The sequence below is a fragment of the Topomyia yanbarensis genome, chromosome 1 (assembly GCF_030247195.1).
Source record: "Topomyia yanbarensis strain Yona2022 chromosome 1, ASM3024719v1, whole genome shotgun sequence".
Taxonomy (NCBI): Eukaryota; Metazoa; Arthropoda; class Insecta; order Diptera; family Culicidae; genus Topomyia; species Topomyia yanbarensis.
In genome coordinates this window covers 202914223-203149091 of record NC_080670.1, presented here as the reverse complement: position 1 = coordinate 203149091, position 234869 = coordinate 202914223, and the positions used below count along the sequence as shown (strand labels likewise).

Sequence of the window (234869 nt, the reverse complement as noted above, 5' to 3'; positions counted from 1 at the left end):
CGTACCTACCGCAGTGCGAATATAGATTCGCATGCATGCATGCGCTCAAAACTCTCGACGGTGTACAACACTTGTCGTAGCCGGACGCCAAGACCCAACATCGCACAACTTCGGGAAGCCGAGGTTTCCCAAGACTACGCACAGCGGATGGAAGCAGCACTACCCACGGAAGAACAGCTGGGTGCAGCTACTTTTGAAGATGGCTGATGGAGGGTGATCCGTTCCGCCATAGGAAGTAGGTACTATAGCGGCACTAGGCACAGCGATTCCGAATCCAGGAAACGACTGGTTCGATGACGAATGTAAGCAGTTAATAGAGGAGAAGAGCAGCACGGGCGAGGATGCTGCAGTACGGAGCGAGACAGAATGTGGAGCGATACAAACAAACACGGAACAGGCAAACCTCGGTCCTCCGGAGAAAGAATCGCCAACAGGAGGAACAAGATCGCAAAGCGATGGAGCAATTGTACCGCGTAAACGACACACAGAAGTTCTACGAGAAGATGAACAGTTTGCGCAAAGGCTACGTTCCCCAAGCCCCAACCTTCTTACGAACGAGTGTGAGGTGATTGAGAGGTGGAAGCAGTACTATGACGAGCACCTCAACGGTGAAGCAGCAGAGGACGAAGGCGGTATGGCAACGGATCTTGGAGCAGGTGCAGAAGACGATAGACTGCCGGCCCCTGATCTCCAAGAAGTCAAGGAGGAGATCGGTCGGTTGAAAAACAACAAAGCAGCCGGTGTAGATCAACTACCCAGCGAGCTATTAAAAAACGATGGTGAAAAACTGGCTAGAGCGCTGCACTGGGGAGTTGGCCAAAATTTGGGAGGAGGAGATTCTTCAGGAGGAGGGTTTTCCCAATCTTCAAAAAGGGTGACAAGTTGGATTGCTGCAACTACCGCGCGATCACACTACTTAGCACCGCCTACAAGGTCCTCTCCCAAATTCTTTGCCGCCGATTATCGCCATTTGTTCGTGGGAGTTCGTGGGGCACTACCAACCGGGATTCATGGGTTCCCACGCCACCACGGACCAAATATTCGCGATTCGGTAGGTTCTGCTGAAGTGCCGCGAATACAACGTGTCCACACATCATTTGTTCATCGATTTCAAAACGGCGATCGAGAGCATTATGGCAGATAATGCACGAGTACGGTTTTCCGGATAAGTCAACACGATTAGTCAAAGCGACGATGGATCGGGTGATGTGCGTTGTTCGAGTATCAGGGACACTCGCGTCCCTTTGAATCTCGAAGAGGATTCCGACAAGGTAAACTGGAATAAACAGAGTGGGGATAGACACGAGTGGTACGATCTTCAGGAAATCCGTTAAGCTTCTTGGCTTCGCCGACGACATTGACATGATGGCACGGAACTTTGAGCCGATGCACAGTGGCACGACTTAGAACAAAAGGTGCACTAAAGTCCAAACTTTACCGTATCGGTTCAAATAGGACGTTTTTATGTAATTTTGGTGCGCTGAATTCGTTTTTGATATTAAAACATTTTAAATATAAACATTTAGCATTCATTAGGGTGTCCCAAAAAATTTTTTTTTCGAAATCGTTCTTAAAATTTGTGTATGTTAATTTTCGTATGCTAAATCCTTTTTTTAATGAACACTTGTAATAAAATTCTGTATGCATTAGGGTGGCTCAAAAATAATTATTTTGTTGTGAATGTTCAAATTTTTTTTAAAGAAATTTTTATGCGCTATTTTGGTTATGAAAATAGAAATTAACTTTACTCCCTCTCGCAGGTTGATGGGATTGACGGTATTGTAAACATCATCAAGCCACAATATATTCAATAGAGTTATCTAAATATAAGGACCTTCGCTCTTTTTAGTTTTTATTTGCACCAAGTTCTACTACTAGAGGTTAATTAGTTCTCATGTTAATAATCCACCAAACATTATGACTACTGAGGATTTGATTTATATAAGAAACCCGCTTCAAGATGTTGATTACAATACGCCTCGATAGTGGTGTGTCGAGGAGGCCGGGAGGGCTGATATGAGCCTTTTTTCTGTTCTATACCTTTCCTCTATTTACCAGCTCATAACCAACAATCAACCAGTAACAAATAGATAATTGAGAAAGGATGTGCTATGTGTGGTGATTGGCTATTCAAGTATTAGTAGTGTTTGAAGTACTAATGTATGTCTCATGTGATGATCATAACTTCAGCTGTATCTTGTACCTATCTAATCTATTACGTCTCTCATATATTGTCTTTTATTTCTTCTTTTCGAGTCCTATAGTGCCATTCTACACCCGCCTTCAGCTGGGTCAACAAAGATGGTGATAGTGAACGTCTTAACACTAACACATTCTCAAACGCGGTCTCAGCGGGATCCTACAAAAATGCACGCGATTACGAATCGGTCACGTCCGAAAGTCTATCCTTGATCCTAGAAGCCTAGGTCCATGCCTTCAGCTGGACCAATTAAGAAAATACGTTCATACCTATTAGACAACACGTCTCATGGCGACATGACCGGGAACCCTATCGATATAAACGATCCCACTCTCTGCCAGAATTCAAACCGCACACTGAAAAGTTAATATCAGACTCACGGTTCGCGCAGCCATTCAAGAACACACGTTACAAAATCACGTCAGCGCACAAACGTTAGAGCCCCTCGCGATTTTCCAAGCAACATACGAACTCGCAAACATGATTACACCCCGGTGATAAGGTGAAAATCCCAGCACTCATAAACTTACCAACACGATCTCAAGTGTCAACCTACAAACTCCCGTGCTCGCGCCATAATGATTCGGGATCGTCCGGAAGTATCTATCCTCGGTACAAACAATCTAGGTCCTTGTTAATTATTAAAAAAATAATAAAATTGAAAAATAACTACCATATCCATTAGACAAAACGTTCCATGGCGACATGACCGGAAACTCTAGTGATATGAGGTAACTCTCTCCCTGTCAGAATGTGATCCGTACACCGAAAACTAAAGATCAGAATGAATTAACGTACAAATGTTCGAGCCCTTCGCGATGATACACGCGATTCCGAGTCCCTACGCCCGCACATGCCTGAACCGTACAATGAATATCACATTCAGAATCACGGTCCGCTACAATTGGCCTATTGCAGTGTTTTATTGGGCGACATTGCCTGTCTCGTCTGCAAATTGTAGTATGTGATTCTGACGGGGAGCCCTTCCGAGAACCTAGCTCTACAGCTCCAGTAGGGCAACTCTCGAAAAAAAAAAGAAAATAGAAATTAACTTTACTACTTATTAGAGTGGCTCAAAAGTAAATATATTGTCTTTTGTAATGATTTTTTTCAATAGTAAATTTGAAATTTATTTTCCACATTGAAACGAATTGATTGTCATCTCATTATGGGGAAATGACTATTTTGTTTTTAAGGATCAAATAAGATGTGTTAGACTAATTTTGGGACGTTTAATTCATTATTGGGTTACTTGACATGAAAACTACATTTTCATTCATTTCCAAAACAAACATTTTGAGCGTCTTAGTGGAATGTTGATTTACATTCACTAATGAACAAGATTTTTTTTCACAGGTGTGTTTTAAGTTACTTAGATTGCTTATTTCATATCTTAAATAAAAAATCCAAACCCCTTTTTTCGCGTAAAAATTAAAAATGGTCTTATTTTACATGGATAATATCGCATACCCTTAAGCTATATCAGTGCTATGCAAACTCGGATCAAAATAGTCTCACCAAATGACTAGAACTCAACCGTGTTCACTCAATTTGACAGTTATTGCATAAGTTAGCAAAAATAGTTCCAGAAACATTTTGACATATTTCAGATGGTTGAGAATATTTACTGATTTTTAAACATTCTTAATACCTTTACCACCTAAAAACCAAACTTCCCAATCGGTTTTTTTATTCTGGATCACTAGTAAAACGCTTGTAGATCATGCTCCCAATGCTATTTGAAAGTTGTGTATGTAATAATATCATTATTCTAGCTATAAAGTGATTATTCAAATTCAATATCACTAATAACCATGCGTCTCCATTGACAGTTTTTTTTAAATTTTGACTGCTTATCGCAAGTTTTCGCAAAACTAGCATAGACTCATTTTAAAGAGAAAATTAAAAGCTTTCGAATGAGTATAGTGTGATCGCGGGCATTCACGGGCGTCGTTGTTGTTATTGCATTAGAAGTTCGAATTCAATAAAAAATCATGACTAACTAATTCTTGGCGATTTTACGATGTAATGTATCACACGGATAATTTTGGTGAAGTAATGCAATGCATAAAATCAACCGTTTCTTTGAAAAATGAAAATAATCGTATGTAGTTCCTATGGTCAAATAATGCAAAAAATACTTGAGTTATGACCTTCAAAAAGCTGTCAAAAATCCATTTTACGTTCAAATCACCTAAAATCTCGCGAAAATGTCTCTGATGGCTCAGCTGATACGAGAAAAATACTAGTGGGAATATCGCATAACCTTCATATACGGACTTAAGTCCGGGCTCGTCCCACTGTGCGATGTCAGAAACGTACATCAGACTGAAAGCTGAAGCCAGCAAGATTGGACTTGCCATCAACGTATCGAAGACAAAGTACGAGAGGAAGACGTTCTAGACACGACAATGTGAACCTCCCATCCCGTGTTCGGATTGACGATGACGAAATCGTGTATTTGGGCTCACTGGTAACCGCCGACACTGGTACCAGCAGAGAAATTCAGAGACGGATTTTGGCGGGAAATCGTGCCTACTTTGGACTCCGGTGGTCTTCTACGGCCATGAGACCTGGACTATGCTCGTCGTAAGCATGTCGGACGACGACCCGGTGAAGATGGTTCTTGAGGGCGACCCTACAGGAACAAAAAGACGGGGCGCACAGCGAGCACGGTGGATCGACCAGATAGAGAACGACCTGCGGACCCTTCGACGACTGCTAGGCTGGCGACAAGCAGCAATGGACCGAGTGGAGTGGAGACGGCTTCTGCATACAGCAAGAGACAACAAGGCTCTAACCTGAACGGTAAGGTAAGTAAGCTCAAGATTGAAATTCCTCTATATTTGGGGACAACATGAATTTTGCCGGTTTTGTGGATTGGTGTTATCAAAGCTTCCTTCCACTTCGTGGGGAAAACATTCTCAGCAAAAAAGCGATTGAATAATAGAGATGCCGGTAGCGCCAGAGATGAAGAACAATTCTTGATGAACGATGGTTGGAGCCCGTGCGACCCCGGACCTTTGCAATTGTCAATACCACGAAGATTAATATGTACCTGATATTCGGTGAATGATGTGGCAGGCAAATTCAGAGTGAACATTAGCTGACTACTCTAGTTAGTCGCTTTCAAACTTACGTAACAATTTTCATACTTGACCGAAATTAACCAAAATTTGCCCCATTTTCTCTTTAGAGTGTATTGTTTACATCCACTAAATTGTGCAATTGTCGATGAGATTCTGGGCGAGATAGAAAAAAATGAGAATGTGCACCCACATGCAAAATCCGCACTTGAAACTGTCATCCACAGCAAACTTGTCCTTGCCATAGAAACTTTGGAAGACCTTTGAGACTGTCGAATGATTTATATCCATCAGGGATCCTATTTCCACAGTCACGTCACATAGTGACGAGATGAAAAGGACAAATTTGCTGTGGATGACCGTTTCAAGTGCGAGAAGCTGTCGAAATTCACTCACGAAATATCTGATTTGGCAAGGCATATGGACATGTGGCAAACGTAGTGAACCATTCGTGACCAAAAGCATCATACACGATGACATTTACTAAGAGTAAGACAAAAGACTTTTAAGCTTGTACCTGGTAGCTGGTTTTGTACCGAAATTAGAGATGGGCCATTCGTTCGCGAACGGTTCAAGTGAACTGGTTCTTCGAAGAGAATGAGCGAACGGAAGTTCTTTTTAAAAGAACGGTAGTTCTCAATTCTCTTCAAAGCGAATGAACTGAACCTGACCCAAAGCCGTTTGGCGAATTTCTCGGACCGATTTTTAAGCGAACGAATGAAAATGAACCGACTTGCCGTCCCACAAACCGCTCTCTGTGCTCTCCCAGAATGGAACTGGCGAAGAACGACTCATCACATTCTCTATTTCTCTAGTTATACATCATGAAGAAATCGCTACCCTTGAACTTGTTAAGCATACAGGGGTAAAATAGGGGGTATAATAGTCTCCAAGAATCGAATGTTTTGAGAGACATTCGCTAGATACAAGTAAAATATCAGCTGAACGGAAGAACGGTTCATCTGAACTAGTTCTTTTTACAGAACTGTTCAGTCGGGAATGGTTCTTCGAAGTGAACTGTTTCGCCCATCTCTAACCGAAATACAAACTGTTTTGAACTCCGTGCGGTCGAAACCTATTGGGCGACAAAGAATTTGGGAAGGCACCTGATAGGCGACATTCAGCAAGTTGCAACAATCAACTTTTTTATAGAAGGGACACGCCCTCCATTGGTAAAATCTCATCCTCCCAGATCATCGCTAGTGGAGAGCTCTAGCCACTGCCTATTCTCCATGTTTCAGCGGCTCACGTGACAGTTGATCTTGAGTTTCCCTGTACTATTCCTCAACCACCCGATCTTCTCCTGAATCTCCGTGCAAATCCGGTGCTGTGAATCTCTTGTCGGAGAAGGTTCCCATTACACCCTCTGTATATATCGGCTTGTGGCACATAGCGTTTGCTCGTTATCCCGATCTTCCTGCAGACACCTTTTTCGACGGGATACCGAGTTTTGTCTATTCCGCGGTTCTGTATTGTTCTTCTTTTTCTCTTATACGGTACTGGCTGCGCTCTTCTCCTCAAGTAACTACATTTCCTCGGTTCGCAGCTGTCTCGGTGTCGGCAGTGCTGTGGCAGTTCGCATGTTGCTCCAGCCATCCTCAAGAGTAACTTCTCTTACGCTTGTAACTTTGTCTCTAATTGACAGCAGCTTGTGAAAAATAATAAACAAAGACGGCAAAATCAAATGGGATTGTTTTCAACCAGAAAGCTGCAGAAGTGTTCGTGAGACCGGTTCTTGTCTACTCTGCATCAGTAATTATTATTTTTTAGCGTTCAGTCTCAGAAAATGTTTTCCCAAGTGTATGGAAAGAAGCTGCTATAGTTCCTATTCATAAGGCTGGAAACAAGCGCAATGTTGAACTACAGAGCATTCTCGCTGCTTAACTGCCTGGCTGGAAAAGTTTGTCTACAGTGCGATGTACGCTGCTTCTTCCAACCTAATTGATGTACGTCAACACATATTTGTAAAAAAAAGGTTCCACCACTTCGAACTTGATGACATACACAAGCTTTCTAGTTCCAGCTGTAGAAAAACGTCAACAAGTGGACGCTATATATTTTGATCTCGCAAAAACGTTCGACAAGACGCCCTACAACATTGCCGTTTTGAAACTGGAGCGACTAGGTTTTCCTGGATGGGTAACCAGATGGCAGCAATGTTACCTCTCACAACGATCCGCCTTCGTTACAGTTGGATCCACACGGTCAAGCGCATTCGAAACGCCAACCGGTGTGCCTCAAGGAAGTCACCTAGGGCGTCTGATATTTCTCTTATTCATCAACGATCTCTGCACCCGCATAAATTTTGAAAAATTGCCTTAGTACTCGACTCTGCTGCGCTCCAAGCCGATATAGCCAATATAGAGTAATGGTGCTTACTGAACGGCATGCAGATCAACGTCGATAAATATAAGGTGATAAGTTTTGCACGCTCATCATCTGACGCTGTCATCCAGAGAGAGGATTCCGTGTCTTGGGAGTGTTATTCGATAGAAAATTTCGTTTCACCGACCACATCACTACAACAATGGCTTTTGAGCTTTTGACACAATGGGTTTTATAAAACGGAACACAGTCGATTTTGTGGATTTCTACGCACTGACATCTTTGTGCTTCGCGCTGGTCCGGAGTACCTTGGAGTATGCTGTACGAGTATGGGTACCATACAGCGTCGTTTAAAGTAACCGGCTGGGGCGCGATCAGAGAAGCTCATAGACATTGACGCATTCCAGCTGCACGTACAGTGTCTATTTCTCGTCCTAGAGTCTTGCTTCGCGAAGGCAATGTACGTTAGGGCATTGCAAAAAAAACTTTTTTTTGAATTCTCAAAGGCCCCCCCTCTCATATTGTGACAAATGTCAAAGTAAGCTCAGATGCCAAATTTCACATCATTTGGACAATTTTAGACCCCCGCCCACTTCGCTTGAAATTTTTTGAAATTGGTTCTATGGGAAAATATGGAGGAAAAATACATTAAATGCTATAACTTTTGAAGTAGCAATCAGAAAATTAAAATTTATACCTCTTTTGGAAGGAAATAATTTAAAATAGGTATTTGAATGGAGATATATTTGTTTCTAGAAAAATACGAGAAAGTGGGGTACTGGGTCATTTTGACCCCAAAATCCCCTATTTTTAATGATTTTTCTGCTCCGTGATGAAAATCATACATATTTTGTAGTTTTTCTAATGTAAAAAAATCTCAGAAATCTAACGGAACCCTTTTGACCTTAGTCCGAATACGAGAAGTTGGGGTTAAATGGCCTTTTGACATTAATACTAACCTTCATCATTTTCTCGTGAATATATCTCTATTATTCTTCACTCAATTTTCATAAACTATACCTTGTTGAACGTGGAAAATCCTTAGGATTATAACAAAAATAGATTCGTTACCGGTAAAATTCAGCAACATCAAATTATCTGACATATAGTGTTGATTTCACATTTTTATCATAAAATCGCACATATTAACTCCATTTAACAACAAAATTCTTATTTAATTTACTACTTTTAGTGTAAAATATGCTTAGGGATCACATGAGAAAAGTTCCATTCCTGGAAAAATAGGGGAAGTTGAGGTATTATGACAAATAATGAAAAAAATTAGACTTGTAGAGTAAATATCAAAAAGTTTGATGTTTCTGAATTTTACCTTTAACGTTTTTATTTTTGTTTTATTCCTCAGAATTTTACACGTTCAATAAGTTACATTTTATGAAAATTGCTTGAAGAATAATAGAGATATATGCATGAGAAAATGATAAAATTTAATATGACTGACAAAAAGCCCTATAACCCCAACTTCTCGTATTCGAACTACGGTCAAAATGGTTCCTTTCGATTTCTGAGATTTTTTCACATTAGAAAAACTACAAAATATGTATGATTTGCATCACGGAGCAGAAAAATCATTAAAAATAGGGGATTTTGGGGTCAAAATGAGCCATTACCCCACTTTCCCGTATTTTTCAAGAAACAGATATCTCTTCATTCAAATACTTAGATTATTTCCTTTCAAAAGAGGTATAAGTTGTAATTTTCTGATTGCTACTTCGAAAGTTATAGCATTTAATGTATTTTTCCTCCATATTTTCCCATAGTACGAATTTCAAAAAATTTCAAGCGAAGTGGGCGGGGGTCTAAAATTGTCCAAATGATGTGAAATTTGGCATCTGAGCTTACTTTGACATTTGTCACAATATGAGAGGGGGGGCCTTTGAGAATTCAAAAAAAAGTTTTTTTTGCAATGCCCTAATGTACGTTGATGATACTGAATGACGGCGCCGGTGGTTGAGTGGTGAGCGTGACCGCCACTCATTCCAGTTGGTCTGGATTCAATTTCAGTCGAGGTCGTTGAGATTTTTCTGAGGTGAAAAATCTGTGGGAAGTAAAGACGTTGGTCCCCAGTCCATGTGTTGATGGATGGATATCTAGTCCTGATAGTGGAGTCACCTGTCTGGCGTCGGTAAAGAAGAAGTAGCATCCAAGTTCTATACTTTCTAACAAATATCCTTCCCCCGTGATACTTGTGGAGTGCGCCGTAGTATATACGGCCTCTAGCAAAAGCAAGTATCGGACTAACCATTCCTTCCCTTTCCTTCCGCGATCAACGTTCAGACCTGGCCGGCGCCGGTATTGATCAATAAACACTTTAGGATTACCAAGAGTTGCACATTGGAAGATGTTTCGCTACTCACAAGCATAATTATCCACAGATTCCCTGTGCAACTTCAGCTATATAGTTAGTTCAGATCGATAATGGAGTAGCAGCCAGGGGTGGTCAAGCTCAAGCAATGTACGTTGATGGTACTGTAGTTGAAGAAAAGGACTGCCACTTGATCACTCGTTGGCGTATCTTGCCCAGCAATACATAGTTGGTTCCCAGTTCGTTTGTTGTACCGCCGCTCTGGTAGAATGTAGCTGCTCGATGCCCGCTCCTCCACCCCTTCTGTCCTGTCATACAAAGTTCCTGCAATGCTACAACTTCCAAGTTTGCGAGTTTACAGCTCGTTGCGAAAGATTCGGTCTAACCCGAAGAAGCCAAGCGACTTGCAGTTCCTTGTTCAAAGCTTCTAATCGTCGTCGCGTGAGTCTTTACCAATTGTTCCGATTGTTGGTAACGTGGTAGTTATAACTGAATTCTACGTGTAAAAATATACATACCATTTCAAGGGTTCTTCGAAGAAAATAAACTGACATATTTGCATGATACAAGCGTATGCTTCTGGTGTATTATTACCCGTTGCACAGTTTTTGTTTTGCTTTCTCTTAGTAACAGTTTCGCCACAGGACAATAAAAAAGGGTGTATTAATTCGTATAAAATAAGTGAAGCGATTCTTCGAGCTAGAAAGGGTTAAAGTTTTTGCTTAACTGCTAGAGGTAAATATATATATGTAGGTTGCTGTGCGGGTTCCCGTGTACATATTTCTTCTGTTCGTATGAGTTAACATTTTCTTTCTCACTGTGTGTGTAAGCTATTATCGGTTTTTAGCTGATGTCTCTGTTTCAAAAAATATATATATAACATGAGTGTTCAATCAATACAGTTTGATTTTTTTACATTATTAGTTTCTTCTTATCTGCGTTATTATTGTTTTATTGTTCGAAGGACAAAGCGTTAGGTTAGGGTTTGACCTACACCGCTACACAGGTTTCTGTGATAAATCATGTCATTCTGGACTGTATTTTGAAAACTGCCACATGATTCATTGCTCCTGGTAATGTTAATCTATAAGCAGGGTCTGTGTTGTACCCTCTCTCTTTTTGTCTTCAGCTATTACCAGTACTTCCTAATGCTCTCTTCTGTTGGCGTAGTGCGTTATTCGTTGTTTTGTGTCGGCTTTAGTAACCTAAAACTACTATTTTTCTAGCTCATTGAAAAAATAAGTAAAGGTTGCGAACAAAAGCAAATGCCTTCGGCTCGTAAAGAACATGGAACCTCTCTCGCTCTTTCTCTCTTACTATCTCTCTCTCCCGCCCTCTGAGTTGGGTTGGCTTTTATTTCCTGAAGTGTATAACCTAGTTTGATCACAATCTTTTCGTTCTCTCTTGGTAGACGTTTTATCGCTCAAAACTCTTCTAAGAGGCAGCTAATCTGGTTTTGTTTTCCTTTGAAAAAAATGTCAGATGGAATCTTCACTATGATGCAGCTAGTTTTGTTTTTCGTTGAACTACAAACTACAAACTAATGCAAAATTTAACAGTCGCAAGCGAAAATACTATCGAATTAGCGAAAGAGAGAAACATTAATAATTACAATAACATTAAAAACATACATAAATTAATAAAACAGTTTCACATTAGATCGTGGAAGCAGCTTATAATAAATAATTTTCTCAAATTAACATAGTAACAACATGAGAGACTACAACTAGAGGAGTAAAATGTTTCGCCTCGTTCGACTAATCTGTTATTTTCTGTCCTAGCCTGGGCTCAAAACTATTCTCTCAACTGAAATCTACGAATTGTGCACACGTAAAGTTTTCTAGTTCGAACTAATACAAAAAAAGTCAAGTTCGCTCTAGTTTTAATCCTCATTTTTGAAACGTCGATAAATTGATTGTACGTATGTAAAAACACATTTCCAATCAGGCTTTCGCATTACAACCATATCTTCAACATCCAACAGTGGCGCGATCCCGGCTTTTTCACTGCAACGAAAGATAAGATTAATTTGGGATAATATTGGCAATCGACGATTCGACGCAAGAAGACTGGCAACTCTTGCAAAAATCTGGACACGCGCTAACAACAGCTTGAGAGAAGGTCTTTTGTATAAAAATGCCAGATCACAGTATGCGTATTTCAAACGTCAAATATCTCAACGAGTAAACAAAGGAACTTTTTGTTAGTCATCTTTACCAGTTAGATACGCTGTACGCAATAATATTTAACTTTAAAACGATGACAGAGGTGAGTTGTGAGTCGTGTTTTTTTTTTCCTTTTTGCAGTGCTGCCAGCGTAGCATATATACTTACTCAGCCACTCGGAAGGCGAGTGTGAAATTATGACGTCGTTGCTGCGGTGTTAATTTGGTAAAATCAAAAGCGTCTGGAAGGAAATGATGAATCAGCGCACAAAATGCCATTCCATCTGACCAGCTGGTGGAAAAGTTCTCTATTTTAACGTTCTGTGAAAAAAAAAGCATCATGATTAGAAAATATTTTTTTGTTTACACTGCGCCGAACATCCACCATCGAGTGTCACAACGATAACCGGTAAGTATCAGTATAGGTTTGTTGTCGAATGTGCTTTGTGTTATAGAAACTATATAAAGGCAAAACTATAATCGAAACTAAAATTTGACAAGCAGTTTTTTTTTCTTTCGTTTGTACAACAGAATAGATAACAGTCCATCACCCCAAAACAAGTCGTTAACGGAAGAGTAGAAAGAAGAGAGAACCATCATAAACTAACAAAAACCAAGTAGGCTCGGCATGCAGCATATGTATAGAAACAACTTTCTTAAAAAAATAACGTCGATTCCAGTCTGTGGTGGTAATGACGTAGGTTGAAACGAGGATACAGCGTTCAATAGAAATGTGATCAGTTTGAGGTTAGAATAGTAAAATCTGGCATTCAACGGACTCCGGACTTGTCCCATAAGTATAGCATCCGGTTTCCATTTACACGTGTGTATGTGTGTGTGTTTACTTTATACAAAAGGCACAGCAAGGTTAAGGATGTAAGAAACAGTAAACAACGGTGACGTTTTCGAAACTCAACGTAACGTAGCGTAACGTAACTGTGGTAATTACATTGTTGCATTCGCCAGAACAGAAACAAAAAAATGGTTTAAGAAAAAAAAAAACAATTTGCTGTTTGACAGAGTAACAGAGTTGGTTGACAGTTGGTTGTACCTCGTATTCCCTTGTTTTCATCTGGCACCACTGTAGCAATTGATCCTTGACAGTGGCCGCGCGCCGGTTCAGTGACGGGTCAGTGAACTGAAACATGAGCCCTCCGGCACCCGGTGTCGTTGGAGTTGAAGGTGTTCTGGGGGAGCTGCGCACGGACGGGCGGGTGGTGGGCGAACGGACGGATCGTGATGGATGTTGGTGTGTTTGATTTTACATTAGATCATATTTGATCATTTAGGTTTTTTTTTTATTTGTGTGTGACCGAAAGTTGAAATACAGAGGGAAGAGAAGAGAGAAGAAAAAGGGACACGTAGAGATACCATGAGTAGTCGGTTGGCAAAGGTGAAATTCTTTTTTTTTCGAGTTAACCCTAATTTGGGGAGCTTCTGGGGGCAGTCATTAGCCTTTTCACGCTTCTTGGGATGGCAACACTGTTCCAGCATGAGCCACGAAGGGAACCACAAATGTTAAATAAGTAAGTTTTAGTCGTCTGTCTATTGAATATGTTACCAATTCTCATTAATAAATAATAACTACAATGAAGCTAACAGTATTTTTTGTAAGTACAGGGATGGTAATACGAGTCTAATATTACAAGCTTTGTTAGTCACGGGGAGGGCAATGCTGCCTATCTACTGACCGAATCCAAACTAAGATGATGATCCTGTTTTTCACAATGGTCGTCTAGCAAACTAAACCGATTTCATTAGTAATGATCGAACTTATAAATACTTCAGTTAAATATGAATTTGAATTTTTAAATGTTTATGAGCCAATCAATGAGCTACTGTTTTAAGCGTTTCGTGATTTTTTTTCTCGCTTTTAGCAACATATTCGTCATCGATACATACTTTGGAGGTGATTGTGATGAGAGAGAGTTCTGCTTGTCAAGCTGTCGGAATTTGGCCATCGCTGACATCGGTTTGGCCGGGCCGACTGTTTTTGTTGTCACTGGAATAAAAGGGAAAAATTTAAAAAAAGTTATAATCAGTGGGTTGGTGGGTTCACTTTGGAATACCATCGTTGCAGACGTTAAAGGCGTCCAAAATTAAATCAGCTTTAAATATTTTTTGAAGCGAGATTATCATAATTCAGTTTGTTTACAGCAATCATATAGCACACCTGTCTTCATTGAACTGTCAGCAGCCAACTACACAGTACGGTGAACCCTCGACCTCATCTGGAGTTGTGGAGCCAACTAGGAAGTAGGTAGCAGCTGCCTCCGCTCCAGTAAAATATTGCTAGGCCTCCGGATACGTTCAAAACTTATCACCAAAGTTAGTGATACTAGAGTAGGATAGACCCTGGGTAATATTGTTCCGGCCTATGATTAAAATACTTAAATGGATTCGCTAAAGCACCCACAAAACTGTATTCAGCCGTAACCGAACTCACAAAAACAAGACCAAACAAGATTCGAGATGTTTTAACTGACCTCAAGCAAACAAACGCGGTTGCTTGCCAAGAGCTCACGCACATTAGAATGCCGCGTATATGTACCTTCATGAGAGGTGGAGATTAACGGTGTGCTCACCGAGTCGTGTCTGACCGCTGAAGACATGCTAAAATACGGATTTGGGCGATTCATGGACTTCATAGCTTCTACCAGTTAAGATACTTGAATGCGAGCAGTTTTAATCGGTATCGTTCGTGGATGGGATGAAGACTTATGCCCCACCTGCTTCCTTTCGAGTGACTTTCGTCACTTATAAATTGACAAAATTGGTTCGCCTTTTTGAAACACAGCCTACTATGATAAAAAACAGTGCGGTGCGAGGAAAACAGCTGTACGAAGGATGCTGAAAAGTGTTTGTATTGTGGACAGACTCCACATGACCTCTTTTACGTATTATTGCCTCATCATTTTTTGCAAAAGACTACATGAAGCTGCTGAAGTACATGATCTATAGTGAGACGGATGGGAATCCATCAGCGACGTAACGCTCTGCAGTTCGTCGCTAGTGAGAAACAAGTAGCCACAGCGTCCATCAGGTGGCTCATTACAGATTAACAAACGGAACCCAACCGCAATACGGTGAACGAGATCTGTCGAGTGAAAGTAGAAGATGAAAGACTTCGATTAAGCACATTTCGTCGAGGCTCTTCGCACAGTCAGCGGAACGTTCCGAACCTGGATGCAGACAAGCAGAAATCACAACCTACCCGAATACCCTCAAAGAAAGACTTAGCCCTGGAACTAACGACAGAGATCACACCATAAATCTGCTCTGGAAAGAGATCGGGCAATCTGAAACCGGTAAAACAGGAGGCCAACCTTTCCCAGTTCACCTAGTAGCGAATGTCGGGGCAGCCAACATCAACATTCCACAGCTAACTCACCGCGGACTACGGTGCAGTTCGACCTTCCGCCAGAATCCACCAAACCCACAAACATCCAAATCAGCAATCATCGGGATGTCGAGCCCCCAGATTCACCGGCCCCCAACTCCAGTGTCCTCACAACCACCCATCGGGAGGCCCCAGAGGACGACAGTCGGCACGCCATACCAGCAAGGACCCAAACCTACGGCCGCTAAGCCTAGTCTTCCGATACACTTGACACTCAGAAAAGCAGACTTCGCGCATCCCTCGCAATACCACCCGCGGTCACTGGAAGGAATTCACGCCAGTTCGCACAGCAACAACAACACTAAAACACTCCGCAACAGTAAAACACCCCAAACCGACAACTGGTGGCCTAAAAGCCTCCTCCCTTGCACCGGCCCTGTTCGTGGGTGTACCGGACCCCTCCGGCGAACCTTTGAAGGCTGCTGGTGCCGGAGGAGTCTACCCCACAGGTAGGTCCACCTATTCAATCCAAAGGCCAAGAACAGCCCAGCGCCTCTAACTTCATTTCAGAAAAAGAACCATCTACCGACACGCTTGCGACCACCTTCCCCGGAAGGTGGATCATCCCCCGGTTCACAAGACTAAGAACAACTACTACCAAAACTGCATAAAAGGAATGCATACCCAACCCACGCGGACCCCTTGCCATGTACATTGTGGTCACTGCAAGGGCACTCCTCCTGTCCATTCGAGCCCATACCCCAAAAAGGGCAACCAACGAAAGAAACCTCAGTTAAGTTAAGTTAGTCAGTTAAGCCGTCCAAACCCGTCGAAGTGCCTTACGAGCCCTCAGGAACACCCCTGTCCATCACCCCCTGTGAGAGACAAGAACAAACACTTTCCGCCGATTACGAAACCTGGCTAGTAAAATTGGATAAATTTCCAGGAGGCGCTTACTCCCGATTCTTCGACAACCGAGGTGGGGAACGAAGTACACTAGGATTCTCTCATCACCAACGAGCCGCTTGAAATCGCCAACGAGCTAGGGATGTATTACTCATCACTCTCAGTCGACGTCGTCCTGCCCTTCTCGTTCATGAAACAACAAAGGGAATTCGGGGAGAACCTATGCGCATTGCTCCCCGATTCCGGACAGAATTTTAACAAGCCCTTGAGAGGTTAAAACCTCTATAATCGAAATAAAAAACAAGCCCTTGACCGGAGTAAAACTCACATATACCCTCTCCACAGTGCGTGGAAAATACGCCGACCGCAACGTCCTTAAGCATGACCTCCCGAAGAGGTGGAGTCCTATTGGAGAACCTAAACCGAATCTGGATTGGGCAGCCTATCCTCACCTCCTAGAAGGTTGCATTAAGACTTTTGACCAATATGCCTACTCCTCTGGACCGGAGAAACTGCGGAGCTCTTAGTTAACAGGCTATGAAACACCTGAATAAAAACGAATTGCTCGATCAAAGACCCAAAGTCACTTGGTTCAGACATAGCTTTGTTGGCTAGCTGTCACATAGTTTGTAACCGCACATGAACTGAGCGGGATCCCAACCCCGATATCAGTCTAAAAACATTCTAACAGATGGCACTCTCCCCGGAATTACCTGGGCCAATTTCCGCAAACTGATCCATGAGAAATACCTCAAGCACAACTTGATCTTCACAGACGGATCCTAACTAAACAATGGACTAAAGCTAGTAAATAGTGGCATCGAAGCTGGCCTTGCCTTCCGCTTGCCCTTAATCAGCTATGTCTTCTCGGCGGAAGCGGTAGCGATCACCTGAAAACCAAAGGACATCCCAACGATCATCCTCTTCGAGTCATTTCGGCTTTGGAGACCCTTACATTCAGGCCATTGAGACCGCTTGCGATCCGCTGATGCGGACCTCTGTTAAATGGATCGACCGCAGCAGTAGGTCAGAGCAGGGAGTCACATACTCTCCACTGCCGACCCGCCATTCTGTCCGTCAGGTAACATGAGGACTACTGTAGAGCATATCCTGACAAACTGATTAGAACTTAAGGATCTCCACTCGCAACATCAATCCGGAACGTCCTTTCCAACGACACGTACGGCACGCGAGGAGGCATTAATATGCTTCTACAAAGACGCTGAACTCCTCAATCATCTGTAAAACAGTCTGGCTCCACTCAAAATGGGTCGGAGCTGTCGAAATAACCGTCCACGTAACGGTTTTCGATTATAGCCGCGGTTGCTCTGGGAACTTATCTGCATGCTAACTCGCATTAAGGTTCTTCGGATATTGCGCTGAACATGGAGAGATCGTTAATCCAAAGGTCCATGACGTACATTTTCCGGAGAGTTGGTTCTAAACAGAACACGATGGGCTTATCTATCCTCATATATTACTCGGATTTGATGGTACATTTCGCGGATATCCTATACAAGACTGACTTCACGTTTGTCGGTTCCAGACAACTCGTCTTCAGAGGCTAGGTGAGCATAACCTTTTTGTTGATATTGTTGAACCCGCTTACAGATATTCTTATACAACTTCGAAGACTTCGCGAAGTTTCGTTTCAGGTGTTTCAGCCTTCGCATGGTCATTGGGAACTGCCGATCATCACAACCCCGTTTCAAAATGATCACCGATGTTCGCTTGGTAGTACGTTCCAGGATGTCCCGTGTGTGGTAGGTCCTCAGCAAGTTATGAAGTTCTTCGTTGCTCACTTTGTTGAAGAAATTGACGAAGGGTTCGACAGGGAGAGTGTCTACTTTGGGCCCGTACATAGCGAGTTCCTGGAGCTCCAAGCAGTTGGAGAGTAGATGTTCCATTGTTTTTCGGGTCCCGGTGGGGAGTGGTCATCAGTCTAGAGAGGAGGTTCTATTCCTTTTAAGTCTGTCGGTCGTCTAATTTGACGGAGAATCCCTTAATTTTCTGCAGATGTCCCCGGGATGACCGCCAGTGCAGTGATCGGTGAAGTTGTTGTTGAGGGCCTCTTCAGCGTACCCCTGTATGCCACAGTGTTGTACCAGTCTTTTGCGAGGATCCAACAGAGTGTGGGGAGTGAAACGGCAGCTTCGAACTCTATTATCTGGGTGAACGGCTCTCGAGCGCACGAAATACCGAGAAGGCATCCGTGAATAGTGTGGATGCAGTTTTTGTGGCTTTTGAGACAGGGCCAGAACGATGGCTGTGGCTTCGGCGGAAAATGCCGAGTACTTTTCCGGGAGACGGCGAGATTAGCATGTTCCGCCATTGGTGACTCCGATTCCTAGTTCACCGTTCTTCCTCGATCCGTCCGTATACATGTGGATATGGTTCGAGAAGCGTCGTTGAGCCGTGAAATTTCGGGACTCCTACGGTCCGCAGGGTCTATGTCAATGTGGGGAGGTTGGACGTTCCAAGCACAGGTCCATATCCGGAGCAGCGGGGCGAGTGGGGTAGGGCGGATCCTGCGAATTCCGTGTACTCCTCCGCTGTTGTTTTCATCGTTGCAGATTCATCACCTTCGTCTGTCCGTTCGAAGACGTTCAGTGCACGTCGGAGAATCACTAGGGCTATTTTTCAGCGGAATGGTAGGACGCCCGGTGCTTTCTGTTGGTGGGCTGGGCAGTAACTTCGATACGATCTGTATGGATCCGGAGTGCGGTATTCCTATTGCACGTCAAGTGCCGGGCAATGTGGAGCACAAGTGGGTGTAGAAGCTTTTAGAGATGGAAAGCCGGAAGCCGACTGAGGTTGCCCACTTGAAGAGGACATTGACTGCGGTTTGTAGCTTGATGCAGGTTCGACCTTTGGTCCTTCCCGTCACAACCACTACTATGTCGTCGGCGTAGACGAAGATGAATTTACACTTGTAGAGGGAGGCAAATATGTAGTTTAAGTTGATGAGAAGGGTGACCACCAGAACGGATCCATGGAGTACTCCGTTTTCCTCTGTGTATGTTTAGGATTCGCTGCCCCGACCCCGTTCCGGAATCAATTCCGCCAACGCTTTTATAGGAATCGATGTATGTTGAGGGCAAGTTTTCCTCGGATCCCCCAGTGGTCAAGCTACTGAAGTATGTCCTCTCGCCATACGGTGTTGTATGCCTTGTCAATATCAAGGGTGTCAAGGTCGATTTGTAGAGCATCGCTTTTAGCCTGGTTAAAGGTTTCCTCCAGGGATGCCAGATACGATCCGGTGCCCTTCCCTTTCTGGAAGGCGTGTTGCCGATTGTTCAGCAGCTGGCATTGTTCGAGTATGGTGGAAAACCTTATATTGACCATTCGCTCGAAGTTTTACCAATACAGGGAAGTAAACTGTTGGGCCGAAAGTCTTTGGCCGTGCGAATACCCTGAATATTTTTGGGTATCGGGACCACCAGGGCCGTTTGCCACGAATCCAGAAGGGGCAAGCCCTCGCAGATTCAGTTGTAGCACTGGAGCATGGCTCTTTTCCGGGTGGTGACTGTCAGTAGGGTTACAGCACCCATCATTGACACACTACCAGTTTTCGACTATCCACACAACGTGGCAATTTCTGTATTTCTGTAGTGTGTGGGTGCTCTACCCCTAGGAGGACAATCTGGGCGGCAAACTTCAGACTGTCTAATTTACTATCACTTCTTCGTTGAGCTTTCGATTTGTTCGCGAACTACTCGGTCTAGTCCCCGACGATGGACCTGACCTACTCCGACGAAGAGTTCCCCGCCGAGGTCCATTCGGCGATTCCGATGCAGTAGGGCGTCTGGTTTGCCGGAGCCCGGCGCGACTGGTGGTGTCTCGTCGCGATATACTCAGTCTAGTTCCCGGCGGTGAATCTGACTACACTGACGGAGAGTTCCCCGGCGATTGAAGGTCTCCCTATACCGATTCTTCTTTGGTTTCAGTACCAAAACTTGTTGAGCCCTTTGGATCCGTGTCCGGTGCCATCTAGCACCGCAACTTCTTTAAATCGTTTCTTTTTCTGCCATTTGGCACTACTTCCTCGATGAGCCATTCAGTTCCTCGACTTGTTCGCGAACTTCTCAGTCTAGTCCCCGACGATGGACCTGACCTACTGCGACGGAGAGCTCCCCGACAAGAGAAGTTCTCCCGAAACTGCACGCAGGGCACCCGGTTCACTGGTGTCACGATGACCCGCGGCTGGTGGTGTCTCGTCGTGGTCTACTGAGTCGCGTCTTCAGCGGTGAATCTAGCTTATGCTGACGGAGAGTTTTCTGGCGATAGAAGTTCTCCTAATACCGATTCTTCTTTGGCTTTCGCTATATTTCCAGCGGAATAACCGGTGGGATGCCGTGGTTGGTCTGGCGGTTTCGGATGGAGCGTGGCGTCCGGTTCGCTGGCATTTCGACGACCCATGCTGGGTGCTCTGTTGCAATCTACTCGCTCTAGCGCTTTAGCTTATTCCTTATTATTATAGGTTCGGCTTGGTTTTCAGCGCCGCACCCCAGGTTGGAACCCCATATCGCAGTATCGACGACGAAACACTAGATAACAGACCGACTTTTCTTAGGTGTAATCAAGTGGCTGTTAAAGCTCAACCGATTATCACTCCCAATTGCTTCAGTGCACGCTTCGATCACGTGCCCTTCGACGGTGATCTATATCCGCTGAACCGCTTTGCAGTTGATGACCAGCAACACATCCGTCTTGTGGTGAGCTATTTGCAGCTTGACCCCGTTCATCCGGCATCGATATCTCCACTTCTCCAAGTGTCTCATCACCGTTTATGACGACCATGAAACGCACGATTTTCACTTTCCCGGGCAGCCACAGTGTTGAGACCCCATCGTACATCGCATTCCAAAGAGTTGGATCGAGAATGGAGCCCTGAGGAACGCCCGCTGCGACTTGTATTGACTTCTGCCCTTCGTTCGTCTCGTACAGCAGTACTGTACTCTGAAAGTAGTTCTGCAGGATCTGGCTTATTCTTCTGTGCAGCGCTGCCATATTGGCCTATACGATGCTGGATGGCCCGGTGACTTCCCTGACTTTGGCAGCAACACCAGCTTCCGGTACCTTCCACATTTCGGGGAAACTGCCATCATCTAAACACTTCTGCAGTAGTATCCTGAACCTGTTCGGATATGCCACAATCGCAGCTTTCTTCGATTTTAGTCGCATCGACTCTTCTGAGAGCTCCTTCTTCGCCGTACGGTGTCGGTGATCAGACAGTTGGATCGGGCTTCGGGAAGATTATTTCCAGCTTACCCGGGCATATTTCAGATGGTGTTGCCGGGCCCTCATCTTCGTCATGACGGCTCAGAACGCATTCTCCAGAGATTGGCGTCTACTTCCCAGCAAACTGGCTTGCTAAGCTTGGTCTCCCGTTTAAAGCGTCCCACCCTTCTCTCGAAACGTCGCTAGCGCTCCTCTCTCACTCTCCGATCTTGCTCTCTGAGCCCGCCTTCTGATTCTAATGCTGATTTCGTTTTTATATTAGAGTTGCTCTAGGTTGCTCGCTCGGAGCTGTCACTTTTGTATGGAAACTGTAAACATTAGAGCGAACCTAGGGCGACTCGATTCTGAACCCGAAAACAGCACAAGACAAGCAGCGTGTAGCGTACTGACGCCGCCTACTGCATGGCTCCAGTTTTCGTGGCATTGTAACGTCACAAGCCGTCACAATCTTTCACCCGCATCAACGTACTTGACGTTTGCCGAAGTGACTCAATAAAGAGGTTTTTATTAAAGACTTTCGTCTTCCATTTTAGCTTGCCGGTCGTCCTTTTCCGTGCTGCAGGAGGGAATCGCCATGGGGATGCTACAGAATGTGACGAAATTTCTCTCGGTACCGATGTCCGTTTCGTGATCCAATAAACGCCCAGTCACGATACCCAGCTTCGCCGCGTTGTAGTCCTCGGCGGTAGACCTAGCCTCCACGACGAGTCGACCGGTACGTGACGAGGGCTGTCACCAATTTTCACTACAAGGAAATATTCTCACAAGATAACTTTTTTTTATTTCCATGTAATTTTTTTATGATTATCAGTCAACCCTAGAAACAATATAAAACTACAAAAAATACATGGTTTTTTTAATCATTCCACGGAGTAAGATTGAAAAATAAAAAAGGGGATCAAGTCTCCTCAGTCTCCCCTAATATGTCGCAAACATTAAAACGGCCAGGCCTACTGTGCAGAGTAGGATTGAAAGGTGTTTCAAAACTATACGGTAATTAATTTATTCATTTAATGAATAATTCTAGAGAAAATCTTCAATAGGACGTAAGTAACAATGAGAGATTCTCTTTGAGGTCTTTCTCTTCTGTTCATTACTCGGCCATTTCAACATTTACTACTCTACTCTTTGCATAATATTGTAGTAAAAACCGTCGGCTTTAGATATGTACTGGAAAATTAGTACAAAGTGTTGTAATGACGTCGTCATAAACGAAAGAGAAAGTAAACAAAGAGAGGCTCTCAATGTTACTTACGTCCTATTGAAAACTTTCTCTAGAATTTAACTAATGAATCGTTTTGAATCTTGAATGAGGAAGAAACGAGGACAACCGTACCGACCGTTTCAGTTTATAGGGGATTGAGATATATCGTTGGGAGTGACTTGGCTAAGAAGGTCACTCCTTTGGTCCTTGGGGATGGGGCAGAGGTATTTACTCCTTGCCCTGGACAGCCATATCTGCAAACCTGGCATCCCTGCGCTTATGGGTTGCTCATTTTGGATAGCTAGCCATTAGCGTTTAAACTAGCGCTGGGCATTAATACACTTAAAGGAACCGACTGAATAACTCGAAATTCGAACAGAACGGATTTTGACACATACTGAAAATCGTTTCGAATTTCGTCATTTTACTGTTTTATTTATTTTATTACTTATTTTTCCAGTAACAAAAATTTATCACTCATCCTTGACTGATCTATTACCAAAAAGACAATAGAATCTTATCGAAAAGTAATAGAAACTTATCCGTCGTCGAATTTTGAATCTAAATATTTACCTGTAGTTCGTGTGGTGACCACGCCGCCATCTTGGGACTGGACTTTCGAGGTTGAGGTGGTGGTAACTTCTGAAACGGGAAAGAAAAGTCGTGAAATAACTCACGCTTATTAGTGAAATGGCCACATTGTACAGCTACGGTAAAGGAGAAAAGATAATCTATTTTGTAGATGGGGGAAGTGAGGATAGGATTTTTTTTCGGGGGTAGGTTAGTACAACTAACAAGGATACAAGCTACACAATCTCACATTTGGGGTTACCATGGAGCTACTACATCTTAACACAATATCAACAGCGATAAAAATATGTAAATGATTTTAATTTTTTTTTCTATGAGCTAGCGAGCGGAATTTCGATACACGCACACGGAACCAATTCGGCGAAAGCTGATCAACGGGGTATGAGACATGGTTAGGAATGATCCTGTCAATGTATGACGTGAGCGGACACATACAACTCGGAACAAAATACAACGGCAACATCTGGGACATGGTTTTGAAAACTGTCAAAAATCAAATCATTTCAAGGCGATTAGCGTTGGTTTTTTTTTTGTTTTCTAAACATGAGCTGCATATTTTGGCATGCTAACAGGAAGGAGCACATAAAGCCAGTTCAAAAAAACGCCAAACAACACTGAAAAAATGCGATCAGACTCACGGAGTTCTACTACTTGTATGGTAGCCGTATTGCCACTTTGATTTTACTATTTTTAGTTTCGGAGAACTTCTCCGCATCTTCGTTCGGTGGTTGTTATTGAGGTTGCACATTCAGAGATGCTTGCACGACCAGGTTGCGGCAAATAGTACAGGTAGTATTAGCAGCATGAAGTTCTTTGATGTGTCCGATTTATTTGATTTATTCACTGCCGCCAACCCCGTTTAAGAGTCTGATTTGTAGAGGGGCCTCGTCCAGGGCCCGTGAGTTTTTTTTTTTTTGGGTTTTAGTGACAGTCAAATTCGTACACAAAAAAGTTCATGTCCCCGAATAAAAATTTAAAAAAAAAGATGAATTCGTTTTCAAACACGAGTACACGAGTAAGCATAAACATTTAGAGATGCTTTTCACAGAGAAGAGAATGCAGCTAACTTTGTTCTAGTCAACAGTTTTTTCATGCGGAGTCTTGTTTTGCGAATGTGTTTCTGCGCGTTATCTTCTTCATTACATAATGTTTCACTGGTTCACCGCTTAATGTCACTATCATGTCAAAAAAAAAAACACAGCCTACTAGATGCTATTCACACTGAAATCCTTACGCGCTAGATGACCACAGATTACATCCGGACGCCAGTCGTCGTCGTCGTTAACAGATACAAAATGGAATGTTTTTTCGACTCCCGGGGGTCTCGGTTATGAGACCCCCCTCAATGGAAGTCTACTTCGAGTACCAAGTTTCGGTTTACAAAATTCATTCCCTGCTCGGGCTAAAAATTACACGGCAAACGATTGACTCATCAGCTCTTCAAATGCATCATCTACGTTGTCCTCGTCCAGCAGGCTCAGATTGTTCAAGGGGATATGGGGCATCGTTCGGCTACGAACCAATCCGGCACCTAGTGCTGGTTGATAGTATTGTTGTTGTTGCGGTTGATGCAGCGGAGTTCGCTGTTGAACGGACGGCGACGAATACATCGACTGCTGATAACTTCCCATATGCTGCTGGACGGGTTGCGAAATCATGATGTTATACTGAGCCGGATTGTAACTGTTTCCCATGGCATACGACACAGGGCGGACGGTGTTCTGTGACATTCCGCTTTTATCGCGTAGGAAGTTACTGGTAGATGAAGTCTTCGCTAACGGATTAAAAGATGGTTTCTGTCCCGAGAAATAGGCTTCCATTGTTCGTTGCTTGTCGGATATGGTTCCATTCGATTGAGTTTTGTAGGCTCCCTCGTAGACTGGAGGAACAGCAAGCGTATGGCTAGATTTGGTCCGTGCTAAACCGTTCGACGTCGGTTGAGAGTGCATGTGTGCCCAGGAATCCGTTCGGGTCAGCGGAGCTGGCCGGGGAGGTTCGTATCTCTGAACATTATTGTAAATGGCGTGCGAAGGAACATTGAACTGATGAGGTTTGTTTACTACCGGAGTCTGTGGGGTTACTTCAAGCTTCGGCACAGCTTGCTGCGATCGTTGTTGATAGCTGCTGGGTGCAGTCGTTTGACGTCCGGGGGGTGTTGGACTCTTCTGTTGAATTTTCTTCAACGAATTGTGCAGATTCTGGGCAATCAATGAACCGCGATCGGGTGAGTTATCGCCAACGTGGGAAGGTTTGTTGTTGGAATAGCTAGCCTGTTGGCTCATCGGAGCTCGCATAACCTTCGAAGTTACGCGCATCTCCTGGGAATCCAGCGAATCCAGATCGTCAGCGTCCTCGTTGTTCGGAGATATTGAAGTGGAGCTGTGCTGATCGTTTACACTTAGATAGCTGATCTGCTGGGGTTGCTTCTGCGAACTCATTTGGACCGGAGGTTGCTGCTGCATCAGCGACGGACTATAAATTGAATTGGTGTTGGTTAGAATCAGCGGTTGATTATCCGGATTCGTCAACGAATCACTGCGGGTCAGCGTAAAGGTGGAAACCGATTCCGGTAGGGTATAATCTGTGAAAGTATAGGTAAAACCTTCGGGTTTGGAGTGCGGGCCGACATCTGGAAGAGATGGTCTCCTTTCCGGTTGACGTTCAGGCAGTTGGAAGCCCATGGGTTTCTCATTATACTTCAACGACCCTTGATAGGTTAATTGGGGTAACGATGGCGGAACTGCTCCCTTATTCAACCCGAACTGATTCGCCGTAAATTTGCTATTAGCTATACTGGCCACTCTACTAGTGCTCTCCACACCCGACCTCTTACCAATCCAAGGAGCGGCGGGCGTGGGAGACTCTCCACGCTCCGGTTTCGCTTGGTAATTCAGGACGTGATGCGTCGGAGTTCGTTCGATTTTCGGCGGAGGAACGAAGGGCGTTTCGTGGTACCCGGCGGCTGCAAGGGATTTGACGAGCCCCAACTGAACCTGCATCGGTTCCGGTTTGATCTCGGGTGTTTCCTTAAATCCGGAAGCGACTATTTGTTTCACAATGCCACAGGAAACGTTAGCCGGGATTGGTTTCACGATTTCCGGTTCGTGGTGCGATGGCTTAAAGTCTAAGTTCATCGGAGCGGGCTTCCTAGCGATCGGTTTGAAGGCGGATGTTGGGGCGTGTGTGAATTGGTTGGAGGGAGAGGCGCTGCTCGTTGAGACTGGTGGTTTGGAAGCAGGATAGCAGCTACTACCAGTTGGTTGGGAGTTCGATCGAGCAGGTGTTTTAGTCTTGCTGAGACTTGATTGGTAAACCGGACCGATCGGTTTGGAAGGCAATTTCTGTTGAGCTGCCGTCTTCGGAGAGCCGTAGTTTTGGACACATGCCGAGTGTTTTGGAGGCTTCATCTTTACCTCATCGAAGGACGCACTTTCAGCCTTCTTCCAAAAGTTCATTGCTGAATTCTTAGGAGCTGAATTCTTCACAGGAGAAGCCACCTTACTAAGCTTATCAGCGTTTTCAAAATTATGCTTCAAATTATCAAACTTGCTAGTCCAATTGTTGCCCCCAACGTGCTCCTTCACCGGATTGGTCCACATCTGTCTTCCGGATTGATTCTGTTTCTGAAGGAAAGCCATAAACTTCTTGTCGTTCTCGGTTTTTGGCTTAAAGTCCGGTACCTCAGCCGTCGGCTTGACAGCGAGTGATGTTTTAGCCTTAACCTCCCGTGGACGATTGACGACAGCTCGCTTATCTTCATCGCTATCATCATCACTATCCATTCCATTATTTGGCAATTTCTTCGGAATATCTATCGTATTCGCACGCTTCATCCGAAGCTTCTTACTAGTATACTTATTCATTGGTTTAGCTGTTTCATTTCCGACCGCGTGACCATCGCGGGTTTGCTGAGACCCCACCGATCTATGGACTCCGCTGTGGCTAGCCGGTTTCACTTCACGATTCACCATCTTCTGGACGGTGTTAACAACCGCCGATCCTTTGTTGGTATTCTTCTGAAGCACCACCTGTTCGGCGGTTTTACGAGGTTCATCCTCCTCGGAACTGGATCCATCGTTGAAGGAGTACTTCTTCACCAGAGCCCGCTGAGCAGCCGTTTGAACGGGTTTTTTGAAGGGGTCGCTTCGATTAGTTAAAGGCTTCACATCGATCGGTTTGTGCTGGACGACAACCGGTTCTACATCATCCATCGACGACTGGTCGAAGCTTTGCGATTGACGGAACAGCTTCTGCTTGGCTTTACGATCATTAAGTTTAACGACGGGCTTCAGGTCCTGCATCTCTTTTGGAACGAATTGACTGGGGCGTTTCATGGCGAAAACCGGTCCAGGAACTACCGTTTCAGCCGGGAGACCTGTTCCGAATGATTGTTGCTTCTGAAGGGAGTACGGTGCTTGTGGAGATTTTTCTGGCGTTTTAGACTTCTCCGGAGTTGCCGAAGTAGAATGTGAAGACAGATCTCCGATGCGTCCAATCTCTTCGATAAATCGACGGGCATCTGCCAACTCCTCTCGGCTAACTCCAACCGTATGCCGATTATTCCGGTTTCTTCTTTTTGCGAACCGTCCACTTCCTCGACGAGCTTGATTAATATTGTTCGAATCTTCCGTCCCGTTCAGTTCCTCCGCGGGAGAAACCTGCTCCGGAAGTTTGTCCGGCTGAAGCAAACCGGCCTGAAGCCGACACACAAGCGTCAACAGAGCATTCCGCTTATTCATCTCTAAATTAATATCCTTCCCATCTCTAAGCGAAAGTTGCAAACGTTCAAGGGCAGCTGTAACTTCGTGCATAATATTATCACCACCATTATCCTCGTGCCGACTACCATTACTAACACTACTACCATCACCACTAATACCGCCACCACCAACACCACCACCAGCGGTGGCGATGGTTGCGGAAACAGCACTACCACCGACACCAATACCACGATACATCTCAATATTGTCATGCAATCCGGCCGCCAGAAGCCGTAGGTCTTCGCCCGATTCTGTGCCGGAGTCTTCCACCGGTGGGATGGCTAGTGAGACGGCCGTAGACCCGAGGGCACCGCTGGTGCCACCGCCGCCACCACCTTTATTGTGCAACAAAATACCCTGCAGCAGGGGTAGCAGGAGTGACTCACCCTGAATGCCACCACTACCGTTGCTGTTGGAGTCACTGGCGGTCTGTTTCCGTTGCTGCTGTTGTTGTTGTTGTAACTGTTGACGTTCTCGCTGAAGGTCGGCTGTTACGCTGGCCACGATGTCGACACAGGCTGGAAGAGAATCGGATGGATTGGTCGGGGGTACAAGAGTAATTATAGCGGATTGGTGGTTCCGAGATGCCAAGCCCCGACGACGCTGGTGGGTTGCGACTTGTTTCCGTCGGTTCGAACGCGATGCCGCGAGGCACAGTTTGTATCGAGGGAGTGAGCGTGTCGGTTTGTTCTTTGGGGTGGGCGTAAGGCGCTTGGTTCGGGGCTTGGTAGGTGGTCTCATTTGGACTCTTTGAGGTTTGTGTGTGTGTGTGTGTGTGGGTTTTGTTTTTTGGTGAAGTGTACTGAGCTATTGGCGCTTTTGAAGGAAGTATATTTTGTTTAACAAAGAGCAAGATAAAAGTAACGTGAAACGCAGGCCTTTCGAACGAAAATCTTTGGAGTGCGTTTAGTGAGTTTGTTTTTTTTTTTTTGGGCGTTTGAAGGGTCTAGAAGTAAGTGGCGGTACCTTCTTTCTCGGCCATGATTTGTCGGAGGCGTGCACGGATCTTACGACGTTCCTCGTAGTTTGTGGAAGAATCCAGCTGGAAGAAAATTTGCGGAGGTTGTTCTTGACTATTAACGGAATGTATGAAGATGTTATACTTACCAACTGTTTGAGTACAGCTTCGTCCCAGATTTGATCTAGATTGTCGATACTCGGCTTGGACGCGCTATTCGAGGAGGTTGAAGACGAAGCGTTGGACTTCACAGTACGGGTTGAAGTTACTTTGGAGACCTGTTGATATAAAGAAAAAGCATTCAATTCTGATTCGATCGACAAAAATTAATGGCAACGAGAACAAACTTCTAATGTGAAACGGGGAATTTGTCAAACTGGCCGTATCAAACCACGGCTGCAAACTGTGAAACGCAGCGACTCTAAAGAATGCATCGAATTCTCTGCAGCAGAAGTTATTTCTGTTTTCCGCGGCTTAACGGATGGACGGGGAGGGAACCAAAGTGAAATTTGTCTTCTGATCACGACATCCGACGTAAAAGAAGGTAGAAATCTATTTTAAAAATGTTCACATGGGTCGATTTTCGTCTCCTCTTCCTTCACCGTCCACTAGGTGAGTAATTCTTTCTTTCGCAATGTGACATAAAATGCGTTTTCAGTTGTCCCATCTCACATCTCAGCTGATCTCTCTCATACTCTCATCGCGAACCAACATAAAAACATTCAACCGAAATTGTTTTTTCTTCACTGCTCAAGGTCGTTACAAACGTAATATTTACCGGCTGCCATTTTCGTCAAGAGCGACTTTAGCTAATGGATGTTGACTTTTCCGGCAAGTTAGCGGAAAATTTGCACTCCAAAAAAAAAACAAACTCTGACCTTCACAGGGTACATTTACTTCGATACCAGCGAGGTTAGAAACTGTCACAGAATGAGCTATCCGATAACAACCGGGCCGATGACTTTTCAAATTAAGAATATCAACGCCTGCTTCGCATCGTTCCCTTTATTTTTTAACTACATCAATTTACGACGTTTTAATCTGTACGAATTACTCATCGACCAAACTGCTGCGCGTTTCAGTCACAAAGAAGAACTATTTTAAGATCTGCGGATGGCTAAAATAAGACGAAACAACATCAGAACATTAACCAACCCGTCATCCCGAGCCGATCCGCGAGCAGACATCACGGAAGGCAATGGATTATGTTTGCGCTGTAAAATGGGAAATGGGCGCGTTCTACGTTTTTGTTTACGTTTTTTTTGTTGTTCTCCACAATGATCTTAGTACGCCGTTTTTAAGGGAAATGGCGATGGCCTTGTTTTGGTTCTGTGCCAATCTGAGTCGTCCGCGCCACAAACAAAGCTGCTCGTTGACTTGCTGGTGTTTGGTCCCACTTTCGACAGAATTAAAAAAAAGGAAACGCAATTCGTAATGAGTGAAATTAATTACCTCGGACAGATCTGTCCTTTTAAGGAATAGTTAGGTTGAGCAAAACATTTCACATAAGGGTTTACCATGGCGTATTTTGAAATTTTATTCGATACGCGGTAACAATTAACATATCGTAAAAGTTCTTTGTAGAAATTATTGCGCCATCCATAAACGGGTCATTGTTTGACAATGGTTTCAGCCACGTGGCTTAGATTCTTTGACAATTAACAATTTAAAGAATTTTTCTATAACTGACTAATCTTCTTTGGGGAGAATCGGTGCACAATTATGCTTTTCTTGGCGATTATACTGGTGGTTTGGACCACCTTACGTCCAGTACATACAATTATTTTGTCGTGTAAGCCTCGTCCATATTCGATTCGTTGCTAATAAGACGTCTTCAATTTGATTTTCCTAGTACGTTTGGCATTCTCAAGTTTTGTGTTTTAACCTTGTTGGCAACTAATTGAACATAAGTGTGACTTATGCATCAACATAATCTTATCGACAAGTCGTAAGGTGTCGGTTTTGTACCAAGTGATCTGATAATGTTTCTGTGTCACCAAACCATTTCGTATCTAGCTGTTTGAACGTAATGGAGCTTCTGCTGCAGGACTATACATCGAAACCGACATACTGGAAAGACAGTATTTGGAACTCTGACCAGGCTAGATTATTTGTTATTACGATGATTTCAATTAATTTGTTTCTTTTCGAGCCTGTTTCAGACATTACATCAACGTTTGTCTGCTACTCGTCAAAACCATTCCGAAAATACTCATGTTGGTTGAGTTGTAGAGAATCTCGCGAAACCGGAAGCCGCCATTTGGGATTTGAAAATGGCGCCAAAAATCAATTTTCATAGAAAACCTTGCGGGGAAGATTTATTTATTTCTGGCATCTACTCTTCAAGACCATTCCGAAAATACCCATATTAAGTTATAGCGAATTTAGCAAAACCGGAAGTCGCCATCTTTGATTTCAAAATGGCGTTAAAAATCAATTTCTGGCACCTACTCTTCAAGACCATTCCGTAAATACCCATATTTTTGGGGTGCGGGCCATAAGGAATCTTCTAGACCCGTCTCTTCCATCTTTTCGAAAAGTCTTTTGCATTCAAATAGACTTAGAATATTTTTGCAAAAACCGCGTTAATTGGAAAATCCGCGTAAAAAAAACCTCGTAAAAAACCGCGCAAAAAAACCGCGTGAAAAAAAACCTGGGTGTACGGTGTAACCCGTCTGCGCGCGTAACAATGTAGCACTGGGTGGAAATTAACCTATTATGGACTACTGTGTCCGTAGACTGTATTGTTTTGCATCATATAATGCTCACTGCTGTTCCTTATGATCGTGCATATTTTTCGTAAAGAAACAAAATATTGTGAACGATTGTGTAGGTGTAGTTTTTATGCATTGTTTGTGAATTAATGTAAGTTAATTTGAGATGACGTGAAAAGCAATTGAAGAGAGCGAGTAAAGGCGCTATAACCTAGGCTCATTAGCCAGGAAAAGGGCTAAATACTTCTGTCCCATCCCATCCCAGGAGCCTAGGACCACAGGAGTGACATAAACCCTCTTAGCCAAGTCACTCCCAACGATTTATCAAATCCCCCATCAAATTGAAACGGTCGGTACGGTTGTCCACGTTTCTTCCTAATTCAAGGTTTGAAATGGTTCGTTGATTAAGTTCTTCATTAAATGAATAATTTAATTGCCGTATAATTTTGAATCATCTTCCCTTTGTACGCTGCACAGTTGGTCTGGCCGCTTTAGTGTCTGTGTCACATACCATATGTACCACAAACATTAATATTAACAGTAAAAAATGTAGGCGAACGTCTGCAATTTTCCAGGATCCCTACATGTATTGGCTGTGTATGTGTGGTCTAGACTAGACTAGACTAGATGACGTGAAAAGCAAATGAAATTTTTCTCGTGACATTTTTTGACAAACAAAATTGGCACAGGTTCACGTGAGTGCCGACCGTGATTAAGTGATTGTTTTCGTGTGATAAAGGAGTTTTCGCATCCTAGACTAGGCGTAAAAAATTCAGTGGTACCAATCCCGATCTCGCATGGAAGGACTTTCTTCCCTGCGAACAACCAAAGAAACAAAAAAAAAGAGTGAAAGGCGACTCCCTTTAGAAAGAAGACAGCGGTGTCTTCGAGGATTCTTTGCGGTGAACATAAGTGCATAGCGGATCAGCAACAGTGTGGAGTTTTGTGCAGAGAATAAAACTTGTTTACGGTAAAATTAGTGTATTTTTGTTTTTCCTTTTTTGTTCGTTTTTTTTTTTTTTTTATTCATTTCGTTTATTTGATAGGCACAAATGCGTTAGCTTGGCGGTGCCAAATACTTATGTTTTTACATTTTGGATATCTTAAAACTAGGAGGTTACAATGTTGAAATATTTTTTTTACAAAGGAAAAAAAAAAGTTTACAGCTATCTTAAGACTAGAAATAAGATTCAATATACAAGAGAGGGCCAAAAGATTTTTTTATGAAAAAATTTAAAACAAGGGATTCACTTTGATATACAAGAGGGGGAGTAATAGTATTTTACGAAATATTTTACGGTTATCTTAAAACTAACAATATAGTTTAGTACACAAAAGGGGGAACAAATATTTATGAGAAACTTCACAGAAATCTTAAAACTAGGGATTCAATTCTATTTTTTTTTTTTTTTTTTTTTTTTTTTTTTTTTTGTTCGTTAACGAAAGCCCAAAGATTCTTGGTGGTAGCACCAGTGCCGCCCTGTCATCTAGGGTCTGCCGGGCAGGTGTAACATAAAGACAAAAGAGTGGCAAACTCCTACCTACAAAAACCGACACAGATAACTTTATCAATAGATAAGATTCCATTTAATACATTTCCAGTGTGTTTTTCCACGGCTGTAATTTAAAAATTGGTGACATTTTAGAACATCACTAAGCATACGTTTTGGTGGGATAAAATTGACTTTTGTACCTAGCTATCTAAAATACGTTTTGAGCAAAATTTGATCAAATTGAGCATGGCGCAATCTTTTTAATCGTTCATTTAATGAACCCGAACACCCTTTATGTTGTAAATATGTGCGCGTAGAATGATGCCTGTATTTAATTTTAACAGTGGCCAAAATTTTATACAGCTATCGAATTCGCTTAGAAATAGTTAATTTGGCAGGCTGTCTGTACATGTGAATTGAAAAGCAACATTTTAGTTGTAACCGAGTTAAAGAGTGATTTTACGTAAACGCGTATATGGAAAAACGTTTGCTGTCTGTCCTAAAGCAGCACGATTGCTCCTTACTGTTTTAGCCGCATTTGCTGTTTTTGTCGCTACTTTTTGGACCGACTAAAAATATTTTGATCATTTTGGGATTCTGCAGTGTTGCAACCCATTATAGAAAACTGGAGTCCAGTGGAAGAGATCGCAGGATACAGAATCGGATGACAAGAGTTAAACGAAAGGAAATTCTGATTCGATCAACTACAAGCTTAGCGGAATATATTTGCTGTTTTATTGCTATACAAATTGAACTTCAAAAAGAAAAAAATCGATCTTTTACATTTTTTTTGACACTTTTTCTAGTTGGACTAAATTTTGATCGTAGCACTCTTTAGATGAGCTCAACTAATAGTAAAAACTCTTAATCAGGAAACAACCATCAGAAACACATTTGAAGAACATTATTCTTTGAACGAACTGCCAGGAATAAGCAGAAAACTCGAATCTTTCAACCCGAAACTGGGCCAGACAGGGGTATTTCAAATTGGGAAAATAAATCAAATAAAACCACAAATAAAGTACGGAACAAAAGCGAAAATTTCGCCAAAAAGTGCTGATATGGCAAGCAATATGTTCCAGCGGTTTGAAGTATACCATTTTTTTACTGCCGGAACTACAACTGCGGAAATCTATCGATCTGAGTGAAATTGCTGTTTTTATATGATAAGCGTAGTATTCGTGGTGTCCGGCGGGCTAAAATCTTTTTGCACTATTTCAGCCAAGAATAGCCCCATTGGGAACCTGCTCCCATGTCGTAAGAGGCGACTAACAGCATGCTAGGTGAACCTAGTTATTGCTCCGTACCGAAGACTTAACCTGAACGGACCTTAAGGTTTTGCATCATAGCCTTTATCTATTCTGTATTGAGTGAATCACTGACATATAGTCAGCTTTTCTGATTTGCTATTCCCGATTGTGTACCAATGTTTTAGGTTTCTTCTGGCGGTTGTACAATAGCCGTAAAGGATGAAGTCGAATTCTACACTAAGTAACAGCATATATGAATATATCGACTCTTTCACGCCAAGGTATAACTGTCAAAGCTTTGGTTTGAAAACTGTATTTATAAATTTATTTAATTTGGCCTAAGATGAAGCTGTAAAATTACACAAAAAGTTTTTTGTGAGGCAAGCGAACTGTAGATGTGTCAAAATTGGTAATGCTTGGGGCTGTTTAACAGCACGCATCTCCTGCGAGATAGTGGGATTGACGCCGATTAACTACGGATAAAGACTAACGATTTGGATGTTGAACGGCCGATCTTTCAATTTTCTTTATCGTACTCACGTGATTTCCGGAGAATTTACATGAGCGCGTGATTGGTAAATTGGTAATTGTTCGGGTTAGGGATCACGGGTCGGTACTTCAACATCAGCATCATCAACGTGCATAGTCCTGACCTTGGAAGTGCCGATGATGGCAAAGAATAATTCTACGTATAGCTGGTGGGTGAAAACGACCGCTGCCCAACCCACGACCTCAAGATCATCAGTGGGGATTTCAATGCTTAGGTTGGCCAGGAAGAAGAGCACGCGGAAGAGGACGAGCTCGACGAAGTCCCTCTCGAAGATTGTTGAAACACTGTGAAAACAACTATCAATAGCGTAGCGGCGAACGTTTTAGTTTATGTAGAACGAAGCCGACAAAACGAGTGGTTCTAAGAGGTATGTCAGCAGTTGTTGAAAAAAAAGAACGCAGCGCGGATACTACTGCTGCAACAAGTTCCCCTTCAGAGCCTACAACGATACAGACTGAAGCGCAATTCTGCCGGGACCAAAAGCGTCGGAGGAGGAGGAAATATTGTGCCGCGAGAGGAAAGGTTCGATGAACATCTAAATGAAGTGCAGGAAGAGGAATAAGATGGCGAAGAAAGTGCTGTCGGCGAGGCAGCAAGTAACAGAGATGTACCACCTCTGATGATAGGTGAGGTCAAGAATACCATCAATCAGTTGAAACAACAAATCGGTTGAAAGGGTTGTTATCAGACCTGAACTTATCATAATGGGCCCGGACAAGTTGGCCAATTACTTGCATCAGGTGATAGTAAGAATTTGGGATACCGAACAGCTGCTGGAGGAATGAAAGCATAGGGTTATCTGCAAACTCTACAAGAAATGTGACAGGCTAGATTGTGAAAACTGTCGTGCGACTACCGTCGTTAATGTCGCCTATAAAGTATTATCTCCAACCATCTTTCAGCGACTTAGACCATCAGCAAAAAGATTCGTGGGAAGTTATCAGATCGGCTTCATCGAAGGACTGTCTGCAACTGACCAAATTTTCACTTTGCAGCAAATCCTCCAAAAGAAGATCCACGAAGATATGCATCTTCTATTCATCGAATTCGGAGCCTCGAATGGTTTAGCTACCCAAAAAGATCTATGCAAGAACTAGGATGAGAACACCTTTTCTGGACAGCTTACCCGACTAATCCAGGTGACGATGGAAGGAATCCAGTACCGCGTTGTTCCACATTGCTCTTGAAGGAGTTATGAAACGAGTGGTGTTCGAAATGAGGGGGACGATTTTACACAGATCCAGTCAATTTATCTGCTTTACCGATGACAGCATTACAACATACTAAAGCGCGAAACTGTTCATATTCAGTTGAAAAATACGTCCAAACCGAATTGCATATTCAGGCCCGTGCGCAGAAAATTGTCAAGGGGAGGGTTTTAATTTTTTCACATCTCAGAAAAGAAAGGCATAGAAACCCTCAAACTTTGAAGATTTTTGCTGAGGCCTCAAAGGCCAAGTCTTGTGTACCAATCGATTCCGCTCAACACACTGAGTAAATATCTATCCAAATCTGTCGTTCAGAGAGCCAAGGACCGGGAGGAACTACATACGTACAAAGTACAAAAGGCTCTTAATCATAACGAATGCTGACGAAGTCTCATTGTCTCATCATGCATGATGAGACTTTCGTCAAAGGTGACTTCCGACAGCTTCCAAGGCTACTGTTTTTCACCGCCTAGCACAAGTTTAATCTTCTGGAGGAAGTAAGGAAGCAGAAACTTTCAAATTTTGCCGATAAATACATGATTTGGCAAGCTATCTTCTCATGTGGCAAACGGAGTGCACCGTTCGTGACTACAGGCACACACTATTTTTCAAGAGTCAGCAGTATTACAATTTCATGTCACATGAAAAAACCTAACGGAGTTTCACCAATCAGCCCTCGTGTAGAGTCGCCGAAAAGCGTTAGCTAGTCGCCGTTCTCCCAGTGGAGGATTAGTTCTTCTCTTCAGTTCAGCGCCAACGGAGAACGAAACAGGACGAACGAGGGTTCTCCCTGAAGTTGAACACCCAGCCAGCAGTAGCAGTACAAGATCGACGCGGAGGAGTGGGCAGCGGGGGGAATTTGGTAGAATAATCACGGTGGACGTTTGGATTTGTTTGTTTACTTTTTCTGTTTCTTATGAATACGAAAATTTTTGTGCGCAAGCGCCTTGGCCGCCCTGTCAATAAGGGTCTGTCGGGCGGGTAAAATTTAGAACCCAAGTAGTGGCAAACCATACTGTCGTTTTTATACACATCGCAAAAACTAGAAGCGGCAGGGTCATTACAGACCGGTTTAAAATATTACAGGCTAATCTTTTGTCTTCTGTTGGCAGGAGTCGAGCTTAGGCAGCATAACTGGAACTGCGAATTGCTCAAGTCTACCAACATGTCTCCTGGTAAAGACAGACTTGTCCCTCTTTACCGCGAGAACTTCCTTAAGAAATACTCATAAAAACAATGATAACGTTGGCATTAAACCAAGAGGCAAAGTGCTCAGATTTCCCACGCAATTCGTTAAGCAACAATGTTCAATGGTTTGTAATTACTGCCGGCTCCATCCCGGAGGGAAGAAGTCTGTCAGCGTGGCGCACTTTGTGTCTGTCGGATACACCAGAGCGCCCATATACAAGATACTGCCGCTCCTTTGAAGAAAGATGAGAGCATTGAGCGCAAATTCGGCTCCGGCCGACTTACGGTTTTGCGTGACCGGACGGTGCAGCAAGCACTGATATTTGGTCAACATGGACATCGTCATTAGAAAACAGAAATCGAGACCAACCGTGCCAGAAGCGCAAACGGTCAACCAAAAGCAGCGGCTAAAGGTCCAGGATGTCTTTCATGTAAGGCGCAACGTGGTTGTGATCATGGAAAACGAGACATACCTGGCGCTCGATGGCAATAACTGACAGGAGACCCGCAGGAAAGAGGTGAGCTGCAGTACAGTACATTTCCCACACAAAGTTCCCAAAGAAGGTCTTCTTGTAGCTGACAGTTCGTGAGAAGCGTATGTCAAAGTCCAGCTTCTTTCCTTGCCAACTTGCGGTCAACTGCGGTCTTCATTAAGAAATACCACTTGAAGAGTGACGTCGTAGTTTAGCCAGATCCAGGTTCTTCATGTTGCACGAAGCAAGAATATGGAGCGTTTGAAGGTCCCAGTCGTCCCCCAGGAACGCCAACACTACCAACGCGCCCTAATTGAAATGTTTTTTGTGCGCATCTTAAGTGGAGGATCAATTTGAACAATTGTGTCCCGAATACAAGAAACTGATCAATAAGGTGACCAGAGAGTTGAACAATAAGTCAACATATTTCCTTTCGACAGCTATGGCCAAAGTCCCAGCCAACTGCCGTAAGGCTGCCCGACAGGGGGTGGAGCCATTTTTGTGAAATCACGAATTAATACAGGAATCAATGAAAGCTTGTTTTGTTTCGATATCTTTTATCGTCCTTTCCGCATCTATCCGAAAATCGTCTCTTTTTTGATGAAGGCGTTATCAAATTTCACCACTTTTGATTTTGACGCAAGTACCAATTAATTTTTAACATTTATGTTTAAAATACGTCAAATGGTTTGCAGTCAAATCGACGCTAACTATGATCAAATAAACAAATCCAGTATTAGGTTTTTTACTTGCACAGTTAACCTCACTTTTCTTGACAGTTCGCTTGTACTGTTTACATGGACTTAGAAAAATTTGTGGACGACTAGATTCGCTCGAAGAAAATCGTAAAGAATTTAAGTCCATGTACACAGTACAAGCGAACTGTCAAAAATGAACCCTCAGTTCATTTGTGACGTCAGCGTAAAGTATTCAATAGTCGTTTTTCCCCGAGAATCACCTGTGTACAACATGTACGATTCCAGTTCGTTTCAATGGCGAGTGTTAAATTTACCTACTTCTCAACAAAGGCATCCAGCGAGATGCACTTCTACACGCGGGGAGTGCCATTTTCCGATTCAGTTCGATGAACATTCGATTCGAGTGCTGCACTGCGCTGGCTCGTGCGAGCAATGTATTTACATCACCGGATTCACTTCGTTGCCCCATCCGCATCCTATAGGTACCTACCTACCTATCCGCATCTCCTTTAATGTTTTAATTTTCGCATGATCGCTTGCCAAATGTTTGTTTATATCCGATGATGTCGACTTTTCGTATCAGCTGTTGTTCATCACCGATTTTATAGGGCAGTACACCACCGGCAAACCCCATTTTTTCCGAGAATCAGAGGTGTCGCGTGGTAGTTCATCACCCCGCCGATCAATAACCTTAACAAAATGGTGCGCAATTCACAGATCAACATACGCAACAGTCTTTTTCCATTTTTTAAATTAAAATTGCAATTGGGTCATTAAATAGACAATGAAAATATTCTTTCATTTTATACATTGATTTTTAATTGATTTTCTTCCAAATCTGGTCCTTATATGACACAATTGGTTTTATTCGACAATTGTTTCTATCACCTTTAACAGAATCTTTGACAGTTAATCCAACAAAAGGTTATTACATTTAGAATTTTAAGCTGACCCTAATGAGCTCGATTTTCACTAGGTAGCGCCTAATTTAACATCAAAATAAGAATGATGCATAACTAGAGAATTTATTCTAAGCTTCACGTCCCCTTATCTGTGGCTCTACTTCGCGAAAATCAAGCACACCAAATCGGGATCGTAGGGTCGGTGTATTATTAGTTGATTTTTTATTCTTAAGAAAATCATTCATCGACTAGCAGAGAAGCAGGAACGGGACTGTACGAAGACGAGCAACGCCGTCTGGGTCTTCGAAACCGACGTAAATCACGAGGCTCTCTTCTTCATCCTCCTTTTATCAACCACATCGCGTTGGTGTCGCGTCGGTCAATTTAGAGTGGGAAATTTTTCGATTTCATAATCTCTCACCTATGTATGTTTGTGGCATCATGGCATGTGTCGTTCGAATTTTCTTCGCCTCAAGTCAGCTTCGTCGAACAGAATGCGCTGCTGTGTCATTTGAGTCGGTTCGCAGAGTAAGGTAAATTTTTTTTCGGACACACGGTGCGACGCAACATTCTGTTCGGGCTGTCGGCCAAAAACCTCTGCCTGATGATGCTGATGTGTGCTCCTCCTAGGTAGGTGGCTAGGTATAAGAAAAATTTGTGCCGACATTTCAAAGAGACAGAACACATTTGAATTTCAGAAGCGCGTGTGATGATGACCCGTTTGTTTTTTGGATGAATGTCAAGTTTTCCAGGATTTATGGCAGGGTGCGTCCGTCATGGGGATGCCGACAGGGACGACTGATCTTGGCGAAGGTCGTTTGTGTAAGTCGCGTGCGAATTTCCGTTACTGTGGTGTCCACGTTTTACGCCTTTCTTATGCTGTCTATGATCGCAAGTCAGTCTCATAAAGCTAGGGAACCCCATAGAAAAAGGGACAAATAGGCGATCATATTACAGTAAAATAAGAAGTTATCCATTTCGTTACGATTGGTGCGTATATGATCTATACGTAATTAGCATGAATAATTTTGATAATTAATCTACTAGAAGAAATTTTTTCATAAAAATCGGGTGTATTTATGAGTACCATCGTTTTGTTTTTGGAACACAATTAATAAATTGCAATATGGTTCTAGGATTGCCACCTCTGGTGATTTTCCACCGGAAATCGTCCAGAATTCCCTTTCAAAGTGAATTTTGACAGCATGCTTATTGGCCCTTTTCAACAAACACGCGAGATATATACTTTCTAATCCAAGCAGGCTTGCTGAGTTTTATATGTCTGACAGGTCGGTTGCAGAGAAAGATTTTCACGTGTTGAACAACACAGCTGGAGAAAATTCTGAAGAGGACGTAAGTAAATGAGAGATTCTCTTTGGGGTCTTTATCTTCTGTTCATTACTCGGTCGTTTGAACATTTACTACTCAACTCTTTGCATAGTATTCTAGTAAAAACCATCGGCTGTCGATATGTATTGGAAAATTAGTGCACAGTATTATAGTGACGTACGAAGAGAAAGTAAATAAAGAGAGGCTCTCAATGATACTTACGTTCTATTCCAAATTTTCTCCAGACACGATGAAAACTCTGATGTTCTGGTAAGTGTGAAAATGATACAATTATTTAATTATTGTACAATCTTCTGGATCCGTCATATAATGAGGAAAACGCTGAGGCTGTGAACATTGATTGTGAGGACAAAATTAATCAGTTGGTTTTTTTCGCTTCCAGCCGAAACTTTACGATGTTATGTCCAACCATGGCATCCGTCATGCCAACAATAACACCATCAAAGAGAGAAGCTCCAGTGAACAAACGGTCCAGTACGTTTCTAATCAAATGATTGCAGTAGCACGAATCGAGATATAGGATATGCGCCAGCAAGCTACATTGCTTGCTCTGGATTTGCTGCCAAAACACTAAATCACTCCTAATGATCATATCGTCACCGTCACCGATGCTATGCGTGATTGGACAACAGGTAGGAACTAACCTATGAGTATCTATTGTTTTTGGACAATTCGCCTTCCGGAAAGGACTCGGGTCAGCAATCTACGTGGGACCCCTCGGGGAACTGATCTTAGACGTGGCGAAAGCCTACACTAGAGTGTGGCGCGAAGGAATTCTACGAGAGCTACACCGATGAAAAATCTCGGAGCCTGCAGTCAAAATTACCTAAAGGACCGACGATTCCAGATATACATAGGCAGTGAACTCTCCGACGAATTCTGAAAGACCGACGGAGTCCCAGTAATACTATTCCTAGTTAGGATGGACTCAATATTCCACGCGGACGACACCAACCTAATCGCCTTGGTAAAAACGATTCCCCGTGCCCGGATCTCCCTTACAAGCCGCGTCAATGCAGTCGGACGATGGGCTCTAGCAAACGGCTTCAAGATCGCTGCTTCTAAATGAGCTACCACTCATTTCTGTGGATCCTTCCATCCCGTCAACGCCAGGCCGGTCTCGCACAACGGTGTTCAGGCACCCTTCCGGAAAGAGCCGAAACTGCTCTATATCACACTAGACAGAAAAGCGACTTTCGTCCCACACTACCGTCAAGTAAAGAGGGATTGCGAGAGCCGAAAGTGGCTGGTGCGAACGATCTGCTCTCGCCACCCCAAAAACAACAGAAAAACCGCAATCAACGTAAGCCACGTCTTAATCCACAGCAGGATATATTACGGGATCGAATTGGTCTATCCTATTCCCCACAGTAATTTAGACGGACTGGTCGAGGTCCTCGTCCCGCTATATCACGGAGCCGTCCGACTAGCCTCCAACCTGCTACCAAGGACACCTGCCGAATCCGCCTGCGTCGATACGGGAGTCCTTCCCTGCCGCAGGGGCAGTCGCTGAAACATTCAGGAGAATCGTCGGATTCTTGAAAAAACATCGGTAGGCGAGTGTTTCGCTCTGTCCATAGCCACGGACCTATATAAAAAATTCGCAAGCAGCCCTCTACCGTCCATCGCCCGCCTACACCGGGTGATCGCGCCTGGAACGACACAAGCCACAACATCGACTACAGCCTATCCCTGATCGTCAGCGGAATCCAATCAGAACAACTTCAATAACTTAAAATCTACGGATAATTCTTATAACTATTAGTGCTCAAATGAAAGATAGTTGTCCCAGGTAGCCTTATTTGTTTTTATGTGAATTTCGATAGTAGCCGCGAGGTGAATGTGCTCAGAAAAAGATATTGCACGGTCCGCGGAATCATCCGTTCCATTTGGTCATCTTAAACTTAACGCATTTCAAAAACCCGCGTGTAGATGTTTTCGTGCAGAATCAAAATATATTGACACGATTGGCACGCAAGGATAAGCAAAACAAAAGGCCACAATGTGCTGTACACCACGATGCTAAGCTAAGTTGTTAACTAAGAAATATCCAGTTTGGCAGGCTGTCTGTAGCTGTGGCATTAAATGCGATCTGGGGCTCCTAACACCTCTATAATACAGATATAACTATATACACGTCAACTCTGCCCCACGCATTGCATAACGTTTTCGGTTCGATTGAAACTGTTGGTTTCAGTGTCTCCGTATAACCGGTACAGTTGGAAAGACAGATGGCAAAAACTGATCAAAAGGGATTTAAGTGCATCTGCTCACATCTCTAACTGCTGTCAGTTTGACTGTAAAAGTAAATTTCACATGAGATTTCGACATTCAGATGCTTTTTAGTTGGCTAATGGTCCAACTAGCCGAGATTCACCTACAAAGCGATTCAATTAAACAGTGCTCAATTAACGAATAACAACTGTAATTGCAGTGAAACAAAAATGATTTTGTTGATCTAGTAGAGACAATAAAGTTTGTTTCATATGTATAGGTAAACATATTGACTATTGTAAGGAAAGGCTTAATTTCACAAATTTGACAAGTACTGGTCCTTTTGTCAACGGTTTGGGCTTTGAAAATTTGATTCCACTAAAGTTGGCATGGTGTTAAATGTCAGTTTCCAAGAAGCTGAAATGAAAAACTATGCCTACTGATAGAGACTGCTAGTAAACGAACGATATTGGTCTAGAGTGCTATTGATTTAGATAAATATTAGAGAAAATTATCAATGAATTTTGAACATGTTTCGGCAATTTTCAGTAGACAAATGGGAAATAATATTTAGACATGCAGGGTGTTCAGTTCATCATTATTCTACTGAGTCCTGGTACTAAGTTAGTGTCGGATTCTGATGAGGGGATCTCGAAACGTATCTCCATAACTAGTTTTGAAAGTGGGGCTTTACAAGATGGAACTACACGAGATCACCTACTTGGCAGACCCTTGGTGACAGGGCGGCAAAAACGCCGCTTTCATACCCAAAAGAAAACTAATATACCATCCGGCCACCGAGAAGAGATACACAGTGACGAACCACGGCATAGAACAGACGATATCGATTCGTCATTAAGAGGTTAGCTAAACGTAAAGGAGTGTTTTCGCTATCCCAACTAAACATTAAGGAATCGAATCGCCGCCCGTTCTCACTGTGGAGGATCAGTCGAATGAACCTAGCTCTTCTCCACAGTTAATCGTCAAGGGGCAGGGCAGCGAAAGGAGCCTCGGTGAAGTACACTTCGGTGACTTCTAGGATCTCTCGCGGGGAGTGAGTAGATCCTGCGATAATTCACCAACAAAGCAGCGCAGCTCACCTCCCTAGCAAATAGCAGAGAACTGCCACCCGAGTCGCCTACTACATAGCGGAAGAACTTGGATGGTGTAGTCCCGGCCGGTTGGAAGAAGCCTAGTTCTTTCTGTCATCACCAGCTGCCACGGATTAGCAGTGTCGGCAAACAGCAAACAATAAGGGGGATGGCAATAAACCGAAATTAAAGTATTTATTTATTTGTTTTGTTCCTAGGTCGCCCTGTCAATAAGGGTCTGTCGGGCAGGTAAAGACTAGAACCCTAATAGTGGTTAACCCCTACTTACAAATGGGACAGACAATTGCCAAGGTGAACAAAACAGATCGTACAAGGGTTCCTCGGAGAAATTCAATTTTGGACAAAGGTGAAATAATATTTAGACATGCAGGGTTTATTAGGTTATTATTTTACTTAGTCCTGGTACGAAATTAGTGTCTGATTCCGATGAGAGGCTCTCGAAACGTATCTCCATAACTTCAATGTACCTATGGGATCCGTTTACGGAGAGTAGATGATCCGGTGATATTTCGTAGCCTAGGGAAGTTTCAGCAAAGGTGTCGTACACACCGAAATTTTCTGAACTTTTCTGATTTAGGTGTTAGGGTCCTCAAGCACAAATTGGTTCATCCATTTTTTTTTCTTTTAGAAAGTAAAGTATTACAAGACAGTTGGTTTCCAAGTCATACTATAAGAGTTCGTTTCTTTTTCGTTAGCAAACCAACGCTGCTGTGCTTCGTTTCCCGAGATGTCACTCGGAACTAGCCTGTTGTTTATGCGTTTACATAAGTTAAGCGAACTGTTTGAAAGTAGCGTCTATCTGACCCCAAGTTGATATCAGTTACTGACGAGATGAATTCGAAGCACGGAACTCCAGCTTTTCCTGATCACTTTCCTAGCGAATAATTATTGCCGCCATCGGAACAACTAACGACAGAGCCAGGAAAACGTAGCAGTTGTTGTGCTAGGCGGTCGAATTAAACAGGCCGCCTTTCCACCACCATCACCAGTAGCGGAGCGGCGAATTGAAATCCGGTCACAGCAGTGAAGAGTTAGAGTAAACACGGCAAATACAGTGATATTTTACGTTTCGACTTCACGGTAAAATTTAGCTCGGTAGGTTTGTTTTCTTCTGGGTAAGAAAATTCGAAATTTTTAGCAGCCGCGTTTTCGCCGCCCTGTCACCAAGGGTCTACCAGGTAGGTGACTATAGGCCTCGATTAGCGACTAAAACCTTACTTTCAAAATGGCAAACAAACCAATAAATTAGTTATGGAGATGCGTTTCGAGTTCCTTTCATCAGAATCTTATAATAGTTTAGTACCATGATTAAGTAAAATAATGATGAACTGAACACCCTGCATGTCTCCATATTATTACAACTTTGTCCAAAACTTGTAATTTGTTCAAGTGGTTCTGGTTGGAGATTTAAATTAAGCTGAAAAATACTGCTGGTATCCCAAAAATCGATAACAATACGCGACAGAGAAGAGATGTCTTCTGTAGAATTTATGCAAATGTTCTCCTCTAAAAATTTTCGAAGACACTCAAAAGGAATTCAATGAAGATCCGTCCGTAAATCTTTGAAATCGTGACGACCATCTTAGATGCTTATGAAACTTTACACATTCCACCGGCATGGAAAAGGAAACATTTTCCATAATCAGTAAGACGGCGTAGACATTTCTACGTGCATAAATTTCAAACAAAAATTTGGTCGATTACTATATTTTATTCGGCAAAATTTTCTGAGAACGAGTTACTAGGAATGAATATTTCTGTACGAAAAAAATATACACAGAAAAAAATCTGTCATTTTTCACAAAAACAAAAATTTGTGTAAACATTTAAATTGCAAAAAACCCATTTTTATTTTGTCAACAAAAACCGAAAGAGAAAAGAAACATTTTGAATGTGATTGTTTGATGGAGAATTTATCGGTAAAAAAGTTTTTCTAACACTAACTTTTTACATGTTTTTAAATTTCATACTAATTGACATTCAAAACTGTAATTTTACTACAGAATATAATTCTAAGCATTGTTTTAAATCTAAGTGCATTTAACAAAAATCTTCCAAAATGCGATAGATTTCGGTATATTTGGAATTTTGTTCTAACAGAACTGCAAATTCGTGTGATTTTGCCCTTTTCAAAAGTTAATCGCGTTACCTCATCATAAAATGGAAAAAATCTAATGTTTAACGCTTTTAAGACGTAATAGAAGCTTTTTCAGTGTATTTGGATCTTGGAGAAGCTTTCAATGAAAAAGTTTTCCTATCAACAACTTTTGACATATTTTTATAATTCATACTATTTGCAGTCAAAAATACAATTTTATTTTTGAATATTTTCTGAAATGTAGTATTTCTCGAGATATTTTAAATTTTATTTGAATAACTCTAATAACTATTCTATTTTATTACGACCTTTTCAAAAGTTATTTGTATTTCTCCATCAACAACAATAGGTTTTTCAGAGGCCCATAACATCTCCTGTAACTTGTGACATCAAGGTGATATTGTAAACCATTTTAAAACTGCATGAAATGCACCGATTAAGCTGATTCGGATGACCCTGGATGGATCAAAATCTAGCTTCAAAACATCCGGACATCCAAGTCATTTGTAACGTTATATGGATTGAAGCAGGTTGATGCACTCTACAATTTAGTATTTAACATAGCGCTCGAAGGTGCGCTGGGAACCATCATCACGATATTTCACATGCTTTATGACGTTGATCGCAGAGCAGTGGCAGAGGTATTTTTTTCCTTTTAAAAGGGAGGCGGCAAGAACATTGAGGTCTGATAAAACACAGCATACTTCAGTGGGCTGGGAATATATTGCGAAGGCCGGACGAGCGACGAGCTAAAGTTATGTTCAGTAGAGGTCGAGGAAGAGGTGATAAACGTCTGGGCAGAACCCACAGCACTGGTTGTATGCAATCAAGGAGATGTGTGGGCAGGTGAGGTGGGCGTTTAAGGAGACTGGCGGCCCAAGATAGAGCAACCTGGAAATCTAATCTTTCACTCCAGCTTCAGTTTTACCTTCTACAAATGTTCCATATTATGAACAGACACTAAAAAATTAGAGTTAATCGTTGTGATGTTGGTCCTAAGTGGGACTATGGTTGAGTTTCGCTCATTTTGATATGGACGATTTTCACAGCTAGAATAGGAGTAATGGCTCTTTGCCTACGTAGAATATAGAAGCAATCAACACGGGTAGAACTGTTTACAATTATTTTGCTCTGAGCGATAAGAGCAAAGTAATTATATTAAAAGTAATTCAAGCAGACTGGTTAATAAATTTTAAAGCGTCGTTTTTTAGAAAATAAAAAAAAAACTGCCAGTTTTTGTACTCATTAAGTGGTAAAAGCCTTGACAAATACCAGCGTTATTAGAAAATTTAAAAACACCAACTCAATTCTGATACAGTACGAAATTATTAGTGTTAAAAAGCTGTCTACTATGGATGTAACACCGCAACTTTTTTGGCTTGACAAGTTGTCACAAATGAAGAATAAATTATACTCTCAATAGTGCAGCCCTGAAGAAATTATTCTCAATCGTTGCAAATTGGCGCTTCTATTTTCCTTGTCGTTCAAGTATAAAATGCTACTACCTACTGAGTCGGTGTTCGTTCTTTTGTAGGTAAAGAATTTATCAGCCAAACGACCCTAAGGTATGGCTTACGCAACAAACTAAACTGCAATAGATCACTTATTTAAAACATGCCCGTAATGATGAACTTCATTAATCGCCCCAGAATGATAGTTCGAGTAAACATTACGACCAGCCAGAGCAATACTTCGCAAAAAACCGGCGATCCTAGCGCGTGCACAAAGTTTCCCAGAACCTGCGAAGCTATAATGCTGCCACCGCACGCCGCCGTGGGAAATTCCCCAACGCCTCCACGTCGTTTTTCTTACACACATAGGGCTGCTAGACGTACTAATCCACCGAATCCGGTTTTTGAATGACACGGAGCTAGTACCTACACACAATCCTGATCGGAGAATTTGCCCTATTTTTAGCGTGCCAACAACATTTCGCAGTGGCGACGAGGCGCGAAAATTAGTACACTCGCACTTTGCCCTGGCTGCCGAACGCTGCGAAGGAATCTAACTACAATCCATCGAATGAAAATCCATCCTAAAATTAAAACGCCCTGTTCTTTGTTGACCTGTCAATCGTTGAAAAAAAAACACTTCCTGATGATAGTAAAATTTGTCAACTTTAAAAACGTTTAAATTGTTTATCACTGAGCTACTACGATCGCCACAAACTTGGCAGAATCACACGCACGCACGGCGGGCGAGGGAAGTGTGGGAGGAAAACAGCTGAAATTTTCACGAACTTCTTCCACAGCGCGCAACCGTTTTTCATGGCCATAAAAGGCGACTCCAAGTATGTCGGTGTGGCGGCCGCACACGGCTCGCCACAGCCTGCTACGAATATCGTTCGTTGTTGTTGTTTCTGTTGGTGTGTTGTGTTGGTTGGCGGTGAGAAAAAGATGATTACGTATTCTGTCAGTACTCACGGTATTCACTGGAAGAATAGATTCGTGTCCTATAATTTTTCTCTCACGTAACAGAAAGGATGTCTACTTTTAATCCGAGGAAAACGGGGCTTCGAGGTAGCACAGAAAGGATGATGATTCACTTTATTTTTAAATCTACCACACCGCACTGACCGTTTGAGACTGTGGCGAACACTCTGCGCGTTCGCTAGACAATTTGTTGCATGAGCTCTTCGGAGATCACCTTTCAGGACTTGAACTGACGACGAGATGGTTCCTCGTGCTACTTGATTTCATGAGATTATTCACCACACTTGTGTCTAATAAAACGATCCACAATGGTTCATCGTTCTGGGTTAGTCACTGACACGTTTGCTAAATTACACGCACAATTCAGTTATCCTTTCGGTTCCTCGCTCCAATTGATGCCTAATGCCAGCAGGAAAAGTTCTGAACTCCCGTGTCGATTATTTTCAATTTCACAAGAAAAGGTGGTACTCTCTCCCTACTGATCGCGTGTTGATTAGTGGATGTCGGCAGTAGTACTGCCGCGTTTGCAGAGACCCAACCCGACAGCGACAGCGGATCGGCCAGCCGTGAATAGTGTTTGGTAGTAGTAGGTATCATCTACCAATAGAAAGACGGACGAACCGAAGAACGAGCAAAAAAAAAACAAACCTTTTCCCCGAGTGCGAATTCGCGCGTGCGCCATCATTTCCGATGCTTCTGGCTGCTGCTGCTGCTGGGCGCTGGTCTACAGCGAAGCGGAAAGTGTTGATCATCATCATGATCGTACACTACTTGAGTTGGTCGAAAAAGAGAGTAAAAAAAAATAAACGATTCCCCGATTACGGTGGGTTCGAAATTCGAGTTTGATTTTTGTCCGATGTTATGCGAATTCTCGGTTATAGTTTCGATCGTATATTACCCAAGAATTTTCCATGTAAAGAGCGGCTTACAATAGCGTGTGATTCGAAGCGGACAGCTTCGTTCTATATACTCGAGATAACAGCTCCATCGCATTCAAAATTTCGAACCCACCGTGCACTTTATTTCCCTCACGGTTCCCCACCCCAAAGTATCCAACACCCGGGGCGAGATAAAATAGTAACTGCATCGTTCAAGTTGAACTCTGTAATAACCATAAGTCTGTTTATTCAAATCGTCCGTGCTGCTCTGGTTTTTTAGTGTATTTCTCTTCTCTACTCCCTTCATTATTTAGCGATTCGCACCACAACCGAGAAGCACTCTCCCCTAGATAGATAGGCGAGCGCGTTTTGGATCGTCAAGTTCGAAGCCGTGTTTGGCGTGTGTGCGATCAGCGACCGTATCATTGCGTCAAATAAGCAGACGCCGGTTTTTCTCCAGCGCCGTTGAATTGTTAAGGATCAGTTAGGAAGAGCTGGAAATTTGATTGTTTTAATTGAAGTATGAAAAATTATTACTGGCAGCACTGCGCTAATTAAAATTATAAATTAAAAATATTTTTTTGAAATTCAATAGAGCCACACCTTCCATTGAACAACATTGACCCCTAACCATTTACTGGATTAACTGTCCAAAATGCGAACCCATGTGGCTAAATCCATTGTCAAATTATTGCTACATTTAGAAAGTTAAGCTGTATCGATTTGGGTAATTTTGATGTTCATTTAATGATCCAACTCTACAGTCAGGCGTTATTAATAAACTCCATGAACGTTGCTAAATTTCGCTAAATTGAGACCTTTACCAACGAGAAAGACCCATTACGCTACACGGAACAAATTTGTTCGGTGTAATAATTATTGACAACCCATTTCTTTTCCCTCCGTCTTTTTTGGGCGGGTGCGTCTTTTTTTCAAACGACTGGAAAAAACCGCTAAATCGGGGCACCGTCATGGTATATCGCTCTTGTGCGGTCCAGATGCGGCGATAATGTTTTTCTGCCGCTTAAAACTAACAGCATCGCCATCATCATCATCATCATTATAATTGGTAGTATTAATATATTTACTGCCACGAACTTTGCCGTGGCCGCCAAATTAGATTCAATTGGAATTATAAAATTTAATTACAACGCATCGAGAGAACGGTGTGCCTTTTGGTGAATGGAGCTAATGAAAGTAATATAATTTTAACTCAATTAATTTGGGTCATTAAATGAGCAATAAAATTATCCTTTCATTACGTCTTCGTCGATAGAGCTGAACTTTTCGAATGTAACACTACAAAAGTCGTCCAACCTTTAAAATTTCAGAACTATTTTAAAAATTGATTTTCTACGAACATGTAAACACGTCCTTGTTTCGCACTAGCGACTTTACTTGACAATGGTTTTAGCCACATGGGTCTTTGACAGTTAACCTAGCAAAAGTTAAGGAGGGTTTGGATCCTCTTTCACATAGGTCTTAACGCCCATCAAAATTCAATTGTTGCTTTTGTTCTGTACTTTGTTTGACGATTTTCTGTTCTTTATAGGTCTTCAGGTTTCTCCGGATCATTCTAACAACTGTACTCGTTTCATTGAACAAATCACGTATCAATATTAATTTATTCTTCCTAATTAGAGATACCACTTTCTGGTGGTCCAGGTTCCGGTTGGAAGACCTGATTTTTCTCACTTCCTGGATATTCATCCAAAGAATAGTGTTCCCCAAACTAAACTCGCGTGATGACTTCCAAAGCGGTTAGCCAATTTTTGCACAGTTACACTTTAAAACTTTAATTTGCGCTTCATTTTCAATGGGACACATTCTGGTACTCAAACGGAAACAAACAAAAAACAACAGTCAAACGCACAGCCTACTGCGATGAGCATCACATTAAACTCACAACAAATAGGGTAGATGAACCCTTATTCATCTTATTAGTCAGGATGTCACACTATTTTGTTGATAACTCGGCCAACTGTTACTGTTTCAACATTTTTTTGCTTCATTCCTAAGAAGTAATACAAGGAAAAATCTGGCCTGAAAAATGTAAAACATTCGCGTTTGAGCGAAGTAGATAGTAGAGTACAACGCACCCATATTCATCCTACCATTAAAGAAAATGCGTTGAACAGAGATAGCAGACACTTTTCTAACAAATATGTTCAAATGGGTGGCATGAATAGAGGCGTTAAGATGAATTAGGGAACTGTTATCCCACATTTGTACAACGCAAATGCGTGTTGATAACTAGTCGAACTTCAATAGAGGGAATGCTCTTTTTAACGTTTCGCATTCGGTGGATGCAACATAGCAAAAAAAAATTCTGTGTACATAACAGTTTTCAATTCAGAAAACCTTAACGAGTTCGGTTGGGATTGAACCCAGACTCATTACGGCGAGAAGCAGTCTTGCCCACTACATAACCACCGGCTCGATGCATTCCAAGAAATTTACGAATATTTTTATCAATTTTAGGTTCGTTGTAGTACTGTATTTGTCTCTAAGAATAGGATTGTCCCTTATTATCACTGTCCCTCTCTCTTTCTCGCTTGAATAAACAATTATTTATAAGATCACATCGAAATTATAAGTACTTGGAAAAATATCAACATTAACCACTGTATTGGTAGGAGAGCAGATGTTAAACCACAAATTAGTTGGTGTCTGTTATTAGTTCATTACAGTGAAGACTCGATTTTATCAGCCCGCGATTTTATCAGCTTTTTGACCCGATTTTGTCAGACTCATATGAAAATTAATAGTTGGTAGGCTCTAGCAGATTAACCAAGTTGAATTCTAGTAAATCCTATCTTGAGCATATTGTTCTTATCTTAGAGATCCGAAATACGCAAAAAATTAGAATGTCAGACCCCCTTAATTTAAACTAAATAATCAGAAAAGGTTATGCGGCAATATCTAGGGGCTAAAAAGATTATTTTAAGAGCTTCGGTTCCTTAAAAAGAAAGACAAATATATGTCCCGATTTTGTCAATGTCCCTGTTTTATCAGCCTAAAATTCACCACGGGGCTGAGAAAAACGGGTCTTCACTGTATTCTAATTTTGACCAAGTTTCGACCCCAGATACTTTTGCTTTTTAAATCTTGGTTAGCACTTCTTGAAGTTAAACTATAAGAAGTTAGGCAACATCTCGAGTTGATCTTATCATATTCGTCGTCACGGTAATCTTAATCCGTTTCTAATAAGAATAACGTTGTTTTGTATAGGATTTCTTACATTCATTGCACACACACACTAAACGTGCCAGTTAACTGTAATTGTTCAATTGTCGCCGGTAGGAAGTTGACTAAAGTTACTCCTTCAGGCGACACAATGAAACAACAAAGAGGCATGACTGGGTAATCATCGACTAAGCGCCTAAAATGTTGCAACTAGTTGCCTCTTAAAGTTGCTTATGCACACACCAAGCCTTAGATAGTTACGATATGTTCCAATGACGACGCAAATAGCGTCTCGTTCTTATTTGGCACTCGTTATGGAATGTAAAAAAGTTGTTGTGGGTTGGTGAAAAAATTAAGAATAAATTCCACTAATGCAAACCAATTACAGAGTAAGTTAGTGTCATTCAAATCTTTTTTTTTTGTTGAGAGTTGTCCTACAGGAGCTGTAGAGCTAGGTTCTTGGAAGGGCATGTTGTTCCGCGAAACGAACAACTCTCCTTGGTTGATGTTTTTGAACATAATCAGCACGCTATGTTTGATGTGATGCATTTGTAGACAGATTCTAACAGATTAAGTTACATCCGAAGTTTCAGTAGTTGTTCCACTTCCCGAATAGCTTGCCATACGGGATATTTCGAAATATCAACTTACAACACAATTCGTCCACAGCGAGGCTACTTATTGCTGTCCATCGATACTCACTACTATTTTAAGCAGTAGGTAGGGCAACGATATATTATAATATTTTTGTGCTGCAAGCGATTTTTTGTCGTTATGAAGTAGACAAAGCGACACAGGGATAGAAAATTTGTTTACTTTGTTGGTTGCAGCAGAGCACTTCAGCTTCAGTTCGAAACAAGATGAGAAGATAGACTGTTTTTAAAAATAAATTTGGTTTCATTCAATTGTTTCAGGCTCAACATCAAACTGTTGCTCAAAAGAAAGCAGTCTCCCACAATCCGTACTTTTATGAGAAACCTGAAAATGGTGCATAGTGTATATTTTATTGAAAACGTGCCTTTCAATCATTTTGACGCGATGAATTGAATTGGTGAAACCTTTACATGTACAACAAAATAGTAAGCATTTGACTGCTACTTTCGCCAGTGTACGCGAAATCTTATAGATAAAGCGAACGTCCTTCTCTCGAATCGAAAGCAAGCCAACACGATTCCAACTGATTTACGCTTCAATCTTGAATATCGAGTGTACATACCAGCTACCGTCGTTGAGAGAGACGGCGTGGTAACTGAAGAGTTATTGATTCGTGCTTTCCGAAAGAATGGGGTGGGTATTTTAAAAACTCGAATCCTTTCACAGGTCACAATAATTGAAATTCAACAATTAAACACAATATCAGGTACAGAAAAAGCAAAAAATCGCCTGTCAAAATCGTTTCGAGTAACATCTGTAGGTGCTGCCTTACCATACTATGTATTGTTGGTCAAGCTTCGTCTTTTCGTACATATACACATACTAAAGCCGTTGCAATAAAATGAAGCGCGGTGAGGAACACAAGGAGAACTTATGAACAAAGCAGACCGAAAAGCGTTTTTTTTTGTGGAAGAGATCACCTCTTCACTAAATTGTCCCTTCTACTAGCAACGTACCGATAAGCTTAAACGTTCCACAAAAGAACGATCTAAACGCATTCCTATTACGTTGCAGAACAAATTTTCCAAGTTATCTTACGTGGATGAATATAGCTCGGAAGTGGAGGACGACTATGTTTTTATTCTTGGTGCCAAAAGGTGGAGCGTGAACTTGTACGCTGAAACTTGTACGCAAGAAAGTGACAGTTCCAATCAAACCATCTATTTCAAAGAAGCCATCGTTCAATACACGATGTTAGTGGTTTTCAAATTCATAGCAAGGACTTCCCAAAAAAAGAAAATATATACGAACTTCCAACGATTCCACATATTGTTTTGATTATACCCTGAACAGGTCGTTAGGCTCTTAGATCATAAGATGTTTATTAGTGTTTCCAATTCTTCTAACACAAAAGCAAGATGGCAGTGAACAAAGCTGAAACAAGTTTAATTTCCTTTATAACAGTTGTAAAATTATTATCACAATTATTAATCTATTGCCAGGAAAGAGATGCCACCCAGGGTAACAATCCGGTCGCGAAAGACTCCATGGTTACAGAAGAATCGAATCCTACACAATGTGCAAGAACCTCTAACACAAAGGAACGTCGGGAACGTCTACGATCATAAACACCTCCACAACCAGACCCAGCCAAAAAGGACGTAAGGTGCGTAAGCTTCCTAAGATGGGAAACAATGCGAGGAAAAACTGAGGCAAAGCAGAAAAAATCAACCGAGACTTTAAAAATAATAACTAAAGGCGGAGTGCTGTCACCCCTTCTGCGGTCCCTGGCTGTAGACGGATTCCTGAATTAACTAAAAGGTCTGGGATTTCAAGTGACAGCTTACGCAGACGACATTGTCGTCACTGTTAGGGTCAAGGACGAATCTACGATCTCGGATCGTACTAAGGTTGGTCTAAACGTGACGATTGCCATGGTGTAAAAGAGAGAATCTTTGCATAAATCCCTCCAAAAAAAATGATTGTACGTTTCACTATCACGACCGACCAGGCGATCGATTCATTGTATGTTTGTACCCCAAAGTGAAACTTCTACGTTTACTAGAAAATAGTAAGCATTTGACTGCTACTTTCGCCGGTGTACGTGAAAATTTATAAATAAAGCGAACGTCGTCCTCTCGAAACAAAAGCAAGCCAGCACGATTCCAACTGATTCACGCTTCAATCTTGAATATCGAGTATACATTCCAGCTACCGTTGTTGAGATAGACGGCGTGGTAACTGAAGAGTTCTTGACTCGTGCTGCCCGAAACAATGGGGTGAGCTTTTTAAACTCGGAACTTTTCGCAGATCAGGATAGTTGAAATTCACCAATTAAACGTAATATCAGCTACAGAAAATTGTTATCCCATCAAAATCGTTTCGAGTAACATTTGAAAATAAACTTTGTCAACTTGGTCAAGCTTCAACTTTCCGTACGCATGTACAAAGCAAAACTGTTCAGTTAAGTTGCACTAATTGCGATCAAATACTGTTTGTTATACAATGAAGTGCTCAAAGTACACCGAGGAACATAAGGAGGACTCGTGTACAAAGCAGGCCGGAAAATATCTTTTTGTGGAGTCTCCCCGCAATTCTCCGACATACACGCAACGCTTCTTTCTACAATAGAATGATCCAAACGCACTTCTGTGAAAATCTTGAAATAGTCAACAGTTGATCCCATTCCATTGCAGAAGACATTTTCCAATCTGAAGAAAATGCATGTCTGAAGGGGAGAACGATTAAGTTTTTATTCTAGGTTTCAAAAGAAACAGAAGCACTGCCTGTTACCATGACCCAAGAATAAATTAAAAGGTAATATTTACTTGTATCTCAACCGTCGCAATAACACAACACTATATGAAATGGATAAAACATACTTGTACTTGAAATATTCTTACATCGTTTGCTAATATTTTGAAATAACAGTGCGCAACCGTGTTTAAGATTCACGTATCCCCCGTATTTGATCGAGCTAACCCAATTTTTCTAATCTAAGTTCAAATTCAGCTTAATTTCAACACGGCATCTCTTTAGAATAAACCAAACATCGATAATTTAATTTGCATACAATTTAATGCAGATCGATAAAATAAAAATTTAGCACATTCGGCAAGCGGAAGTTAAACCAGTCGCTAGTCATTGTGTGTCGATTTATCAGTCGACTTCGTCTAATTAAAGAAATGTTAAGGGGATGTCCCCCCACATTACACACCACCCTTCTCTAAACCCCCTCCCCTCTTAAAGTCCCCTCCTCAAGCCACTCCCCTTCATCAATCCACCTACCCTCAAAGCCCCTCAACAGTCCCCCCTCAAACGACCACCTTATGCACCCTCTTCAGACCCACCCATCTCTCATCTCAATCATCTTCTCTTAGTAGGCATATCAAGATAGGCTGGAGGGTCGTTCGGTTGTGGGTTATTCACCTCCATCATAAACACTCACACACCACCGCATGATAAAATAAGTTAGCCGAAAGACAACATTGAGCTAATGCTAATTAAGCTAATTAAATATTATACGGTTCCTCTGGAACCACCTCCTGGATCCGTCGCTGGTTTCAAGTGCTTCAATGTCGACACATAGCATCTCAAGTTCGTGGCTGTCGATCCATTGTATGTATGTGCAAATAGTACTGAATATGTAATATACATTTCCATTATTATATTGGTCATAACCAGCCCTGGAATCGAAGTTTGGGCAAATGAGAAAGACACAATTGCACCACTAGGTGGATTAAAACAGGTTTTCTTTTATTCGGAATGTTATTTTTGCGTTTTTTAACTCTATTTTAAATTAGATTCACACTAACACTGACTAACACAATCAACTGCATATTTTCTCAAATACACTCACAATCTGTCTCATCCAAAACGTACAAGCGTTCGTAGCCTTCGCGGTAACACAAACACCTGTACACAAACGCGAACATTCAAATGCAATCACCGACACATGCTTACGCTCGTGATCTCGCTAACATGAAAACACTTCGGTAATTAAGTGAATGTTTTAGCATTAATAAACTTATAAATGTGGTCTCATACGGGAATCTACAAAAGCACAATTCATCGGTCACGTCCGGAAATCTCTACCTTCGATCTAAGCAGAGGGGCTCATGCCTTCAGTTGGACAAAATTATGACGCTCATATTCCCTAGACAACACGTTCCATGGCGTCATGACAGGGATCTCAAGTGATATGGAAGCAATCACTCTCTTCTAGCATATGAACCGTACACCGAAAATTAAGTATTAGATTCACGGTCCCAGAAAAATCCCAGAACACGCGAATATGCGAATATTCACATGGTTATAAAATCGAATTCATGCAGGTAAAGTTACATACATGCTAGCACACGCTACATACAAACGCCCACGCGATCGAACAAGTTAAGGCTGAACAGAGAATAGGCAAAAATCGAAAACGAAATAAGCAGTTTTTTCACACCGTGCGTTAGATCTTCATGCAAATCAATCAGCAGTACTGTAACAATATTCTACATAAGCTGATTGATTTTTATGAAGATCTAACACACGGTGTGGAAAAAACTGCTTTTTTCGCTCGCAATTTTTGCGCATTCTCTGTCCAACCTTAACGTACAAACGCTCGAGCCCTTCGCGACGACACACGCTACCGTGAGGTAGCGCTACGTCCGCACATATGTGAACCGTACAATGAATATCACATTCAGAATCACGGCCAGCTGCAATTGGTCTCAGGCAGTGTTTTAGTGGGTGACATTTACCGTCTCGTCTGCAAATATAGTGAGTGATTCTGACGGGGAGCTCTTCCGAGGAGCTCTACAGCTACAGTAAAACAAGTCTCGAAAAAAAAAGAAAATTCATGTTTCGGATAATTTTAGGACATTCTAGCAATGTTCCATCAAATCGAATTATTTCGGAGGACTTTTGAATATGTTGATCTTAAATGTTGCCGTGTCCGTCCTTCTGTTCACGGGGTATTACATTTATGGAAGTTCTACCGCCTTACTGTTCCATCATATACGAAATTTTGTACAGATAGCTTTTCATTGTTGAACCAAGGAAGGAAGCTGTCATGTCAAAAAATGGAACGATGGAGTTTATAACTTATCGAACCATCTTGCCAGACAGTGTAGTATCGTGAAAACTTTACTTGTGTGTTGGTTCTCGGTGATCTAACAGTAAGCAACCCAGACAACAGCCACGTAGCCCGCAGACGTCCACAATATGGAATAGTCTTAACCACTTATCACTGGTAGCGCATATCGAAAGAAGTAGGTGACCATGAAGGTTGGCGACAGCCATTGGCTTACTGACTAGTGAAGTGGAAGATAAAATTGAAATTGAATATTAGGTCCTTAAGTTTGAAGCAAACTGATATAACTTGAGGGACGAAGGGTGGAGCCAGCGAATAATGAGAGAACAACCGTGCACCGTCTAAAAGTAAAAGTAACATGGAATGAAGTGAATTTTACTTGAAAGTCAAACAAGTATTTTCTTGACAATAGTTCGCTATCGTAAGCCTTTCTAAATAAGTGTAGCGAGAAGACTCATAAGTACTTCGCAGTCTTGAACCCGACCGTTGACTTCAGCCAGGCCAACCTTCCTGCTTGCTACCGGCGTTTACCTGAGATCATCGCGTCTACGTACCTGCAAGGACAGTGACGATTGATGGTGTAGCCTCTGAGGCACGAAAACCCGTTGAAATACGGTGTTGGTTGATTCAAGAAGCCTTCACTTCAACAGGTAAAATTTTTGGATAACAAGCGATTGCATTCAGTGGAAATCGAGGACAGCAACACTACTTTCCATTAGACTCGCATCGGGTATGCTTCACACCTGTCTTCTATTCCTAACAATTTTTTTCTGGACATGGTTCGTCGATCGGTTTGCCTGTTTGTTCTGCGGGTCATGCATCATTTGCAAATAGTTGGTTACGCAGCGATTTATAATGGCTTTAAACGCAGGGGGAAAAATGCTAAAATGTGTGGGAAAGGGGGATGGGGCAACTCCGCATTATCTCCCATCATACCCTGCATACAAGCAGTGCTAGTCTAGTCTTCACATACACAGCAGTACATGTAGGAATCCCGGAAAATTGCAGACGTTCGCCTACAATTTCTCTTGTCAATATTAATGTTTGTGGCACGTATGGTATGTGACACAATCATTCAATAATGCGGCCAGGCCAATTGTACAGCCTAAAAAATGAAGATAATTCAAAATTATACGGCAATCAAATTATTCATTTAATGAAAAATTTAATAATCAATTTTTTTTAAACCTTGAATAAGGAAAAAAACGTGGACAACCGTACCGACCGTTAACGCTTCACTATCACTTGAAGTGCTTTTGTGTAGAAAAACGCTTAAGACTGCCCTGCTATCCATCCTTTCCGAAAATCCAAGTACTTTCTTGACTCGTATTGATAATGAACCTGATGAATCACAAAAGGGAAAATCGTTTGTTCATCCGGGAACCATAAAGATCTTCTTCTAGGTTGTCTCGTAAAGATTATATGGTGCCTTTCTCTGTTAGTACCTTTAGTACGCCAACTATACCATATAAAACCAATGGAAGTGCTGCGTTGAAGTCAATGTGGATAGATCCCGGTCTTGGAAATTTGAGTTCTAACAGTTTTCAATGTTATTGATCTTTTGAAATACCTTCTGATAACTTTTCACCATTTAGTGAAAACATTATCGAAGCAGCTGACACCTAAATACACCGATCGTATCCTTCAATGGTTAAGTCATAGAATGAGACCAAAACAGTACCAACGCAAGCATGGAACCGACGTCTTCGATGGTGAAATTATCACTCTTGTCATTCAACAAAAATGCCCCTATATTAGACAGAATCGAAATGAACTTATTGAAGAGTTTCTCTGACTCTGCGAAAAGGCGTTTGTTGAAGTTATTAAACATCCTTGCGAGTAACATGAACGCGCAAGACAGGAGACAAGAGAGACATATTGCCATTCCAAAATCGTAGAAATCCGCCTCCGATCACTACTCGTATCGGTCGATGGAAAAGCTGTCCTTTAACCGAAAGTTTCAGTCAAATCATTCCGCGTCTAATCATCATCGTGTCTATTTCATAAATGCTTCTGACTCAATTGTATTCTTCGACACATCCACGAGTGAAGAGATTCGCGGAATTTCGGATCACATACTCCCGCAAGTGATCCAAAAAATCTTTTATAATAAATTTCTAGAAGTCGGCTATGACAAACTGTTCGTCACTAACGGACCAAATCTCGATGGGTTCACTGGCTTCGGTGTCTTCTATAGAAACAACTCCGTTTAATTCAAGCTCAAAAATCCTACATCAGCTTACATCGCAGAATTAGCTGCCAACCGGTATACGATTGGGAACATGGACACTGCCTTTATATCATTACTTTATCAATTCGGACTGCTTCAGTTACATTGCGTATATCCGTAACATGAAGCATGGGAAGCACTCTTCGAATTCTCTGGAGTAATAGGGGTATTCTTGCATGCTTCAGCCTTTGAATCTTACCAGATTACTTTAGCTTGGGTCCTTTTTCATTTTTACATCCCGGGCTATGAAGAAGCGGACTATTCAGCTTAGGTTGGCAGTTTAGAAGGTAACCACAATGAAAGACCGATTTGCTTCAATTAATTTTACAGTAATTCTCGTCAGAGGAATCCCGACAGTTGGCAAACCTCATGGAGCACTTTGGACGCGCATCTGTGATGTACTGGGCATGTGAAAAGTATACTCTGCGCTGGTAGCGAGGCTTATCACGACATCAAGCACGTTGTCTGGGTATGCGCCGGGTATTGTGATTGCAAAGTCTCAATTAAAAGATTACCTTCGGGCCAGAAGTAAACATTGGATGTTTCAATTCAGATATATTAGCAAGCCCTACATATTCATCGCAAACGTCTTCTTGTAGTCTATCCATGTCTAAATTTAGCCCCCTTTTCTTATTTTTCTCACATTTCCCGTCCTCATTCGAAGGAGAAGGATTTAGAAGAGCCGTGAGGGGGGGGGGGGGTGGATGTATGCCATACAAAAAGTGGAATTGCGATTAAAAGTCACCTTTTGACAATTTCAGTACTCGATGAACTCAAAACAAAACGTTGCCAGCAGTAGGATAAATCAGAACAAAAATATACATTTTGTGGCATGAGTTCTTGAGAGATTCAGGTATAGAAAATGCAGAGTGTGCGAAACGAAGTTCGATGGTAGTGCATCATTTGAAACAGGTAAATGATATTGCTGCAGGTTTCGGGACTTTTGCGAAGCAGTACAAAGTCTACGTTCCAGCAAACAGGATCGAAATTGATGGTGTGTTTTCCCACTCTGCTGTGCCATGAAAATGCTGTTTCACTGTTGTTGTGTATTGAGAATGCTAATTACTGGCAAGAAGTTGTTAAAACAGTTTTTAGAATGCTAATTGACAACATTGCAAAGAATGCTAATATACTGCAAGAAGCATCCGAAATGCAATTTATATGCTATGTTACTGCATACTTGGGCTGTTTTCAGTAAAATTGTACCTAGCAAATAGATTTTTCTTGCATTTTATACTTTTATCTTAAGAAATATCAATTGAATATTGTTTCCCAGTCCTCAAGGTGACCGAGAACTTTGTAACGAAAATTCAATGCAGAATTCTATTATCACTAACACGTCTGCCATAAAATCCATTAGGACCAATTATGCACAAAAACAAATATATCACTGTTCAATAACCCGTCATCAGTTCGGTCAGTCTAAAACCAAAACAAAATACGCCAGCCCCTTCCCCTTCCATCTGCTGCATGCAACTGGTACAACGAAAAACAATTCTATTTTTGGAAGTATTCCAAGTTGGTCGGTAGAGACTCGACGTTTAGATGTCTATTCTGAAAAGCGACTCTGGAAAACATTCAAGAGTTGCATCCATAAATTCAATTTTTACTACCGGCAAGAAAACCTGCTACGAATGAACGAAAATGATTAAATTACTTTCAAAAATCAATGGAAATTCATCTGAGGGTAATACAAGTAAACAGTTTTACTTGTATTGACCGTGTTGCCATAAGCAACCGAAACTTGCAAAAAAATACCGTTTCCTGTTCACTGTCCGATGTCAAAAGGCGACAACAAAATTAAGATAATTAAGATATTTGACATTTAAAATACGCACTTTGAGATCCCATGTTTTTACCCTACCGTCCTTCCCTTAAATCTAGTAGTCATTTGTTTGACTCCAAGTTGCCCGAGTAAACATTACTTTTACCCCAAAATAAACTGTCATTTTATGTGGACTTTGTAAACATTAGTGCGAAGCTAAGGCTACTCGAATCTAAAATTGAAATCAGCATAATCAATACAGTAGTTAAGGTTAGAACCTGACTCAGTTTCGCCTCAAACAAAATTGAAATGAAATCTTTCACGGTCATCAATTTACGCTAATTCTACCTTCACTCATTAGTGGCGTGTCGGTCGTATATCCGTCACTATCATCACAATTTTTCACCGGGTGGTGAACAGTCCTTTTGGAGTAGCTATTTTCGCCAGCTGCTGTCCATCGCTCAAAGCTGGAACCAAGCTGAACCTTAGGTTCGCTACATTGACTGGCGGCTGGCATCGGAAAAACCAAGGCGAAAAAAACAGAAACAAACTCAAGCACCCAGAATGGATGCGCAAAAATAGACAAGGAAATGAGAAACAAATAAGGTTGTTTTTTGCTCTTGTTATTCATCATTTCTCCTTCTGCCTTCGAACACAAAGATTGAAACGAAGTGACATTTGTTTGGGAAGCGGCAAACCACCGCTTGTATCGAATACAGGAATGATGTTTCCTTGGAAAAATGACGCGGATTGCGGTCAACGCGCAGTTCGAATTACCGCCAGAACGTTTGACATGCGCCTGTTATTTCCTCATCAAGATATTGTGAAATGTGCTTTGTGAATTGAGGAGGTAGATTCTAGATGAAAATCGGATTGACACACCAGAAAGAACTGACGCGCACTGGTCCTGTTTACAAGCTAATCGAATAAGAATTATTGAATCGGACAAGTTTCCGAAATAAGAACTCGACCTTGACAGCAACATTGTAAACAACTAGTTGACCGCACACGCATGGCTAACTTGATTTATGTTTCTCTCTTGTCAACATCTTCGACCGAACATGAATTCCAATTACGGCGGTCGATGGCTTGCCCGGTCGACGCCTGCTAAGCGCGTTATAATAGATCCTCGAACTGTCAGATTATTTTTGACCGTAAATTTACCGAAACAAATCAGTTTGTAGAAAAAAAAGATGTCTATGCACTCGTCACTTGTCACCTTTCTCCCACAGTTTCGAGGTTAGTAAGTTCACGTTCGTAAACACTCACCTTTTTCGTGGTGGGCGTACTTTCGACAGTCGACGATTCTTCCTTAACCCCGCTGGCGATCATTGACTCCATGCCGCTCATTAGTACGGAAGCACCGAGGAACTTGTTCAACAGAGCGCGTGCCTCGCGGTCTTCCACGTTGTCACCGATTTCTTCCACTGTAGCGAAAAAAAATTTACTTTTATTAAAGAACTTCGTTTGTTTTTGAAACTCACCATTATCAGCATTCCGCATTCGCTCCAGCACGTCCTGAACCCCAGATACACGGCTACCATCGTTCAGGAATGATCGCGTCTGTCTGGTGCTGCTGCTGCTTTGACTCTTGCGGAAAACAACACCATCTTCGAGCTCTTCCTGATCCGCCGTCGCGCTGGAACTCGTCATCAAACTCTCGCGAACCGTCGATTTGGACGTGGAGGAGGTACGCAGTTCGATGTCATTTTCGTCGAAATCCACCGAACCGGAACGTACCGAACTGATTTCGCACGGTGTCGACGAACGACTCGAGTGGCTCTGTGTGGATCGTAGAATCAGACCAGCTTTTGGGTAGGATTTCTCCGAAAGCAGCGAAGATGAGGACTCCTTGTGGACGAATCGTTCGGTGAGTTCTTTGACCGAACCCTTACGAAGGATCTTGGCTTCTCTCTGCGGTAAATCTTCCAGGGTACCGATCTCCGTTGCGACGTGGCTGCTACTTCCGTTGTTGATCTTCTCCGTTTTTGTCACGGAAATCAATCCCTTGCGGGAGTTCTCCCGCTCCAGAAGCTTCTCGCGAACTTCTGCCAGGTTTCGCTTACTGCTCGAGAGGTTAAAATCTTCCAAGTCTTTCGCGTCCGAAGAATACACCGTAGTTTTACGTTCGCCAACCGGAGCCGATCCATTCTCCGAGTAGAGAGTCTCCGTAACGAATGTCCCCGTGATTTTGGAGGTCGTTTCTGTCTCCTGCGGAGGTGCAGCCGACTTTTTCTTCAGTGCACGAATACCGAACAGCGGCAGGCCGTTTTCATCCGTCGGGCCAACTCCGTAGCTGGAAGTTATACAATCAGTCGGTTTGCTCTCTTTCGGTTGCTCTCGCATGGTTGATGATGACGCCGTGGTTTTTTTGGCGCTGCTCATAGTCGAAATAGTTTTGTAGCTGCGTGTAGTTTCCGATGCTTTCTTCAGGATGTTGCTCGTAGCCCAAATTGGTTTATCCTCTTTCGGTTCGTTCAGGGTGACCCTTTCGTTTAGCTTCGTAGTTTTAGCGGCGTTCGTGGTGGAAGTCGTGGCTGTAGTAGTCTTCGTATTCGTGACGGGTTTCGGTTTAGTCGGACTTGCGCTTCGTTGTAAAGGTTCGGACTTCTTTTCGATCTCTACCGTTTTGGTGATCTTACTGTCCGTATTCCGTCTAGTTGGACTAGATTCCTTCCGCTTCGGGCTTGCGTCGCGAACTCTGTTGGTCCTTAAAGTCGTGGTTGTCGTTGTAGTCGTTGTTACCGTTGGTCTTTCGTTCGATTTTTTCACCAACCTAATTTGAGCCCGAATTCGTCTACGCTGTTCGTAGCCTGTAACCGTTTCGAGCATTTTCTCCAAACTGGCTAGGTCGAACATTTCCTCGATAAGTGGAGCGTCAACTGAACTCTTGCGCTTCGTCGGCGCAGGGATCACGTTTCGGCCGGAATCGGTTCGCTTCAATTCGACGCCGAACTTGCTAGTCGTCTTGACTGTAGCTTCCTGTTGATGCGGTTGATCCTCTACCCTAGCGATACGTTGCGTGTTATCTATGGACTCCCGACGGCTGGTGTTGTTCATGTGTTCCAGCGAACTAACCGTGTGATTCATGTAGGATGGTTTGTTCCCTAGAGTCGGGGTATCCCGGGAGATCGATCGCTCGTATTTGTCTGCGATCGAGGAACGCTTACTGTTGTTCGCAAACTCGTAACTGTCCTCCTGCGAAGCCGTCGACTTTATCAACTCGGATGTGTCAATTTTCGAAGAAGAAATTCGTTTCTCAAACATATCTTTCTTCGTGGACACAGTATCACGAATATAGACTGGAGTTTGTGGAGTTCCACTGCCTCGCCGAGTCTTGGGAAGTTCCTGCTTAACTTCTACCGGTTCCTGTTTCGGCTCGGGCTCTGCCTTAGTTCTCTTGTACACTCCGATATCGGTCAGTTTGACGTCTTTAAGCGACGTCTTTTCCGCCTGAGCCGTTTTGGTTTGTACTTTTTCCGTCATCACCGTTGATGTCTGGTCCTTCTTACGACGATCCTCCCACACTGACGGACGGCTTAGAATATCCTTGTGTCTAGCCGTTTCGGCAGTCGCTGCCTTTCCACCGTTTTCGAAGATCTCCTTAGCTTTCTTTACGGCTTCCGTACTACGGAGGCCAACACCCTGCGGAACCTTGTCCCGCGGTTTCGTCAAAGTTGCCGTCGTATACCGTTCCGTGATGTTGGTGGTCTTCTGATCACTCTCCAGGCTCGCCGACTCGTCAACGTTTCTCTCCTGTCGACTAGTCTGCTTCATCACATTCTTAACCAATTCCGGTGACTTTTGTGGAACATTCGACGTCGAAATGAACTTTTTCTTTTTCTCCGAAACACTCACAAGCGATTCTTCATTCTCGGAAATCAACGATCTATCCATTTCATCGGTGGCCGTTGACGTTACGGATGTAGTCAGTACATCCAACGTCGTCTTGCTACCGCTATCACCAAACTTGGAAACCTTCTCGTTAACACTGAGCAAGCATTCATCCGACCCAGCGACGTCAACCGTCACCTTACACTCCGGCACGAACGGCCCCGACGTTTTAATCTTCTTCACCTCTTCAGCCGTCGAAATAAACTTCGTTACCTTATCGGAAACACTCAGCAAACACTCATCCGACTTCAAATGCTCATCCAGCTCCTCGTACTCATGACGAACGAACCGATTCGGCATCTTCGTCGTGGGAACATCCTTCAACTTATTCGCTTCCTCAACAAACTTCGAAACTTTCTGCGTCACGCTCAACAGCGACTCATCATCCTCCGTCACCCGATCCAGATTGGTTATGCGACAGGCTCGAGCCGCTCGGACCTCATGATCCTCAACTTCGGTGATTTCACAACCGACGTACTCGTTGGTGGCTTCCTCGAAGATCGGGATGTTGTTAACTTTCGGCTCACGACGCCGAGGTTCGTCATCCGGTTCCTGAACGGCGTCCGGGTAGCGTGGCTTACCGGTGTCTTCGTCCGGCGAAACCGGAATCGGGATCAGTTTGTTCGGGGTTGGTTCACGGGAGGATTTTGCCTGCTGGATGTCGATCACTACGTTGTCTAGGTTGTCCGAGGCGATGGTGGGTTTTGTGGAGAGGTTGATCGTTTTCGTGGTTACGCATTTGACGGGGCGGTCGGTTTTCTTCGTTGGAGTTGACGAAGTGGCTGCCATCTTCGTCGGCTGGATCTTCTTTGTGGTAGGAATGGACGATTTGAAAACGTTATCGCTGGATGATCGTGCGTAGCTCTTTTCTACTTTTCCAGTTGTTCGATAAACGGGAGCCGAATCCTTCCGATCGGTAGACGGTTGTTTTCTAGTAGTCGTTACTGTAGTGGTCGTAGTCTCTACGGTCGTCACCGTCGCATCATCTGCTTCATCATCCGAGATACCGGTATCTTTATCCGACTCCGGTTCCGTATAGTTTTCAATCACTTTTTTCGCCGTTTTAGTTGTCTTTGTTGTCGTCATAGTTCGGCCAGATCTATCGTCGGCAGTTACCCTACTCTGAACCGGTTTACGAACCGGTTCAATCTTGATCTTCGCTACGGTTATATGATGCTTCGGTTTGTCCGTTGTTTTCGTAGGACTCACATCCTGTGGTCGACGCTTATCGGGACTCGTTGCCGGAGTTCTTGGCTTGCCTGCTGCTACGCGAGCCGTCGTTCTGTCGACGACGACAGTTTCCGACTTGTCATTTGTAGTTCTACGTTTGACATCGAAATCGGAAGTGCTCTTGTTCGTCATCACGCGGCTGCTGGCCGTCCGACGTTCAAATCGACTATCGGAAGTCTGCTTGGTAAGAACCTTATCGGATTTTTTCGTTTCGATTATCGGTTGAATGGTTATCTCGGTGACGGAGATGTTCTTGTCTTCCTTTTTCTGGTTGACAAGGATGTCGGCCTTCGAAGAAGTTGTTTTCGTTATCGAAGTCTCGGTAGGCTTACGCGTTGGCGATCCAGCTGACGGTTTGCGGCGAACAGGAGATTTCGAGGGTACTTCAACAGGACCGGGTGAACGTTCGTGCGAACGGGAACATCTAGCAGGTGATCCTTTCCTGGGAGATTCGGACTCTTTCGGATGGCGTTCGGGAGAGGACTGTGAAGGTTTGCGAACTGTCGGTGATGGTTCCTTCGTCTCGAGAAGCTTCACCGGTGAAGTTTGATCCTTCGGACGTCGATCTGGTGATGGTTGAGAGTGCTTTCGCACAGGGGACACCTCCTTAGGTTTCGAGATTTTTTCAACTGGACTAGCGTCCTTGGGTCGTCGTTCCGGAGAGGGTTGAGAATACTTCCTAGCTGGTGATGTTTCCTTCGAATGCTGTAGAGGGCGACGTTCAGGGGATGGTTGGGACGGTTTACGAACCGGAGAAACTGCTTTCGCAGGAGATGCTTCCTTCGAGGGCACCTTACGAACCGGGGAAGGCTCCTTGACTTGCTCGACCGGACGTCTAATGGGAGATACATTTTTAGTTTCAACACTTCGCTCATTTTTAAGGAAATCTTCCGTCTTTCGAGAGCTTCGTTTCGTTTCGGATTCGACCGTTTTGATCTCCTGTTCGACTTTCTTACGTTTCTCGCGGGTCTCCGAGCTACGGGTCAATGTATTGTCGTACGTGCTGAAGATGCTTGGAGTGTCCGGTTCAACCTTTTCCTCTACTTGATCCGGTGTCGATCCGGGCATGCCAAGAATTTTACGGCAACGTTCCTCGAAAGTTTCGCTACGAATCAGCGGTGGTTTCTTCTTCGGAGTCTTGGTTACCTTGGTAGTCTCCTTTTCAGCCGTTTCTTTCTTGGTTACATCAATCTCTTCAACGGTCGTAGTCACTTCAACATCGTCGGTCAGGTTCTCCAACTTCACCTTCACGGTGATATCATCCAAGTCAGTAATTTTACTCTTCGTATCGAAAACTTCAACATCTTCCCGAACAACCTGTTGTTGAAGTTTGTCCTTAGTGGAAATGGTAATGGTTGTATCAACATTAAAGGTTTCCGACGAGTCTTCGCGAACCAACTTCGCAGAGGCGTTCTTAGTCGGAGACTCACTCCTCTTAATCGGAGATGCATCCCGTGAGCTGTCGACCGAGCAAAACGGCGACGACTCCTTAGGAGTTTTGCTTGGAGAAACCTGCCTGGATAGCTTATCAGGAGACGGACCCCTTGGCGTTGTGTCCGGCGAATTCTGCGGAACTTTTTTCGGGCTAAGCGAACGCTCTTTCAATTTTGTTTTATCCACCGTATCGTAAGCTTCCATCAAGCTAGACTCCTGAATCGTAGATTCCTTGTAGCTAGACTGTTTACGCTCCGATGTGATCGTTGGTTTCATGTAGTCCTCCGTTCTGCTGGAACGAGTCGTTGTTAGCGTACTGTACCGACTAGTATCGGAGTCTCGCGAAGGCGACCGTCTACCACGGGATGATTTATCTGGACTGACACTCGATCGACCGGACGTTGAATGAACCGAGCGGACGCTTCCGGTTGGAGAAGCGCATCGCAGCGAACGGGCGAACGATTCATGTGCCGCATCGACGTCCATGGAGATCTTCTGAAGCGTACTCATCTCCTGCTGTTTCTTAATCTGCTCGCTTCGTTGACTGTCCGAACGTTCTTCCACGATGAACTGCTGATTTGTTACCTTCCCAGCAATATCCCGTTTCGAGGAACGATAATCTGTTTCTTCTCGACCAACTTTAGGAATTGCACCGGAGCTACTCGCCACCTGATAATCTTTCACAACTTTTGAACTACTCGGCTGATCCTGTTCAATCTTTTCGTATGTCTTTAGCGTCACAATCGTTCCATCGTCAGTTTTCTTCGTTGTAACTATCTCTCTCGTAGTAGGATTTACTATCGTCACTTCGCGCTTCAATACTTCCCCGGGTTGATCCATCAATCTCATCACCTCAGCAAGGCGCGCCTCAGCCGCTCGATCATACTTGCTGTTACTACTTCCATCCGTTTCGTGTGTGTGCACCACCTGTTCTTCACGAACACTGCTAGACTGCTGCTGCTGACTAACGCGTTCGCTACTGGAATCAAAAACATTCGTGGACAGCTTTGACAAAAATTCCAGCGACTCTGATTCTGGCTGCGGACTGACGTAATGGGTCCTTGACCTAGTTATCACCGGTTCAGACTCAGACTGAGGACCAAAAGGATCATTTTTCGAGTCCCAAACCGTTACGGTCAACCCTCCCAGTATGGTAGGAGCTTCCGGCTCCGATTCGCCGACAACCTTATGCGAACTAACCATCCGCGAAGAGGACGAAGTTACCGACGTAGACTTCGACGTCTTCACCTGGCTTCCATCGTCGCTCGTAAATACACCATTCTCAGCCAGAAAAGTCGCAGATTCGTGATTTTTATTTCGAACATAGTTATCGCCATCGCCCACGACTAAGCGTTCGCTGTGAGCTTCCTCGTTTTTACCGGCGAACGAAGTTCGCCCACCCTCAACGTCCTTGGTACCTTCGGTGGTCGCAGAGCTGCGTACCGTGTGTGTCGTACCATCGGCGCTAACCTCTTCCGATTTGGTGACGTGCCAGCCGCTGTTGTCGGACGGGATGACGGTTCCGAAACTAGAATTAAAAATTAATTTAACTGTACAACCCTAACTAACCCCACCAGAAACTTACCGCGTGGGACTTTCCGAGTCCCGCACTTCCTTGGATTTCAAACTTTCGAAGCTCTGGTCGGCCAGCGAATCCCCGTGGCTGCCGGTGACCGTGGTTTTCGATAGGCCATACTTGCTGCTAATGTTGTTCTGCTGCTGCTCCATGATGGTCTGAAGTGGAGGGGTTTCTATCTGCGAGTACAGGGCTTTCAGGCGCTCCTCGCGCAGCTTGTACATATGCGCACGGATCTCCCGCTTGCGGCCGAAGTCCTGTGCGTCGTGCCACTGGAAGAAGGAGAAAAAACAGGGGTTAGCTATAGTTTGACTGTCGGGATGAATACTGTCTAAAGATAAAGCCATCCCCGGTAATCGAATTCTAGAAGAAAAATACGCATTCCGATTGTTTCTGGTTTTATTGTCCGACCTAGGAAATTCGGTGTTTCTTACGAAGGTGATACCAACTCATGCTCTCGTAGACGACATCAATAACTTGTATATGTAAACAACTGAAACCCCAAATAGATTATAACAAGCGTGTAATTCTTTCTTTAATTTGATTATTAATCTAGTCATTCGTACCGTAACTCTCAGACAGTTCGGATGTGTTTTTATTTCTTGGCGGTGTGCGATTGGACGCTTTGTCCCGGTGTTACTTTATGTCTTTTTCTCAAGGCCAGATTCCTCAGTCTTTTCGACGGATGTTCAAATGGAGGCATGAATCGGATTCAATGCCTAAGGCTACCCCTGGTCCAAACGTTACCCAGAATACTCAACAGTGGGCTTCTTTCGGCCCAAGACTAAATCACTGAATCGGACAAGCTAAGGGTTTTGTTAGCCAACTCAAAACAGGCAAACGATATTGCTTGCTGTGAGCACTTTATGCGGGATTATAATGTATATATTCCGGTGATGGTAGAGATGGAAGGCGTCATCAACGATGGAAGTTTAACATGTGAAGATCTTCGGTAGTACGGGGTTGGCTGTTTTAAAGATCGCTTAGTTCCGTTCCGTAACAATACTTGATTGCAAGCGTTTTCACTCAGTAGTAATTACGGCGGATGGTTCAAAAACATACTCCCAATCAAACTTATCGGGTGACCATCGCTGGTACCGTTTTACCGAACTACATCCTCTTGCCCAAAATCCGTCTGTGGCGAGCATCATCTAGATGATTCGTGCAGTAGAAATACTGATATCTCGGCATGTCCAGCGTAAAAACTACGCGAGGATAAACAAAAACGTTGCAGGACGTTCAAAACGTTCTTTCGCAGAATTGCTAAAGAAAGATACGCCAGCATCCTCAACAAGCCTCTATGTCCTATTACCTCCACAAGAGGGAACATTTTCCCATTTTCTAAACTTTCTTGTAAAGGCCAGATCGGTGATCCAAAAGTTACGTCTCTTGGAAGTGCTGCAACCAAACTGAAGCAAGTGGATCCTGCTATCGGTTCTCCCAATCCGTGGTGAGATAAAGAGTACTCAGATGTGTACGCGGAGAAGGCCACCGCGTATATAAGACCTATCTGAATGACGGGTTATCGACAGTACGCGACGTTAGAAACGCGAATGAAGAGTTCATTGAAAGCCAAAAAACGGAGTTACTGGCGCCGGTTTGTTGTTGGATTAACGAGAGAAATATCGATGAGCACTCTTCGGGGCGCGGTCTGGTGTATGCGAAACCGAAACACTACTAATGAGAATGTGGAATATATATTCGATTCCGCCGAAAAGATATTTCCGGATCTGATACTGCGAACGAAAAAACTTTCTCGATGGTGCACAACTTATCATATAACAATAAAGTTCCAAGGCCAGACAATCACATTCAACTTGTTGAAGGATCTGCCAGACTCTGCCAAGAGACGCCTGTTAAATTTATTCAATAAGTTTCTTGACGATAACATTGTCCCACACGATTGGAGACAAGTGCGTGTCATCGCCACCCAAAAAGTTACCAACCTCCGAGCACAATTCGTATTGGCCGATTGAAAGGCTTATCGAGCTCACTTCTCAAACCCGTTTCTTATCCCCTTACTTTGACTACATGGCGCAGACCATTAATCCTTGTTATCATCTCAACCGTGGTCATTTCTTAGATACTTCTGAATCTGCTGTAAATGAAAACCGCGTAAATGTCAAAATCCGCGTAAAAAAGCCGCGTAAAAAATACCGCGCAAAAAAACCGCGTAAAAAAATACCGCGCAAAAAAAAACCGCGTAAAAAAACCTGACTGTATAGAATAGAACGGGGATAATCGAATTCTGTTACAAGATAGAGATGAAACAGCACAGTTGCGTTGCGTAAGCACGGTATACTTCGTAGATTGCAGACTGATGACTCTCATTTCCAGCCAGACTACTTGAGGAGCATTATTTGGGAATAACAGCTGATCCAGTCGAAGCGAGAATTTCGCCTGAGAATCACCATTCCGGGCCACGACCATCTTTACCGTAAAACTTGGGATACGAGAAAGGAAGAGTTTATGTGGTACTTACTTAACGGAGTGGCCCCGACTCAGTGACACTCCCATAAGTACCACGGATTGGGTAGTGGGTGGGTTGTTAGTCAGGATTTAAGCCTCAAGCAAGCGATGCGACTGAGAATATATTTTCGTGCATAAAAAGTTTGAATAATTTATTTACTGTAGGATACGTAAATGTTCTAGATGTTAAGGCGTTTAAGCTCTGGGTAACCATTTATCGAGAGTTTGTTTCAACTAAAGCAACTTGAACTCCGGACAGCCGGGTTGTCGCCAATATAAAATGGACCAAAAACAATGAGTTTAAAAGTGGTATGGTGGACCATTCATAAATTATGTCACGCAAAGATTGCCCAATATTAATTAACTTTCTCTCATATTACCACGCTCTTTATCCCCTTGGTCTAATACGAACCAAATAATTTCGGTTTTTTTCTTTTTTTGGAGGAGCACAATACTGCCGCTGCACGCAAAAGTGTTCATGTTTTATGAAATTTCCTACATACATCGTACAGCTCTTCCCCCTAATAGCGTGACAGAATTAATAAATGGTTCTTTATGAATTTTTTTTCACTTCGTTCGAGTAAACGCTGCGATATAAAAATGAGGAGGCGAAACAGAATAAAATATCGATACTGAGTTCCTAAACGATATTAATATCATGCACGAATCAAACATACCCTGTTTCTAAATAGTAGTTACTTACTTATTCTTAGCTCAGTATAATTGAGTGACCATTTAAAAAAACTAAAAGTAAACCATTAAATATGACAATAAAACATTTACTCCTCGTGCTGAAATGATTGCCGCAAATTGGTAATTGGTTGTGAACTGTTCTTGCGATTTGTCAACTCGCAACCCTCATACATAATTCAAAAGTCATAATTCACTCAGACAAGACCATGCGTATTCCCCACGCGCATTTAAGACCCAGTGGATTTGTTTCCTAGTTGGTCAAACGAACACTAAACAAACAAATAAATTAGTTTGCTCAGTCCAAAGAAATGCTAGCTCGATTGGCATCAACCGGTTCCATACCAATTTTTTTAAAGCTATCCTACTGGAGCTGTAGAGCTAGGTTCTCGGAAGGGCTCCCCGTCAGAATCACATACTACAAATTGCAGACGAGACAGGCAATGGCGCCCAATAAAACACTGTTTTTTGAAGCGGGCCGTGACTCTGAATGGGACATTCATTGTACGGTTCAGGTATGTGCGGGCGTAGGGACTCGCGATCGTGTGTATCATCGCGAAGGGCTCGAGCATTTGTACGTTAACGTGTTAAGATAGAGATGAAACAGAACAGTTGTAGGAAAAGTCTTCCCGACTAATACTGCTAGTATGTTTACAGTTTCAATTAATAGTCGATTGATCCGCTTCGGACCTAGGAGACGAAAAGGAGATTCTCTGCAACCTGCAGGCAATCTGGGTGGTTGCAGCCGAGACTGCGTTCCACTTCTCCACCGATTGACACATCCGCTGAATAAGGGTATCAGGGGTTGTGTCCCAGCCGCAAACGTCAAGCATTGCTCTTCTTTCGACGTCGAAACGAGGACATACGAACAGTATGTGTTCGGCAGTTTCGTCGACACCTGGGCAGTCAGGGCAGGCGGGGACCTCCGCGTGCCCGAACCTGTGGAGGCACTGTCGGAAGCAGCCATGGCCGGACAGGAATTGTGTCAGATGGAAGTGAACTTCCCCATGGGGTCTGCCCACCCAGCTCGATATGTTAGGTATCAGCCGGTGGATCCACCTACCTTTCAAGGAGTTATCCCACTCATGCTGCCATCTGGCAACCGAAGCCACCCTGGGTCGCGCGCGGGCTCCTCTATTTCCACGTATCTCGAAGCACTCCTCATCTTCCCGAATGACCAGCCCGACTGGCATCATGCTCGCTATCACACAGGATGCATCGTGTGATACCGTGCGGTAGGCAGATATCACTCTGAGGCACATCACGCTATAGGTGTTCTCCAATTTCCGTAGGTAACTGGTTACCCTCAGTGCTCTTGACCATGACGGGCCGCCGTACCTGAGGATAGATACGGCAACGCCTGCCAGTAGCCTACGTCTACTGGCGCACACCTTTGAGCTGTTGGACATCATCCTCGAAAGTGCCGCAACAGCAGTCGACGCTCTCTTGCATGTATAGTCAGTCGACATGGCTGCCGAAGGTCAGCTTGTCGTCTATAATGACTCCGAGAGACTTCAGACTCCGCTGTGAGGTGATCACGACTTCTCCCACATGGATAACTGCATGTTGTGCCGACTTGCGGTTGTTGACGATAACTACCTCCGTCTTATGCTGAGCGAGTTCCAGGCATCTCGCGCTCATCCATTCCTCCACCGTGTTGATCGCGTGTTCTGCGGTTAGTTCTACCTCAGGAATTGACTCCCCGTAGACCTCCAAGGTTACGTCGTCGGCAAAGCCGACGATCTTGACCCCAGGAGGGAACTTCAGTCTCAGAACCCCGTCATACATGAGGTTCCATAGCACCGGGCCTAGGATCGAGCCCTGCGGGACTCCGGCGGTAATCGGAACCCTTTTCTGACCGGCATCGGTCTCGTATAGCAGTACGCGGTTTTGGAAGTAACTTTCCAGGATCCGGTACAGACCCACCGGTAGGCTAAGCCGGTGTAACGAGAGCGCGATGGCATCCCAGCTTGCGCTGTTGAATGCGTTCTTCACGTCAAGTGTCACTAACGCACAGTATCGAATGCCTCGTCTTTTTCGTTGGATCGCTATCTCGGCAGTCTTTATCACTGAGTTGATAGCGTCCACCGTGGACTTACCCTTCCGAAAGCCAAACTGGTTGCTTGACAGGCCGTCCGTACCTTCTGCGTACCGGGTTAGCCTGTTGAGGATAATCCTCTCAAGCAGTTTGCCAGTCGTGTCGATCAGACAGATTGGTATGTACGCCGATGGGTCGCTTGGCGGCTACCCGGGCTTCGGCAACAGCACCCATTTCTGCGTTTTCCTTCTGTCGGGGAAACGGCGCTCGTCAAGGCACCTCTGCATAGCTAGCCTGAACATGTTCGGGTTCGCTATGATCGCTGCCTTGATCGCGCTTCGGCCATTTCGGCCGTGCCCGCACTGTCTCGTAGTGCAGGTGGCCAGGGGCTTGTGGCTCGAGACGGGAAGAGTACTTCGATAATCGTTGCCAACCGGTCCGGAGACCGTTCTGGGGGTGAAGAGCCCCCTTTGGTCTTGGCCATCACAATCCTGTAGGCGTTACCCCACGGATTCGCGTTGGCACTCTCACACAGCTTGTCGAAACACGCTCTCTTGCTGCTTTTAATAGCCTTGTTAAGGGCTAATTTCGCAGCTCGAAACACTTCACGGCGGTTCTCTCTTGCATCCTCGGTGCGAGCTCTTTGCATCCTACGTCTAGCTCTGAAGCAGGCTGACCGTAGAGCTGCAATCTCGGCACTCCACCAGTATACCGGGCATCTGCCGTTTCTTGGCAGTGTTTTTCTCGGCATAGTGGCATCGCACGCGCATGATAGAACAGCTACCAGCGCATCCCCGCTTAGACTGTCGGTGTTGGCCTCCAGTCCCAGGGCCGCGGTGAAAGCTTCGCTGTCGAAGTGATTGGACTTCCACCCGCGTACCTGACAGGGATCTCCCGCCCTCGGATCCTGCACTCCATAGTTGATCCTAAAGCGGATTGCTAAATGATCGCTATGGGTGTAGCCTTCGTCTATCCTCCATTCCATGCCTGGAGCCAGACTCGGGCTGGCAAAGGTCAAATCAATCCACGCCTCCACTCCGTTTCTACGGAATGTACTAGCGGAGCCATCATTAGCTAGCACAGTATCGAGTTTCGCAAACGCTTCCATTAGCGCTTGACCCCTGCTATTTGTACAGCGGCTGCCCCACTCCACTGCCCAAGCGTTGAAGTCTCCCGCTATTACTACCGGTTTCCGGCCCACGAGGTCCGACGAGAGCCTGTCGATCATCTGGTAGAACTGTTCTATTGGCCACCTTGGTGGGGCGTAGCAGCTGCAATAGAACACACCCTCTAGTAGCGCTTGGCCCCTGCTATTTAGACAGCGGCTGCCCCACTCTACTGCCCAAGCGTTAAAGTCTCCCGCTATAACTACCGGTTTTCGGCTCACTAGGTCGAACGAAAGCCTGTCGATCATCTGGTTGAACTGTTTTATGGGCCACCGTGGTGGAGCGTAGCAGCTACAATAGAACACACCATTGATCTTGGCAATCGCAACACCCTCGGCGGAGGAGTGTATTACCTCTTGAACCGGGAATCGTCTCGTTGTACAGATTGCCGTCATCATAGACCCGTTCGACACCCAATTGCCGTTGCCGGCAGGGATGTTAAACGGGTCTGATAGGAGGGCGACATCTGTTCTCGACTCCGAGACCGAGTGCCACAACAGCTGTTGGCCAGCTGCACCGTGGTTAAGTTTCAGCTGTGTGACGTTCACGGCTTCTTATTGGCCCCACCGAAGGGACACGAAGGTCCGACCATAGCATGATTACGGACATAGTTTGCTCCTGTCTGCACCCTTACATTCGTACGATTTATGGCCAGACTCAAGGCACCGCTAGCACCTATCCACTGAAGGCGGCTAGGGTATGCCAATTGGGCATACTGGCCAACCGATCTTCAGTTTACCTATCACGGTAACCTTTTTTTCAGTAGTCTGAGGTAGGCTACTTGCTTGCCGGAGGGTCCCCCTCTCAAGCGCACAGAGGCCCGCTCAATTGTTACGTCACATTGTTTCTTGACGGCTGCGACGACATCGTCTGTGGTCGTGAACTCGTCCAGATGCTTACACTGCAGTCATTTCCGCCCCTAACGACCTCACCTGGGCGCCTTCACCCAGGACCTCTTGGGCCAAGGCCTTATAGACAGCACTGGATTGTGCGCCTCGCTTCAACACCAAAAGCATTTCGCCTGTGTTGGTGCGTCTCACGCTGCGCACGTCTTGCCCGAGGGCCGAGAGGCTTTCGGCCGCCCTCATCGACTTTAGGATGTCGGCATATTTGTCCTTGTCGGTTTTTAACCACAAGGCCTCGCCTCCGTCCTTGGCCTTCTTCGCGGGCCGCGGTGCATACGGTGTCGGCTTCTTCTTAGTGACCAGGGTCCAGGGGTTTACGCCCCCCTGCTTCGGTTGCGCCGAGTTGCTGGTGCCTTCTTCCTGCCCGGCGGGGTCATTTGCGCCCCGGTTTACCTCGACCAAACGGCGTTTGGCCGTGACGGTTAAACGCCGTTTGGTGTTGTTTTTTGCACCTTCGCCTGGTGACTTCCTAGGGCGCTTCGCGTTCGACGTCGTCTTGCGCTTGCCGTTCGAGGGGAACTCAGCCGCCGCTTCGAGCGACTTGGCTGCTCCATAGAAGGGGAAAGGGAGGGTACCTATGTCGGCCTTCTCTCTTCCCTCCCTCTTGGAAGCCACTGTCTGGGTTCCTTTGTCGGACTACTCCTGACATTCCACCCTCTTGGCGTAAGCCTGCTGTTCCAGTCTTGCGACACGAACAGCCTTCCGGAGCACCAGCAGGCTCTGTTTCAGCTCCTTGCTGATATTTTACGCATCGCGGTTAGTGGCCCGTCCAGCGCGTTGGTAGGGCTATTTTCTACCAATGCTGGATGGTCACTGGTGCTGTCGGATGCAGTCCCCGTCGCTCCACTACTCTCCCCACGGGGGGAGACCTCATCAAACCAGCTTTAGCAAAGGGGTTTGGCACCTCCGTTTGTTTTTATTATTTTTCGCGTGGCTCATTGATCCCACGAGTCGCGAGAGAAAGAAAAGTCCGCCAATCCAGAGCTGCGCAGTAACGTGGTAAGGGACGCTTACTGTGGGGGTTGCCCAGGTACCCCACAGGCTCCGTTAACGATCGAGCATATTTTTTCACCCCCTCGATCACTCATCCCTCGGCACGGGTCGCTTCACGCCTTGGCGACTTGAGGTTATGACCATTTTTTGCTTTACGTGGTGACCGCGGCCCAGATCATCACAACCATTCTCCTTTACCAGGGCTTTGGACCTGTAGCTCTGGTTCTCAATAGTTCCAAGTACGTAGGTTATTACAGACATGCTACTATTGAGATCCGTCATTCGCTTTTCGACCGGAGTTCTGGCAACATTGCGCATGCCGACCTTCAAATAAACTTTGTTTAGTTTTGATTTCAAGATATCAGTGAATACGCTTACAAAGTATGTTCGTTGTGCTGCTACAGTGCGGAGCTGAATCCTAATGCACTCTAAATATGTAGTTTTTACTATCATTCATAAATAATTACAAAACTAGCTGTCGGCTTTTTAAACATGTCAGATCGAAAAAGCTCTGCTATTATCTTTAGATTCCGTAGTTTCTGTCCCAACATTCTTTAAAATTCTCCACCAGCCTCAATGACCGACAAATTTGCACTAATTTAAATGTGGTATCGTTTGACGGTGTGTGCGCCTCATTCTCGGTAATACGCGGCAATTTTTATGATTTCAAATTGACCAATTTGCCTTTCTCATATAAAACGGTTATGCATGCGATTTTGGTTCGATCGGAATTCCGGTTCTGGAGTTACGGAGTGCGGCCACACAGTAATTTTTCATTTAAACTGGTACCACTATCATACCACCATATCACCACTATCAAAATGAAGCAAAATTTATTAAAATGGGTGTAAATGAAAGATTATATTTTCTGTTCCAAGCGAGTCGACACGTAGCTTATCATGTTCGTGGCTAGCGAGTTATTGTGTATAAGTGCATGTACTAAGAATGTAATAGACATTTCCACAATTATATTAAACAAAACCAGGCATGGAGTCATAGTTTGGAGAAATGAGAAAGGCACAATTGCACCTCTAGGTGGATTAAAACAGGTTTTTGTCTTTGTGTTTAGTACTAATCAACTGATTTCAACAATTTTCTCCATTATTATTTCAGAGAGCGAGTAAAAGCATTATAACCTAGGCTCATTAGCCAGGACAGAAACAATACCTCTGTCCCATCCCAGAAACTTAGGACCAAAGGAGTGACATTAACTCTCTTAATCAAGTCACTCCCAACGATTTATCAATCCCCCATCAAACGGTCGGTACGGTTGTCCACGTTTCTTTCTTATTCAAGATTAAAAAAAATTCGTTGATCAAATTCCTCATTAAATGAATAATTTAATTGCCATATAATTTTGAATCATCTTCATTGTGTACGTTGCACAGTTGGTCTGGCCGCTTTAATGATTGTACCACATACCATAATGTGCCAAAAACATCGATATTGTCAAGAAAAATTGTAGGCGAACGTCTGCAATTTTCCAATCCACCAACAATTCTCGGCAGCAGGCTACCCAGAGCAGTTAACACTTCTGAGAGAGTTGCATATATCGTATCACTTATCAAGGCGAATTCAGAATTGTGTAACTCTTTACCAAAAACTTCTTCCCGTAGCAGATTTATCGATTAAAAAAAACAATTTAGGATCTTTTTAACTGTCACTGTGCCATGACTGTTACATTACTGAAACTTCTTTGCAGCTTCCTGATCTGTTCTGCATCAAAACATTCAACTATAAAATCTCCGCTACTTTGTTTAGCATCGAAATAAACGAACGTATCCCCATTATAAAACTGACAGTTTTTATTGCAATATAATTGACTAATAACAGAGACCCACACACACACATAATGGCCTATACGAACCCCGCGGTGAGAACCGCCTCGATGCTCCGCGAACATCCATTATCGTCTATCGCTCCGCAGCGACCGATTGTCGGCCACACATTCGTGTGGGCGTTCTTGTCCAAATTTTTCGAATCCAAAACCACCACCGATTATACCGGTTGATAAGTGAGTGTAAATTAAGAAATATAGCCAGTCAAACTCGATGGCTTGAATAGGTAATAGTTTGTTTCGTCGGCTCAAACCCATAGATGGTGCGGGGTCACGGGTTTTTTGGTTTTTAGATTAGTCGAATAATTCAATCATTTTTTTTATTTGCCAGCGGAGGCGACAAATGATAAATGGCAGCGATAATACATTAGTTTTGCAGTTGAATCGTCGTGGGCTAAGTTTTGTCCAGTTTTGGATTACCAATTCTCGTCGCTGACCGTGGTTTTGTTGAGAAGCTGTGGTGATAGTCTTAGGTGGATTTCGTTGAAGATATTGCGAGGGATGGTTTCTGCAAAAGGTTTGAATATGATTTGTGTAATGATGACCGGTTCAAACGTAAAAAACTTACCGCTGCAACGATACACTATATTGGACCAAGTTATTAGAGCCTGCGAGAAGCAGTACACTCCCAGTCGGCCACCTTTAATACTGAAGTTGAAAATATTCCCGGAGTCAGCGATAAGTGTTGTGCCTTGGAACAGCCGAAACCGAATCAGTCCAATCGCTGGTCGATGTAGCAGCTTCCACCGATAAGCAGTATTAAATTTCCATCCGTTCGCATTTTTATCTTTCCACAGAAGTCGCGTTTGGCCGGTTATGCTTGCATCGTTCCACAAACTGTTTCGTAAATAGGTTCCCGGTCCGGTTTGACTGTTGACCAGTTTAAGCAAAATTCCGGCGGTTGCCATTGCAGTGAAAGGTTTATGTTCCCAATACTTTTGATCGCCACGTTTCCAGGAGGCAAAGTAGAATTTACGATTGTTCACGTAGCCGAACACAAATCCTACGAAGTCATCATCTACAGACGTCTCGTCAGCTGCTATATGGAACGTTCCTTCGAAATCTACGCCTTCCAGGCGGTCACGGCTGAAAATAGCGTATTCCTATACTCGACTCATTTAGCTTAATTCATCAAAGTCACCAACCCAATCGCCAGTCCTGGATCACTGTTGAACCTCTGAAATATCTCGGCGCCACGGCTATGAATCTCCCAATAGGGATCTTCCTGGCTAACACCACTCGGATCAAGTGCTACAGTGGTGAAGTTCCGAAAGTCCGAATGTTTGATTTTAGCATTCAGCGGACAATTGTCTTCCCAGTCTACAGCGCTGTCCCCATCGAAGTCCTCCTCACAGCGATCTCCAACGCCATTCACTGAAATAAGATCGAAACATCAAACATGTCTTCCCCGATATTAGAAACCCAACTTACTATTTACGTCTTCTTGATCCGGGTTCATAATCAAAAGACAGTTGTCTTCTTCATTTACCACTCCATCGTTATCCATGTCATTGTCACAGGCATCTCCCACACCATCCTCGTCACTATCCAATTGATCGGCATTCTCCAACTCCCAGCAATTGTCCCGATCATCCTGAATACCATCCTCATCCGTATCCAGCTCCGTGTCACAAACATCACCGATTCCGTCTCCATCCGAATCTCTCTGATCTGAATTCCAGTTATTCGGACAGTTGTCGCACAAATCGCCGACTCCATCAAAATCTACATCCAACTGACACGAGTTAAACACCAACCAGCAGTTATCATTTACATTAACCAAACCATCGCCGTCCACGTCCCCATCACAAGCATCTCCAACGCCATCCCCATCCAAGTCCAATTGATCCGTATTGCTAACCCGCTCACAATTATCGCAAACATCGCCGATCTTATCTCCGTCAACATCATCCTGCTTCGGATTCGCTACGTCTGGACAGTTATCCTCTTCATTCTTCCTCCCATCGAAATCGACATCCATCTCGCAAGCGTCTCCTATCCCATCTCCGTCCCTATCTTCCTGTCCCGAATTAGGTAACCCCAAACAGTTATCTTTCGCACACACAGAATCAGCACAATCCAACCTAGAATCCGGATAACCATCCGAATCACTATCCAACCCGCACAAAACTCCATTCCCTGCCATCCCAACCGGACACTCGCCGCAGCTAAAGAACGGCTCGGTATTCGTCTTGAAGCAATTCACCCCCGCAAAGCAAGGTTTCTCCGCACAAGCATTCCTATTGCAGAACCTCCCATCACCTTCATACCCCTCCGGACACCTACCGCACACGTAATGCGGAGGATCAACATCCCACCGGCAGCTGACCCCACCGAAACAAGGGCTCGATTGACACGTATCCTCCTCGGTACAATTCAACCCATCACCTACGTATCCGGATGGACATTCGCCGCAACGATAGTACGGATAGGTTTCTTCATCCGGTAGACAGTGTACCCTCGGGTAGCACGGTTCGCCCAGACACGGGTTTCGCTTGGTACACCGTCGCCCGTCACCGTCGTACCCGATCGGACAGGGTCCACAGTGGGCAGTGTTGTTTAATTCGGTGCATGCAACACTCGGGAAACATAAACCTTTGTGGCAGAATTCACTGTTCGTGACCGGAAAGCTGTGCTGCCGGGGGCAACCGGTGCACTTGTCCAGTAGGTTGCGCAGATAGTTTAGCTCGTCGCGGATGAGGTTGTAGTGGGCTAAAAGAAGAAAAAATGTATACGATTCAGATGGTTTTTGGTATTTTTGAGGTTAATTCTGTTACCGTCACAGTCGTAGCTGTACATGGGGGTGTCCATTCCGTGGTAGGGATCTTTGTTGGGTGGTAGTACCGGGTTCCTGTTCGAAATGTAAACGATGTCAAGGTACCAATCTCGGGTGTCCCCATAGCGGCGAAATTCTTGCGATGCCCGGATTGATGTCAGTTGTAGAATTAGAATCGTCGCGGTGATAAGTTTTCTCCCGGTGGTCATCTTGTTGTGGGCGGAGGTTGACCGACAACTGACCGGTTGTTACTGACGAGTAGTGTTTTTCTTTTCGATGAAATTCTATACGCTGTTGGTTGTTTTTTTAAGATAAGCAAATGGAAAGGATTCCCGTTCATTCGGTATTCGTCAGTGAATGCCGGCAAACTATGACTAATTGATTTCGAAACAAACTCGCAACAAAAATGGATCAAAGAATTCTAAATGTAACCATTTCTTCATCGTCACTAGTTCCATCATTTCAAAACTTAGCTACATTTATCACGGTATTACAACGTCATTCACTATAGAATCACATATTATCTTCCCATAGAACTCATATATTTTAAAACGCACGAAACAGTTTCTATTCTATTCTAACCCTTATACAGCCAGTATTGAAAAGCATTCTGGAAAACACTACAGTTATTCTGTGGTGTTTTTCTTGTCAACATTAATATTTGAAGCATATTTTCATATGTTGCAAATATTAAAACGGCCAGGCCTACTGTGCAGAGTTTGGTTTAAAGATGTTTCAAAATTAAACGGCAACCAAATTATTCAATTAATAAACAATTTGATTGACGAATAGTTTTAAATCTTAAAGGAAGAAGAAACGAGAACAACCGTACCAACCGTTTCCGTTTGAAGGGGATATGATAAATCGTTGGGAGTGACTTTGCTAAGAAGGTTAATGTCACTCCTTTGAGATAGGACAGAGGTATTTGCACCTTGTCCTGGCTGTTAAGCCTAGGATAAAGCGCCTTTACTCGCTATTATTTTAAAACGCACGAAACAGTTGAGAACGAAACAATTTTTTGCATCCAAATAACGATTTGGTATCTGCTGTACTCATTGTTTTTTTCGAGCTCAGAATAAAAAGTCCAGGTGAGATTTGGCTTATAATTTTAGAAATCGCCTCTATACAGGTCCATCATATACGAAAATCCGCGCAACCGTAACGACCTAAAAATTCCAGAGCGCAGAGTTCAAATTTTAGATTCCAGAATCAAAGTGTAGAAAGTGTCCAGAGCCCAAAAATGAGTGTTCAAAATTCGACGTCAACCCAGAGTGTGTAAAGCTTTTGAGCTCAGAACCCAAAGTCCAGGTGAGATTGGGACTTATGTTTTCAAAACGCGTTTATACAGTTCCATCATACACGAAATTCCGTAAAGGTAACGTTTCCTTCTATTTCGATCATGGATGGTTTAACCTTAGGGACATTCTCCTTTAACCGGGTTTAGGGAAACCGTTAACTCTATGGATTGAAATCCGAACCCTGGTTAGCTTCGTACAAGTTTCTCACAAACTGCGCCGCATCTGTTGATGTAGTTTTTCAGTTACATTTCGGCAGCATAACATCAAACGTTTACTAAAAGTGTGAAATTACACGGTGGTTGGCTTTATTATGAGCCCAAATGTCTGTAATCTACGGTTTAACTTCACCATCTACAACATCTGGTAGTACTATACGTACCGAACGGGCGAACTTCTGATATGCTAAATGCTAGCAGCAAGCAGCAAGCCAACATACCGAGAGGTAGAGCCCGTTCCAGCTGGAATCTGTTGAAACTCCTTCCCACCTATTTCCAATAGTGTTAGTGTCGTTAGAATGCGATTGACTTGATACAACCCTTTTTATCTAAACCGACGCTACCGAATATGAGCTGTTATTGGTTCACAGACAACATTTTATACATATGAAGACCAGATCTCCAAGTGTCAGTTTTGTAATCAGACAGAACACTACGGAAAAACAATACACTAGAGACTAGAAAAAAGACTTATTTTCCGGAAGCGCTTCCGGAAGCATCCGTGCCCGGACAAAAACTGCGTCAAATGGAAGTTCACCTCCCCAGGCTTCCTGTGCACCCAAGCCGACACATTTGGGATGAGTCGGTGGGTCCACCTTCCTTTCTCCGCATTGTCCCACTCCTGCTGCCATTTAGCCAACGATCCGCTCGGACCAGTCTCCTTGCATGACGTGCATTTCTCCGCTGGTAGTATTTCACGTCCTCCGCCATAACATATTCTACCTCCGACGATATTGTTCTGTAGGCAGTCGCTACTCGTTCTACTTTTCACGGTTCCGCTTGGTTTTCAGCGCAGCACCCCACATCGGAGTATCGATGACGAAACAGTAGATAGCAGACGTCTCGTCCTGCTTCTCGGGCCACCGACGTTTGGCATGATTCTCACTGTTACGTTCGTTGACTTCGCTGACTTTTCACAGGCGTAGTCAACGTGGTTGTTGAAGCTCAACCGGTCGTCGATTATCACTCCCAATTGCTTCAGTGCACGCTTCGATGCAACCACGTGCCCTCCGACGTCGATCTGCATCCGCTGAATCGCTTTGCAGTTGCTGACCAACAACAGCTTGACCCCGTTCATCCAGTTCTCGATCGCATCTAGTGTCTCCGTCACCGGCACCTCCACTTCTTCAATTTTTTTGAAAAACGTATGCGACAAATTTTTGGATTTCACAACTAATGTACGACAATTAATTCACGTTCACTTTTTCGTAGGTGCTAGTGCTAACTTTATGCACTTCCATGAATGGCGTCGAACAAAAGCAGATCGCGCTGTGGACCCGTGCCGAGCATGCCGAAAAAAAACGCTTGACGAGGTCAAGGCGAAAGCAGTATCGGAGATAGCTGAAGAGAAACCGAAAAGTTCCCGGAATCGACGTTCCGAGAAACAGAAAAGGGAGACGCCTGAAGAAAAAGAAGAGAAGAAAAAACCGAAGAATGAGCAAGAAGTCGATCGGAAGCAAGCAAGCGATTGGCGAACGGTTATAAAACAAAAGGCAAAGTCAAAACTGCAGAAGGTAAAGACTGGCTAAGCCCCGTCGGGAAAAATAGGGGGGAAGCATTAATCGTCGAGATAAAGGAAGGAACCACATACGCTGAGCTCCCTCGAAAAGGGAGAGATGAACCCGTCGTACTCAGAAAGGTGAGATGCTCTTCGAGCTGAAGAAAGACACGACGGTCAAGAGCGTGGCCTTCAAGTCACTCATTGAAATGTCTCTAGGCGAGGAGGCAACCGTAAGGGCCCTAGCCCAAGAGACAGTGATTGAGTACAGGAACCTGGAGATGAGCTGAGAGGTGCACTGAAGGAACAATGTGATCTGGGAGATACACCCATGGTAATCGGCGTACGGCGGTAGGCAGACGACGTCGATACGGCTTTCCACACTTCTAGCTCATAAATTGTAGGAAAAAGGTCGAATCAGTGTGCTCACTGAAGCCTGTCCCTAGGGTTTCCAGACAAATGGAGAGATGCTTCAAATGCTTGGGCTTTGGGCATCACGCGAGAAATTGCAAAGACCCGGATAGATCTGATATGTGCAGAAAATGTGTGGAGAAAAGGGACACTTTAGCAACAGACTTCACTAAGCAACCGATGTGCATGCTCTGCACAACGGAAGGTGAGAAAGATCACATGACCGGAGGCTTAATATGCCCAGCGTACAAAAAGACGATGGAGTGCCAGAAGTGATGGAAGTGACCCAGTTAAAACTCAATCATCGCGACACTGCACAGCAACTGTTGTGGCAGTCTACAACAGAAACGAAATGCGATGTTGCAATTATTGCGGAACCGTATCGAATCCCTATCTACAACGGTAACTGGGCGGCGGATGGAACAGGAACGGCTGCAATTCAGGTGTCGGGCAAATACCCCATACAGAAAGTGGTCTCAAACTCATACGAAGGCTTCGTGATTGCCAAAATTAATGGGATCTTTATATGAAGCTGCTACGCACCCCCTGGATGGACGGTAGAGCAGTTCCATCGGATGCTACATGAACTTACTGGAGAGCTGGCCGGACAAAATCCGGTAGTCATCGGAGGAGGTTTCAATGCTTGGGCAGTCGAGTGGGGAAGCATACATACCAACACAAGAGGGTATAGCCTTTTGGAAGCTTCAGCTAAACTGGATCTTATGCTATGCAGTGAGGGCACCAGCACAACTTTCCGCAGAAATGCACGGGAATCCACCATCGATGTTACCTTTTGTAGCTCGTCATTAGAGGCAAACATGAACTGGAGAGTTTGCGAAGACTATACGCATAGTGACCACCTGACAATCCGGTACAGTTTTGTCCAACGACGGCGAGAGCTCACGAGCGGAAGTGAAAGGTGAAGTCATTCGACAATGATCTCTTTGTGGAAGCACTTCAGGCAGCGAGCGACTCCTCTGACATGGACGCGGAAGAGTTAACAGACGCGCTAGCAAGAGCATGCGACATCAGAATGCCAAGAAAACTGGAGCCAAGGAACAGACGACGTCCAGCGTATTGGTGGAGCGAGGAGCTTGGATCCCTCCGCGCAAGCTGCCTGAGAACCCGAAGATACGCCCAAAGAGCAAGCACCGAAGCGCACCATTGAAACGTTAGATAAGGCGAAAAAAATCGAGTTGCTTTAAAGAGTTGTGGCAGGGTGCTGACGCCAACCCCTGGGCCGACGCATACAGTGTGACAATGACAAAGATCAGAGGGCCCACGACTCCTCCGGAAATGTATCCTGATAAACTGAAAGTTATCGTAGAAGGGCTCTTTCCGGAGCACGATCCAATGATATGGCCGATTATACTGTAATGCGAGGTAGAGCGGAAGTAATACAAGTCTCCAAACAGGAACTAATCGCATTGGCAAAAAGGTTTATAAGTGAAGAAAGCGAACGGACTAGATGGAATCCCCCATATCGCATTAAGAACATAACAACTGCACATACAGAAGTTAGTCCTACTACCTAAACCAGGTAAGCCCATCATCGCATAAACCAATATGTCTGCTGGATACGCTCAGGAAACTCTTGCAGAGATTAGTCCTTAACAGACTGACAATATTTACGGAAAGCGATAACGGGTTGTGGAAAAACCAGTTCGGATTTCGGAAGGGCAAGTCTACGGTGGACGCTATTCGGACAGTGATCGAGAGAGCCGATGTGGCGCGCAAACAGAAAAGAAGAGGAAATCGATACGTCAAAAACGTGTTTAATAGCGCAAGCTGGGAAGCCGTTGCGGAATCACTGCACAAAATGAGAGTCCCTAGCTACAGCAAGGCTCTATCCTGGGTCCAACGCTTTGGGACGGGATGTACAACGGCGTGCTGACACTTAAGCTGCCTAGGGGCGTAGGGATCGTCGGGTTCGCGGACGACATCATAATAACGGTACTGGGAGAGACGCCCGGAAGAGGTGGAAATGTTGGCGATGGAGACGATCGACAACATTGGAAACTGCATGCAAGGAGTGAAGTTGCAGATAGCCCCTCACAAAACGGAGGTACTATTGGTCAGCAACTGCAAAGTACTGCAGCGAGCAGAAATCACTGTCGGGGAGCATGTCATAGTCTCGAAGCGGGTGCTGAAACAGTTGGGCGTAATGATAGATTACCGACAGAACTTCAACACCCACGTCGACTATGCTGGCGAGAAGGCGGCCAAAGTTATAAATGCTTCAGCAAGGGACGTCTTCTGGCTAGCGTATCATCATCGATACTGAGGTACGGAGGCCCGGTCTAAGTTGCATCGCTGGAGATACAGCGGAATTCGGTAAATCTGAGTAGGACATTCAGGCTCATGACCATGCGGATCGCGAGCGCGTGCAGAACTATCTCATCAGAGGCAGTATGCGTTATCGCTGGAATGATCCCTATCGGCATCATCCTAGTGAAAGATAACGAATGCTAAAAGCGGAAGGGGACCAGGGGAATACGGTAAAAAATGAGAGCTGACTCGATGACCAAATGGCACCATGATTGGGACTCTTCGGAAAAAGGAAGCAGAATTCACAGGCTCATACCGGTTCTCTCGACCTGGGTAAATAGGAGGCATGGTAGTGACCTTCTATCTGACGCAGTTCCTGTCTGGTCATGGTTGTTTTAAACAGTACCTACATCGGTTCGGGCACGCTGTGTCACTCTTTTGTCCGGAGTGCATAATCGTCGAGAAAACACCGGAGCATGTGATCCTCGTTTGTCCTAGATTTGTCGTTTAATGTAGAGAATATTGTGGCAGAGATGTGTCGAGCCGAGGGTACGTGGAATTCCGTCAGCAGTGTAGTGACACCAATACTGTCGGAACTTCAAAGAAAGTGGCGAATCGAACAGCAAGCTGGCAACACCAACTAGTAAGATATGGGCGGGTGGTTCAAGTCTGTTACAAACACTATAAGTGTGGTCGTGAAGGGACGCGAACCAGGTCTTAAGGCTCCTCCAGATCGGTTTACGCCCCGACGGGTTCAAGCGCGGTGGCGATCGTATGCCGGAAACGAGCACTAAGTTAGCAACATCAAAAAGTAGTTTCACGTCGGTTAATAAATCCTGCAAACAAACAAACAAACAAACAAACAAATAAATCAAATAAAAGTCCAATTTTGATACGTCTCCCAACCTTTGAACGGAACGGATCGTTATATTTCACAGTGGTGTTCGGTGTAAATTTTAGTGAATCAAGGTCATCCTTTGTTCGTTCGTTAGCTGCCGTTCTGCTGGTGCCGACAGTAAATCCAGTACATTGTTTTCGCTGGTGCGGAACAATCGACGTTGTTTGCAGATAAGTTTTGCTTTATTTTTTTTCCTCGTTTGCTTTCTTTCCTTTTCCCTACTTTTACTCTACCTTGTAATCAAATAATAAGACACATTCCCGTTTATATAACGCTCTGCCCTCGTGCTTAAATGGCCGAGGGCGAAATACCATCTGATGTAATCATGGAAGTCCCTGATCCCCCTAATACTCGCATTGCTCCCCGTATAAAGCAGTACCCAGAAGGTTCCTCTGGGCCATGGGTGGTATATTTTCGGACCGGAGAGAAACCGGTTAATATATTAAAACTTTCTCGAGATCTGACTGCAAATTACCCGGCGGTAACTCAGATAACACGTGTTCGGGCAAACAAGATACGTGTTCTAGTGAGTGATCTCGGCCAGGCAAACGCGATTGCTTGCTGTGAGCGCTTTACGCGGGAATTTAAAGCATACGTGCCTTGTGTGGCCTGTGAAATCGATGGGGTAGTGTCCGAACCGGGCCTGAAATGCGAAGAACTGTTGGAGCACGGGGTTGGCTGCTTTAAGGACCCCTCTCTTGAACAGATTAAGATCTTAGAATGCAAACAATTGTATACCGCAAACACCGAGGGAGGTAAGACTACCTACTCTCTATCAGGCTCGCTTCGGGTGACATTCGCCGGGTCCTCTCTTCCCAACTACATCCTCCTTGACAGGGTTCGCCTACCAGTTCGCCTGTTTGTACCGCGGGTCATGAGCTGCAGCAATTGCAAGCAGTTGGGCCACACAGCCACATATTGTGGAAATAAGAAACGATGCGGCAAATGCGAAGGAGAGCATGAGGATGACTCTTGCGACAAAGAAACTGAAAAGTGTATTTGCTGCGGGGGCCCTTCACATGCTCTTAAATCATGTCCTGCGTACAAGCAGCGCGGGGATAAAATTAAGCGCTCCCTTAAGGAACGCTCAAGGCGTTCTTATGCAGAAATGCTAAAGAATGCATCGCCATCTGTCCTGTCCGAAAATCCCTATGCTGGTTTGGCTAACGTTGAGCAAGAATCTGACGACCCACGAGAGGGAACATCTTTGGTTAACCCAGGGGAATCCAGGAAGAGGAGAAATCCAGCCTCCCCTACATTGCCTCGTAAGGGTGCCAAGGTGTCGTCCACTCAGAGTGCGCCATCTACAACCAATAAATCCAACGGAAGTGATGCACAAAAGCCGAAGCAATTTGCTCCAGGACTTGGAAATATTAATTCTAACAAGGAGTACCCACCACTTCCAGGGACATCCAAAACCCCAAGTGTCCCCTTTTTTCAAACAGATACTCAATCCAGTAGCGGACTAATGAAATTTTCTGACATAGTGGACTTAATTTTCACAGCTTTCAATGTTACTGATCCTCTTAAAAGCCTTCTGATACGTTTTCTCCCTATGGTGCAAACATTTTTGAAGCAGTTGACTACTAAATGGCCCCTCCTTGCAGCGATCGTATCCTTCGATGGCTATGTCATCGAACGAGGTCACCGATTCGATCACTGTTCTACAGTGGAATAGCAGAAGTATCCTCCCGAAAATCGATTCCTTTAAATTTTTACTAAATAGTTTAAAATGTAATGCTTTCGCATTATGTGAAACTTGGTTAACTTCCGATATAAATCTCAACTTCCACGACTTTAATATAATTCGTCTGGATCGAGAAAACCCCTATGGAGGAGTACTTTTGGGGATCAAAAAGTGCTATTCTTTCAACCGAATTAACCTCCCTTCGACACCAGGCATTGAAATTGTTGCTTGTCAAGTTTTAATCAAAGGTAAAGACCTTTGCATTGCTTCCATCTACATTCCTCCTAGAGCCTCGGTAGGGCACCGAACGCTTTGTAATATCACGGAATCCCTACCGGCACCGCGGCTAGTTCTGGGAGACTTTAACTCGCACGGTACGGTATGGGGCTGTCTTCATGATGATAATAGATCAACATTAATCCAAGATCTTTGCGATAATTTCAACATGACCATCTTAAACACGGGAGAAATGACGCGGATTCCTACACCACCAGCACGCGCAAGCGCGTTGGATTTATCGCTTTGCTCGACATCGCTACAGTTAGATTGCATGTGGAAGGTGATCCCTGATCCCCACGGTAGCGATCATTTGCCTATCGTGATTTCAATTGCTAACGGTTCAAGACCATCGGAAACAATCAATGTATCGTATGACCTCACACGGAACATTGATTGGAAGAGTTACGCGACCGCGATATCCGTTAAAATCGAATCCACTCAAGAACTTCCTCCGGAGGAAGAGTACAGGTTTTTGGCTGGCTTGATTCTCGACAGTGCGAATCAAGCTCAGACTAAACCAGTACCCAGCGCGAATACCCATGGACGGTCTCCCACCCTGTGGTGGGATAAAGAGTGCTCAGAGCTGTACGCGGAAAAGTCCACTGCATGTAAGGCCTTCCGGGAAGACGGGTTACCCGCTAGCTATCAACAGTACGCGTCGTTAGAAAGACGAATGAAGAGTCTAATGAAAGCTAAAAAACGCAGTTATTGGCGCCGGTTCGTCGACGGGTTAACGAGAGAAACAGCGATGAGCACTCTTTGGGGTACGGCTCGACGTATGCGTAATCATAATAGTACCAACGAGAACGTGGAATATTCAAACCGTTGGATATTCGCTTTCGCCAAGAAGATCTGTCCGGACTCTGTCCCGGTACAGAAAACGTACCGCGCCGCGTCTTCTCACGATACCGCGAACGAAACACCGTTTTCGATGGTGGAGTTCTCACTTGCTCTCTTATCGTGCAACAATAACGCCCCAGGGTTAGACAGAATCAAATTCAACTTGCTGAAGAATCTGCCTGACACTGCAAAAAGGCGCCTGTTGAATTTATTTAACAAGTTTCTTGAGGGTAACATTGTCCCTTATGAATGGAGGCAAGTGAAGGTCATCGCCATCCAAAAACCAGGAAAACCAGCCTCCGACCACAACTCGTATCGGCCGATTGCAATGCTGTCCTGTATTCGGAAGTTGTTCGAGAAAATGATCATGTTTCGCCTCGACAATTGGGTTGAAGCAAATGGCTTACTGTCAGATACACAATTTGGCTTCCGCAAAGGCAAAGGGACGAACGATTGCCTTGCGTTGCTTTCTACAGAAATCCAAATGGCCTATGCTAACAAAGAGCAGATGGCATCAGTCTTCTTGGATATTAAGGGGGCTTTTGACTCAGTTTTTATCAACATTCTGTCAGAGAAGCTGCACCAGCATGGTCTTTCACCAATTTTAAATAACTTTTTGCTAAACCTGTTGTCTGAAAAGCACATGCACTTTTCGCATGGCGATTTAACAACATCGCGATTTAGCTACATGGGTCTTCCCCAGGGCTCATGTCTAAGTCCCCTACTCTACAATTTTTACGTGAATGACATTGACGATTGTCTTGCCAATTCATGCACGCTAAGGCAACTTGCAGACGACGGGGTGGTCTCTGTTACAGGGCCCAAAGCTGCCGACTTGCAAGGACCATTACAAAATACCTTGGACAATTTGTCTGCTTGGGCTCTTCAGCTGGGTATTGAGTTCTCCACGGAGAAAACTGAGTTGGTTGTTTTTTCTAGGAAGCGTGAGCCGGCGCAACTCCAGCTTTTATTAATGGGTGCAACGATCAACCAGGTTTTCACATTTAAATATCTCGGGGTCTGGTTCGACTCTAAAGGTACCTGGGGATGTCACATTAGGTATCTGAAACAGAAATGCCAACAAAGGATCAATTTTCTCCGAACAATAACTGGAACATGGTGGGGTGCTCACCCAGGAGACCTGATCAGGTTGTACCAAACAACGATATTGTCGGTGATGGAGAACGGGTGTTTCTGTTTCCGCTCCGCTGCGAACATACACTTCATCAAACTGGAGAGAATCCAGTATCGTTGCTTGCGCATTGCCTTGGGTTGCATGCACTCGACCCATACGATGAGTCTCGAAGTGCTGGCGGGCGTTCTTCCGCTAAAAAATCGATTTTGGGAACTCTCATATCGATTGCTCATCCGATGCGACATTCTGAACCCGTTGGTAATTGAAAACTTCGAGAGGCTCGTCGAGCTTAATTCTCAAACCCGTTTTATGTCCTTATACTTCGACTACATGGCACAGAGCATCAATCCTTCTTCGTACAATCCCAACCGTGTCCGTTTCCTAGATACTTCTGATTCTACTGTATTCTTCGACACATCCATGAAGGAAGAGATTCGTGGAATCCCGGACCATATACGCCCGCAGGTGATCCCCAATATATTTTATAATAAATTCCGAGAAGTCGACTGCGACAAAATGTTTTACACTGACGGATCAAATCTCGATGGGTCCACTGGCTTCGGTATCTTCAACAATACTATGACCGCTTCATTCAAGCTCAATGATCCCGCTTCAGTTTACGTCGCAGAGTTAGCTGCAATTCAGTACACCCTTGGGATCATCGACACTCTGCCCACAGATCACTACTTCATCGTTTCGGACAGCCTCAGCTCTATCGAGGCTCTTCGTGCGGTGAAGCCTAAAAAGCAACTCCCGTATTTTCTGGGGATGATACAGGAGTCCTTGTGTACGTTATCTGAAAAATCTTATCAGATTACCTTTGTTTGGGTCCCCTCTCATTGTTCTATCCCGGGCAATGAAAAGGCCGACTCATTAGCAAAGGTGGGCGCATTAAATGGTGACATATACGAAAGACCAATCTGCTTCAACGAATTTTTTAGTATTTGTCGTCAGAGGACGCTCAACAGTTGGCAAACCTCGTGGAGCAATGGGGAACTTGGACGATGGCTACATTCGATTATCCCAAAGGTATCAACGAAGCCTTGGTTCGGGGGGATGGATGTGGGTCGGGATTTTATTCGTGTAATGTCCCGACTTATGTCCAATCACTACACCATGGATGCGCATTTGCGGCGTATTGGGCTTGCGGAGAGTAGTCTGTGCGCTTGTGACGAGGGCTATCACGACATCGAACACGTTGTCTGGGGGTGCGCCGGGTATTGTGACGCCAGGTCTCAGTTAAAGGAATCCCTTCGGGCCCGAGGTAGACCACCCAATGTCCCAGTCCGAGATATGCTGGCAACTCGTGATTTCCCCTATATGTCCCTTATTTATACCTTCATAAAAACGATAAATATCCCAATTTAGCCCCTCTATTTTATTTCTCGTTTTTAGAGTTTCCTCCTGCCTTGTGGAACCGATCAGCTCCAGAGTGCCACTATGTAACCGCCATCGCCCTTACCACTACGCCTGCATAGAAGGAAACTGAAGCGAGAGCGACTCGAGGTCCGATGACTTTTGAAAGATTCCCCGCGGGTCCGAAGAATACCATCCGCCAATCCGGTACTCGACGACTTACTATACTGAGGCGCAAATTTGATACGCTGATCCCCCTCCCCCCCCCCCCCCCCCCCCGTTCGAGCGAAAGTTGCAAGTTTTGCTCTTCTTTCCCTGTCTCTCCCCTGTCTTTGATACAACTGCTGCTACACTGATGCGGAAATAAGCCACCCTTTGAATATCTTGACCAAGCATAAGTTTTAGTTAAAAAATTCAAATTAGTATTCTGTATTCCTAGTTTTAAGATAGCTATAATTTTTACTCTTTATTGAAACTCTTGTCCCCCATCTTGTAAATAGAATTGAATCCCTAGTTTTAAGATTTCTGTGAAATTTCTCATAAATATTTGTTCCCCCTTTTGTGTACTAAACTATATTGTTAGTTTTAAGATAACCGTGAAATATTTCGTAAAATACTATTACTCCCCCTCTTGTATATCAAAGTGAATCCCTTGTTTTAAATTTTTTCATAAAAAAATCTTTTGGCCCTCTTTTGTATATTGAATCTTATTTCTAGTCTTAAGATAGCTGTAAACTTTCTTTTCCTTTGTAAAAAAAAATATTTCAACATTGTAACCTCCTAGTTTTAAGATATCCAAAATGTAAAAACAAAGGCATTTGGCACCGCCAAGCTAACGCATTTGTGCCTATCAAATAAACGAAATGAATAAAAAAAAAAAAATAAATCCTGCTAGGGGACCAGTTCCAACGTTGGCGACCGGTTACGCAGCGTGGGTTGGATAACGTGCTGACTCACTGACTTACGCAGGCAAGCCAACGGTCTCTGCGTATTGCAGGGGGGGGGGGGGGGGCAACGGGCTTCAGGACAGCTAAGAGCTAATGACAGTTACATTAATTCTGTCGAAGCCCTAGCGCAGCGGAGATACGAGTATTAAGTTGGCAACACCAACATGCAGTTTCATGGTTAAAAAAATCCTCCAAGGGTGGGGGTGGGGTGAAGGGATGCGAGTTACGTTTCGGTATCTCTGGATCGGTTCACGTCTAGTCGGGCTCCGACTAGCCGGCGGACCGGTAACGTTGCAAGCTGTACGCGGGTCAAAAAAAAGAAAAATGTTGATCAAAAAATTGATAAAAAAAATAATAAATATATTGATAAAAAATAAAAATAATAGCAAAAAATAATAATAATAAAAAAGAATAATAAATTATAATAAATCGATAAAACACCCACACAGCGAACAGGCGCAGTCGAGGAGCCAAGGGGCTCTAGGAAAGAAGAGGTGCAAGTGCACAATCCCCTCCCGAAGTAATACTCAACGGTGGTCCCGGGAGGAAGAGGATACGGAGATACAGGAGGTTGAGGTTTAGTCGGTAGGCTTGCTGGAGAAAGAGCTGCAGTAAGAATCCGACAACACCACGGCCAAGTCGATAGTGGTCTCTTTTGAAAATTACCCCCCCCCCCCCCCAGATGAAAAACACACACAGTTGCCGAACTCAACGAACTGAGTCGAATGGGATATAAGACTCAGCCTTCCGGGCCTCGGTTGGTAAGTCTATTTTCAGAGTGATTGCATAGCCTTTCTATAGGTGAAAGGCAAAACACCCAAACAGCACCCAAATCCCAATCAGAAATCAAACCCTCGTCGGGCCTATCCACCATCCCCATCCGTCCTTGTCACCTCAATAGAGAGCACGAGGCCTGTCATCATCATGGGAATCAAGGAATGCTTTCCCCCTCGAATGAGACCTTTGACACACAAATGACAAACACTGATGAGACATCGCTCCCGCATACAGAGCACTCAGCATCTTAAATCTAGAACTGCTGAATTAAACATGTAGATGCAGCATTCGGTTAGGCTCATCCCAGGCTACGAATTCAATCGTCGGTAATGTGGTTTTGCAACGAAACTCGTACCACCCACCGATAAGCTGTGTGTAAAATGTATGCGTTTATTGTCGATTCGGCACGCTTCTGGTAGTTTGATGAAACTGCTATCTAAAAAACAATCGGAACCAAAGCGGATTTTAGAGATGAAAGAGTTACAAATATGCGAATAATGTAGGATGATATGGTTCCGATAAGAATAATGCGGATAAAGAATGGAACATTCCCACCGAAATCCGCTGACCGAAGCATACATCCATCAAATCTTCTGCATCAGTACGGTTCCAACAAGCGACTGCATAATCATCCTCACAAAACATAGTTCTCCGTCCAGAGATTGCGGCCTTCTTGTCCGAACTGTGCTTCTGAAATCTGCGAACAACTGCTGGAACTGATTTGGCATCATTTTCTTCGGTCTCTTTGCACTTCACTCCCGTACGGCTATTATTTACTAAACAAAAATTAAACGCCTCACCATGGCAAATCGTTTCTATTTGTTGAAAACTTTGGTAAAAGTCGAAATACTTTCTTATATTGCGAACCCTTTGTTCGTGGAAAAAAACGCGACAGATGAAAAATCACATCCATCTTTCCCCAAAGCCTACTCAGTTTTTTTCTTTTGGTAGATTTATCGTTGCTTAAATTAATATACGAAAATACACAGTCTGGGGTCAAGGTAGTTAAATAACAGGTGTGTACATTTGATTTAAATTTCTTTTGATTTTTTTTATCATCATACCTATTGTAAATAAATTAGAGATACTCGTCTCTGTTAAGTTTACGCATCTTACCTTGTCAAATAAACGTAATAAAATAATAACAAACCTTTCTGCGGCAAATGTCAAAAAATACATCTGAGTAGCGCTTATTCGTTTACGCCGAAGGCGCATTATTCACCCTATGCCCCCCAAACAAGAGAATTTAAATGCATCGAGCTTTTCGCAGCGGTCAACACCTAGCCTACGTTAAGGCGATTTTAAATTACTCACTGTAAACCGGTGACAGCTTGTTCTTCTGGCTATGGCAATTCTGCGTTCTACGGTGTAAACAGCATGCCAACGATTGCACCCTGGACAACGAAAATCATTTACTTGCCAGACAAATCTGATGATAGGTAGACGAGTAAAAGCACACCGACAAACAGGTACTTGATACTTCGTCGAAACGTCTAGTTAAAGCAGATACTCCTGATGTAGAGAAAATCAACGGACAGAAATGTCACAGAAGGACAAGCCTGCTATGAACGTTTTACCTGCTGCTGATCAATAGCTTTGGGATAATGTTTACGTGCGTGAAATAAAAACATCGAAGCAGGCAATTTGTTGACCCACGTATTCAATAATTTATGCATGTCAATAACAGTCGGAGATGTGGGCAGCGATTATAGGTTGTGAGACGATCCGAACAGTATTTTAAGTTGATCGATACTTTAATGGAAATAATTACGATTTCTGGATCAAAAGACACATAGTCACAGTTCACGTTACGAGAATTGCTTCCTAGCATCGGTTGTTTTTCAGTAAAAGAAAAATCATACAGCTTAGAAGAAAACCACGCAGTCATACTTCCATTCATTGAATTAAAAATCGACCGAAATTTGTTTACATCCAGCGCCGCTTTCACGCAACCGAACGGACGGCCGTGAATTGTATCATCATCCATTCACTTCGGGGGTACGTACATCAAAATTTCTCCCCGGGTATCGTTCTTTGCAGATTCATCTTCCACCATCGATCGGCGAGAGGAGCTTAGCTCCATCAGCCGCCAGCCAGGCAACGAGCACCCATTTCCTTCGCTAATTATGTGTCCATAATTCCAAATTCTTTCTCGGTTTCTCCTCTCTTCGACCGACTTTCCGCCATCCGCATGGTCCGCGAGCCGCCGTGTTCCCACATAACTTCAATATTCGCACCGCGTCGTACCGCACCGCTCCTCGTCACACCAACAATTCCAACCGGCTTTGTTTTGTTATCTTTTACTTCTTCTTTCTATTCTCCGCTCCGATTCGGCGGCGGATTCGCTTCAGTGGCTTGCAGAAACATCATTTTACCATACATTGGCAGGCATAGCTGCCGGTTTGGACTGCATCACACACACGCGGCGGCGCTCACAAGTAGGCTGTTCCGTTTCTGCGTGGCGACGGCGGCGGCGTTGTGTTCGAGTTCGTCCGATAGTAGGCGATCAACAGTCCGAAGTACGAACATGACATTGTTTTGTTTTTTTGTGTGTTTCGGTAGCTTTATTTACAAATGTACAGACTTGTTTATGAAACGCAGTGATTCAAGTTAGAGGAATGTTTGCTTTTTTCAGATCAGTGATGGTTTATAGCCACCAGTGTCGCAGCTACCATTACGATTATAAGCTTCAACTTGTTTACGTAGAAAATTGACATTTTTCCTTTTCTTATTTCAGCACCTCCACAGCGAATGGCTACGTTTTGTTAAAAGTTCTTCATACGGTACAGAAAGCTTGAATTCTTGGACATGTACTCGTGTCTGGAGATATGTTACTGTTCTTCGTGTCCAACAAACAGAAGGAGGCAGAGAAACTCACGTACCGAGTGCAGCACGGGCAATAAATACCCTACGGATAAATGAAACCGCCCGCGGTTTCAGACACATCACCAATGAAGAGTGGGGGGGGGGGGGGTACTTGATCTCTCCGTGGACAGACGGACCGACGTGCAACCAACCGCGAACACACTGCCGAGCAGCAAGCAGCAATCCGTCGACATGTGGAACAAAACGGGCACTGGGAGAATCCAGTCCCGCTACCACCTATACAAGAGGATCCTCAGATCCGTGTGCTTCTTCGGCACAGCCTCAGCGCGAAGAAGGTACCAGAAGGAGGGGGAAAAAGCTCAACTCGACGTCAAACGATGGCTTCGCGCCTTGGCTATGACGTATGACAAAAGGGTGCTGTGTAGGGATTTCTTAGAAGATCGTATAAGGCAGAAAAAAGAGTTGAATACACCGCAAATTGGATATAGTATTGCAACAAGTAGCACTCGTTGTGACATAGACATGTTCAGACGTAACATTTTCGTTCGGTGATGTGGTGGTCATCCCCGAGTCGTTTTCTCACAGTCACGTGCCTAGCTACGAGAAGGAAATCTCCTAGTCATCAGGTGACGTGACTGAGAATAGGTCCCCGTTACGAATGCCCAATCCCATCTTCCCTCGTAATAGATAACACATCATAAAGAAGTCATGTCAAGTAACCAGATAACAAACCGGTCACCATATTTGACGTGACACAAGAGAATATGGTGCGGAACTCTCTCTACTCTCCAAGCTTAGTACGTAACATTTCAACAAACCCTCCGTCTCTTAGAAACGTTTACACACAAGCGTTTGTTCAGTTCTGTGCCCTCTCTACCGACCGGTTCCAGAGACCACCCCGTGGCACCGCACCGCCACCACGATCACGACGAAGACGAATGACGCATCAAAAGAACTGAAGAAAAAAGCAAGATCGTCCACTGCGCTTCGCGAGGCAAAAGTTATGTATCTATCTGTTAGGTATGTACTAACAATTTAAATACGCACACTAAACGGCCCGAGCAAGTACTCGCCATCATCAGCATCAGCGGTTGTGTTCGTTTTGTTCCGCTTTGCAAGTTGCATTGCAGCAACGCGCAACAGGAGGAAGGTTGCCGAAGAAAGACGATGAAGGTGCGGCTGGGGGACGCTGGCTGGCATTGCGTTCCATATACCACCCCGTGTGTTGTGTTTGACCAACAACACTAGCAGTAATCGAGTGTAAATATTTTGGTAGAATGGTTCTTGCAAGCGAGGCAAGAATTTTACCTGCTGGCCGCGTTGCTGGACAGCTTGCTGGGCGGTTGTCATCGAGTTTTGTGCAGTGTAGCTACAGGCAGGCATGCATTGACGCAGGCAAAAACGATCATCATCCAAGTGGGCCATGAATCTTCATTGCCGTCAATTGATGCAATCGTTCGGCGCTGTACATCCGACAATGATTTTCGGGTTAAAAACCCTTGAATGCGTTAGCGATTGAATTGATTATGATTTATTAGCAATCAGCGAGTTCTGGACGAAGAACTACTAAAATTATAAGTGCTTTCGGAAAGTAGCTTTCAGTCGAACCGAAACAAGAGTGGGCAGATAGAACGAAACAATTAAAAAAGAAAATGAGGGTAAATCGCTCCGGAATGAATCAGAACGACTATCTGAATGCACCTTATATCGACTGTTGACATTTACAACATAGCGGTAAGATGATTCATCGGAATTTCAAACCGATAAAAAGCTTTGTTTTTATTTTGGCTCTTTGAAATTAGAGCGAACTAAGTTAGAAAATATTTATTTGACACTGTTAAGTTTGCACATTTACAGAATAACAAAAATAGTTTTTGAAATTTTGACTGTCTCCATTGGATCATTATTCTGGTTAAGGTCATTGCTGATGCCGCGGAAGTTGAAGAAACACAGGCGAACTATTTTGATGCGTAAATTGATAATTATTTTATAAAATTGAAATAACAGAGCTACACAAGAAGTTACACCTTTCATTTAACCACTTTGACACCTAATTTTTAAGGTAAAACCGGCATTTTTCATTGCAAATCTATTCAAAATCAATCAAAGTTCTAAAGAGTTTTATTTTCAATTTATACCGGTATAACTTGTGAACATGAGTTCGTTCAACGTAAGATAATTAGCCAACTTGTACATAATATTGTCGGAGCAGAGAGCTAGGTCTAACGCGTGTCTTCTGTTAGACCGTGCAAATATTGGGCGATTTTGTGCATAAGTTATATGCAGATACGTGCTTTCGAGTTTGTGTGTTTGTTTGAGGAATCACTATTGTTGTTTTGAGCCACATAGAAATAGCAATGACTTCTTAGTCGTTTTTTTTAGTATCGGTTTGGCCTATTGTGAAACATACGGTACAGTTATTTGTGTTTTCCGTCAACGCTCAACGAATGCGGAAGGTTTCTGTTTTCCTGATCCTGTACTGCCTATTAGGACATAGAAGTCCTGTATGGATTTTTGGAGCACTACACATTTTAACGCCATCACTTATTCTACAGCAACTAGAAGATATCAAACACGGCTGATAATGGCCTATAACGTACCCCAAAAAGGGGAAAAAAGGAACATAAACATCATTTGTACTCTACGATTTGGGAAGCGGGACAGAGATTTGCTTGATACAGCAAGAGAAAGGCGTTCGCGATCATCGCATTTTAGTTCCGACAGCTATTCAGTCATCATTCAGTCAGACTCTTGTTTTCAGTCGCGCCGTACGACATGAAAGCTGGAACTCAGTGGACCGATTCTTGATTTAAATACAGATGCCACACGGCCTCTAGGGTTGTTTTATCCGAAAAATAATCATTGACTTCTATCAACCTCACAGTGGACCGAAGCCGACAAAAGACAGATTCTAAGCGAGCGGAACGAGCGAGCGCAATTAAAGGACATTTTTTCAGTAACTCTTAACAAATTTGTGTCTTTTTTCGTTGGAGCAAATGAATAAAAATATGTCCAGGAACATTACTATTTCAAACAATGACACCGATACTCAGTGTGATTTCTGTGTTCCTCGACGGAAGAACAACAGCAACTGTTACTTTAATTCATACTTTGATAATCTGTTGAGATGACTGAGTCACAGAAGCAAGAAGTGGTGCTCCATCCATGTACGGAGGTTATTGACTTTCGGCTTTTTTGCATAAGATCGAGCATTCGTAATGTGAAACAATTGCTAAAGGTGAAAATGGAGGTTAGGCTTACGGAAGTCGTCTTTATCGAGGTTCTACCATGTCAGGCTGATTAGTGTTCAACAAATTGATCCAGACCAAACCAGTCATTTTGTATAAGAACGATGAAAAAATCAATGCTCGACTATAAGATCTGATACCAATTAATTTCACCGCGGCCATTTAAAGATTCATATCACATTTAGAAGAAATTAAATTTATTACAAAGGACACTAAGGAACTTCCCGGATTCCAAATGGTATTTTTGTAGTGGGAATCCGGGTGAAAGGACTCGATTGCTCCTACCTGGCCCGGAATGCACAAAGTATAATGAGATTGTATCATTTTTGTATATCCACAGCCTACAATAACATTTTCTGAATCATAAACAGTTGCTAAATTTGTGCCGTCAGTTCAGGTAATATTGACGGCAAAAGTTGCATCAAGTACCGCAAAATCAATAACCAGCATCATCATTGAGGAAGTTCACACTCGAGACCCCCTAGGGAAAAGAAGCAAGGACGAAATCAAATGTTCGCGAACATGAAGGCGGTAACCACGATGATGACACGGAAGTGTGCGAGATAGAAATGAATGACCGCTGAAACGCTGTTGGTGAAGGAAAAATGTTTCCCGCCAAGTAAACAGGTCTCCACGCGCAATGGCTTGTCGCTTATACGAGATCTGCCGGGCAACCTTTAAAACTCGCTTTATCACTTTAATTGTGTACATCATGAAAATATACAAAAAAAACCCATGACTCCGTTTAGCTAACACATTGAACCGAGTCAAAACGAATTATATAATAAAAAGTAGACGTAGAAGGCTGAGCACTAAAACTCTTCAAAAATAAGCAATTTATCGCTAGTGAAAAACACTCGGATATAACGCTAGATATTGGTCAGAATAGAGTTAATTTTTAAATGACAAGTTTTTAAAGTAAACACAAATTGAATTTCTGTATTAGGTTAGTTGTTATAATTTTGTTATCATCCCCTCGGGATCAATGGAGTTCGATTCGAACATTTTCTCGAATGATCAACTTGATGGCAGGATAGATGACGATAAGTCTTCTTCTCTACACAACTTATATCCATCTTGCTCAACCAGCTCTATGGTCTATTTTTAAAACCAAAAATAATTCATTTAATGTCATCGATATTTCGCGTGATCAGATGTGAATAAAATTTACTCGGCCGTGATTGATGTCACCAAGGTCCAGCCAGATATTTAGGATATCTGTCAGCGACCCAGAACAGCCAAACCGAATGGCTCGTTGCGAGCGAAGAAGTGTCATGTCTGGGTTACTATATTCACCGATTTTTTTTGTAACGTGACAGATTTGTTTAACAATTTTTGGTCACAGGTTCTTTTTCACAGATTACAGACTTTTTACATTTTCATAAAATTTTCACAGATTTCTAGATTTTTGGAAACGCCGATATCCCACAGATTAAAAGTTATTAAAAAGATTTTTTTTTACAGAAACACAGATTTCAATGGTCCCGCTGGTCTACGTACCCGCCAAGAAAGTAGAGATTAATGGGGTAGTAACCGAAATTTCGGCTTGCTTGCGAAAACCTGCTGAAGTATGTGGTTAGCTTCTGCACAAACCATTTGTTTGTCAGCGAAAATTCTGGATTTGAAGTAAACAATCACGGAGAATAAAAAATAGATTTTTCTACATCAATAATTATTCATCTGGATCGAGAGTAGTACTTTAGGGGATTAAAATGGGCTATTCTTTTCATCGAATAAGCCTCCCCCAGACACCAGGCATTGAATTTGTCACTTATCAAATCCGGATCAAAAGCAAAGACCTTTGCACTGCTTCCATCTACATTCCACTGGAGTTTCGGTTGGGTTCCGTAATTTGAATTTCTACCCTTACCATAGCTTGTTTTAGGAAACTTCAACTCCCAACGGTTTATTATGGGGTTGTCTTTTCGATAATAACTGATCTACCCTACTGCATGACCTTTGATATAACTTCAATATGGAAGAGCTACATATTATATTAGACCTATTGGTATTAATGGCTTCTATGGCCAAATATTTTTCTGACTTGTACTGTCTCAAAAACTAGAGTCTAGTACAATATGCACTGGAGAATAATTCAGTGTTTTGAAACCCATTTTACTATAACAGCATCAATCGTAAAGCAGAAATTCAATACAAATGTGTACGGCATTGTCTCGCTTTCCTTGACGTGATCTTATTCATTTCGTTTGCGAGAGCTATTATCACCCTAACCAGCAAAATACCCTCCAGCATGACAGCAACTGTGCTGAAGTACTATTCGACTTGATCCTGCTACGTAAATCATCATTTTGAATCAACCTCAAAGTCAGTTTTAGAACAGCGCATGGAAACATTCTTCTGAGAGTACCTTTCCGAATAACTAATCTCACCTGGGGGTGGGCAAAGCGTCGTTGGTAAATTGATAGCCTCGAACGCACCTCATCCGGATTCGATTACAAATGCTGCACACAGGGTTCGATATTTTTATTCTCAATAATTTCTATTTTCTAAACGGCGCCTGTGGTTGAGTGGGTAGCGTTGCCGCGTTTAATTCGTTTACTTAAAGAGTCCATCCTTGGGTCCGATTGCAGCTTGTTGGTTTTCTGCCATAAAAATAAAAAAGTAAAGTAAATAAAGGAAAAAATAAATAAAAACTAAACAAATAAATAAATAAACAACAAAATAAATAAATAAATAACAATCAAAAATTTAAAATAAGTGTGAAAATAAATTTCTCTAAAAGTGATCCAGTAGTCTCTTTTTGATCATGTTTGTCAAGTTGAAAAGAATTTCAAGAGTTTGATAAATTGTCCGATAAGGTCACTCAGATGGCCGACTGTAGCTATCGTCCCTGGAACGCGATAAACGAACCATCGGCAGAACCTTCAGGGAGTCAATTTCAGCGTTGATTATATTCGCCACAAATACTACTAGTTGAATCCTTCTACGTCATTTCTGTGGCGACATCGATCATGGTATGGCAGTAAATCGACGGAATTCTGCCATGGCAGCTCTCGCAGTGCGTGTGGAACATTGTTTTTCTGCAAACGTTAAATCCGTAAGTGCTAAGTGTAATGATGAGAACTACAAATCAAAGCAACAGTATGACGCTTTCATACAACTCGGACCCTCTAAATTCCCAGTCGATTTGAGAAATAAAACTTTTTTCGAGATTTAAACTGAGCAACGCTGATTGAGTTTAGCTGCCTACCAGCAAAACGCCGCAGTTGCTAACACAGTCAACTCTAATATACCTTTTCCCATGGAATGGGTTTTTGTAGCCAAAGAATGCTACAAAAGGCTCTTTTGAGGCGAAAACAGATCTCGCTAGAGCGGACTACAAGGTACACCTTAAGATCATCAGTATGAATCAGTTAGCATCCGACACCATCATTGGAGAACAATACTAACAGAAATGGTCCTATGTTGATACCTTGAGGGGTTCCATGATGCACCCAGAAATTTGAGCTTATGAACTGATGATATTAACAGTTCCCTAAGAGGCACATTGCTTTTTTATGCCAAAATCGTGCGATCTATGAATTACGCCTAAATCCTTAAATTTTGATCGATGACGACTTTGGAAGAATTTGTGGATATCACAAGCCCTTTCTAGTGTTGTGATTTCATTGATCAATCTCCCATAAACGTTCACTTATTAACTTTCTTGCTCGTAAATATACTAAGATTATGTCCAGTAAAGTTGTAGACCAAGCTTTTGTCAAAAACTTTATTGAAGACAAAGTATTCAGCTATAATCTTTCCTTAAAGCCAATTCATTAATATAATCTTTTAAATGTCATCTTGACAATTCGGGTAAATTCCGCACAAAGGTCTGAATAATCGAAATGGACAACTTTCTATCTTACAACATTGGCTGATCTCGCGTTTTATCGAAGTAATTTGGCAATTTTTAAAAAATATGGTGCTGCAAATAGTGATTGGTTGTTTACGTTGGAACGGCTAAGTTTATGTGAATAGTGTTTTCGGGATACTTATCAAAATTTAGTGATTAATCCTCCTAAAAGAGCGATTTTTCAATTAATTTTCTATTTGGTAGTAGAAATGATCAGATGTCTATGGAAAAGTTGTTGAGACTGCTTTCGCGAATATCTTTACTGGACACTAACCATCTTCTTTAAACGCTGTACAAATACTTGTGACGTGAAAGATCACAATCTCAGTTCTGTCTCTAGGTGAGATAGCATAAAAATTACAACAATGTTGAGACATTTTCAATAACAGAATCCGGTTAAATGATATGTCCCAGGATTGGCCTTTGGCCAAACTGGGACAAGACATCCCGATATGGTAAACCTAGAAGTGCCATCGACAATCGTTTTCAAAGAAAACTAAACAAATTGCAACTAACCTATTTCTACATATAAAGGGTACAACAGCAATCTTAAATTAAATTGGATTGTTTGTTTCGAATTCATCTCATCAGTAACTAGCACCAACTTTGGGCCAAGTTAGAAGATCAGCAATCAGTCTTTATTAGTCTTATACACCAACAGGCATACCAAAGCCCCAATGATCTTATTACTAACATTCCAGTCATATACACAAATAGTGGTCATTAGGGTGGGACAAAAAATAGATTCCAGCTCCGAGCAACTTTTTAGGTACCATTTGGGTCCTAGAACCTCTGTGCAAATTCTTAGCTTGATCCCTGAAACTATATTTTTGCGCCCACTGTTTAAAGTTTATATGGGATGTTATATGGGAAAATTAATTTTCACAAAATAATTCCTCCAGCAGTCGCCCATTGCTTCCTAAAAATAAACCGTTATGTGGCTTTTGTAGGAAATTTAACAAAGAAACAAAGTCTCGAAAACTACGAAACGATCTGACGCTTGAGAAAAAAGTTATTAAACTGAAACCAATTGATGCTCTGACGATAGATAAAATATTCATTTTTTCTAGCACCACTGTTGCTGGTGGTCCCATTATATGCAATTTTGTTTTGATCTTCTCATTATGTGTCTAAATCATTTATCTATACTGATTGGCCACTTCGCAAGAGTTTTGAGGGATACATTGAGTCTTCTTTTGTACATAATGAGAGAAAATTAAAGATTTTGTATATAATTTGACCGTCAGCAGCAGTGATGCTATGAAAAGTAAAATTTTCATTAATCTTCAGGGCATCAATCGGTTTTTGCTTAATAACTTTTTCCACAAGCATCAGATCGTTTCGTGGTCTTCTAGACTCTGTTTTCTTGACAAATTTCCTACAAAAATCAGACATCTATTTATTTTTAGGAAGTAACGGGCGACTCTTGGAAGAATTAATTTGGAAAAGACGTTTTCCCCATACGAAATCCCATGTAAACTTTAAGCCGTGGGCGCAAAAATATAGTTTCTCCGATCGAACTAAAAAATTGCAGAGTTGTTCTGGGAGCCAAATGGGACCCAAAAAGTTACTCGGAGCGAAATTTAATTTTTTTCATATAACCATGTCCCACTCTAGTGGTCATACAATAATTCACAAAAACGGTAAAAAAGTCAAATGTGATTAAAAGATTGGGGCATCTGAACAAAGCTCTTGCTGTATTTCTTCGTACATAAAGGGGTTCCAGTTGAATCAGCTGACACCGGTTTTCATAGCTAGGTAATCGGACAGGATCTCTCCACGGCAATCTACGGAGCGCGAAACGTAAAAAGCGACGCTGTACACTTTCAATTCTCTCAACGCCGTTATTGTAGTTTGGGCTCCACACTTCTAGGATTGATCGGGATAAAGCGCAGTGCAGCGATTTGAGACAATAAACATCTGTAAAATTTTTGGCTATCCTGACGATGCATCCTAGCGCTCGAGACGCTTTACCGACTGCATAGGAGACGTGTTGTTTGAACGTAAGTTGAGAATACAGAATCACTCCCAGGTCCTTCACGTGACTGACGCGTTCGATTTCTGTTTCTAGAAGACGGTACTTAAAATAAATCGAATCCTTTTTCCGTGAAAACGATATTACCGAGCACTTCTTCGGGTTTACATACATGCGGTTCATGGTACACCAGTCAGCAAAGGCTTGAAATCTGCAATCTTCAATTGTACGAATTATGCGAAAAATCTTGAGATTATCCGCGAAGGACAATCGGGGAGTCTTCAGAATTAGATGTACATCATTGAAGTATATCAGAAACATCAACGGTCCCAAGTGGCTTCCTTGAGGTATTCCTGACGCAGAAGTGAATATAGGGCCCTGGCAATCTCCTATAACAACCGCTACCTCTCGGTCAGTGAGGTAATATCGAAACCACTGCAAAACACTACCATTTATTTCAAATCTCTTCATTTTTGCTATAGTGATATCGTGGTTTAGCATATCAAAAGCGGCAGTCGGTGTAAACGACGTCAGTTTGAGCGCGACGTTCCATACTCTTTGTTATGTAGGATGTTAAGCATAACAGGTTAGATGCAGTTGACCGCCCGGACGCGAAGCCATGTTGATCGTCACTTAGGTACTGCTTACAGTGAACCTGAAGAGGTTCCATAATCACCAGCTCGAACAACTTCGAGACAGCACTCAATGAAGTTATCCCACGGTAATTATTGACGTCTTGCTTATTGCCCTTTTTATGAACTGGGAACATGTTCGCTGATTTCCAGCAAAATGGAAAAATACCTCTAGTAATAGATGTTCTAAAGATCTGAAGAAGCGGAGCAACAAAAAATTCGATGTGCCTTTTCAGTATCGCGGAGGGGAGCCCGTCGGGTCCCGGATTGAAAGATGACTAAAGTCAAGAGGAAGCTCTGGTAATCATCGTTGCATTAAAATCGATAGCACCCAGAGACTGACGTAATAGTCTCTGAGTGATATTGTGCGATACTTGGTAAACCTCCGTAGGGCAGCTCTGTTTATAGACTGCAGCCGTCGCAGTGTACTCGTTTGGCATGGAGGGCCGGTTTGTCGATGGTGAACTTTCTTTGGAACATGCCTGTCAATAGCGTACACCAGAACGTTTGAAAAGGTTTGAACTGCGGTTTCGACATCTTCGGGGTCCAGAATATTTTCCCAATCGATAGTGGAAAGAAGGTCTGCGATACTGCGATGAAAGCTATCAATCATGGCGATCAGTGGAGGATGATGTGCCACTGGTTTTACTAGGGAAGAGGGAGCCGTCACTATTGATGTGGCGGAAACCTGGTCGCTGACAAAACAAAGATCGAGATGGCGGCTATTCTCATTGGCAATAGGATTGATTTGTAGTAACGTGGCTGAGCTATAGCTATCAAGTAGCCTCACTGCATATCGGTGGAGAACGTAATGGTCCGAATCCGGATAAAGAAATCCATTACGGGAAGATTTCCATGAAATGCTAGGAAGATCAAAATCTCCTAGTACCATGATCTCATCAACAGCGTTAGCATCTTCGAGGATAGTAAAAACTGAGCTGCAGTGTGCTTCAACGTATTCGGTATCACGAGCGCGGTCGGTTGGAACATACAAAGCACACAAGTACAACTTACGGTCGCCAAGCTCGATAATTGTCCAAACCTGCTCTAGACCAACCCAAGAAGTGTTCTCGACGATTCTTGCCTTCAAGCTAGTTTTAATCGCTACTAATACGCCGCCTCCGGTGGATTTTCGGCTGTTGCTAGGGCTCCGGTCGCAGCGAAACACCTCGTATTCAGTACCGAACACCATATTTAGACGAAGACAATGATGTCAAAACTCTTATCGGAGACTGCAAGGCGGTATTGCTCCACGATTGAATTAATACCACCAACATTTTGGTAGTATCTCTACCACAGGACCGAGACGGCTGCTGGTCGCTGGCAGGAAGGGCTTGACTGTGGTGGGGGGACTAAGGGCTTCCTCACGGCTGGCGGCAAGTGTGCGTCCCGGTGACCGAAGAGACGACATTACCGGGGATGTATGCAATGCAGCTGGACTAGGTGTCTCTCGTAAACAGCTGGGGGTCCGCAGGCAGGAAGAACGGCATCTGGTGCTGATACGGTACAATTAACGGAGAACTGGAATCGGGGAACATTTCAGCGCTTGAATTATTAGTTTAGATGAATCTAAACTAGCGCCCAAATTAGCACTAATTGGACACTATGCCCAAACAATCACACGACATATATGACGCCTAAAGCAATGTGATGTCTCGGGAAGCAAAGACAGAAGCTCTGGTTTAGATACATCGTCAAACTTGTCTACAACTAGTTAGGCGCTAGTTACTGACGAGATGAATTCGAAACACTAAAATCCAACTTAAACAAAGTTGTGCTGATGAAATTATTATTTGTTTGCATCGATAGATAACTCAATGTACTGGTTACTGGCGCCACTTTTTGTTCGGAATGTTTCATTGAGTATTAGGTCGTGTAGCTGTTGGCTCCATACTGTACAATTTGAACAGGGCATTCGAAGACGTACACATGAAAATACTGTGGCCTGTGACTTGTATCCAATATGGCTCCAGTATCCGTTGGGTGATGGGGTCAGAAATTGAAAAAAAAAGTTTAGCTGCAAAAATTCAAAGCGTTATTATTTGAGAAAAGGCAAGAGACTCCTGCAAAAAATGATCGATCAGTTTATTACACTAGACCTCTGTTTTGGATGTGCTTTGCAGTTTTTTGTTATGATTTGGTTAAAAAGATATTTTAAAATAATAAGTTGCAAAAAAGGACGTAAAATTAATTAATCGTCAATTTTTTTTATGTTCAAACTTATTATTCCATCTGAAATCAACAATTTTTTTCATTATTTTTTCATCGAACGACTTTTCGTATATCAAATTGAACATGGCGAATATTTTTTGGATGAACATATTTGCATGTTTCTCGGAATTCAAGTTTTGCATATTTTATTTTAAACCAGTCTTCTACAGTTTGAAATAAATTGCCGCGCATCAAGAACTTCAAAAGTAACCGAAACCAGCTATCAAAACTACACCTAACACTAGCCAAATCCAACCTACATCCCGAGTAGTTTCCTATCAACCGCTGATAGCATTGAAATCTTTCGCTCTGTATCGATTTTTCACGCAAATTAACACACTCACAGCAACAACCAGCGGCAGGTGCTTCAAAGCAATGTAGAACATCGACCTACCACCGCCAGGTGGCCGGTGCCCCTCTGCTTGCTATGATCGTGTGTATATTTTTTTTTCAAAGTTCGATTCGCCCGGATCTAGTTCATCATCGATGAGCGCATCTTCCCACAAAGAAGGCGTTGGAAATATTTGCACAATTCTAACAGTACTTATAGCTAACGAAGCCAGCCCGCATGCATAACAGCAGATGGCCAAAATTTACATTTCTTCCATCATCATCATCATCTTTCTAGTAGAGGTAATTTCCAGAATCCGACTCAACTTTCGAACCCCCGTCCGAAAGAGTTTGCGGTCCCACGACGACCAGAAACTTCCGGCACATATCCATCGTTTGGCCTTTTTAAATATCAGTGCCGGAACGGTGTCATTGTTAACCACCCATCTACCCACTACGAACCGATTTGGCTCGAGATCAAATCGCATTGCAGTCAGCCAGCCTCCTCTATACTCTTTGGTGAGGGGGTCTAATAAAACGAACTACTCGACGACGGGTCAGATAGACACACACACACACACACACGGAACGAGATCGCTCAGCCGAGGCTGATCGAAACCAAAAATAAAAACGCAACGGAGGTAAATATTTTCGCACGGAATAACAGTTCTCCAGTTTGCTCATTATTTGGGCTATTTTGCGGAGGCGAACCAAAAGATGGTGTGGCTAATGACGGTATTCATCATCATTGAGGGGCGAGCTGTTTTTTGTACCCCCGGAAAGTATATCCGTTCTCACCTTATTTAAGTCTGATTATTCTGCTGCAGTAATTAGAAATTCCTCGTCTGGGTTGACCTGTTCCTTCTTCCTCTGTTTAGGTATGGTAATTATTCACGTCTTCTTCCGATTATTCCTCCTTCACCCTTGCACAGTGGCGCACTTAAAACAACAACGACAAACTTGGAATGAATCACAATTTTTATCTGGAACCGGGAGGCCCATAAATATATCTCACACTTTTATCTTGGCAAAGTTGTGTGGATTTTATCGCTCGCAACCAACTCTAGTCACTATCTTCATCAAACACACGAAGCTGGCTGGCCGGGGTGGTGCATTCCTTGTGCAGCTTCATAACACAAATTGGCACTGACCTCGCGAAATGCGAACTAAACCAAACACACAAAAAAACAACACACAACACAATTAACTCAACATTAAGAAAGAATTCGCTTCTTCCCCAACATGTATTCTATTCTTCTGGGGTTCGTTGTCTGCTCCTCGCTCGACGACTCTCAAGTTACCCCGGGGTTCACGCGCGTACAAGAGACCGAAAGAAAAAAAAATGGACACACTTCGCACCGTCGATAAAATCGTTCTTAACCGGTTCGCGACCGAAAACAAACTAAACCAGCAGCAGTGCTGGCCAGGAAAGTGTGACCGGAAAAAGTTTGCCTGCTACGATGCCGATACGAACGAGACGAGACTCACCAGCGGCTGCAGACTTGGCTTGGCTCTTGTGGCTGCCTGGCTTTTTGAGTGTACCGTGAGTTACCAACCACTGACTGACTGACTGACAAACTGAGCAGAGTGAGTACCCTGCAGGAAAATTACGCCGCGCCGCTGCCGCCGCCGCCGTGCAAGAAGGTTGGATTAAATAAATAAATAACAGCTTCAAACGCCTCCAGATGGATTCGTTTTTCTTTTTTGGATTGTAGTCTGCGCTGGTGGCTGATGCTGATGACTGGACAAGCGTTAAAAAAATGCATTCGTGCGGTGAGAAGACTGAATTGAATTATAGCGGGAATGGGTGAAACGAGTTTGTGTTGGTGCTGGATCAATGGAGTAAGTAAGAAGAGGAGCAGCAGCAGCAGGGTCCAGGGGGCCGAAGCGCATTAGCGCAGTAGCCAACGGTCTGCTGGAGCCGGGGAATGAATGAAAGAATATTACACGATTGAAGACCCCATCCCGATAGCTTTTGTTGGAAGAATTGAAGTTTTTATGATTTGCCGGAGCGCACTTTGACCGTGAACTGCTAGAGATGGTGATCGGTCGCGGGTTAAGATTGAGAGGTTCTAGTTCTAGGAACGTTTGTAGCGTTGTTGCGCACCATTCTACCCCGACCCGGTCGGTCCAGTCAGAAACGCAAATGCGCGGGTGGAGAATTTGGCGAAGTGACTGAGTGGTTGGATGCGGTGATGCTCAGAAGCAGAAGCGCTATTGGAGGGGAGTGATTCACCTAAAAGTTGTGTTTCAAAGGGATAGTCAAAATCATGACAAACATATGGTTAAAATTCATTTTGAAGGAACATTTCGGGCAAACCATTATTGCCCGAACGAAATTGACAGTAGTCATCGAAAGAGAAAACATTTCTATGATAGACGAGTAACGGTTTGTCCGAAATTTCCCCTCAAAATGAAGTTTGACAGTTGGCTCAATCAGAAGTTTGTCGAGAAGTAAACTACCCATGATCGCATATTTGTCCCGTTTTCTATAAAATTTCCTATTTTTATGGGACTGACTTGCGATCATAGACAGTAAACTGCTGAATCAGTAAAGAAAAGCTCCAAAATCATATTTTCCTTCGTTCGAGCAAATGCCCATACGACCTGTTGAAAACCCAGCCTACAAATATTCACCATTGCAGCGCCTCCTGTCAGCCGATATGCGATTCGATTTCTCAATAAAACTTTTCTTCACTGACGCTCAGTTCATCGTCGGTCGCGTCTCCGGTACGGTTTCGGGTTTATCTGTTCCGTGTTTACGTCACTTTCGCGAAATAATTCTGATAGAAAATGTATCACAGTGAAGTTAATTTGTGCTGCTCAATGATATTCTCAGTTTTCGAGAATAAAATAGTTTATTTTGTTGTGATTCCGGGTGAAATGCCACCGCGACATTGGCGTCGTCGTTTTCACGAGCGGCAGAAAGGTAATAGAATAGTGTTTTTGGATCATAATAAAAAGCTGAATATGTATTGCATATTGTGAAAAAATGTGAATTCCGCTAAATTGAGAAAAAAAGCGTATGCTTGATGGAAGCCATTTTGCGCGACGTGTTCGATCGTGCACTAGTGTTGAAAATGGGGAAAAGTTATTCATCCCGATCGCTGCAGAAGATGGTGGTGGCTCATACGTCATCTCCATTCCAGCTATGGATGTGTATGTGCGACCCTGCGACTGATCGATTCAACGAGCGTTTGCAGAAGTGCTGCTAGTTTTATTGCAGGTGAAGAAACAGCAATTAATTTGCCAAATCAGTGAAGGCTTTTTTTGCGTTTTATTTTAAAAGCAAAGTTCTGTGAAAGGTGTTTGTGATTGTTCTGTTGGTCGAATGTACGGGTTATGGAAGTGTTTTTTTTCGCACGGTTTTGGGTTGTATCGTACATGGGATATCTACTGGAGCCAGTGAAACGGGAGCAATCTATGTTCAAGGTAGGAACGCGTGGTTAAATTGGTGAAATTGCCGATGCGTCAAGTTGCCAGCGATTTGAAAGAAAGTGCTGCCAGTTTTGTTGCTTGTCGAAGAAAAAACAATTTTTATGTTTTTTGTTTTGATTTAAAAGCAGAGATTTGTGATCGTGTTTGTGTTCAATTTGTTGGCCAAAAGTACAGGTTTTGAAAGTCTTTCATTCCAGCGTTTTGGAGAGTGGCTTTTGTGGAATAGAAGTTGGGACTTGTGGAACGAGTGGCAATCTTATTTCAAGGTAGGTTTCTATTTTAAAAGCTACCGTCGTTTTTCGATACAATTTATTCTCGATGTCTCAATGCTGAATATACGGTTTATTGATCAAAATCTTTGCGCTTTTTATAAAATGATCAGCATTGCTATCAAAGATACAGCCATCAGAGAAGATAATTTGACGTACGATCGCAAAAGGATGAAGCAAATCAAAACAAAAAATTGTGATCTCAAACAAGGCCGTCTTAAGCCTTCGCGGAACCCTCACCCTATAATTTAACAAGTATAAACAGCTGTAGTAGTAGAAAAAAGAATCCCAGCATTACGGAACAATTTTCACTCCATGCACCCTGAAAATCTTTTCCAAATTTGAGCAAAATCGGTCAACAGTGTCAAATTATCTTTAAAAAAAACTGAGTGGGATTCTAAATATTAGGAGAACAAAGACGATTTCCACAATTAGGTGTCATTGTGGAGCGAACTGGCAATAATAACTATATCCCCATTCAACAAATTGATGTTTCGCAGACAGCCATTAACACTGGATATTAGAAGTGTTCTATACCTTGGTTGTCACGTAAAGTTCGTCTGAAATTGCTTGCAAAACGATACATAAAAATTACTCGAATCTATCAATATGATCTTTATAATTCGTTTCAATGGCAATAATGTGAAATAGTCGTTGTAAACGTTGCCGTGACGCATAATATGCCTTAGCATTCGTCATTTGTCTAAAAACTGGTTTTGAATTTAGCTTGTGTGAGGCACCATTCAAGAATACTTATAAAAATATTTAGATTTACGGTACCCAATGTCCGAGGTTCTTCGAATATCCTCAAACGCATGCACGCAGAGCATTTTTAAGATTCATGACGGTTTAATTCCTTTAGATAGGGCGGATGGACTATCTGATGTGTCGCTCTGATGTCCTTTAAATATCTTAATCACATGGGATACGGTGCAATGTGCGATTCGGAGCTGCTACAGATCTACTGTTACCATCATGGATTATTGTTATGGATTCTACTCTCCATTATTTTATGGCTTATGAGACGCTTTGTTGAAAAACGATTATTAAAAAAATTTACTGTACCATATTTTTCAATATTTTCGTCCTCAGTACTGCATAAATGCTCCTAGTTAAAATACTCTTTAGTTTTCGGTATTCTGTGGAAATAATTTATATACAAGAAAATTCACTAAATTAGGTAGATTCCTTTCCCAAGTGGGGGAAATTACACTGTCCTTCGATATCGTACACGTTTATGTCATCATCAATATTATCCGGCTGGAGGTTCTTGTTTGCTTCGCCAATTTAGAATCTCTTTACTTTGTTCAATTCCTTCAGGGATGGAATCTATATGTTAACAACTGTCTATCTATTTTTATGTCTCTCAACGAATAGAAGATCGCTTGCTTAAGATTTTAGCCCATGAAGTGTTGTTCCCCAGTCTACCTTCTCATTTTGTTTAGAGTAAAAACTAAAAATCGATTCACTGCAGCTATCAGTGAGGACAACAATAAATTTTACCTGCCGATTTGTTGTATATCCATTGCACAAACAGTATAGTATCGTTGCCTGAATTGTGGAATAATATAGAATCATTAAAAATAAAATCGTACCTATCACTAGAGAACACTCTTGTCCTTTGCTTTATTCAAACGCGTGCCAAATGTAATACCGCACACTGTTCACTCAAACCTGAAAACTAAAATCGTTTTATTTTCTAGGGTTTTCCAGATCTTCTTGTAAATTGTTCAGGTATTCATTTTTATTGTTAGGGTTTTGTTTTCAAATTGACTTTTTCTTTTCTGTTATACTATTTCATTTTTTATGAAATGAGTTTTTGCCTGTCACTGAAAATTCAAGCACAAATCTGTGAGCAAGTAATATTTAGAAACTTCACACATAAGTTTGCAGAGATAGACGATTCATTGGTGAAGTTGTAGCAGCTAAAAACGAAAACTCAAGTTCAACACGGTCGCTATTGATTATAAATATGGCCGTGTCCATCCTTCTATTTCTGAGAAGGTACATTATTAACCCCTTCATGCTCATGTTGTTTATAACAAACACCGTTTTTAAACAGCTGTAACATTTGGATGAGAGAAAATTTGAACACAAAAACAGAGCTGAAGGTGTTGTAATTAATCTGATTGAATTCAGTTAGTTCAATATATCATCGTTGTCGGTTGTGGTGGCTAAACCAATTCCTTCTTTTTTGACTGTAGAAACCGTAAACTATAACTACTTCACGTTGCTCAAATACCTCGGTTAGATCCAAGTTCTGTAACCGGATGATCCTCTACGGAAAACCATGCGCTGGACCAATCAAAATATTGTCCACTGCAATCAACACTAGCAAACAGCCACCAAAACCTACTGTCAAGCCACATACAGCCGCCCAATCAATAACTGCTGCGGATAGTATCTCGAAACCAACGACCAGCACACCCAGCGAAACAATGCGCAGTGTACAGAATGTGAATTTAGCATGAATCATAACTTTTTACTAAAACTAAATAGCTTAGGCTTATCAAAGGTTTTGGAAAATTGTTGTACTTCGCAAGACCCTTCTTTTCGTTTGAGTACCAGCTAGGGTGGTCCTAATTTGATAAGAATCTTAAATTGATAATTTTCATTAGTCGAGATATGCCTTCAATAAAGTTGTAGAACAACACATTTAGACAAATTTGCTGAATACCCACAAGCTCTATCTATCACACTTTTCAAGCGCCATTTTGATATACGTGATCAAAAAGCGCATTCACACCCAATATAGCACTAGCAACACTTACAGCTATTTATTATTGAGAACAGAACTAGTAAGCTGTTGTTACGGCATTTAATTAGCAAGGGATAGGAAAGTGAAGTATCTTTTCCAATATTAAGAGCCATAGTACTCAAGAAAGTTTAGAAAAGCGTGGAAAGGGTCATATCAGCAAGCTTAGAGTTTACCGGCGCCTTACCCTTTGTCTGCTACCGCAGGAGTCAGGATTTTTTGGCATTAGAAATGCGCATCACGGTTAAGTCAGGTGGTTGGAGATTATCTGTCCGCCAGATGGCTCTTTAAAGAGTATGATATATGATATCTGTTCATAAAATTATGAAAAAATCACCGATTACGAAAATCGTGACCAAACTCCCGAAATCATGAATAATAAACCTCGAATTCATGAAACTGTTTTCACAGAACTAGCTCACAAAAAAACTTATGTTTAATTTTTTTATGATTACAGCTCATAATTTAGGGGTGCACTAGTTTCTTTTCACTACATGTGAATTTAACGATTTTCCTGATTTCAATAGGTTAGTCAAGATTTTCGTAATTTCTCTTCACGTTATCGTGATATTTTATTCATGAATCTTCTTGTACTTTCCGTGTAGAGTAATGAGAATCATATTCATGATTTTAAGAGCTTAAGTACTGACTTTTGAAATTTCGATGTAAGTGATCGCGATAATTATTGATTTTGAATAATATACTGTGAATAAAGAACCAGTTTCTGAATCCATGAATAATATATTATGATTTTGTGAACGAATGTGGAGTCGTGACTAGTGTACCACGAACCTATGAGGCATGAATGTATCTATAAATACTATAATGGCATTATGGAAGGAAAACTTTACACAATCAATGCCATCAAATATTTTTTAATATATTGACTAAACTGTGCTAAATTTTAAAAGACTAATATAAATATAAATATTTAGGAAAATTTCGGTGGTCAGCTTTCTTCGTCCGCGTCCCTTGTCATCTATTTTTTATATAGTGGTGCGTCGTTATGTAGCTAATTTTTATCCAATAATAAGCAGTAGTATTTATTTGATAAATTTCAAAGCCCACATTTTTGGTCAAAAGTAATTTTAAATTTTCGTTGATGTGAGAGCATTGTAAAGGAACACGTATCAGACGGTTGACGCCGATCAAACTGACATTTCTTTGAAAAGGGCAAATTTATTCGTTTGTTTAGTGTTTTTGGCCAATTGGGCAACTAATCCATAGGGCATTAAATGTGCGTGGGGATTACGCATGATTTGGTCTCAGTGGAATAATCGCTGTTGATTTATGTATGACAGTTTGCGAATTCACAATTCGCGAGAAGCATCAGAACTACCATTTTGTGGCAGTCACGACAGCATGAAGAACGGATGTTTTATTGTCATTTAAATAGGGTAGTCAGCCTTCTTGAAATGTTGTCTCCGATGATGGTCTGGTTTGACACTGCTTTTCTATGTATTCAGGAGTGCCGTGTCATATTGAAAATTTTAAATCAAAATGCATGAGCTATTCTTTGTTGTGTCAATACTATTCCTTTCAGTGAAAAGCTGCGATTAAAGCATTCCGAAAGACATAAATCGAAGTAAAAGAAGCTGTCCCGCATCGGACGGACGACAGGCTATAAAACTGTTTGACCCGCGATGGTAATACCACCGACGCCCGCGCAGGAGGCAGACGTTGCCTCGGTGGTTTATAACTGTCATACTCGTATATAAATCACTGGCTCCCTACTGCCATCTACGTATCTGTTTGTTACAGTTGCGTTCGCTGCGCCACCTACAAATGTGTTCACCTAATGTGTTTTAGTCGCTCACTTTCTTTGTAATGGATGTCGCTGGTTGGATAAAAAATTATGGCGTTTTGCTTGAACCTGAAACTGAGTCAGGTTCTAACCCCAACCGCTGTCAGTTCATACATTTTGACAGCAGTTGGGGTTAGAAACTGACTCAGTTTCGCCTCAAACAAAAACCACATTAGATTTGTTAGTTGAAAGAACTGACATATTTCAAAAACTGACAAAACATTTTGACATTCGATCGATTTTAGCAGCACAATCCAGCTGTCCAATTAGTGGATGACCTACTATGATGACTAAAAACTAAAAAGTGTCCAAACAGTGAATCACAACTCTAGACATTTCACGTAATTTTTTATCACTTTTTTCAGAGGACATCCAGCTTGAGAGATCATACATGCCACGTCTGTTCTTCTATTCTATTCTACGAAACGTCTCGATTCGGCCCAATCTCGAAGCAGCCACACTGCGCAGCACCGCGAATGTGGGAGTTGCACAAGCGTATGCAATTGTCAGGCCCTCTATATAAGGACAAAACGACGCTCACCGCACCGGGGACGACCAACAGTCAGCGATTATTTTAAACCAATTACGTCAAGTTTGCGAAAACAACCCCCGAGCCCAGAGCAAACAGGCAGACAAGCAAGTGGGTAACGCGTTTTATTATGGGTTGCTCGCCGCGAGATGCGAAAAGTTTTCAACCCCCGCAAACGAAGGCGAATGTGAAATGGTACCAGAAATCGTCGTGACAAATGGCTGCCCATATAGATGCGTTTGGGGAGAGAGATCTAATAGGACCACCTTTCGCAAATTTGCTGCGAAACTCTATTAGTTTTATTTTACAGCGCGAGATCTGGTTTGGATATGCAAATTTCGCTTCAGATAGATCGCCAAAAGATGTGACATTCGATTTGAAATCGCAGCTTGTCAAAATGATCAACCGGTGTGACGAATCGGCCAACTTTCACCAAGTAGGCTTAGAAATGTGCCGGAGGTCTTGCGAACTATTAATCATCTCGTAAATATATACGATATATACGATATAGATACGTATCATTTTCGCTAGAAATGGGAAGTTTTGCAAATTGTGGGTGTTGTTTTTAATTTACGGAATCCCATCCAAAAACTATTATGTCATTCTCAATCGTGCAAAAAAAACGAATCGTCAGCGTCGCATTCGAAAACTTTTGAAATTATGAGAACGGCCCAAAGAATCTTGTAACGTACTCATCACAGCATGCTGTGCGTTTGATGTATAATCTTTCGCTTGTTTACTTTTTTGTTCGAATTTAAATTATTTATTCCACGCATTGAAAATGAAGTGAAACTTAAGGTTTTGAACACTTGTCTAAGTGAAAAGGGTGTACGCGAGAGCAAAGTCCATCATAAACGAGTTTGGGGAACATTATGCTTTGGTTGAACTGCCAGCAAGAGTCTGAAAACTCAGATATTCCAACTCAAAACTGTACCAGAAATTGAAGCAGGAACAAGCGTCGAAATGATCTAAAGTTTCAAGAAACGGAACAACATGTAGCACTTAGGTTTTCGAAAAGCAGAAAATCACCAAATAAAATACAGAACAAAAGCAATGTGCTGCAACAAGGATTCGGAATTTCACCGAGCTTTGATGGACGACGAGACCTACATAAAAGAGGGATGGTGGCAGCACTGCCGTACCGCTCGAACGTGCCTCTGTGTACGTCCAACATTTTCCAAAGTTTTTCAGTCATATTAAGGTTCAAGTTGCCTTTTTTGAGTATGTGTTAGTTTTGAACGCTGGGTAGTATGGGTAGGAAAAATTGTGTTCAGCTTTGCCACCGGATTATCCATTTAAACCTTTTCAAAACTCTAAAAGAAGAATATCAGCCGATTTATTAGATCATTACGATTCAAATCATACAAAATAGCTGCTGGAAAAACTATCGGTTTCGCTAAATGGTGCTTTTGAAAAAGTGGCTGTGATTTTTTGTCACACTACCACACCGTGCTGGGGTACGCAACACAACAGCGCAATGAAAAAACCACAGCCACTTTTTCAAAAGCACCATTCAGCTAAGTCGATGGTTTTTCCAGCAGGTATTTTGCATGAATTGAATCGTGATGATCTAATAAATCGACTGATATTCTTCTTTTAGAGTTTTGAAAAGGTTTAAGTGGATAATCTGGTGGCAAAGCTGAGCACAATTTTTCTTACGCACACTACCAAGCCTTGAGCCTTAAGATTTGTGATAGCTCATTTACAACCACAGATGCAAAGTCAAACCAAAGGAGTTCGGCCTCACGTAATACCTAACCTCAACCGGTTTTTGCAGCGCATTTTTTTTGTTTTCCTCACGAAATAATAGCAAAAAAATTGCTTCTTTTTACTCCGGTTTGCTACCAGAAGAAGAAAATAGAGAGAAGAAGAGAGTACAGGAACTATTTTCTCCAGAGTACTTCTAGTTTCTCCTGGTACTGGAACAAAACTATTAGTCAACTGCCAAAAATAAACAGACCCACATAGACGTCATGGCATGCTGCTACCTCAAGACGGATACAGGTATGCACTTTTTTTTCTGTGTGTGAGTGCCAGAGATGCCAGGTACTTTTTTCAAATGTCTGCAATAATAATTTTTAAAGTCTGGGAAGAACAAAAATGTCAGGAAAGCTAGTGTAACCAAAAGCCTTTATATTCAAAAATCTGCAAATATCTACGTCATCGAAAAAATCTGCAGCTTAAATTAAAAGTCTGCCAATTTGCAGACATGTCTGCAAATCTGGCATCTCTGGAGTGCGGTTGTCGTTTTCATTGATGAAGCCGAAAAAACAAGAGGTTCTGAAGAAGACATAGCACAAACAAATGACGTAGTGGACCTTTCTGTTGCCATAAGTTTTGTTTCGGTTCGGTTATAGTTAATTTAATCGGGTTTTTTTTCGAGGTAAAAAGTGTAGATCCGAGGTAAAGCTCGGCCTTTTCTCACTTTTCATCGTGCGCCAAAGCATCAGGATGCTCCTTTGGATGTTTATGTTCACTTGAAGGGCACCGGCGGCCATGTTTAATTTTGCAAGTATAAAACTAATACACTCAAAAGTGTCAAATGTTACCACCCAAGATCAGCGATGCCAGATTTACAGACATGTCTGTATTTTACAGACTTTTGATGTCTTCTACAGACGTAACCAGAGATCTACAGACTTTTAAAAGGGTAATAATGTTTAGTAAAATTGCGCTAGAATAACTGTTTTCGAATACGAGTGATTCATTCACAATAGAATTCTACTTTCAATCTATTTTTAAAGTAAAATTTTAGTGTAACTACGATTTACACAACCATCTACAGACTTTTACAGACATTTTAGTTATTCTTCTACAGACATTTCAAAAAAACATGTGGCATCGCTGCCCAAGATGGAGAGAAAGGAGGGAACATTTGACACTTTTCAGTGTATTATTACTTGCAAAATTAAGCATGGCGGCCGGGGCCCTTGAAGTAAACATAAACATCCTGATTCTTTGGCGCACAATGAAAAGTGAAAAAAAAGGCCGAGCTTCCCCTCGGATCTACCGACTAGAACACTTATGGACACTTTTTACCGCCAAAAAAAACGATTAAATTAACTATGACCGAACGGAAACAAAACTTATGGCAACAGAAATGCCCACTACGTCATTAGGTTTGTGCTTTTCTTTTTCATAGCCTCTTGTTTCTTCGGCTTCATCAAAGAAAAATGACAACCGCACTCATACACAGAAAAAAATGTGCACACCTGTATCCGTCTTGGTTACAACCTTTCTCTCCATCTTGGCTCAGGGTGAAAAAAAATTGATTTATCGTGGTGAATATGGCTGTCACATACCATCAACGGGACACTCATTCATGGAGTGACCCAGTTATATCCACTAAGCTCACAAACAATGCAATCAGACGAAGAAGAGCAAACTTAGAATTTTTTCTTAAAGTTTTTGTTTGGTAAGTTTCGTGCGCTGAATCGTTTTTGATATTAAAACTTATTACAAAAAAAAATCTTTTATCACTCATTAGGGTAGCTCAAAAACTTTTAAAGAAATTCCTGTTTGCAATTACAGACACTTTATATAACAGACTAGCGGAGAGAAAAACAGTAAAACTAGCAACCATGAATGCAAACTGGCATCACGGAAGCTCCCATAAGCTTTGCATGGGATTCCTCTTGCACTTCCCCTCTTAAAACAATCATGCTCGTTTGGCTGCACTTTTTGACAGTCCGTTTGGCTGCAATTTTTGACACTTCGCTAGTCTGTGTATAAAGTGTCTGTAGTTTGGATATTTAAATATAAACTTATTAGGGTGACTCAAAAATAAGTATATTGTTTTAACGGGTTGAATGAGTTTTTAGTAATTATTCTGGTACGCTGAATTTATTTTAAATGTAGAAACGAATTAATTTACATATTTATTCTAGCTATAAAATGTTTATTCAAAATGGATATAAGTAATAACCATGCGTCTCCATTGACATTTTTGTAATTATCGTAAGTCGTAAGTGTTCACAAAACTAGCGTAAAATCATTTTAAAGAGAAATTTGGAATGTGTATACTGCCATCGCGGGGATCCACGGGTGTCGTTGTTGTTAAATAAATTATCATGACAAAATACTATCTAAACAATAATTGAACCAATTGGGGACTTATTTTTGGAGATTTTATGTATGCTATAAAATAGCCGTTATATTTTTGCAGTGTGCGAGGTTAAACAGTTCATCAAGATTAAAATGTAACTTGTGCTTACAGTAGTGTCGCACACACAATTACATCATACGAGGCATGTAGTATTAATAACGGTCAACTCCTTAACCGAGGCAGAAAGCTTCGTATCGAAGAATAACATGCAACACGACATCGAATACGAAACCGTCAAAACCAAGAATACCGTGTATACAGACAATGATGTTAGAGAAAATCGTCTCCTTAATTTAAAAGATTCATATGGTGGAGTGGAATCGGTTACAAATGACACTTGGAGAAATTTTTCCCCTGACATTCTTAAAGGTGTTCGGGTGGTGCGAATGCGACTGAACCTTCCCACTTGACCTTCGATGGCATCTCATGATCATCTTAAGATGTTAACTACATACACACCCTATGCACATACCCACGTGCCAGTTCTGTAACCAGACGGTTTAACGGTAAGCCATGCGCCAAAACTCGTAAAGAAAACTCATCTACAACCAACACTACCAAACAGCCATCCTAAAACAAAATGTCGGATAAACAATATCCCACGGTATCCCCGAACCAATAGCTAACACACCTAGGCAAGTAGCATCAAACATTTAACAGCGCAAATCAAAGCTCTAGCGACGACGACATGGACGTAAACATGAACGAGTAAGAAGGAAGACGGAAGAAGCAGCAGAGGGCAATCCTATCCATTGCTCGCCACCGAGAAAGAAATTAAACACAAGGAGCGGAAAGCAGTGCGCCCAGGATAGACGACAGCCATAATATTCGTCTATTAGTATTTTTTTCTTTCATGAATTGTAAATATAGTTTATATTTGAAATGTATATTTGACCGCACGAAATTTTACCCAATCGATTTCCTAAATGCAACTAATAATTTAGTTGCTATGCGATCGACAGCGTTTTATTTGTCAATCTTTATTTTGCATTCCCGATTTTTTTTTTCTCGAATTTCGAGAATCTGAAAATCGCCAGGAAAGAAAAGCTCTAACCACCATTATTGGGTATTTTTATTTTATTTCATGCCCAGTCAACCAAATTCACTCACCTCAATTCCCATAATAAAACAAATAAAATTCAAGAGACAAGAAAAGAAACACGCTTTGCGAGATAATCGTGCGTAGGTTTGGACCACAAATTGCACTAGTAACTCATGGACAGAACCGCGAAAGTTACTCGACTGGATAGTGCGAATCCCACCAACGAAATCAACGCAGCTCCACATCATGCTATGAGATCATCTCAGTATAATAAATCAAACAACCCATTTCGGGCAATATACCCTAAAACGATAAACTAATAAATGTTTATGACTATTCTAGCGCAAAAAAAGCCGCTTGCCATAATTTTGGTGTCGCTCTTCCATGTCTCTTTTTTGATGTTCTTAGTCTACAAAAAAAAACGATGACCAGATGGAAGAAAGTATCTAAAACATATCAATAACTTTGGCTTCGCTCTCAATCGAAAACAATATCCGATGATACGATGTAAGTAAATGAAAGGTGGAAACATATTAAATATTTCGTCTTGGTATGACATACCATTGCGTAACCTTCTGTTTCGACAGACTTCGCCGCCGATCCTTATGCCATTTTTTATTGAAAAACGCAGTGGATGACGTGACACGTGTCACCCGGCAGGGTAGCAAATTTGGAATTGGGTGGAAAAATTCCCTTTTTTGTCTATATACTCCGTGGAGTGTATTTATGCATACATGCAACATAATGATCACCGCTGTGAACGGTTGTATCGGTTTCGATAGGTTGTGTATTTCTGTGTAAGTAACATAGAAATACGACATATTATTTAGCACAAATTTAATACCACTACAAATCTATGATGTTTTTTATCTCTTCTGTAATCGATTTTTTATGAGAAAAAGAAATTTTGTTGGGAAGCGAAAGGGACAAATAGTGAAAATCAGTCAAAACGGCAACACTCCCTTTATGATGATTTCATTATGACAACAGCTTCCACGGGCAGCACTATAAATGACTCTTATTATATTTTTAAATAATCCCTATGGTGATCGTTGGATTTGTTTTGCAAATTATGTGCATTTCGAAAGAAAGAATACTGAAGCTGGTTACTCTAGAATGTATCTTACAATCACGATTTGACTAAATACTGTCGAAAATTTAAGTTTCTTTTTTTCGGCTTCACACTATTCGTCTCTCTCCTTATAGTATATTCTCCCTGGACTCGCCATTTCTGAGCGTCTGAAGACGTGTTTACTTTTCCAAATTGTATATGCCCAAAATGCGGTACCCGTACCGCAGTAAAGAGCTCAACACTACCCACTGAGACGTCCAAAAAATTGTTTCAAAATCGTTCAACACGGGTCCAACGATGGACGTTCGTTGAACGGTTATTTGGACGTTGTCCAAATTGGTCCAACGAACGTCCTTCATTGGACGATTTTGAAACCAACCGTTCTTAGAGGGTACTGGTGTAAATGTAAGATAGAAAGAACATCGCACGCACTCAGCGCTCACTCAACTTAAGCGAATGCAACTCAAACTTCAGTGGGGTGGGTGAACATGTTTGAACGTGTTTGGCGTTATTTCGTCGCGTCGTGACTGCTGCTGATCGGTCGTAAGAGTTTAGTTTAGATTCGGTCGTGTTTGTGTTCTGTTGACAAAAAAGGTGTAATGAAATAGGGCTCTTGCTACACACACAGTCAAAGCATCTGTTGGGCACACATTGCATGTTTACGTTCCATGCAGCAAGTTAATAGTTCGAGCAAAATGATATTCTTCTCAACAATAAATCCACCCAGTTCCATAATAATAATCTGTGATTATATGGCAATAAACACAAAGGATTATTTGAAGATTTTTTCATATAAACTCGCGTTTAGAACGTGTGTAGTTGATGGTTGCAAAAAGGACAATCGTGATGAGGAAGTATGGTTTCGCTTTTCGCTGGCGGATAATTGTCCAGAACTGCTCGGTTCAATCGTAGGGAAATGTACAATACTAAATGCACTGAAGTAAACCGACTTGGTATCCAACCAAATTTTCCAAATCCAACTATGTAAACGTAAGAAACATTTGGTTTGCTCCAGTGGAATCTACTGACACTCACTTCAGATATCATATTTGTTCACCTATAAAAATAAAACTTATATTTTTTACAAATAACATTTTTCAAATATGCATTGAAATAGCATAAAATTTCACCCTACTATTTATGATAAGAAAGCCAAATTCAACATGTTTAAAACTTGTATCAGGGGGTGGGAGTACGGGTAAAGGGTTTCAGTATGAAAAAAACACTTTTCGCGATTTTTTTAGAAATTTAACTGAAGCGAATCAAACCAAACTTTTGAAAAATTATCTCGAAGACTCAACGTAGGGGTTAGGTATTTTTTACATAGAATGTATATGCAAAGATTGAAATAAATCGGTTCAGTAGTCTTTGAATGACAGTCAACACTGCAAGTCGTGTTTTTTCAAAGACGTTCTAAGAAAAGCTTCACCTCCGACTCGCTTGTTGATATTTTTGCATAGAAAAATTACAGCATGTTAATGAAATGAAATATTATAATGTACAAGTTTTGATTAATTCGCTTCACTCAAATTTGTAAAAAAATCGCAAAAAGTGTTTTCTTTATACTGAAACCCTTACCCCCTCCCCCCCTTGAGTCGTATAGGCCTTAAAACCTTTCAAGTCTAGAAGCTTTTTTGTATGCATAAACTCTCGATGCACAAGATATTTCACAAATTTGAAATAATAACCATATTTTTCTGCAAAAATCTTTTGGAATGTTCATTGTTTCCATGGGTATGAAGCATAGCTTTGACAATGCTTTACTTATTTTGTCCGCGTATCCGGTTCAAACGATAGAAAACATTATGTTACGCAATGAATGTTTTATTGTGGTTCCTATAATACATTACATTTTCTCATATTTGCTCTTAATATTGTGAATTAATTATTTAAAATAAATCAATCTATCCACTCCATATACATTATATGCAACTGTCATTTTTGCCTGCCCAACGGCTCACCAATACATATGCGCTTTGCAAGCACCCTATTAGTGTTCTAACGGTGTGTTAATATCATTGTAATGTATTATCCGCGATATTTTCGGAATCGCTGTGAAAACCGGTTCGAGTACGCGATGGGACAACGATGTGTTAGCAGAATAAAATGAAATATTCAGGTGCCATTTGATCAGCAAAAAAATTAGTTTAATTAGTGAGTGCTGGGAGTTTGAAAAAGGAATGTGAATGGCAGTAATTGAAGTCTTATTTTATTCGAATGAGCGCTGTTCACGTTCGAACGTGTTTGGCGTCATCAGCAGTGCTGCCAAATTGAAATCTGTTTTACAATCTTAAAAGTCTGTTGTTCGTATATAATGTAGAAACTTAATGCTGCAAATAATGAAAGTAATCTTGAAATCTGTGGAAAAGAAGCTGGCATAAAATTGTGTTTATACAGAAAAATCGGAAGCAAGTTGTTCTGGAAAGTAGATTGTGATGGCAATTGGAAATGCTTAAAGTGGAATATGTGAAAGGAAAAATAATAATCTAGCGATTATCCCTTGTAGTGGAAATGTTTTGAGTAGTGGTTGCGATGAAAAAAATAAATTAAATAAATGAAGGCGCCAGGAGGGAATGTGACGGGCTCTCACAGTGTATCGGCTAGCCGGCGCTCCTGGAACTTAAAGTTGGATAACGTTCTTCACAATTTTGAGGTTAGTGAAACAAAACATCGTTTTTTGCATGGAGAACGTTTTAATTTACTTTGGACCCCTTTTTTGAGCCACATATAAAATCTATCATTAGAAATTAGATAACGTTTCCACCTTCTATCCCACACCGTGGACAGACACAAGCTCCTATGACTTGACACGTTCTATGGGGAGGTTATTAAGTTTATAATTCAACGGATTTTTTTAGCTCTCTTCTCACCGATAGACTAAGACGACTTCCGTTTTTGGTCACAACCACCAAGTGCACTGGCCCGGGGCACACCCGGGGCTGAGGTCGACGCGACTGTTTGTGCGTTGTTTTGCTAAATGATTACTGGCTGCTGTTGCTATTGCCGCAGCAGCACCAGCAGCACCACCCACGCATGCCAAGAACCCGTATGAGCTTAATGTTTATTTATTGCTCAGTGGCGGGGTGGCGAGTGCGCGCTTAACTTGCGATGCACACGCGTGAATGAGTGCTAACGGGGAAACCGGAACGGACGGCGAACGACGATCGGAATTGTCTAATAAGTTGAGTTACTCACGCCATTCGATGGTTGGAGAGTGAGTTCGTTGGGATTGTTGGGGGGTTTGTGATTTTCTGGAACTGTGTCAGTTTGGAAAGAAGGCGTCGAACGTTCATAATAAAACGCAAGCCATGATACGGTTTTCAAGTATGGATCAGGCCTTTTCAGTGAAAACCGGGTCCATTATTTCCCATCAGAAGCTATCATGCCAGATAGCATCAAACCGGCTGGATGCTTAATTTGGACTGTGACTTTCACGTTACAGGGTAGATCCAAGACTCTTTTCTAAGGAATACAGCGATTAGTGCGGCACTGTCAACCTGCACTTCAATATGTTGGTTATAGTTCGCTCGCTAATTAGACTTTTTTATGCGATCGTATTTAACCTCTTATAGTTTATCGGATATATTTGCTTTCTTCACCAAATTTCCCTTGCTATTCCGATAAAATTTCCAACCACTTTCATTTCAGTGGATCTGATAAATGCTGGTGTACTTGCAGATGGCAATCGTTTGGCGAGCTTCTAATGACAGCCTTCACTTTACTGCACAAATTCACAAGTGTAGTAGTCCTGAAACAGTTGACAATGGTCATTCAGTCCGAAACAGATTGATTGAATTTAATTGAATAAACATAGCTTTATCGTACACCTTGCTGGAATACTGCGAAGAAAGACGAAACTGAATTCACCATAGTGTTTGTAAATAGACTTACCCAGGTGCGTTGGCATTGAACCGTTTTTTGACGTTTGAATCTGGAGGAAAACCGACCGTTTGCAAGGCGAATTTGGAGGTAAACAAACCACTTCTGGTCTTAAGAGGAGGGTGGTAAATAGTATAAAAATGCGAGATCTCTGTATGCGTACTTTTCAAACGTCAGATATCTCAATATCAGACACATTTGGAGCCACGTGGCGAATTAAAGTTAGAGCGATTTTGTTGTTATGGTAGTATTATGCTGATTTCGTTTTTAGATCAGAGTTGCTCTAGGTTCGCTCGGAGCTGTCACTTTTGTATGGAAACTGTAAACATTAGAGCGAACCTAGGGCGACTCGATTCTAAAACCGAAAACAGCATTAGTAGGAGTCTCAACATTTTCGACCGCATACTGCGATATTATTTTTCAAATTTAAGTGCCGATATGTAATTTGTTAAGCAAAACATGTTCGTAGGGCTCCATTTAGAATAAATTGTTTGACATCAGTATGTGAAGAGTCCCAAAATATATAGCTATAATATATCATCAGACTGATGAAAAGATGGCCAAAATGAGATATGTAAAATTACCAACTTATCGACACTTGCGGCCAATGAAAAAAATAGCCAAACAATGAACCTAATGCCACTTGACATTCGCAACATACTATACACATTTTCCAACCGAGGCAACGAGAATGGCCTGCAAACTGACACCAGGTCAGCGGTTTAATTTATTCAACAGCACAATGCGAACATCTATCAACGCCAATCAGTTGCAAAGCGCCATTTGCGAATAGTGGTCAGTCTCGCGTTCCAGCAACGGCGGCGGCGGCGACTGCGACGGCACCGATGACGACGACAACGGCCATGCGCCGATGACCGCGACGACGAGCACTATAACCATATATAACCAACCATAGTAAGCCGTAAAGTAGGCTTTGGAATTATTATGTAGATAGGAAGGAGTGTGATCATAGTGCTATAGGATCGTGCCTGGTACTGAGAAATTGGGAATAAAAAGAAACGCCAGGCGCACAGAGAAATAGATGTACTAATGAGTCGCATTCGTTATGTGATGTTATGTGTCCCCAATTGAGGACCGCTTTTAGGTTCTCTACTGCAAATAACTGCAGCTGTCTCCTCTTCCGGCATTCGCGCTACATGCCCAACCCATTCTCCATATTGTCGCCGAGTATTGAATGCAGTATTCTTCTTCTCTCAAACATACCGATCACTTGATACTCTGCCTTCTTCAACGTTCACGCCGTTGTCGAACAGAGCAAGGGAAGGAGTATCACCGATTCGTATAGAGAGTAAGGCTTGTGCGTAGACTAACTACACATACCATAGAAAATCCTATTAACAATGGCAATATGCCTTTTTCCCACGCGGTTTATTTTGTTATCACATGTCACTAATATTTCAAGATATATATGGACTCGTCGGCTTATACCACCTCAGAAGTACTGAGACTACTTCATTATCAACCATGTTAGCTACCAGAGTTCGTTTCGCTTCACTGAATCGTACGTTATCTTGAAATGCACAAACAGAAACACAAACAGTGAAGTGATAAAAAAGGCGTAAAGCTTGGCGTAAGGCTTACTCGTTCCATTACGGAAGCTTTAATGAACTTGATGAAAAAATTTTTCTTAGATTAAACCAAATTTGGGAACAAAACAATTTCCAACTTGGCAAACAATAAGACAATTTGATAAAACGAACCTAGAATATACACTTTCTCATTCCGAATATTCTACTGAATTCTCGGAGATGCCTAGTCCAAAACTCAGTCAATAACAATTTTGTACGGATCGGTTATATGGTCCCGGAAATATAGACTGAACTATCCCGATTCATATGAAATTTCCATATAGGCAGGAACTAATTTTTTACATTTCAACGACATTCAATTAGCTAGAGATTACTGGGTAGGGAAAGTTATGAAAATTTGTGCCATAGTACTCAAGTGAGAGCAAGGATGTGATGTAAACAGATCGGAAAACTAGAAGTGGCAGGGTCATTAGAACAGGCCTAATATCGTACGGGCTTAATCTTTGTCTTCTGATAATGAGGGTCGAGCTTAGACAGCATAACTACGAATCACCCGAGTTCACTAGCATGTGCCCTGGTATAGATAGACATGTCCATCTTTAGCGTGACAACCGACCGTGTAATGTTGGATTAGATTTTTGAATATGCCTGCATTTACAACGGAAAAAGCGTTTTGAAAAATCTTCCGAAAATGGAGAGTCCGCAAAAGTATCCACGTCACGGTGGTGTTAAGAAACTGCATCGCTAACTAATTGTGTTCTAGTAAAAGTGTTTAACTGAAATTTCCATTTTTCATTACCTTACAAATAAATTTTCAGGAAACAACATAAAAAAGATGGGTGGGTAATGTTTGTGACATAACCGGAGTGTTGTGGCTACACTTCGGACATTTTAACAACTTTTAGTACGGATAAGGGTTATTTTGCTTGGTAAAGAGAAATGTCAATGTAGTGCACACTTAATTTTTTCTACCGAATCTCAGCTTTGTTCGCATCTTTTGCCGAAATCTCAACAACTGAGATCTCAGTAAAAGTTAGGTTTGACAGCTGAAACTCGGAAAATATTTCACTGAAAATCCGCAAACAAATCTCACTTTACTGAGATATCAGTTTCTAAATTTATTGATTACACGGCCATTGTAAAAGGCGAATTGAGTGTGCGTAGGAGATATATTTCGTACTTTTCTCACACCTTAGACCAATACTTCATTTGATTGATCCAGTACTTTAATTTGAAATCTGCTATACACAACAAATGTAAAATTATAACCGGTTAACGACCTATACCAACAGTAATAATGTCAAGCTGACAGAAGTCAGCAGCAGCCAATGTTCTTTGAATTCAGCACTAACATCAATGGTTTTTTTTTCAACCACCATAATTATCATAAAGAATAATTTGAAAATTTTCCATTCAAGCTCGTAATTTGAAAGCTAATTGATTTCGTTGAATATCACTAGATTTGAAACAACATGTCCGAAGCAGGGTTACCATATTCACAGATTTTTCTGTAATGTCAAAGATTTTTTGCACAATCTTTGATCACAGATTCTTTTTCACAGATGACAGATTTTTGGCATGTTGATGAAAATTTCACAGATTTCCACAGATTTTTGAAAATATTGTGATTTTTCACAGATTTTTGGGAAAATTATCACAGATTTTCACAGATTTTTTTTCCTGTTTCAGTCATCACAGATGGTAAAAAGATTTTTTTGACCGAAACACAGATTTCAATGTGGCATCCCTGGTCCGAAGAGTAGTCACAACACCCCGGTTATGTCACAGACATTACCCACCCATCCTTTGTCGGCATTTTTATTTTTGTTGTATTGCTCTGCTCTATCTCAGTGGGATAACTTTCTAAGCTGTTATTCCTTTTATGTATGGGCTCATCCATTTCAGGCTCGATTGAACCCTCTTTCCTTACCCTGAACTTTACTCATCTTCGTCAAGTTTCTCATTATTATCCTCACCCGCGATCCCTCAATTTACAAAGGCGCAAGACATCTAGTTACTAGTCCCCCAAACTCTTGATCAATCTTATCAAAGTTTCTCCAAATGGAACGACTGGTGGTCTACTTCTGGCCCATAGAAAACCCATTGAAAATCATTCAAATTACGAGGGGCCTGACAAAACTTGATTCTACCGTAACCGAATTGACGAAGGTGAGACAGAACAAGGTTCCCGGTTGTATTGTTTAATCTGAAGCAAGCAAATGCGCTTGCTCGAGAAGAGTTCTTTACGCTATAGTACCGCGTATATGTACCTTCGCGGCATGTGGAGATTAATGGTGTTGTTTGCTGAAGCATCAAATTGGCCATCTCAAAGATTCCACGAGTCGATCAGTAAAAATAATCAAATGCGACTGATTGTGTTCGGTATTATTCGAATGGAATGAGAGGGTATATTCCCCTTCCGATTCATTTCGGCTGACTTACGCCGGTTCTGCACTGCTAATTAACATTTACATAGATAGGATCCGTCTACCTGATCGCCTTTTTGTACCTTTTTGCCAAAAAATCAAATTGTTTAGATCATATTGTGGCAATAAGGCAAGGTATGCGGTAAGCGTAGGAAGTCTTATTAGGAATATTATTGCAAGAAAAACACTGAAAAGTGTTAAGATTGTGATCATAATCGGCATGATCTTTCGAAATGTCCCGCGTACAAATTGCGAAGGGTTAGAATCAATCGATCTTAAAGAGAAAGCTCTAGACGCTCTTACGCAGAAATGCTTAGGGTCAATTATCCTGAAAAATCCCCTCAACCTTTTGTCGTCTGATGAGACAGACAGTGGTTTAGGGAGAGAAAGAATCTCCAGTACAGCGGCTATCCGAATGGATAAAATTAATGTTTCGTATGTCGTTGCACGAAACAAAAAATGGAAGGAACAAATATGAGAATAAGATCACAGAAACTAGTGCGACAGTGCAGGAGCATCCACCGAGCGAAGAATACGATTTCCTCGCTGGTTTGATTATCGATGCCACGGTACAAGCCCACATGAAGCGGGTACCTGGTGGTACGAAGCACATAAAGACTTTCGAAGGCGTAGTGGTGGAACACCGAAAAAAATTCGAGCGGATTACGGTTTTAGACAGCAAGTTTAAAAGCTTGCTTTGCGCTAAAAAAAGAGATCATTGGCGTCGGTTTGTTGCTTGGCTAATCGAGAGAGACATCGTTAAGCTCTATATGGAACACCGCTAGAAGAATGCGCAATCGAAATGTAACGAAAGCGAGGCAGGTTGGACACCATGGATTTTTGACATTGCAAGGACGCCGTTTCTATGCAGGGAATTGTGTGCGACGTAGCATCGAGATTTTTCGGTGATGTAATTATCAGCTGCATTTCTGCCATGTAAGAACATTGCTTCTGGACCTTGTCTAAGCATCTGGCTCATTCTGCGAAGAGACGCTTTTTTCTCGTGAATGGAGACAAGTGAAAGTGATCGCCGTTCAAAGCCTCCGATCACAACTCTTATCGACCGGTTGAAGTGCTATCATGTATCCGGAAGCCATTAGAAAACGCGAAAGAGTAAATTGGAATGAATACAGTATCGTTGTTTTCATGTTGCATTCGACCCATACGATGAGTGTTGAACTGTTAGCGGGAGAACTTCCGTTGAAAGACCGTTTCTGGGATCTCTCTTTTCGTCTGCTTATCCGGTAGATGTTTGTCGAGTTTCAATCGCAAAACCAGATTTGTGACAGTGTACTTCAATCAGATTGCGCGAGGTATTAATCCTTCTACGTATGCTCCCATCCGTGTCAATCTCCAGGATACTTCCGCTGAGTTTTTCGACAAATCCATAGAAGAGGAGACTTGTGGAATTACGGATCAACTACGTTCGCGGGAGATCCCTAATAATTTTGCAAATTAATACAAACACGTTGACTGCGAAAAAATGTTCTTGACGGATCGCGCATCGAAGAGTCCCCTGGCTTCGGTATTTTCAACAACAATAAATCTGTCTCCTACAAGCTCAAAGATCCTTCTTCGGATGACGTGGAAAAATTAGCTGTCATTTAGTATGCCATTAGCACTCCTAGTATTTCTAGCGAAAGATACGAGAATGTGCTCGTTCTTCAATCCCAGGAAATGGCATCGACGACAGCATGGTTCAAGGGATTGTACGTAAGTCGGGATTATATGCGCGTGATGTTCAAGCTCACTGAGAATAATCGTTGCGTTTGTGGCGAAGATTGTCAAGACATCGAGCACGTTGTTTGGTCGTGTGCAGAATATTGTGATAATAGGTCCTTCGTGTAAGATTCTATGCGGACCCAAGGTAGACCACTCAACGGTCCAGTTCGTAACGTCTTGGCAAGCCGAGACGTCTCATGCATCGATTTATTTTTATTGAAAATATACAGGGGGTGGGCGTAGCGTAGTCGGTAAATCGATTGCCTTGTACGCAGCGCACCTGGGTTCGAGTTTCGACCCCGCACTTAGGATTAGAAATTTTTCATAAGAAGTTTTTCTAACCCGAAGAGGCGAATGGTTAAAACCTCTATCATCGAAATAAAAAAATATGTATACAGGTGTGATTCCTTTGGTCTGTATTGTCCACCTTCTATCACCTGCAAATCAGATGTTATGAATTAAATTCCTTTTGAGAAATCTGAACAGGTCTTTTGGAAGCGATCATAAAAGATCGCTCAATAGGTTATGGAGATATCGTGGTCATCGCTAATGTTAAAAAGCATAACCGTTCCCTTCAATTTTCATTATTTCCACGTAGCTTTTTTGAAACACATAAAGGCCTTAGATGATCTGCACAAGACTTCAACTATATACAATACAATCACGATAAACCTGATTTCGATCAAATGGTATATAACCCCTTACGGAATATGCTGCCACCGGACAAATATTTCCGGTAACTGCAAAAAGATCTTTGCATTTTCACACGTCTGTTTGTCTGTGTAGTAGCAGCCTGCTGTATACAATATACATACAGTGCCCTGAACGAACGGAAGGTCGTCCCTGATGGTCTGCGTCGAGTTCACCTTCCAAGAACATGTGACGACGAGTGGTGCCGCTGGTAGTCGTCATCGCGTAGAAGGTAAACCGTACTCCTAAAAAGGAAATCAATCGTGTGAGCGCAAGCACAGGATTACAAATGACCGGATTCGTTTAAGTGCGAGTTTGTTTCTCTGGTTGGCCCCATCTAGGCACTATAGTTGTTGAAGATCGGTGGTCAGTTTTGATTCGGTCTGTATACGACCTACCTACCTGTTGCAGTGCGTATGTTTGCGGTAAGCGTCGGGTTCCTTTCAAGGACTTCCCATCAAGGTAATGACATTTGCAAAAATGCAGATTATCTTGTGGAAGCCTAAATTCGACAACCAATAGGAAGGGGCTTGAATTGGTCAAGGGAGCGTAATGACCTCATTCAGTTCCTTAAACGACATTATTATTAACCTGAATTTACAAGGTAAATATATGTCCAACGTGTTAGCTCAAAAAATTCGTTTTTATATTTCACATCAACCAATATTTTTGTCGGGAAAATCCTGATTTTTCCATTTGATATGTCCAATGAATGCTCGACATTTCTAAGACGATGGTGCTGTCAAGCCAAATTAGCAACGATTATAGGATGTACAGTAAGATGAATCCAACTTTTTACGTCCTACAATAATTGCGATCAATCTTGCCTTGTTCGTAATATTGAAGCCATCCGTATTTGACGATATGTAGTTGTTTACACCAGCTTAGCAACAACGTTCCGCTAGGAATGTCGAGCGTTCGCTGGACTAACGTAGGATGGTGACTATACAATCCACCATTACTTGATTACAAGATCTGTGTGGGTATTAAGTCGCTTTGACATTTGAATTTGGAGGATAATAAATCATTTACACTGGGAATCGGTTGGTAAACAAATTACTACTAGGGTTAGTGGAGAGCTGTAATGGAATACAGTGTGTGAAAAATAAACGTCTCATTAGAATCTGAAGTTGACAATGTCTCATTATTTTAATTGTTCTACTTATAATTTGCACCCTAAAGAATCCATTGAAATGTGACAGGTGTTGTATTTTTACAATTTGTCAAAAAAATTGTTCCTCTTTTGAGCGAAACACCAACAATAACAATTTGGTAGTCGGCATGATCCATCAGTAGGCGACGATTGGAAAAGGTGCCTTATATATTTTGACACTTGAGCCGCTCACTCCCACACCATATGTACGGGGAACGCGTGCCTTACGCGAGTCTGCCTCGCACATATCATTTCCAAGAGAAGATGATGATGATGTTTACTTGCTTGAAATATTTGCCCAACACTTACCAGTTTCCGGAGCAGATCCTCATCTCTGATCGTAGTGATGTCGACGGTCGACGCGAAATCGACGGACATGATGATGTCTCTGTTGTTGGTTGTTGTCACCGGTTGGTCCGCAAAGCAAAAAAAAAAGTTCAAAACTAAACTCTTCCACCACCAGATTCGATATGGTGTTGTGGACTTTGGAGGACAAGCCGAGAGTCGCGTTGTTGATGATTAACTTGTTGTGGGATGTTATTTTTTGTTTCTTCTCGCTTTTAGATCACTTCAACTAGTTAGTGAGTACTGTAAAAGCACTTTGAAGCCGGCACAGGAAAAAACTGTGTGAATCTGTAAACAAAGGGAAGAGAAAAAAAAACTTTGAATGATTGAGGGGTGCGATCGAAGGTGGCGTCATATTATATTCAATGTCAATGGTCTAATGTCAATTCAAATTTTAGCAGCTTTTGTAATCATTTCATGTGTTAAATGTGCATTCAGTGGATTCACAACAGCCAGCGTGTGGTTGATTTCTTATTACGGACTTCCACTACTTTTCTTATTACGGACTAACTACTTTGTTGAATTCCAAGGCTTAGATTAATTTTCTCCTTGTTTAACGCCACGTTTCAACAAACATTAAATTTATGTTTTTAACTGTCGAACACGCTGAACGTTTTCCCGATGAGTGGTTCAAAAAAGTGCACAAGGAATGCATTTGGGTTTCGGTTGAAAAAAAGGTGAAACCGGTTCTGAACTTATACTGGCCTTCAAGAGTTGCTAAAAATAAACCAACGCTGAAATAGGGCGGTGACATCGTGCAGATCGTGCAGCATGAAGGTCACAAAATCGGTGTCAGTTTAATCAACCGAAAATTTGGGTTGGAACAGTGATGCCATCACTACGCAAATTTTTCCGTCGATCTACGGATTTAAGTTGTTTCTATAAGTTTGCAGATAAACATTTAGAACTTTCGAATTTTGTATTATTTCTCTACAAAGCTAGTCTAAAAAACCAAACCTTGTGGAACAATTTACGTGAATGTGTGGAATGCACCGTTGAAATTTTTATCACATAATTTCAGAAGATAGATGTATTGGTAAACAATAATCGTTCTATTAAGGCTCCAGATAGTTAGTCCCCTTTTTTATTGAAGTTCTCTGAAATTTACAGATTTTTCGATTATAGAGGTTTTAAGATTAGGGTCACTCGTCTCTTTTTCTCGTTAGAACGATCTCATTAGAAAACTTTCTAACTCTGTACACGGGGTTGGGAATCGAACCCAGATGAGCTGCGTACAAGGTAATCGGTTTACCAACTACGCATTGCCGCTTCCATATTTTTCGTAGAGTTTTCCTTGAAGTTAGTAGGGTTGTTTTGGAGTTTGTAGAGTACATACGTACGTAAAGCTTGCGAAACTCTTCTGATATTCGTAATACTATTGCAATTTTGTGTATTTTTCTTAAGTTATTTCACTAGTGCCAGTAAGACTGTGCGTGTTTCAATAAAATATTCTTGAAGTTCGTGATGATTCCCTTGAAGTTCGAACATATTTCGTAAAGCTTGTTGACATCCCCTAACAGTTTATATGACTACCAAGGATGTCATTGAATATGCATGTAGCTTTCTACGAATTTATAGACGCGGTCTCAAGAGCCAACATATAAACGCTCGCGCGATCATCAATCAAACTCGTCAGGGAGCTCCCACTATAAAGTACGGAGCTTAAATACACAACAGTCTCAAAGCTTGAGACTACAGTACACAGTGGTCGGAAACGCCATAAACGTGAACTTAATTCACTAGAGGCCAAACCATCGAATATATTCACAGGGTGTCTTTGGAGGAATTGTTCGTATGAAGATTCCCCACAATCTGATAATAATTGAAATTAAGCATGGGTTACTATGATCGAACTAAAAAAATAACTTTATACTGACGAGGTAGAAAATTGGTGTCTTCGATAAAGTTTTAGAAATGCTCATAGGGAAAAATTTTGTTGAAGAACTTGAGTTTGTAGGATTAAAGGTTATCGATTTTTAAGGCGTTTTCTATGGCAACCCCCTTAAATCTAGTTTTTTTTTAATATAACTTTTTTCATTGTGACTTCTCGTGCAAACTATGCTCAAGACAAATGTGTAGGTATCAAAACTACATAATTTTGTCAGACTGTGTGTAAAAATACTCATTTGTTTCAAAGTTATTGAGAATTTTTACATTTTTTACACCAACTTCAACTACGTATAAGAAAGAAAAGTGCAAACCAAAATGCACGTACAGGCACTTTTTCGACTGTCTAAACTATGCACAATTAAGTTAAGAAAGTTTGGTGTGTGGCACTTTATAACCCTATGAATAGGGTAAGCTTACTTAATCATGTTTTTTTTACTTTTTTAATACAAAAATCAGCGAAAATTTTTTTTAAAGCTTTTTTGGCCCAATTTTTGAAATTCTTGGTTTGATATTCAATTACAAGTTTTATTTTCACTTATACCTGAATATTTCAGATTTTATGAACGTGGGAGCAAAAATGTAAAGTTTTTAATATCATTGGAGCTCCCAAACTACTATATACTCAAACAGACAAGTCATAATGAATTTAATGCTTACAAAACAATGTCATACCATTAATTACTAAATTTTACGGAAAAATCAAAAAATGATTTTTTTTTCTGATTTTTGTATGGAAAAAGTAAAAAAAAGCATGATAAAGTAAGCTTACCCTATTCATAGGGTTATAAAGTGCCACGCACCAAACCTTCCTAACTTAATTGTGCATAGCTTAGACAGTCGAAAAAGTGCCTGTACGTGCATTTTGGTTTGCACCTTTCTTTCTTATACGTAGTTGAAGTTGGTGTAAAAAAATGTAAAAATCCTCAATAACTTTGAAACGAATGAGTATTTTTACATACAGTCTGACAAAATTATGTAGTTTTGATACCTACATATTTGTCTTGAACATAGTTTGCACGAGATGTCACAATGAAAAAAGTTATATTAAAAAAACTAGATTTAAGGGGGATGCCATAGAAAACGCCTTATAAATCGATAACCTTTAATCCTTCAAGCTCAAGTTCTTCAACAAAATTTTTCCCTATGAGCATTTCTAAAACTTTGTCGAAGACACCAACTTTCTGCCTCGTCAGTACAAAAAGTTATTTTTTTTAATTTGATCATAGTAAGCCATACCTAATTTCAATTGTCATCAGATTGTGGGGTACAATCATACGAACAATTCCTCCAAAGACACCCTGTGAATATATTCGATGGTTTGGCCTCTAGTGAATTAAGTTCACGTTTTTGGCGTTTTCGACCACTGTGCAGTAGAATGGGTGGGGGCGAACAAGGAAGCGGGTACACGGTTATGTAAACGAATTTATACATGCGAAGGTACACAAGCGACACACGCCTACGCTATTGAACCCGTTAACATACAAACGCTCGAGCCCTACGCGATAATACAACCCTGACCATAAACGCGTACTTTCAATTGCGATCGTTCACGCAAAACTATGCCCGCGATAGCACCTGTGATTACGTGAACATTTCAACACTAACGAATTAATAAACGCTATCTCAAGTGCGATTATACAAACGCGCGTTCACACGCGCTCATGAATTGGTCACGTCCGCAGGCCCCTACTCTCGGTCCTAGCAGCCTAGGTCCATCCGTTTAATTGGACCATTCTCAAAAAAGAAAACTAGCATCTGAACTAAACATTACACTTGCGGTCAGTGCGAACATTCAAGAACCCACGCGAATAGGCAAATAACCACAAGGTTCTACAATCGAATTTATACACGCGAAGTTACATATAAACTAGTCGATTCCGACAGCATAAAATACTAAGTCACTTTACGCTTCTCCGGATATGCCGCAGACTCAGGTGATTCACATATAAAAATACCAAAATATTCTGACTCCTGCGGTAGAAGACAAAGGGTTAAGTCGTCGGGAATCTCTAAACTTGCTCATATGATCCTATCCTACGCTTTTCTAAACTCTCTTCCTTTAACTTCTTGCTTTTCCTTGAGTACTATGGCTCTTAATATTGAAAAATACTTCACACCTTCCAGTCCCTTGCTAATTGAATGTCGTTAAAACATATAAAAGGAAAATTGACTGATTCTTAGTAGTTACTAATAAAGAAAAAAATACACACTAGCGCACGCGTCATAGAAACCCCCACGCGATCAGACACGATACCATACAAACGCTCGAACCTTTCGCGATCATCCACGCAGTCCTAATTCCATGATCCCGCAATAATGAAACCACTCCGGTTATTATTAATAAACGCGGTTATAGAATGTACACGCAGAGAAAACATCAAAAAGGTTTTTTATTTCAAATAGCATTCGTAAAATAATTGCCAACTTATACTTATTTGAACCACCAAAAATGCTTTTAAATAGACGTTGTGAATATGATTGGTATGGCTTATTATCCTCAAATCGATTTCTCGAAACTATCCGGTGGTATCCGGCGGTTTATTTCTTGCATGTTTTAGACGTTCTAATTTTTTGTACAAAATTAGTAAATTAATGAACATTCTTCTTATGTATTCGAGATAAACTTGCTGGCTTCTCTTTTTACTAATTCGATTAACAATAAAGGACGTGCGCGTGAACCGTCATACAAAGTAAGCATTTCAGTACAGTTAAGGGACCATCCATAAATGTCGTTGCATTATATGGGGGAGGGGGGAGTTTTGTATTTTGTGATGATGTGTGACGACAGGGGGGGGGGGTAGGGGGTCATGTCATGCTAAGTAGCTTTTTTAAAGGGGAATAGGGGTTGACCTGATGTCACGACAATCTCACCCGCGTCATCTAACATCGTTTTTGATTTTTTTTAAATCTCTTACGGGGACAACGAGGGGGGTGAGGGTTGCCGTCAAGCTACGTAATTATCAGGGGGGGTATATGGAATTTTGTGACGAAATGCTACGATGGGGGAGAGGGGTGTTAAAAATCACTCAAAAAATGCTACGCCATTTATGGATCATCCCTAATGCATGTTTTGGGCCGCTCAAAATTATTTCATATTCTCTTCGAGAAAACAATCGATCGTTTAAAATTTACCGTTTAATATATTTTAATAAAAGTTAAAAACTGAGGCTACAGCTAAACCTCAAATCTTAGCTTTTATTTAACTATTTTTCAATTTAATAGAGTTACGCAAATACTATAATTGTACTAAAACATTCGTGAACTAATTACTTATTTACATTATTACATAACAAAATTATTTGTTGTTTACTCTATCCCGGCAAACCCCTCTTTACGAAAATACGACTGCATATGACTCATTTGTCTCATTTCCGCTCTAATAGGTGAATCAAAAAATATGATTTATTACTTTTCTTGTGTTCTTTGCATAGGTATTGCTAAGATTTTCCTGAAACATGTCGTAAAGATCCATTTCATTTTCCATTTAAATAAGTCCTACATTCCCAAACTTCAATCAGAACAGTAGTATTATCAACCATCTAATGTTTCTTTGCTCATATGATAAATTTCCCAAATTCTCAGCAGCCGGTTGCCCAGAGCAATTATTACGTGTGAACGCTAGTGGTACACCTACTGACAAAATTTCTCTTCCCGTGATACTTGTGGAGATGTAGAGGATTTTTCGGTCTCTAGCAGCGACATGTGTCGGTCTAACGTTTCTTCCTTTCCCAGAAGATCCACATTCGGGTGTGGCTGGCGTTGGTATTGATCAACATACAGGGGGGGACCAGTATATATTGCATTATGTGGCTCGTCGTGCTATTTCCCAGCACGTTGTTCCAATGAACATTGTGCAATCTCAATTGGTTCTGGTCACTAACGGAGTAGCAACCACGGGTAATTTTTTATGCTTTTGCTTATTTTTAATTTTACTTTAAAATTTTTTTGATGCCTTTTCTTTTGCTAGTTTATCTTCGCGCAATATTACAATATTCCTAAAACGTATAATGAGTCCTAAAATCTTGAATTAAGTGAAAACTCAAGCACAATTTTGAATCGAATCCCTATCCCCATTGACAATCTCCCTCCTACCGAGACACTTGTAAAGTGTGCAGTAGTATATAGGGTCTATAGCAAAAACAAGGGTCGGACTAACATTCATTCTCTTTCCTGCTGCGAGCTACTTGCATGCCTGGCCGTCACCGGTATTTTTCAATAAACAACTTGGAGTTACCAGGAGTTATACATTGAAGGATGATTTGTTACTCCCAGGCATTAGAATCTATTGATTCTGTGTGCAATTTCCGTTAGTTCCGATCAATAAGAATGTAGCAACCAGGGTAAAATCTCACAATTTATGTTAAAAATGACTTACAATACATTTTCAGGCATTTTCATACTACTTTTAGTATAGTAGAGCTATAGGCGTTATCAGTAGGGTTAATTATTCATTTGGGAGTGGAGAATACAGGCTGTTTACTGATTTGTTCTGTGAATGTATTGTGTTGGAATTGTCGTTTCCTTACATTTTGCTTTCACCTGCCTTTCTCTTCCGTTCAGGAATATGACGACACGACAAGACAAGGCACATATATGCGTATAACATGCGGAGCGTGCCAATCGAGCCAATTCATTCTGATTCTTAACGATGGCCTAATATACCTCGATTGGTTAGACACCAGTGGTGTTGGAAGGGCTTTAGTTCTTGGGCACCCATCTCGTTCATGAAAAGTAACGGTTGCAATGAAAATGTCGCTTTCCAGGTGCAGATGGCCTGCCAGATCAGATAATTATTAGCAAAAATATGAATTAAAAAGTACCCGGTTACTGCTTATAATGCTGGAAAAATACATCTACCAGCCTATGAGCAATATTTCCACAGCATTGCCATGGTAATCTATCGAGATGAGTACGTCGCTTAAGTATTAGTGGTACCCCAGCCAAACATAGTGCCAAAAGTGACTTCCGATTTTTTCGCATCAGACCGAGCAATTGCAATGTGCAAGATTTGCCGGAGGTGAAAATGGAGTTTAGGCTTTCGCAAGTCGCCGTTATCCAGTTCGACCATGTCAGGCATACAGTGCTGACAACGTTCAACAAATTGGGCCAGCCGAAAAAAGTAAAATGCATAACAAGCTAAAACGAGTGGTTGTGTGAGACTATTTTAAAATCAAGATTCCACTGTATATGGCAAACGGGAAATCGAGGTTCGGTTACACGATCTGGCACCACTTACTTGCAAAGTTTCTATTTAATGATTCATATCGAGTCCATCACAGAGGATATATGTAGGAATTACATCGAAGCTATTTCAATTGGTGTTTTTGTGGTGAGAATAGGGGTAGGCCAATCGATTCCTTTCTACCTGACTCTGCACTTCAAAACATGGTACCATTACCATTATTATGAATTGCGCAATATCATAAATTTGCCGGTGGCCAACGAGACCTGTATTAAGTTGACTTTCTAGTTGAGTGTCACATGAGATTTTTGATGTTCCTGGAAGCGTTGAAAACTCCTCGTTTGATCTCAAATTTCTGAGACCAGGAGCTGTTTGCTTTAGCTTGTTGTGAAAGCTTTCCCGAGAATTAGGTATATTTGGCGGCCTCTTAAGTGAAAAATTCAAGCCTTTACAAGGAATCTCGTCTGCTTATAGATTTTGGGAGCGGTTAAAGATGTCCCCACATGGAGATCTTCAGAGTCACACTTTTTCTGAGCCAAAAGAGCATGATGATTTGTCGTGGTGAGAGGCGTAACTCTTTTTAGCATTGTATATCTGTAAAGTATTACTAAAAGTGTTTTTAGGAAACTCTTCAGACTCTTCCAACACTGTTTGTACACGGGGCATAACGTAGATTCTCTCCACAGTAGCCACACTTTTCAGCATTCCCAATGTAAGAGTCATCCTCATGATTCTCTGCGCAATTGTCATACCAAGCCTTATCGCTACAATGGACAATTTGCGCAATACAAACGGCCGAATAGGCAAACGATCACCGTCGAAGACGTAATTAAACGCAACGCAATCCAGCCCAAGGTTACCCAATACGAGTTTGAAAAGACATACACCATTTTGTTCCACTCAGTGCGATTGCCATTCAAAATCTTTGCTTGAAACAACTAATTCCTTGTTTCAGTAGATTCATGCAAGACAAACTCGAATCGGTGACTACACCGTCGATCTCAACTTTGTGGACGGGTATGTAGACGCGCTGACCCTCTATAGAAGGCTTGTCGCCAGTAATGTGTTTTGCTCGCTATAGACAGAATGTTACAATTCTGAGCTTATCTGGACGAACTTTCATGATATCATCATGTTCAATCCATGGCAAAATATTTCTGTGTCAGTTCTTTCCGAATCTCTAGATCAATTAGCGAATTATATGTGATTCGACAAAAAAGATACTGAATGTGTATGATATTCAACAGGAAGTTAAACCTTTGAACACAAATCTTGTTCAACATCCATTTCACAATCATATGGGTATTTTTCAGGAGAGTTCAATTGTGCATGGGCCTAGAGCCTGACGTGAAGTTAAAACATTAAGAGTGCGAAGGAAGAGACAGAAACTACGGCAGATATACAAAAATGAATGACAGGTCAGGGGATAGTAAAGCAAAACGGCATTTGGAACGGTAATCCAAATCTAATTGACTAAATTTACTCGTCAGTAGAAGCTCCATCTGTTGCCCTCAAACACCTGGCGTCAACTGATTTCACGAATCTACAACTCAAGGTTAACGACTGGAATTTACAGGAAATTAGTGACAGTCATACAGTCTTTTCGAAATTGGGGTTTTCAATAAGTGGTACAAGTTTTCAACCATCGGAGATAAATATTACGATTGGTGAAGTAGCAAATACTTAAATAAATTCAACGATCTTTTTTTTCTGTGAGAAGCGGATTGATTTCCCCATTGAATCGTTTGCTCGGTTAACCAATCTGCATGTACGGTCTACCGGAAAAATGTTCCGTCCGTCGCCTTTAAACATCTAGCGCCAACTGATTTCCCAAAGTCTTCTGAGAAAATGTTTCATACGTCTTCAAACATCGCAATAATAGTATTACTTACAAATCTGCAGTGAACTTAAATTAAGAATTTCACGAAACTTTGAGTTTCGTTGACGTTTAACTGCTTTTAATTTCGATTATAGAGGTTGTAATCTTAAAGTCATTCGCCTCTTTTCGGGTTAGAAAAACCTGTTTAGAAAAATTTCTAACCCTGCGTGTGGGGTTAGGAATCGAACCCAGGCGACCTGCTTGGTGCTCTAAATTGATGGCTTTGCTTGAAATAGGGTGGGAAAATGCGTTTTTTTGTTGTCCTGAATGCCGCAGAATGTTATAAATAAACTAAAGTTACTAATTAAAATTTTAATATGAATACCCGGACCGATGCAAAACTGTTTTTTTTATTCTGAGATGTAAAATCCTCAACAATTCTATTAACGAAATTAGCATCACCCAATAAGGGAGCTTCTGTTAGTCTGCAATGCTATTTTCTTCTCCAAAGTTATTCCGAGTGCCAAGGGGGTTCAGAATATATTGGCTCGATTGGCGCTTTCTCCAAATTATTCGGAAATTTGTGGCTTTCATGTTTAACCGTTTAATTTAGTTTTCTGTCACTATATGGCGCCAGTGTGGTGTGGCGCAATGGAGAATTCAAAACAAATTAAAATCAGAAAATTAATATTTAAAAGCTAAAATCTGAAATTCTAAATTCAAAAATTAAAATTGAATTGAAAATGGAAAATTAAAAATACAAAATTCGAAAATGAAAATTAGAAATTGAGCATTGAACATTGATTGAACATTGAACTTTGAAAATTCGAAATTGTGCAATCAAAATTAAAAACTCGAAATTGAAAATTAGAAATTGAAAATTCAAAATTTTAAATTCGAAATCAAAAATTCAAATTTGAAAATTCGAAATTAATAATTTAGAATTAAATATTGAAACTTCAAAACTAAAAATTAAAAATTCAAAATTGAAGCTTCAAAATTCTGAATTCTAAATTCAAAATTCAAAAGCAAAAATTGAATTGAATATGTAAAATGGAAAATCGAAACTGAAAATTCGAAATTGAAAATTCCGATTTGGAAATTCAAAATTGAAAATTAAGAATCAATAATTGAAGCTTCAAAATTTTGAATTCTAAATTCAAAACGCAAAATTCAAAATGCTGTGTTCACTTTTTTATTCTAACAAATTTCAGAACATGCTCAAAAAATCTTAGAAAAAGTTATACGTGATATGAGTCAGAGTTAAAACGTTTTAAAAACCAAATGTTACCTAAAAATAAATTATTTGGCAAGATATTTGAATTTATAGTATACAATGCAAACATTTTGCAACACCCCTTAATTGGAACCAACCTTTAATGATATTTTTTGCTGAAACCACACCAATCAGTTGTGTTTTATTCAAATACATATTACACCATTAATTCTGCGCTTAAATTGCGTTCTCATTTTACCTGTTCAATTATTTACAAACTTCCACGGCAAACTTCAGTAACTTAAGCAATTATTCAAATTCTACACTTAAAACACTCTTTGAACCTAATTGTTCAATCTACAGCCGGATAATTATAACAGATCTTTCGTCGTAGATCGTAAACTTGTTCGCATCAGCAACCACCTGAAAATGCGGCAGTCGTCCATGTAAAATCAGTCCTTTCGATAACCACCACTTGGAACACTTGGTCCAATCACCGGACGGACACCGGCACTTATCGCACTTATCACGCGTCTATTTTCCCCCCTGTATTCACACTTCAATCAACGGTTACGGTTGACGATCTAATACGACTCTTCCCTCGTGGTACGCATGCGCATATTCACCACTCTTCGCCTCGAGGCAACGTTCCAATAACAAAGCTGTCAACACTGTTGCTGCTGCTGCTGTTGGGCGGCTACAAAGTGTTTAAGAACACATCTGTTGAAAGCGACCATCCATCGTAGTAGTCGTCGTCTTCATTTTCTACATCATCATCACCATCCTAGTCATCATCAGTCACCACCGTTTATCGTCGCGCGTCTAGTCGGTTTGATTGCAAATTGAACACTGACCGCACCGAGGCTCGTCCACAAGGCGAAATTGGGCTCTCGAAGATCACGTCGTCCCCCCAAAACGTCTCGCACCTCGTAGCCCAGCCACCCACCGGGTCCTTTGCCAGCACCACCACCACCACCACCTCAAACAGGCAGGCAGCCAAAGGGACAAGGCGACGTTCGTCGCCACAGCCACTGAAGTTTGCGCGGCGGGGAACGGGGAGTGCTGTCATGAACGCTCAATGACTGCCTATACTTGGGCTTAACGATTTTGGGCTCGTGCAAGTTGATGTTGTTGCTGCTGCCGATTGCACGCGCGTGCGCCAGACAGAGAAACTACGGTGAACTGTCGGATTTCGCGAAAAGGAGATTTTTGCCGAGACTTGGATATCAATCGTAGGAGCCGACGGTGGACGACAGTCATAGTAACGCCGGGCGGTGTGTGGAAATAAGTGCGTGCTTTATTTTTTGTTTTCTTTATTGATGAGTGTCGCTCGACGCGACACGACGATCGGCTTACCGATCGACCACCGGCGAAGCAGATTGATTGCAGATAATGGCAAATTATGATTCAATGCATGATCGGATCGAAATATTAATCTATCAATTTGAGCCATGATTGGAATTAAAATCAGGGGCGAGGGGGAGTTCCCGGCTGTCATTACGTCATATTGATAGCTAATTTCAACACAAATGCTAGGAATAGGAAAACATGATCTGGAGTTGCTGTGCAAAACTGTTCAATAGTTTTTAGGCCATTTAGCAGAAAGGCTATTTGACCGAAAGGATCAATTGGACATATGAGGCAGAGCCGTGAAGTATCATTTAGAAATCCAATTTGCCCGAAAGGGATTGACTGGAAGGGTATACTCATTTTGCAGAATATAAAATGGCTTATTGTGTTCGAATGCCTTTGGACAGATGCCAATTTAGTCGAATGCCGAGCGGTTAAATTTCGATTCGTAGCCAAGTAATATTGGGAATCAGGAAATTTCAGGAAAGTTTTTGGATCCAGAAAGCTACACTGTTTAAAGTCCATTTAGCCCTGGCAGCAACATCTGTTACATATTTCCTTCTTTGCGACATGAGCTGACCTTTATTCAATTAATGCCTATCGTCTTTTCCAAGCTATTCACACTGCATATTGTCTATTTCCAAGCTATCTGAAAATCTGTTTGGGTATTGCAAATAAATTAATTTATAATTGCTTCACTGCATCAGCTTTCAATGATAGAGCACAGCTCATCCCACGCGAAGTGTTTACACAACATGTAATCGACCTTAACAGGATTCTACCAGTTTAGGGAAAAATAATCAAACAATACGTAATAATCCCAGTTTATGTGTAGATTGGAATTTGTTCAACCTATTTTGTATCATTTTCAAACTAAAATTGTACGCTTGAATTTAAAAAAAAATCCAATACCAATGTGCTTCTCCCATGAATGTGAGAAACGGGCTCTTTTAAGTGCTTCGTATTGACGGTTCCGCCTGAAATAGACTGGAATATGTCTGTTTTCCGCTTTGCTTCCAAAAGATTTTCTAATAATAATTTTTGCGTTGATTTTAAAAGTTATGCATACTTTTTTTTCGAGAGTTGTTCTACTGGAGCTGTAGAGCTAGGTTCTCGGAAGGGCTCCCCGTCAGAATCACTCACTACATACAATTGCAGACCAGACGGGAAATGTCACCCACTAAAACACTGCTTAAGGCCAATTGCAGCGAGCCGTGATTTTGAGTGTGATATTCAGTGTACGGTTCAGATATGTGCGGGCGTAGGGACTTCATGATCGCGTGTATCATCGCGAACAGCTTGAGCGTTTGTACGTTAACGTGTTCGATCGTGTGGGCATTTGTATATCGCGTGTGCTAGCGTGTATATTTTAGTTTATAACCGTGTGAACACACTCGCATATTCGCGTGTGTTTCATGGATGATCGCGAGCGGACCGTGAATCTGATGCTGAATTTTTGGTGTACGGTTCAGATGCTAGAACAAAGTGAGTTTCCGGACATGTCACCATGGAACGTGTAATTTTTTTAATTGGCCCAACCAAAGGCACGAGGCTAGGCTGCTAAAACCGAGGGTAAAGACTTCCGGACGCGTCCGATTCATGATCGCGGGAGTGGTGCGTTACTGTTTGACACCGCGGCGTTTGTAAATTTATAGGTGCTAAATTCACCGCGGCTGTAAATATGATTGCCATTACATGTACGCGTCTGTGACCCGATTTGTGTTATCGCAAAGGCCACGAGCGCTCGTACGTTTTGGATGAGATTGTAAGTGTATATGAGAAAATATTCAATTGATTGTGTTAGTGAGTGTTAGCATGAATCTAATTTACGATATAGAAATAAAAGGAAAAATAACATTCGGATTGAAGAAAAAAAGATGCAAAGAGATTATGTAAAAGCGTGTAAATTGGTCGATATTATTTTTGGTATACATGAGTAGGGGAAAGCAAACTACTAGAAGTACAGTAGAAACCGACTGAAGAAGTAGAAGAAAAGCATACATGTAACATGCAATCCAACTACTTGAACTCGTCTATATGCCAGAAAATGGTGTTCATTTACTACTAACGACAATTGAATTTTGTTAAATTTTATCCTGCTATACTGACCGGGATTGGATGATTCACGTGCGTCGGTAAACTAATCGTGTCTTAATTTATCCAATCCGATCTTTCCGAATGAATCGAATCAAATGCACAAATTGAACTCCGAAAAAAGCGATCAATTAGTCTGAGGAAGGATTACCCATTATTTTATCATATACGCCAGTTCTGCATCCATTCCCTGACCCAGCTGAAAATCAATGGATTCGCCTTCGTGTGGCCACTGTCTCCTCCGTTATTAGATACGTACAAAACAAAACAATAAAGGCAAAGCCCCTTCACCTATCGTTTCAATGATAACGAATAGAAGTATAGACTTTCGTTTTCCTTCGATAATCCAAATATTCAATCTCGTTTTCATTTACACTCAGTAATTTTCGAAACTTATTTTATTTTCCATAAAATGAAATTAAAACAACTAGAATCAAGAAAACACGGACAATCTGCAAACCTATCGTGCTTCAGTCTTCCAACCATCGCTAGCACTTAAATGAGCAATTGCCGACGTTGAACTGGCGTCAACTTTCCAACCCAGTTAGACCGCCTGTAATGTTCTAGCGACTTAATATCACCAACGTAACCCCAAGAGAACATCCAGTTCATAGTCTACATCTCAAGTGTCCATCTTTGTTAGACTTGCCGTTTTCTCCGCTTCCTTCTCACCCGCTAAAGTAACTCGCTCAGTAGGATTTTGAATAATCTTCTTATTCCCTTTTAATCTGCTTCTCTTCTAGTTTCCTTCTGTTTTTTCCCAATTCCACGCAATCATTACATTTGTAACTTAAACACGCGGTAGGTTATCAGCTTCCTTCTTATAGCGTAGGATAGCGTAGTTGGAATGCCGATTGCCTTTTACGTAGCTCACGGTGTCCAACTCCTGCACATACGATTAGAAATTTTTCTAACCCAAAAAAGGAAGAGAATGCGACTAAGGTCTACTTTAATTTTTTATCCTCTATAACCAAAACAAGAAATGAGTTATCTGTAGAAAATTTCGTGTATGATGGAACTGTATAAAAGTGATTTCCGGGAGCTTGAGCTTCGCTGTTAATGTTCAACCTCGAGAACGGAAGGACGGACCCGGCAATTATTAAAATCAATAGCCACTGTGTTGAACTTAAAATTTTGTTTTTGGCTTCAGCTAACTCTCCAGCATATCGTGAATCTCTGGAATGTTGTATTTCCTTACATTAACTTATCTGACATTCAAAGAAAGCACGGTGCGGAGGAGTTAAGTTAAAATTGGCGATTGTCATATTACCATACATAATCTAATTCAGACTGTTTGTGAGAAAATACCTCTTGATCGTTCCGTCTGTCATCTCTAGTGCCGTTAAAGCTGTCCAGGTCTTTAAATTGCATGCCAATACAGGAGTGGCAAGGAAAGTATTGCACTGGTGTGGCGGTAGCGCATCTTCAGCTTCGGTCGAGCCATCGCATCCTCACGGAATAATAAAATCGATGCTCTCGGAAACGATCAATTGCCGTTTCATTACCTTTTTGATACCCTGGCCATTACCTTTAACCTTTAGTCTTCGAGAATAACGGGTTTCCATTACCGTGGTATTCTTTAAGCTGTCATATGTTCGCTTGCAAACCAGCCGAGTCTGTCTACTATGATATATCCAATCAGAGCTGTTGAATTAGCAACTCATAGATAACGCCAGCTCGGTCGGTTCCACCGAGAAGCGATTCTTGCTCTGCAAACTTCATGCACGTTATCTATCCAACAACGACAACGGTCGAATTTACGCAGCTCAATGTTGTTCTTGTTTTGTTTTCTCTACACTTTCCGAGAGAATTCATCCAAGACACGGTGAACTATAGGTGGAAACATTTCTCTATGTGTGAGTGTGGTTGTCATTTTCGTGAAACAAAAAGATGAGTGAAAATGAATACAAAAACATGTTTTAGTATGCTTCATTAAGGTTGGTTTGTGATGTAAATACTAACGTCTCACAGATCAAGCCGACAAGCTTCATTTCTCAAATTAGAACATACCATACTGAAAAACAGCAAATGTTCCCACCTTTCATTTTCTGCAGCGTGTATGGAAACTATAACATTACTTTTGACACGTTTAGGAAAACACTACCAACGAGAGGGAATGGTGACAGCGGCGTTGCTAATTGGCGACAGGTTTGTTTGAACTTGAAGAATGGATAAATCTCGAATCATGTCCTATGCTTAAATCGCAGTTGTTCGTTGCATCATTCATTTATACAGCCCAGCCGCTCAACCATTTTTTTTTAATTTCAATTTCATTGACGATGTAAATATTGATCCACTGGTATACTGAATAGGATTTTCAGGCATTATTACCTCGATCACATTTCACGCTGTTCATGTATGCTTGAAAATGGTAATGATGTTAACATTTAACCTAAACAGGATAGCCACTACAGAGTAGATGACGGTTTCGGTTGTTGGGCAAAGAAGCATCGATTTGAAATGAAGGCGTTCGCATAAAAATCTCGTTAGCTTGAAAGTGAATGCATGAGGGCAGCTTTGAATTTGAATCTTGGGTGCGGCTAATTCAACCGCAAGTTGGACTTTGATTTTGAAAATTCGCATCACTGCTGACAGAGAGTCGAGTTGGAACGAGAGCGAGGACTTCTGGCAAGCACAGAGAAGAAAAAAGTATTTGCGCAAAATATTTCTTTGACAAGTAAGGTCTTTTATATATTTTGACAAGAGTTTTAAGGATAGATCCAGATTTTGCTACATCTACAAATCGCCTGCCTCATCAGAATATTTTGTTGCTCTTAAACAGTTAATTTGAGGGGCGACAAACACTCCAGATACAATTTGATGCTCGTATAGTATATGTCTTCTATACTTTTTGCATGATCTGAAACGATTCACTGTATTTTGAAAATATTGACGTTCAATAAAAAATGAGAATTTTGTCAGTTATGTATTTGAAAAACGAAAAAAAATTTTCGACGGATTCAGTTTTTTTTTTTATTAAAAACATGTTTATTCTTCAAAAAAACGTCAATGAATATTGGAGAAGGAGCCCTGGTCAGCCGAACGACGCAACTTAGTAGCGATGCACTCACGTCCAACTTTTAGATACAATTCTGGAACCTTGGCCCGCCAATTATTTTTGTACACTAGGGCACTGAGGTAGCCAAAAAAATCCTCAATGGGACGGCACTAGGGCAAGTTGGTCGGGTTCCTTTCTTTCGGCACGTAGGGTATTTTTTTCTGCTCAAGATATTCCAGCGTCTTCTTGACGTAATGGCAAGAAACCTTGTCCAGCTAGAAGACGTACTTCCCATCCGCATGATGCTCCTTTAAGAACGGCAGAAGAATTTTCTTAATACACTGCTCCTGGTACACTTGTTGATTGATGGCCAGACCGCTCGGCTTTGAAATCCTTCTGTCCGTTATGGCGATGTACAGCATAACTTTTTTTTCAAATTTATGCTTAAAATGATAAATTTACACCCCTAATGTGGTCGATGGAATAGTAGCTGTCATTTCCTGGAATTCGAGAGCGGAAAGTAACTTTCGTCCTTCTTGTCGAACAGTTTTTTCAACACTTCCTTCTTCTTCTTCTTCATCACTATCTTCGCCGGACGGCCGCTACCGGCCTTCCGCTCCGCAGAGGGATGCCAGAATCCGATAAACTATACTCACCGGAACGTCTCCGAAGTGGCCTACCGTACAACACGCTCGCGGAGTGTTTGCCGACGCCATCTTTGATTGAACTGACAGCACCTGAGCAAAAAGAAACATGCCGCCCATTTCTAGGGAGTTCAGAGAGCAATTCTCTTGGAGAAAAAAAAGATGGGTGGGCAATGTCTAGGACATAACCGGAGTGTCGTGACTACTCGTTTGACTTGTAATTCAAATCGAATGACACTCATTGAAATATGTGGGAATGTTTCAAGTTATTCTTTATAATAATTATGGTGGTTCTGAAAAGAACCTTTGTTGTTGTTTGATTCACTGGTAAAAGTACAGAATTAACAAGCGCAAACATAATACTAGCTAACAAAAGAAACTTTCTAATTAAATTCTTTTTTTCATTTTGCATTCGTCTTAATAAGGACGGTTTGTAGATAACTATGTTGATACAAGACGAGAATCTTTTGAAACAATTCAAACCTTGCCGACGATTGTTTTTGCTGCGTACACATATATGATTTCGCAGCTCACACCGAATGAGCACGCTTTGTATCAAGGCGTTCCTATTTATTAACTTTTCGATGCAGATGAAAGGCCCTCCTTTTGTGCGATAAATGAAAATATTTTTATCATTCGGTTTGGTGTAGCTTTCGCTTAGTGGTAGAACCTGTTATTAAGGTTCAAAATGTACGAAACGCTTTCGCTAATATGCACTACTATCGCTTTTTTCGCTCGTTCTCGTACCGTGCATGAGCCTTTCCTTTCCGTCTGGTTTCTAATTTCATAACCAAAACGAATATGTCGGTTTTCCCCCACCAACTACTCTCGTCAAGCAACCCAATACGAATAATCATAGGAACAAACATGTATTGGACATATATTTAAAACTTTTCATCATTTTATTGTTCGGTTGGGGCACCATATTGACGGCTCTGTGCGGGATAGGCTGAAAAATTTCTTTTTTCCGAGTCGTTTTCGAAAGATTTTTCAAAACACTATTTTTCCGTTGATAATGAATGTCTTACATAGTCCAAAATTTAATACATTGGCACAAATATTTTCGACAAAATGCCGAAGAAATTGATTAAATCCATTCAGTACAACAAAAGATATAAGCGTTCAAAATCTTACATAATTTTTCTTCCGAAATTTTGGAAAGGGGCTCCTATATTGAAAGGTGAGTCGTTAGTCATGACAAAAATTACGCTCTTTAAACATATTGCAATCATTCTCATTTTTTATTGAACACCCGTTATTAGTAACGAAAATGGATGTTACGAAATTGTTTTTTTTATATATTGTAAGGTGCTAAGCTTTTTAGCGTTTCGCCGTCTACAAGAACCTAATAATTTGTTTCATATTTTGACAGATGAAAGCTTACACTTTAAATTATTGTACTTGAATTTTCAGCACTTCAACCCACAATATGTCACCCCCCCCCCCCCCTTCCGGACGACATTGAAAGCCAACATTGTAGCACCAGCAGTAGCGCGCGCGAAATTCGCAAAAATATATCCTTCCAGTTGCACTTTACCATATCCTCCATGAGATCACGATTCTTTGCTAGGTGGGGGCAGCAACAGTTCGGCATTCGGAAACCAGTTTCAAGTGGCGCCGTTGACCTCATCGCCTGCTTACACATCTCGATTTATTTCCTTGAGCGCAAGGACTGTGTTTTTTTGTCGACTTCTGATTCGATTTTGGGATTAAACATTGAAGCTTGCGAGAGACTGCAATAACCCCTCTACCACTGCTGAAGCTGCTGCTGCAACGATTTATTTAATATGGCATACATTATGACCCCGAGGATTATTCTAAATATGGAAGAAATTAAATTGGCTGGTCTGTGCTTTGTTGTTTTTCTTCTTCTCGGTCTTGTTTCCTCCTTTTGTCCCAGTTACTGAAACTTTACCTGTGTACCTCCGACGCGGCGGCGCCCAGGATATCACTGTGTGCTGGTTCAGAGCGAAGGATAAATGTCAGATCGGTGGTGATATGTGGCAGCAGCCTTGATCAGTGGACTATTATTTGCAGAGTTGGTCGCTAACTTCAAAGGAGATTTTGCATGCGGCGTGATTTTGTCACTGAACGACGACCTGATGGATAGGCTTTCGATACAATGGTTAGGGACGTGGAGAGCCACGAATGAGACGTGGGCGGGGTGTCAGTCAATCATCGCTCAAATGGGTCATTAAATGAAGGATTAAATTCTTCGGATGTTACAGAAATGGATTGAGCTCAACTTTCTAAGTACATACATTTTCATGCCTGCAAACTTGAGAAAGATTTTGAATTGATTTTCTACAAAAATGTAAACATACTTTGACAGCATCGGTCTTACCTGACAATGGTAATCACAGAGGTTAGCATTTTTTAACAGATTTATCACTATTGAATAATGCTGATACTTTATTTTGGAAGAAAATAAATCGTTTACACAGCAAATTTGGAGGTAAACAAACGACTTTTTTTGTTCAAGGGGAGGGCGGTAGCGTCAAACAAAATGCGAGATCGCAGTATGCGTATTTTAAACGTCTGATATCTCAATAGGGGTCAAGGTGGTTTTGTTGTCCATTCAATTTCATTCAGTGATTTTGATTTATTATTTCACGCACAAAATAATAGTTCAACTAGTATTTTTTAAGCCAACTGCATCGGGTAAGACCAAAAACATTATTAATTCAATTAAGTGTCAACCACGCTGCGCAAGAAAAATCCGAAAAAAGCCAATCCACGTGCACGTTCAACTATTGTCATTTTCCATCACAAACCAAAATTGCTTGCCTTCTTCAGAAAAACCAAATTAACTGATTACTTTTTTGTCTATCCAGGAATCCGCATCCAAAAAACAAACAGCGGCATAAAAACAAACAAACGAACCAGAAGCCACCCAAGAAAATTCAACGAAGCCAGAAAAAAAGCTCTTTCGACCAGCAAACAGAAATAGGACCCTCAAGTCAAGGGTTACTTTGATACACACGCGAGCTGCGTTGAATGACACCTGCCCAATGCTGGTGGAGGCCAAGATCGTCATCATTCACTTGCTTGTATTGCCTGTTGCGGATATATCTAGGATATAGAGGTTCTTCCGGCTTTCGGTCGGCTTGTCCACGAGATGCCATTATGCTTCAAGAGCATACATTGCCCTCTCTGCGCCGCTCCGTGACCAGTAGAGGAAGAAAACCGCTGAAGCTGCTTCCCTTGAACGCAAGTTTTAAGTTCGCAAAAAGACGTTCCCGATCCCTTCCTCTTCGGTATTGTTTCCATCTACATACTCTATTTGATTAGTAATAATTGGTAATTTCTGACTTTTCTTATCCCGTAGATTGGTGGTTTTGTTTTTCACATTCTGTCGTGTTTTCTTCTTGGACCATACATCGAGCGCCAAGTTACTTCACACGAGCGACACTTATGGGGATATTACCTCAAAGCAACATCCGAGAGTAACACACAGAGGAGGGAACAGGGGGGGGGGGAGGGGCAACCGACCAGTCTTACATTGAGAGACCCCATTTAGCCATCTATGGTATCAATTCCATAAAAGGGAAGCGGTTTGCCTGAATGGTATTAACCAATAACAACTACATTGGTTCGCTTGGGGTTCCACCGACCACCACCTCGTTCATCAGCTCGTCAGCAGCTAGAGTCGTCGCTCGGTACACTAAGTCGCGGTTTTCTCGTCTACGCGCGGTGTGTGAAACGTGTTTTTCCCCCGCGCGTCAGCCAATCCCGAGAGCCGCTGGACAAAATGTGAAATGAAAAGTAAACCCGCGATGACGGATTTAACGGAGACGCAATGGACACTGTGCGCGCCGGCCGCGGCTTGAACCGAAAACCGTCCGTCCTCTGGTCAGTCATTGATCAGCGCATTGCCATCGATGGGGGGCGCTTCTGGATTTGGACAAATATTTCGAATTTATTGCCAGTGGTTGGCTGGCGGAGTGAGATCACATGTGGTTTTGTTCTTCTGTTTTTGGAAGTGTCGTGTTAGCTGTTATGCAAATGTACTGAGAATGGTTGTCTTGAATAGTTGAATTGTGCTGTTTTTCTATATGCAAAAGCAAAACATGGTCAGTCCGACGAGACTCGTTTCACAGCGTTTTGAGTCAGTTCAACGAATAGAATAAAGTTCAATATTATCTGCTTTATTTAGTCTTACCAAACTCTGAGTCAATATTTTATTTAAACTTCTGAAAGGTTTTTTTTAATGCTCGAGCACTTTCAAAGTTAAACAATTTATCAAAAATGTAGGTGCAACATTTTCACCGCCTGACAATTTCTTGAATGAATCACCCCGAAGAAGAAAACTTCTATTCTAGAAGGAAGCAATTTATGTAGAATTTTTTTTTTAATATTTACTATGACAATAAAGAAAGTAGAGAAGATACACAGTAAAATTCTGTCAAGTTTTGTTTCATCTTACATGATCAAAACACGCTTAGAATCAACACAATAGTACTTGATTTCAAGAACTGTGAGATTTGACCATCTGTCATGGTAGCGAAATGGAATGTTTATCGAAAAAGAAAATGCTGCTTTAGCCAAAATTTGAAGTCAACTGTGTACAGTTCCATCATATCAGTCACTTTCACATTGAAAAAGTTAACAAAATCACTAATTTTGTTGTCAGAACAGTTTACAACATTTCAATGACATTTTTGAATTCAGGATGCGAATCGTGGCACGATTGCATCATCTGTTGGCGCGTCTTACTTAAAATTATACAACAAACAGTCGTAATACGGAGAATACAGCTCTCTTACAAACGACAAGGAATGAGACTGCCAAATATGATGAGCGGGACGATGCAGAGGTCTTACGAAAAAATGGAGCGAAAACAAAACCGGCTATAAAGAAGGACGATAGCAGACAGAAGGAACGCAAGAGAGGCACTCGGACTTCAGGAATCAAGGTCCAACAAAAAGGAAAAAATGGATAAACCAATTTACACATGAGGGCACAACACCCAACTTAAAAAAGTTAGATTTGAATGTTTCTTGTTCCACTCGTCAGTGACTGACACCAACTTGCTGCCAGTTCGACGATATATTGTTGAATAGCAGTACAAAAGAAAAAATATACATCAATTCCAACGACAATCTTATGATACGAATTGGAGATTGTTGGTGAACCTTCGCAGCCAGTTTGTCTTCGGGACAACATCGCCCACGCTAGTAAGGGGGCATGCAGCGACCTGTGCTACCCTACTGCTTTCCATCATTGGAATTTTACGCACACGTTTAGCAAGATATTTGAAGTTGGTCCCCTCGGTGGTTAAATTTGTCATATCCGGTTCAAGTAAGCTTGAATTCGTTTCATTTTCAATCAGTTGAAAAAGTTCAGTTTTAAATCAAAACGCGAACAGAACGTTTTTGTATTTGGCGCAGCCTTGAACATTATGTTGAAATTCACCCACCGCGAAGAAGTATTATCTTTAAAGTAAATGCATACTCGTTGCTATCAAAAGGAGGAAGTGTGAAGAAAAAATAGGTCCAGTTGTACATCTTTCCCGACTCGATTAATTTAAATCTCTTTCTTGCATCGCATCGTGCTAGTGTGACTCGAAAACGTGACAAATATTTGGGACATGACACAAGAAGATAAGTAATGAAAATAGTGTCTTTCATGCTCAAACCACGCTGTGTACTTATGAGAATCAGACTGCCATACGTCAATTCCAGGCATTGTAATTCTCACTCACTCACGTGAGAAAAATCTTCTCCGATATCCAACTTTTCCGAGATAAGATGAGTCGCGATATTCTCTATCTCCACAAATAGCGTGAGAATAATTTTCCCGATAAAATTTATCTGATTTTTTCCTTATTATTTCAATTTCGTGGAAAATTATAAAAGTGTCCAAATATAGGTACTTGGTTTTCAAGAAAAACGACAATGAAGTACGATAGACCTTGTTTTTTCGTGTTTTGGAATGGCGCCAGCAAAGCAGCGAACGCAAAAAGGATGCCGTGATAAACTCATTCGCGTATTCTCCGGCGAGTTTACTCACTCGGAGAAATCATGCGTTGTATTTATAAGGAGAAGTTGTGTGAGTACCAATAGCTTTTCGTATGAAAATGTGAGTTTTTATTGTCAAAGGGGTAAATTATCCGGAAAGCTTTTCTTATATTTCTATAGTTTCCTTCTACAATCGCTCATTTTCATGAAACGAAAATTTGTTGAAAAAAAAATACAAACTTCCTAGCAATATGAAAAGACTCATTACGCACCGCTTTGTGTGCGTCGACGCGTGCTTACACGGAAACATGAAACAACCCGCAGAATAAGTTTTTTTAACTTAAATTTAGATAGTTTTGAGTTTTGCGTCGCTTTCGCACTTATTAGTGTTATCAAAAACAAAGAGAGAGATTCAGGCCTTCCATGGACTTCCATGGAATAAGGTACTTTTGAGTTGTTTGAGGTATACTCAAAATTAGGTAGATTCAGCTTAAATTTGGGCATATTTAACTCAAGGTTGAGTATAGAAAACCTGTCAATGAGTTGTGGTTTTTGCTGTGGTTAAAGGGAAACTACCTTCAACACGGTTTACCTAATTTTACCTTATTTTACGATACACCGAGATTACGTCAAAAGAGCTCAACTTTTGGTAGCTTTTCGTATCCGTGTATGTTCATAATGCGGTACCCGTACCGCAGTAAAAAAAGCCAACGGCGGCGCGAAGGTGCAGATGAGAGAATTTTCATCGCACGCACTCACTTCACACTCAAGCGAGTGCAATTCAAACGTCAGCGAGCGGCCTACTGTGTGTGCACGTTCGAACGTGTTCGGCGTCATCTCGTCGCGTCTCGATGGGCAAGCAGAGTTTAGTTTAATTTCGATCCGGTGATTTTCCTGTTCGTATGGGGTCGCGTTCTGTTACAAAAAACGGTTAATTTGCAATTACAAAATAAACGTTCTACTGGTGATGTTAATATCATTAAAATACATAGTTAACCGCGAGTTTTTTTTATTGCTGCGGCAGTCGATCTCCGTTTATTGGAAAAAAAGGAAAAATGGTGGAAAATGATCAGTGAAAAGTCTTTAATTAGTGAGTCCTAGGGGTTAAAAAGGAATAAATGTGAATGCAATCTGTGTGAAAGTTAGTATATTTTTTCGGTCGGATGCTGCTGTTCTCTTTAGATCTATTTCACGTCATTAGCAGTGGTGCCATATTGGAATCTGTGTTACAGTCGAAAAAATCATTTTACCGTTGGCAGCGCTTAGATTTAACGCTGTAAATAGAGATTTTTGTTTGGGAAATAATCATTCCGAAAAAAAGCTAAAGAAAATCGGCGATTCTATTGAAATAGAATGCTTGTTATTCATTTTCGTGATTGAAATAGACCGCTGTGTTAGTATCATTACGGGCATTACGTTTTGATTTATTTAAGAATATTAGTGGATCCTGCAGTCCAAATGGCTTTACCAGTCTTAGTAAAGGAAGCGCAAGTATGTTGTGAAATGTAGGAAATGACAATTGGCAATTATAAAGCAGAGTATGTGGAAGTGAAAATATGAAGCTCTGATGAAAATTAGCGATGATCCCTTGCAGTGAAAATGTTTAGTACATAGAGCAAATGATTCGAAGAAAGAAAATGAAGTGGATGGGTAAATAAGGAATGTGAGTGACATGAATTAGAGCCTCAGGCTGGTAGATGGTAGATGCCTAGGATCGGGTTGACGGCGGAGAATCCTTCGAGAGTGATCAGACCGTCGACCTGCTCTCGCTTTGACTTCATTTTTGCAGGCGTGGTAAAGGTGACGACAGTTACATAGTGGTGCTCTGGTGCTCCAAAAGGAAGAATAGGGAACTTCTAAAAACGAGAAATAAAGGATGTGGGCTAGATTAGGATATTTGTCGATTTAATAAAAAGGTAGATGTGAGACATATAGGGAAAATCGCGACTTTCCAGGATATCCCACACTGGAACATCGGGTGGTCTACCTCGGGCCCGGAGGAACTCCTTTAACTGCAATCTGGTGCCACAATACCCAGCGCACGCCCAGACAACGTGATCTATGTCGTGATAACCTTCATTACAAGCGCACCGACTACTCTCTGTGAACTCAATACGCCGCAAATGCGCATCCAATGTGTAGTGATTGGACATAAGCCGGGACATTACACATATGAAATCCCGACCCACGTCCACCTCCTGAACCAAGGTTTCGTTGATACCTTCGGGATAATTGAATGTAACCATCGTCCAAGTTCTCCATTGCTCCACGAGTTTTGCCAACTGTCGAGTATCCTCTGATGACAAATACTGGAAAATTCGTTGAAGCAAATTGGTCTTTCGTCGGCCTTTTCATTACCCAGAATAGAGCAATGAGAGGGGACCCAAACAAAGGTAATCTGGTAAGATTTTTCAGATAACTTGCGCAGACTCCCGTATCCTCCCCACAAAATAAGGGAATTGCTTTTTAGACTTCACCGCACGAAGAGCCTCGATAGAGCTGAGGCTGTCCGAAATGATGAAGTAGTGATCTGTGGGCAGAGTGTCGATGATCCCCAGATAATTCGGCGACGTAAACTGAAGCGGGATCATTGAGCTTGAATGAAGCGGTGATAGTATTGTTGAAGATACTGAAGCCAGTGGACCCATCGTGATTTGATCCGTCAGTGTAAAACATTTTGTCACAGTTGACTTCTCGGAATTTATTATAAAATATATTGGGGATCACTTGCGGGCGCATATGGTCCGGGATTCCACGAATCTCTGCTTACTGGATGTGTCGAAGAATACAGTAGCATCAGAAGTATCTAGGAAACGAACACGGTTGGGAGTATATGAAGAATGATTATGCTCTGTGCCATGTAGTCGAAGTACTAGGACATAAATCGGGTTTGAGAATTAAGCTCGACGAGCCTCTCGACGTTTTCAATCACCAACGGGTTCAGAATGTCGCATCGGATGAGCAATCGATATGAGAGTTCCCAAAATCTACTTCATCACGGACAATATCGGACAATATTTCTGTTTCAGATACCTAATGTGACATCCCCAGGTACCTTTAGAGTCGAACCAGACACCGAGATATTTGAATGCGAAGACCTAATTGATCGTTACACCCATTAATAGAAGCTGGAGTTGCGCCGACTCACGCTTCCTAGAAAAGACAACCAATTCAGTTTTCTCCGTGAAGACCTCGATACCCAGCTTGAGAGCCCAAGCAGACAAATTGTTCAAAATATCTTGCAATGGTCCTTGCAAATCGGCAGCATTGGACCCTGTAATAGAGACTACCCCGTCGTCTGCAAGTTGCCTTAGCGTGCAAGAATTGGCAAGACAATCGTCAATGTCATTCACGTATAAATTGTAGAGTAGGAGACCTCAGACATGAGCCCTGGGGAAGAGCCATGTAGCTAAATCGCAATGTTGTTAAATCGCCATGTGAAAAGTGCATGCGGTTTTCAGACAACAGCTTTAGCAAAAAGTTATGTAAAATTGGTGAAAGACTATGCTGGTGCAGCTTCTCTGACAGAATATAGATAGAAACTGAGGCAAAAGCCAGGTTTCCGTAATATCCAAGATGCTCTTTGTTAGCATAGGCCATTTGGATTTCTGTAGAAAGCAACGCAAGGCAATCGTTCGTCCCTTTGCCTTTGCGGAAGCCAAATTGTGTATCTGACAGTAAGTCATTTGCTTCAACCCAATTGTCGAGGCGAAACAAGATCATTTTCTCGAACAACTTCCGAATACAGGACAGCATTACAATCGGTCGATACGAGTTGTCGTCGGAGGCTGATTTTCCTGGTTTTTGGATGGCGATGACCTTCACTTGCCTCCAGTCATGAAAATAGCAAACTTATCAGACATGATTTTAATAAAACCAACAGATTTCGAGTTACAATTTTTTGATAACGGGTCAAAATAAATACGTAAATATCAAAAGCTAGTCTTGGGGCAAAAGGGTTCCTAGATAATTGAAATGTACAACCCACATCGAACACATGCGCAAAATTCGATCCAAATCGTAAAAGGTCATACCTAATTTTTGCCTTTTCTGTCAAATTTCCCCTGAAGTTACTCTACATTGTTACCTCGCTTATCAATATTGACAGATTAAATGCTTGTTCGGTAACAATAGGACTACATACCAGACGAGACACACTGTTGCTTACTGCTCTGCCCACTTAATTCTACCATTTCCTCTTCATTATATGTTCCCCCTCTCTCCCCTCATCAATGAACACCATCCGGATATTCGCATGCAAATTGCGGATGCATTTTAGCATGCACTTGACAATAGGTAAGCCAGACGCTGCAAAAACTCGCAACAGTGCAAATCAAATCAAGTCGCATATGGTGCCGTTTTCGCATGCTCCAATTGGACCTTCGCTAAGTGATGTGTTGATGTGCTGATCTGATGCCCATTGTCGTCGCTTGTCAACCTGCCATCTGCATGATCGATGATCATTCGACCTATCGTCATTAACCTAGAAACCATAGGTTGAGTGAGGTACACGAGTGTGCAATCAAAACGACAGTAGGATGCGATTTTCGTCATGATTCCGCTAACATCCATATGAAGTTAAGCATTTTGGATTGAACAGAGCACGGTGGAACGTGTTGTCGTTATTAAAGTACATATTTGATCTCACACTTGACTGTCGCGTCAATTTGCACACAAATATTAGTTATACAGTTGGATGCGTGGGAAGCTGTAAAGACCAGTAGCGAACTGTATGTTGATATGTAAACAGTTGTGATTCGCTTGTTGGACACTTTTTAACTGAACTGCATTTTATAGTTGGACGCCCGCTAGTTATCTAAAAAGCCATTGATAATTAGAGATGTGAACATATTCATTTGCACTGCTAACATCTTATTTGGCTAGGTTTTGACACCTGTCAGTCGCTCCAACTAGTGAATCAATAACGAATTTGATTCACCAATTGAAACGACCGGTGTCAAAAGTTTGCCAAATGACATGTTAATAGTGTAAACCCATCTATTCACATCTCTAACTCTTGTTAGTTTGATTGTCAATGTGATTTTGATGAGATTTTGGCGTTTTAGTTGAAACATGGTCCAATTAGTGGAAGTCCAGTTAAAAAGTGTCCAACAAGCGAATCACGACTGTAGTATGGTAAGCGAAGTTAGAACGCAAATTAACGCAAAACAGTTGATCGAGATTTTTCTGGAATCATTTTACAAATTAGATATTCACACGTGACTATGGGAAAAAAACTTGTACTGCCACATGCCCAATTTCGAATGGAATATGGAAATTGTTCTCCCGTCGCATTAGCCATCGCCGGGGTCACGATAAATGGCCAAACACTGACCATATGGTAATCGCACAATTAAACGACGCTACACGATCGCCATATCCAATAAAGAATTGCCCCTTGGGGCATCTCACAGCCCGCTCCATTATTAGCCCCCCTGTAGTAGCAGCAGCAGCAGCAGTGTGTGTGTATTATTGATGTCAGCCATTGTGAAGGAAATGATAATTAAGCGACCGAACTGGGCAAATATACATTTATTGATCGAAGCACAGTATTTCGAGTTGAGTGTTGATTGCCAGACAGCGGATTTTCGCGTGTTTGATGCAACGGATGTGTCCTGCAAGCGTGGGTTTCGGTGGAATTCTTTTTTGGGTGATGCTCAGTGATATTTATTTATTTGTCTGAAGCTCACCGAAGGTGGCGTTAAAAATATCAGAATGTTTGTTAATTATCGGGATGTTCTGGACATTTTAACTGGGTTGCCTTTTTAGATTCGATTGTAGATGCTTTGGGAATCGAATCTAGGTGAGCTGGGAAGGAACTAGGTTCGAATCAGTTTTAAATTCTAACATCTTGTTGATATAGCATTGTTATCCTTTGTCATCATCCAATGATTTATAAGCAATTGAATGTCAAAATCTCACGTCAAATTGACGTTAACAATCAAACAGATTCAAGAACTCTTCCAGAACAGCAATATTATTCCTGTATCACAGGGGAAGATATAAGCAATGCGAACAGGTCGATTCAAGTGGAGAAAGTTGGACAAAATATACTGGTATGGCAATCAATATGTTCCTGCGGTTAGAATTCCCCCATTTTCGCACAACCATAACTGTAAATGCGCAAATCTATCGATCCGAGTGTCTGCAGAAGAGCTTGCTGTCTTTATGTGAGAAGCATAATAACTGCTTTCGGCTGGATTTAGCATCGGCGCCCTGTGGTAAAACTACTCTTATTCGGCTCACGGAAAAGAGAATAAATTTCGTGGAAATATACATGAATCCAACAAAAAAATGCTAAATTGTTATTTGTTACAAAAATAATGTTGAATTTTGCATTTCGAGCTCATCTCACCAATAACTGGCATCGTCTTGGCAACCTGTTAGACACTAAATAAAAATAAATAGTCACAAGTCTTATATGAAGTATTGTATGACTTTAAGCACACCAAAATCTCTAATACTTGTAATGTTCTTCTCACAGCATGAAAGATTGGTTTTCCTACAAAAGAAAGAACGGAAAGAAAATTTCTTCTTGTTTCAGCACATCGTGGACAATGTAAAATGGTATGATCAATATTGTTAAAGGACTCCAAACATTCACGTCAATTAGGATCGAGCATATTAATGTGATAAAACCATTGTAATTTGACATTGTAGGAGAACAAGCTTCCATAATTTTCTAACATTTGGATTATAAAAGCGTTATGATACTTCTGATTTCCCTGCCTCATCAAGAATGAAATTTCGTCCTCAACTATCTTCTGGATCTGGATGGGTTTCTTTAGGATAAAAGTGTAAATCGCTTAGTCATACCTATACCAAGCAATTGCATTTCACAATTATCTGCAGAAAAATAAATCGCGACATTCAACAGATATGCTTCAAATTTGCCTTGATAGCATAACCAGATAGCCTCCTGCGAGTTCTTTACGCGTATCACGTTTACATCTCATTGCGCAACGTTGAGATTGACGGTGTTGTCACCGTATCAAGCGTTACTGTCTCAAGGAAGTTAAGATATTTGATTACAAGCAATTACATTCAGCGGCATACATGGTGGAGGGTGAGTTGGTATATTCAACGTCTGTTAGGCTCGTTTCGAGTGACTTTAATCCTCAAGAGAGTTCTAAACCATTATCGCTTTTTTGAGGGGAATGAAATGTCGCTTAATGTAATACATTGTATATCAAGAGACTTGACTTATACTTCCCCATATGTTAGTGGCGTCAGCATAGTATACGTGATGACAGTCCCACTAAAAATATATTCAAAATGACCGATAAAGCGGGCAAAGAACTGTTTTCGAGTGTTACGTTTGTTAGCCTGTGTAAACAGCACGAAGTGTATTCTGTATAATTTTGGTATTTAACCTACCGTTTTGAAAGCTGAAAAATCTATTTATACACTCAATTCTGCTCGGTAATTCCCCAACAGCTGTGTAGTCAGCAAATTTAGAAACTGATATCTCAGTAAAGTGAGATTAGTTTGCTGATCTTCGGTGAAATATTTTCCGGGTCTCAGCACTCAAACGTCACTTTTACTGAGATCTCCGCAAAAAATAATGTTTGCCAAATCTCAGCTGTTGAGATTTCGGCAAAAGATGGAAAAAGCTGAGATTTGGAATAAAAAATTAAGTGTGTAGTTAAGCCGTTAGTTTGAACACCAGTCTCTTCTTTTTTCTAGTTTTTTTTTAACGACTATTGATCCATTTTTTATGTTGTAACGGCATTTAATTAGCAAGGGATTGGAAGGTGTGAAGTATATTTTTCTATATTAAGAGCCATAGTACGCAAGGAAGAACAAGGAGTTGAAGGAAGAAAGTTTAGTAAAGCGTGGAATAGGGTCATATGAACAAGCTTAGAGTTTCCCGGCGACTTAATCCTTTGTCTTCTACCGTAGGATATTCTATTCTATTCAGGATATTTTGGCATTTGAAATGCGAATCACCTGAGTCTGCGGCATATCCGGACAAGCATGAAGTGGCTTAACACTATACACTTGAAAGAAATTCATCAAATTTTATTTCACTGTTAAATATTGGACTCAAAATATTTTACTCATAATTAAAGTTTTTTTTGTTTAGTTTCAAATAATAATATCAACGTGGGTCAAAATGTGTTCTAAATTAAAACAAAATATAAGCTATCTCCACAAACTATGCTTTGCTTAACTCACCTCGAGATTGTGAAGAACGTTGTTCACCTGCGGTCGATACTTTTCCCTCACACATTCATTTTCTCAATTTTTTCAGCGTAAGCACTACTCCATATTTTCACCAGAAGGAACCTTCACCAAGGATTTTTATTTTTCTCTTTCACAAACTCTGCTTTAAGAGTTGCCTTAAGGAAACACCGATTTTCTTGAAGATGCATTTTATTTTCTATTTAAAAAATGGTTATAAATCACTATATCCGGTAAAAGGATTTTTTGAATCGGCACACAGGTTCAAAAACGGCATCAGAGCTGATAACTCCACTCCAAGCACATTCGCTCGAATATGAACGGAACCGAACAGCAGCATCCGATCGATGTATAAAATATTACCCATTCCAGCCAAAATTGCATACATTTACATTCCTATTTTCAACTCCTAGCACTCACTAATTAAAGATTATTCACTGACCGAATTTCCCCTTAAAATTTTCCTTTATTTTATTCATGCATTCACCCCATCACGCACTCGAACCGACGGATGCAGCATTTCCAGAAAATTTCAAAGTATTTTAATAAAGTACGATTCAGACGATACATCAGCTTCCGTCAACGTCAACGGAACGTCACTGTTCCGTCAGGATAAGTTTAATACTTTTCTCTTGTGCCCGTTCACACATGCCGTACGTCAAAACGTTCCGTGCCGTTGATGTTGTGTGTGAATGCCTCCATTTAACTGCATGTAACTTATCCTGACGGAACGGTGACGTTCCGTTGACGTTGACGGAAACCACACCGATAGAACACTAATTTTGATTACAAATAAACCTATTTACTGCAACAGAACGCGCGGCCCCATACGAACAGGGCAGTAACCGATGCTTGCCGATCCAGTAGTGCAACGACTAGATTAGCACGATCGCGCGATGACGCCGTACACGTTCGAACTTTTCAATCCGCACACAGCGGATTGAGATGCCCTCGCTTGAGTGTACGGTGAGTGCGCACGATGATTTTTTTACTGCGGTACGGGTACCGCATTATGAACATGTACACTGTAGAAAACTAAGCACGTGCCAATTTTCACGTTAACATTTGCTCTGCTTTTAGTAATGACTTTTGCCAACATTTTTCATAGCAACATACATAGTCCGCTTTTTCTAATTTAACACTCAAACCGGAATCTACGGAATGACATGATCTAATCATCATTTTAATCAACAATCAACAGCACTCGATGCGGTCTTGATAACTAGGGTTGTCACGCGGATTCCTCTGCTGAATCACAAATATGCACAAAAGCGAGCAGCAGCCAATTGCAAGAATATCTATTTAAACACAAATTGCGGTCATTCCCCTTTTTTCAACCCCTAGCACTCGTTATCGAAAGGTTTTTCACTAAACAAATTCCACCAATTTTTTTTCCTTGCCATCGCCTTATAACGCTCTAGAACCGGTAAACCTTAGTTAAAAGTATTAAAATGATATTAGCACAACGATTCACTTACAAATTAATCTATTTTTGCAATCGAAAAGGCGAAAAACAACGCACGACGACCCGGGCAGTAACTATATTAGCGGTAACGAGACGAGCTGACGCAGAACACGTTAGAACGTGTACAAGAAGCGCGGCCTGCTGAGATTTGAGTAGCACTTACTTGAGTACGCTGAGTGCGTGACGGTGGCGATGAAATCTCTCAATGCAGGGTGGCCAACCGTACGGATTTTCTTGTCGACTACGGATTCAATGCTTTCTACGAATCAACGGAATAGAAAAATAAAACATGAAAGCCAACAAAAATTAGTTTCGCAGTTTCATTGATAGCCTTAGACAAAACAATAACGCGTTGTTGATTCGTATTACCGTGTTTCAATACTGTGTGCTCTGATATATCTCTTTTTTTCGCGATGAAATATCTTACTTCGTCCAAAAACTCATCAACAACCGTTGTTTACTTTTCAACGGTTAAAATGTATTTATTTGCAACTTCGCAAATTGTATGCCATTAAAGAAAATCGATTTTTCTCCTCGCCGAGATCTTTTTTATTTGGGATGTATAAAAATCTGACCCAGAAGTTTGTAAAAGCTTCTGTGATAGAATTAGACACTTCCACAAACACTGCACTGGCGTAACGGAAGACGATTTGTTGGCTTGCAACTGCTCAAAAGTACATTTGGATGTGTGACAATTGTCGAGTTCTTTTGGAGTGAGTGGAGCCTTGGTATCTATCGGGGAAATAAAATAGATCTCATGTGTTTTGGGTCGTAGCGGTGGCTGTGTGTGACCTCTCTCTATTTCTCTAGAGTACGAGTACGAGGTACGATCACTGTCGCCAATGCGATAATCGTGTGTTCTTCCTGGGACGTCATCATAATCCAGGGATAGTATAAGGGTTTGTGCATTGGGCCGGAGTCCCAAGGGTTGCAGGTTCGGTTTTTGATTATAACCACAAAAGATACGAAACAATTTTTTTTTCTCTGTCTTGCCGAATCGTTGTTGCTGATTAAGCAATACATTTTTTTAAGTTGTTAAAAATTATTATGCTTCGTGTTTTATTTCTATTATGTTTGTCACTAAGATTTTGTGAGATGTGAATTAGAATTAAGTTAAGTGGAACACTACAGTACAATATTAAATAAAGCAAATAGTAAGTTGGGCTGTATTAAACACTTGAGTATTAATTTTGAGCTCCTTGCATAATTAAATCATTATATATAATACATATGTCAGATCAATTCTGGAATATTGCAGCTTCCTTACACTATCCTGCATGAAGAACGCATTGAATCAATACAAAATCAATTTATCTTATATGCACATCGCAAGCTCAATTGGACCGCATTTCCTCTTCCATTAAATGCTGCACATTTCATGCACATTAATAGACAAAAACTTGAAGAAAATGCTCGTTCTATGTTTAAGAACGCAGACGCTATTTGTGATTTTTTCTGTATAAGCGAAATGGATTTCTGTCGAAAATACTGCAAGTTCGTTCGCCTTCCCCTGCGGAACCAAACTGAGTGGCTGATAACAAACCGTTCACCCCAACACAATCGTCGAAACATCGTATTCGATAAATTTCTCTTACAATTTCGCGATGCAGGATAGCAGTGCAATCGGACGATACGAGTTATGATCGGAGGTTGGTTTTCCTGCTTTTGGAATGGTGATAACTCTCACTTCCGTTCAGTCACGCGGGACAATATTCTGTTCAAGAAATCTCTTGAATAAATTTTTTACCAAGTTGCCTGAACCCGGAGTGTTATTGTTGCATGAGAGGAATGCAATAGAAAATTCCACCGTCGTAAAAGGTGAATCTAGGAGCCGTCACTTGTGGGGAATAGTGAAAGATCTGGAGCAATATTGAAAATCTCGAAAATTTTTCGCTGTCACTACTCGCACTTCGTTTCTTCATTCAAAAAAGTACTCATTTATTTTTCTCTAGACAAGTTATCAACGAGGCGACTATTTGGCACGACATATACTGTCAAATTTGTTTTACCAATTCGTACATTATTCAAGGTTCGCACGAGCAGCCCCATTTCGTTTCAAATAGTTCTTTGAAAAAATGCCTTGTTTAGCTTCTTACACATCAGAGCCTGAATTTGTCCCATAATAACGGTGGAGATTTAAGTTTAGGAAAAGATTTTTCTTTCCGTTTTTTGGGTCCACCAGGTATAACAAGAGATGTACCATTCCGTATACGCACGTTCTGTCACAATCAGACTCGCCCGAAAATAGTATATTAAAAGTACACAAGATGAACAGGGATACGAACTTTATTACTAAGAACATAACTAGATAAGAGAGACCCAGCAAAAGCCGCTCGAAATAAATCCGGTGGACGGTATACACTCTTCATTTCTTCGTATGGTACTGAGTGCAATCGCTTTCAATCAAGAATCTTTACTTCCTTGAGCAAGGCGTCCTTGAAACAACCAACACTATGCAGTGATACTGGAATCCAAGATAACTCCATAAATTTCTACCACCACGCGATGGTATATAAACGCGATACTCACGCGTAAAAAGTTCGTTCAAAATGAAAGAAAAGCAAAAGAAAGTACCTTGAAAATGAACGCGAGGCAAAAAAACGCGTGTCGTATGCGCACTAGAGGTTGCATCTCGTGAATTGTGTTTTCCCATTCCCGGGATACGGGAATCCTCGGAAAATTTTTTTTTTATTTATTCCAAAAAACTTACCTTCTTCAAAAAAAATTCCGCGGGCAATATCTCGACCGGAAAATGCTTTCATGCCAAAATCGACAAATTCATCGACTATTACCGCGAAGCATTTCTTTACAGTAGCGTTAGTGGTGTACTTGATATCTCCGCAACCGATGAACCAATTTTTGGATTTTTTAACAGTTCTTTCTTATTTTAATAACAAGATCATCAATGAAAATGTTTGCAAATAGAGATTAGCTACGGAAATTTTACATTTTACCATAACATGGATCAAGATGAAGAAAAAGAAACGTAGGAACATATCACACTCTTGAGTGTATTAGTTTTATATTTGTAAAATTAAACATGGTGTCCGGGGCCCTGGAAATAAACATAAATATCCAGACGAGAATCCTGATACTTTGGCGCACAATGAAAATTGAGAAAAGGCCAAGCTTCGGATCGTCCGATTCGAATACTTAGGGACACTTTTTATCTCGAAACTACCGATAAAATATAATTATGACCAAAGCGAAACAAAACTTATGGCAACAGAAAAGCCCACAACGTTGTTTGTTTGTGTTTTTCTTCTTCATATCATCCTGTATTATCGGCTTCATGAAAGAAAAATGACAACCGCACTTATACATAGAAAAAAAATGTGCCCACCTGTACCCATCTTGAACATGTATAGAGGGGATTAGATGAGCTTCGGAACAGTAATCCTACCAGATTGAAAATCTTTTAATATTTGGACCTAACTTGTTGTTTAATAAATTACACTTTTTATATAATTCTTACATAATTCTCAACTCGAAAAGGAGTCTATAATGGTGATGTATATCCCAATTAAATAAACTAATACGTTTATCGTCAGAAGCTCAACCTAATAGAGTTTTTTCCTAACTTGGGAAAAACAACTTTTGAGCGACTCCAAGCATAAGATACCAATTTATCAAAGACCACACCAAGCGCAAGAGTTTTGGAGAGATTTTTTTTCCTTTGTCGATTAAAATGATTAAAGAAAATCAGTCTAGGCTAATCAAAACAAAACGGTGTCGACGATTTATTATTGATATTAAGAGAGGGAACCTTCACGCCGCTGCACATCGCGGAGACATTTGAATAGTGCGGAGGCCGCCAACTGTCAACTGCTTCCTCTCCTGAGGCCACCGATCGATCAGTGAACAATCAACAGTCTGCGTTCTAATAGCTCAGAACAGTCAGAAGAAGTGCGATAATCTGGCTTGACAATCCGCTACCAGACTACTTAGATTGTGATGAATAGCTAGTCATTCACGGTAGGCACGATCGGAGATTTATCTTGCGCTTCAATCTGGGAGGTCTTATCTGACGGATCTTTCAGTAATAACCTACGTTGAATTTACAGGGTGAGTGTACTATTTTGAGTTTGCTTTAAAATTATTGAAACTATTTCCAATTTTTTATTTGACTTTTGTACTGTTGGCAACATTTTAGGTTATGTCTGTTTGGCAAGATTTTGTTTGATATCAGATAGAAATACCGGATGCACCCTTTAAACATTTCGATCATTTCCACACACCAAAAAAATCTGAATTTTATCGTTGACGTAATTGCAAACATGACACAATTCAACAAACCGTAATTTACGAAATGACGGAACATTACCGTGTTCCGTTTAATTTTACATGGAACATATACTTTACATGCCCAATGACATAAGATTACACTTCCTACCATTCAGAACAAACGCTGTATGAGGAGTAAAATTACATGATTTACGAAATTCAACGTCATGTAAAATTAAAATCAAACGTAAAACTAAGTTATTTTTGATGCTCGTATATGTCAGGGTCAGGAGACGTAAATTTACACTATTTTTTCTAGGTGTGCATAAAAGCAACACTGTACACGCACAGCGTCTATCCCCGTGATTCGCATTACGTAATCGTGCCATTCGAAATGTCATCTCTCATAAAACAGCGACATCTCTCGCCGGAGAATACAAGCGAACCGTTCCATACATTATTCATAAATACCCGTACCTGCACTCGAGTTAAAAAGTGCCTCAATTTAAGGAGAAGATTTATTGAAACATTCGTTCATAAACAAAAAAAAATATACATATGATACGAAACCCCCGCCGAATTTGGTCATTGGGCACAAGATGTTTATTTATTATAAGGTGTCCAGTTGTCGCCGATTGCCATCGCACAGTGTGTGCGCACACCAACTGGTGGGGGTGCGGATGGAACTCGCTTCAATTATGGTCTAAATTGGGCAGTTCGGTTACTGCTGTATGTTATTGTGCGTGTCTGGGACTGCTTGGTGGTGCCGTCGATGCTGAAAGTGTCGGGCAACTATAAATTAATAAATTTAAAGTGGTGGTAGATGGTAGGCTTGCGGTAATTCTATCTGCAAAAAATGAGAATTAAAAATTTTATATCCACATTTGTATATTATTATTTCTATCGGTTTTTTACTTATTTTATATTTTAACAATTAAATCAAAGCCTACTAATCTTTTTTGCGAAAAAAAACTGACATGTCAAAAACTGGATAAAGGAGATGCTAGTAGTGTAAATTCATACGTTCACATCTGAGTGCATATAAAGAGAGTCAAAATTGGAACATTGATTATTTGTCAGTGTCATTCCAAACGAGTCAAATCCATGTATTTTGAGAGGTCTTGTATTCGTTTGGAATATCACTGACAGATAATCATGACAGTTGTCTTCACTCTCCTTACATACACTCTGGTTCACATATCTAATTTTTCTAAATTGATTGGCAAAGTGGTCCAGTTAAAAAGCAAACCTCAACTGTTTATGGTTCCGCTTTAAAGTATTTGCGATTTCCGCGATATCTCTAGAACTAATTCACCGATCGATCTGATTTTCTTTTTTACTCAAATATTGATTTCTTTGACCAACTGCCACGGTGTGTAACCTCTTTAAGCTCTTCTATTTTTGATATTTAAAAAAAAGGACCAACAAAATTTCTGAAATATTTGCAGTACCGTACGGTTGAAGGAACCATGCCGCATTGATTCGCTAAAAACGCACTTCCAACATCTACGCCAATAAAAACCACAGACATATCCGAAAATGAGGGAGAGAAAAAAAATCGCGATGCCCGCACTGCCCCCATTGAAAACAGACACGTAATCCACCGAGAGATGTATGTGGAGAAGGTTCGTGGTACAACAACACCAACAACAAAAAACCGTCTCCCCGACCATCTGTTCTAAAACAAACAAATTTAACTACCATGTCCACACTTTGGAACTATGCTTCCAAAGCCCATAACTCCAACCGGGTCGCAACGTATCGATTCCGGTACGATTTAAGACCCTTAACCGACTGGGGTTCGTTTTGAGTTCAAGGTTGGCCAAAGTCTTTGCGAAAGGGGCAAGGTTCTGCTACTGACGTGTTGCTGCTGCTGCCGGGTTGCTGCTCGCATGAGGTGGACCCCGACTTTTGTACTGAATTGTATGCTAATTTTTCAATCTTTCTTTCTGCTTTGAGCCAACGCTCAAAAACCGCATGTGCATAAAACATGACCGGAATTGTGGTGTCACGATCGTTCTCAATGGATTCTGTTGTTTTCTGTGAGTCATTTTTGCGAATTATTATTGGAACAAAGTACGCCACTCCTTTGTCAGGCAATCGAGTGCGTTTGAAATTTGATGTTGTCCGTTTATGGGTAAACAAAGTGGTTTCTCTTAGGTTTATTTGCCGAAAAAAGGTTGGCCATTCTATTCGTCTGTTCATGATTCTATTTCGTGTATGTACAAATACTAATTAAATTTTATTCTAGCACGAAAACATGATTCCTGTGGATAACAATGGCTGGTGACATCATCACTGTATCCTCGGCAGGCGTTTGGTTGTGATTTGCAAACCAGCTGTACACAACAATAATAAAGCCTGAAATGCCGACGTTCCGACGTGGTGGTTTATTAGAAATTAGATAAAAGAAAGTCCTCCCAACAAACACCTGACGATGACTCATGCCGTCAGGTATGCCGAGACTCTCTGCATGCCTTCCATCGGAAACCAGTTGTTCTTAGTGTAAATAAAGTGACCATGACAAGAACTATTTATACTGTTTGATACTTCCCTCTGGCATTATCTTGGATCCAGTTAATGTTGGCGTAAATCACGCTTTTTGGGTCTGTTACATTTCTCCAACTTATTCATCGTTTTGAAACGCTTCGTACCCCTATTTGATTGTCTCCAATAATTCTCTTCATTGCGTACCATGTTCCAACCGACTTTAGACCTTTTTATCTGAACAATTAATCTTCCCGCATGCGCTTGGTTCCACATGGTTCCGTCCGTTTCGAAGTCGTTATACGCTTTTTGGTAACCTTTGATTCGCTGTCATTTTTTTCTTTTCATCTGGAGGTCACAACGAATCTGCCTTTAATCGGCATGTATGTTTTCACTTTCTTTCCCGTCAACTGTGACGGGGTGATTGGCTCTTACTCAGCAGGCTTTGGTTTTGCTGCATTCTTATGAATTATTGATTCGTCGGATTTACATACAGTTTCATTCTACAACGATATGAAAACCTAAATTCTCTAAAAATACACTTTCGAGATAATTGAATAACTCAGCATTTTCCGATCGATTTTTACAATAGAAGTGTTGGGCGCGGAATTCATTTTCTTTTAAATTATCGTTAGAGTTAGAGGTGGAAAAATATCAAAAAACTTTTACACACACAATCTCCTAATAAAGGGCGTACGGAATCAAATTGCATTACTTTTAATTTTTTTCACAACTTTTTTCTATTAGCTATTCTCTATTGAAATTTTGGGTGAAATTAGTTAAATGTGTATTGTTTACATTGTGTAAATTTCAGTGTTTCAGCTGGAAGAACATCAACTGCGTAACACTGATGGTTCCAGGGAGGGGTGGGTACATGCTCCCCCTATTCGACCAGAGGCTGTGCTGGTTAAAAGATATTTACATTTCCTTGATTCAACATTTTACAAGTGAACAACAATGTGATCAGTTCATTTCTGTTGTTATAACGCTTAATCTAGCCAAGTAAAAGCTAATTAATTACATTAATTAACAAACCCGATTTCACCGGGAAATACAGGTTATTAGGTGCACAGTTTGAAGGCAGAAGTTGGTATCTTTTACATTTTCGGGCATAAGTGTACTGCGTAGTCTATATCTGGCGCACTTTTGCTCAATAATTCATTTCAGGTAAATTTTTGGTTTTTATTCCTCGGCTTTTCGGTATTGTATATTGCACGAATTTGTTATTCCCTTGAAAAAAGCCAAAAACCAGTGGCCGAAACGTCGGGAAATATACAGTACTCGGTCTGATTTAAAAGACCGAAAAGCCGAGGAAAAAAAAACAAAAATTAATAAACATCAAATTCAGTTTGCTTCTGAAACCGCTGAATGCGCTATGTTGGGAGAACGAATGACGAGGGAAACAAACCAAACATTTCATTCTTCGCGGCGGGCATGAATTTAATTTCGTTTCTTTTTCAGGTTTACGCGCGTATGTCAAGTTTTTCAAGCTCTGAACTGGACACTCAGAATTGTTTCTACCCCGGGCAGTCCGAAGCGACATGCAGTTTGTATGGGATATGTTGTGACATGAGCGCAAACTTGAGAGAATAACGGACCCACGTACGATAAAGGTGATGATTGTTCCGCCTTTGAGGAACTATAATAATTTAAGCGGAGAGAATACTGTTTGTCCAGTTATGTGCTATCAGGCTTCTATACATGCCTTGGTGGAGTGTAGCTGAAAACTCGAACGTTACGTAACGAAGCAATAAATATACAAGAATCGAAAATATTGTAATGTATGGACTTATGTGCGTTTTGCGACGGACTCTTGAGTGGCAGTGTATTCATACATAAGTAGGCTTTGTAGTATGTATTATTAAAATCAAAGCAGGATAGGTTCAGTGGAAATGAATCACGTGATATCAAAGATTGTTCGAGCGTAAACAATAACCTTTCGTTGCGCTTTCCATCGATTCGCGTAAATCTGTTGCTGAAAAGTTTTCATCTTTGCGCAACGAAAGCACATATTGCTATAATGCACGCATGCAACCGCAATCAAATTAGATATGCACCTTCGCCTCAAACATTGAATCAAATAGCTCTGTGAGTACATCGTATCAGTATGCGAATGGAAGATACGTACCAAGGCACAATGAGTGTTGGAACTGGCAGCACGGACAATGTTGGAACTGGCAGCACGTACATTGTTGGAACTGGCAGTACGGACATGGTCGGAACTGGGAGCACGGACATACACGAGTAGGATTTACACATTTAGAGAGAGGAAAGATTTAGAGTGTAGAGAGGAAGAAGTGTCAGAATGAGAAAAAGGAAAAGATTAACAGCGTGCGGAAGAATTTCTATTTCTAAACCTAAACCCTAAAATTTATTGGCTAGTGTAAAACTTATTAACTAGTTAAAACTTAATATCTAGTGTAAAACTTAACCTATCTTAGAACTACTGCGAAACACTACTGTAAGTAAATTTGATTCAATTGCAATAATTAAAATATAAGCTAATTGGAAATTTATCCTAACCTAGATTCGCGTACGATAGAGTTAGTTTGCACTAAAAGCGGGAGATAGCGTATGCAATTGAACGAATACCGATTTATGTAAGTCTTTATTGTATAACTGCATTACCTTTATCTAAACAAATATAATTGCAGCTAAAAGCTGAATCGAAATCACAAATTGTGATTTGTTGTTTGCGATCTGCTAAACAGATTTCGGATCTTCACGCGCCCCGTCTTCTTGTTCTCCGGAACAAAACTTTTAGATAAATCGACCAACGGATCGATAATATGGGAACAAGTGGTAATAACGAGACCCCACAGACGCCAACCGGAGGCGTTGCTTCGAGCTGTGCGAATTGCGACCGTCCGGATAGTGCGGATAATTTTGTGCAGTGTGACAAATGCGACGCGTGGTGGCATATGTCGTGCGCTGGTGTATCGGAGTCGGTTGAAGGCCGTCCGTGGTCGTGTCGTAAATGCACCCCAGATAACGTAAGCATCCGTACGGTATCGTCAGCCACTCGAGCCGCTCGATTAGCGCTACAACTAGAGGAGCTTGAAGCGAAACGAGCCTTGGAAAAACAAATGTTGGAAGCGGAAAAACGACATCTGTCACAAATGTTCCAACTTAGAAAGGCCCAACTGGAATGTGAGGAAGAACACACGGACCGCAGCCGGATAAGCAAGCGGCAGAGTATCGACCAGGTGCGTCAGTGGATGGAAGAATGCGCTGAACAAGCAGAAGGTGCCGTTAGATTCTCAACCAATCTAGAAACAGCCTCGCTGTCAATGCCGCAGCAAACATCCCAGTTCGAGGGGAACACGAAAGACAGTTGCTACCCCGGTAGGACAGTGATGCCACAGGTAGGACAAGTCCAGAGTCCGCTGAGGCATCCTTCGTTACCAAACGTACTTCAGCGTACGTCATTGTCAGCAGTAAATCCAGCTGGCCAATACGGCTACTCCGTTCCAGGTGCCGGTAATTATAAGCAAATCCAACTGGTGGATACCGGTGCAATCCCCAAGGGAACCAACGTTGAGCAAGCCGTAGTAAGCGTTACCCACAACCCCGCAGGTAACCCTTTACCCCCCGTAGTACCAGGTAAGCCACCACATAGTAAAAATAAAGTGAAAGCCCAACTGTGTTGCGAGGATAATATTGCTCAATTAACCGAGCAGTTCGGGAACATTCAAATTCCCTCGGCATTACTAATGAACCAAAAGAGTGATGCTGTATTCCCAAAGAATCTAACGAGGAATGTGTGTATAGAGCAGGTACAACCGAACCCTTCGTTTGGAACAGTCCCAGTTCCTCAAGGGCTTTTGAATATGTCTACATTTGTTCCAACCCCCTCGCAGTTAGCAGCCCGACAGGTGATGACGAAAGAATTACCCCCCTTTTCGGGCAACCCAACCGACTGGCCCGTATTCATAAGCAGCTTTATGACAACTACGCTTGCTTGTGGATATTCGAGTGCCGAAAATTTAACACGTTTACAACGCTGCTTGAAAGGTGCTGCATACGAAGCTGTCCAGAGTCGTTTGGTTCTACCTGAGTGTGTTCCCCACGTGTTGGAGGACCTGCATTTTCTCTTTGGTAGGCCTGAGCTTTTAATCGACGCACTTCTTGAAAAGGTTCGTTCTGTCGCTGCACCGAAATCCGAAAAATTGGAATCCCTTATCGATTTTGGTATGGTGGTACGAACTCTTTGCGACCACTTGGAAGCTGCCGGTCAACGTGAACATTTATCGAATCCGTCCTTGTTGACGGAGCTTATCGGGAAGCTTCCCGCTCACGTTAAAATGGAATGGGGTGCACATCTGAAAAACTGCCGAGAAGTCAATTTGAAAACTTTCGCCAGTTTCATGTCCAGTGTGATGACTTCTGTGGGTAGAGTGACAATGACAAAAGTGAACAAGCCGCCGGAGAAAACGAATCAAAGAACTAGAGGATCGATTAACACACACGCTGCTAATCCAGTAGCCGCCGTTGTTCCGGATAGGTTGTGCTATTCGTGTAGAAAACCTGGTCACCGCATTCAGGATTGTGGAATGTTCAAAGCGCTGCCTATGGAAGAACGTTGGAGGTACGTGAATACGAACGGACTTTGCCGAAACTGCTTGAATGCCCACGGGAAACGTAGCTGTCGCAGCAAGGGCTCGTGTGGCATCCAGGGTTGCGAGTATCGTCATCATCCTCTACTGCACGCAGCACGAAACAATCAAGTCTTGAACGGCCAACTTCAACATTCAGCGGGAAACTTCACGCATAGAGTACTCGAACAAGTCATCCTGTTTCGTATTGTGCCTGTGGTGTTACGCGGGAGTAAAGCTACCATTAACACGTTCGCTTTTCTCGACGAAGGATCGTCACTGACGCTTGTCGAAGATAAACTTGCAAACGAGCTCGGCGCCAACGGGATTACGAAGCCTTTGTGTCTGATGTGGACCGGAAACGTGACGAGGATGGAATCAGCATCAAAACAAATTTCTCTGACGATCTCGGCGGTGAACGGAAATAAGGAGTACGAGGTAGAAGATGCACGTACAGTGAAGGAGTTGTCTCTTCCAAAACAAACAGTATCATTTGAACGCTTGGTCAACCAGTATCGTCATCTCCAAGGACTTCCGATTGCCAGCTATGAAGATGCTACACCCAGACTGTTGATAGGAGTAAATAACTTGAATCTGATTGTTCCACTACGAACTAAAGAAGGCCTACGTTACGAACCCGTTGCTGTCAAAACCAGATTGGGCTGGTGCGTCTACGGCGGAAAGATGGGTGAGGGAACAACACATACAGTGAACTGTCATTCATGCGGTTGCACTGTAACTCAAGAGCTGCATAACACAGTGAGAGATTATTTCGCGCTAGAGGATGTCGCGGCTAAGGCGGTGACCGTGCTTGTGTCAGAAGAAGAGAAGCGTGCCCATCGTATCCTAGAACAAACGACAACTCGTATTGGCAAACGCTTCGAAACGGGGCTGCTATGGAAGTATGACCATATTGAGTTCCCTGATAGCTACAATATGGCTATAAGCCGACTGGAATGCCTGGAGAAGAAACTGTCACGAGAACCGAAGCTTAAGGAGATCGTTCAGGAGCAGTTGACTGCATACCAAACAAAAGGCTACACCCATCTCGCTTCAAAGGAGGAACTACTCAATGCGGACCTGAAACGAGTCTGGTATCTGCCACTAGGACTGGTGACGAATCCTCGGAAGCCAGACAAAGTGCGAATAATTTGGGATGCAGCGGCAAAGGTCAGTGGAATTTCTCTCAATACGGCGCTTCTGAAAGGTCCCGATCAACTGACTTCGTTACCAGCGGTCCTGTTACGTTTCCGCCAGTTCAAAGTTGGAGTTACCGCAGACATCAAAGAGATGTTCCATCAAATCTCCATACGCAAAGAAGATCGCCACTCTCAGCGATTCCTCTGGCGTTCGGATCCTTCACACCGTCCGGAGATCTTCTTGATGGATGTGGCGACGTTTGGATCAACGTGCTCACCCGCATCAGCGCAATTCGTGAAAAACAAAAACGCTGAAGAGTTTCGGGAACAATATCCTCGCGCCGTGGAGGGCATAGTTGAAAACCATTATGTGGACGACTGCTTGGAGAGTTTTGAGAGCGCTGAAGAAGCCTTGCGCGTCAGTCGAGAAATGCGCATGATACACGATGAAGGAGGCTTCGAACTGAGAAGCTGGCATTCGAACAGTGCAGAAGTGCTAAATGGCTTAGGCGAAACCAAATCAGCTGAAACGAAGACCATCGTTCAAGGCGGTGGATTCGAGCGCGTGCTAGGACTACTGTGGAGTACGGAAGCAGATGAACTTCACTTCTCTACAACGATGACGAACGAGATCCAGAACTTGGTGGAAGGCAACCAACGTCCAACTAAAAGACAGATGCTGAAATGCCTAATGGGTTTCTTTGACCCACTGGGACTTATGAGTTTCTTCCATATCCATGGTAAGATGCTTCTGCAAGACGTCTGGCGATCGGGAATCGAGTGGGATGATGTGGTCAGCGATAGTATCTTTGAGCGTTGGCTGAAATGGACAAGACTCTTCAGCGAAGTTAGCGTAGTGCGCATACCCAGGTGTTACTTCCACGAAGCGACCCTAGAACACTATGATGGACTACAGCTGCACGTTTTTGTGGATGCTAGCGAGGTAGCTTACTCCGCAGCTGCTTATTTTCGAGTAGTGAATCCTCACGGTATAGGCGAATGTGCGTTGGTCGCTGCGAAGGCGAAAGTAGCTCCGTTGAAGCCCCTCTCAGTGCCCAGGATGGAATTGCAAGCAGCTGTTTTGGGATCGCGGTTGATGAAATTCGTGGAAGAAGCTCATAGTCTCACCATAGCGCGAAGGTACTTGTGGACCGATTCGGCTACTGTGCTGTCGTGGCTTCGAGCGGATCATCGCAGGTATAAGCAGTTCGTGGCCTGTCGTATTGGAGAGTTACTTACCACAACGGATGCCGGTGACTGGCGATGGGTGCCCTCGAAATTTAACCCTGCTGATGCCGCAACCAAGTGGGGTAAAGGCCCAAAATTGACAACGGACAGTATGTGGTTCAAAAGTCCAGAATTCTTGTGCGAACCGGAGACAAGTTGGCCTGTTCAAAGAATTCGTTCCGTGGACACGGAAGAAGAGTTGCGCCCTTGCTATGCGCACCGCGGAATTATCCTGCCAACGCTGATAATCGATTTGGATCGATTTTCAAAGCTTTCTCGGGCGGTGAGGACCATCGGCCACGTGCATAGATTTCTGGGGAACCTGAAACGGAAGCGACTCAGCGAGAATGCGGTAAATGGAAGATTCAGTTCGGAGGAGCTCAAATCGGCAGAACGCTCATTGATACGGATGGTGCAATGGCAGGCATTTCCCGATGAAATGGCGATAACAGCGCGAAATCAACAGAAATCAGCTGAGCAGTGGGAACCTCTGGACAAGAGCAGCAGAATTTACCAGTTGTCTCCGATCGTGGATGATTATGGGGTGCTCCGGATCGGCGGACGCATTGGGAAAGCCCCTAATATCGACCTAGATGCGAAGTTTCCGGTCATACTCCCACGAAATCATAGGTTTACCACACTATTGGTGGACGACTACCACCGTAAGTTTCGTCATGGTAACCACGAAACCGTGACAAATGAAATACGCCAAAAGTATTATGTACCGAGATTGAGAGTAGCAGTGAAGCAGCAAGCAACAGCTTGTCAATGGTGCAAAATAAATAAGGTCAAGCCGCAAACTCCGCAGATGGCTCCATTACCGGCAGCACGCATGGCCGCATTCACTAAACCGTTCACTTATGTGGGCCTCGATTTCTTCGGACCGCTACTCGTGAAAATCGGGAGAAGCAACGCAAAGCGTTGGATCGCTGTGTTTACATGCCTGACCATTAGAGCCGTTCATGTAGAAGTAGCGCATAGCCTCAGCACCGACTCGTGCGTGAAGTGCGTACGGCGTTTCGTTTGTCGACGGGGTTCGCCGGCAGAGATACACAGCGACAACGGCACCAACTTCCAGGGTGCTAGCCGACTGTTGAGGGAACAAATGCAAGAAATACAAGGAGAGCTTGCAGCAACCTTCACCAATACGAGCACAAAATGGTTATTCATACCACCCGCGACCCCTCACATGGGTGGATCGTGGGAAAGAATGGTGCGCTCTATCAAAACCGCGATGGAGACGGCCTACAACAACTGTCGTAAGCTGGACGACGAAGCTTTGGAGACGTTAGTCGTAGAAGCGGAGGCGATCGTAAACACTCGTCCCTTGACGTATTTGCCATTGACTTCCGAAGAAAGTGAAGCCATTACTCCGAACCACTTTCTGTTGGGGAGCTCAAGCGGTGTTCGTCAGCCAACGGTTGAACCAACGGATTCATCGGCAGCCTTGCGGACCTCCTGGAATCAGATTCAGTTTCAACTAGACGTCTTCTGGAAAAGGTGGACTCGGGAATATCTTCCGACCCTCACGAAGCGCACGAAGTGGTTCGGGGATGTAAAGCCTGTCGCCGAAGGAGACTTGGTGTACATCGTGGACGGAGACAGAAGAAACGGCTGGGAACGAGGTCGCGTGCAGTTAGTCATCAAAGGAGCGGATGGGAAGATTCGTCAAGCGATTGTACAAACTGCGAGGGGGGTTGTGCGTAGACCTGTCTCGAGGTTGGCTGTCTTGGAGGTGGATCGTAAAACTGAACCTGGTGGCCAGTGTTACGGGGGGGAGGATGTTGGAACTGGCAGCACGGACAATGTTGGAACTGGCAGCACGTACATTGTTGGAACTGGCAGTACGGACATGGTCGGAACTGGGAGCACGGACATACACGAGTAGGATTTACACATTTAGAGAGAGGAAAGATTTAGAGTGTAGAGAGGAAGAAGTGTCAGAATGAGAAAAAGGAAAAGATTAACAGCGTGCGGAAGAATTTCTATTTCTAAACCTAAACCCTAAAATTTATTGGCTAGTGTAAAACTTATTAACTAGTTAAAACTTAATATCTAGTGTAAAACTTAACCTATCTTAGAACTACTGCGAAACACTACTGTAAGTAAATTTGATTCAATTGCAATAATTAAAATATAAGCTAATTGGAAATTTATCCTAACCTAGATTCGCGTACGATAGAGTTAGTTTGCACTAAAAGCGGGAGATAGCGTATGCAATTGAACGAATACCGATTTATGTAAGTCTTTATTGTATAACTGCATTACCTTTATCTAAACAAATATAATTGCAGCTAAAAGCTGAATCGAAATCACAAATTGTGATTTGTTGTTTGCGATCTGCTAAACAGATTTCGGATCTTCACGCGCCCCGTCTTCTTGTTCTCCGGAACAATGAGTCAAAGCTAATGATGATGGATGGAGCGAAAGTGACAACTAATACCACGACGCTATGTTATCCTTGTTCGCACATGGTCAAGGCTCCGAAAATGGCAACCACAGGCGAAATTATTTTTTATCAAATTTTGCGTCAAACTGTTTGTTTTCCGTATGTATATAACCTCTAATATTAAAAAATATGATTGGTGATCCCAGAAAAAAAATTCATGTGTGTCATTTATGAAAGTTTGTTGATGCTACTTGCATGACCTGAAAATGACTAAAAAACCGTAAGGAGATAAAAAGGTAAACAAAATCCATATTTTCAACTTTTTGCTTGTACCCACATTTTTCTATCGCAGTTTAATTAAAATTTGATGATATTGCTTAATAAATTTTGATGAATATGGATTATTGCTTATTTTCAGTTGTGAAGTAATGGAAACCAAATAACTTGTAACGTGACGGATCAAAAATTCAAAAAAGTTTTGTGGACCACACCAGCAACATGCATACAATGTCTAACCTGCATTTTTTCTTACTACTTTGAGTCTACTTTTTAAAAGTGTATTGTGAAAACTTTAAAGTTTTATTATTTTTTAAGAAAACTTAGTTTATCTTATGTAACGTGACAGATTTTATCTGCTGTAAAGCAATTCTATCAAGTTTGATTCAATTGCGTCAATATTGGTGACCATCTTTGATTTTGATGAAACCTTTTACGTTTCATGTATATGGGAGACTAAGTATTTTTCAATATTAAACAAACAATTTTTATTCAAGAGTAATATTTAAAAAGGGCGTATGAGGTCTTGAATGCACTACTTTCAATATATATAGTTCGAAAATCGCCTTTTGTGCAGAAAAACTATATGATAGCGAGTTCTAGGGAATTAATTGTTTTGTGTGAATACTTTTTGGCGAATTTTTTCAAAAAAATGTTAAAAATTCAAATACATTGTTAATAAAAACAAAAAAAATGAAAATACAATTACAGAAAAACAATGTTTTTTTTTGTTAACGAAATCCTATAAACTGATGCAACTATAATTCCACTATTAGGAAGTTATTAGTAAGAAAGCATTTTTAACTTCAAGTATTCTTCTAAATTTCTTAGTATTTGCCAGTCATAAATATAATTTTCTTACACAATATTAATACTAAATATAATTTCGAAGCAAAATGCTCTTAAGAAAAAATTTCCGAAATATTTGGATTTTTTTTTCAACAAAAATACCTAGTAGTGAAAATACGCCCTTTTAATAAATTACTCACAAATACCAAACACAAAAAATATAACACGTTTAAAATTTAATTGCAAATAAAAAAACTTTAAAATATAATTACATCGTAGAGAAAATAACAATAAAAAGTTTTAACATATTTCAATAATTCTTTTAATTTTGAATTTTTATTAATTTTTTTTCTTTAAATAATTTAGTTAAAGAATATATTTCAAAATGGGTTTTCAATTCAAAATGCTCACGAAAAATTATCCTTCAAAATGCAAATGTTTTCAAGTTATTTTGGATTTTCTTTCGACATAATATGTTACTTCGTGAAATTACGACCTTTTCAAAAGTTTTTCACGTTTGTTGATCAAAACCAATATGTTTTTCAAAATAAACAAGAAATTTCCCGTTAATACTCAGTTCCTAGATTAAGGATGATTTGCGTACGATTGTCTTGATATCCTTGCTTCAATGAAAATGCAGAACTGTAACGTGACAGATTCTGGTTGTAACGTGACAGATCATTGAGAATACTCCATAAAATCGAAAACAAAGTTTTTCTTCAGGGAAATTATATTTCAAACTCTTCCTTGTTTTCTAAGCTTTAACTTAAAACTGTTTTGTTTCAAATTTGGGGGCCAACGGAACAGACTTTTTCTATTTAGTCGGGCAACCTCCAAACTAACTGCGAAAATTGTGTAACGTGACAGACGTATCAAAATGACAATAAAGTGAAAACGGTTCATGATAGAAAAAAACTTTCTGTAGAAAAAATGTGCGGCTTAGTGACCTTAATAATGTGCAGTTATGATAGAATATGTTTTTATTATTTTTGCTGACTTATCTTATGAAATATGCGTAAAAATGTAACGTGACAGACAGAAGCCTTGACCACATAGAGCTCGACTGTACAAGCGATTTTGTGCACGTATTTTATACGAATTAATGCGTTCAAGATTGCACTTAAAAGTGTGAACTCATTTTGGGGCAAATGTGGCAATGAATTAGAAAATTTTACGTACTAAAGCTATTCACTGATTTTTCCTAAAGGGAATTAATTATGTCCAAAACTGATATAGCACAGGAAATACATTTCAAGTAGGAGAAATTTCAAGAATATTTTCATTTTTTGGCAATATTCTGAGCTTGGACTTGAGCTTGTGCGGCCATCCCTGGCTGCTATTCCGTTATCGATCTGGACCAGCTGAAGTTGCATAGGGAATCAGTAGATAATTATGCTTGGGAGTAGCGAAACATCTTTCAATGTGCAACTCCTTGTAATCCTAAACTGTTTTATTGATCAATACCGGTGCCGACCAGACCCGAACGTAGGTCGCGGAAGGAAAGCGAAGGAATCTTAGTCCGATACTTGCTTTTGCTAGAGGCCGTATATACTACTGTTTGTTGGTAAGTATAGAAGTTGCATTTTATATCTTCTTTACCGACGCCAGAGAGGTGACTCCACTATCTGGACTAGATATCGATTCATCAACTCATGGACCGGGGGGACCAACGGCTTTACTTCCCTTCGGAAGCAAAACGTGACCACAGATTTTTACATCTCAGAAAAATTTTCAACGATCTCGGCTGGGACTGAACCCAGACCAACTAGAATTAGTAGCAGTCACGCTTATCACTCAACTACCGGCGCCGTCATTTTCATATTGCCAATAATCTGAGCATAAAAAAACTTAAATTATGTAGTAGTTTCTAAAACAGTCTACTAAACACTAAATTATTAAAGGCAAACTTTTGTTTTATATCCGTAAATTTAATTCATGTTACACTTTATCCCTCCCCAAGGTTTAGGGGTTTGACGGTATTGCAAACATCATCAAGCATCAATTGCTTTAAGATGGGTATTGCATTACGCCTCGATAGTGGTGCATCGAGGAGACCGAGAGGGCTTATGCGCCTTTTTTATGTTATATGTTGCTTCATACTCTGCACCTGCGCATACCAACGCTAAACCACTGGTCTATGCGCGGTGTCGTGGCCGACTGGCGGATCGACGTAGATTGACTTTTGCTGTGTGCCGTGTTTGCAAATATTGTTCTATTGGTGGTATTCGTGGACGGGGCTCACGGAGGGAGTCATTGTGTGTCCATTTATCGGTCGACTTCGTCATCGTGCATATACCAATTCAATTAATTTAATAATTAAATTAATTTAATAAAGTAGAATGAGTAGAAACCTGTTAGTTGTAGCTTTGTGATAATCGTAGTTTTTCGTACTAATGTACAACTGTTATGTGCTAGTCGTGTGTCTATCTATGTATGTATTCGTCTGAGAATTTATGACAGTTGGGTCAGGGAATGGATGCAGAACTGACGTATATGATAGAATAGTGGCTAATGCTTCTGGTGATCAATCTGAGCATTTGGTTCTATTCATTCGGGAATGTCCGGTTGGATAAATCAGGGTAAAATAAATTTACCGACGCACGCGAGTCCCAGCCAGCCTAGCCCCCATTCCCGGCCAGCATAGCATGATGAAAGTCTAACAGCATGCAATTGTCGTTAATGATAAATATACAACATTTGCTGCATTTAGACGAGTTTGATTGCATGTTACATATGTTTTTCTATTCTACTTCATTAGTCTGTATCTTTTGTACATCTATTAGTTTGATTTTCCATTATTTATGTATACCAAAATAGTATTGTTCAATTTATACACTTTTAATCAAGCTCTTTGCACCTTTTTTCTTTATTCGGCATGTTAGATTGCTTTTATCAGTATATCTCTACTATACGCTATCTATACTCATATAGGTACAAACGCTCGTGGCCTTCGCGATAACACAAACCTGGCCACAAACACGACCATGCAATTGCAATAATCCACATATACTTACGCCCGCGATTTCGCCTACATGAAAACACCTCGGTAGTTAAGTAAACGTGGCATCTTCAAACTTCCAAACGCGGTCTCAAACATTAATCCACCATTCGCGCGATCATAAAACGGTCACGTCCGAAAGTTTTACCAGTCTGGACTAATGCCTTCAGTTGAACCAATCAAAAAAGTGACGCTCACATTCACTAAACAACTCGTTCCATGGTGACATGACCTGGAACTCAAGTAATATAGGGAAACGGACTACCATCTGTACCATACACTAAAGTTTAAGCTGCATATTCACGGTCTGCGCGCGATCAAACAAAAATACACACTACGTCATTATAAAATCGAAGTTATGCACGCGAAGTCACATACACGTGAAAAACACGTTAAAATACCAATGCTTGAGCCCTTCGCGATCATCCCCGGCATCAACACCCGCGATCTAGTAAACATGATGGCATCCCAGTGTTAAAGTGAATGTCTCAGCTCCTATAAATTTCCAAACGCGGTCTCAAGCGTGAACCTAAAAACTCTCGCACTCGCACGATCATGAATCGGTCACTTCCGGATGTTTCTGTCCTTGATATCAGCAGACTAGGTCCATGTCTTCAATTGGATCAATTAAAAAAAGAAAGCTCTCATATCCACTGGACACCACGTTACATGGCGACATGACCGAGGACTCTAGTGATATGGGGCAACTTACTCCCTGTCAGAATGTGAATTGTACACCAAAAACTAACTATCAGATTGAAGGTCTGCGTGACCATTCAAGAACGCACGCCTATATAGGGAATGCCACACGGTTACAAAATCCAGTCTTGTACACGCGAAGTCACATGAACGCGAGCACACGTGACAAACACGTTAACGTACGAACGCTTAAGCCCTTCGCGATTAACAACGCACACCTACGTTCGCGATCGCGCAAACTTAATCATGAATCGGTCACGTCCGGAATCCATTACTCTCTGTCTCCATAACTTAGGTCCATACATTCAGTAGGACCAATAAAAAAATAAAGCACATATCCACTAGACAACACGTTCCATGGCGACATCACCGGGCACTCTAGTGATATGGAAGATCTGACTCTTTTAGCATCTTAGCAGTACATCAAAAAATAAAGCATTTCGCTCACGGTCCGCGCGCGATTATCCAAGAACACACGCGAATATGCGAAAGGCACACGTTTATAAAATAGAATTTATACACGCGAAGTTACATACACGTTAGCACACGCGACATACAAACGCACACGCGATCGACCACGTTAACGTACAAATGCTCGAGCTGTTCGCGATGATACACGCGATCGCGAGTCCCTGCGCCCGCACATACCTGAACCGTAAAATGAATATCACATTCAGAATCACGGCCCGCTACAATTGGCCTAATGCAGTGTTTTAGTGGGCGACATTGCCTGTATCGTCTGCAAATTGTAGCAAGTGATTCTGACGGGGAGCTCTTCCGAGAACCTAGCTCTACAGCTCCAGTAGGACAACTCTCGAAAAAAAAAATTGCTAATTTGCGCACAGTAACTGCTGTAACAGTAACGTTGCGTGTTACCAATGTATTACTGGTTAGAAATATTTTTTTCATTTCAATTTCCACCCCATTTGGTGGTATTTTCCAAAAACCGATTTTTAAACTTTCACTCTTCCAAATAATTGCACTTTTTTCAAAAATATCGGAATTTCATTTTATACCGTTTCTAGATTATTCTTTCAACTTTTAGAATCATTTTGATTTTTTTCAAATCGGTTGGAAATTCGCAAAATTATAGTAATTCTTGTAAAAAAGTCAAAACCGCGATTTTTCACTCTTTCATTGATTTAGTAAATTCCGTACTTTCACTTACACAGCTGCTTTCGCAATTAAAAAACGAAGACAATGATGTATTATACATTTCTTTTGTTTGCATTTTTACCTGCGAACATCGCGATCAAACGCGTGGGGTACGTTTGTACCCCAGTGCAACGTTCTAGAGTGGAAAACGCAAGTGCAACGTTCTGTGGTTAAATTGTCTTATTTTCAACTAACAGTCACTAGAAAAGCTCTAGAAAAAAACTGCGGAGAGAAAAACAGCCTTTTTGGCAACGTAAGCCCCGGCATTGTATGGCAACACGTCAAATGTTGTTTTGGGGATGTAAAGTGTTCGATAGGGTCCGTTTTTAACAGTTAAACCCGAATCCAATCGATCCAAAATGAAGTTTCAGCAGTTCTCCTTCTAGAGTTTTTCTAGCACAGCCTACTAAAGAGGTAGAACAGAGATAAGCATATTCAAATATTGAGTTATGTTGGAAATCTGGAAAATCTAAGATGCTGAAATTAGATCGTGAAAAATACAATGGAACAAAAAAATTGTTTTGATTATTATAACGTTTCTTTCAATTGAGCGTTATAGTTAGTTGTCGTCCACGGAAAGATATGCGGAGAGAAATGCAGACAAAATGGCAACCTTCAATTCGATTGTTCCAAGTGCTCCCAAAAAGATATAGATTGGCTCGGCTGGCTCAAGAATTTGACAGTTTCGATGGCTCAAGATGACGTCTCCACTTATTTCTGATATTGTGCTTCGAAACGATAGAAAGATAATTCAAATACATTATGTGTATAACTTTTGCAGGGAATTTGTGTAGTTTTGGCTTGAATTGAGTCTGGTTCTAACCCCTACTGCTCTGAAAATGTGTGAACTTATAGCGGTCGGGGTTAGAGCCAGACTCAGTTTCGAGGTCAAGCAAAAACGGCATTAAAGAATTCATATAGAACAGATTCGGTCCGTCTTACCCCGCCGGGATTTTCTACCGTGTCTACCCAGTTTGACAATTCATTTGGCTGCGTACAATACATTTTCGCAAATCTGTAATAGATCTATAGATAGGGTCCTATATGTTTAATGTGGAATCGAATCGACGATTTTGTCGGACGTTGCGTCCACCAGATTAACGTCAGAAGAAATAATCAGCTGATCAGAAACGTCTCATGGAATGCCTAATTTATTGAATGTTGCGCGCTTGCAAGAGTGCTTGCCTACCGAGAAACTGATGATGATGAGTAAAAATTTGGATAGAGGATTTAGAGTTTGAATATAATGTTAGATACTTACTGATACTAACTTCGAAGATCAATCCAGTAACAGTTCATTCAACATTGCGATTTACATTTTATTCATCACTCGCTCCGACACACGCACTTTTCACTGGCGCACATAAAAACAACAAACTAGTAACAAAACAGATCCTACGTTACATAACACACTGCTCGCGTTAGAACCACCTGAGTAATCATCAATTATTCAGTTGAACTAACAGAACACCCAACGTAAACGTGCCGGAGATCGGCACCGAAGGCATAGACACTAACCAACCACCTAAAACCCGTCCACACGTCGTATGTGTAATGCGAAGTACCGAACTAATAATCCTATCCTAAAGCATTGCACAAACCAGCCGAGCCTAGCCGAGAAAACCACAAAAGGTGATCTTTCGGTGACTTTGTTGTTGGGATCAGCTGCGGGTTATGATGTACTAACAGCGACTACGACACCACTCGCACCGACCGGGTATTATTTTACCAGTGCGAGATGTATCACGTTTAACTCGATCATAACGTCACACACTTGAAATTTCTTCACTGCACGTAAATCGGGTCCATCTAGTAGGCCTTTCTAGAAGTGAAAATGACGCGATTAGGTCGCGTAAACAAATTTCTTCTAAACAAATTTCTTCTAAACAAATGAAAGCAGATCACAGAAATATGTTTATCCCGCAATTGATTCTATAATAGGTAAACAATAAACAACTTGCCACCGGATAATTGCATTACTACACAACAATACGTTTAACGACAATGACAAACGGGCTGCGACTGCTTCTGTCCTGCCTGGGCTGGCTGGCGTTTTAGTAACGTGGTGTGACACCGGCAGAGCTAATTGATAGAGGGCAGCACTCTTACTAGGGCAATGGGGAAAACAAACATCTTCCCGCATTCATCTCGTACATATTTATTTATCGTTGGAGCATGCGATCGTGGCACGCGCGTTGAGTCGAGTTGAGTGGTATACGGCTGCTACTGGTGGAAGTAGTACATTGAAGAGTTGAATTAATAGATTAGAAATGAAAAAAAAAGTCGGAACCACATATCGGATGTCATGTGCGTACCAAGCAAAGGTACCTTTGTTAGTAATTAGTATGCCATGATTTTTTGAAATTTCAGAGCTACGATTATTATAGCACATTTTATGGCAGGAGGTGCTGCCTGGTAACCTTAGAAATTTTCTATTGAATTGAAGCTTATTTATAAGGAAAAAAAATCTGGATTGATTTTTTTACTGTCTAATTAGCCATTTTTCTCGAATGAAAAGATGATTTAATCATGACAAATGACAAAAATTTTTAAATGATGGCAAATTTCCCTCCGAATCGCTGCAATTTCTAGTGGATCTCGTGGCCATACTCGTACTCTAAGGGTGAGTCGTACAAATCGATAATTGTTCGGATTGGCCAGTGTCCCGTTTACAATACAGCAATAAACTGCTCAACTCCGTCTCACCAGTATCTGGTACCGCCTTAGCGCCAGATAGACGCCAAATCTAAAACGTAAACACTACTTGTTTCCCAAAGCAAAACAACTGGTCAAGGGTGAGATCGTTCGCGATAAAATAATCGAACATCTACCCTAAGTGCAAACACCATTTTCTGTTCTGTTTCGTTAGCAGACGAGTGTCGCGCGCTCTATGAAAGGCATCCGCGAGGTAATTTTATTAATGCGGCCATCGAATATGGTTCGCAGCTTCAATTAATTGCTATAGGTGCATGGCGTGCCAGCCAATACATAGTAGAAGTGAGAGCCAATAATTTGTGAATAGCTTGCGGGCGAAACAAGCTCGGTAGGGATATAGGCTTACTTATAGCCGATGACCGATGGTGACCATTTACGGCTGCTGCGACGTCCAAACAGAGCTAGCCGAAGGTTTTGCACTAATTGAACATGTCGAGCATAATTGTTAAATAGCTCAATTTCACACGCCGATTGATTTGGGCTTGTTTTTGTGTGTTTAATTCACACATTGATGTCTTAGACAAGGGCCAATGGACTGTACCCTGAATTGTTTTCCAATCATACGAGATAGTTACTGTGAATGCTTCTTTAAATTGTTTGTTAATTTTCCACTTTCCGGAAACATCTCTTTTTTCACGCTTGATTGCGCAATACCATGCCGCATGGATAACAAAACATAAAAATAAAACGGCAACAGTGCACCGGAAAATTTGTAAACACGTGCTCTCTGGAAAAAGTTTCGCGAACGCACTTTCAAACAAAACAAAAAATGGATACCGAACATTCAGCTGACATTTCTAAAGGTTAATTTGCAACACTGAAAAATAATTTATTTTAATTTTCATCCTTTCACAGCCAGCCAAGAAATGACCCAGCTACAGACACTACTGGAAGAGCAAACTGCCAATCTCCAGACAATTAGAACCGAATATGAACATAACCTCAAACATTTCTACTCAATGAAAGCAAAGGAATACGTTCTAGGGCTGCACATTGAAACCTGGAAGCAACTGTGCCAAAAGCAGGACGCAGAACTGGTCGCCCAGCAGAGGGAAGCTGCTGCAACTCGAACTGAAATTTGGAACGAACGGGAAGCATTCTGCACCGTTTCGTCACAGTTCGCAAATGATTTCTCACTTGACAATACGTTAGCTGCTTTGCAGCGTGTTGACCACGTGGGCGATACTCCTGCTGAACCGGCGCATTGTGATCCGAATAAACCTGATGCGGTAGCAAGTCCGCATTCTTCCAAAATGGAAGAAATCGAACAGGAAATTCAGCGGCTGAGGGAAAAGGAAGCAGAATTGAATCGGATGGAGCAGGAGATGGTACCGGACGAGGAAACTATTCGACTGCTGCAGGAGGCTGTTAATAAATCGGCTATTAACTTAGAGGAACTGGAAGCGGGTATCCAAACGTTGGACGACAATGAGCTTCCGAGTCAGGACGATGAAGTTCGTAGGGTTAAGTCGATCTTAAAGAGACCATCCTTTGTTGTACCGGATGTCGATCGGAAGCAAGTTCGGTTTGAATAAATGAAAATTTAAAAACAGTTTTCCTTGGTTAAGTGGATTGATATATAGGGGTTTGGAAAGCCGTATCATTGCAGAACTTTTATCCTTGCCGCACTGCGGTTACAACCAGGATATGAGACACGCTCTAACCCACCCACTGAGAAAATTTTTGGCAGAGACCACTCTGCTAGATTTCTTCAGTCTTGGTTTGGCAGCCCTGTTAGATTTCTGCGCGTATCCTGTCGGGTTAGCTGAGCTAGGGCGAACTCGGTTTCGCTCGCGTTTTCTGGAAAATTTTGACACGAATCGAGCAAAACCCTGGCATAACTCGGACATAAACTGTGCAAAGATCCTGACAATTCTTACCTTGTAGAATTTAGCACGAATCGAGCAAAACATCTGACAAAGATGTGGCAGGAAGCGTGCAGAGATCTTGGCCGTACAGTTCTGGCTGGATTCTGGATAAAAGTGAGCAGCATCCTAGGGGCAGATCACTCTAAGAATGTATAACAAATTTGCATCAAATTAGAATAAATGCATTTAATTTCCATTTTTGCATCAGCTTTGCACTCCCTCGCAGAAAAGTTTGTTTAACAAACGTCCTACACTGATCCACTTTGTTCGACGTTTTGTTAAATGTAGGGCTAGTTTTTCTGTAGGGTTTTGACGTCTTACACGCAACGCAAACAACATTGCACGCAACGCAAAAACATTGCACGCAACGCAAAATACATTATGAATTTCAATTTTGATGGAAATAAATGCATTTAATTTCGCTGATTTTTAAAAATGCATCACAAGTGATCTGCCCCTAGGCAGCATCCGTTTGTTTAACCGCTTCTGTCACAAATCGCGCTCGCAGAAACTCTGCCAGCATCAATTTCGCTTTGCTCAACTTTTGCTAACTTTCTGCTTGCCACGCTGACCGGGCAGTCACCGTGGCGTGAGATTTTGACATCCAGTAGTTGTTCAGTTCAAAGCATCGCCCAACTAGCGAACACCATGCTAGCGAAAAAATATTCTTGAAATTTGTTAAATTTATCTGAGTATGGTCCGATATTGTTAGGATCTCTGAAGTTAAAACATCCACTGAAATTGACAGAACTTTCCTTAAATCCATGGGACGTTCCTAAAATTCTCTGTCATTACGATCTATTTATATTATTACGAAAAACGGGGTTTTCCGTTAACTTATATGGAATTATATACTGAGAAACGATTTTTTAGAGTGGTCCTACTGGAGCTGTAGAACAGGGTTTGCGGAGGGGCTCACTGTCAGAATCACTCAACACAATTGCAGACGAGACGAGAAGTGTTACCCAGTAAAATACTGCCTAAGGCCAATTTTAGCGGTCCATGATTCTGATTGTGTTAATTGTACGGTTCAGATATGCGGGTGTAGGGATTTTACGATCGCGTGGCAATGAGCGTTCGCGCTTGAGACCATGTTGATCTGATTATAAGCTAAATCATCTGAGTGTTTTTGTGTTGGCAAAATCTTGGGCGTGGTTGGGCTTATATTATCGCGATTGCATGTTCACCTTTGTGTATTATGGCTAGGGGCTCGAGCACTTGTATGTTAACGTGTTCGATCACGTGGGCATTCGTACGTCGCGTGTGCTAACGTGTAACTTCGCGTGTATAAAGTCGATTTTATAACCGCATGACAATTCGCATATGTGCGTTCTTGAATGAGCGCGCGGACCGTGACTCTGATACTTCTAGTGTACGGTTCAGATGCTATAAGAGAGTGTATTACCCTATATCTCTAGATTTACCGGTCATGTCACAATGGAACGTGTCTAGTGGAAATATCCGTCATGATCATACAAACACGTAGGTTTGCATATTCAAGCGAGAGATTCTAATATCTTTAGTTTTGCATATTATTTTTAGGGTGATGCAAATAAAGGTTTGTACCGAGGTTTGGGGCTTCCATATGCGCGCGCCAGCCTTTACACAAACCCGCTTTTGTAAATTCGTAGGTTCTAACAGATTTACTTAATCACCAGAGTGTTTCTATGTAGGCGAGATCGTGGGATGAGCACCTATAAGAATGATTATGCCAATTTTACTAAACGGATTTACACCAAAAGCTATAGCACTCCGAGTCCGCACGCGAATCCCGAGCCCAATCGGACACGATCAAGGGGCCTAGCAATGCGATGAAAGTCAGAAAAAAACCTTCCCGCGAGAAATCACCGGGAATCTGATACGCACTCCCACGCCAAATAGATCAGGAATGCATGAAACGACGACACTCGGTGCCATTTCGAAGAGAATCTTTCCCCTGAAAAGAGCTCCTGCGAAACCGAGGAAATCACCGAAAAAAGTTCGGCTATACCTTCTCCAATCTTTCTCCGGAATAAAAACTCCCAAATAAAAAACCTGCCAAAAAACTTCACCTCCAAACCCAAGATCTAAAAGCTGTCCAAGCCCGAAAAAGTCTATTCCAAAAAAACGTTATCCCCTTAGGAACGAAACCGGTTCCCGGTGCCTCACACAGACTAGACATTTGACATGAAAAATACGAATTCGACCTTGAAATCCCAGATGATAATCAAAGCCCCCCCCCCCACGAACCTCCTTTGCCTTACGGCCATGGCCATGGCTGAGCCCTAACTAGACACTTTATACACTTGCAAACTTGCGGAGACAAAAACAGTAAAACTAACAACCATGAATATTTACTGGCATCACGGAAGATCCCATAAGCTTTGTACTTTTTGACGTAGGACTACGTCTTTGTTTTCGATATGGGGGTGCACTCTGCAAATTCTACAAAAATGGTATGTAACGAAAAGTGGTCCAATTTTAAACGCATATAATTCAGCCATCTCACGATAAATTTTCAAATTTTTTGCGCAAATCGCCCCGAAATATTTCTAAGAATGGATTCCAATAGATAAACCCAAAGATTTTTGATATCATAGCATTAAAAAATTAAATAATATACAACCTTGTCAAAATATCGCGCATTAACACACAGAAGATAGCGCTTCCCAAGCCCTGTACGACGGATTGGTGTACCTAGCGCGCAACGCTTCTATGAATGACGTCATCATCGACTATCTAAAGAACGGACTTGACCAGACACGCTCAGTTCACTGTTGAACGGCTGGCGAAGTAGATCACTGCGCTGTGTTTTTTACAGCCAGTGTAGCTGAGCTAGAAGTCCGTTACACTGGCTATGGAGGGACGCTACCCTGTGTCGTCCAACAGGCGACCGCTCCAACTGCTTCCTAAATGCCGCTGTATTGTTGCCAGTAAATTTTTGGTTTAACTAGCACGTGTATTTGCTATTTGCGCTTGAAATTAAGTAATGTAGTGGTAGTAATAAGCTTCCCATTTTGGTTTAAACGCAAGGACAGTTTTTAAAACAGGATTTGATTAATTAGTTTAGCTCATCTAAGCAATTTTATCAATTCTGTAATTTAAAAGGAATTTTACGGAACTTGGTGAATTTGGCCCCACTTGCAACTGGTATAATCAATCTGCACAAAGTGTTGCATAACGCAGGGCTGTTTTTGGAACAAAATGTGTTATCATTCAGCCCTTCGCTATGCAAAATCACGATATTATGACAGATGGGCTAAGCGCGGCCGTTCCTTTCAATCGGGAAAGGTAGCGTAGAATTTTGGTGAAACGCGCTAATAGTGACGTGATGGTACTAGTTGTCTCTTTCGCTCTACCCATCATCATCAGCGTTGACTCATTTTGCATTGTACGCTTGGGTTCAATGTTTGTGGCGAATGTGTTGGTAGGTAGGGGAACTGGCGGTAAAATGAACACGTTAAGCAAAGTCACTATTTTCTAACTAATAAGTGAATGAGATATTACAATCACCTTATGTTTCTTGTTAGACATGTTTTGTACATATCTGGTAAAAATACTTCGTCATAAACACATTTTTTCAAACATGATTCTTGATTTCTAAACATGTCCAAAAATGAGACATGTTTATAGCGAGTGGGTAAAATGAACATGTGGCGGTGGTAAAATGAACAGCTTCTGGTGACCTGCAAAATGTCCTGTATGTATGCAATGCGCAGCGTTGGATAGCATTTTCCGATCAATGCTAATATCCCAACAAATCATGAGCGTTGCATACACACAGGGCATTTTGCAGGCAAAAAAAATTGTCACGGAAGAATTGAATTTTCATGACGTAATATTAACCATTTTACAATCCTGTGGCATCGAAACACATCTACAAACTTGGGGTTATCCATGGGTGTTTGAACTTTTAGGATCTGTTTGAGAGCAACTAGAAAGCTTGTTCTATACATGAGATGCGATTATATTGTCTAAAATTTGATTTTTCTTCACCGGTCCGGGGGTTTTTTTCCCACACACTAAGTACTAAGAAAATAAATATTTTACATTAAGTAGTATAGTCCTACGTGCAAGTTAGTTCGTGCAACCCCATAGGGCTGCCCCTTGTAGTTTTTATTTCCCCTCACAACACCCCCCCCCCCCCCATGCTCGGTTGGCTGCATTTTTTGACACTCCGCTAGTGTGTGTATAGTGTCTGTAGCCCTAACTACGAACACCCTAGAGCACGCACCCTTAGACGACTACCACAGATCATCTGGTCTATTGTTATCTTTGGGAGCCCAGGCTTGATACGCCCCACACACTCAACCCGGCTCGGCAATTTCCCAACAGCTGTGTAGTCAGCAAATTTAAAAACTGATGTCTCAGTAAAGTGAGAATTCATTGCTGATTTTCGGTGAAATTTTTTCCGAGACTCAGCTATGAAACGTCACTTTTACTGAGATCTCAGCAAAAAAGTTGTTTGCTGAGTTTTCAGCTGTTGAGATTTCGGCAAAAGATGGAAAAAGCTGGAATTCGGCAGAAAAAATTAAGTGTGCAAGTTTAAAGAATCTCAATACCATGTCTCATCGTCATAGCCCTCAGTGTACTCTACTCATATTTTAATATTCTACGAATACGTCAAATACGAGTTCCAACAATTTAATATATCGTTCGCAAACTAAGCCTTGATCTTCCCACTTTAAAATTGCGAACTACTTTGTCCACCTGTACGTTCCTGTAGCGCCAGTCAGTCGATACACCATTCCATTTTTTCCTTGCTCTTCCATTCATATTTTCGACGCAAGGAAAGATTTTCTACAAGAGATATTTCATCACAACTATTTTTCGAAAAATATCATGCAGATTTTTTTCTATTCACAATATTAAATTTAAGCATTGCAGACAAATTCACTTCCATTTTTTCAACCACCAATAATCACTGATAAAAAAGATTAAACGATTTTTGAACTGACCTTTTTTCACCAAAAAATACCACTAGGACAACAGCAAATTACTCACTTTAATAAAAATTAATCTATTTTTGCACTAGAACACGGATATAACGCGCGAACCCATACGAACAGGAAAGTTACCGAACCTAAACAAACTAAACTCGCGACGCGATGATGCTAAACACGATCGGACATGCGTACAGAGTTGCACGTCGTTGGTTGCACTGCACATCGCTTGAGTGGACAACGAAATCACTCATATCTTCGGCGTCTGCCCGGTCAAACCATTCGGAATTTGATTCGGAATCCTGAATGGAGTCATTATGGATTCCAAATCAAATGCAACAACCGATTCTGAGTCGGAATCGGTTGTTGCATTTGATTTGGAATCCATGATGACTCCATTCAGAAATCCGAACCGGTTCCGGAATGAGTTTAACTGGGTGCCCGCTATGGATTCTTTACTGCGGTACGGGTACCGCGTTATGAACATATTGTACGTTTCATTGGAAATGCGCCTTTCAATCATTTTGACGCAAGGAATTGAATTGGCGCGTTTGGTAATAAATGCTAAGAAACATCGAAAAATATGAATTACTTAAGTTTAAAATGTGCTTATTTGCTACGTTAACTATTTGTCGCTAAAGCACTAATAATTCTAAAGTTTCAGGTCACCGTATATTTTGTCATTCATAAGAAAAAAGCACGAACAAAATTGACCTACTCCCGTTAAAAAAGAAACGGTTCCGAATTATTTCGTGAGGAAAACAAAAAAACAAACCAAAATCCTTTGGCGGTACATTGCATTGCATCTGTGGTTGAAAATGAGCTGTCAGAAATCTTAATGTTTCTTCTTAATCCCTCGTCGCGATCGCCTACAGGACCATTGCTGGAATGGTTATCTGCACCATTCTAGTAAAGGATAGCGAATGCTATAAGCGGAAAACACTAATAAATGACTCGATGGCCTAATGGCAGCAAGAATGGGATTTAGTGGACAAAGGTAGATTGGACATACAGACTCATACCGGTTCTCTCGATTCGGGTAAACAATGCAGTGAGAACATCGGTTTGGACACGAGGCGGCACTCTTCTGCTCGAAGTTTGTGAATATCGAGGAGACATCGAAGCATGTGGGGTTCGTTCGCCCTAGCCCTAGTTTAGAGAGAGAGAGAGAGAGAGAGACCTTCGCTTAACGTGGAGAATATCGTTGGAGAGATAAGTAGAGAAGAGGAATCACATGGAACGCCGTAAACAGATAAATCACACTGGTTCTGTTGGAGCAACAAGAGAAAGTGAACAAACGAGCAGCAAGTTAGCTACACCAACCAGCCAGAGGATATACGTAGTCTAAGGTTGGCTCAAAATACAGCAAGGGTCATTATGACGAGAAGATACTCAGGCTTCCGAACATCAGTTCGTTTTGACCAGTCCCGACGATGGTGACCGCTCGCTCGTGATTCTTGTGACCAGGTAGGTATAGGTAGGAGCCAGCCATGAAAACGTCCGAACCAATACCAGTCGAAGGCCACAGGCCCAGCGCCATCCCGTACAGTTCCTGACCTGTTAGAGCTGAAATTAGACGTGTTAGTGCTACTTACAGATTTCGTTTAACCTTCTTGAGGTGTTAACTTTTTGTAACGAATAAGGTGTTGAAAATGTGTCTTAAAACTGAGTACGAAATCGGGGTCAATATGACCAGCTAACACCTTATTCGTAGTTTTTTTTTGTACAGCCCTTCAGGAATGAGCGAAAAATTTGAACTCTATTGAAAATAGTTGCTCTCCATGAAAGAGGAAAAGTCAAGAAATTCTAAACTTCTAGGTGCAAAACTTAAAAAGTTATCGCATTTTGAAAGTTCATTTAGGGTCATATTGAACCCAACACCTAAAGAAGGTTAATTGGTAGTGTTCCCCCTTGAAAAACTCGCTTGCCGCTGCTCATTTCTTCCGGCATTTCAACGTCGTCGATCGATCGTCTCATAGAATCGAGATCTCTGTCATCGAGTACCCTTTTTCCTTCGGAACTGGTATATGAGACGTTCGTGGAACTCTACTGGCGACCGACTATCTGAAGCGAAAAAAAAATAAAATTATATTACCTAATCTTATAATCAACAAAGGCTGCCTGCCGATTCTAATGCAGAAACGCTAATGATGTGACCATCAAGAATACGTCAGACAACCTTAATTAACGCTCTTCGATACCAGTTCGGCCTTACAAAAACGTAACGCAGGTTGCGGCGTGAAAACTGCCGAATAGGGGTTGAAGTTTGAAGCAACATCTGATGTTGCCTCAAATGTACGTGAAGACTGACTTGGATACTCCATCGAGCCTAGCTTGCATACCTTACATAACTAGATTCACTGTTCTCCATTCCACCGACTTTAAAATCCTGAAAAAAGGATTATATCAGAATCCTAAACAAGTTTGCGATAGAATCCTGAGAAGCATGTCATCAGAATCCTAGGAGAATACTAGTAATTTTTTGACTAGGGAGTTAAGAAAACATTCAAAAACAATTTCAAACGCTATTGGAGGTTAACACCCTCTTTTTGTGCACAACTGTACCCTACGAAACTGATGACATTTTTGGTTTCGACAGTACATTACACCGGTATAGTCGGTGCTACACTCATTCAAATTTGGGTGTAATGAGTCTTTCTTTTTTTGCACTGCACCCATGTAGCACCAGGGAAAACGGGGAAAACCGAAATTACTTTCTAGTGTTTGGCGGTCACCATGGTAATCAAGGGTTGTCATACCGCATAATCAAATCAACAAATACTGTCATTTATTGATCACCTCTTAATGCTGCTACAGATTTCTTTTCCTTGACCAAACTGGATATTGTGAACAGAATAAAGAAAAAACCCACTTGAACTCCCAAATAGGACTGAGCACTGCCGAAAAAGGACTACCGGTCGGTCTTGGGATACCTACCTACCGCCAGCACGCATTGTTGATCCTTGACATTTTCAACGTGAGATCGCATGAGCTGCATCAGGATGCTTGCTGTGCACGCATGCATAAATTTATGTACATAAAAATCGGGCGCACAGATCATGTGATGCGTTTCAAGTCGACTTGAGTCGAAAGCGGCGATGTGATGAAGGTGGAGAAAAAACGACTAAGTTATGGTAAAGTACATGAAACAAGTACATTCGATTCAAATCCCATTTATTTTGGATAGTATTGTGGTGAACAGCAGTAGAAATCAGTTTATCGAACAACAAAATTAGCCTTTCATCCCGTGATGGTAGTAAGGATCATGTTATTGATCAGTAAGAATCTACTGATACTTTTCACCTCTGAAATTTCGTTACAATTACAGTGATTATTCGATAGTTTGATTAAAACACTAGAAAGTCGTTTCAGTAATTCGAATGTAATCTCGTAACTACAAGCAAGACAGGCAAATTATCTTTTTCGAATGAACTCAGTTCTTTTGGAGCCAACAGTTACCAACAGTTTAATGAATTCAGTGAAATAAAATGAGTGCTTCTGCTTACCTCAGATAGAAGATTGCACAGATTTTTTGGACTTAATGTACCTTAAATATATATTCTCTAACATTAGCTTCAGCTACTATCCTGACAATCTTCCGTAGGTTTCTTTGAACATTTTCTCTTGTGTGCGCTTATATTACCTCTAGCTGTAAACCGACGACCACAGTACTCACAGCTATATTTCTGAACCCCGGTATGAAGAGCCTCATGATCCTTAAGGTACTGCCTAAAACAGAAGTTAGTCAGTTCAAACAAAAAATAACGAATCCAATCTTAACTTACCGATAGAAACTCTTCCCGCAAATAGGACACGGTACCTTCAACGGGTTACTATCCGCGTGAGTCTTCATATGCCTATCCAGCAAAAACGGTCCCTTAACCATTCGGTGACAGATTTCACATGCCACCGGGTCATAGAAATTCGTATGCCTATAAGTCACGTGTGCTTTCGCGGACGGTTTACTGTAAAACGTTTCCCCACAACCATCCTCGGGGCAGCGGTAAGGTTTCCGGTTATAGTGTCTGTTTACATGAAACTCTCGGGAACTCGTCTGCACCCTTGCTCCACACATCTCACAAATGTAGGTACTGCTTCCTCTCGATTTGCTACCGCTCGTTGGTTTTGGTTGATCCGGATCGGGTTTCTTTCGTGCCGGTTTAATCTGACTTACGTACGTTTTCAGTTTAATCGTCTTTGGTTGGTCTTGTATGCTGAAATGTTCCGTCTTCTGCTGTTTCTGAATTTCGTCCTGTTCTTTTCTGCATTTCAACCGGAATTCAATCAGATCAATTTCCGACTGGTGCCAGGTGATTATTTCCTGACATTTCTCCAGTCTTTCTCGAGTGTCTTCATTGTTCCAAATGGGAGCTTCCACCTTCAGTAAATGGTTGGCGAGTAGGGTGTTGCTCTTGCGGCAGGTTGTTCGAAAGTCGTAAATAATGTTAACCACCTGGAGGCAACTGGTGCAAAGCCAGGTTGTTACGTCCGATTCGGTGATTTCGATCGCAACTGCTTCCAGTGCTTTATCACGTAGGTCCTGCTCGGCCCAAGCGTCGTGGGCGTCCCTCTGCAGCACATTTCGCAAACACAAACGGCACTGACGGATGGTGGTATCATCGATATCGTGCTGTTCGGAGAGTGTTTCTTCGAAATCTTCGGTGGAAGACATCGTAGATGATGGAAGTTTTTAAATTCTGGATTAGATTTTGATATCGGTTTTAGAGAAATTTTATTCGATTTACCGCTTCGGTCGTTTTATAAACATACACAAATCAGCACGCAGCCACTAACGTCGGTGCAGTCAGACAGGCCGGCAACACTGTCACTGACAAAAACAGTCATTAGCTTTATTTACTGACCGCGTAACCGCATATATGTCCCGTGTTCTACGAGATACCCCAACTACATGGGACTAACTTGAGATCACAGGTCAATCAGAAATTTTACGATCAAAGTAAGCAGATTAAAAAAAATACAATCTTGACTGAAAATTTTCACTCGTGCGATGTCGGCGGAACTGACTGGAGAATGTACTCCGGAACTAAGCAAACGACTCTACACAAGGAGGGTTTCGTTGTGTCGGTTGTGCTTACAGGATTACCCAAAAGACCAACTGGTAGAGATTTTCGGACGAGGATCTGACTGGAAGCGACGAATTTTTTCAGCGGTCGGAATCAAGGTGAACTGAATTTATGATCAAGTAAATTTTCTACCGTTCTACGCCTAATTGTCTCACGTGTACCAACTCCGTTTATAGCCTCACCGGAAAGACCATTCGACACGACTGTGCCGCAATTGTCAGACGATGTTGGACGTGATCATTACCTTTCAGCAGATATGCCAACGAATGAATCAGCTTCTGAGCCTAGAAAGTCGGGCGATGAAAAGTGGCTGGAAGAAAGCCACAGAAGCGATCAAATCTATCAACGAAGCTGTCCAGCGATATCGAAATGACGTTTTAAGCATTGACAATGGTTTAGATAAAATTTCTGAACCTGTTTCTGAGTTCTGTGAGAAAATCAAGAGCGAATCCGAAGCAGAGGAGGAACCCACAGAAAAAACTGACGATCAGATTCAGCTGTTAGTTGAGATGGAAATTAAAGAGGAAAAACCTCATTACGAAGACTATCAGCAGCACCAATCTGAGGAGTCCTCTGAGGACTCAGAAGAAAAACCAAAGAAACAAACTGGTCGCAAAGGTCGCCGGAAAAGGTCGAACCATTCAAAGTCAAACGATAAAGTTATGTGTGATACTTGCGGACAGTTAATTTCGCAGGTTTGTCTGGAAGGGCACCTGAATCGTCATTTAGGAATAAAACCGTTTGTCTGTGAGATTGAAGGCTGCGGACGTCGATTGCATTCAAAATACAGCTTGCAGCAGCATCGTCACCTACATAAATCCATCATGCGCTACTACGACTGCCCGGACTGTGGCAAGCGGATCAAAGGAACCAGCAGTTGGCTACGACACAAGAAGATGCACACGGAAGAACCAAAGTTTGCCTGTGAGGTCTGCGGAAAGAAGTTCCGACGAAAGTAGCTACTTATTTAAGATAGTTTTTCAAAAGCGATTTTTAATACAACACATTTTTTCACTTAGGACCAACCTGAAACTTCACGCCGTGGTACACACGGGAGTAGCTTTGTACCCGTGTGAAATTTGTGGCAAATACTTCACCGTCAAGCACAATCTAGGTGCTCATTACAAAACGCATAAGAAGAAAGGAACGAACTCGCGAACAACGCAACCTCAACTGGAAACCAACTTGAATCGATTACCACTAACTGAGGAGCAAAACCAGCTTCCATACGAATCGTTGGACCAGTGAAATTATCCTACTTTTAGATCTAATTTTTTTACAAAAAAAACAATTCTAAAATTACCATTAATTACTATTATTGAAGAAGACGAATCTCATAGAGTAATATTCCAAACTAACCCTAAAAGCTTACTTGTTACAAAAAGAAACTGCTCACTTCGGCTTCGTCTCCGCCTCACTCACATACCGAACGTACAGCGTCGGCTCCGGCAGCGGTTCAGGAGGAACTTCAGCCTCGTCCAAATAGGAACACGCAATGGCAAGCGTACTACCATCGTAGCTAAACGCCAGCGAAGATATCGAACTATCGTACAAATGGAACTGACACAGCCGCTTCTTGTTGAAACCATCCCAAATGTTGACGTACCCGTCCGATCCGCCGGTCGCGAATGTGTTGAAAACGTTATGGAAGCTGATCGCATTCACCGGGTAGATTAACTCCATGTTATTTTCCTTCGAACGGTGACATTTAAATGCAAATTTCTTCTTCTGTACCTCCGGATCCATATCAAAATACTCGACGGCTACGCGACCCTCAATGGAACTCATCACGTATCCTTCCTTATTCGGGAAGCATCGAATTGCTCGTGTTTGAAATTTCAATGACGATTCCCGCCTCGTCAAATACTGTCCCATGTTGCGCAGATCCCACACCAGTACCTTTCGCTCCGAGGTCGCCACCACTAGCTTTTCGTCGATACAGCTCATCGAGTAAACTTTTCCATTACTTTGTTCGTACTTTCCGACGCAGTCTTTGTCGCGAATGTCCCACATCTTGATGGTTTTATCCCAGCTCCCGGTCAGAATTCCATTCACTTTAGACGAATACTCCACACACTTGACACCGGCGTCGTGACTCCCGAGAATACTTTCGGCGTGTGTGTTCAGATCATACAATTTGACGAGATTGTCTAGTCCAGCGCTGACCGTTCGGACGGAATCCTAACAAGAACAAAAAAAATCACTTCAACATCGACAAATCTAGAAAAACAGTAACAAAATACTTACGTGAAAAGCGCAATCCAACACCGGTGCATCGTGGTAGTACTTCTGTCTCAGCGTATTGTTTACAACATCGTAAAGCCGAACGCTGGAGTCCCAGCTCGATACCAGCAGGAACTGGTTGGTATTGGGGGAAAATTTTACCGACGAAATTATATCGCTGGGGGCGTTCTGAACCTGCGTCTCCGGTTTGCGTTCCATTGGTGATTACTTTTTCGAGCCGTTCAATATTTGCTGGAGTATAACTTTCTGCTCAAATTATTATATTTTATCAAGAAACTTTTTGCATTAATTCGCTGGACGCTTGTTTCGTTACTTTTCGCAGCTTTCAGTTTAAGGTTATGAGAAATTTTCAAATCGATCTGTCAGCTTTGAGAAAGCGATGTATTTCAAAAATGAGCTGCGTACTTCGATGAAAAAAAAACATCGAATATCGCTCTGACTTATTCGCTTTGCAGCAAAGGGTTAGGATGCTTATGGTTCGACTCAAAACTCGTCGAATGTAAAAGTTCATTCGAAATCGTTGGAGTGAAAAAGTGTTTTGGATCAGATGACAGACAGACTTTTTAGAGTTCAATTGGTCGGCGTTAAGTCAGACCGGACTAAATGACAAAATATTGATTTCGAGAAAAACGGGTTCAAAGTTTGAATCGCAGCATCGTCTACGTTATAATTGGAAATTATTTTTTGCAATAATTTTTGTTTATGGTTACATTTTTCAAATCTGACAAAAAGTCGAATGTAGCTGAAGAAATTCTTTATCAGGTGTTATCGTTATCTCCTTTTTTATGTTTTGCGACTTAGTCCGGTCTGACTGAACACCGACCAATTAGAAATCCTATTTTCACCGAAATTCAAAGATTCTTCTGGGCGAAAAGCATAAATGGCCACCAGCAAACCGAAAACTGGTTTTCAGCGAAAACCGGTTTTCATCCAGTGAAGAAATTGGCCGTAAGTGTCGACGGAAAGTGACATTGCGATCAGCTACAAATAGAATACGAGTGTTCTAAAACGATAGAAAAATATGAAATTTAGAAGAGCCGGTTATAAGGCGAAGTGAAATCGTAAGCAAGAAGAAAAAAATCAGCGAGCGAAATTAAATTAAGGAGAAGGAGAATAAATTACCAGCATTTTTTATATAATAATTAAGCTTGAGCTTGTGCGACCTCCCCTGGCTGCTACTCTGTTGTCAATCTGGACACACGGAATCAGTAGATAATTATGTTTGGGAGTAACGAAACATTCCTTCAATGTACAACTCCTGGTAATCCTAGTGTTTTTATTGATCAATACCTTCGCCGGCCAGGACCGAACGTAGATCGCGGAAGGAAAGGGAAGGAATGTTATTTTGATACTTGCTTTTGCTAGGGGCCGTATATACTACTGTGCACTCCCCAAGTAGCATTTCTAGTTTTATAGCACACTACAAGTGCATTCTAAGTTTTAAGAAGGGCTTGAAGAGTGCCATAAAACCTCAATTGTTATCAGGGTCCACAAGTATCACGGGAAATTGGATTCTACTTCTTCATTACCTACACCAGAGCGGTGACTCCACTATCTGAACTAGATATTGATCCATCAACTTATGGATCGGGCACCAACGGCGTTACTTCCCTTCCGAAGGAAGACGTGACCACAGATTTTTTCACTTCAGAAAAACCTCACCTCGGCTGGGATTGAACCCAAACCAACCGGAATGAGTGGCGGTCGCGTTTGTCACTCAAATACCGGCGCCGTCGCCAGCATTTTTTACATAATATTTAAACAGAAAAGGTGAAAATTATGTTTAGTGAATACGTGAATCAAGGAAGAAATTAAAAATTAATTATATTATTGTTCAAAGTCAATAATATAATAACAATAATAATTATAATATGACAAACTGTAACACGATTCCAGAAAAAAACGATTGAAGGCAAGAAATCCTACCTAATCCACGATTAACATGGCTTCACGCCTGGATGCTGAGCGGTGACTAACCTGCCGAGTTTAGCATCCTCCATAACAGGGAGTATGGAAGGTCGCGCTCAAACTGATATTATTTACTCCAAAAGATCCGCTGTTTTTCATATAACTTGTGATAAAATGAAGAAATTTGTAATCAACGATAGTTTTTGCGGCTGTTTCGATCATAAATTTCGGATCGAGATATAATGATTGTCATTGGAGATTGCCAGGTACTTATTTTTAAATCAGGATTAGCGTTGGGGGCTACTTGGGACCGTTTACGTTTCTGGCTTACTTCAATGACGTGTGTTTAGTGCTGATTTTTCCTCGCCTATCCTGCACAGATGATTTCGTTTCATCCGCTAAATTCATGATTCACGATTTTCCCAACAACATCATGTAGCCTTCGCCGATGGCTATGAACCACTGTGTGTGTGTGCAAATCTGAAGAAAAGAGCTCGGTGATCGAATTCTCATGAAAGACTTTTTGGCTGAGCTATGCCTGCCTGACTCCAGAAATTATTTACTGCCGTAGCTCTACCTGCCAGAACCTAGAACTTTCGAAGCTGTCGAAAATCTGGAGAGAATCGATTAAGAGTTGATGGATGGAGGTAGTTCCCTTTGAACTGTCCTGGTTTATTACTCGCTTGATCCCAGTCACCAAATTTTCTGGCAGAGACCGCTCTGCTAGATTTCGGTCAGGCTTGGTTTGTCAGCCCTGTCAGATTTCTGCGCGTTTTCTGTCGGGTTAGTTGAGCTAGGGCGAACTCGGTTTCGCTCGCGAACCGAGCAAAACCCTTGCATAACTCGGACATAAATTGTGCAAAGATCCTGGCAATTCCTACCTGGTAGAATTTAGCACGAATCGAGCAAAACATCTGACAAAGATGTGGCAGGAAGCGTACAGAGATCTTGGCAGTACATTCCTTGCTGGATTCGGGATAAAAGTGAGCAGCATCGGTTGGTTTAACCGCTTTTGTCAGAAACGGTAAATAAAATATAGTAAAATTACAGTTGAGCTAGACCTCTCACGGCATTAAAATTGTTTTCGCAAGGTTTGACTGGGTCAAATCATTCGCAAACCGATACGGAATCTTCAATGGATTGTGTAAATTCCAGCTCAAATGCAACAACGGAATCGGTTGTTACTTTTGAGCTGGTATCCCTAGAGAATCCATTCAGGATTCCGAACTGGTTTGACCCGGATATGGCCTTAATCCGATTTTGCGACAATTTTCTGTAGACGCTACCGGCCAATTTCTTCACTGGATGAAAACCGGTGTTCGCTGAAAACAAATTTTCATGTGGCTGATTAGGGACCATCCATAAATAACGTAGCCTTTTTGAGTGATTTTTAACAGCCCCCTCTCCCATCGTAGCATTTCGTCACAAATCTCTAAATACCGGGTAAATTAAAAAAAACGATGTTAATTATTCCCCATTAAAAAAGCTACGTAGCATGGCATGACTCCCTACCCCCCTGTCGTCACACATAATCACAAAATACAAAACTCCCCCTCCTCCATATCATGCTACGTCATTTATGAATGGTCCCGTACCAGTTAGCCCAAAAATCGTTTTTCATCGAAATCAACCCTGATAAATTTCCACACTCACAAATCAGTACGCTGCCACTTTTCTTTCTCTACATAGTTCCCTGTTATAAATTTGCAGTATCTTATCGTCAACAATAACAAAAGGATTTCTTGTCAATTTTCGCATCAGATCTAATCGATTTAGTGAAAGATATTTAATTTGGTCAAAGTTCCCGACTTACCATCCAATACAGGTGTTCCGGAATCGCAATACCCACCTGGACCATGGCCTCCATCTTTGACCAGTATTCTTCGGCGTTGATACGGGAAAATACCAGCGATGCGGATCCACCCAATCGGCCCCCTTCCTCGGGCTACGTCAGTGTTCGTATGAAAAAGGAGCAGCCAATATTCGCGAAGCAAAAGATGAACCTTAACCTTCCGGCCGGTATTCTGTTTCTTTCGGTGCAAAACGATTGGGTAATTATACTGATGACTAATCTGACGATACTGCGGATGAACATCAAGCAGCCGGATAAGTTCACGGAGGTACCGATCGATAAGCAGATCGGTGGCTTGAAGCCTGTCAGTCTGTTTCTGGATCCGCTGGGGGCACATCTGTTTATAACGCTCGCACCCAAATCGACGAATTTTTCGCCCGAAGTGCTGTACTTGCAGCGGAACAGTTTCAAGCCGAAGTTTGTTTCGAAGGTATTGCTGGTCGTTTATTTCTCGAGTAGGAGTTGAAATTTATGTCTAATTGTTTCAGCTTAAAGATCAGGAAATAACAGCAATCGGATTTAATTATTCCAACAATTCGGAGCTTATGACCGGACCGATTCTGCTGGGCACCATCAAAGGCGCTATTTATGAAGCAGATATCGGAATCGACACGGGAGATAAGTTGGTTCAACAGACTGTTCGGCATGTTTTTGACGTTGGCACCGGTGGCGATAGTCGTCCGATCACCGGTATAGAGTTTCACATGCGGCAGGATCAGCGAAATTTGCACTGCATTATTCTGGTGCTGACGCTGGATAGAATTTACACGTTTCATGAAACTATCCGGCATGCTGAGTCTAAGATGACATCCGGACACTTGCAGAAAGTTTTTAACTCTTATTTGAACATACCGGAGCAGCTGAACGATTTCGAGCATGTGGCCAGTAAGCTAAACTACTCGAAGCTGCAGTTCAATTATGAGGAAGATTTTCCGAAAAGCTTCGGCTGTCTGACGGAAGACGGGATCAATTTTCAGGAGATCGATCCGAAAATGGATACACCGCAGTTTGTGGTACAGAAGGAGTTGATTCCCTATCCGGCGCAGGAGGACGGTGTTCCGCAAGCGGCGGAAAATGCCTACAAGGTGGTGCCGAAAAGCAACATACCGTTGTCGTTTGTGCTAACCGATTTTCACGCGATTCTACTGTACGCGGACCAGGTAACGGCCATTTCGCTGCTCAACTATCAGGTCGTTTACGAGGAGTATTTTGTGGAGCAGTACGGCAAGCTGGCTAACGTGGTGAAGGATGTGCGGTCCAATGTGACGTATGTGTACAGTAATAAGATGATCTTTCGTTATAAGGTGGGTATAAATCGGGGAAATCTACCCGTTTTTTTAATTTTCTTTAAAACTAACTTGCTTCAAACCCATTTTTCTAAATACAAGTTTCCGCCCTCCCCAGATCTACAACGAGCAGCGCAACGCTTGGCGTTTGTACGCCGATCGGCAAAAGTTTGACCTGGCCCTGCAGTACTGCAACGACAATCCGGCCCACCGGGACATGGTGCTAGTCAAACAGGCTCAGTCCTATTTCGATGTGGGTGATTACCTGGAGGCAGCCCGAATCTATTCCAATACTCAGCTGAGCTTCGAAGAGGTCTGTTTGCGGTTCCTGCAGCGCAATCAGAATGATGCCCTAATGCTGTATTTGAAGAACCGACTGGCGAAACTGAATCCAAAAGAGAAAACTCAGATTACGATGCTGATTGTGTGGCTGGTGGAGCTGTATTTGATTGAAATTTCACGTTGTGCTGGGGATAATGTGGAACAGGAGCGGAGGCTGCAGAAAGAGTTCGACGCTTTTATGCAAACGGCTGTGGTGATCGATTGCATGAAGAAGAACCGATCGGTCATCTACGATCTGATGGCTTCCCATGGGGACAGTCACAATTTAACCGCGCTAACAACAATTCATCAGGACTACGAAAGTGTGATTCAACAGTACGTGAATCAGGCTCGATTTGAGGATGCTCTTTCAGTGCTGAGAGCACAGAGTCGCCAGGAGTTGATTTACAAGTATGCACCGGTTATGATGGAGGAATTGCCGGCGGAGACGATCAACGTCCTGATCGTCCAGGGTAAACGGTTGGATCCGATTAAACTTATTCCTGCCTTGCTCTATTTGGATAGCCCGAAGCATGTGGCCGAAATTGTAAAATATTTAGAATTCTGCATCCATTCCACCGGTTGTTCCGAACCGGCAATCCACAACTATTTGATTCAACTGTACAGCGAACACTTCCCGGAAAAGTTGTTGACATTTTTGGAGACTCAAGGCAAGGACATTACGATGGTTAGCTACGATGCTCATTATGCGCTGCGGATTTGTTTGAAACGTGAGATTAAGGAAGCGAGCGTTTTCCTACAGTGTTTGCTTGAAATGTGGGTCCCAGCGGTCGAACTAGCTCTAACGTTTGACATTCAGCTGGCCAAGGCAACTGCATCGCAGTCACGGGACAGAAATCTTCGCAAAAAGTTATGGCTAATCATTGCCGAGAAAGAGATCCATGGCAAGCATGAAAACGTCCAGGAAGCACTGAAAATCTTGAAGGAATGTGATCTGCTCCGGATAGAGGATCTGCTGCCTTACTTCTCCGACTTCCAGAAGATCGATCACTTTAAGGAAGCCATCTGTGAATCGTTGAAGGAGTACAACATCAAGATTCAGGAGCAGCGCAAAGATATGGAAGAATCGGCCAAATCGGCGGAACGGGTACGTTCCGAGCTGCAATCGTTTCGCAATCGGTCCGTTACGATTGGCGCTCAGGAGCAGTGTGCAATCTGCGGAGTTTACTTGCTGTTGAAGCCGTTCTTCATATTCCACTGTGGTCACAAATTTCATGGGGATTGTCTCGAAAGGCAACTGCTACCACAGCTTAGTAAGTTATCAAACTGTTATTCTAAAATCTGAGTTCAATTTAAAGAGTCCTTGTCCCATCTCTTTTTAGGTTTCGAAGTTGTCAATCATCTGATGAGCTTAAAGCAACAGTTGAATGCTGCACAGAACCAGCCAGTTGATACGGGGAGCCACCTTGGGGACACAATGTCCAGCAAGGAGCATTTGAAGAATCAGATTGAAGACATCCTAGCGTCCGACTGTTTGTACTGCGGGGAAGTTATGATCAACACCATCGATCGGACGTTTATCGAAAACTGGGAAAAGGTGGACAGCGATTGGCAGTGAAGACATGGTTCCGTTTGTTAGTCGTGCGGTTGCATCGCTGGATATTGTTTCCATATTAATGTATAACTATTTATCAATACAGTGCATGTAGTGCGATCCCAGCTTAGTGGTACGCCTAACAGTCCCATTTTGTTTGAAATTCCTGGATAGATGGAACTATTACACGTAGCTAACACGGACGAATATGTAGTGGTCCTAAAAGTTTCCTGAGTAATTGTATTCAACCTTATGCAATTTTATTAGTACGCAACATCGATTAAATCAATTGTATATAATATCCTCATCCGACTCGACCTTCATAGGCTTCGCGCGACATTTTTTCTGATGCGTCGTACAATTAGTTTTGGCGTTGTACCTTCGTCCGCATTTTTCGCAGCTATAATTCATCGCTCCACTATGAACGGACTGGTGATCCTTCAAATATGACCTGTAAAAAATCCTCTGAAATAGATACTTGCTTTTAAGCTGTAGCCGTACTCACGAATAGAATTTCTTCCCGCATATCGGACAAGGCACCTTTCGCTTGTTATTTTCTCCGTGTACCGTTATATGCTGCTCTAAATGGACTTTCCCTTTGATCATTCTCTGGCATATAGGGCATTCGAACCTTTCGCCCTGATCCAAATGCACCGTCTTCACGTGCCGGTCCTTTGATCGCTCCGAATAGAACGTAGTTTCACATCCTTCTTCAGGACAAATATACGGCTTGAAGTTCAAGTGTTTGTTATGATGATATTCGCTTTCGTTTTTATCTACCAGCTGCCCGCATATTTCGCAGATGTACTTATGTCCTGGGACGTAGTCCCTTTTTTTCTTCTCCACGACAGTATCAAATTGCGTCGCACACTCCAAACTCATTTCCGGTTCGCTGTCGGTGATTTCGTCAGCTTGCATGTTCGGTTCTTCGATCGACTCCAACACGACATCCTCCGTTGTTTTAACAATTTCTTCGTGTGGTTGTCCACTTGTCAAACCGGAATACTCGAACAGCTGATCAATTTCCGACCGATTCCGTCTAACCAATTCCTGACAGTTCTCTAGTGCTTCCTGGTTCTCTTCACCGGTCCAGTTACCTTCGTGCAGCATCAACGATGTGTTGGTTTGTATCAAATCCGTCTTCCGGCACGCCTTCCGGAAGCTGTAGATCATGTCCACCAGCCGGAGGCAGTTGATGCAAACCGCGGTTGTTCGGTCAAAAGCGGTGATCTTAACCGAAACGGCATCAAATACTTTACGTCGGAAATCTATCCCAGAGCGGGTACAGCGAACCAATTCCCGCGGGACAACACGTAGGCAGAGTCGGCACTGGCGGACGTCCGATCGCTTGACACGTACCTCCCGTTTGACGGCTTTTAACGGGGTTTTTCGATTTTGGGTGCTCATTTTTTCGTCAGATATCGTTGGTCTGTAGCTAATGAATTTTATTTTAAGTGTTAATAGATAAATTACAAACTACACTAATTTACACACAATTTTAGCATCGATGCTGCTCGACGCGTATTTTGATATTTTGCAGATGACAGATGAACGTAGCCACTCAAGAATCCGACAGCAATTCTAGAGCATGTTTTTAAAAAGTGCTAATGTCACAATTGAGTTCTCGTCGGCCAGCCCCTAGGGGCAGATCACTTGTGATGCATTTTGAAAAATCAGCGAAATTAAATGCATTTCTTCCCATCAAAATAGAAATTCAAAATGTATTTTGCGTTGCGTGTAAGACGTCAAAACCCAACAAAAAACTAGCCCTACATTTAACAAAACGTCGAACAAAGTGGATCAGCGTAGGACGATTGTTAAACAAACTTTTGTGCGAGGGAGTGCAAAGTTGATGAAAAAATGAAAATTAAATGCATTTTTTTCTAATTTGATGCAAATTTGTTATACATTCCTAGAGTGATCTGCCCCTAGGCCAGCCAGCATAGTTAAAAATCATTTGTCACATAGTCCGAACAATAAACCTACATTATGGGATATAGTAGCCATTAGAGCTGAAACTTTTGTATTGTTCCTACAATTTGAACTTTGATTCTATTCAATGGATATAACAATAGTTCTACAATGTTCCCAATAGTACCCGAATAGAATTTTACAATGGTATTTACCCTACAAACAATCATAAAACAATAAATATTATAGTTATTACTGTTTCACAATTGTTTGACGCAGAGTTCTCGCAATAGATTTACAATCAAATTTCAAGTAACAATCAATTTTATTGTTCAACAAAAAACCGATACAAATTCACATTAAATTTTACTGTTTACGTGAGAAAAATGTATGGAAAAAAATCGATTTTTTTAATGTTAAGATACATAACCACCCCCCTTTTATACTGTAAAAGTCGATTTTACATTGAAATTTACTGTAGAAACATCAAAGTTTATTGTTTTTGTATTGTAGCATAACACTAGAATTCACTGTAAATTATTGTAAAATTACTGTACTGTCACAGCGAAATTCATAGTTTTGTTACTGTACATTTCTATTCGGGTAACGATGAATTGAATGGTTAAATTATAAAAGAAAACATAAATCATGTTTTCATGTTGGAACATGATTCATGTTTTCATGTTGAAACATGATTCATGTTCAAACATGAATCATGTTTTCATGTTCAAACATGAATCATGTTCAAACATGAATCATGTTTTCATGTTCAAACATGAATCATGTTTTCTTGTTTGAACATGAATCATGTTCGAACATGAATCATGTTTTCATGTTCAAACATGAATCATGTTTTCTTGTTTGAACATGAATCATGTTCGAACATGAATCATGTTCAAACTTGAATCATGTTTTCATGTTCAAACATGAATCATGTTTTCTTGTTTGAACATGAATCATGTTTTCATGTTCAAACATGAATCATGTTTTCATGTTCAAACATGAATCATGTTTTCATGTTCGAACATGAATCATGTTTTTATGTTCAAACATGAATCATGTTTTCATGTTCAAACATGAATCATGTTTTCATGCTCAAACATGAATTATGTTTTCTTGTTCAAACATGAATCATGTTTTCATGTTCAAACATGAATCATGTTTTCATGTTCGAACATGAATCATGTTCAAACATGAATCATGTTTTCATGTTCAAACATGAATCATGTTTTCATGTTCAAACATGAATCATGTTTTCATGTTCAAACATGAATCATGTTTTCATGCTCAAACATGAATCATGTTTTCATGTTCGAACATGAATCATGTTTTTATGTTCAAACATGAATCATGTTTTCATGTTCAAACATGAATCATGTTTTCATGCTCAAACATGAATCATGTTTTCTTGTTCAAACATGAATCATGTTTTCATGTTCAAACATGAATCATGTTTTCATGTTCGAACATGAATCATGTTCAAACATGAATCATGTTTTCATGTTCAAACATGAATCATGTTTTCATGCTCAAACATGAATCATGTTTTCTTGTTCAAACATGAATCATGTTTTCATGTTCAAACATGAATCATGTTTTCATGTTCGAACATGAATCATGCTCAAACATGAATCATGTTTTCATGCTCAAACATGAATCATGTTTTCATGTTCGAACATGAATCATGTTTTCATGTTCGAACATGAATCATGTTTTCATGTTCGAACATGAATCATGTTTTCATGTTCAAACATGAATCATGTTTTCATGTTCAAACATGAATCATGTTTTCATGTTCAAACATGAATCATGTTCAAACATGAATCATGTTTTCATGTTCGAACATGAATCATGTTTTCATGTTCGAACATGAATCATGTTTTCATGTTCAAACATGAATCATGTTTTCATGTTCAAACATGAATCATGTTTTCATGTTCAAACATGAATCATGTTTTCATGTTCAAACATGAATCATGTTTTCATGTTCAAACATGAATCATGTTTTCATGTTCAAACATGAATCATGTTTTCATGTTCAAACATGAATCATGTTTTCATGTTCGAACATGAGTCATGTTTTCTTGTTCGAACATGAATCATGTTTTCATGTTCAAACATGAATCATGTTTTCATGTTCAAACATGAATCATGTTTTCATGTTCAAACATGAATCATGTTCAAACATGAATCATGTTCAAACATGAATCATGTTTTCTTGTTCAAACATGAATCATGTTATCATGTTCGAACATGAATCATGTTTTCATGTTCAAACATGAATCATGTTTTCATGTTCAAACATGAATCATGTTTTCATGTTCAAACATGAATCATGTTCAAACATGAATCATGTTTTCTTGTTCGAACATGAATCATGTTTTCATGTTCAAACATGAATCATGTTTTCATGTTCAAACATGAATCATGTTTTCATGTTCAAACATGAATCATGTTTTCATGTTCAAACATGAATCATGTTTTCATGTTCAAACATGAATCATGTTCGAACATGAATCATGTTTTCATGTTCGAACATGAATCATGTTTTCCTGTTCAAACATGAATCATGTTTTCATGCTCAAACATGAATCATGTTTTCATGTTCGAACATGAATCATGTTCAAACATGAATCATGTTTTCATGTTCGAACATGAATCATGTTTTCATGTTCGAACATGAATCATGTTTTCATGTTCAAACATGAATCATGTTCAAACATGAATCATGTTTTCATGTTCAAACATGAATCATGTTTTCTTGTTTGAACATGAATCATGTTCGAACATGAATCATGTTTTCATGTTCAAACATGAATCATGTTTTCTTGTTTGAACATGAATCATGTTCGAACATGAATCATGTTCAAACTTGAATCATGTTTTCATGTTCAAACATGAATCATGTTTTCTTGTTTGAACATGAATCATGTTTTCATGTTCAAACATGAATCATGTTTTCATGTTCAAACATGAATCATGTTTTCATGTTCGAACATGAATCATGTTTTTATGTTCAAACATGAATCATGTTTTCATGTTCAAACATGAATCATGTTTTCATGCTCAAACATGAATTATGTTTTCTTGTTCAAACATGAATCATGTTTTCATGTTCAAACATGAATCATGTTTTCATGTTCGAACATGAATCATGTTCAAACATGAATCATGTTTTCATGTTCAAACATGAATCATGTTTTCATGTTCAAACATGAATCATGTTTTCATGTTCAAACATGAATCATGTTTTCATGCTCAAACATGAATCATGTTTTCATGTTCGAACATGAATCATGTTTTTATGTTCAAACATGAATCATGTTTTCATGTTCAAACATGAATCATGTTTTCATGCTCAAACATGAATCATGTTTTCTTGTTCAAACATGAATCATGTTTTCATGTTCAAACATGAATCATGTTTTCATGTTCGAACATGAATCATGTTCAAACATGAATCATGTTTTCATGTTCAAACATGAATCATGTTTTCATGCTCAAACATGAATCATGTTTTCTTGTTCAAACATGAATCATGTTTTCATGTTCAAACATGAATCATGTTTTCATGTTCGAACATGAATCATGCTCAAACATGAATCATGTTTTCATGCTCAAACATGAATCATGTTTTCATGTTCGAACATGAATCATGTTTTCATGTTCGAACATGAATCATGTTTTCATGTTCGAACATGAATCATGTTTTCATGTTCAAACATGAATCATGTTTTCATGTTCAAACATGAATCATGTTTTCATGTTCAAACATGAATCATGTTCAAACATGAATCATGTTTTCATGTTCGAACATGAATCATGTTTTCATGTTCGAACATGAATCATGTTTTCATGTTCAAACATGAATCATGTTTTCATGTTCAAACATGAATCATGTTTTCATGTTCAAACATGAATCATGTTTTCATGTTCAAACATGAATCATGTTTTCATGTTCAAACATGAATCATGTTTTCATGTTCAAACATGAATCATGTTTTCATGTTCAAACATGAATCATGTTTTCATGTTCAAACATGAATCATGTTTTCATGTTCAAACATGAATCATGTTTTCATGTTCAAACATGAATCATGTTTTCATGTTCAAACATGAATCATGTTTTCATGTTCGAACATGAGTCATGTTTTCTTGTTCGAACATGAATCATGTTTTCATGTTCAAACATGAATCATGTTTTCATGTTCAAACATGAATCATGTTTTCATGTTCAAACATGAATCATGTTCAAACATGAATCATGTTCAAACATGAATCATGTTTTCTTGTTCAAACATGAATCATGTTATCATGTTCGAACATGAATCATGTTTTCATGTTCAAACATGAATCATGTTTTCATGTTCAAACATGAATCATGTTTTCATGTTCAAACATGAATCATGTTCAAACATGAATCATGTTTTCTTGTTCGAACATGAATCATGTTTTCATGTTCAAACATGAATCATGTTTTCATGTTCAAACATGAATCATGTTTTCATGTTCAAACATGAATCATGTTTTCATGTTCAAACATGAATCATGTTCGAACATGAATCATGTTTTCATGTTCGAACATGAATCATGTTTTCCTGTTCAAACATGAATCATGTTTTCATGCTCAAACATGAATCATGTTTTCATGTTCGAACATGAATCATGTTCAAACATGAATCATGTTTTCATGTTCGAACATGAATCATGTTTTCATGTTCGAACATGAATCATGTTTTCATGTTCGAACATGAATCATGTTTTCATGTTCAAACATGAATCATGTTTTCATGTTCAAACATGAATCATGTTTTCATGTTCGAACATGAATCATGTTATCATGTTCGAACATGAATCATGTTTTCATGTTCAAACATGAATCATGTTGTCATGCTCAAACATGAATCATGTTTTCTTGTTCAAACATGAATCATGTTTTCATGTTCAAACATGAATCATGTTTTCATGTTCAAACATGAATCATGTTTTCATGTTCGAACATGAATCATGTTTTCATGTTCAAACATGAATCATGTTTTCATGTTCGAACATGAATCATGTTTTCATGTTCGAACATGAATCATGTTTTCATGTTCGAACATGAATCATGTTTTCATGTTCAAACATGAATCATGTTTTCATGTTCAAACATGAATCATGTTTTCATGTTCAAACATGAATCATGTTTTCATGTTCAAACATGAATCATGTTTTCATGTTCGAACATGAATCATGTTTTCATGTTCAAACATGAATCATGTTTTCATGTTCAAACATGAATCATGTTTTCATGTTCAAACATGAATCATGTTTTCATGTTCAAACATGAATCATGTTTTCATGTTCGAACATGAATCATGTTATCATGTTCGAACATGAATCATGTTTTCATGTTCAAACATGAATCATGTTGTCATGCTCAAACATGAATCATGTTTTCTTGTTCAAACATGAATCATGTTTTCATGTTCAAACATGAATCATGTTTTCATGTTCAAACATGAATCATGTTTTCATGTTCAAACATGAATCATGTTTTCATGTTCGAACATGAATCATGTTTTCATGCTCAAACATGAATCATGTTTTCATGTTCGAACATGAATCATGTTCAAACATGAATCATGTTTTCATGTTCGAACATGAATCATGTTTTCATGTTCGAACATGAATCATGTTTTCATGTTCAAACATGAATCATGTTTTCATGTTCAAACATGAATCATGTTTTCATGTTCAAACATGAATCATGTTTTCATGTTCGAACATGAATCATGTTCAAACATGAATCATGTTTTCATGTTCGAACATGAATCATGTTTTCATGTTCGAACATGAATCATGTTTTCATGTTCAAACATGAATCATGTTTTCATGTTCAAACATGAATCATGTTTTCATGTTCAAACATGAATCATGTTTTCATGTTCAAACATGAATCATGTTTTCATGTTCAAACATGAATCATGTTTTCATGTTCAAACATGAATCATGTTTTCATGTTCAAACATGAATCATGTTTTCATGTTCAAACATGAATCATGTTTTCATGTTCGAACATGAATCATGTTTTCATGTTCAAACATGAATCATGTTTTCATGTTCAAACATGAATCATGTTTTCATGTTCAAACATGAATCATGTTATCATGTTCGAACATGAATCATGTTTTCATGTTCAAACATGAATCATGTTTTCATGTTCAAACATGAATCATGTTTTCATGTTCAAACATGAATCATGTTGTCATACTCAAACATGAATCATGTTTTCATGTTCAAACATGAATCATGTTGTCATGCTCAAACATGAATCATGTTTTCTTGTTCAAACATGAATCATGTTTTCATGTTCAAACATGAATCATGTTTAAACATGAATCATGTTTTCATGTTCAAACATGAATCATGTTTTCATGTTCAAACATGAATCATGTTTTCATGTTCAAACATGAATCATGTTTTCATGTTCAAACATGAATCATGTTTTCATGTTCAAACATGAATCATGTTTTCATGCTCAAACATGAATAATGTTTTCATGTTCAAACATGAATAATGTTTTCATGTTCAAACATGAATCATGTTTTCATGTTCGAACATGAATCATGTTTTCATGTTCAAACATGAATAATGTTTTCATGTTCAAACATGAATCATGTTTTCATGTTCAAACATGAATCATGTTTTCATGTTCAAACATGAATCATGTTTTCATGTTCAAACATGAATCATGTTTTCATGTTCAAACATGAATCATGTTTTCATGTTCAAACATGAATCATGTTATCATGTTCGAACATGAATCATGTTTTCATGTTCAAACATGAATCATGTTTTCATGTTCAAACATGAATCATGTTTTCATGTTCAAACATGAATCATGTTGTCATGCTCAAACATGAATCATGTTTTCTTGTTCAAACATGAATCATGTTTTCATGTTCAAACATGAATCATGTTTTCATGTTCGAACATGAATCATGTTTTCATGTTCAAACATGAATCATGTTTTCATGTTCAAACATGAATCATGTTTTCATGTTCAAACATGAATCATGTTGTCATGCTCAAACATGAATCATGTTTTCTTGTTCAAACATGAATCATGTTTTCATGTTCAAACATGAATCATGTTTTCATGTTCAAACATGAATCATGTTTTCATGTTCAAACATGAATCATGTTTAAACATGAATCATGTTTTCATGTTCAAACATGAATCATGTTTTTATGTTCAAACATGAATCATGTTTTCATGTTCAAACATGAATCATGTTTTCATGCTCAAACATGAATCATGTTTTCTTGTTCAAACATGAATCATGTTTTCATGTTCAAACATGAATCATGTTTTCATGTTCGAACATGAATCATGTTTTCATGTTCAAACATGAATCATGTTTTCATGTTCGAACATGAATCATGTTTTCATGTTCAAACATGAATCATGTTTTCATGTTCAAACATGAATCATGTTTTCATGCTCAAACATGAATCATGTTTTCATGTTCGAACATGAATCATGTTCAAACATGAATCATGTTTTCATGTTCGAACATGAATCATGTTTTCATGTTCGAACATGAATCATGTTTTCATGTTCGAACATGAATCATGTTTTCATGTTCAAACATGAATCATGTTTTCATGTTCAAACATGAATCATGTTTTCATGTTCAAACATGAATCATGTTTTCATGTTCAAACATGAATCATGTTTTCATGTTCAAACATGAATCATGTTTTCATGTTCGAACATGAATCATGTTTTCATGTTCAAACATGAATCATGTTTTCATGTTCAAACATGAATCATGTTTTCATGTTCAAACATGAATCATGTTATCATGTTCGAACATGAATCATGTTTTCATGTTCAAACATGAATCATGTTTTCATGTTCAAACATGAATCATGTTTTCATGTTCAAACATGAATCATGTTGTCATGCTCAAACATGAATCATGTTTTCTTGTTCAAACATGAATAATGTTTTCATGTTCAAACATGAATCATGTTTTCATGTTCAAACATGAATAATGTTTTCATGTTCAAACATGAATCATGTTTTCATGTTCGAACATGAATCATGTTTTCATGTTCAAACATGAATAATGTTTTCATGTTCAAACATGAATCATGTTGTCATGCTCAAACATGAATCATGTTTTCTTGTTCAAACATGAATCATGTTTTCATGTTCAAACATGAATCATGTTTTCATGTTCAAACATGAATCATGTTTTCATGTTCAAACATGAATCATGTTTAAACATGAATCATGTTTTCATGTTCAAACATGAATCATGTTTTCATGCTCAAACATGAATAATGTTTTCATGTTCAAACATGAATAATGTTTTCATGTTCAAACATGAATCATGTTTTCATGTTCGAACATGAATCATGTTTTCATGTTCAAACATGAATAATGTTTTCATGTTCAAACATGAATCATGTTTTCATGTTCGAACATGAATCATGTTTTCATGTTCAAACATGAATCATGTTTTCATGTTCGAACATGAATCATGTTTTCATGTTCAAACATGAATCATGTTCGAACATGAATCATGTTTTCATGTTCGAACATGAATCATGTTTTCATGTTCGAACATGAATCATGTTTTCATGTTTAAACATGAATCATGTTTTCATGTTCAAACATGAATAATGTTTTCATGTTCAAACATGAATCATGTTTTCATGTTCGAACATGAATCATGTTTTCATGTTCAAACATGAATCATGTTTTCATGTTCGAACATGAATCATGTTTTCATGTTCAAACATGAATCATGTTTTCATGTTCGAACATGAATCATGTTTTCATGTTCGAACATGAATCATGTTTTCATGTTTAAACATGAATCATGTTTTCATGTTCAAACATGAATTAATTAATATGGCAACCTATTACTATGCAGCATCTGAATGACTTCGAATTGGCTGATGACGTTGCTCTCCTAGCACAACGGCGCTCTGACATGCAGAGTAAGCTTGATGATCTTGCCGATCGCTCCTCAGCGGCAGGTCTCAAAATCAACGTCAACAAGACCAAATCGTTGGATATAAACACGGTCAACTCTTCCAATTTTACGGTAGCTGGGCAAGCAGTGGAGAATGACGAAAGCTTCCAATATCTTGGTAGCCAAATGGCGTCCGATGGAGCCACCAAGATCGACATAGGAGCAAGGATCAAGAAGGCATGCGTATCAGTGGAGAACACGCAACGGCCGCAGGTTTCCATCAATAGATGCCTGCGGTACATAATTCGTGCATGGTGGCCTCACAACTGGATCTCTAATGCTGAGCTCCATCGTTGATGTCACCAGAAGCCGATAGCGACAGAGATTCCGGAACGAAAGTGGAGGTAGGTCGGCCACACTCTGCGCAGGGGCGGAAACGAGATCAGCAAGCAAGCGTTAGACTGGAACCCAGCAGGACATCGCAGCAGAAGCAGACCCAGAGGCTCAAGAAGTCGACGAAAGTTTGACCTGGCAGCAGGGTCAAGGCGATGGCGGGCAATCGCCCAGGATGGCGTTTAACCAAGATACCAGGCTAACGCTTGTTCCAAAAATGGAAACACCACTTGTGAACACACCTTAACAACTTTCGATGTCCTGAAAGAAAGTGCTCTGGTGCCTTGAGTGTAAAAGGTTAACGAGCTCTTGTACGATCTGTACCCCAAAGTCCAACGTGACGAGAAAAATTTGGAACGGCATTTCGGAAGAGTAACGTGCAACATCTATTAATCGAAAATAACATTTCGACATATTTGTATTACTGTGAGTCGTGAGTTGGAACCATCTAAAACTACAAGAGTATGTACTATTTGAAACTTTTACAGAATCAGGGCTTCCCCACCCATCGTCTGCTTACAGTATTTGCTCCAGCTTTAAACCAAGCCGACCTTTGGCGACGTCGATCGAAAGCACGGTCACTTCTACTCTGTCGCCAATGTTCACTCGTTTCCCGTTCATCTTGCTTCGATGAATCAGTCCATTAGTCTCAACTCCAATGTCGACAAACGCCCCGAAATCGGTCACATTGTTAACCGCTCCGGTGAGGACAGTTCCTTCCGCCAGGTCCGCCATCGACGTCAGCCCCTTCTTGAACATTGGCGGTTTGTTGACGTCGGCTCGATAATCTCTCAGCAGATCCCGCTGTAGGGCCGTTAGCACGCAATCAATTCGTTCGGCCGGTTGACTAAACATGCTCATCAGCGCATTCATCGGTGTTCGGTAGGCGAAATCTCGAATAGCTAGGATGAAATCTGCCCGACCGATGTCTTTGTTCGACTGACCTGCCTTTTTAATTATGTTCTCCGCAAGCTCGTAACTTTCCGGATGAACCCAGGTCGAATCTAGCAGATTGTACTCTCGGATTCCAGCGGTCAACGGTTCGATTCGAATAAATCCAGCACACTGAGTGTACGTTTTGTCACCAATGAATTTTACTTTGAGCAGTTGATCACGACTGCGGAAGGGACCATTACGGGTCCGGTGGGACACAATGTGTTCAGCCCGTTTGGCCGTCAAACCGGCTACGTGACTGAGCAAACTGACGGAGGCTGTGTTGATGTCAACGCCAACGAAACTTACACATTCCATTACCACCTCGTCGAGGGTTTCCGAGAGCGTTTTCTCGTTCAGGTCATGTTGATACATTCCTACGCCAAGATGGCGCGGTTCAATTTTAACGTACTCGCAGAGTGGATCCTGCAGGCGACGGGCGATTGAAACTAAAAATAAATTGAGTAGGTAAAGTGTTGATTTAGTAATCGAATGGAAGAACGGTTCCTACCGGCACTGATCAAATTCACGTCCATCTTGGGAAATTCTTTTTTGGCAATCTCACTGCAGGAGTAGATCGAAGCCCCCTGTTCCGGTACGATACAGTACCGGACCCATCGCTTGTCTAGAATTCCCTCTTCCAACATATAGGACAGCATCGATTCCGTCTCCCGGCAAGCGGTTCCATTCCCCAATGCAATCAGATTGCAGTTTAGTTTGTTCATCATGTTGGCAATAATTCCCGGGGCTACCTTGGAACGTTCTCCTCCGATGTGCGGATAGACGGTAGCCGTGTCCAGCAAATCTCCACACTCGGAGATAAGTGCAAGCTTGCAGCCATTGCTGAAACCCGGATCGATGCCAAGAATTTTCTCCCCTTTGACCGGTCCCGTTAGCAGCAGTTGTTTCAGATTGTTGGCAAATACCTCCACCGATCCCTTCTCGGCCCGTTTCGTAAGTTCGGAGCGAACAGTGCGTGTCATTAGAGGAATCACTGCGGAATGGAAAAATCGTTACTGGTTTGTTTTTGGAAAATTGAAAAAACTGTCCTATAGGTTGTAATCCGACTACCACATTCGAGACAAGGCGAAAACCAATTCAACAAAAACAATTTCCAACAAGAAAGGTTCAAAAATAAACAAACACATACAGACAAGCGATATTCGGATAAAATGACCATTAACCATGTAAAGATTATTGGAGAACAAAGATGTCTTACGTTTCTTAGAAAACGCTTCGTCAAACGACTGCTCGAATAGTTCCGTGCGCTTCTTGGACTGCATGCCGTCCTGCAGATATTCCCGCTTCAGGAACCAGTACAAATCGCCCTTCACCTGGTGCTTGAACTGGAGCTTAATACTGAGCACTTTTTGATTTTCCCCTCGATTCAGGGCCATAATCTGATGCGGCCGTAGATATTTAGTGGCACAGGTAAAACTGAAGTAGTGCTCAAACTTGAATTCGTCCACCTTTTTCGGGATTCTTTTAAGGGCGGCAATGCCACTTTTACCGCCGGGTGCAGCCGAAGGTGGCGTGTCACCGTTGTTGTTCGATTCTGGCTTGTCCCGCCCACGTGGTTTCGTAATCTGACTGGAGTTGAGCATGATGTCATACTTCGTAATGCTGCGGCAAAAAAATAAAAATTTTAATCCAAAACATGACCTCAATCCAATTGGTATACTTACATTCTACGAATTTCTTCCAACACGGCTGTATTCTTACTGAAATTATGCGCCATCAAATGTTTAATTCCTTCCTCTACCTTCTCTATCGTCTCCAACCCTTCGATCTCCGGCTTCACCAAATCAGGCAAATCAATTGTCGGCAGACTTCCAATCAAAATACCCTCCGCAAACGTATCCAACCCAAGTGCCTTCGCCCGATCTGCCAACGAGCCCTTGTTGGCCGGTTTAAACGGTGCGTACATGTGTTCCAACTCGTCCACGCTTTTCGCCGACATCAGATCCAGTTTAATATCCTCGGTAAGTTTGTCCTCTTTCTCGAGATTCTTAATGATAGTATCCGCTTTTGCTTTAATGGCCAGAATCTGATTGTAGGCCAGTTTCACGTCACGAAGATCGTCCGGTGTCATATCGCCAATCAGTTCCCTCCGATAGCGACACATAAACGGAATCGTATTTTCTTCCTCGAACAACCGAATAATGTTGCGTGCTACGTTCCGATCAATATTTTGCATTTCAGACAACAGCTCGAAATCATCCCACTGGTCCCGGACGGTCATACTGACACGCTTTTTATACTTTGGTCGGGAATCGGTTTCTTCTTTCGCTTCCATCTTAGATACAACAGGTTTATTTTCTTCCTGCGGCGGAAGATCAGGAACCACAATTTGTATGTCGGAATCGTCAAGCTGATTCTGAGCTTCATGCTTAACATCATTCTGCTGCTCAATAGCAACATTCGACTCTCCGACAGACTCAGTTTGAGCGACAGCTTTCTTCCGACCGCCTCGCTTAGCAGCAGCTGCCTTCGGTTCTTTGGGTGCCTTTGGCGCTCTAGGTGCTTTGGGTTCTTTCGGTGCCTTCGGCACTTTAGGCTCTTTCGGTACCTTCGGCGCTTTAGGCTCTTTCGGTGGCTTCGGCGCTTTAGGCGCCTTCGGTTCTTTTGGCACCTTCGGTGCCTTGGGTTCCTTCGGAGCCTTCGGCTCCCGTGGTTTTCTCGGTTTAGGTTCAGCTTTTGGTTTTTTCGCTGGACTTTCTGCTGCCTTTCCGGAAGCTCTCCGCTTGGCAGGTGGTTTACTAAAAAAATTACCATTTACAAAACAGATTCCAAAATGTCGCAAAACATATTCGATACTCACTGTTCTCTCAGCTTACTTTCATCGAAATCGGAATCGTCGTCGCTATCGGCGGAACGCTTGATGGCACGTTTAGCTTTCGGTTTCACGTCCGGACTGGAGAAGATACCTTCCGGATCACTTTCCTCTGGTTCCGAGTCCGTGTCGGACATAATCACGATCGGCGCTTTGGTAGCGGCACGGCGGGTGCGGGTTGACATGATTTTCTGTGGGTAGCGCGAGCACTTGAGAAAAAAAACTGTATTCACTAAACGAACCGCCGATTTAGAATACGGATTTACACGATTTTACCCAGATTGCAATTATCGGGCACAAAAATGCATGGAAAAGATAGTAACGCTGACCGGAATAAAGGCGGTTTACTTTTTGCACTCCGTTTTTTTCACATCGGCGTTTCGCGATTTTGTTCGTTTTGACGTTTCTGACGGATCGCGATTTTTAAACACGACAGTGTTGTCAGTTGCACATTATTAATCTTTTCGACACGTCTGATTCAGACGTTTTGTCACGAAAGAGTGCACACCAAGAAAAATTTTGCATTTTGGCATCCAAAAAGTGTCATTGAATCCGATCATTTCATCAGAGCCTTGCCGCTAACGTTTTTTGATTCAAAATGAATTCGCCACTAAGTAGCTCACGGTCCCTCGAAATGTCGAAATCAACCATGACGTTTTACTGACATCACAAACTGGAACAAACCTAGTAAAACAATGAATTCTAAAATTCATCAATTTGAAAGTTTGCCCAGGTATTCAAGGATTTTTTGTTCTAGTCTAAATATATGTTGTCTGTGGGGCAATTATATAACCACAAATAAAAGATATTAAGGCTGGAACAAAATTCCTTAAAAATCGGTGTATGCTTTCAAAATGATGAATGTTACAAATCAGTGTTCCACTACAGACACTTTATACACAGACTTGCGGAGACAAAAACAGTAAAACTAACAATCCCCAGCTATCCCGGCACAACATCGTGTACATGAAGACAGCTTATTACTGTGATCCACAGCCAGGGTGGCCAGACCTACCGATTTATCGGTAGTCCTACCGATTTTGGTCTTCCCTACCAATTCACAGACGACCAAGGCAAAACTACCGATATTTTGTTATTCCTACCGAAAACTACCGATTTTTATTGATTTTGAACACATTACTCAACATTCATTTTTGGGTTGGATTTGGTCTGAGATCTGTGTTGTCAGTATTTTACAATTCTATGTCAATACTACGTTTTTGGGACAACAACCCGGCCTACCGATAACTACCGATAAACTTGTAGTGACCCTACCGATATTAAGGAACTCTATCTGGCCACCCTGTCCACAGCTCCCAGCAACTACGGCGGCCATGAAAAGTGCGAAGCATGATGCGATAGGAGCAAGTTCGCATTTCGCCAACTTTGGGAGGGATCTAATACTTCACACAGATGTCTATCTGCAACAAAGTTTGACTTATCATTGGTTTAAACACGCCGGATGACCCGTAGTTCGCACAGAACATGCCATTGTCAACTGTTCGGCGAGTACAGGAATTCGTATTACGACGCATAAAGAACAATCACGAAAAGACGAAGCTGAAATACAATCTGCGACCACGCCACGCAGTGGCATTCAAACCGGGAAATTTGGTGTGGCGTAGAACCGTTGGGCTATCGTCGAAAGCAAACCTCGTGAATCGTAAACTTCATCCCAAGACCGTCCCAGTGATAGTCTGTGTCCTAGGCGTCAACTGGTACATTCCAGAAGGTGTAGCCACAGGAAAGAGAGGCAAGTATCACGCAAAAGACATTGAGGCGGATTAGTGAGCTTTTATTCAGTTACGTCGGCAGGTTTAAGACTGCTAACTACGAGTGGTGTATTCCAAAAACAGCGGTGCGTGGCAAGGAATAACTTTTTCTAACTACCTCCCCACCTTGACAGACCAGCCAGCGTCAATTGGATTCGAAAAACTGTTTCGGAAGGCCCATAACAACTCGAAGTCGCAGCGAGGTATTCACGGTGTTTCTGGTACAAATATTTAGACAAAAAAATCAGGGGTGGCATTGCGCATCTCGAAACGAAAGGTTTATTGTATGCAAGCTTGTATGAAAAAGTCGATTCGAAATGGTTCCATAATGTCGCCCCTGTATCGCTAAAATACTCACTAATCGAAAGCTTAGATGCCCCTCTTTCATCAGCGCATAACTTTGAAATGTTCTATCGGGGGGTCTAGCACATTCATTTTTTTTAAATTTGAAGATAAATTTTTCAATTTGTAGCTGAAAACAGATATCTCCCTTTTAGGAGGTTTAATCAATGAGCACATACCGTCAGAGGAAC

The 234869-nt window shown here is 41.5% G+C and overlaps 10 protein-coding genes across 12 annotated transcripts; 4 read left to right on the top strand and 6 right to left on the bottom strand.

The window, feature by feature from the left end:
* Positions 1-10489: 10489 nt before the first annotated feature.
* On the bottom strand, positions 10490-195780 carry LOC131688556 (microtubule-associated protein futsch-like). 2 transcript variants are annotated; one of them, XM_058972888.1, is made up of 13 exons: positions 195029-195780; positions 138952-139275; positions 70657-70919; positions 63998-70599; positions 63783-63940; positions 29248-29376; positions 29107-29182; positions 28527-28658; positions 23363-23431; positions 14001-14100; positions 13150-13294; positions 12268-12419; positions 10490-11940 (listed from the first exon to the last, which is right to left on the bottom strand). In XM_058972888.1, exons 2-13 carry the CDS (start codon positions 139018-139020, stop codon positions 11817-11819), a joined length of 8019 nt encoding a protein of 2672 aa, XP_058828871.1. In that variant the 5' UTR covers positions 139021-139275; positions 195029-195780; the 3' UTR covers positions 10490-11816. The 2 variants fall into 2 exon arrangements, with proteins under 2 accessions (XP_058828871.1, XP_058828861.1); XM_058972878.1 differs by lacking the exons at positions 10490-11940; positions 12268-12419; positions 13150-13294 and having other exon boundaries at positions 14029-14100; positions 24019-28658.
* Positions 80698-83783, bottom strand: LOC131688580 (cartilage oligomeric matrix protein-like). The gene is made up of 5 exons (XM_058972933.1): positions 83523-83783; positions 82177-83457; positions 81891-82119; positions 81314-81831; positions 80698-81253 (listed from the first exon to the last, which is right to left on the bottom strand). Exons 1-5 carry the CDS (start codon positions 83728-83730, stop codon positions 81162-81164), a joined length of 2328 nt encoding a protein of 775 aa, XP_058828916.1. The 5' UTR covers positions 83731-83783; the 3' UTR covers positions 80698-81161.
* LOC131676170 (uncharacterized) lies at positions 181290-187702 on the top strand. The gene is made up of 2 exons (XM_058955290.1): positions 181290-187562; positions 187629-187702. The coding sequence occupies exon 1, from the start codon at positions 181290-181292 to the stop codon at positions 187347-187349; it is 6060 nt and encodes a 2019-aa protein (XP_058811273.1). The 3' UTR covers positions 187350-187562; positions 187629-187702.
* A 1568-nt stretch (positions 195781-197348) lies between the features above and the next one.
* Positions 197349-198017, top strand: LOC131676169 (uncharacterized). Its single transcript, XM_058955289.1, has one exon. The coding sequence runs from the start codon at positions 197349-197351 to the stop codon at positions 198015-198017; it is 669 nt and encodes a 222-aa protein (XP_058811272.1).
* An 8438-nt stretch (positions 198018-206455) lies between these two features.
* LOC131688631 (zinc finger protein 69 homolog) lies at positions 206456-208053 on the bottom strand. The gene is made up of 2 exons (XM_058973036.1): positions 207058-208053; positions 206456-207001 (listed from the first exon to the last, which is right to left on the bottom strand). The coding sequence occupies exons 1-2, from the start codon at positions 207942-207944 to the stop codon at positions 206848-206850; spliced, it is 1041 nt and encodes a 346-aa protein (XP_058829019.1). The 5' UTR covers positions 207945-208053; the 3' UTR covers positions 206456-206847.
* A 186-nt stretch (positions 208054-208239) lies between these two features.
* Positions 208240-209726, top strand: LOC131688623 (zinc finger protein interacting with ribonucleoprotein K-like). Its single transcript, XM_058973007.1, has 3 exons — positions 208240-208454; positions 208533-209311; positions 209376-209726. Exons 1-3 carry the CDS (start codon positions 208281-208283, stop codon positions 209602-209604), a joined length of 1182 nt encoding a protein of 393 aa, XP_058828990.1. The 5' UTR covers positions 208240-208280; the 3' UTR covers positions 209605-209726.
* On the bottom strand, positions 209648-210941 carry LOC131688638 (mitotic checkpoint protein BUB3). Its single transcript, XM_058973049.1, has 2 exons — positions 210604-210941; positions 209648-210537 (listed from the first exon to the last, which is right to left on the bottom strand). The coding sequence occupies exons 1-2, from the start codon at positions 210796-210798 to the stop codon at positions 209749-209751; spliced, it is 984 nt and encodes a 327-aa protein (XP_058829032.1). The 5' UTR covers positions 210799-210941; the 3' UTR covers positions 209648-209748.
* Positions 210942-214222: 3281 nt separating this feature from the next.
* Positions 214223-217807, top strand: LOC131688570 (vacuolar protein sorting-associated protein 18 homolog). Of its 2 annotated transcripts, XM_058972922.1 has the most exons (5): positions 214223-214283; positions 214334-214790; positions 214849-215664; positions 215765-217241; positions 217311-217807. In XM_058972922.1, the coding sequence occupies exons 2-5, from the start codon at positions 214365-214367 to the stop codon at positions 217544-217546; spliced, it is 2955 nt and encodes a 984-aa protein (XP_058828905.1). In that variant the 5' UTR covers positions 214223-214283; positions 214334-214364; the 3' UTR covers positions 217547-217807. The 2 variants fall into 2 exon arrangements, with proteins under 2 accessions (XP_058828905.1, XP_058828896.1); XM_058972913.1 differs by having other exon boundaries at positions 214226-214790.
* On the bottom strand, positions 217808-219087 carry LOC131688625 (zinc finger protein 69 homolog). The gene is made up of 3 exons (XM_058973022.1): positions 219017-219087; positions 218028-218957; positions 217808-217973 (listed from the first exon to the last, which is right to left on the bottom strand). The coding sequence occupies exons 1-3, from the start codon at positions 219025-219027 to the stop codon at positions 217808-217810; spliced, it is 1107 nt and encodes a 368-aa protein (XP_058829005.1). The 5' UTR covers positions 219028-219087.
* A 10100-nt stretch (positions 219088-229187) lies between these two features.
* On the bottom strand, positions 229188-232967 carry LOC131688565 (uncharacterized protein YdcI). The gene is made up of 5 exons (XM_058972902.1): positions 232553-232967; positions 231417-232490; positions 230951-231354; positions 230243-230725; positions 229188-230180 (listed from the first exon to the last, which is right to left on the bottom strand). The coding sequence occupies exons 1-5, from the start codon at positions 232747-232749 to the stop codon at positions 229315-229317; spliced, it is 3024 nt and encodes a 1007-aa protein (XP_058828885.1). The 5' UTR covers positions 232750-232967; the 3' UTR covers positions 229188-229314.
* Between the last annotated feature and the right edge of the window lie 1902 nt (positions 232968-234869).

Coding starts and splice junctions, on each gene's coding strand:
- LOC131688580 (XM_058972933.1), bottom strand. CDS start 83,730: ATGACCACCGGGAGAAAACTTATCACCGCGACGATTCTAATTCTACAA. Junction 83,458..83,522: donor GTACAGCTACGACTGTGACG/GTAACAGAATTA, acceptor TTCTTCTTTTAG/CCCACTACAACCTCATCCGC. Junction 81,254..81,313: donor TATAGTGTATCGTTGCAGCG/GTAAGTTTTTTA, acceptor AACCTTTTGCAG/AAACCATCCCTCGCAATATC.
- LOC131688556 (XM_058972878.1), bottom strand. CDS start 139,020: ATGTCCGTCGATTTCGCGTCGACCGTCGACATCACTACGATCAGAGAT. Junction 70,600..70,656: donor GACTCGGAAAGTCCCACGCG/GTAAGTTTCTGG, acceptor TTTTAATTCTAG/TTTCGGAACCGTCATCCCGT. Junction 29,183..29,247: donor AAGCTGTACTCAAACAGTTG/GTAAGTATAACA, acceptor ATTTTCTTCCAG/CTGGATTCTTCCACAAACTA.
- LOC131676170 (XM_058955290.1), top strand. CDS start 181,290: ATGGGAACAAGTGGTAATAACGAGACCCCACAGACGCCAACCGGAGGC.
- LOC131676169 (XM_058955289.1), top strand. CDS start 197,349: ATGACCCAGCTACAGACACTACTGGAAGAGCAAACTGCCAATCTCCAG.
- LOC131688631 (XM_058973036.1), bottom strand. CDS start 207,944: ATGTCTTCCACCGAAGATTTCGAAGAAACACTCTCCGAACAGCACGAT. Junction 207,002..207,057: donor TGCGGGAAGAGTTTCTATCG/GTAAGTTAAGAT, acceptor CTTCTGTTTTAG/GCAGTACCTTAAGGATCATG.
- LOC131688623 (XM_058973007.1), top strand. CDS start 208,281: ATGTCGGCGGAACTGACTGGAGAATGTACTCCGGAACTAAGCAAACGA. Junction 208,455..208,532: donor TTTCAGCGGTCGGAATCAAG/GTGAACTGAATT, acceptor CTCCGTTTATAG/CCTCACCGGAAAGACCATTC. Junction 209,312..209,375: donor GGAAAGAAGTTCCGACGAAA/GTAGCTACTTAT, acceptor TTTTTCACTTAG/GACCAACCTGAAACTTCACG.
- LOC131688638 (XM_058973049.1), bottom strand. CDS start 210,798: ATGGAACGCAAACCGGAGACGCAGGTTCAGAACGCCCCCAGCGATATA. Junction 210,538..210,603: donor TGTTGGATTGCGCTTTTCAC/GTAAGTATTTTG, acceptor TGTTCTTGTTAG/GATTCCGTCCGAACGGTCAG.
- LOC131688570 (XM_058972922.1), top strand. CDS start 214,365: ATGGCCTCCATCTTTGACCAGTATTCTTCGGCGTTGATACGGGAAAAT. Junction 215,665..215,764: donor AGATGATCTTTCGTTATAAG/GTGGGTATAAAT, acceptor CGCCCTCCCCAG/ATCTACAACGAGCAGCGCAA. Junction 217,242..217,310: donor GCAACTGCTACCACAGCTTA/GTAAGTTATCAA, acceptor ATCTCTTTTTAG/GTTTCGAAGTTGTCAATCAT.
- LOC131688625 (XM_058973022.1), bottom strand. Junction 217,974..218,027: donor TGCGGGAAGAAATTCTATTC/GTGAGTACGGCT, acceptor GATTTTTTACAG/GTCATATTTGAAGGATCACC.
- LOC131688565 (XM_058972902.1), bottom strand. CDS start 232,749: ATGTCAACCCGCACCCGCCGTGCCGCTACCAAAGCGCCGATCGTGATT. Junction 232,491..232,552: donor GAAAGTAAGCTGAGAGAACA/GTGAGTATCGAA, acceptor TAATTTTTTTAG/TAAACCACCTGCCAAGCGGA. Junction 230,181..230,242: donor CGTGAATTTGATCAGTGCCG/GTAGGAACCGTT, acceptor ATTTATTTTTAG/TTTCAATCGCCCGTCGCCTG.